The sequence below is a fragment of the Phacochoerus africanus genome, chromosome 4, assembly GCF_016906955.1.
Source record: "Phacochoerus africanus isolate WHEZ1 chromosome 4, ROS_Pafr_v1, whole genome shotgun sequence".
In the NCBI taxonomy this organism is placed as follows: Eukaryota; Metazoa; Chordata; class Mammalia; order Artiodactyla; family Suidae; genus Phacochoerus; species Phacochoerus africanus.
In genome coordinates this window covers 129,745,961-130,011,448 of record NC_062547.1, presented here as the reverse complement: position 1 = coordinate 130,011,448, position 265,488 = coordinate 129,745,961, and the positions used below count along the sequence as shown (strand labels likewise).

At 43.3% G+C, this 265,488-nt stretch overlaps 2 protein-coding genes and 1 long non-coding RNA gene across 3 annotated transcripts; 1 reads left to right on the top strand and 2 right to left on the bottom strand.

The window, feature by feature from the left end:
* Window positions 1-4,640: 4,640 nt before the first annotated feature.
* On the bottom strand, window positions 4,641-13,755 carry LOC125126286 (uncharacterized). Its single transcript, XR_007134582.1, has 2 exons — window positions 13,673-13,755; window positions 4,641-4,873 (listed from the first exon to the last, which is right to left on the bottom strand). It is a non-coding gene; the product is annotated as an uncharacterized LOC125126286 (long non-coding RNA).
* An 8,777-nt stretch (window positions 13,756-22,532) lies between these two features.
* Window positions 22,533-163,015, top strand: MARCHF3 (membrane associated ring-CH-type finger 3). The gene is made up of 5 exons (XM_047778534.1): window positions 22,533-22,785; window positions 126,475-126,718; window positions 130,118-130,319; window positions 154,614-154,823; window positions 162,083-163,015. The coding sequence occupies exons 2-5, from the start codon at window positions 126,531-126,533 to the stop codon at window positions 162,239-162,241; spliced, it is 759 nt and encodes a 252-aa protein (XP_047634490.1). The 5' UTR covers window positions 22,533-22,785; window positions 126,475-126,530; the 3' UTR covers window positions 162,242-163,015.
* An 18,456-nt stretch (window positions 163,016-181,471) lies between these two features.
* On the bottom strand, window positions 181,472-240,123 carry LMNB1 (lamin B1). Its single transcript, XM_047778533.1, has 11 exons — window positions 239,363-240,123; window positions 211,173-211,329; window positions 210,448-210,573; window positions 207,051-207,221; window positions 205,316-205,441; window positions 198,702-198,922; window positions 197,122-197,347; window positions 195,107-195,211; window positions 191,432-191,551; window positions 184,689-184,796; window positions 181,472-182,271 (listed from the first exon to the last, which is right to left on the bottom strand). The coding sequence occupies exons 1-11, from the start codon at window positions 239,719-239,721 to the stop codon at window positions 182,230-182,232; spliced, it is 1,761 nt and encodes a 586-aa protein (XP_047634489.1). The 5' UTR covers window positions 239,722-240,123; the 3' UTR covers window positions 181,472-182,229.
* Window positions 240,124-265,488: the final 25,365 nt, after the last annotated feature.

Genomic DNA, 265,488 nt, shown 5'->3' with positions numbered 1-265,488 from the left:
ATCAGCGTGCCAAGAAGAGGTCCTGAGCCCCAGATGAGAACCACAGTCCTGGTTTACACCTTGGGTTCAGCTCAGTGAGACTTGGATCAGAGAATCCAGCCACACCATGCCTAGACCTCTGATCTAAAAACACTGTGAGATAATAAATGTGTGTTGTTTCAAGCTGCTCAGTTTGTGGTGATTTGTTACGCAGCAATAGAAGCTAACAGAAGTCCTTCCACTGAAGCACAATGATAGGTGGTGAAAGCACAAAAATGAATAAGGCACAGTCCTTGTGTTAGAGACACTTGCTATCGAGGGAACAGGGAGAGGCAAGTTGATAAAGTACCGCAATGCGCCGCTACAAGAGCTGGAGCTGAGACATGTACAAAGTGGTTCAGAAGCCAGAGGGGAAAAGTGGCAGGAAGCTTCACAGAAAGTTCGACTTAAGTTATGTGAAGAATTAAAGCGTGTGGAAGGGCATTGAGAAAATGGCGGGTGGTCCTGTGTGGCTGCAGTGACAGGGAGGAGAGGGCAGGACAGGAGACTGACAGCATAGACTGGGATCCCCACTGTGAAGGACCTGAGGTAACATGATTTTCCCTGCAGCCACATCCTCCCTTACTTCCCACCCTCATCCAGAGGCAGCCCTTCTGGCTCCCGATTCCTTAGAGTATCTGGCCTCTCTACTCCAGTCCTTCTCAGTCCACTAGTCCTCAAGCGTGCTAAGCTCGGATGTCCCCTTAGTAGCCCTGTGGGACATTCACATCTTCAATGCAACCAGGGGCGAGGGTGCCACAGACAGCATCGCTCTCTCGTGTGTCTGGGCACCCTGCCTTCCTTCCTTCCTGCGCCAGGCAGCTTGAAAGCTACATGATCCATGTCCTAGTTTCAAGGTCTGATCCAAGAGTTTCAGGGCTCGGCTGAGCTAAGAGGGAGAGAATCCACTGGTTCCCTTCAACATCAGGGCTGGCCAGAGACCCTGGAGCTTTGCTCCTTTGGAGCATTTCTTGCCAGAGTATAACCACATGGTCAGGGGTGTACAGGATGTACAGGGACTTCATCCAAGCAACACAGTTCTGATGTTAGCAAACAAAAATCCACCATATACTTTTAGGACGTTAAAAGTCAAGTGTTGGCTGAAGCACCAAGACACACTAGGTGCTACATCCAAAGGAAACCTCCGATCACATAAGGACTATTACAGACTTGGGAGAGGAAATTTGGTGCATGTTTTTAAAGAAAGATATGCACTCACTTCCTACCAAAGTAAAATGTTAGGGTCAAGTAACGTCAAGAAAAAAGGACATGAGTGGGACTCATCAGAAAGCCTCACGTACGTCTCTGGGCGGGAAGAACTCAGTTGTCTGGCTCCCTCCTGGGAAATCAAGTGAAAGACAAGCTCACAGCTACGTCGGGGGCAGAGTGAAGGAGAGTGGCTGCTGTCTTGCGTCTGTCCAAGGAAAAGGGGGTGTGTGGGCATGTGTGTCCGTGTGGGCGAGGGTGTGTGCATGGCGCTACTTGGATCAGATACCTGCCCATACTGCAAGAGCGCTGCCTGGGGGGGAGTCTTGGGTGCAGGCCGGCCTCGGAAGAGGTGAAGCAGAGGGAGAAGGCTGGTTCCTCTGGGCGGAGGAAGCAAACGCCTGCTCAAGTGGAGAGCACGCATGCCTGAATCAAGGGAATGGCAGGCAAGACGTCACTAGCTAGGAGCCCAGTCTCCTAAGAACCTGTGAAATGTGGTCTGCTCTCAATGTCTGCCAGGCCCAGAAAGCTGGAGGCTATCCTGCAATGTCACCATTCAAGAGCCCACACTCCTGCTCTTCTCCATGCCTCCCACCCTGTCCCACTCTAGCCCCAGAAGGATCAGAAGCCAGCAGGAGCAAGAGAGAAAGAACTTCCCCTTCCACAGCTGCCCCTGCATACAGCTTCGCACTGGGATAAGGGAATGACAGTTTTAAATCACGTTCCAAGTTGCGTAACACAGAAATAGACACTCAACACATTTTAGAGTGACCATGGACTTTCTGTTGCCTGAGAACGCTCAAAATGGTTCTGACCCTATCTAGTTTTTATTTTATCCTAAACAGAGTGAGCAACCACCCAGTGAGTACATTTTCTAGGGATAGTGGAAGATATAAATAAAAATGCTGCCTAATTTTACCCCATATTCAGAACATTGATTCCATGTGCCTAGTATTGTTTTCTACCTATAGATCTTCGATGAATTTAACTATTCTTATTTGAGAAAGGAACATGGTCATGTGACCAACAATCCTGGAGCGTCTCAGTAATCCCTCTGGCTCCAACAGCTGGCAAATCGCAAGGCAGCTATTTAGAAACATGTCATCTAAAAAGGTGGTTTGATTATCGCACTGTTGATAAGCATCAGACAATGTTATATCACTTATTATAGTCATTTTCCTATATTTGTGGCAGCAATTAGTTTTCCTGTCTAAAATTACATTTAGGGATCAATTTAGTTTTAAATAAAGACTGATTTTGACATAAGAAGCTTATAATATTCTCCCACTCCCAAAGGAAATAGTGATATAACCTCTCTTTTTTTTCCCCTAAGCTAATGCTTTAAAAAAAAAAAAAGTCAAATTAACATTGACTTTCGTCTGCGTGTTGCTTTCTTCCAGATGTCTCATCATAACACTGTAAGACTTTCTGGAACACACAACCCTTTGGCCAATATACGAAGGAAGCAAGGGTTCAATCAAACTAGGGTTGTTTTGTGTGTTGACTTATAATAACGCCTCGACTCATGGAAGTCTGACAATAGGAATCACAGGAGGGTGGGGGCTCAGGAAGTGCTCTTAAAGAACCATAGAAGGGATGGAACGTACCACACGACAAATATAATGAGCACTGCCATATGTCACATATGGAAGTTGTTGAGAGTAAACCCTAAGAGTTCTCAGCACAAGAAAAACGCTTTTTTGGTCTATTTCTTTAATTTTGTATTATATGAGATGATGGATAGTCACGAAACTTATGGTAATCCCTTTATGATTGTGTAATCGAATTATTGTGCTATACACTTTTAACAGTGATATATGTCAATAATAGCTCCATGAAACTGGAAAAATAAAATCGGCCATTGGATTAATACAAAGTTTTAAAAATTCAATTAAACATAAATGGTAAATTTCAAAAAAAAGAAAAAGAACCCCAGAAACTGAGGCAGTAGCCTGCGCACAGTGCCTCAGCTTCTTTCTTCCTCTGTTCTCTTCCCGTCACCAGCCTCCCCTTTACTCACAGTCTCTGCTCTCTCATAACTGCAGCTTGCTCGTGCCCCTCGTTCTGTTGAGCAATGTGGTGATCCTAGTCCCTCAGCTTCTCTATTCTGAAACTCCTAAGGAGGATTTTTTTTTTTAATTCAGAAAAATAATATATTTATATTAATTTACTGCCTGACACACTTCATTTTCCCAAACATTTTGTGGCCCAATAGGTTTTTTTTTCTTTTCCATTTGTTTATTATTATTTTTTAATAGGTATTTCCCCAATACAATTTTTTTTTCGATTGTACAGCATGGTGACCCAGTTACACATACAGGTAAACATTCTATTTTTGCACACATTGCTTCTCGGCCTTTTGGCTAAGATCAAGTGTATTTTTGCACATTATCATGCTCCATCCTAAGTGACTAGACATAGTTCCCAGGGCTACAAAGCAGGATCTCATTGCTAATCCATTCCAAAGGCAATAGTTTGCATCCATTAACCCCAAGCTCCCAATCCACCCCACCCCTCCCCCTCCCCCTTGGCAACCACAAGTCTATTCTACAAGCCCATGATTTTCTTTTCTGTGGAAAGGTTCATTTGTGCCATATATTAGATTCCAGATATGGTATTTGTCTTTCTCTTTCTGACTTACTTCACTCAGGATGAGAGTCTCTAGTTCCATCCATGTTGCTGCAGATGGCATTATGTTGTTCTTTTTTATGGCTGAGTAGTATTCCATTGTGTATATACAGCACATCTTCCTAATCCAATCATCTGTCAATGGACATTTGGGTTGTTTCCCTGTCATGGCTATTGTGAATAGTGCTGCAATGAACATGCAGGTGCATGTGTCTTTTTAAGGCAAGTTTTGTCCAGATATATGCCCAAGAGTGGGGTTGCTGGGTCATATGGTAGTTCTATGTATAGATTTCTAAGGTATCTCCTTACTGACCTCCATAGTGGCTGTACCAGCTTACATTCCCACCAACAGTGCAAGAGGGTTCCCCCTCCAGCATTTGTTATTTATGAACTTATTAATGATGGCCATTCTGACTGGTGTGAGGTGGTATCTCATGGTAGTTTTGATTTGCATTTCTCTAATAATCAGAGATGTTGAGCATTTTTTCATGTACTTGTTGGCCATCTGTACAACTTCCCAAAGGATGAATTTTACTCAGCTTGTATTTTACAACCAGCCACCCAAGTCACATGCTGGCTGATCAAGCCTACAGGAAGAGCCACCCTTGGATCAGGCACCCACCCCTGGCCCAATCAGTGATGGGGACCAACATCATGTGGTATGCAAATCATAGTTACTCCCACCCAGCAGAGACGGAAAGCATGGCTGGCAATGACCAGCAACTGTGGTACACATCCAGAAAGTTTATGAGCACGTCATTCTACCACATTCAAGAGAAGTCAAGAGGGACAGTTTGGTAAGTTCATTTATCTCCTACTCAGGCAAGTGAGGAGGGACTTGAACCAGAATGGGAGTTAGACAGAAAGAGATGTCAGGAGATATTTAGGAGTCAGGATGACAAAACTTCGCAACTGACTGGAGGTGGAGGGGGAAGAGTGAAGAGGGGAAAAGTGTGAATTCTGGGATGACTCCAAGTCTTCTTGCTGTGACTATTAAGTAGATCCTGGTGCCGAGCATTCCCTGAGAGAGAATGAGAGGAAGGGGAGTTAGTTTTTGGTTGTACTTGGTAGATAGGAAAGATGGGACATGGGGAATTTGCCATGTTTGTGGGATAGCCAGGTAAAGATTAAAGTTGGAAGTTCAAATCAGAAGTCTGGGCTTGAGAAAAAGATTGGAGAGGCCCCAGAATATGGCTGAAACGGCATCTACCTGGCATATAAATACAGATACAGACTAGGACCGAGTCCTAGAAGGAATACCAATCCTAACTGCATAGGGAGAAGAAGGGCCACTGAAGGAAAATAGGACTGAGAAGTGATAGAACTAGGAGTGGGAAAGTTCATCCAATTTATATTATTCAGTGTCTTTCATCATTTGATGGTGGGGGGGACTGTGCCAAGCACTGGGGATAGAGCAGCAAATGAGATAGCCAAGGTTTCTACTGAGGAGATTGAGTTCTAGAGTTCTATTGTCTAGACAGACAATAAAAATAATGAAATAAAGTAACCAACATTGTAAAGTCAGAGGAGGAGTTATTCTCAGAGTCACTGACATTATCAAACATCAACCAAGCTAGGATATGGATTGAAAAGAAGACACCGGATTTGAAAATTAGGAAATCGACACTGGGGTAGGCTGCATAGTGGTCCCCAAAACATCCAGTATCAAACCCTTGGAACCTGTGAATGTAACCTAATATGAAAAAGGGACTTTGCAGACACAATTAAGGATCTTGAGATGAGGAAATTATGATAGATTATCCAGGCGGGTTCTAAATGTATCCCCGAGCATCCTCATAAAAGGGAGATAGAGGTAGATTTGACTTGAGGAACTGGGAAATGTGACAATGGAAGCAAGAGGTTGGAGTGATGCTAGAAGGGGGCCCTGAGCCAAGGAACACAAGTGGCCTCCAGAAGCTAGAAAAAGCAAAGAAACAGATTCTGCCCTGGAGCCTTCACAAGGAGCAAGCCCTGCCAACATCTTGACTTCAGCCCAGTGAAAGTCATTTCAGACTTCTGGCCTACAGAACTATCAGAGAATAAACTTGTGTTGTTTTAAGCTATCAGGTTTGTGCTCATTGTTACAGCAGCAATAAGAAACTAAAGCAAAAGGTAATTGACCTTACTAAGAACATTTTTGGTGGGGAGAAGGAAGAAGATGTAGACAAAAAGAAAACTGCATGTGGATGATGACTGAGAGGTTCAGAAGACATAGTAGAGTATCTATTTTCCGGGAGGTTTTCAAATATATCTCATTTGACCCTCTAAGTGAAAACATCAAAAAAGAGCTGGAGACCTGATTAACTGATCAGCTCAAATCTCCAAAATGGTGAGGAGTGTTGGTGAAGTACCATAACCTTTAACCTATCTTAGACGAGCTAAGCAACTGAGCAGCAGAGTTCTGGGGCTTCTGGAGCAACCCTGACAATGGAGAGTAAACCATGGCAATCCATCCTAGTCCACAGACACACACCAGACCCCAGGCTCTTGTTCACCAATCAGAATACTTTGATTCTATGACCTAAAATCCTCTATCCGGCACAGATCTTATCTCTCTATTGACAAAAAAAAAACCCATGCCAACAGAGAAAGGCCTCATCTGGCCATTAATTTAGGCAGTGATGCTTTGCATTTTATCTCCTCTCTCAGGTTCAAAAGAGAAGTATTGTGGCTTTGGATGACTACCAAAACCACAGTACTTCTAAATTCTGAAGTTCAAAAGAGCATATAGCTTTGGGGAAAGGGGAAAATATTAAAAATCATATAAAAGAGGAGTTCCTGTTGTGGCTCAGTGGTAACAAACCTGATGAGTATCCATGCTGCTTTGATCCCTGGCCCCGCTCAGTGGGTTAAAGATCTGGTGTTGCCGTGAGCTCTAGTGTAGGTCGCAGACACTGCTCGGATCTGGCATTGCTGTGGCTATGGCTGTGGCCAGCGGCTGTAGCTCTGATTCGACCCCTAGCCTGGGAACTTCCATGTGCCTTGGGTGCGGCCCTAAAAAGAAAAAACAAAAAATTATACAAAAGATGTAGAACAATTCACAGGAGCAGTGCCAGCCAAAAGATTAGACACAAGAAGAAAAATCCAGCAAAGACATCCTTCCTCATGCCAAAATGTTATATTTGAAATATTCCTAATGGAAAGTAACAGGGTATGCAGCATAACACTGATTGGAGCTTTTCTTAATGACTGAGACACATGAAAAAGTAGAAAGGCTTTTAAAGTTAAAGCCAAGTTCAGCCTGTGAACTCATTATGCTACTCACAATGCACCAATGTGACTGGACTCCCCTGAGAAACCCTGATGGCCTTACTGCAGCATTGCACTGCACAAACCCCAGCCATGATCCAGCATCCTCCCAACAAGATCAACCCATGCTCTGCCCCCCAGAGTAGGAAAAAGGGAAACAAATCATAAACAAGAGTGAAAATGTACAACTACATCATGGGACTAGGTTAACCATCAGATGGGTGGTTCTTTGTTAGGATTTAATGTCAAGAAGAGAAATTGGGCATCTATTCATAATCTAGGTAATAAAGAGGCATTAGAAATTGGGAAAGAATTGCCAGAGGAGGTAAGGTTTAGGAATTAACTCCACTTGTCCCTATGTTTTCTTTGTAAAGTTATCTTCCAAGTAAGGCAAGCCCCACTCTTTTAAGGTTGGAGGAGATTAAGACATTCAGAAACCGCAGTTTGTGGGATTTATTCCCATTGTGATTGCTGACTTCTAGTATCAGCCTTTTGTTCTGCATGACAGCTTTCGTCTTGCAAACTAGCAAGATTCCTGAATTTGGCAAGGAGCCTGCTCTGTGAAGCATTTTCAAGTTAGAGTTTTTAGCAATGTCACATTTCTCTAAGCCAGTAGTAAAGAAAAGGTTAAGAGGGCAAAGGATGCCACTGAATTCTTACTTAAGAGCACAAAACAACATCCTAGCTGGCAGGTGCAGGCCAACACAGCCAGGGTGATCATGACCTTTGAGTTACAGAAGGTTTTTTGGGTTTTTTTTCCCCCTTCCTAGCTTTTTAGGGCCTCACTAGCAACACAGGGAAGTTCCCAGGCTAAGGGTCAAATCGGAGCTGTAGCTACCAGGCTATAGCACAGCCACAGCAATGTGGGGTCCAATCTGTGACTGCAGCCTACACCACAGTTCACGGCAATGCCAGATCCTGAACCCACTGAGGAAGGCCAGGGATTGAACCCTTGTCTTCATGGATCCTACTGCGATTCATTACCGTTGAGCCATGATGGGAACTCCGAAAAGTATTTTTTAAATCTCCTTACCTTAACAAGTAACTTTGGTTGGGGAGGGGGGTTGTTTGTTTTTTACCCAGTAACTTTGATAGATAAAACACGATTGAGAGATGGACACCCCCCCCCTTTTTGCTCTATTCATTTAAAGTGGTGTTTTCTATTTGTATACAGGCAACTACATGAAAAATTTCTACTACGGTATTTTATTTCTTAATATGTTTTTAGCCTATGCCCAAGGTGAGGTCAAAGGAGGCCTTCAAGAGAAATAAAGGACACTACAATCACCCTTAAGTAAATTTTCCAGGAGGAGGAAGGAAGAGCAGAAGAGATGATTACAAATACTTAGGAAGAAGCATCACTTTGCCAATGGTGCAGAGCCTACAATTATGTGCAATTCCCTACTTAGACTTTTTAGTTATGCTGAATATTGAAAAAACCTAAGTGATGAGGAGGAGAAAAAAGTAAGGAGGAATTTTAAGCATTCAATGTAAGGCGTTCATTTAAATCGAGACAGCTCCTCACCATAAGGGGGCAGTTAAGAGTCTGAAAATCCTGCTAGTATACTTTTGTCAAAATATTTTTTGTTTTAAACCATGAATGTGGAATCCTTTTAAATCTTCCATATTATTTTGAAGTAAAGAATGGTTCCTCCTGCTCACAAAACATTGATATTTTTTAATGTTCTAACTTGTTTTGTATATATGAAAAAGATAAATCTTCAACCCTTGCAAGGAAATCTTTTTCCTCCCTGAAAAATTCCTAACATGATCCTAGTCTATCACTGACGGCACCATCAGATAAGCAGACGTGCCCTGCTTGGTTAGAAGCGTGCTGTGATTTTTCAGCAAGGATGAGAATGTGGTTAGAGACCCGACTGAGACAAGTTCGGGGCACGTTACAAATTCTTTTTGGTTCTGTCTTGAAGGTGTCCCCTGAAGCCCCAGTTTAACTGTGTGACTCATTCAAGGCTGACATCCTCCCAAATCAGGTGTCTTAGGGAGGGAAGAGAGGAGGGCTTTGGGACTTGGGCTTCAGCAGGAGGCAGGAAAATTCAAGACCAGATGGCTTCAGGGCTTTGACTCTTCAGATTCCTAGGGTTTTCTCCACCCCTCAAACTGGAAATGAGTTTTTACCAGAATTGGTGCTCTGGGGAGGGGGAGGCAAATCTGAACATAGGTAAACCACAAAAACATTCAGAGGCATCAGAAAATGTAGCTTGAGTAAGGTATACATGTAAGGATAACTTGATCCCCTTGCTGTACAGTGGGAAAATAAAAAGAAAGAAAGAAAGAAAGAAAATGTAGCTTGAGATCCCACAAAGCCCAGATTTTTTGTTTGTTTCTTTTCATCATTTATAAATAAAACATGGAACAAGTGATGGGAAATAATAGTTACACTACCTAGAGTTACATAGCATTTTCTATGCTCCTTCAACTTTTACTTCTAAAATATATAGCTTTTACAATCTTCCCTTTCAGAAGACCTGGATATATAAACAGGTATTAGTATCCTTATTGTTGAGATGAGAACAGGGAGACCCAGAAAGGAAGACCCAGGCCAAGGAAGAACACCGAGTTCTGCTCTCCTTTAATCCAGAACATTCACCCTACTGGCTTTAAGCGTCCCTTTCCTTGTCTTCCTTGGGTGGTTCTCTTTTGAACGTAATCCATCACCAACTATGGAGTGAAGATGGATCCACGTTCAGAGGTGCAGAGAACTGGTGTTTAAAATTCCCCCAGGGGGCCTGTTTCCATTGCTTACCTGCAAAGTCAGCGTCTGAACATGTGATGGAAGTCCCTTAGAGGCATCTGCTGGGATTCCTCCCACCAGAGACTTCTGTAATTAGCTCTGCAACAACTGTGATGGAACACAGCTAGTTGCAGTCATTCTTCACTGACAGGCACAGATAAGAGCCACATCTCAGCAAGTGGTATTCTAAACGGTGTTCCCTGCTTGGTTAAACTCATGTAAAGGCCCTTATCAGAAATGCTGTTCTCCAACTCCACTAGCAGCAGGCAGTGTCACTGCAACACCTTCCAAAGCCCCCAAGGAGGGCACGACAGATCCCCAGTGAGCATAACATTAGGCAGTGGCGGAGACTTTGTCTGTTTTGACCTCGCCCAGGAACTGGCAGCCCCTCCCTCTAATGGAAAACATAGGTGTGGCCTATGTGAGATTAAGAGGAAAAGCAGTCTCTGTCTTCCTGATCCTTCGGACTCCCACGGCTTCAGATCTTCCCTGTAAGAACACGTGTAAATGAAAGGTCGTTCCATGGTGTGGAACATTCAGCCTATGCTTTCCAGAGCCTGTGCTCTTATCAGAAGCAAAACAAAATGCTGCTTACAAACACCTGCTGATGAGGACCCAGACAAGAGGTAGCGTGGGTGTTGGATGGGAGGTGTTGCCCTGGCAGTAAATCCAAGTTGCTCACACCAAAGGAAGTGTTTCTAGGGAAGCTATCTGAGCAAGAGGTAAATACTTAGTCATTCGGCAGGCTATAAATGACTGCTTCGTCTCCAACAAGGAGGGGTCTGATTTCAAAGAGCTCAAAAAATGGGGGGATAGCATTTCCTCCACTCCACCCTTTATTCACAATATACATTCCTTTGTTAAGAAATGTAAGAGTCTCTGTAATCAAACCCTTGTTGACAAAGTGTTAAAGAGCCATAATTTGGCTGCTTGGTATGATTTCAACAATAGGTTTTACAATATGATTTTAAATAACTTAATGAAAAAGGACCCAAATCCCTCTACAGTCTAAAATACCCTTCTGGAGTTCCCATCGTGGCTCAGTGGTTAACAAATCTGACTAGGAATCATAAGGCTGCTGTGGCTCTGGCATACGCCAGGGGCTACAGCTCCGATGACACCCCTAGCCTGGGAACCTCCATATGACGCGGGTGTGGCCCTAAAAAAGACCCCCCCCAAAAAAAATACCCTCTGTATATACCCTGTGCCGCTTCACCTACTCCCCAGTGTGACAAAATTTTTTGATTCTACCTCTTAAATGTTTCCTCAAATCTGTCCCCCTGCTGCTTCAGCGCTCAATGCTGTTGTCATAGATGAGGGCTTCATCATCTTTTGCCTGTACACTAGCCTAGCCTCCTAAACCATCTCCCCACTCACTGCCATCCTACCCCACCTCCTAGCCACCTCATCACCACTGCCAATTATCCATCTGAATCATAGCCCTAATCAAACCACTTCCAAACCTATACGGTTGCACAAAAATGAAAACCAAACTACAGAACTTGGCATGGCAGTAAAAGCCCTGCATCTAGACCCCACCTGCTGTATCCTTCATGAATCCTAAACTTCATCTTTTCCAGAGAACTTGCCCTTGCATGAACGCACCATCACTTTGGCTCTTATCTTTGAGCACGACTTCCCTCCTTACAAAAATAACCTTTTTGACTTAGCTCAAATGCCATTTCCTCCAGGAAATTTTCCACCACTTTCTTTCAGTCCAAATTAATCACACCTTTCACCAAGTTCATAGAGCACTCTGTTCGTGTGTGTGTGTGTGTGTGTGTGTGTGTGTGTAATATGTATATATGCATGCACACTTTAGCGAGAAATGATTCACATACCATACAATTTACGCATTTAAAGTATATGATTTAGTAATTTTTTTGGAATTCACAGAGCTATGCAACCATCACCAAAACTTTAAAACACTTTAATCACCACCAAAAAAAATCCTGTACCCACTAACAATTCCATCCTATCCTCCCCACACCAACAACCAGCCCCAGGCAACCACTAATCTAGTTTCCATTTTTTATCTCTACAGATTTGCCTAGTCAAGACATTTTATATAAATGGAATCATACAACATGTGGTTGTGACCAGCTTCTTTGATTTAGCATAATTTTTTCAAAGTTCGTCCTTGTTGTACCATGTATCGCACTTCTTTCCATTTTTATTGTTGAATAACAGTCTGTTGTATAGATATACTATATTTTATGTGTTTATCAACTGATGGACATTTGGGTTGTTTCAATTTTTTTAGCAATTACAAATAATGCCTTATATATACCTGGATTATCATTTAATATGTGCAGCTTAGTATTACAGGGTTTTAGTCTGTCTGGCCTGTGTCTGTTTTATCACTTGGTTAAAAACTCCTTGTGGACCAAGACCATTATTTTCACTCTATTATCTCCACACAGTAAGTATTCAATAAATGTTTGAAAAAGAGATGAAAGGGCAGATATATGGGTTCTTACTGTGCCAATTATCATACAAGGTACTCAAAATAAAAACATTAAGGTGGACCGAAAAATAATCTACGAGTGGAGCCAGTAAGTTTACCCAGTAAATTATAACCTTCAAACATTGTCAGTTCTTAGGAGTTCCCACTGTGGTCTAGGAACCATGAGGTTGCAGGTTCGAGCCCTGGCCTCCCTCAGTGGGTTAAGGATCTGGCAATGCAGTGAGCTATGGTATAGGTCGCAGACATGGCTTGGATCTGGCATTGCTGTGGCTGTGGCCGGCAGGTGTAGCTCTGATTTGACCCCTAGCCTGGGCACCTCCACATGCCACAGGTGCAGCCATAAAAAGCAAAAAAAAAAAAAAAAACCCCAAAAAACAAAAACAAACCAACCACACCTTTCTTCCTAAACTGACTCCACAGTGTCTTGTTTTTAATTTTGGCTTGACAGAGGTTATTATTCTAATCAAGAGTAGTGGTTCTTAGCCTTGGCTGAGCATCAGACTCCCAGGGAGCTTTTTAAAGAGACAAATTATCTGGGTCCCATCTACCAGATTATGATTCTGTACTTTGGGTAGGGGCCCAGGTGCTTACATGTTCTAAAAGCTATAAAGATGTTTCTGATACACAGCCAGGTTCAAGAATTCCTATTTTGAAAGTTGCTCTGAGGTTAAAAAGAATTAATTTTACAGAGCAAGCATGAGCACTTTACTCCTCAAGCATATTTTACTCATCCTGGGATCATGCCCACTAATACTAACCTAACATTTATAAGGCACTTTTTATTTGGAAAGAGCTTTGAAGTCATCTTTTATTAGCTAGGCTTGCATGCTGAGTGACCCTGTACAAATCACACGATCTCTTAATGTCTTAAAATTTCCTCAAATGTAAACTGTAGGCGATAATACTGACCCACCCTCAAGGGGGACTGTGGGGACTAATGGGGACTGTAAAGCACTCAGCAAACATAAAAGTGTTACATGCATGCTTATTAGACAGATATGAAATCCTAGTCATAGCCTTTTAAAATGAGACAAATACCAAAATAAACTCTTAAATAAGACTTCCTGCAATCTTCATTGTCAACGAAAGATCCTTTCCCAGCACTAAAGCACAGCAATTTCCCCTTTTCACCAAGACTAATAAGCAGATATAAACCTGCAGTCACAAAGAAAGACAGAGCTAATGATGGCAGCCAATATATAAAAGTCCTGAAACATAGTTTGTTAACCTTCTCATTTATCATTCATAATGCAATTAGAGATCATATCTATAAATACACTCTTCTGAAAAATATTCTTAGAAAACATTTGTGCATGTTCACACAAGTCTTTAAGCTGATGCTACATACTCACTGTTGATGTGAAGCTTGTAGTTGTTTTCGACAGTGCTGATGGTTTATACATGGCTATATTTAGTCTCTTCTCGTCTCCCTGACCTGGCTGGAAGAATATATGGTCAAAATGAGACCTTGAGATGTGGCTCAAGGTAGGGGTGGATGAGAATGGGGAGGCAGAGGATGAGTCTCCAACCCTGGAATCAGAGGTGGGTCTCATAAGGATGATAACCCACAACTAAGGGCTCATTTGCACTATACTATCAGCATCTTAGAAAAGAGAGTCAGAAGCGAGTCAGAAAACAGGTATGGTTTTTTCTTTTTTTCCATTTTGCTCTGAAAGCGTGCCACAAAAATTTCAAGGGCCAGGTCCAATTACAGTGCATTTATAAATGAATGGTTTCTGTGACTCTGAATGAGAGGTAGTGCCCTCATGTCCACCATGCCCCATTTGAGCCAGGAATACTAAGCAAGCATGACCTTTTGGGAGCCACCTGACCTTGACCATGCTCTTTCCTCTTTGGGCTCCTGATGGTTTGGATTATAATTACAAGAGAAGCTGTATGCTTTGATTAAGCTCAGGACCTGCTAACAAATTACTTTCTATTAAACAAATATTTAGTGAATACTCATATCAATGGATAATACTGTGATGCTTATTATAGAGACCTACCAAGACTTCCCTGAGAGGCTCACAAGGTTGCTATAACTCAATGAGCCAGGAATACTAAGCAAGCATGACCCAGAAGTATGGATCCTTGAGTCAGAACAAGACCAACAACCTCCCCACAGAGACTCCGAGGGTTCGGTCAGCCGCCATACTGGTTTCCTGGGGCCTCCTAGACTGGACTTCAGCAGACACCGAGTTGAAATGTCATTTAACTTCCTACACGTCTCCCTACCTGTGATATTCCATTAGATCTCCATCAGAATTCAGAAGCTCCTATGGAAAGAGCCTCCATTCAGGAAGCCTACTGGTTGGGGAAATGATATATTGTGCATTGTTTTTTAAATAAGGTTATTTCCAGCATGTTTCTACCTCAATAATCTTTGAGAATCTCAGCACTTCCGCTACACATCTTTAGGGGAGAAAGAGCCACGTAGGCTTCATTTCAATAGTTAGAAGAAATTAATGCTAATACATGCCTTCAATGGGATTCACTTGGTATCCTGAATACTTTCTTCCATCATGTGGAAAATCCCCAGAAGTATGCATTGTGGATTTTTCTTCTGTAAAGAGATGCAAATGGTTACAATAAGTTATATGATTTCCTCTGAGTCTTTCAAGGTCCTGTTTCCTGCCTCAAAGTAAGCATCCCTGCTTTGCGGATCTAGAAATCAAGACACTATGAATTAGTTTCATCACTTTCCTCAGTGAAACACAGGCCACCACGTCTCAGCTCATTGCTTTCCTTGAAATCACAGGCAAAAGTCATGCATTTTAAGACAGAAGAAATCAGATACAATTTTCTGGTCTAGTGCTTGTTTTCCATATCTTTCACAAGGGATCGGAAGATACTAAGATCTGAGATGAAATTTAATCATCTTTACATGTTAGCTTTACTTTTCCTCTTTCAACTTCTTAAAACACACTCACGCACATACACACACACAAAAAAAAACAAACATGACAAAACACTCAACCATTTATTCATGAATCTATAACTTGGGTCATAAAATACAACTTAGGCAAAGCCAAACAAGACACTAGAGGGTTGAGAGACAGGAGAATGTTGTGTATTATATCTTAGAATTTTTAAGTGCCCCATTTTGGTAGTTCCCATTGTCTTCATGTAGAAAGTCAGCACTGGCCTGTCACTCAAGGTAGACATTTGCCCTCAAGGATGACTTTCCTGGCTCATCCTGGATAGATACTTTTCAAAGAAAACTCTTCCACAAAACCAGATCAATAAAAAGCACGTTATTTAACAGATATTAAAATGTTTCACTTTTAATTTTTATGTCACCGAAACACCCACCCACCTCTGTAGAGTCTCTCTCGTTCTTTATAGAAAGTCAGCAGTCTGTTTCCTTTCTAAATATTTTTGGGTTAACAGTAATACTTCTCTCACTTGTATTTTAGTCCTGATGATTAAACGATAAAAAGGCTAATGAGTAGCCTGTATCTGGAGAGAAAAAACTATGTTTTGATGGGCAAAAATCAAGCTGAGATGGAGACGTCACAGGGCACTAGGATAAATGGGTTAGGGTATATGCTAAGGGGAAGGGATGAGAGATCAAACTGACCAACTCCAGAAAGAGATTCTGCTTTAGTGGAAACACTAAGCTGAGGTCAGAGGTATTAAAGATACTGAAAAGAATAAAGTTATAAAAATGTAGACAGTCATCGTCAATTGTAGGGCAGAGAAAAGAGAGGGAACACACCCTTCGTCTTCCTTTTTAACGTCAGCTGACTTTAGACACAGAATAACTCACTTGTTAGGAAATTCACTTTATTTCTCTATTGACTTTTTATTGCTGGAAAGACAACGAGTTAGCACAAGGGGCACATTATTAGTTGGGCTTCCTGAGGACACTGTCCAGAATCCGCACTCATTCTTCCCGTAAGTGCACAGCCTGGAGGAATTGAAGAGTGCTCCTTTCAAATTCCTCATCTGTCAGTTATTACCGACATGATCGTTTTTTCATCCACTTAAGGAGGAATAATAACATGTATCTTGTTGGAATGCTGTGAAGGTGAGCAAAACTGAAGTGTGGTAAAACACCTGGAGACTAAGCATATAATAACAGAGCTCAGACATGTTAGACTAATGAGTGAATGGGAGAAGTCGGAGAGGAGTCCAGCACTGCCCACACGCCAAAATCTACATATTTAGCTAGAAATTCAGTGCCCTGGATAATCTGCTCCTTTCCACTCTCCAGCCCCTTTTCTACACTGCCCTGCTATAGTCAAATATCCTCTAACACAACTTGAACTTGCCCATCTTTGTGTCTCTGTTACTCCCACCAGCTTCAGCCTCGATCTACTTGCCAAAATTCTATCTATCGCTCAAGGGTCTCAAATCTCACTGACTCCCGGAATCTTAGGGGACCCCCCTTCTCCTCCTCTAAACCCTTATCCTTACCACCTAGATCACTCCAGAAGACATAATCCACCGACCGTCTACTGCCCAGCAGACTGCAAGTTCCTGCAATGAAGGGGCTGTGTTTACAGTTTCCACCTCTGCACACCACCGACCATGGTGCCTTGCCAAGAGTAGGTGAATAGACTCATGATTGAATGAATGCATGATTTGTCACCCTGCCCCTGTGGTGCTCTTGGACAAAACACTTTGCCTCTTTCAGTCTCAGCTGCCTCAGCTGCGAACAAGGATAACAGCACGGATGTGCTCCCCAGGTGTGCTGTGAAGAATAAACCAATGACTGAAATGCCATTTGAAAAATGTAAAATGAAATGCTATATATAAATGTTACATAATCAAAATCATTTCCCTCTGTATTATGTTTTATTTGGCTTTATATCTTGGAATCCTTTGTGAGTTTCAGAATTCCACAGATGCAATACCATCCACATTAGCACCTAAATTCTCTTGGGTAATAAGTGATTGTGTGTATTATAGCTCACGGCTACTATTCCCTGGCATACTTACACATGAATCTATCATAATTTGTGGTATTCATAATAACTAATGATAGAATTCATTTCTAAGGGATAATCTACTTTTTTTCCCTTCTCTGGCTAGCCAGTTATCATTCCCATATTGCTGCCTCCAGGGAATTAACTTCCATTAAACCCCAAACCTGGACGATGAGCACACTGCTCAGAAGCTCAAATCTTTAGGACCTTATAACCTGAGACCTGGAAAGTGGTTTGGAGTTTTAAAGCACTTGCTTTCTATGGCCCTTTTTGTGCCAAATTCTGACCCCCTCATTTACTTTGTTGTAAATATTATATGCTACCAAGTGCTCACTGTAGCCTGATTTCCTAGGTGCCAGGAAAGGTTGGATTAGCCCACTCCACACGAAAGCAAGACAATGGTAGTTAAAAGTGCAATTTTCTTTCTTAGTATGTTCAAGAAAGAGGTTGCCTGTAGAAAAACACAAATTGTGGAATATTTCCAGTACCTATAAAAAGAGGATTTTGACTTTTCCTGCAGAGTAGGATATTATTCCTAGAATAGTCCTTCCACAGAGATAAAAACAGAAGAAGAAATGGCAGTGACATCATAAGGCCACAAGGGTCACGTGAGTCATTAGATGAAAAGGCTCAGAACAGTGCGGCAGCACAAAACAACTGCTCAATAAATATTAGAGATTGTTATTATTGGTCGAGGGCCCACTATCGGCCCGGCCCTGTCCCAAGAGTTACGCAGGGCTTCTTGTCTGAGACTCCTAACAAGTCAGTAAGAAAAACCTTACCACCCTCCACCCTGACTCCCTCTAGCTCTGAGAAACAAAGCTATTTATCCAAGGTCTCAAAGTCAGGAAGCAATGGAAAGAAAATCCAACCCTTGGTCTACGGTGTTTACAGAGCCCAGATTCTTTGTCCTTTTTCGAAGGAGCCTTACTGTTTCTACTTTTTACTTAAGTGGAGAGTCCATTTTTCCTCCCTGCACACATGAGCCTCCCTTCCCAATGTCTAATTCCTCAGTGGTACTCATTTTGTTATGAAGTTTTAAAATTGAGGCTCTTTGTTTTCTATCTCTTCTGGTGGACTTCTGACCAATGTGTCTGATTTTCACACCAGGTCATTTTCCCATGAACATTCGAGTCTTCATTCAGACTGTACTTACACAGCAGCATCCCTTTTTAAGAAGTTCAATGTAGTTTTCCTTCTGGGGCGTGTGTGAGGAAACACCGTGTTTTTGTGAAACAGAGGCTTCCATCCCCCACCCTCTTCTGTTATCCCATTTTTATTTCGTTGGATCTATGGCAATATAATTCTCATCTGGAACAATGGCATAGTCATTATTCAAATGCAAGGAGATATCTCGGTTTTGTGGGTGGTACCACTCTGGCCACAGATATTATGGCAGAGTACTCTCTCCCTGTTATAAAAATACCTCCTAGTTTTGGTGTACAAACTGACACCAAACTTGAGTTTGCCAAAAACACCTACATGCTATCTTGTTGTCTATACTGTGATTAATCTTTCAAAGTGCCTTACTATTGGTTCTCTCTCCTATCTCTATGATACTAATCAGTAGTATCACTGCAGTTTCACAGATGGGACACTAAGGTACAGGAATGTTAATGGCTTGCCCAAGGTCTCAAAAGGAACTCATGGCAGAGCTGGTTTTAGGATCTGCTGCTTCTAATTACATTTCTCTGCTAAGGTCTTCAGTTCAACTTGTTCAAATTCTGACTAATTTTCCAAGCTGAATAGATGCTGACAAAGGTGGTAGACATGAGAAAGGGGAAAAACACTATTCACTTAACTAAAGCTTCTAAAACATTTGGTAATCAAAGAAAAAAGGATTGTGAGGGCCATTTTCCCTCGTTCCCATTTGTGGAATGAAAGGACAGTAATCCAATGACATTCAAATGAATAGAAATTGCCGGCATAAAAAAGAACTGTTCAGACCATGCTACTTTCCCATTTCCACACCATTCTGACCTTCTTTTCAGCAGGTGGTACTGCTATAAATGCCATACATCCACAGTGTTGTATCTCCATCGTCACAGGGTCCCCCGTACACAGATAAACATTGTGGATCCTGCCACTGCTGTTTTGTGGCCATGGAAGCAAGGGTAAACAGAGGGTAAGTGGCTCTCAGGAGCACTCACCACGGCAGCTACTCGGATTAGAACCCGAGGCTCCTATCAGTCACATCCTATTGAAATTTAGAAGGCTCCAAAACATTGTTTCGGTGTCAAAGGTGGGTGACAGTGCCTGAAAGCAAATTTGCTCCCCATCCACAAAGGAACCAGTCCCGCTTCCATGGTCCCACCTGCATCTTCTCAATTCCCAAGCCATTCCACAAACTTCATCCCTTTGAGGGAAAGAAAATTTCTTTTGGTGAAAAAGGTAGAACTAAACATGTGAGTTCCATATTCAGATTTATATGCATTTTTGTTTGTTTCATACATACAGAACTAGAATGAGTTCTTGGACAAGTAACAGATCAAATTTTCCCTTATAGAATATAGGGATAGCCTAAATTCACAAGATCATTAGGCAGAATGGCAACAAATGGAATAAGTTTGTGCCTGAGTGATAAACTCCTGTCAAATATTAATTACAACAGAAGATGGTATAGAAATATGAATGTAATCTAGATGTGCTCTGTCTCTTCTAATGTCATCCATTCTCTAAAGGACAAAGAGACCAGTTATCTGTCCAGGAGCCCATGGACAGTAATGTCTGTAAGGAACAAATGGAAAACCTTGGATATTGGGACATGATAGTCACTTTAGGTCTAACTCATTTCACGAAAAGACATTTCCTATTTCCTTTTTTCATCATCTACCATAAATACTAGATCAAGTACAGTCAAGAGCCAATATATGGCTCCTATTACCGAGGTGATTTTTATAATAATCATTAGCATCTGTGACAAAACTTCACAGGGTGTTAATCTGAACAAACACTGTGGCAACCTTTTCCTCTAGTCACATCCAGGAGTGGGGGGAAAAAAATCCAAGGAAATATATTTCCTCTTATCCCCCATCCTGACCTGAGCAGAGAGAGACCTGTTTCCATTCACATGGTCTACATCTAATTCCTTGTGAGCAAAGGCCATCCTCTCAGGCCACTCCACAGCATGCTAAGCAACTGCTGAAATTGAATGGAATAGGTTTCCTTGCCTGTACCAGTCCTTTGTTTCATTAGATGAGGAGGGATTTAAATATGCACAATTCCAGCATCATTAATCAGTCTCTCAGAGCCTATTAAGGACTGTCCAAACCTTGATTTTCTTGTCCCCCCAACATCCTGCCTTTCCTGATTGAGACAAAGAGCTGAGGTGACACCACTTGAAACTCGGTTTAGGCCAGAGCTCACCTCAGAACTGCACTCTTCCCTGCTAAAGGGACCATTTCACCCCTCCTCAGCCTTGGGCCTTTAGCCTTCCATCTTGCCAATGGTCCCTCATCAGAACCTACCCAGAAGAGGCGAGCTATATACTATGCAGGTCCTTATGGGGGCCAGGCAGCCACTGAAATAACACCTGTGGAGGCCTATACTTGCTCACATGAGATATCCTGAGGAGTTACCAATACTGAGTCTAAAACCTTTAGGGCTTCTGGGATTTGAAGGAGACTATGGTCAGTGATGGAGGTGAGTGTCAGGGCACCAGGGAGCCTGACACGTCTCCTGCCTTGCACACCTTCATTTTACTAACGTGGGTACATGGGTTGGGTGTCTACCTATGGCAGGTGCAGTTCCAGGCACACAGGGGCCGCTCTCACACACAGTTTACAGTCCAGAGCTTGCTAACATTCTAGGCCTCCACCTGGAAAGTAACACACCCCACTCTGCTTTTTGACTCTTTTTTGGTTTTTTTGTCTTTTTGTTTTTTGTCATTTCTAGGGCCACTCCCACCGCATATGGAAGTTCCCACGCTAGGGGTCTAATCAGAGCTGTAGCCACCAGCCTACGCCAGAGCCACAGCTACGCAGGATCCGAGCCGGTTCTGCGACCATCTACCACAGTTCACGGCAACGCCGGATCCTTAACCCACTGAGCAAGGCCAGGGATCGAACCCACAACCTCACGGTTCCTAGTTGGATTCTTTAACCACTGAGCCGCGAGGGGAACTCCTGCTTTTTGACTCTTGACAATCCACAGCTCCGTATGCCTGTGTGCTGCAACCAAGGTAAAGGCTTATAACCCAGCCAAAGAGTTAATCCACCGACAAAAGGAGCAGCAGTGACCTGGCCGGCCATTAAGGGCAAAGCTCACAAAGCCTTCCTACGGGGCACTCAACCACGACTGACTCTGGGAGCTCAGGCTGCCCCCAGGCCCGCCACGACCGAGGCTAGGGCCACTCTGAGCTAGGACTGGGAACTGACAAAGGGGAGGGAGCAAGAGTGCCGACTGCGGCGTTCCTGCCCGCGAAGACAGACGGTACTGGTCCCTCTGGCGGACCCCAGGGACAGCGGCGGGGAGAGCCACCGCTGCGGGAGCCAGCCCGCCGGTTCTCGTGGCCGAGCCACCTTTTCACTCCCGGGCTCTGCACAAGTGCTGGGGCGCCTTGGGTCGGGAAGGGAGCCGAGGCCTCTGGTCAGGTCCCCGCTGCCGGTGGTGTGAAGGGCAGTGATGAGAGGGCGTGTCGTCAACTTTCTGGGGGGCTGGCAGAGTTGGAGTTGTGTTTCGGAGGTAACCATCAGAACGCAATCAGAACCTTTCTGGGAGCCCAGAGCTCCCCGTTTCAGGCCCGGGTCTCCAGTCCTCTGGCCCGGGACTCACCGTCTTTGGCACCTGGTTTCCTCCGACCGCTGGACCTCCTTTGGGGCCGCCAAGTTCCGCACCTCCTGCAGGCGCCAGGGGTGGGCGGTGTCGGCCCAGTCTCGGTCCGCGTGGGGCTTGGGCTTCTCGCTCCACCGGGAGCCGACACGCGGAAACTCCGGCTGGCCCCTGGCCTCTCTCAGCCAGGGGTCTTCCGGGGCCGCCTCTTCGCTTCCAAGGCGTCGGGGGCCGGCCACAGCCGCCCCTACAGCACCAGCCTTGCGGCCCCAGCTCCTCACTCCAGCCAACTTCCCCGCCGCTGGCGCGTCTCTCCGCCAGCCTTCCGCTGCTGACGATTGGACCGCGGCGGCGGGGCGGAGAAGGGCGCTCCTCACAGACCGCGACACCCGCGGGCTCTGGCGCGCCACGATTGGCTGTGGACTCCGCCAGTCACGGGTTGAAGGGCGCCCCGCCCCGCGGGGCCGGCCCCGGGCTGACTCCGCCCTTACTGCTGCCCGGCCCCGCCTCCCTCGGAGCCCTGTAGCCTCAGCCCCGCTGTCCGGCTCATTCGCTGAGCGGGTCGGTGAATTGTCAGCGCGCTCCGGGCAGCTGCTGAGCCTGAGCCGGGGCTGCCGCCGAGCTTGACGTGCTCCCTCCGAGGTGCCTGCCCGAGCCAATGTGCTCCGGTTGGCTAGGGCGAGAGGTGTCGCCGGTTCGGGGCAACTTGAAATTCAGGATCCACAGCAGGGGCGTCGGTTTGCGATCGGGACTCGGCGATGAGGGTGAGTGGCCGCGCGCGAGGCGAGCGGCTCCTCTCGGCGCTGTTAGGCGAGCGGGGGGACTGGACGGGTCCTGCCGCGTGTCGATCTGTCCGTCGGAGCGTGGCGGCTGTGAAGAGGTCAGGGCTGCCGGGATTCACTCCTTTCGAGAATACCCACACCCGAACATCTTGTTTCAGAGCGTCCCAACTCGGCCCGGGACGCGGCTGAGTGTTCGCAAGAACTTGGCGTGTTGTAATTGCCATCATTAGGTGGGGCCTGGGGACTCTTCCCCTGGCCCTCTGCGACGGCGACACGCGCGCTAGGGACGGCCTTCGTGCCCAGCGGTGTGCGGATAGCAGTTCCTTGATGGCTTGAGGACAGGTTCCTGAAAAATCAACACGCGCCGGAGCCGGTGCGGCGAGAGAACCGTGTCTGTTGTCTGATGCATAGCCTGAGCCAGCGATCATAGGGGTCCGGGTGGGTCTTTAGGGGTGAGAGAACTTTAGTGACCAGCTAGGTTCTGTACCAGGAGCTTCAGTGCTTTGCAATTATTGAAAGGAATTGACAGCACGGATATTAAACTTTGTAAAGTAATTGCTTTCTATTAGCACTTGAATCCGCATCCATTATGAGGTGCTCGGACCTCCACGTCCACCTGCAAGGTGTGTCCTAAGTACTTCGTTAGCACCCGGGGTACTTGCTGTCTATCCCAATGCCCAGAGACCCTGGGGAATCCTAGATGAGACCGTGAAAGCCACCACCAGGCTGGTGGATTGGTATTTGTTTGAGCGCCTGTGTTTTAAGTGATGAAGTTGTGACAGAAACTGACAACAGAGGATTCAAGGTTAAACCTGACACTTTTTGTTTGTGACTCAGTGGAAGATAGATTATTATTTTCTCTCTCTCTCTCTCTCGTTGATAAGGCATAAAAGTAGCTGTTTTGTCTGAGGGCAGTTACATACATATAGTTTATGTTATGTGTGGACCAAATAGAATTGAATCCAATATTTTCTTGTAATACTTATTTGACGTGAATAAGGGCTTACTGGGAGTACTAGGTAGAGACTTGATGACAGAATTGGGCAATATTTTGATCTTTGAAAATGTATAAAAACACTGAGATATATAGCTATCCATGTATATGTAGATGTGCCTACATATGTGTGTACTTCTGTGTGTGTATAAAATTGATAAGCAAATCAAGGAGAAATATGGAGGAGGAAACAGCCTTGAACTTCCTCTGAGTAGAGAGGTAGACCCTCTGATCTGTGGGGTGTATGATGAGTGTGTGTGTAAGCATGTCTGGATCTGCCTAGTCTGTCTGGGTAGTGTATGTCCATGAACTTTACGAGCATTCGGTTCAATAGCATTGCTTGCAGATTCCCAGTTCCTGTTTTACAGCCTAGTAGCCACCAGCTGGTCCATCTGTTAAAACATAACATACACACTTCAGTGGGAGCACTAGGGTGGAACGTGGGTAGGGGGCAACCCATAGTAGAAACACGCTACAAACAAAGCCTACCCCTCAAGTCCATTTTCATTCAGTCTGAATATGTGATTTTTGGTGAGGGAGAAAAGGAGTGTTTGACTCCACAGAAATGGCAAATTATATTTTGTGAAATAATTATAGGCATGGTTTGGGAAGAGGTGAGTAGATAGGAGGGAAAAAAATCTCTCTAGAAAAGAAATGTGGTGCTTGTCACATAACCATGCAACACTGGTTTACTGCTTTGCAGTAGCATGTATATCAAAAACTGTTTTCTTTTGCTTCTTAAAAGAATGCATTAAAACTGAACTGTTTCCCCCCAAAAAAAATCTCAATAGAAGTAAACAGAGCTTCATTACAGAGGCTATTTAATCTACTAGCATTGACTGCCTTAGTAATTCTAATGAAACATGTTTTTAGGAATTTATAACTTAGATATAAATTCATATTCAGCCTAAGCACTAGCTGCAGTGGTTTACAATTTATAGTTTAAAAAACAATAAAAAGCCTTTATCACAAAACTTCTGATGACTAAAAGGGTATGGGAGAAATATAACAGCTTATTAAGTTCCTATAGCCAAGTGACTGATACTTAAACTATAAATTCCTTTAATAGTATAATTACTTTGGTGACAAAATAAAGGCCATATTTTTAAGAAGCATAGTTGATATTTTTTCTAATAATTTTATGCTCATAATTACATTTTAATAATTATGTTTATTGTATGTGGGTACAATAAACTGGGATGGTTCTTAAGAACACATCATAAGAAATACTGTTTTCATTTTTATGCTACTTAAACATTTGGGAGAAAATATTCTAATCCCTTATCTGCATCTTTACATTTCTGATGAACTATGTAGACAAAATAATTCTCCTGCCTTGATACCACCTGTGTCAACTGGGTTGCTCCCTAAAAATTCAGTTCATGGGTTAGACTCTTATCTCCAAGATCAGATTTGGGAGTCTTGAGGTAGGGCTTGGGAATCTGCATCTTTAACAAGCACCCAGGTGATTCTGATGTCAGCAATCCCCTCACCATAGTTTGAGAAACACACGAATAGCATTTATGATATAAAAGAACAATTATAGTTTGTGGGTTGATTCAACAAATAACTGTTCCAGAATTTCCAGGTGGCATTTACTAGCCTTGTGAAATTTATAGGTAATGTTTTAACTCTCTGTCCTCAACAATGGCACCTTTTGTCCTGTGTTCAGAAGTGGTTTTGGAATCCTGAGATATCCCTATTGCAGGTGAGCACCAATTCTAAAAAAATTTGTTGGGGGAAGCAAGGTAAATTAAGACCCCAACTCAGCCTTACCTATGCCTTATTCCAAATCCAGTGGATTCCTGGAGTGCTCTGGGGTGACTATGCCAGTCTTAACTCACACTGTCGGGCATTTCTCCCTGGAAGGTAGAAGAAGCCCAATCCCTGAGATACACTGTTTTGTTTTGGTTTTTTTGGCCCTGCTTTTGGCATGTGGAAGTTCCTGGGCCAGGAATCGAACCCACACCAAAGCAGCAACCCAAGCCGCTGCAGTGACAGTGGCGGATCCTTAACCTGCTGTGCCACAGGCAAACTCTAAGAGAGCCGCCTGTGACTCATTAAAATTCTTCTAAGCTTGGAACCTGAACCTCAACCCAGCTAGGACAGACTTAGCTGAAGTCAAGGATCTCCTTGAGAAGCTGTGGCTGGTCTGCCTCTTGGTCAAAAGTGTGTCCCAGGCCACCTACTCAGAGACCCAGTGAGTCATCTTAGAAGTATTGCGAGGTGTCCAGTTAATTGGGTACATAGATTTTCCTAGCATCACAGAGAGATGATTGCCACCTCGTCTTTCAAGTCCATGTGATTTTGATTTATTAATTATTACCAATTAGCTTTTTATATGTAGTTTGATACTGACTTTTGGATTCTGTTCTCCCACTTCAGACTGGCATAATTCTTAGTGTAAGACTCCTAGATAAAATGTGAAAGAGAAAGGATCTTTCAGAAGTGGTTGCCCTTCCCTCTTTCTACCATCCAGGAACCTAAAAAGCCAAATGACTTCTCAGAGGACAGAAGTGCCCAAGATATCTACTTCCCTGATGACAAAAGAACATGGATAGGCTGGGACGCTGAACTTGGATTGTTCCAGGCCACTGGATCATTACTGGGACTTTTACAGAGCAATTTATGCTTTAAGAAGCACTTGGCAGGCATGTTTATAGGTCGCTTATCTTAACAGTCCTTTGAGTGAGATGATTTTTTTCCCGTTTTGTCACAGATGAGCAAACAGCAGCCACAAAAGGATAATAATACAGTCCTCCTTCGGTCTCCTTGGGGGAACTGATTCCAAGACCCCTTGCAGATACCAGAATCCCCGAAGCTCATGCACCTTATATAGAATGACAAAGCGCAGCTAGCCTTCCATATCCGTGGGGTTCCGCATCCACAGATACCAAGAGCCAACTTTCACATTTAAATATAACACCAGTAACAAAAGCTGGGCCTTACGTTTTGATTGTCTTTACTTAGCTTCATATTAAGATGGTTATGGTTATAATATGTTCATATTATCTAGTTTTTTTACCTCTTCAATTTTTTTCAATAACTGAATGTACTCCTGAAACAGTTTTCTTTATAAAGCTAACCACCATATATAATGACTTGTTCAGTGATCCTGCCCTTTGTCATCCAAGCTTTATTTGGAATGGCAAATAAATTTCAAAAGTCACAAAGCAGAATGGCAGCAAAGCTTGTATGTAGAAGTTTGGGGACTGGTATTTTAGATCTGTACTGTTTGCCTGTTGAGTCATGTTAGGCTGCTAATAATGTTTTCACACTGGCCAAAAAAAATAAATAAATAAAGTTGCTTATATTTCATTTGCTCAGCTTCTGCGTGATTGGATGGACCTAGAAAATTCCCAAAGACTAAGATATAATTACAGCTTCTGATTATAGACAATGGGACCAATTTGTGTCTGGTTAAAAACTACAGTAGAAAGCTACTTTTCTTGAAACTGGACAGTAGGTAGTTGCAAGCTTCTCAGCAACCTTTCTCGCTTACTTTTTTTTTTTTGCCATGGCATACTTTTGGTAAAATTCTTTGGCAAAGAGAATTTCACAAATTCTTTTCCAAATTTTTGACACTTCTTTCCATGTCCCTATTCCCTGGGTTAAATCCACTTAGAAAAAAATTGCTTTTCAAGTCAATCTGCCCTTTTAACAGCTCCCAATACTTAAATTTTGTCTGTTTGACTCATTCTCCTCCATAATGTCCCTAAGGCTTTATGTTCCTAAGTTTAAGAGCTCCTACCTTCATTTTAGTTTTTTTGGATCCAATATTATCTTCTAATAATAGAACAATCATTGAGCTATAGAAGTTCTACTCTAGCTTTAACTTTGTGGATTTAACTATAACCATATTAAGAAAAACAAAAAAGGATAATACTAACGTGATGTTGTTATGTGCATCTTATTAGATATTCCCAGCATATAGTTACCATGGGAAATTTAAGATCCAGATGAATGAGGTGATGGATTCACTCATCTGTGACCTTACAGACACTCTTCTGATATAAGCTGAGAAACATAACTGAACACAGCATCCTGGATTACAGAGGAAAAACAAATGCTGAGCTCTCAGAAACGAATTGGCAGAAAGTAAGGGGTCACGGTTGGGATGGGATGGGATGGAGAGAGTGGTGGGAAAGAAATACCTTCCATAAAATTCCAGACAGGATGTTAAGAAATTTATAGAGGTGCTGATGGTTTGGAGTTTCTTGGGGCATTGATTCTGTTTTATATTGTCTTCACAACCTACTCACCCTGCTTACTTTAAATAATTTATTATAGCAGCAGGCCTTCCCTTGGTTAGTTTCATTCCTTTTTTTTTTTAATAACTTTTTCCTTCTCATCTCTAGGTCTAATCAGAGGCATATGTAATAGTGTGGCTGTTCTAGAATATTTAGGAAAATTCATGATCAATATCACCACATTATAAAACCATGGCTGTTCTGTTCTATTTTGCAGTGTTTTCTTCCCTGCTATATTAACTCAGTATCTGTGTTTTAAATAATATTTTATTAATCTTTGCACAATGAGACTTCTGAGCTTATTCTTCTTGGCTGGAACTATCTTTGGAGTCATCCATCATAAGACCACCATTGATCTAATGATGTATTTATTGCTCTCTATTGCAGCACTGGCAGGAAACCCAGTATGATTCTAAAAATTTGATTAAAAAGAAATCAAGTTTTTGCAAGGCGTAGCCACCCAATTATGTTAGCAGCTGCCAAGTATATTTTATGCTAAAATATACACAGATATTTCAAGTGAGCAAAATGTGATCTTTTCAAAAGCTTTTAAGACTTTTTGCTATAAAATAAGTATAACAAGAAAATGCCTTGTAATTAGAAAAATTATAAGTGCACTCCTCTCCTCAGCCAAAGGTAAGGTATAGTATTTTCCAGATTATACCCCTAGATACTAAATGCACAGGTTTATCTTTTTGATTGACAATAATAAAAACAGTAGTGCTAAGAACCATCTCCTAGCCCTTGAACAATCTTCCAGGTAATCATTACAAACCAAAATGAACTAATGAGTGGCATTCAAGTACCTAACCTGGGTAGCAGCTCTTTAGCTAACTCAAAACACAGTGGGCCTTTGGGGAGCTTTTTTCCGCCCCTCTTTGCCAGCAGTGCTCTTATCTTCTATAATCCCCTCCTGCAGACTGGAAGCCCCTTGAGGGCAGGGATCTGTCATCTTATAGCTTCTCCAGGGATCATATTCAGGAAATTGCTGAATAGCACTAGAGGCTACAAAGAATTACACGCAAACACCCCAAAGGCCTTAAAAGGACACGCACAAGATGTTCACCGTAAGTATGAATGGTGACAATAACTGAATCATTTGTCCCAAACTTTCTATGTTAGCCCCAGTCTCAGCACTTCATAAAACTATCATCCATGGCTGCCTCTTGATCGTCAAGGTCCCTGTGCTCCACCCCTGCCCTGTCTCCTTTCCTCACCCTCTCGCTGCTGTGCCTTCTTCAAGAATGTCACCAGCTCCCCCGAGACTAGGCCATCTCCCCTGGTTCTTCATACCCCTTGCCATACCTTGACCAGGCAGCTAACTCAGGGGCCCCACTTTGAGACTTGGGACAGCCATTTAAAGTCTGGGATGGGTTGGTTCCTTCTGCCATCCAGTGTAGGTGACCACCTAACTTTGGCCATGGGAGATTTGGGGGCCTTGGAGGACCTAGATGGTGCTGGGCCTAGAGGCTGCTGATATCCAAAAGCTCAGCATAGTGAGGAGACTTGACATTTGTTAAGTGAAGCTTTTTTATTTTTTTTAAATCCCCCAGATTTTTATTTTGGAGACTCTCAGAATGTTTTTCATTGATAAATCGCCCTTGGTTCAGGAAGCATCCTTATGTAGTCATGTTTATGACATAGTATGAGGGCTTAGATGAGCACCAGCTCTTACCTCACAGCTGGGTGACAGAGGAGGTGTACAGACTGTGTGTCCAGGTAGAGTTTATGGATCAGCTGAGTTACGCATGACTGCCGGAGGTCAGGGCCATTAGGATAACCCTTTTACGTTGGATCCTAACAGGCTTTTAAATGACTGCAAGAAATCAAGGACCCCTATTTTCTGTCTCATCTGAGAGATGAAGGCTCACTTAACATAGATGCTTCTATCTCATACCTGCTAAGAAAATATCATTAGAAGATTGAGTGATGACATCTAAAAGTTATTTAGATGTTCAAGGCCACGAAGGAGGTGTGCTACCCTAGATTAGGTCATGGACTCAAATACTGGTTTATTTTGGCTCTTGTAAGTCAGGGGTACCTGCCCCTGCCTATGCCAGGGCTTCTGCTTTTCCCTAGGAGCTGAGGCCTGGGAGGACTTGAGGGAGGCCCGGCCAGGTGAAGGCTGGAGGCAAACATCTCTGCAGCTCATCCCCTTTCCTGTAACCAGCGGAGGTTCTCACGGTGGTGCCATGCTTTGGCACTTTCTCAAATGTGCTTTTCAGCAAACCTAATACCAAATCTTCCTTCCACTCTTTGTGAACATGTTACCCAAACAGAGATTCTCACAGTCAGAAAGGGCTCATCTTTAACCTTCTAAGTGTCCCTAATTTTAACTTCTCTTCTGCCCTTAGGCTCACCCTCCAATAATGTTTTCCTTTCTGTAACATTCTCTCTCCCTTCTGTTCAGGTAAGGACTCTACGTTATAAAAAGCTCTGTTATAACCAGTGTTACTCTAAATCTTTTCCCTGCAGGAGTAACAGCATTTTTGACCATTTTCAAAGGACACTCCTAGAGCATTCCAGGGTGTCTTCCTGGTGCTAAGAAAAAGATTGCAATAGTGCAACTCCTCCTCGCTGGGCTATTACATGCTCTGACAGCTTTACATGGTATAAAAGCAATTAGCCTCACAAAACCTTGGTTTTCACCAACTTTACTCATCCTTGACAGTGACACACACACACCCCTTACCTGCCTGTCACTCACCACCTCCTGCTCACTTTTTATATCATTATGAAACAAGATCACACCTCTCCAAAGTGAAAGATACATTCATTACAGCCAAAGAGATGAAGATTTCTACAAAAACCAAAACAGGTATACATAGAATAGATAAAAGAAGGGCAGGGCTACTCTGATTTCTTTACAAGCAGGACACATGGACTGATGAATCTTTTGCTGATAGGTTCTTTTTTTTTTTCTTTTTGCTATTTCTTGGGCTGCTCCCACGGCATATGGAGGTTCCCAGGCTAGGGGTCCAATTGGAGCTGTAGCCACCAGCCTACGCCAGAGCCACAGCAACGCGGGATCCAAGCCGTGTCTGTGACCTACATCACAGCTCACGGCAACGCCAGATCGTCAACCCACTGAGCAAGGGCAGGGACCGAACCCGCAACCTCATGGTTCCTAGTTGGATTCGTTAACCACTGCGCCACGACAGGAACTCCCTGATAGGTTCTTAATGTGTTCTTCCAATAAACCATGGCCTATTTCTCTTTGGAGGCTGAGTGATTGCCTTACAGCTAATGTCAACCAATAGTTGCCACTTTTTTCTTTCCCTTTAGATTTATTGCCAGTGACTTTTAGTTTTCTCTCCATTTATTTTACTTAATTTTTAGTTTTGGTGTTTCAGATTTATTTTATTCCTATCTACTTAAACTGTCCTGTTTCTAATTTCTCCAGATTTTTTTTCTCCCGCGTTCCTGCCCCACCAACATCTCTCAGTTAGACCCTGTCCTCATATTGAACGAATTCCATTTTCGCTGAAGATTAGTAATAAAGACATTAAGTAGAATCCTGATAGTGACCCTTTCAAGAGCTAAGGCCCCATTTACTATTCTGTTTTAATTATGATCTCCTAGCAAATTTTCACTAGTCATAATGTTCACCCCATTTTCTAAGCAATGTTTCTCAAATACTATGCAAAATTATGAAATCTGTGTGCACTACATTTTCTGCTCTCCATTAAGGGCTAAATTTATAATTCTATAATTTTCTTGTAGGAAAAATGCTTATTAGACTAGAATGGTTAATTTGATTTCAAGCCATACTGCTTTTTTGCTTATTGTGAACCATTAGACATTTATATAATCTTTTATTTTACTTCATCCCCAACCCCCACCAGCAGCTCCCCAAGCACTTATCGCACTGCATCCCTTCCCTACACAGCCAGTTATCATTCATGCTTCTTTTGTAAGATGGATATTTTATTTTACAGGTCCCTAATATTGTCAATTTTAAAATAACTCCACATAACTAAAACAAAAATACCCAGTGTTCTATTATGGTCATGGTATTTCCTCCTTCCTTTTCAGGCCTGCACATCACAATATTGCACCTCTTCTCAGGAGTGCTCCTGCCTGCACCTGGGATCTGTGCTAGTCCTGCATGTTCTCTGTTGATATTCTTGGCACCATTGGCAGCCTTATAGAACAAAAGACCAATGAGAGGTGTGCTTTATTTTGGGGTCTTGAGTAAAAAGCAGATGTCCTAGGCAAGGGGAAGATGAAACTCAAGAGTTTTTGAACGATGGGGAAAGCCAGAGGCAGGCCATTTGGTACCAGCTATACATGCTGAAGTACCATCTTCCTGTTGTGAGTGTCTAGGGTGTTTTCCCCATGGGCTTTTCTGGGAGACTATCCCAGTGTCGCATCACAATTAAAACGCCGTATTAGGATTGTTGGAGTTCACAAAGGTAGAGTCGGAAGTCCAAGTTCCAGCAATAGACCTTCCTAGAGCCAAAGGAGCGAGTGTCATTTCTGAATGGAAATGTCCCCACGGAGATAATGTGTTAGGAGACCTTGGGCACCAAACACAAGACCCCACCCCAAAGGTCCCCTTACCATGACCTACACAGTAAGGAAGCATATAATCTTATGCAAGAAGCAGGGAAGCTGGAAGGTTGCTTGATTCACTGGCACAATGACAATCATACGGATCCCTTTCATCTCTCTGCCACTGCTGTCCTCCGGGACCATTTCTCTTAAGACTGGTGTTTTTCTATTTTGCAAAATGGCTACAGTCATGGAGATGTCACTTGCAGGCATGACAGTATCTAAAGCACAGGAAATGGACCTCCTGTCCAGATTCTCCCTTTCGAGAATATCAAAACTTTACCCAGAAGAATCCAATGTCTTCTCTTCTCATTGATTCAGACAGGATTACCTGCCCCATCTCTAAACCAGTCACTAGCAAGAGGATCCCTGTGATTGCTTGAGGGAGGGAAGAGTCAAATTTAAACAAAACCGGGATTCTGTTAGTAAGAAAAGTATCCATGGGGCGGGGGGCAATAGATGCTATTAGGCAATTATAATTGTCTGCTAGGCATTGTGATTTGAAAAATAATTGAAATGCCCCTTGTGACTGCCATGTGGTTGGTAGGTATTACTGAACTGCTACACATTTCTGGATACAGAATGACAAGGCTAGGTTGACAAGAAGAGAAAAGCCACAATGCAGACTAATTAAGGACAGAATTGAGCCCAGATCAATAATTATTCTGATTAGAACCACAATAAGCCCTAATGAATTTGAATGTACTAATTTATGTCTATTTGTCCTCAATAAGTATATGATCTTTACTGAATAAAAAAGATTTTTTTTCTCAATAATTCAATATCTCTGATATATTATTTTACAGCTTAGGCCTATTTGAATGTAAAAAAAAAAACTTATTGACTTTCCATATCATAGCATTAACAATAATGATAATTACTGATGATTGTAACTGGTCATTAGTTGTTAAATGCCCATTTATAAATTAGGAATTTAGCATCTAAGAGATGCTAGTAATTAGCTATTAAGGTCATATAGTGGGCAAGCTAGGATTGAGACAGGTTCATCTGCTCATGTCCCTTCCTGCTCTCTGTGGTTTTCCTTTTTGCCTTGGAAGATAATCTCAAGACCATTGTGGCCTCCAGGACCTTAAAGGGATCAGGCCATGCCCATATCTGTGACCTCCTTACTTAGCTTCTTGCCCTCACTCAGTTTTCCAACCACATTGGCTTCCTTGCTATTTGTCTAATAAGCCACTCTCACTCCCACCTCTGACGCTTGGCATCCACTGTTCCCTCCACTTGGATCTCACATCCCCAGGTCCTCCACTGGCTGGATTCCATTCAGCCCTCTTCATCACAGGTACCTTCCAGGACTCTCCCATCTAAACTGTTTAGGGCCCCCACCCAACTCTCAGTTTTCATGATGGTACTTGCCATAGTTTTATGTAATTTACCTATTTGTCTACTTGTTTTTGTCTGTTTCCTCCATTGGAATATAAGTTTCATGAGGGCAGAGATCCTGGCTTTATCTGTAAAATGAATGAATAAATAAGTGAATAAGTTAATGGAGAAATTAATATTTAGAAGTTTTAACTTCTGATAATCCATAGTTAGTCTTTTATCTCCTACACTAGGCATAAAGTAGCATAATAATTGTCAGTGAGCTGAGTATGTGCACCTTAGATTTTTTTCCTACAAAACTTACGAATGAACACAACCTACTTTTCTTTCTCTCTGTGAAAGAAAATAAGATATAGATATCAAAGGTTTGGAGAAAAGACAGACTTACTACAATAGCATTGCATAAGAATTCAAGAACTTGGTCCAAGAGAGATATTTAAGGATGTCGATTCCTTTCATTTCAGAGCATAAGTCCTTAAAAAAATTAAGGTACACATATAAGACTAAAATTATAAATTGGGAGAATAATAATTGCATGATATTTTGGAGTGGTGCATTCACTTAAAATAAAATTGTTTCCTCTGCTTATACATAATTTTTCATTTGAACTCATGTATATACTAAAATGATTTATTCTTAGAACCATGTTATTAATTATTCTGAGGTAATTATGAAGGTGCAAATTGAAAAATAGATTTACTTCACATATTAATTTGGACAAGACTGACAGAAATGAAGCAGGGCCAGAGTCCCTTTTCTTTGCCTTTCAGCTCAGGACCTTCTCCATAAAAGTACGTGCTTTCGTGTTTTTTCTTTCCCTGTTGTTCTGTGGGTTGCCGTGTCATTTGCTAAATATGTTACAAGCCATTATTTTCTGAGGCTTGCAGTGTGGCTTTACCACCCAATTAAATAAATCCTTTCAACTTTGATGAGAATGTCACATTCCCCTCCTACCTGCTCATCTTCCTCAGATCTCTCTCCAGGTAACCTCACCAAAGAGCACTTGTCTCTGTGCCCAGTCTAAACCCGCTTGATGCTGCTTTCTGCCTTCTGGTGTTCCCACTGCCACGAAACCATAGAGTTCCCTCGACCACAAAGTCACTTACTATGAAACACACTCCTCAGCTAAACTCCTCACATCAGATTTCCAAAAGCAGATCTAAATTTTATGGTGAGTAGAATACAAGTGCAATGGAGAGTAATTTTTGATTCTTTTCAGATTATTTTTGTTTTCTATGAGAAACAAGTCGGGGGGTGGGTGGGAAGGAAGAGGATTTTTCAGTGCTCTCACATTGTACTTTCTTCATGTGCATCCTGGCAGGGACCCCTTTCTTCTTCACTTTAACACCTGGGTAGATATGGTTGTATAATTGGATAAGAGGCCATCAGGATCCAAGTGACAATGAGATCAGTAATTAAAGGGCTGGGTCAACATATCATTATCATAAAAGTTAGACAAGTGGATGGTCTGTGTAAGCTCTCGAGAACATATCTCTGATAGGGTAGTTTTCATATACAATACATTGGCCCTTTTATGGCTTAACAAAGGTTCTTTCTTTCTTTTTCTTTCCAAGCTGTGTGGGTGGGAAACAGTATGAGGTTATAGAAAATGTATAGCAAAAGCAGTAGCAGTGAGAAAGAATCCATAATGGGTACACACACATTGCTGGAATATTTCCCAAGGATTTGGGGGGGTGGCAGTGAGGCTTCTCTGGCAGAGGCAAAGTAGAACATGTGCTTTTCCATGTGTGAACACTGGGCTTTGAAAGGTCCTTTATGATTCACAAAAGCAGCTGCGTTTGAGCTGTCATAGCCACAGAATTTTGGAAATTCACTTAAATAAGTGTATTGCAGACTCTTGGCATCTATTTGGAGATTTGGTGGAATGTTGGGCTTTTGCTTGTTCACAAGTGACGTAGAATGAGTATTCCTCATTTGGGTATTGAAACCTCTGTCCATTTCTTTAGGGTTTGTGGATCAAAGCTAACAAGAAAAAGACTTAAAATTTTGAACAATTATTTGCTATGTTACTTACATAACAAATTTGCAAAGATGGCCTTAATTTATAAAATTTAGTTTATGAAACTATGTAAGACAGTTTTACTTTGCCTAGAAAATCAACTTTCCTGAGTTACTCTCAGACATACTCCATTGTATTATAAGGCTTTCTTGCTTGACATTTGTAGTTTTATTGTGCACTGCGTTTTGGTGAGCTTTAGTTTTACCTAACAAATCCTGTGGCTCTTTTGATACACTTCTGTTGCATTTCTGAGTGTTAGTATTTGTCTCTTCTTTTATCATCATTAATAAGTTGTTTTCACTTTTCCAAGAATTTCAAATCTAAATAATACCAGCAGTGTTACTTCTTGTCACTTTCAACCAGAGTCATTTATGTGCAGTTCTTCAAACACACTAAGTAACTAGGACATGATTCTTTTACTTTTTGCTCATTCATTTTCAGTTTGTTGGATACTGACATAATGTAGCATTTTCACAGTTTGCTTTTTTTTAAAAAAAAAAAGGTGAAAACTTTGTTTTTAATGAGTTATATGTTTCTAAGTGACAAAGCAAAAAAGGATTACCACCAAATAAGATTAGCGTGGGTATCTTGAACTGGAAATCATTTGAAATGTTTCACAGCTACACTTTGTGCTAAATATAAAAATAATTGTGTTTCCCATGTGTGAGCATCAAAAGGCTCAGTTGGAAAGTCACATGGTATAGCAAGTAGGTCACTATTGATGGTAGGACATGAGACAGGAAATGTCACAGTGAAGATTAGAGGCCCAAGCAATATGTCTCGCCATGCTTACTGCATTGTTCATCCTAAGAAGTGGAAGAACTCAACAGGGTATAACTAACTCTAGCCCAATCTGAAAGTATTAGCAAGGATAGCCTTTTAATCTGCCATTCCCATTTGTTTCTAGATAACTCACTTCCCCAGTTGGGCAAAATAATTGAACTGCTTGGATATGCACATTGGCATACCTCTGAATACCAATTAAAATGGTAGCCTTCACATTCTAGAAGTCTAAATGGGAAGAGATAATCAGCTATCTACAGTTAAAGCTCTAGCTTTATCTAGTATTTGAAATTCCTAATAAGGAATAAGCAGCCAATTAAAAATGAATTCTCCTAACATCTCATTTGTGTATATATAAACACACACACACACACACACACACACACCTCATTTGGTCTTTTTTAGGGCCACACCTGTAGCATATGGAGGTTCCCAGACTAGGAACTGAATCAGAACTGTAACCACTGGCTTAAAGGTGAGGTAGTATAGGAATATGGGAGAAAGTACACTTTTAGGGAATATGCTTACTTTTTACTTTTATTTGGGGAGCAAAACGAAGATTTAATATTTATGTGTAGGACTTTTCACCTGAGAAAGTACCTAATTTGCATATATTTGCATATTTTATATTGAAACCCAAAAAACGAGGGAAAAAGGCAGCGCTCTCCTGCATCTGCCCCAATGAGAGATAATACCTTATTTTGGGGGGCCAGACCAAGATGAAGCCTTGCATTCTGAGAGAAGCCAATCCCCCTACTCTAGATTAGGCAGTTGAACACAAGCCCAGAGAGCCTTTGGTTGTTTGGATGAGCAGATAGAGGCATGCCAAGGTGCCCGAGTATTCATCACTCGCAGCACAGAGCCCTTCGCAGGAGCACCCGGCTCATGGCTTCCACGTACTCGTCATAGGCAGTTTCACTGCTTGAGTCTCAGAAGTCTTCCTAGGCTCACGTTTTCAAAGGTCATTATTGCAGATCAGAACACTCCACGTTAAAATGAGGATTAGTCTATGCAGGTGATAACGTTCAAGAGATGAGCTGAGTGGTGTGGAGGCTCAAAGAGAAAAAGTATTTTGACAGTGTTTTTAGTCTTTATTCCTCCTCCAGCCTAAACACAAAGCCAAGGTTTTTCTTAGCCCAGGTATCATGTGTTGGAGTCAGAAGCGCAGCTCTCACAGACATCCCTCTGGAATGAAAATTCTGGGAGTGGTTTCCATTTGGCAGGAAGACGTCTGTTGGCTGACTGAGGCAAACACAAGTGATGTGGCAATTGCTTCTGGCTGTGCCATTGTGTGTGCCGAGTTCGCCTGAGAAGTAAGCTGGTTGTGAGCTGTCAAGTTAGCTCATATTCTTGGCCTCTGCCAGTGGACAGAGGTTGGTGGGAACATCCGAGAAGATATTTAGTGCCTAAGATAGATTTTTGCTTTGAAAAAAAAATCTCTGAAAAATCCTTTTTCTCGTTTCAAAAATGAATAATAAATATTTACATTTTTATGTGCCTTGTAGAACTCTTTACCACCTTCTGACATTGGTTATCTAATTTTCGTTACTGCTATGAGATTTCTCTTTGATGTCACTGTAAATGACCAGATGGCCAGGTCCCCCATTCTGCTTTGATCCAATCAGAACCCTGAGCCTGGATCTGGCTCCACCTCTGACTAGAGGCGGTGGATATATACTAAGTCACCAGGCTTCTCCCTGAGCCTTCTGCCTCTCTTCTAGGAAAGGAACAGAAAAATGGATCATTTTTATGGATTTATCCCAGTGTTAATACCATATGATTCTATTCATCTTTCAAGCCTGTTTGTTTATTTTTCCTCTCTGTAGGGAGAAAGATGTAAAATCTTCCGGTGGGCAACTTTTAATTGTAAGAGCAACACTTACCAGTTTACTGGTTGGCTGTTTGAGTTCCTGTTGTGGCTGTTCCTTTTACTTGTGTTATATGGAAGAGCCGAACACAGTTTGTCTGATCACACATTCCAAGCATGATTAACCAGTAGGTTTCATACTTTATTGAAAGAAGGGCACTCAGTGGGGAAAGGGGGATGGGGTGTTTGGGATTGGCAGGGTGTGGAGGGTCTAGTTTCATGGGAACATACAGAGAGGGAATCCAGTATGCAAGCATGTAACAGGACCCAGTCAGGATTCACACAGTTAATAACCCCTGTCCCTGCATATAGGAAATAGAATACCAGTGCTTACAAGCCTGTGTGCAAGAAGTAACACAAATAGAAGCTTCATTTGGAAGAGCCATCTTGTCACTTTCTAAAAGGCCTACTGAAAAGGGTAATATAATTTTAACTGAGATACAAATAACCCTTTATTATCTAGGCTTTCTGGTGATGGATTTTGTTGGTGGAATCTCTAAAATACAGAAAACAGGAGTGCCCATTGTGGCTTAGCGGAAACAAATCTGACTCATATCCATGAGGACACAGGTTCAATCCCTGGCCTCACTCAGTGGGTTAAGGATCCAGCGTTACCCTGAGTTCTGGTATAGGTCACAGACGTGGCTCAGATCTGGCATTGCTGTGGCTGTGGTGTAGGCCGGTGGCTACAGCTCCAATTTGACCCATAGCCTGGGAACTTCCACATGCCGCAGGTACGGCCCCCAAAAGACAAAAGACAGAAATAAAATAAAATACAGAAAACAACCAAGATTGGATTGTTTTTCTTGTTTTCTTTCTTTTTGTTAACTAAACTTTCTTTCCAAAGAAAGACTGATTGTCACCTACAGTCTCTGCACCATCCTGTCCTCAAATACAGACACAGTCAACCAAGGTTAATTTCCTAAGGGTGACTCATCCTTAGCTTTTCTGAAAAACTCTCTGGTTGTGAGAGTGGCTAACCTCTGAAAGGAATTAGTGGCTTTGGAAGCGCCTTCGTGGGAGTCAAAGAACAGAAGAGAAGTTAATTTTCATGGAGGAAATTTGACTAGACAAAATTCTAAGGATTATCTTTTGGTCCTGTCTTTATTTTAAAACCTACCCATGTTCTTGTAAGTTAGTGCCTTAAGAGGTTTTACTTAAGGGTAACCAGATCTTGCCGCTGTACAAATATTTTCTCCTAGATGTTCATGTCTGTCATTTCAGACTCTTGAAATAGGCTTTGGTCACAGAACTGGGCTGTCTGGCCCCCTGCCTGGTGGGATGACTGTTAGCATTGGCTGCAGAGAGCTCACTGGACTTCCTGAGTGCCTGCCCCTCCGAGGCAAACCACAGTTCAAAGAAAATAATCCAGGTGTTAAAAAGACTAAATTTAGAAAACCCTTGCCCTTCCACACAATAGAACACAATTTGTTTCTTCTTCCCACGCAAGGTGGAGCTGTCCAGAACAGCATGCAAACACATGACCCCATCACATCCACATCCCTCCCACTTGCAGCTGTCATGTGAAACTGGTGTGTGCCCAGTAATTCTGTTTGGAGACACATCATAATCATGTGTGTTCAAGTTGGTGGAGGCTGAAAAGTGCCAGGCCGTTTGAGGAGTACGTGAATCTAGGCAAATGGGGAGACAGAGACTGGCCGACCTTACCTGTTCTTCTAAATGAATTCAACCAGGCTCTCTTCCAGGTGACAGCAGGAGAAAACTCACCTAGGTGACCTGCCCTCATTCCTCACGCTTGTAGATGGGAGGGTTTTTCCAGAGCTATCAGGAAACATAAGTTTGTTAATTATCTAGTTCTCTGAACGCTCAAACAATTAGAGTATCTTTCTAGCAGAACATCCATTCATTTTTAATTTTTGAGCTGGAAACGGCACCAGAGATGATCTAGATCAGGGTTTAGTAAATGATATTTCCCAGATATACCAATGGGGCATGGGAAAAAAATACCACAACTTCTGTTCATTTTTTATACTTCAAAAATCAGAAAAATTAAATGTTGCTAATATATAATGTATGAGTTTATATTTGTACCCTCCCCAGAAGCCCTATATTCTGCAGGAAGAGTAAGTTTCCTTCATAGGCAGGAGTTGGCACTGGTCCTCTCACTTGTCTACAGCATGTTGCATTATATTTATCTGTGTCCAGATAAGTTGATTTGCAGAATATTGTTAGTTTCAATTCAACTAACCTTCAACTATAACAACAACTGGGGTGGGGGGGTGGGCAGGCAAATAGCTTTAAAAGATTCTGGCTAAAAAAAAAAAAAAGAATGAATTGAAGATATCACTAACTGTGCAAGTGGGAACAAGAGAACAATATGAAAATAGAAGAGTTGACACTCCGTTCTCAGACAGGCTCTTTGTGAGCTGCGTCACGAGTTAATAACAGTACAGTCAGCCCTAATCAAAAACTAGCCATCAAATCTCACAACTGTTGTGACAGATAACTGAAATATGAACTTACACCCACTGTCATTAAGAATGAACAGTGTTACAACTTATACAACCCAACAGCAAAAAAGCCAATCAATCAATGGAAAAATGGGCAAAAGACCTGAATAGACATTTCGCCAAAGAAGATATACAGATGGCCAACAAACACATGAAAAAATGCTCAACATCGCTGGTTATAAGAGAAATGCAAATCAAAACTACCATGAGATATCACCTCACACCAGTCAGAATGGCCATCATTAATAAATCCACAAATAACAAGTGCTGGAGGGGCTGTGGAGAAAAGGGAACCCTCCTGCACTGTTGGTGGGAAACTGGTACAGCCACTATGGAGAACAGTTTGGACATACCTTAGAAATCTAGACATAGAACTTCCATATGACCCCGCAATCCCACTCTTGGGCATCTATCCGGACAAAACTCTACTTAAAAGAGACACATGCACCCGCATGTTCATTGCAGCACTATTCACAATAGCCAGGACATGGAAACAACCCAAATGTCCATCGACAGAGGATTGGATTCGGAAGAGGTGGTATATATACACAATGGAATACTACTCAGCCGTAAAAAAGAATGACATAATGCCATTTGCAGCAACATGGATGGAGCTAGAGAATCTCATACTGAGTGAAATGAGCCAGAAAGACAAAGACAAATACCATATGATATCACTTATAACTGGAATCTAATATCCAGCACAAGTGAACCTTTCCTCAGAAAAGAAAATCATGGACTTGGAGAAAAGACTTGTGGCCGCCTGATGGGAGGGGGAGGGAGTGGGAGGGATCGGGAGCTTGGGCTTATCAGACACAACTTAGAATAGATTTACAAGGAGATCCTGCTGAGTAGCATTGAGAACTTTGTCTAGATACTCATGTTGCAACAGAACAAAGGCTGGGGGAAAAAATGTAATTGTAATGTATACATGTAAGGATAACTTGATCCCTTGCTGTACAGTGGGAAAATTAAAAAATAAAAGTAAAGGAGTTCCCGTCGTGGCGCAGTGGTTAACGAATCCGACTAGGAACCATGAGGTTGCAGGTTCGGTCCCTGCCCTTGCTCAGTGGGTTGACGATCTGGCGTTGCCGTGAGCTGTGGTGTAGGTTGCAGACGCGGCTCGGATCCCGCGTTGCTGTGGCTCTGGCGTAGGCCGGTGGCTACAGCTCCGATTCGACCCCTAGCCTGGGAACCTCCGTATGCCACGGGAGCGGCCCAAGAAATAGCAACAACAACAACAACAACAACAAAAGGACAAAAGACAATAAATAAATAAATAAATAAATAAATAAATAAATAAATAAATAAATAAATAAAAGTAAAAAAAAGAAAACTAAGTAAGAAAATAACTGAATTTTAAAGAAGCTCTTATACTAGAGAGAACATTGTGAAAACAGTGTTTGAAAATGTATATGCTGTATGTGATTTTATTACTCAAAATTATGACAGCCATTAAAACCCAGCTATGTAAAATAAACCAAACTTAAAACTAGACCTTCACGTCACATATCACAGAGTTCCCTGGTTAAGGCTCAGCAGGTTAAGGATAGGCATAGTCACTGTTGTGGCCCGGGTTACTGCTGTGGTGCAGATTTGATCCCTGGCCTGGGAACTTCTGCATCTGCAGGCACAGCCAAAAAATAAATGTATAAATAACATATCACAAATAATTAAATCTAGATTTTCAAGCACAAAGCATATTCAATCACGTTTGCTCTCAATGAAACGATTTTTCAGTAAGATAAAAAGGATTTTCCTCTTAGATTTAAAGAAAATATTATTTCATGTTTACCTTGTACATTTGTCATTTTTAAGTTTGTTTTATAATACACCTACATAGTACATGCATACATATCTAGTACATGAGCATGGGGGTGCATGTTCAAAAGCTTGTAAGTGTTGGGATTTGTGCTTCAAAGTTTCGGAGACTACTGCTCTAGGCTAAATATTTTTAAATGGGGGGCGCAGGGAATAGTCACAGAGTCTTTGAAACAATAAAAGATTTGTACCCTCATCTCAGAAAAATTAGACACACGTTCTGCCAAATAAAGTTTTGCCCAGAATTTCAGGGCAAACACGTGTCCACGGAGGAGGCACTCCATTCAACTCCCTGGATGAGGACATGAGTGCCCTGAGGAGTTCTCTGACTTACCCAGGGTCACACAGTGACGTAATATGAGCTTTTGATCAAGACTGCTGAGCATATGTCATTCCAGGCTTTAAGTCTGGGTTGCTGAGGATGCGAACATGAGAATGGAACTCTAGCTGGGCTCCTAAGAAATTCACAAGTTCACTGGTGACTCCAGTATGCAACAAATAATCACAATATACTTTATGTCTGGGAGAAACTCATTTATTTGACTAGCATTAAATGACATCCACTGTGTGAGGGCATTATGCTGTCTCCACAGGAAATGCAGAGATGGGCAAGGTAGACAATCAAGTCCCAATTTCTTGTTTCAGCTTCCAGTGCTTTTCCTAATGCACCTTTTCTATTGCTGAGCCCTGTGATGCTATTTATTGGGGTTTTGCAGCTTCATGCACTAGATGATGATGTACAAGTAAAGAGAGGTGAGGCAGCAGGCCATACCCTTTTCTAAGCAACCAAAACTCTCTTTTTTGGGGGAGGGGGTTATGTGCACTAGCATGCACCTCTTTGCCTGTTGAATAGAGAACTGAACTTTTAGATAAATTGGCAAATGCAAGAAAACAGGGAGTAATAAAGGAGGTAGTATGAAATTTTATAAGCTTCACGAACTCTTTCCCCAAACGGCTGAATCTTTGTAATGAGGTAGTAGAACAAATTCCTGCCGAGTCTGAATTTATTCTTTAAAAAAAAGGGAATGATAGGAATAAAGTAAGTGTACATTTTTTTTTCTTTACTAGGTCATTAGTTAGTAATATTCTTTGAAGGTGCTAGAGAGTTTTTCCTACAAATAACATGCTCTGGGTAGGGGCTAAAAATAAACAGCAGCACAGGGAAATAGGCAAGCATTATTGATCTCTGTCAGGGCCATTTCCACTTTAATGTCTGCAAAAGGCACACGCCAGTGTTGCGTCCCTATTTAGAGAGAGCAGTTCATTCACTGCTATATATGGATGATAAAAACAGGGTAAAGTGTCAGGTAAACTTCAGTTTATATTAGGAACTAGAACTAGAAAGGCTCTCCTTTGGAATTAGTGAAGAGCGCTCATCCACTGGGTTCCTATGGGACACAGGAAAGCACCGCGGAGTCTAACGCCTGGGAGCTTCCCATCTGCGGGCTGCAGCTGTTTGGAGTTTCCCCATCGGCTGCACTCAGCCTCCCTCAACTTCAGCCCCACACACACACACACTCACACTCCCACCCCCACCCCGCTGCACCCACCGTGCATCCGCCCTGCATCTTGAGAGCAGGGGCTAAAAACAGTGCCTCCCAGACCCCTCCTGTCTTTGAGTCCTTCCAGCGAGTCCTCTTCCGCATTGGTATTGACCATTCTTGTTTGCACATGCGCACGCACATGCGCACCTGGGTATGAATGAGATGTTTTGTGGGAGAAGGTTTTGGCGTTTGAGTCTCCATTCATTTTACATAATTTGTATATATATTTGTTCTTTTTGCTACTCACTTCCTACCAGAGTTATTTACTCCTCTAATACCTCCAGAGCTTTGTTTTTCAAGTTTCCCACCTTACTCACCAAGCTTCTACTCCTGGGCTGCTTTCTTTTTTTATAGCTGTTAGGTTCCCTCCAGGCAGAGTTTCCTGCCAGCACACTCCACTGCAGTAATAGCTAAGCACTGATTCAGTAGAAATTAATTCCGTCTTAAACTCCTAGTAACATCTGATTCGTGAAAAGAACTGGGCTTATAACAAGGGGTTCACCTGCCTTGAAATGTGGTATAAGAAAGGGTTGGATTCTCTGTGTTAAAAAAAAAAAAAAGCCAAAGGGATGCTAATAGGCCTGACCACCTAGTAAACCTCTGCAGTGATATTTCACCTGAGGGCATGGTTGTCCAGGCTGTGGGAAACGGCCTGTTGACCATTTTCTCTCTGATGTGGTGGTCTCAGTGCTAATGTAGGACTGAAATGCCAAAAAAAAAACTAAGCTTTTTTTTTTTTTTTTACTTTTTAGTGCCACACCCATGGCATATGGAAGTTCCCAGGCTGGGGGTACAATCAGAGCCACAGCTGCTGGCCTACGCCACAGCAATGTGGGTCCAAGCCACAACTGCAACCTAAACCACAGGTCACGGCAATGCCAGATCCCCCACCCACTGAGCAAGGCCAGGGATTGAACCCACATCCTCATGGATACCAGTCTGATTCGTTTCCACTGCACCATGATGGGAACGCCAAAGCTAACCATTTTTAAATCAGTACCAAAAACAAACAAATAGACCAGCCCTGACAAAGCACGGTAATAGTTTATTCCAGTTTGGGGCTGGTAAAATTGCTTTCCAGGGTTTCTGCATTCATCTCCTCTTCCCTTTAGATCTTTTATAAGTTTCTCTGTCCATCCAAATACATCCACTTATTTTCAATGAAAAGATATGCCAAGAATAGTGACAGTGATATCTTTCAGAGACACAGAACTATACCAGTTGTATGTAGGCCAGACTTAAAACAAGGAGTAGGGAAGGAACTTGAAAACTAATAAACATTTTAAATATAACCTTCTTCTCTACTCCTCAGTCTTCTGATAATCATCAGACAAGTGGTATCAGGGCTGAAATAATGTGAGATCTTTACCCTTCAAAGCCTTGCTCTGTGGATGGAATTCTTAACTGGTTTCATCACCCGTGATAGGGCCAATGTCTTTCTCATGGCTGGGTACTGTTGGTTTCCCAGCTTCATTCTTGAAATCCTTTTGCACCATGTCATTCTTCACTAAATCTACTCAGTTTATCCTTGGTCTTCCTCTGTTTCTCATTCCATATCCTCTGGAATATATCACTGTGTGTAGTGTCCATGCTGTAGTGACTCTGAGTGGCACGCATCCAAATGATTACAGCTGTCTTCCTGGACCCTTAAAGTAATTCATTGTTGCCTTTTCAAAGCAAGGGATGCTGTGAGGTCACTGGCACTGCCAAATCCAAATTATCCCCCTAATAAAAGTTGCTGGGAGCAAATTCACCATGACTACTTTGCATGTTATGGACGCCCTGATCCCTGGCCATCGCATGGAAAATGGATTGTATGTGGACAAAAGTGGAAGCAAGGCAGCCAGTTAGGTTTCTGCAGTAGTGGAGGTAAGATCTGTTGATGGCTGGAATAGTGACAGCTGTGAGGATGGAGAGCGGTGGCAGGAGAAAAGGAATTGAAAATAAATTGAATGTATGAGTTGAGGAATTGAATGGAAGTATGATGCTGCCTAAATTTGGGGGAGAAGGGGGTCAGTGAAAGAGATATGCTAAAGGGTAAGGGACTAGAGGTAGCACAAATAAAGTTGGTTAAATGAATGATGTTTTAAGGATCTTTTTTTTATTTAATTCACTCATGAGAATTTAAGATAATTAATACTGAAATATATGCACTAGCCCTTTGAAATCTCTAAAGTTTAGAATAACTCTGTGGCAGTGTTATTATTTTGCTTTGGTTCCATAAAGTCACTTCCATGCAGCAGGCTGATTTCTGTGCACTGTGGGGCATGGGGAATGGGTAAGTTCTTTGAGGGTGAGAACAGTACCTTCTTTGGTGTATCTTCAGCACTAGCAGTCTTACAATAATAGGTGTTTGGTATGTGTGTTGAACAAATAAATTAGGTTGTATATTGATTAATAAAGAATTTGATCATTTGGAAACAAACAGCATGTCTTAAAAACCTCTCTCTCTTTGAGGGGAAGTGCTGCCAGGTGCCAGAGAACCGGGGGAGTTACCAGGTGTCAAAGTACCAGGGGCTGAATCAGCTGGGAGGCCTTACTGCAAGGTGGCTGGCTGGAGAGAAACTGTAATAGTGACGAGGCAAACTTAGGGTGGGGAATAGAATAGTGACGGCCAAATCTGCAAGTTGGTGACAGAGCAGCCTGCCAGAACAAAGACTGAAGTTTGCAGCTGGGAAGTCCAGGATGTAGGTCAAGTCATCCAAGACTTTGCCCTGTAAACAGACTCCCTGTCCCCAAGGTGCAGGCTGTCCAAGAGGTTGTGCTGGACTGGCTGGTTCTAATGGGCTCACTGAAAGCTGCTTTGGGCATAATTGCCATTAAAATGGGCATTGTATAAGGTGGGGGGAACATCTGCCATCTGGAAGAAGGAAGAAAATGGATCCATTTTCTGCAACATCTACATTAGATAAAAACTTCTTATCCCCACTGCCAATGTTTTATATGTTTCCTCCGACCAAGGCCTATAGCTCACAGACCTGCCAGTGTTACAGGATCAATATATAAATTCCTGTTGTTCTGCTGACTTAGGTATTCTCTGAGGGATTATTTGGGAGACAGACCTGAAAAGCAATTATGTGGCAAGTTCAGTATGCTGGTTCTCCTTGAGATGGGTTGCTGAGAAGGAACTTTCTGGGAGCCTCTTCGGTTTCTTGGCAAGAACAATTTCCTCCTGACGTCTTGCGGCATGGGGTAATATTTCTTCCAGTTCGTAGTTTTTTTTACTTTAATCCATCACTTCGGGGCCTTTTTAGGTAACATCCACAAGTATTTTGGAGCTTGATCTTTTAACCACAGATCTTTAAAGATTTTAAAATTGTTTTGATATAGTCTGGGGATTGGCATGGAGGGGATGGTACAGGGCACAAATGAGACTTAAAAAAAATAAAAATGGCTGTTCTCAGATGGATATCCATGGAAACATCTGTCCATTGTCCTCCTGGCATAGATTTTAAAGCATTTGTGAGGCTCCTTCCTCTCCACCCTGTTCTTGACCTTCCATCACCTCATCTTCCCACCTGTTCTCCCCAGTGTGAGAGCATATGTTTTTGTGGCCATTTCCACCTGATGGCTTCCATGCGTGGCCTTGGCGGTGGAATGCTGAATGTTTGCACTGGGTTTGGTGCGAGGCCACATGCCCATCTAGTGTGGCTGCTCCAGTTTCATCCCTGACCCAAGCTGGAGGACATGCTCCTAACTGAGGAAAGCCAAGGGGTGGCTTGAAACGGGAGCAGGAACTGTGTGCTATATTCTTAGCTACTAGAGCAGGATTCTGCTCCACTGTAAGTCAGCATTTCTGCTTTCTGATCCGCAGCCTGGCTGACTCCTGGTTGTACGGCTCACTGGCTGCTACCCCGGCCACCTGGAAGCTGCTGCTTTTGCACTTGCATGCTCCCTCCTTCCCTTACACTTCTTTTTCTGACCTACACAAAAGAAAAGAAAATCATCCACCAAGACCTAAGATTTTCCCATGCTGGGAGATATATTATTTCCTGCCATTCAAGAGACTGTTTTCTAATGCCAGTCAGGAGAATTTTTAGGCTTGGCTAATATTCTTTTGCTTTTTTCTCTTAATATGTCCTCAGTTGTTATTAAATTGCCAATAACCTCAATGGGTTTCTGTAGTAGAAGTGCTTCAATACTTTCTTTCTAGTGATAAACAATCAGCTGATTATTTACTATGATCATTTTCTAAGATAAACTAGCAGTGTGTCTTTCCTGTATTGATACCATAGCGCAAATGGTTAATTCCCCAACAATGGTACCAGTCCAGCCTAGGTTGGTCAAATGGACACAGAGAATTGTTACTCACCTCATATGATTTCTTTGGGGGGGAAGGGGTCTGAAAAAATAATAATAACTTATCTAGTCATCTGGCTAATCTGGCATTTAGAAGAATAAACTGAATAAGTTATTAGAGGGTTTTCATTAGAAAGAAAATATGAGTCTACAAGAAAGACTGTCCTGAGTCCCCTGGCCCTTCCACTTCGGGGTACCAGTGATGGCCAGAAGTAGTAAGCCTTTTGATCAGGACAAGTATCTTCCTCTTCCTACTCCTATCCCCATACCTGCAGAAAGAGGATAGTGTTTCTCAGGAGGGTACTTGGGAGAGAGCACTAAGCAAAGATACAGATAATGAGCAGCCATTTAAAAGGGAGGCTGGCAGTCCTAGTCTAATATTATTCAGATATGTGGCAAAGCATTTTACCTCTGACAAAGAAAAGGAGATGAGAATTTGTCTTAAAGTGCCAGTGTACATGCTCAAGCATGCATGTGAAGGGGAAAGAGGGAATTCCTCAGAGTGTTTTCTCTTTACTAAATCTAGTTCATGGGCCTTGGTCCACTTAGCCTTTAAAGTCTTTGATGGAAAGGTATTGCCTTTATGATTGAGAGGGGTTGGGTTTTTCAGATCTTGGAATGGAATTCCTTCTTGCTTTCAGTACTGACCAGATCCAAACCAGAATTAAGAAGGGCAAATGTCTATCAAGTGAAGAGTTCACCACATCATTTTCTCATTCTGTTGCCCTTTCTCTGCTTCTTCTTTTTCATCAATCCAAACCCTAATCCTTGCCTCCACGGGGAAGCCTTCTCTGCCTGACTTTCCCACACATTCATACCATGTGTCTTTAACTTGCTGCTGTACTCTACTGTCAGCTGCTCAGGGATTGGGACGATGACATACCCAGTAACCCCTTCTCGGACTGTTCAAGAGTTATTGAAATGAACCTCCAATCCCTTTATTGGCCCTCTAACAATAGTAACCAGTGGTCTTCATATTAAATTGCAAGTCAGCCCAAGAAGTATTACAAGTATTCTTTAAAACTTGTTGTGGTCACCGTCATCTGTACGAGCAGTCAAAAATAAACTATTTTACAGAAGGGTATAAAATGAAAAGTAACTTTTTTCTCCTATCCTCATTTTTCACTCCCCAGATGCGACCAAGGTTAACCATTTTTATGTATCCTTCTAGGAACTTGAGTGTGTGTAAATATAAATGGGAACCCATTATATATACTCCTCTGTGCCCTGATGTTTATTTTATTTAGTTAGTTTTTTTAAGGCCACACCCGGGACATGTAGAAGTTCCCAGGCTAGGGGTCAAATCGGAGCTGTCGCTGCAGGCCTATACCACAACTCAGAGCAACGCTGGATCCTTAACCCACGGAGCGAGGCCAGGGATCAAACCCACGCCCTCATGGATACTGGTCAGGTTCACGTCCACTGGGCCATGGAGGAAACTCCTGCCATGATGTTTAAATGCGTAACTTATCCAACAGATCTTCTTGTCTCCACACACTATTTTTCTCTTACTGACTCTGTAGTATCCCGTTGTGTAAATAATCAATTATTGATTTAAGCAGTTCCCTGTTGATGAACATTTAGATGATTTTCATTTTCTTATTAGTGATGACAGTGCTGCAATGTAGTTTCTCCTGCTTTCATTATTAGTGGTTTTCGGTAACACCACTCCCCAAGGAGATAAAAAGACCCCAGATCCATACCTCAGTGAAGGGGAGCAAATGCTCTACTCCCTTTAAAAGCTGCCTCCAGGGTGCCCTCTACTCCCTTTCCTGTTCGTTTTATTTTTATTTTTCACTTGCCTCTTTGTTAACGCGATACTCGACCACATGCAATCCACTTAAATGAGCCTCCCTACTGAAATGCCTTATGGACAAGGTGGTAACTTAATTACATGAAGCTGTAGTGTGTGGGAGAGGAAGGCAGATTGGGATTCATGGGGAAATGGAGAGGCCGGAGGCCCTTAAGACGTGGAAATTCCAAAAGAATTTTCAATTGCCATGGTTTTCAGGTTCCAGGATGCCAGCCCATGATAAGTGACTTAAACAAATATGCAGTCACAGGACCCTTTATGCAAAGTAGTTCCTCAGCCTGGAAAGTCTGCAGGCCCAATCTTCTTCATCCTTCAAGGGCCCAGCTTAAATTCCACCTTCCCAGATTGTCTCCCCCCCCACCCCCCCCCCCACCCCGGCCCTAACCATGCTTACTTAGCACTGTATCTCTGCCGCTGCTTATAACACATCACACGCTACATTCCGTGGGAGGTTTTGAATAGCTGAAGTAGGCTCTCCAAAAGGCTGGTCTTTGAGCGTCTCATTCTGTCTGCCTTTGGCATTTAGTTTCATGTAGTGGATTCCTAGTAAATATTTTTACTGGGAGAAGGAAAGGGGGAAAAAATAAAGACTACTTTCAGATCGTAGCCATCAAAACAGAAAAAGCATCCCGTGGTCATGGCATCCAGTAGAAAATTAAACACAATCCTTTGACTGTCAAGGACATTAATATTTTTCAGCTAAAAATAATCTTGTGCCAGTAGTCTATAAGGAACTAGGGAAGTCTCTTTTCTCTGTGTTATGTCCAGTTGGAATAATAAAGGTTAATTTGCTTTATCATTGAAAAACGCAAACACAGGACAGCCTTGAATTATCAGTCTGAAATACTTTCTTGTCTCCAATGATTATAAAAGCAGTGACATTCAGGCAGTGAGAACTCCAGGCAAAGCAAGGTAGGAACATATGCAACCCCCTGCAAAATCAACAGCACCTTCTTGGCAGAATGTCAGAATCTCTCATGAAGGAAAGGTTTGAAAACATCCTAAATGGGTACCCTCATGTGCCAGGGCATGCTGACACATTGGTTCTATTGATTTACGTGTCAGTGCTTTATTTAAAATATGTGTCCAAGAGTGACTAAGTGCCTGGCTTCTGAGTACCACCAGATCCAGCTTGGGAAAAGGCCTCCAGATCCTGATGTAGGTGAGAAGTTAATCAGCTGTTTTGAAGGCTGCCTTTCTTAATCATTGAGCATTTTCTACTGAGATTTTGTAACCCAACTCAGTAAATTGGGTTTATTGAAGTATAACTTCCATATTCACTTTTTTTTTTTTTTGGTATACCGTACTATGCATTTTTAACAAATACATCCAGTTGTGTAACTACCATACGAATCAAGATACAGAACATTGCCGTCACTCCCCAAAATTCTCTCATGCCCTTTCTTTTGGTGACTTCTCTTGGTAGTTGAGATTTTATTTCTCATGCCCTTTTATAGTCAACTCTCCCCTTTCCTCCCAGCCCCTGGCCACTGCTGACCGATTTTCTGACCCTATAGTTTGGCCTTTTCCAGGATGTTACACACATGGAATCAGATGGTATGTAGTAGCCTCTTGAGTCTGGTTTCTTTCAGGCAGCATAACGTACTGAAGATGCATCCACACTGTTGTGAGTACCAGCAGTTCCTTCCTGTTGCCAAGTAGTAGTTCATTGTATGGATGTTCTACAGTTCATCTCTTCACCAGCTGAGGGGCACTGCGGTCACTATAAACATTCACGTACCATTTTTTGGCGTGAACCTATGTTTTCGTGTCTCCTATGTAAATACCTAGATGGGTTGAATGACAAGTGTATGTTGAATTCTTGTGAGACACTGCCAAATCATGTCCCAAAGTGGCTGTTCTCTTCTCCATTCCTGTAATATTCACTGAGAAAGGTCTAGAATTAAGGTCACATCTATACCGTCTTAGATGACTTCCGTAGGATGATAGATTTCAGGTTGATTGAAAGTCACTTAAAGGTGTCAGCGAGGTTGCTCTGCTGTGGGTGAGTCAAGAGAGAGGGAGAAAAATGGAAAAGGGATGTAGACCCTCGCTCAGAGGGTTCAACTTTTTAGTTATGTACAGAATGGTTTTTTTCTTCCTGAAAATGGTTAAAGTGAGTGTTTGGCTGCTTGGCAAGACACCACCCAGCTACTCAGGGGAGTTTGGAGCAGCTTTGCAGATAAGTTTAGAAAATCTACTGGGCCTCAAACTCATTTCCCAGGGCCAGTGTCATGGTGCCAATGACAACTGATAACATTAAGTACTGGGACCTTGAACATGGCGCATCTTTTAAGGATGCTATTTCCAAGTTTTATGCAAATTTTTCAATTGCCTAGTAACTGATTTAGTGCCTCACCTAAATGCTTTCAGGTTCTGACCCTTGGAGATACTTTTCTGGAAAGGTTTCTTATCATCGACATTTCCTCTGGCTCGCATAGGGGATTATGGATTTGGCCTCTACCAGTAGTTTTGGAACCTCAGCCCTGATCCAGGAGAGCTGTGTCTGTGTGCGTTCTGGCCACAGCTACCATCAGCACCACTGGACTCAACACAAAGATCATTTCAAAGGCTCTTTGGGTTGGAGGCCTTATTATCCTCCTACAGCCCGTTGTGGTCATGAGAGTTTGCTTTAGAATCAGGTGGGTGTCAAAAACAGGAAGGAAAGAAAAGCCAGTGACTTGTGGACTTCTGATGCCCTTCTGTAACCTTCTGAGTAATTCTGTGGTAATTGTATCAAGCACCCTGACCTGGAAATCCAGCCAGTAACCTCCCAGAACAGGTTGCTTGCAGTGTTTAAGCAGGAATTAACAGAATGATTCTGACTAAGGAGAACTTCTAACCAAGGGCACCTGACTCAATGGGGGTTTTGTATTTTACTTACAGCTCCACTTTAACACAACAGAAAGAAGCTGGGAAAGCAGATGGAAATGATGACTTTCTGTATGATTTTGCTACAGGTGACTGTCGATTCAGTGCCTGCCCCTCAGCCACAGAGCTGCAAGGTCCCCTTCCTTCCTGAGCTTGCATGCTCAGAGATGCTGTAGAAGGCTTTGCAGCCTCAGTTGGAAGATCTTATGTTTCAGGCTGATATGACATTCTTCTTAGGGATGCCAGTTTGGACAGAATGTTAAAGACTGGTAAATATGATACCTATGCTATCTAGAGGAAGCAGCTTGCATTGTTTCCAGCTACAGATTTGACTGCAGGTGAACTTTTTAGAGCTGAGCTATCAGAATCCGAGAACAGAAGAGAAGCTGGGGCAGTGGTGGGACAACAGTCACAGATTTTGATTGTGCCACACACCCGGGGGCACCCAGCGGTTTTGTGACTGTTCACCCGGCATTAACTAAACCCACAGGATGGCTTTCCCTTTTATTGTCCAGGAAATTGTTTCTCCAGAGCCGCTGGCATTTGCAGCCCCAGTGAACTGCCCAACTTTGTATATTCCACATGGCCTAAAGACGACCCAATTGGCAGGCCCTGCACATCAATTCCGAAAGGCTGCAAGTAAATGGAGGTATCTCGGGGGAGGCTTGCTTGCTTGGCATATGGCGAGTTCACAAGTCTAGACATGTTACCAGGCCAGCGAATGCATTTGCCAAGGAAAAGAATACAGTGTAAATGGAGGGGGAAAAAACTCAAAGAAGCCTGGTGCTGCTAAATTTTCATTCTTAATAAGGCAAGTTGATGTTACTGCAGAAGAGACCAAGGATCAGAGCATAGCATAACAGGAAGCTGTTCATAATTATCAGCGATGTGCTTTAAGTATTACAATTAATATATTGATACTGGTGCTATCAGTAAAACGTTTCTCTCCTGTGTGTATTGCAATTTATGGTTTGCTAGGTCACAGCAGTACTGAATACTCCACAAATCTCATTCCTCAGCCAAGCGATGGTGTCAGTGGGCCAGCTCATGAAGCATTTGGTCCATTTTTCCGCTTAGATTTATGGTAGACCAGCCCTCATACCCTGATGAAATCCACGGAGTCTGGGGGAGAGGGAAGGGTTACTAAAATATTTTTTGAAAACTTCCTTTGCTTTCTGACAAAGAGGACAGTTCAGAAATTTCCTAATTGTCTTACTGCTTGAGTGTCTAAATCTGCATTTGAAATTGTTTCCCCTTGGTCTTCTGATTACAGGCTTTTCTCTTCTTCAGTGAAGTGTGTTGGGGATGTCAGTGGGTGTTACCTACCTAAAAAACATCTCCTCATTCAAGTCCGAAAGAATATTTTTGGGAGTTCCCGTCATGACGTAGCGGAAACAAATCCGACTAGGAACCATGAGGTTGTGGGTTCGACCCCTGGCCTCGCTCAGTGGGTTAAGGATCCAGAGTTGCTGTGAGCTGTGGTGTAGGTGGCAGATGCAGCTTGGATCCTGAGTTGCTGTGGCTCTGGCATAGGCTGGCAGCTGTAGCTCCAATTTGACCCTTAGCCTAGGAACCTCCATATACCATGGGTTCGGCCCTAAAAAGACAAAAATAAAATAAAGGAAAAAAAAGAATATTTTTGAAGAAACTTTTTTCTCCTTTTAAATTTTTATGAAAATGACACATGTATAAGTTAAAAAATAGAATAGCACGGAAATGCTTGTATTGAAAAGCCACGTCTCCCCACCCCCAGCACTGAGAAGGGGCTAGATTTTAGTCAGGAGTTTGGGGGAAATGCTCCAGATGCCTGAGCGGGGAGGGCTTGAGTCTAGAGTGTTGGCACACACTCTAGCCCCTGTCCTGGTTCTTTCCAGACAATTTTCTTTTGCTCTTCTTTCCTCTCTTTTTTTAGGGGCCGCATCTGCTGCATTTGGAAGTTCCCAGGGTAGGGGTCAAATCAGAACTGAAGCTGCCAGTCCACAGCAGTGTAGGATCTGACCCGTGCCTGTGACCCACACCACAGCTCACAGCAACTCCAGATCCTTAACCCGCTGAGCGAGGCCAGGGATTGAACCCGTGCCCTCCTGGTCACTGGTCAGTTTTGTTACTGCTGAGCCGCAATGGGAACTCTCTTTCCAGAAAATTTTTTAAAGGTTTTATTTTGAAATAATGTTAGAGAAAAGTTACAAGACTAATACAGAGTTTCTGTACGTTTCTTACCCAGCTTCCCCTGATTTAATCTCTTACCTAAAGTACAATTTCCAGGCAGTTTTAAATTTTCTTTCTAGATAAAGAGTCCTCTGACTCAAGTCAGTTTTGGGTGTGTTTCTAGCACAATGCATGGACCTGAGCCAGGGATGGGGAGGAGAGTAACAGGTACCTACATACCCCAGGTACCTTAGGCAGACTTCAGTGAACCTGTCTGATTTTCACCCATCTTCAGAATCCCAGTCTCTGTTGCAGCTTCCCAGTGAGCCTGGGGTTTTACTGGCACAGGGCCACATGGCTCACTTCCACCCTCCCACTGACCAAAGTTTTCTCCGACCTGTTCTAGGCTCTTACGTCCTCACCCTGTACCCATCAGGGTTCTCCAGAGAAACAGAACCAGCTAGACATCGATACCCATAGATAGACAGCTAGAGACAGAGGTTGAGTGATGCTAAGGAACTGGCTCCCGTGACTGTGGGGTCTGGGAAGTCTACAATCCATAGGTCAGGCAAACAGGCTAGAAATTTGGGTGAGCTGATGTTGCGGTCTCAAGTCCCAAATCCATAGGGCTGGCCAGCAGGCCGAAAACTTGGGCAAGATTTCTATGTTACAGTGTTGAGGCCGAGTTCCTTCTCCTCTGAGAAACCTCCATTTTTTTGCTCATAAACTGACTGGTCAAACCCCTCTCCCCCAGCTTACTGCATTATGCAGGGTACTCTCCTTTACAGAAAATCAAACAATCAGGAGTTCCCGTCGTGGCGCAGTGGTTAACGAATCCGACTAGGAACCATGAGGTTGCGGGTTCCGTCCCTGCCCTTGCTCAGTGGGTTGACGATCTGGCGTTGCCGTGAGCTGTGGTGTAGGTTGCAGATGCGGCTCGGATCCCGCGTTGCTGTGGCTCTGGCGTAGGCCGGCGGCTGCAGCTCCAATTCATCCCCTAGCCTGGGAACCTCCATATGCCGTGGGAGTGGCCCAAGAAATAGCAAAAAGACAAAATAAATAAATAAATAAATAAATAAATAAATAAATAAATAAATAAATAAATGAAGGCTTGTAGATAGTTAATTTAAAAAAATCATAAATGTTCATCACATCTACAAAACATCTTCACGGCAACATCTAGACTGGTGTTTGCCCAAAATGCTGGCCGCCACAGCCTCCCCAAGTTGACACATGAAATTAACCATCGTCCGCTCTGTTCTCTTTGCCACTCCCTCCTTGCCCTCCGGAAATCTGAAGTCTGTCTTCTTTCCCTGATATTCCTTCCCCAGTTGCTCCCCTGTTACGTCCCTCCGCCTCCTTTTAGTATCATCTCATTAGCATCAAGGAAGACAAATGCTTATACTGATCTCACCATCCCTGGTAGAAATTCAAGTTTCTTTGTCGAAGAGACCCTAAACTGCTCATGCAAACACTTGTCCTACACATGGGTGTGTGGGCAGGAGTCAGAAGTCCTTTTGAGATGAAAAAAAATAAAAGCATCGCATGATTCAGCTCAAATTTATTTACTTTACATATTACTCTCAACAGTAATATGTAAAATTGAGTCTTAGATATCTATTGCCTTGTCCTTGTTTAGAATGTTTCAAATACTCATTTTATTTAATCTGACCTATCTAAATGAAGTTGTTTTTCTTTCTGTTCATTTGGATGTAAGGACATTCAACTTTGAAGTATTTGGAAAACTCTTAATTACCGAAATTTTCAGCTTTGTAATCTGACCCTTAACTTTCTTATTTTAATTTTTAAGCTTTCTTATTTTAATTTTTAATCTTTCTTATTTTAATTTTTCAAATCACAAACAAAGCTCTTTGAAGGACTTATTTTCACGTCTATAATTCAAAGAATGCTTTGTTCAAAGTAGACACACAAAAAAATTAAATACGCTTAAGTTTTCAAAAAATTCTTCAGCTTTGTATAATACTTTAAAGATTTCAAATACTTTAATTTCTTCTTCTTCTTTTTTTTTTTAAATCTTTTTTTAGGGCCACACCTGTGGCATTTGGAGGTTCCCAAGCTAAGGGTCCAACTGGAGCTGGAGCTGCTGGTTCACACCACAGCCACAGCAATACAGGATCTGAGCCACATCTGTGACCTACACCACAGCTCACAGCAACGCCGGATCCTTAACCCACTGAGTGAGGCCAGGGATCGAACCTGCATCCTCATGGATGCTGGTCAGATTTGTTTCCACTGAGCCACAAGGAGAACTCCCACAAATGCTTTAATTTCTGATATTTCACTCACTGCTCACAAATGATGCTGCTTGTAGGGTAGGGAGGTTGCAGGCATTTTTAGTCTTATTTGCAAGTAGGGCACTTGGGCTCTATCTAAAGTGGTAAATAATTAGCCGAGGTCATGTACCTTACAGTTTAGTTTCTGAGTCTACTTGATTCAGGTCTTCTGACTCCTAATTCTGTGCACTTTCTTATGTATATTTAGAGTATGCTCTACATATCCTTGGGGAACGTTAGACAGTGAGCATATTTCTATAAATCTTTGTACCATTAGATATGCTTGCAATGGACTTACACTCGGGGCATGTTCTGTGAATGAGCTAAACAATCTCTTTCTTTTGTAAAAAGATAAGTTTTCTCAGTCAGTCCACCTCACTGGTCCTCACGTGTTCTGTACCCACAGACCAAAGAGAGTCATGCTCCCAAGGTCAGGCTTTCTCCTGACAAAGGCATGTTTAAGAGTCAAAAACCACTGTGTATTTTCAGGAGTTCCCATCGTGGCTCAGTGGAAATGAATCTGACTAGCATCCATGAGGACGCAGGTTCAAGCCCTGGCCTTGCTCAGTGGGTTGAGGATCTGTTGCTGTGAGCTGCGATGTAGGTCACAGACCAAGCTCGGATCCCATGTGGCTATGGCTATGGCTATGGCTGTGGTGTAGGCCAGCAGCCGCAGCTCCAATTTGACCCCTAATCTGGGAACTTCCATATGCTGCGAGTGTGGCCCTAAAAAGACAAAACAAAACAAAAACAAACAAAAAACAACAAAAAAAACCACTGTGTATTTTCAGAACCAGAGCCTCCCCTCCAAAACCAAAAATTTATCCATACAAAAAGAAAATGCTCTGGTATTAATACAATAACATCCAGTTAAACCTATCACATAATTTACTAAGAGCAAAAAGAGCTACAACCCCTTTCCTCCCAAACCTTCCAAGACGCAGCTTTTCAAAAATAAAGTTGTTTATTCAAATAACTAGATTAAAAGTAACAATGCCTTGTTTAAAAAATGCATCATTTCAAGTATAGGCTTGCTGTCGCAAGTAAGTATTTTCTTTCTTCTCTTTTCTTTTTTTTTAGACATAACCATGTGTTGCAATTTAGTGTAAAACAAATATGGCAAAAGCCAAGAGTGGCTCCAGAAAGCAAAGACCCATCATCCAGGGTCATTGACATTGTTCTGAATTAACTTGCTCCTGCCACCACATAACTTTCTCCCGTTCCCCTGGGGGTGAAGAGGGGGGCCGCTTTCTTGCCAAACACTCCCTACACCTTTGGTTTCCCAATTTTTCTTCAGGGCTGCCTCTGAGACCTCCCGCCCCCCTCTCCACTGGACTCACCTACATATTGTCCGGGTGCCTCACTCGCCTTTATTGTAAATTATGGATTATTCAGGCCAGTTTCAGGCCAGGTCTCATATTGTTCCACTTAGTTTGCCAGAGGTTTAACGGATTAAACAATCCTGCAAGTATTTCCTGTTATCACTCCTCTTCTTTCAGTGCTTAGGCGCATCCTTTGGGCCTGGGGCCCATAACCTTGGGTCTGTGACTTAGTCTGCAAGGACCTCTGAATCCCCAGAAGTGAAGGGGGAATAATATGAGCATAAGTGCACTTTCCCGAGTAGCAATTCTAAAGTTTTCCTCAGATTTTAAAAGGGACCCATGACCCAAGAATATTTAAGAAGCACAACTGGCTCTGAGAGACTCCAGCTCCTTCTGTTTTTACTTGAGGCCTGGGCTGGGCTCTGGCCTTGATCCCGCAGGCCCTGGAGCAGCCGCCTGTTTCCCATCTGGTTCCCTGGTCTTCTGGGCTTTGCCTCCTGCACTTTTTCTCCAGTGTGCTGCCCCTTGGCTGGACCTAACCTCTGCTTGGCTTTTCTAACTCCTTTGCACATCCCCCGTCCTGGTGTAGAAGGTATTTCTATCCTGCTTATTTCCCAAACACCTTGACTCCAGTTTGGATTATACCAGAGTTTCTTTTCTGAATAAAGAGAATCACTAAGAGTTTTCCTCAACCCTCTTCCCCCTCCTCAGTTCACCTGGCCCATCCCAGACCCACTGCCCTCCTTAAGGGGTGACACATTCCCTTCTCAGGAAATCACATTTAAAGGCCTAACAGCATCCTAGTTCCCTGAGAAATCCTGGCTTTGCCTTCCCTCTCATCCCCCTAAAATTACAAGATCCCACACTCACAGTGTATAATATCCCCTCACCCCCAGGCCCCTCTAGGATCAGCTGCAGTTTACAAGCAGGCTTTACCTGGCTTCAGCCTCACATTAATAAGTTTCTCTCTCTCTCAGTCTTATGGTAGCAGTTTCCACATTTTCTGGTTAATTTTTTGATGTTCAGAATTGGAAAAAAAAAAAAAAATAGCCACCACTGATAAAATATGAAAAACAGGAAGGAAGCTGGCCAGAGATAAAAGACAAGAAAAAGATAAAGGAACATAGGCTTCCAGTGCTTTCCTTGGGTTGGGAGTCTTTGCTTTGGTGTGGGCCTCTTTTAAGAGACCCCTTAGCATCCTGTGCTCCTTCTGATTGGCTGCCCCGTGAAGGGTTTGGGATGGGGTGAGGGCACAGATGGAAAGGAAGCTGAGGGATCTGGGTTCTCAGCCACAGGAGCCTTGGTGGACTGACCGCAGCATCATAAGTCACATTGGCAGCGAGGGAGGATTTGGGGCCCAGAGTAAACTGTTCAAGTCCAAAGTTAGCTCCCTGCGGGGTCTGCATTCTGAGCCTGCCGCCACTTCCGATCGCCTTTGCCGACAGCCAAATGGGAGAATCCAAGCCCTGCCCTATTTAGATCCCTGCCCTCTCTCAGTCGGAGTTCCGAGCTGCCCCTTTGCTGCTTGTGATACTCGATCCTGAGCCAAGGAAGTGACCGGCCTGTGGCCTCAGAAACTCACAGGAAAGCCTGGTCGTGGGCAGAGGGCTAGTTCCTGTCCCCAGACAGGGACGGGGGCAGCACAGCCCTGCCAGATCACTTGCCCTCCCTTCCCTGCCACCCCGAGACCAGCTTTTCAGAAGGGATCCCCTGTCCCTTCACGGCTAAAAAATAAGCAGCTCTCTTGGGAAGCCAGAGTCACCTTCCCTTTGGGGCAAGTGGGAGTCACTGGGCGGTATAGGTGTCATCCAGCTATGCGGTTCCTCCACATGTCTCTTAATCCTGTGCCCGTCCTTCAGAGGGAAGATAATGAAGGTGTCCGCAGCCGACACCACAAGAAGGCTTTGTCACTGCTAAGAGTTGTTAAGGAGAACTTGCCAAGTATTTTAGAGCCCATTCCTACCAGGTATCTCAGTGTCATCTATATAAAAAGCCTATGGACTCACAGACATTGAAAAACTTATGGTCTCCGGAGGAGACAGCTTGAGGGGCGGGGGGATGTGCTTGGGTTGTGGGATGGAAATCCTGTGAAACTGGATTGTGGTGATCATTATACAACTACAGAGGTGATAAAAAATTCATTTGAGTAATAAAAAATAAATTTAAAATGATGATAATAATAATAATAATAAAGAGCCTGTGGGAGGAGAAAACATGATGCTTTAGTGTTTAGTTGGCTGTGTGACTAGGGTGGCAAGAACACCCTGAACCATGTGGGTACAGTCCAAGTTTCCTCCTGTCACGGAGCAGGTTGTGTCCTCCTGCCTTCTAAGCCACTGTCCCTCCACACACCGCACTGGCTGCATGCCCCCACTCCTTCCTGACATGTGAGAAACAAGCAGCACAAAATGTGGGGACCCAGTTGTGTACCTGTATCAGGATGCGTGCAGGGGACACGGTGCCCTCAACCTGCTGAGTCACCAAAGGAGTCACCCTGATTGTGGGGCCTTGAGGGAAAACAAACAAAATGACCCTTGGTTGCCACTCAGCCATATGAGCCGTGTGACAAGGACAATGCAGAACCAAGGCATACATAACACCTACCCTGCCCCCGACTCCTGAGCACCTCCTGTGTGCCAGGCACTTTGTGCTTCATCTGATTTCCTTCATATTCAGAACAGTTCCATGAAGCAGGTATATCCAGCCCATGTTAAGGTGATAAAATCAAGAGTAGAGAGTTACCCATCCCCAAGTAGCTCAGCCAGCCTGTAGTAGACCAAGGCCAAGGTCTTCTGACATGAGAGCCCTTGCTGGTCCTACTAACGCCACGCTATCATGACAGTCTGCAGGGGAGAGTCATCTCGGCAATTTGAAAATGAGTAACCTCTCCAGGTAGGACCCAGGCTGCCGAGGGAAGCGCTGCCAAGCCCTCCACCTCCTCTCCAGCTCTGTGAGGACAGCCTGCCTCACTGTCATCCCCGGCCCAGCACAGTCCAAGCAAAACGACCAGCTCCTCTGCTCTTCTTTCCCCATCTCTTCCCTCAAGACAAAGCCATTCAGGCCATCATTTAAAAGCCCACAAACCAAAAATGCTGGAGAGAGGGTGTGGAGCAAAGGGAACCCTTCTTCAGTGTTGGTGGGAATGTAAATTGACGCAGCCACTATGGAGAACAGTTATGGAAGTTCCTCAAAAAAGTAAAAATAGAGTTGCCGTATCATCCAGCAATCCCAGTCCTGGGCATCTATCCAGACAAAACTATAATTCAAAAAGAAACATGCACTTCTGTGTTCATAGCAGCACTATTCACAATAGCCAAGACTTGGAAACAACCTAAATGTCTATTGACAGACGAATGGATAAAAAAGATGTAATACACACACACACACACACACACGCTGGAATACTACTCAACCATTAAAAAGAATGAAATAATGCCATTTGCAGCAACATAGATGGACCCAGAGACTCTCATACTAAGTGAAGTCAGATAGAGAAAGACAAATACCGTAAATCACTTAAATGTGGAATCTTAAACTGTGGCACAAATGAACCTATCTGTGAAACAGACTCACTGCTATACAGAACAGACTTATGCTTGCTGGAGGGGGAAGAAGGGTGGGTGAGGGATGGATTGGGAGTTTGGGATTAGCAGATGCAAACTATTATGTGTGGAATGGATAAGCAACAAGGTCGTACTGTAGAGCACAGGGAACTATATTCGATATCCTATGATAAACCATAATGGAAAAGAATATGAAAAAGAATGTGTATAGATGTATAACTGGATCACTTTACTGTACAGCAGAAACTAACACAACATTGTAAATCAACTCTACTTCAATTAAATAAAATTCTTTAAAAAGACAAAGCCATTCATTGCAGTTCCTTCAGCCTAGGGCTCAGCCATGGTGCAGGAAAGATTGGAGCAGGCAACTGCAGGCAGAGAGCCAAGCAGGGAGGCTGTGACTGGTGGCTGGGCCAGGGGGTGTCACTGAGGGCACAGAGGCAGGCAGACAGGAAAAGGTGTGGAGGCAGAATGGGGAGAACCTGTGTCTAGCAATGGTGATGGATGCATTAGACTTGAATGAGGAAAAAATGACTAGGTTTTAAGGTTAGTGTGGGCAAAAGGTTTTATCATTAACAAAGATGAGTAAACACAGGAATATTGTGTTTGGAGAAGGAAAATGCTGAGGTCTTGTTGTACAGGCTGAGTGTGAGGTATTATAGGAACTTGATGAGGAGATGGCTACCGCCAAGTAAACATTTGCGGTAAGAGACCACAGAACTTGCTCAGTTTCCTAAGTGCACTGAGATATGATGCAAACACTCTAAAGAAGGTGGGAAGGTTAATAGCAGAGCATTGCTGCCCATGTGCTTCTGAAGTGATCAGATAAAACTCGTGTGTGTGTGTGTGTGTATGTGTGTGACATCTATATATAGATCTCTTGAAAACATTATGCTAAGTGAAAAAAAGATACAAAGGCCACATATTGTATGATACTATTTATATAAAATGTTCACAATAGGCAAATCCATGGAGACAGAAAGTAGGTTAGTGGTTTCCAGGGGCTGGGGGAAGGGAATAGTGGAGAGTGACTGCTGATGGGTGTGGAATTTCTTTGGGGGCGCAATGAAAATCTTCTAAAATTGATTAAGGTGATGGCTGCACTATTTTGTGAATATGGAGAAACCCCCTTTAAATGGGTGAATTGTACAGCATGTGACATATCTCAATAAAAACAGAAGGATATATATATATATACGTATATATATAATATATATACGTATATATATAATATATATATACATATATATTATATATACATATATATATAATATATATATACATATATATAATATATATATATACTGCTCAAATTATTATTTAATTGACTGAAAATAAAATCCAAACCAAAAAACAAATTCCAAATTATATCCAACCTTTAACTCAAGTAAATGTGGGCACCTTGACTGCTTATGCCAAGAAAATACGCATCTTTATTCAGCTCTTTTCCATAGGTGACCTTAATTATTAGGGGAAGAAACAAAAGCCTGTGCATTAGGAAATTGGAAAGCAATTTAATGACTAATTAGATTCTCTTTTTTTTTCTTCTTTATTTTTTTTAGGGTTGCACCCACAGCACATGGAAGTTCCCAGGCTAGGGGCTGAATTGGAGCTGCAGCTGCAGACCTACACCACAGCCACAGCAGATCCGAGCTACATCCGCAACCTGCACCACAGCTCACAGCAATGCCGGATCCTTAAACCCACTGAGCAAGGCCAGGGATGGAAGCCATATCTTCACAGATATTAGTATTTGGACTCTTAACCTGCTAAGCCACAACGGAAACTCCTTGACTAATTAGATTCTTTATTTAAAGAACCACTGTTGTTTACAGAAGAGAAAAATCCATGATCCTTTGCTGCCTGTGCGTTCCCTGGGAGAACCTTTCTGACTTGGCCTCTATTTGACATATAGGTTCTTACCTATTTAGGGGTTGGAAAAATGGGATAGAAAAAGAGAGACTGAACAGAGATTCTTTCTTTGGGACTTGCACTAAAATAGGAATTTGATCTTAGTCTATAGTTTTTAAACCTGAAAAGTACAAATGTTTGCACAGTGGCACCAGGTTTCATGATCATTGGTTCATCCTGATAATAGGTTGGGACTGGGTGTGAAAAAATGTGAGTTAACCTGAAACTTAGATACAATTTATCAACTGACTTAAAAGGAAAGCAAAGTGTTAACAAAAGTGAAAAGTACCATTTGGAAACAGCCTTAGATATTTCAGGAAAACCTTGGGAATACTCCAGCGTAGGGATTCTAAATACCATAGTAGTGGAGTCATGTGTTCTCTGTAAAATTAAAACAAGCATGCCTGGCAGCCTATGAAGAACCAAGCTCCACTCCAAACATAATATTTGATACTGTCCACACTTGAGTACACTGTTACTGTTGGCTCAGGTACTTCATGCCATATTTTCTTTTGTTGCTGTTCAAAGAAAAAAGGTTGGAAAATTCTCAATTTGCTGGTGTGATGGGCGGGAAGTCCTGTGCGTGTACAAACAGAGATCTCTCTCCAAACTAAACTCATATACAACACCTTCCGCATGAAGAGGACACTGTGTTCAGTGTTATTTCCCAAAGCCTTGCAAAATACATTCATATTCTGCTTCCATTTCACTAGTGGATTTAAAGAGAAGAAAGCTCGACAGAGTTTTTCTCCACATATAATTCTTAGATCTGGAGTGAGAACTAAGGCTTAAAGGTCTCAGAAATCTTCTAAATTAAATGAGAGGCCTTTCCATGTCCTCTTCCATCACACCCTCAGAGGCCATGCTATCCAGGAAGCAAGCTGAGGGCCCCAGGTCCTTGAGAACCAGACCAGTTGACCCCAAATGGATCTAGATGTATTTAGCACTTTGCACAGCCTTGCTTGACAGATGAAAAGGCGAAATGTGCCTCCCCCTTCTCCCCAGTTAGGAGAAGGTCCACTCTTCTGAGAAGCTGGTCTCCCTCAATGGACCTCGACTAGCCAGAGAAGTCCTCAAAGCAGTCATTTGTTCACTGCTAGAGGCTGACATGCCACCCCAAAGACGCACACACCATGCAAGAAGACCTGCAGCAGGTTGTGGATTTTTCTGCAGGTTCAGCAGAGAAATGCCTGCTAACCACCAGCTTGAAGAATGCTGAAGTCGGTGCACACAAGGCCGAGGCTTTGGGCAGCAGAGTTTGATTGGAAGCTTAAGGGAGGAAGTCACACACTACTGGTACTCCTGGCTCTTGATTTTCCACTGGGGGCCATGGACGGCATGTTTCAAATCCACAGAAAGTCTAAAATCTTTAGCCTCTAACAAGCAGCAAAACTGAAAATGTCCCTTTCACCTCCCCTCCATCCACCTGGCTGGACCAGAACATGATTCTAGATGATCCCCAAATGAAAACCAAGTTTGCATAGTGGTGGCTCACAGGCCCACCCAGCTATCGGTGATGTATTTTATTTGGCCTGTACTCTTTTTTTTTTTTTTTAATATTTGAATGAGTTGTCACCATCTAAAACTCAGGAAATTCCACGTAAAATCTGCCTTTCTGGTTTCTCGTAAAATTCAGAAGATCTAATTATCCTGGGCCCACATACTCAAGTGACAATGACTTGGTGAGTCCAAGGAGCTGCTGTGCCCTTCAGATGCCCCACTTCTCACCCAGCCCAGTTGCATCACATCCATTCCCTACTAGTCCCTGTAGGCATGTGGCTTTGAGACCCTGAACAAGAGAAGGATCCCAGAAGAGGAAAGATTTTGCTTCCCTTGCAAATGTCCAAAGTGACAAAATCCCCGCCAGTATGAAATTTGGTCTAGTGACGAACAAGATTATCATACACCTGCTAGAGTCTTGAATTCAGAGACAGGTGAAATGAGTTCAGTTTAGGATATAGAGTCCACATTCATGTCTAAAAAGAAATAAAGACCATTTCAAAGTTAGAGGTATAAAGAAAAGCATACTAAATGGAAGAGAGGTAACCTGAGTTTTTGACTCAACCCCCCTCCTCCCCACCATGCTGAGAGGAGTCAGTTTCCTTACCTTCATGATGGAAGGGTTGGTAACCACTGCCTGGCAACTCTTCAACATTCATTCAACATTTATAGACTTCACTTGACATTGAGTCTTCCAAACAGGGATCTGCACTTAGGACTTCACTTTCCTCATCTATAAAATAAGGATCATAATAATAAACACCTCGGTGTTTGGCATACTCTGACTATTCAATCAGTGTGAGCTTGTATCTTTTTACTAAGTACCAGCTATATACCAGGCTTTAGGCGAGGCCTTGGAAATATGAGACTTTTTTTAAGGGGTTTCATACCAGGTGTTTCAATCAGAGGTCTGTGCCATTTAAGGGGTTAGCCCATTGATATTCGAATCGCCGCATGACCCCCCTTCCCCAGAAAATGGTCCACATGGAATAGCCTGGGTAAGATGCCAAGGATATGGAAGCCCCTGGAGCCCATCCACAGGACCAGTGTCATCCCCAGGACCTTCTCACCAGGTTGTGTCACACAGTATGTGGAAGCAATGGTTCCAGAAGTGACACCAGAAGAGCCAGAGCCACGCATAAGGAACAGTCAGGGAGGTTTTGTGCGAGGGCTGAGGTGCACAAAGCTGAAGTGGGAAATAAGGGGAATTTTTGATAAAGACATCACTCTTTTTTTTTCCAAATAAAGAAGATATTTCTATGACACCTAATACAGTCAGAGCTAGTGTTTCATATACCTGTCATGTAAAAATAATTGTGGCTACTCTGACACAGGCCGAGTTCAGGAATTATCTTCTCAACTGTGATCCTTTCACTGTTTTTTTTCTAAGTTTCTCTTTGTCATCCTGAATATGAAAACTAATCTCAGGATTAAGTCAGAACACGGCTTTTGCAGAGGGCTAATTCGACTTACTGCATTTTCCCCCATTTTCCAGTCTTTTTCTAGTCATCAACCTACCAGTCCCAATATGTACAGAACTGATTGCACATGGGACCTGGTTATCTGTTGATAACCCAGAGGGGGCAGGTCACTCTGAGCCACCTCTGCCCTTGACCCTCTCTGACCTATAGGTTGGATGCAACACTTTATCACATTCCCTCCAAAGCAAATCCAACTGCAAAAGTATTGGGAAACAGGTAGGTTTTACTGAGGGTTTGGCCAGCAGAGTGAAAAGAAAATTCACTGCATGTCACACCAAAATTCCCAATGGGCAACTCTCAGCTGCCAAAACTTTTCTCCTTCAAAGGCCAGCCCCCCATCTTTCCCCTTCTCTACCCTCCCCTCTCTTTGTCTATCACATGTGCTAATTCAGAGAATGGAGCTCCCTGAGCTTCTGCAGTGTGGCTTCCTCATTCCTGTTATTTAATACTGTTTTGAATATGAGCAAGCCTCTGGGCTGAGGATGCCGATTTTGTTTACACCAGGCAACCAGCAACGAGCCCTCCTTAGTGTTCATGCTCTTTGTGGTGGGGTTGGGAGAAAGTTGAAATAACAAATACAGCCTCCTCTTCTCCCTCACCACAAACTTTTTTTGGCACTTAATGCATGAAAGGCATCCTTCATGTTGAACATGTAAACCCATCTCTCATTTTTGAACAGCTGCATAGTGTGCCATTGTACATGATGTATTTAGCCATTCCCGAACATTTACTTTATTTCCCCCCCTCCCCCGTTGCAAACAATGCTATAGTCAAACAAATATTGCACACTTGTGTATGTCCAAAGGGTACATTTCTGGAATCAGGATTTCTGTTTCATGAAAAGGGATATTATTTAGTCGTTATTGCTGCCCAGAAATTTATATGCAAACCAAATGGGTAAAAGGGACTTTCAGTTTACCATAAAATGACTTCATTTTGGATGTTTGTTTATCAGTGCCCCACCTTGATTCAGGAAGGGTTTAAGGTGGCTGGCAGGGGAATGTAAACAGAGGAGATGGAAGGGAAAGTGAAAAACAAAGATAAAGACGTAGAGTGAACTGGTGAGCAAGGTTATTATAAAAATTCATTTGAATCCATTCCATGCCCCAGGCAGCCCTCGGGTTGAGCACTGAGCTTTCCAGCAGCCAGTGCAAAGAGGGGATGTGGATCAATTATAGAATCCACACCTAAAAGCAAAGCCATGGCAGCCTCGTATAAGGGACATCTGGTAGTGAGGCAGGGCTTTAGCAGTGTGACCTCATGTGATCCCTACAGCACCCCTGTATCTGCCTATTTTTCTCACACCAAAAACATGTTGCCTGAGAGCAGAGCCCTGTCTTGGGGTGCACACGTGTTGATTATGTTGGGTGGGGAGCAGCCTGGCCGAGACTGATAAGCCAAACCCTTGCCCCTGAATGTGGCCAGATAGCAAGGGAGTCAGAGCAGGCATCAGCCCTCCAATATGCAGACCTTCCTGTCTCCTAAAATCTTCAGAGACCTGCCTTGGAGCATGAGACCAGAAGTGGTGTGGTATATATACACAATGGAATACTACTCAGCCATAAAAAAGAATGAAATCATGCCATTTGCAGCAACATGGATGGAACTAGAGACTCTCATCCTGAGTGAAGTAAGTCAGAAAGAGAAAGACAAATACCATATGATATCACTTATATCTGGAATCTAATACAAGGCACAAATGAGCCTTTCCACAGAAAAGAAAATCTTGGACTTGGAGAATAGAATTCTGGTTGCCAAGGGGGAGGGGGAGGGCATGGGGTGGTTGGGGAGCTTGGGGTTAATAGATACAAACTATAGCCTTTGGAATGGATTAACAATGAGACCCTGCTGTGTAGCACTGGGAACTATATCTAGTCACTTATGATGGAGCATGATAATGTGCGAAAATAGAGTGTGTACATGTATGTGTAACTGGGTCACCATGCTGTGCAGTAGACAAAAAAATTGTATTGGTGAAATAACTATTAAAGTAATAATAATAATAAAAAGACAAAAAAAAGAAGAAGAAGAAGTGAATCTGAATTGTAACACAGTTCAGGAAAACACTCCCGAAGGGCGATCCCAGGAATCCCTTGATTCCTTTCAGGTGCATCCACATGAAGGTTTGCATTTTGAATCATCCTGGCCTCATGGGCCTCATGGGCTGCTGTTAGGTGAGCAGTCAGAGTACCAGATGGCTGTGCTCTCCTTGCTGCCCAAGGCTGGGGGCAAGGATCCTGGAGGGAGTGAGGAGCCAGGGGCCACCTCTGCAAATTGATCGTGCCAAAGAGGGGTCTCCTGAAGGAGCCCGGGGAATTTCACCTCCAGACTTCAGACTGCGGAGAGAGGAGACAGGAGGGAGTTGAGGGGGGCTGAGCTGGCTGGGGAGACTTGGAGGTGGCAGAGAGCAGGTGGAGGGTGTGAGGAGACCTGGACAGAGAGAGAAAAAGGATCAGCTTCAAAGAAATCACCAAGGGCCTGAGTCCCCCTGCAGAGTGTCACATGGCTCTGCAAGGAAGCTCTGACCCCAAGCAGAGGCAGTGAAACTGGATCCCAAGCAGCAGGGTTGCTGAGAAAGCGCTGCACTTGGACCTGGATGTGGCAGCAGGGCAATCGAGCAGGAAAAGAGAGGGACTTCGAAGGTCACGATTGGCACAAAGAAAACAAAACGGATTGAGTCACCTAAGATTTTGTCCCCAGACCCCAGTGAGCTGTGGATAATTTGACCCTCAAGGTACCCTGCGCTGTAGTACAGACCCACACGTGTCCCGGAGAGGACATATCAGGAATGCATTGTGGGCAGGAAGAAAGAATCCAAACATGCGGTTCAGCCACAGGCATGTGGAAAGGGAAAGAGCCGCCTTTGTCATCCCCTTGGTGACAAAGTAGAGGAAAGGAGGAGAAAGTTATCCAAGGAGAAGAGAAAAGAAGACAGTGAGAACCTGACTGAAGGAGTCTTTTCTGAGCGTCACCCCTGGGGTGCCACAAGAGAGAGACAGGGACGTGAGAACAACGGGCGCCTCCAAAGGGAGTCAAAGAAACCAAAGGAGGCGTTGAGACAGGCCTACTGGGGATGTGCTGCAGCGTGGGGAGAAAAGGAGGTACATTTTCTTGCTAGAGAAGATAGATCTATTCGGCGGGCTTTAAAGTCCCTTGATTCCTTTCAGGTGCATCCACGTGAAGGCTTGCATTTTGAATCATCCTGAGTTTTAGCCAGTACAGTTGTTCTGGGCTTTAGACCCTGACTCACTATTTTAAAACCTCCTGCCCTTCACATCCATTTGGTAACAGTCCTAGGAGAAAGGCTTCCTCGTTCCCACGTTCTGCATCCCTCTCAGTTGGCAATAAAGAGCTTCCCAGGGTGTCTGGCTGACTGTAGAGCCAGAATGTGGCTGATGAGGAAATATGACCCTAGCTTAGGTTCTGGTATAATTCTGATGTGTACGTTTACCACAACACTGTACAAGTAAAATATAATTTGAACTTACATCTGGGAAAACCTGAAAATGTAACAGTAAAGTTTCAGTACTGGAATACCACATCCTATTTTATTTTTCATCAAATATATATGGTGGGTTTTTTTTTTTTTTTTTCCTTTTTCTTTTTAGGGCCACACCCATAGCATATGGAAGTTCCCAGGCTAGGTGTCAGTTGGGAGCTGCAGCTGCCATCCACCACAGCCACAGCAACGCCAGATCCAAGCCTCATCGGCATCTATACCAGAGCTCATGGTAACACCACATCCCTAACCACTGAGTGAGGCTGTGGGTCAAACCCCCATTCTCATGGATACTAGTCGGATTCATTTCCACCGCACCACAACAGGAATTCCCCACATTCTATTTTAAAATAGATTTAAGGGTAAATATGCTAGCCAGATAACTTCAACTGTCACATGTAACTTCAACAGCTTTTCGTTAAGACTTTTAAGTCATAGATAAAAATTAATTTATTGGAATAAAGTAATACTCAGAACGTGAATGAATATGTAAAAACTTAATAAAGGGAGCACAGCTTATAAAAAGAGACCCATTTTCTTGTCTAAATAGCCAGTTTTTATAAATGTAATGTGGTGATCTGAAATCTTGGTCAGGACTCCCTGAAATCTATTTAAAATGAGTTCATCATATGAGCACTGCTAGAAAGGTGCCACCACTGATCCGTGTATTGCTTTTGATTTGAAAACCCCTAATTAAGGATCTTAATCATTTCCTTGGTAACAAAGAGTTTTGAACAAAATACAAGAGCAAGGGTATTATGAAAAGGTTATTTTTCCTTCCACCTCTGATTATCCAGAGAGTAACAATGCCAATATGTAGGCAAAGCAGGGACTCTTTTGGCCTAAAAAAAAACAGACCTCAGAAGTAGAACATATTGTCGAAGCTTCTCCCTCCAAGGGTGGTGGACTCCAGGATTTTTTCCCCCTCCATTGGGTGTAGCTTTGACCAAGTAAGATGGGAGCCAGGCCCCTGGACTGTCATCCTCAGCAGTGAGATGGTCTTGGTAGAAGCAAGGCTCCCTATACATCTTTTCTTCATTCTGGGCCCTTGCCTTGAAAAACAGCTTTTGGGGAAGTTCCCGTTCCGGCTCAGTGGTTACAAACCCAACTAGGATCCTTAAGGATGCTGGTTTGATCCCTCATTGGGTGAAGGATCCAGGGTTGGTGTGAGCTGTGGTGTAGGTTGCAGACGTAGCTCAGATCTGGCGTTACTATGGCTGGGGCACAGGCTGGCAGCTGGAGCTGCGATTCAACCCTTAGCCTGGGAACTGCCATGTGCCAAGGGTGCAGCCCTAAAAAGAAAAAAATAAAATAAAAATAAAGCTGCGAGTTCCATATTATTTTTAAAAAATTGCTTTTGCTTAGTGTTATGGATATCAAGTATATATTCCTCTAAGACATCCTTTAGCCTCCAAACGATAATGTGTTTAAATAATGTTGTTTTCTGTCATCAACTTCAGCATAGTGATTAACTACAAAAATGTATATGATACGTGTTCTGACTGCTAGAGATCACTTCCCGCTTTACAACTACAGGAGAAGCAATAATCCACACCTAAATATTTCTTTTCTAGCGTTAGGGAACCCCATCATTACAATGCATTTTAGGCAAAGGGGATGTGAGACTTGAGGATTTTCCCCCCAAGACCCTCCCTGCCACCTTCCTGGCTCCTGGGATTGTCTGTTTTAGCTTGAAACGAGGTGAGAGGCTCAGGCACCTGCACCCTTCAGGAGCAGCATGACCTTGGGCTTCCGGGTTTGCAGGTGTATCCCCTGCCAATGGAAGCCTTGCTTCCTCCAGGCCATGCCATGTGGCAAGAGCCCCACAGAGGTGGAATCCACTGGGATGCGCTCACTCGGGCCTCCACAACCTCCAGGCTGCCATGGAATGTGTTTACTCGATTATGGGGCCTCACCCACAACTGTGGGGACACGGAGTAGTCACACCTCCCACGGCAGCCTGAAGGAACTATGCAGGTCGGGTTGGGAAACATCACCCGTGGTTATTGAGAAGGGCATTTGGAATCCGCAGGGAGGTTGGTTTTGTTTTAAACTCTGCTTATTGCACTAGTGAAAAAAAAACAGTGAATGTTGATCCCATCTGATTCTCCCTGACATCAGTGTTTCTCGAGGGAGATGTTTGCCGCGTGATTCTCCAGGGAGACCAGGAAACATGGAATTAGGTCCTGTAACCAGGTATGTGGGCAAAAATAACTAAATGAAGAGTCTGGGAAAACATCCTGAAATTATAAGGACAAGTAAAGTGTGAACAAAGCTATCATTTGTATTCAAGGCAAAAAGAGAGACACTATTTTAAAACTGCCATGATTATCATGTGATATAGAGAAATAGTTATATAATTTTTGCTGGGTGTGAGGGGAAACGCAATATATAAATTATGCAGGAAACACATTTTCTCCATAGCTGGAGGATATTTGGGATTCTTATCTAAATCCTCTTGAATCTGCAAGGGGTTTTTTTGGTTGTTGTTTTTTGTCTTTTTAGAGCCGCACCCGTGGCATATGGAGATTCCCAGGGTAGGGGTCGAATTGGAGCTAGAGCTGCCAGCCTACACCACAGCCACAGCAACCAGGCATCCGAGCCACGTCTGTGACCTACACCACAGCTCACGGCAACACCGGATCCTTAACCCACTGACTGAGGACAGAGATCAAACTGTGTCCTCTTGGATGCTAGTCAGATTTGTTTCCACTGAGCTACAATGAAGAGAACTCCAGGGTTTGGGGTTTTGTGTGTGTGTGTGTGTTGTTTCTTACGTCCTGTCTCAACAATTAGGTCCCAATCATTGAACCTCCTTTCCCCAAGATCTGGATACTTTTTTTTTTTTTTTCTCAATAGAACAAGAGGCCAGTGAGAATGTCTCCAAGCATTCAGTTGTAAAAGCCTCTCTCTCCCTCCCTCTTTCCCCCTGTCTGTCCACTCACGTTTTGACAGCCGTCACAGATGAAACCAGCTGGGGATGCAAGTGGTTGGTGGTAAGGTGGCACCAGGTGGGAGGAATATGCTGATGGAGGAACCTGGCCCTCAATTAATGACTGAGATCAACGCCTTTCATGTTGAATGGCACACCGGAGGGCTAGGTGAGCCGAGCAGACAAGAAGAAAAAGATCCTATCTTGTTAATTGACCTAATCTCACCTCCTCCCCTAAAACGACAGATAATTTATAACACAGAGCTTCCTGTAATTTCATCAAACCGCCTCACCCAGAAACGAGACACAGTAGTGACAAAGAATAATGATTACACATGAGAAGATATTTTGCCCCATCTCTTGCCTTGATTTCCTCCATGAACTAACTTTTTAAGGAAAAGGCTGAAATGAAGCTCACTTCGTGGTTTCTTAGAATGGGGTGGTTTTTGTTGGGTACTTTTTTTAATCTCTTCATTTTAAGCAGCCGCAATCTCTATTCCAAGTGGAACGCAAATCCCGTTCGTTGTATCCCTAACGTTGTGTTATAAATGTTGGCCTCTGCAAAAGCAGCAACAGAAATGGTGAAACTGGTGTGGATAATAGAAAATTTGGGTCTTGGAAAGGAAACTATGAAAAGACCTATTCGGAATTGCAGGGCCAGAGAGTCGGGCAGTTTTTCCTCATATTTCTAGGTGACAGACAAATTGTTAGTTACCACACATATAATTTATTAGTAATTGCTCTAATTTGCCTCAAGTTTCTAAGTTACCAGTTCAATGAGATCAACTGTTTTGTACCTGTAAAATAGGAATCATATGATAATGATGAAGCTAGTCAGGGCCATTTCTGTACAAATGCAGTTACTGCCATTGTATTTTAGAAAAACAGGGGAGAAATAACACAATTAAACTTCTTAGAAGCCTAGTGACTAATATCACTCACTGAGCTTACAATGCTACAAGCAGGAGCTCCTATTGTGGCTCAGCAGGTTAAGAACCCAACTAGTATCCATGAGATTGTGGATTCCATTCCTGGCCTCACTCACTGGATTGAGGATCTGGTGTCGCCCTGAGCTGTGGTATAGGTCACAGACGCAGTTCAGATCCCAAGTTGCTGTGGCTGAGGCGTAGGGTGGCAGATGCAGCTCCGATTCGACCCCTAGCCTGAGAACTTTCATATGCCACAGGTGTGGCCTTAAAAAGAAAAAAAAAATGCTATAAGCAAGTTTCCCTCTCATGGGCATATGGATACTAGGATAACTGGCTTTCCTTGGGGTTGGGTTGAGAGCTATTAAAATGGAAAACCTCACTTCCTCCTTGGGAAGGCTGTGATGGGGTGAATGCTGAATCCCTCCAGTGGGTGGTCTGGAACCCTGGAAATGAAGCTTAGAGCAGAGCTGGGCCTGCTTCAGGGCTGTTGCAAACAGAGCTGGCATAGAACATTTGTTTCTTCTTCTCAAAGCTAATTTCCCACTTCTCTCGAAATGTAATTAGCTGACTTCAGGTATTGCTCTGAAAACCTAAATGCAGAATATCTTCTTGTGTCCAACCTGTCAGATTTCTGTTTGTCGACCTCCTTGATTTATCGACAGAAATATTTTCTACTTATCTCCTCTATTACATAGCCAAACAAGCTGAGGTCTCATTCTGCCTCTGTGCCATCAGCAAAAACTGTCAACGCCCTTCTGCTTGCTGAGCTCTTGTTCTTGCTGATTTGTAAGAGACAGGAACACAGTTTTACATTTGGTTCTCAGGTTTAAGCTTGTAGTCCTCGCAATGGCAGAAAGTCGGAAAATGAAGGCTTCAGCTGACCTTTGACAAAATAGGAAGTACAGGTGACAGGATAAATGTGGGTTGCTCAGGACGTTTTGGAAAGTCACTCTTTGACCCGACTCAGCTGGCAAACATCCTGGGACTGATAAAATTCCTTTGCAGTTCATCAGAATTTAACTTTGGCTCAATCTGTCAAAGTCACAACCACATCTCTCAAGAGTACCATTTGGCCATAGGTCAAATCCATTATCACAAACACAGTGGATGTTCCTGAATAGCATTCCTAACCACAGCTGACGTCTACATGCATCTGGCAAGACAAATAGCAAAACAAATATGAGAAAAACAAAATAATTTAGATAATTCCTGCTAATTTTATTGAAACCTAGATACATTCCCAATTGACCAAATGGCGTTTGGAAAAATGATCATATTTTGGAACCTGAAATGAGACTGTCAGCGACTAAGAATTTAAACCAAATGTGGAAACTACACTTCCAGCCTGGTAACTTCGTACATTATTGCATATTCCTGACCAAGATGGAGCACCAGATGGGTCTCCTGGCTTAATGCTGGCTTAAGGTTCAATAAGCAACTGGGCAGGATGGGCAGCCCATTTATCCTCAAAGTGGGGTCCTACAGCCAGAATCATCAGCATAATCTAGTAGAAAGTAGTAGAAAGGCAGATTCAGAGTTCCCATCATGGCTCAGCGGTTAACAAACCCAACTAGCATCCATGAGGACTCGGTTTTGATCCCTGGCCACGCTCAGTGGGTTCAGGATCTGGAGTTGCCTTGAGCTGTGGTGTAGGTCGCAGACTTGGCTTGAATCCCATGGTGCTGTGGCTCTGGCTCTGGCGTAGGCTGGCAGCTGTAGTTCCAATTGGACCCCTAGCCTGGGAACCTCCAAATGCTGTGGGTGTGGCCCTGAAAAGACAAAAAAAAAAAAAAAAAGGTAGATTCATAGGCCTACCCTAGCCTATTGTGGCAGTATTTCTAGGGATGGGGCTCAGAAATCTGTATGTGAATGTTCACATAAGCCTTGTTCGTAATAGCTAAAAAGTGGAATAACCCACATGTCCATCACCTGGTGAATGGATAAAAACAATGTATAACCAGGTGCAACCATGGAATATTATCCATCCATAAAAAGGAATGAGGTATTGATACATGCACCAACATGGATGAACCTGGTAAACATTAAGTGAAAAAGCCAGATGCAAAAAAGCCACGTGGTGTATGATTCCCTTTATGTAAAATGTCCAGGATAGGCAGTGCCAGAGAGGTGGAAAGTTGATTCGTGGTTGTCCGGGCCTGAGGGAAATAGAGATTGAGTGATGGCTGCTGGGTATGGGTTTCTTCAGGGCTGGTAACGGTGCTGTGGAATGAGATAATGGTGATGATTGTACCACCTTGTTAACGACCAGAATCACTGAACTGTATGCTTAAAAGGATGCATTTTATTGTGAAGGAGTTATATATCAATTTTTTTTTAAAACAGTTGGATTTGGCCCATGGGGCCAGAGTTGGCCAATCCCAGGTCTAGTGTAAAAAAAGGGGGGAGAGGGAGAAGCAGATAAATGATGGAAAAAATATTGATAATTATTAACTGGATGATGTGGTGGTTCATTACAACATTTTTTTACTTTTGTGTATGTGTTCAAACATACACAAATGTATTTCACAATAAAAAAATTAATGTGTGATACATCTTGAATTAGATATTAAAATCACCAAGGATGGAGCTTGGGCATCTGTAGTTTTGACAAGTTTCCCAGTGATTTGCTTAAAACTAACCAATTGCTGGTTTGAATATCAACAGCTGGGGACCACTGCTCTATACGTATATGGTTCTGTTAATTTGATTATCTTAGGAGAGAAAAACTCCTACAGAGAGACAAATAGGCAGTGCAAAAACAAACAAACAGACAAAAAAGGGTTGCTGACAGCCCAACAAGTGAAAAATAGGAGAGAAGAAAATGCAAGTACAAAAGCTTAAAAAGCTCAATACTCTGAGGCTGTTTAGCATAGAGGCAAAAAAGTCCTATGTGCCATAACAAACTGAAATCATCACTATGTTACAGAGTAGCACAACTTTTGATATTCACAATGATGACCTGGAGGCATTCAGCGAGGATTAAATTATATTCAGTAAATGTTATTTAAGGCATGTGGAGGTAAATATTCATTTTAGAAAACAGCATTATAAGAATGCTCCAAGTGGTAAAACCCCAAACATAGAGGAAATGTGATTATCCAGGTAAGAGTGTTTAAGAATTCTTAATAGCTTTATTTTAAAGTCTAATAATGTTTCTCTACTTGGCTTTTATGAACAAAATCTACATTGCAACTAAGGAAAAGTTGCAGGATATAAACATCCTGAAACAAGCATTGGTTACAGAAAATATTTGGGGGTAGGGAAACTGAGATGGGCGAGTTTTTGTTCTTTAATGCATACTCTCTACCAAGCTGGTTGTTTCTAAAAATCAACTTTATTGAGGTATAATTGATATATTTTCAGCGTATCATTTGAACATCTTTGACAAATGTATACCCACTCACATAACCACCATCTCTCAACACTCAGAGCATTTCCACGTCTGCAGAATTCGGTGCCCCTTTGCAGTCAGTTCCCCACCCCCCAAAACCCACCCTGCCCCAGGAAACCACTGGTATGATCTTTGTCACTGCTGATTAATTTTGTCTCTGGAATTTCCCACAGATTCTTATTATTTATATTCTTTTGTCCAGCTTCTTTCAGCATAACTATGAGATACATGGATGTTGCTGCATATTATTAGTTCATTTCATCTTATTGCTGAGTAGTATTCCTTATATGAACATGCCAAAAAAATATCTATCCATTCATGCATAGTTTTCTGTTTGGGGCGACTGTGAATAAAAAGGTATAAGTCTTCTTAAGGACATATATTTTCATTTCTCCTGGGTAAATACCCAGTGCTGGGCCATGTGTTCTATATATAATGTTTAACTTTGTAAGAAGCTACCAAACTCTTTTTCCCAAGTAGTTTCACCATTTTATACTCCTGCTGGCAATGCAATCAGAGTGACAGTAAAAGCCCATAACTTTGGCTTAAAAATTAGTAGAGAGAAAATTCCCTCTGTCTTTCAATGGTTTTCATCTCTCATTGGCTCCTCACTTTGTCTACTGCTTTCCGAGCTTCTCCTTGTATTTATGCAAACTTTCCCTATGCAGTTCCGAAGCCTTTTTCGGCTTCAACCAGCATTAATATTGATAAACTGCTAATTAAGTACGTATAGAGATGTCATTTATACATGTAGTTAACAATGTATATACTTAACATACAGTTAATAAAACTGCCATTTTAAACAAAACATTTTTTCCCTACACTGCTAGCTTAAAAACTGTTTCTGAAACAGCACTTATGTTCCTTTGTAATAAGGAGGCAATGACGATGAATGAATCCTTGACCACTCAACATCTTGGCAATTTTTGTTGTTAACCCTTTTGAGAGGTAACTTTCTGTAGAAGTCAGGGACTTTTCTGTGCATGAAAGAGGATCAGTACGGTTTAAAGATGAAGAGCTCTAGGTTAAAGAGATAGTCAGACCCGTGTGATCGTGGCTTCATTCCAAGGTCCCCTTCTCTAACATAGGGTTTTGGTTTCCTCATCTGTAACCTGTGGGGTCATAATCATACTTATCTCGTATGATTGTTCTGGGAACAGTGAATTCACGTATAGAAAACCTTTGGCAATATTCCTAGTCCGGATTTATTGCTCAACAAGTGGAAGTTTTAAAAAAGATGTGTTCCCATGTCACTGAAGAAAAAAGGTATCATAGGAAACACAAGATGTGTTCTAGAATGTGAATTTGCTCACTTCCTTGCTTTGGCCAGGATCCTGCTCCCTCTCTCCCCTTGAAAGTCAGGGAGACGCCCATTCCATTAGCTTCCAATAAGCCCCACCCTCCTCCATGTCATTCCCTCCCCACTTCCACTCCCTCTGGGGCTGGCTGGTTTGGGGTGGGGGTGGGGGGGGTGCCTCTTCCCTCATGGGTTCCAGTCAGCTCACCTGCTCAGAGCCTGGACTCAAAACTGACTTACCACGTTGCCCTCTGCCTTAGCTATTGCAACTTATCTCACACCAAAGCTGCCTGCTTCTTCCAGAACTCAACCTTAATTAACATCCCATATGCTGGGGACATTTATAAGACCTGTGGCCTCAGGGATTAAGTGGACCTCAGCCTCAAACCACCAAAATGGGACAGTAGGGAAAAACTCACTGGACTTACCTCTTAAAATGCCAGAAAATATTGAAGTTTAATTTTCCAAAAACTGTAAGAAAGGACCATAAGAAAGGGCAATTCCCACCTCAGGCTTTCCATGTAAAGACCACTTGGTAAATGTTTCTCTTTGCATCCGTACATAGGGCCTTTATGGAGTAGCCAGTATTGCACCTTCCCTAGCTCCTGAATCTGGGGAAACTGAAGTCTGGCAGGAGGTGAGTGAATCATACCAATAAGTACACTAATTGAGAAAGGTAATGCTTTTATATATATCTAGCAAATAGAGCAACCAAGGTTGAACCCATATTATGAAATCAGACTACTTATTCGAACATCACATGGAGGCAAATCTTGCTGTCCCTGCCTTTGTGTGTGTTGAGTCCTTTGCCCTTTGGTGTTAGTTCCCACCTTCAGGCCAAAGACTGAGGAGGCATGGCCGAGAAGAAGAGGGGAGAAGGGCAGAGGTTCCAGTCTGGCAGTATTGGGGTGAAGTCACACTTACCCTTAACTCAACATCTTTCTGCCGGATATCCTACACAGCATCAGCTGAAGGATAGGCTGTCATATCTGACCACTTGGTCCAAGCAAGCAGCTCACTCACTCAGTGAGTCCCCGTATCTAGAATAGGTGAAGGTGTGAGACAGTTAAATTTTATATTAAATATTGAAAGTAGGGCCCAAAGTAGGACTGCTCTTTAAAGAGGCTCTTTAGGCCTCTGATGCTGCCCCTCAGGTCAGTTCTCTGTTACACAGAGCAGAGAGAATGACAGGAAATGTTGGTGAATTATTTTGAAGAGCTTCATAGATTACAATCAATACCCTTGACATGTTGACATCCTAGTCTATTTTTCTTTGGTTTTCTTGACAGAGTACATACCAACTGAGGAAGAATCAAAATTCTCTGCTAGCTCTTCTTCAACTGCTCAAAAACTCACCAGATTTTTTTCTTGAAAAATGTACTAATTTTAAAACTAAATTTGAATTTTTGTGAGCTTCTAGTTCTAAAAATGTTTAGTATCTTAGATCAAATTTATCTTATGTTAGTTCTAACTGATAAGTCAATCCCTGCATCAGACACCTTTTATGCCATTTATCCAGGTGAAAAATGTGGTACGTGGTTCTTGGTTTAATTTTCTTTTCATATGTAGCATTCCTACCCACTTTTTTTTTTTTTTTTTAGCTTTTCAGGTCCACACCTGAAGCATAGGGAGGTTCCCAGGCTAGGGGTTGAAATGGAGCTACAGCTGCCAGCCTGTGCCATAGCCACAGCCACATGGAATCCGAGCCATGTCTACAACTTACAACCATAGCTCACAGCAACACCAGATCCCCGACCTACTGAGCAAGGCCAAGGATCAAACCTGCATCCTCATGGATACTGGTCAGATTCGTTTCCTCCACGCAACAATGGGAACTCCTCCTCCCCACCTTTTTTTTTTCAGTTGTAGCAATAGCATTCTAAGGATTTGTTTTTCTACAATAACTTTAACAATTACCTAAGACTGGTCTAGTCTTCTATTTTGGCTTATATAGGTATTGCAATTAATATATCCAGATTTATCCTACAAAATAGCAAAGTCAATATATAATTACTCTAGTTTATCTTTAAAAGGAGGATTGCTTTGTTTTGAGATCCCTTCTTCCTGTTGAAAAAATGTATTTCTCAAAATCAGATGCTTCTTCTCTAAATAACAGTGATTCATTAAAAAATATTTTTGTAACAATTTATAAAAGCAGTTTCCATTTGAACATACCTACACTGTTTGTGGGAATGTAAATTGGTACAACCACTATGGAAAACAGTATAGAGACTCCTCAGAAAACTAAATACAGAACTACCATATGATCTAGCAATCTCACTTCTAGGCATATATCTGTACAAAACCATAATTCAAAAAGATACATGTACTCCTGTGTTCATTGCAGCACTATTCAGAATAGACAAGACATGGAAACAACCTAAATGTCCATTGACAGATCAATGAATTAGGAAGGGGTGGTATATATATATAATGGAATACTATTAAGCCATAAAAAAGAATGAAATAATGCTATTTTGGAGAACATGGATGGCCCTAGAGATTCCCATACTAAGTGAAGTAAGTTAGATAAAGATAGACAAATACCATATAATATCACTTACATGTGGAATCTAAAATATGGCACAAATGAACCTATCTACAAAACAGAAACAAACTCAGACAGGGACAACTGACTGTGGTTGCCATGGGGAAGAGGGAAGGGAGTGGGATGGACTGGGGGTTTGGGATTAGTAGATGTAAACTATTACGTTTAGAATGAATAAGCAATGAGTTTTTGCTGTATAGCACGGGAACCTATATCCAATCTCTTGAGGTAGACCATGATGGAAGATAATGTAAGAAAAGGAATGTCTATGTATGACTGGGTCACTTTGATGTACAGCAGAAATTGCACAACATGGTAAATAGACTATACTTTAATTTAGAAAAAGCAATTTCTCTTTTAAGTGGATAATCCTAAAACCATTCATTCTTTCTTCACTTGCTTTATAAACAAAATAAAAAGGGCTAGAAAATAATATAAATAAGTATATTAAGTACCTACTGCATGCCACACACTGGGCTAAACACTACATACAGCATCTGCTCACAACATACTATAAACAATGATAGGTGCTATTATCAGTTGAATTTATATAAAAGGAAATGAAAAAAGCTTAGAGAATACTGACTTGCCCACAGTCACATGGACTGAAAGAAAATCTTGTTATTAGAAAGTAGAAAGATAGAATCAAAAACAAATTACAGAATCACAAGTTCATATTTAATTATTATTGCTAATGCTGAAAGCATATAGTTATCATAGATATGCATAAAAACACACACATATTTGATCACGGTTATATAACCTTAAACTGGAAAGGAATTACCCGAGGACCTGTGATACCCTCATTTTCCAAATGAAGAAGATAAGGTCCATGAAGTGAAATGACTAGCCCACAGGGACACAGCCAGTTAAGTGAATTTCAGACTCACTTAGCAGTTGTATATTGTGTGTCTCCTGTGAATATCAGTTCCTCAAATGTTGGCAGTATGTCCAAAACTTCCTTCCCACATTGCAAAGCCACCATGCTCACGGCATGGACCCGTCCTTGTTTGTTCATGTGATGTGCCTCCCTAGCTCCATGGACAAAGAAATGTACTGCACATTTCTGTTAAGTTTTGCAGATGCCTGTTTGTTTACACTGTCAAAGAGAAACCATGACAGCTTCAGTGTTGTCACTATTGAGCCTGTCAATGTAATTGTGTAGTGGTATCACTGGAGTTGTGAAACAAACATTAATACCCATTCCTTGTGTTTATATTTAGCAGTGAGTGTTAATGGTGTGATTATAGGATGTAAACAAGCTCCACCCAGAGTGAGCCTGGATGACTAAATGATTGCCTGGGGACCTAGGTTACCCAATGCATATTGCACTCTGAAATGAAAATATCCAGCATAGACAACTTTATTATGACTATAAATTTGGCTTCCTACTATTACCATTTCAAGCCAAATTATATATGTTTGATGAGGCATAATTTCTTATTAGATCCAGAGAATACCAGGGCAGAATACATCATGATGGAATTATAATTTGAATTTTAATCAAGCTTTGTTTATTCCCCAATACTAGCTAATGAAATAAATTCAATACTGTAGTTATACAAATGAATAGGGGACAACGTAGGACAAAAGAGGAACAAATTATGTTGCTTCCAATAAATATTTTTTATAACGGTAAGCATAACTGTTGGCATTTTTTTTTTCCTGACCTTTCCATGAACCCTCTTTCATCAGCTTTATGGTAGTCGCTTCTGAAAGACAGATGTCTAACTCTGGGTTTTGGCATCTCTGATGAAGGATTTAACATGCTGAATTCAACCCTTTAATGATTCTCTAAAATTTTATTTTGATAACCTCTATGCAAACCCTGCATGCAGATCAATGGTTCTCATTTCTGACAAAGAAGTGAGTTGAAACCTTTCCAACAACCTATCATTAGTGAAGTGGAAAGGGAATTTACGTGATGGACTTCGGTTTGCTCCGTTCTGCTTGCAGTTTTCTCTCTTTTCTTCATCCAGCACACCCAGAACATTTGGAGTAAGTGTTTATAACGAGATGCCATTGAACGTATGAAGTCATAGCTGGAACTGCCTCTAACACATCATCATATTGTCTGTACTAACCACATCATCAGCCACGTGAGAATAATATAAATAATAGAAAATCAAGTTATCTGAATGATGAGCCTTTTTTTCCTTATTCCTAGTCACTTTTAATTTATTCTGGTGAATATTTAACTTCTAACCAGAGTATTTATTATCTGGTCATTTTTCCAAATCACTATAACATTTTTGAGTGTATGAACAATTAGTTTGTAAAGGTTATGGAGTCAGGTGGAATAAGCCGGTGGACACAAGGTGATATAATTTTGAATATTAAAACTAGGATATCTGCCACACTGCCAGACAGTTCTCTTTTTAACTGCAAAAAGTAGCAAAATTTCATTGCTGTAAATGGCTTGGGGGCCTGGTAAAATATTGTTTTTCTAAAGTATTTAAGTCATCAAAGCAGTAGTAGGAGGTCAGTATCTAGTAGTGTTGCTTAATAGCTGGAAGCAGATCAGGATGATCTTAGATTTGTTTTTCAAAACATTTTCACAAGGGCAAATATAAAAAATTAAAAAGTTTCAGAGTTTGCATAAAATAAGCAGAAATAAGACTTTTACTCTGCCTCTCTAAGGGTGTTGAATGTAATCTCAACTTGCAAATATTGGTACAACTGTCATATTATTTTCACATTGTGACAATTTTGAGTTTTTTTCACTTGAAACATTGTCCCAGGGGGCTTTGTGACTGTTAAACTAATCTTTATTCATGATTTATGCAGCCCTGAACTCAAATCTCTGGAATAAAATTAATAAATCGTGTGTCAATGTAGAGAATGGCAGAGACTGTAGATAATTTGGTAAACAATTTTTATGTGATTGGTACCACTTATGCCAAATTCAGTTTATGTAAATTTTCTATTTAAGATATGAAAACTCTTAGGACCTTCTGGAAAGTGTAGAAATTCAGTTTCTTGCCTGATTTACTTCAAGATGAGCTGAAGCCAGGCTGGGCCAAACTGATGTATGGTCACCCACCCTTTAAAAGATAAATAGCAAAGAATATCACATAGCTTGAATTCACAGCATACCAAAATGCTTAACTCAAAACCCTCCTGCTGCAATTTATGTCCATTTGTACTTGCTGTTTTCTCAAAGGGGCTCTTAGAGTATAACTGAGTAGCCTCTGTGGAACTATAACTAAGCAATAACCTAGGAGAAAAGGTACATTGGTAATTAGTCCAGAAAGTGGTGCTGGTTGGAATACCAAGCAGGGCTAGTCTGTCATTAGTTACTAAGTTGTTTTCCAAGGTGATGTAGTAATTAAAGCTTTAAGAACACCCAGAAATTTTTGGATATAATTACTGAGTGTGTGATTATTTTTAATAAACTTTTTAAGAAGAATTTTACAGTTATAGAAAAATTGCAAAGATAGTACAGAAGGTTTTCATGTACTTTGTACCTGGTTTCCCCTCTTATTACCCAAATTGGATAACCTAAAAGTAATGGATACATTCTTAGAAACACAAACGTTCCAAGACTGCATCATGAAGAAATAGAGAATCTGAACAGATTAGTAAGATTGACCAGTAATCAACCCCCGCCTCCCCCGCCCCCCCCGCCACAAAAGCAAAAGTCTAGGACCGGACAGACGTTACTGGCGAATTCTACCAAACATTCAAAGAATTAATTCCAGTCCTTCTCAATTCTTCCCCAAAAATATAAAAAGAAGGGAACGCTTCCAAAGTCATTTTACAAGGCCAGGATTACCCCAATAACAAAACCAGACAAATACATCACATACACACAAAAAAATCATAGGCCAATCTCCTTGATGACCATGGATGCCAAAATCCTCAACAAAGCATCAACAAACTGAATTCAGCAAGATATTAAAGTGACTAAACACCATGATCAAGTGGAATTTATTCCAAGGATGCAAGGATGTTTCAACATCTGCAAATCAACCAGTGTGATACACTACATTAACAAAAATGAGGGGTAAAAATTATATGATTATCTCAATAGCTGCATAAAAATCATTTGGCAAAATTCAACATCCATTTATGAAAAAAATTCTCAACAAGGTGGACAGAGAGGAAACATACCTCGACATAATAAAGGCCATATACAGCAAGACCACAGCTAACATCATACTTAATATCGAATAGCTGAAAGCTTTTCCTTTAAGATCAGGAATGAGACAAGGATGCCCCTCTTACCACTTTTATTTAATATAGAAAAAATCCTAGCTACAGCAATTAGGCAAGAAAAATAAATGGCATTCAAATTGGCAAGGAAAAGGTCAAATTGAGACCATTTGAGTGTGACATAATTTTATATACAGAAAACCCTGAAGACTCCACGAAAAAAACTGATAGAACTAATAAACAAATCTAGTAAAGTTGTAGGACACAATATTTCAAGATGTTAACAATAAACTATCAGAAAAAAAAATTAACAACCCCATTTACAATTACATCAGAAAGTATAAAATACCTGGGAAGAAATTTAACCAAAGAAGTAAAATATCTGTACACTAAAAACTATAAGGCATTGATGAAAGTAATTGAAGACACAAATAAATGGAAGATATTCTGTGCTCATGGACAGGAAGAATTAATATTATTAAAATGTCCATACTACCCAAAGCAATCTATAGATTCAGTGCAATCCCTATCAAAATTCAAATGCCATTTTTCACAAAAGTAGAACAATCTTAAAATCTGTGTAACTGGGTCACCATGCTATACAGTAGAAAATTGACAGAACACTGTAAACCAGCTATGGTATAACCTCAAAAAAAATTGTAAGAAACGTGCATAAATTCTGTGTTCCTAGATGGGAAGATTAAATTTTAACTTTAAATGGTGTCCTAAAAAAAAAAAAAAAAAGGGAAGAATAAATAGAAATGACCAGTAAAATCTGGAGGACAATAATGTTGGAGATCTTCTACCAGTTATTAAAATGAATTATAAAGCTATACTAACTTTAAAATGTGATGTTTTACAAAAAGAGATTACTGAAACCCAACCTAGAAAGAGATTCTAGTATGTATAAAAATTTATTCTAGGTATAGGTAATATATAAATGAAGAATTTATCAATAAGTAGGACTGAATCAAATGATAAATGATTTGAGGAAAATGAAAGTTAGCTTTTGACATCACACCATGTACCAAAGTAAATTATAAATGGATTGAAGAGTTTATAAAATTTGAAAAGTCGTAGAAAATCTAGGATCCATATTCAACCACACTTGGAATAAGAAGACCCTTCTAAGTGGAGGAATGATAGAAGACACCGCAGAGAAAATGACTGACAGGCTTAAATTCTAAAGCCTCTGAATCAAGTGGATGATAAACAGAATTAGAAGACAAGTGAGAATTTTTTTAAGTTAAATATATATGGCAAAGAGTTAATTTCTTTCATGTATACAGAGAATTTCTCAATACCACTTATAAAAGGACCAAAAAAGAAAGGAAGAAAACTGGAGAAAAGGCAGGACTAGACAAATCAGCAAGACAGAATACTACGGGCCAAGAAACACATAATAAAATTTTAAAGGAGTATTTATTTACTTAATATTTACATTTTGAATAGATGTTTTAAAACAATGAAAACCCAGTCTTGGCAAAGGTTCAGTGAAGTGAGCAGTTTCATTCACTACCAGGGGAAGTAAAAATTTGACAGAAAATGGACACCTTTATGGGAGGGAGCATAAATGGAAGGAGGATCGGAAAGCAAGCTAAAGCCCTAGTCCAAGCTTTCTAACTGCCTTGCTGTATGACCCTAAACAGGAAGCCTAAGATCCCTGCTTTATTGTTTTTTCATCTGTAAACAAGAAGTTGAGCTTCAAAATACAGTCAGTTGAAATGTAGATAGGAGAAGCCCTGAGACTGGGAGAAAGATGGGAAATTTAGGCACCAGAAGAAAATTGTTTTGAGAGAATCTAAAATCTTAGATCTATTCATTGTAATATCATAGAAACCACAGAAACAATCCCCTCAATAGATGTGGGAACTTGGCAGAAGACAGAGAAAGCATTAAGCATTAAAAATAAGTGGGGAAAGGAAGGATTATTTAATAAATGATTTAGCGCTCATTATGAAAAAAGGTAGATTAACATCTCACCTCATACAGATGAGTAATTTTAGATGGATTAAGGGCATGAATGTTTAAAATAAAGCTTTAAAAATTTTAGAATGAAATACAAAGAATAGTTTTATCACTGTGGAGGAGAGGTTATTTCTCAGTACACAGAAAGGACAGTTCATAAAGGAAAGATTACGTTAAGAAATAAAACACTTTTATGCAAGAGCCACTACAAATAAAGTCAAAACACAAACCCTGGACTGGAAAAATATAATTTCAACACATAAAACAGAAAATATGTTGGTTTCCAGACTACGTAGATGGAGAATCCTTACAAATCAGCATGAAAAAAACAAACAACTGACTACAAAAATGAGTAGCAAAGAATACCTTCAGGCAGGACGCAGAGGAGATTTAAGGGACCGATAAATATAAGAAAAGATGCTGAGGCTTACTAATAATGGGGAGAGATGCTACTAAAACAAAGAGGTACCATTCCTCATCCAGCACAATGATCAAAAATAAAGAAGCATGACACTGCCCAAATGTTAGGCCGGGTGAATGGAATAGAGAACTTGCCTGGCTTACTAGACAATGCAGTCTGGTACACTTTTTGGGGAAAGCAGGTTGGCAAAACCTGGTAAGGATGAAAATATGGTCTATGAAGCAACAGTTTTACCCCTAGAAATATTCCCTAGAAATATTCCCTAAAGAAGCCCTTGCAACAGAAGCCCTGTACAAGGACATTCACCAAAGCATTCATTGTCATAGCGAGACCTAAAGTCCATTAATGAAGCAAAGACAAAATAAAGTATATTATGTTCGTATTTTGTTCCCTTCATTGCTATGTCCCTAGCCACCAGAACAGTACCAGGAACACTGTTGGTGTACATAAATATTTGTTGAATGAATGAATATGGGGGACACACAGCAATTAAAAATGAATAAACCAGATCCATATATGTCAACATCAGTAGATTCCAGAAACAGTGTTGGGTGAACAAAATGACTCTGGAATTTATACTATGGTACAAATTTAATACCCAGGAAGCAATACTGTATATTGTTCATAGATACCTATATATGTATTAAAAATATTAAAACATGGTGTAGAAGAAAACATACAAAATATCTAAAAGTGGCTGCCTCTAGGATAGATGGGAATAATGAGAGGAAAGAGAAAGGGAGAAGAAGGAAGATGAAAGAAGAGGTTGGGAAACAAAGGAGACTTCAGTTTACCTCAATGGTCTTATTTCTTCTAATGAGAAAAATTCATCTGAAACACAAATGACAAAGTGTAAACTAAAAAAAAAATGTGACTTGTAAATATATAGGTGTTTATGATTTTTATTTATGAAACCTTTTAAGAAGTTCCTGTTGTGGCTCAGCAGTAATGAACCCAGCTAGTATCCATGAGGATGCGGGTTTGATCCCTGGACTCTCAGTGGGTTAAGAATCTGGTGTTGCCATGAGCTGTGATGTAGGTCGAAGACAGCTTGGCTCTGGCGTTGCTGTGGTATAGGCTGGCAGCTGCAGCTCTGATTCAACCCATGGCTTAGGAACTTCCATATGCTGTATGTGTGGCCCTAAAAAGCAAAACAAAAGCAAAAGAAAACCCACACACCTTTTTAAATAAAAAAGCATATGTTTTATTCATAAAATAAAAATAACTCTAAGTGGCAGTAAGGAATAAAAACAGTGGAAATTCAAAATACAGTCAATAAAATAAAAAATTCACATACTGAGTTTAAAATATAGTCAAAATAAAGAAAAGTAAATCTTGGTGTTCCCATCATGGCTCAGCAGAAACCAATCTGACTAGCATACATGAGGACGCAGGTTCAGTCCCTGACCTCACTCAGCGGGTTAAGGATCCAGTGTTGCTGTGATCTGTGGTGTAGGTCGTAGACATGGCCCAGCTCTGGCATTCCTGTGGCTGTAATGCAGGCCAGCGGCTACAGGTCTGATTTGACCCCTAGCCTAGGAACATCCATATGCTGCAAGTGCAGCCCTAAAAAGACAAAAAAAGAAACAGAAAAGTAAATCTCCTAGACCCTGGAACAGAAAGACAGCAAGATAGAATATACAGGAGAAAATTTAATGGACATGGACACCCAATTCTATAAGTCTAACATCTGCTAATAAGAGGTCCGGAAAGGAAAACACAGACAAGTGTTGGGAGATAACCAATATTTAAAGGGATAATGGAACATTTCCCAGACCTGAGAAAAGGCAAGAGCCTTCAGAGTTAAATGGCAAATCCTCATGAAATTGTGAACACAAAAGATAAAGTGAATATGCTAATAGCATTCAGAGGGGAGAAAAGTCACAAAGAAATAAGAATCTGAGTGGCATTTTATTTCTAGTCATCAAGACGTTAGAAGAATGAATTCATAATTCTGAGGGAAAATGATATTGAACCTAGAATTTATAAACCATTAAGCTGTTAGTCAATGTAAAAACAGAATAAAAATTTTTGGAAGACTCTGGAATAAAGCTCTCTGGGGGCATAATTGTTAGAGAATATGCCCTAGCAAAGGAAGCAGAGTACCTGAAAGAAAAAAGAGTATCATTTGAAAAATACTGACCCTACTCTCAAAGAGCACAATGAAAAAAATCCTCAAGTTTTGGCAGGTTTAGATAACACTATGTCTGAATTACAGTATAAAGTCAGAAAGCAGCAGGAAACATTCAAGAAGAACGTGGATTTTTTTGTATTGATTTGACTAAACAGCTGTATGTTCCTAGTATTAAGGTGAAAAATAAGCTACGAATGTCAATGAAATAGAAACAAAACAAAACAAAAAAACAAAAGCAATTCAAATTGTCAGGAACAACAAAAAGCTTCACAGGAAACACATTGTCCAACTATAAAACAAATGAAATGTGTTTTGATTTTGAGCAACTGGTGAAATATAATACATTTTTTAAAAAGTTTTGACCTTGAAGCTTAAAGGATTTTCTTTCAAGCAGCGTGAGTTAAGGAACCCAGGGTTTAAAGTGAGTAATATGTATCGAATCATAATATTGAAATGTTTTCTTGGTTTTCATTTTCAACAGTTTATTTTTAGAGAATTTGTAGAAGGCAATTAAGATTACCAGCAATATAAATTATAAATCCTGAAATGTAAAATGTATGACATGGCTGAGAGAATTTAGATGATGGAACACAGGAGCAATGCAGGGGGGTGAGATGGTGCCAGTTTCCTTAAGTTACACAATTAAGAGAGACTGTTTAAGTTGATGGATTAAGGAATACATGCTTAGGAGTGTTATTTAAACTTCTAAAGCTAACATAGAACTTAAAAGTAAAAAAAATAGCAAAATTTGGGAAAAGGAAGAAGGAGGAAAGAAACGTGTAGTGAGCAAAATTTCTAATTTATTTAAAGTGTAGAGTGAATTGATGCTGCTAAAATTTGATAAATCAAGAGAGGAGATATAAAGTACTGCCAGAAGAACTAAAATCAGTAATTCTAACAAGCAGTTAGCAGGACTAGGGGTGGTATATGATCTGGAGGCGTTATGCCTCCATTTATATCCTCCTTTAGTGAGTGAATTTGCGTTACCATGAGAATTCATTACTTTTACAATAAAATTTTTAAAGGAGATAAAAAGTTGTAAGGTCCCCCTCCGCCTTGCTGATTTCCCCAACCCCATTTCATAAAAAGAGTCCAGAGAAAAGGGACAAGAGCTTGCTGCCAAAGTTCTTAGTGTTGTAACTTCTGTCATCTTCTTAGAAAATAAAGAGCCTAGATTACAGTTTGGCCAAAACTCAAAGACCTATAGAGCAAACACTGAACAATGGACAAAAATATCCAAAGAATTCAAATGGAAACATTTAATGTCAGTGCCTTACAGACAGGGCTGTTAGTTTATGTCTAACCTACTACTTTTAGTGGGATGAAGCACATGGTACCCAAAATCAGCAGGGAAAAGATGAGTCCTGCAAACCCAGCCAGCAGAGAAATGTGGGCTCAGAATGATTCAAAGGGGTATACGGAGATTTAATAACAAAAGTGAAACTCAACATTCAAGTTCATTGCTCACTCAAAGGAAGTTGCAGTTGTTGAAGTATGACTCTAAATATATCATGATGCAAACAATTGCATTTAGAATGGATGTGCAGTGAGGTTCTACTATACAGCACAGGGAACTCTATCTTGGGATAGAACTTGATGGAAGATAATATGAGAAAAAGAATATATATATATATACATACATACATTCCGTGCAGCAAAAACTGACACAACATTGTAAATCAACTATAATTTTTTAAAAAGCAAAAATATATATCATGACAAAATTCTGCAAGTACATTCTTAATTCCATTAAAGATTAATAATAATAAATAATACAAGCTAGCAGTTTACTGAATGCCCATTATATGCCAAGCACTGTGCTGAGTGCTTTAAGTGTATTATTTCGTTTTATCTTCAACATGTTCCAATGAGGTTAGTAGTCTTATTATCCACAATTATAGATGAGGAAACAGAGTCACTGAGGGTTGAATATCTTGCTCAGAATTATACAGCCAGTAAGAAATGGTACACAGATCCCAAATCCACCTGATTCCAAAAATACGTGAGTTTAGAAAATAGGAATGCATTTGTTAAGAAATAAATTAATAACTATAATCTCAACACCCCGGGATTTTCATGTGTTTTAATGCACCTCATCCTCCCAATGTACTTTCTATGTGTGATGCATTTTCTGTTCCTTACCAATTTAGGGATCATGGCTCTACATTATACGTACTGTGTACATATAAACACACACATAATGCATTGTTTGATAAACAGCTTTTTCATTTATGAATAATTGAATATTATTCCCTATGATTCAGTAGTCTGCTGCAGTATTCATTTTAAAGTCTGCTTGGTGTTAATCATTCACTCTCTCTCTCTCTCTCTCTCTCTCTCTAGATATACATATATGTATTTTTTTTTTTAGGCAAGAAATAGATTTATTAAGATAGGATGCTTATGAGGGATACAAGCGGGCAGGAGAGAAAGTTCTCTCACTCAATATTTATTGATGTGCAATCCACTATTCTAGACAAGTATTATACAAGCAAACAAGCATACAAAAATCTCCGAATTTATGGAGTTTACAATTCAGTGTATGGAAATAACTGTAACAGAGTAAGTAAAGTATATATTATGCTGAAAGCTAAAACTTACTACATGAATTAAAAGATTAAGTGGGATAAGAGGGATCAGGAGAGGTAGGAGGGTGGTAAGGTGATTGAAGTTTTCACTGAGAAAGTGACATTTGAGCAAAGCCTTGATGGAAGTAAAGGAATAATCCAGGCTGATTTCTGGGGAGAAAGCTCTTATAAAATTGAGATATACTTCACTTATGATAAAATTCACTCTTTTGAAATACACTGTTCAGTGGCTTTTAATATATTCACAAAGTTGTGCAACCATCATCCAGTTCTATAACATTAAAATAACCTCCCCAAAGACTCTGCACCCATTAGCAGTCAGTCACCATTGCCACTAAATAACTTCCTAACTGCCCACAGCCCCCGGCATCCACTAAATAACTTCCTATCTCCATGGCTTTGCCTGTTCTGGACATTTCATGTAAATGGAATCATACAATCTGTGGCCTTTTATGTCTGGCTTCTTTCACTGAGAAAATGTCTCCAAGATTCACCGAGGTCACAGCGTACATCAACACTTCATTTCTTTTATGGCTAAATAATATTCAATTGTGTGGATATACCACATTCTATTTATACATTCATTAGTTGGACATTTGGAGTTCCACTTTTTGGCTCTTGTGAACAATATTGCTCTGGGTCTTGGTGGGAACACACATGTTAAGGTCTGCTGGGTGTATACACAGGGGTGGAATTGCTGGGTCACGTGGTAACTGCCAGACTGTTTCCCAAAGAGGTTGTGCCAGGGAGAAAGTATGTAAAGCAGAAGGAACAGCCATCACAAAAGCATGTCTGCAGCACAGAAGGCAGGCCACTGTGGCTGGAATGGAGCAAGCGAGCCAGAGATGGGGTAAGAGAAATAATACAGGAGAACTAGAATATACAGGACCTTTTAGGACTTTGTAAGGACTTTTGTAAGGACTTTAGCTTTTATTCCGCGAGAATTGGAGGGCTTTGAGCAGAAGGATGATGTGACCTAGCATCATTTTTACAAGAATCAGTATGGCTGCCACGCAGGGAATGACTATAGGGGAAAAAGAAGATTAGGAGACCACTATTGTGATCTAAGCAAGAAATAGCAATGGCTCAGACCAAGCAGTGAAAGTGGTTGGATTCTGGATAGGTTTTGAAAGTAGAACTAATTAGATTTCCTGATGGATGTGGTGGCTATGATGAGAAAAAGAAAAGAAGAATAACAAGTCTTTGAGCAGCCTGAGCTTATGGAAGGATAGAGATGCCATTGATTGAGATGACGACTGCAGCAGAACACTTCTTGTTGATGGTTGTGGGTGAAGGAGTTCAGCTTTTGACATGGTGAATTTGAGAATTCTCTAGTCAGCCACATAGAAATGTCACATGGGCAGGTGGATATTTAAGTATAGAGAAGAGAGGAGTGGTCTGGGTTGGAGATATGAATTTGGGATTAACTATGATAGCAGTTGAGACTTATGAAGGGGTAGAGTGTAGATAGAAAAAGAGAACTGTGGACTGAACCCTGTGGCTCAGGAGCTTAAGATGCTGGTGAGGAGGAGCAGAACCAATAAAGAGCACTGATGAGGTAGAAAGAAAACCAATTAGGTGTGATGCCCTCAAAACCAAATGAAGAATGTGTATCCACATGGAAGAACACAATTAGGTCAAATGCTGCAGAGAAGTCAAGTAAGACGAGGACTGAGGATTTAGCAATAAGGAGGAACTTGATGAGTAGTTTCTTGGGGGTGATGGTAGCCACAGCCTCATTGGAATGGGTATAAGAGAGAAGGAAATACAGTGAAGGAAACTCTTGAGGATAGTAGACAGGTTCATTATCTTTTTTTATTACTCAAATGAATTTATCACATCTGTAGTTGTATAATTTCACAGATTTTCCATCCCATAACCCAAGCACATCCCCACACCCCCCAAACGGTCTCCTCCGGAGACCATAAGTTTTTCAATGTCTGTGAGTCAGCCTCTGTTCTGCAAAGAAGTTCTGTCTGTCCTTTTCTCAGATTCCACATGTCAGTGAAAGCATTTGATGTTGGTGTCTCATGACTTCACTTAGCATGATAATTTCTAGGTCCATCCATGTTGCTAAAAATGCGACAGGTTCATTATCTTGATTCTGGTAATGGTTTTACCATACATACATATGTCAAAATTGATCAAACCTTAAATTTTTGCACTTTGGGATACTATAGTTATACTTTAATAAAGCTGACAAAGTGAGACAGTGGGAGGAAAGAAATGAATAAATCTCTTTAGAGGAGATTAGCTGCAAGGGATCAGAGAAATGATAGCTACAGAAGAAGTGGGGTAGGAGAAATTTTTTTACATGGGAGAAATAACCACATATATGTATGCTGTTGGGAATGGTCCAGTAAGAGAGAACTGGTGCTGTTAAAGAGGGGAGGGTTGAGAGAATGAATCCTGTAGCATGGATAGACCTGCAAGGGGGATGGGACCTAGTGCACAAATGGAGAAAGAAGAGCACAGATGGTTCATTTATGGTGGAACAGAAGCCAAGTCTGTGTGTACAGCTATCAGTAGGAAGGAGATGGGGTGGTGAGGATCTGGAAGTTTTCTTTGGGTCACTTCCCTTTTCTCCATGAAGTGGGAAGCAAGGTCATCAGTTGAGCATGAGGATACTTAAGAATGTGTTGGAGGTTTGAGGGGAAAAAAGGTCACTGTGAAATCATTGTCAAGGAGAGTGAAAATTTACAAAGGGACAGAGTGAGAAATGACTGCTGGGCAGCATTTAGGACTCACTGAGTCTTGTGGTCATGAATTTCCATTCAATGCAGTTGTGTGTTTTCCTCCAGGCCTGTGCAATAGCAAGAGGGTAGGCATAGAGCTGGCAAAGAATTGGATCATTGTTTTGCCAACCAAATAGACAAGCAAGAGAAGCCAAAGGGTTTTAAGTGCATGCAAGAGATTAGTTATTATGAGGGCCCTTTTTTTAACTGGGTCAGGAAGAAAGGAAGGACATCAAAGGGGAGAGAGAGAGAGTGAAAAGGTAATAGAATCAATGAATTGGAGGTCCTGGGGGAGTCAAGAAATTGTTGGAGTTGGGATACTGAAAGGAAGGAACTGGATAGGCCAGGGTAGTGGTCAGAGAGTGGGGCATATGGCATGGGGTTCCATTATATAAGTGTTACAGACTGTGTTTAACCAGTCAAGACCTTTTCTGAGATAAGTCTGCAGGATCATGAAAGCTATCGTCTTTCTTTTGGCCACTTCTTATTTCTTGGTGACTGTTATTTCTCTCTGAGATCCTAGGAATTTCTGTAAGGTTCAACCCCCCACACTTGTCAGTTCATTTAACCTCAACCTAACTATTCTCTGTAAGCATCTTTGCCTCTCTGAACCCAACTCTCTATAATATCTGTCCCTGGATTATGCTGGGAAGTCTGTGATTCCTTTGAGAACCAGAAAGGAAGCAAGGAGAAACCAGTCCACTTGCCATCTGTCACTCCCTCCCGGGTCTCCTTGGGGAAACCCACCTTGTCAAGAACTGAGTCCTAGACAAATGAGTCTTAGAATGGAGACAGGTGGAGTGTTTTCCTTTTACAGCTGATATTCTAGCACCCTGGTCCTGAACGGCAAGTATAAGAGTGTAGGTTTTTCAGGGTAGAGCTCCACATTTCTAGGACTCTCAATGAATGAAAAACGATCTGCCACTCTGTCCTAGAGGCTATCTTCTATCTCCTGTTCCATCACAACCACTATAAATGTTATTTGGAGATACACTAGTCATTGTGGTGTCCCCATATCGTTCTTGGTTTAAGTCAGCTGTGTGTTATGATCTTTAATGGGAAATCAGTTTAGCAGGATCATTAAATTCCTTAAGGAGGGTTACTTTGAGATTCTGTATCATTTACTAGCTGACTAGTGCCTTGTTTTAACAAATGTACATGGAAGAGTTGGAGTTTGGATTGGCAGGTATTTATAGCTGTGTTTGCCTCTTAAGCCTTGTCTTTAAGGTATTTCCTCCACTGGGATTTCCTTTCATAAAGCTAAAATTCAATTCAAAAGAAAGAATTCCTTTATGCTGGTATTATAAGCCTTGTTGATTACCAAGGAAGATTTTCCTTCATGGTGGGCAAACTCCTCCCTCCCCACACGTGCCCACATGCTCACCCTCTTCTGCCTCCCCACCTCCACAGCTGCATACCAGCAAGGGCGCACACCCACAAAATATGTGCTACAGATGCCATCAAGCCAAGAAGCCTGCCCTCACTGTGGCACCTGCATCAGCCTGCTCCTGCCAGGCACAGGAATTTAGGATCACGTCGGCACTGACTTAGGGAGGGCCCATCCAGCTTTATAAGTTCTCAGTTGTCTCCATGTCGCTCTATAGAGTCTTCCCATTCAAAGCTCTCACCAAGTTCCAGCCTGTTGGCCTGTGTCACGGGCAACAGAGACATGATGAAATCACGGGCCCTTAAAAAATAAGTAACCCCGTTCAAACTCGCCCAGCGGTCATTACGCAGAAATCCATGTAAAAGAGAAACTCCAAAGCCACGATTTTAGGCTGTTCACAACTCTTCTTCATTCTCTCACACATTCTCTCATTCAATGTATTGTTTCTCCAAGGAGCAAGGAGATTATCAGGGGCAAAGTTTCCTCTATGTCTTTGCGTGCTTCTGCACAAGCCCTGATCTGCTGCACACAGTGAGCACTCAATTATTAACATACTGGGGCAGAAACTGGGCAGCCCCATCCAAGACAGCCTTGTGGTGGCCTCCCAGGGTCAGGGTGTGAGGGACTCTCAGTGGTGTTTACAGAGTCCAAGTGTGCTGCTCCTAGCCAGGTGGTGTTCCATTGCTGCAGGAAGTATACGCCGCTTTCTCCCTCCACCAAAAGATGGAGGTTTGTTTGTTGGTTGGTTGGTTGGTTTATTTATTTATTTATTTTGATCACGTGCTCACAAAGCATGCAGAAATTCCCAGGCCAGGGACCCAACCCATGCCGCAGCAGTGACAATGCTGAATCTTTAGCCACTAGGCCACCAGGGAGCTCCCAAAAGATGATTTTAATCTGATGGTCTTCATAGTAGCAAAACACAGTCTAGCCAACAAGTGGGCACCTGCAGATCACTGATGGAAATGTCTTCTCTGACTAAATAAAGTTGTCATGTTTAGGGCATTCTTTTTTTTTTTTTTTCTTTGCCTTTTTGAGGGCCGCACCCGCGGCATGTGGAGGTTCCCAGGCTAGGGGTCCAATCGGAGCTGTAGCCGCTGGCCTACACCACAGCCACAGCAACGCGAGATCTGAGCCGCATCTGCGACCTGCACCACAGCTCACAGCAATGCCTGATCCTTAACCCACTGAGGGAGGCCAGGGATCAAACCCGCAACCTCATGGTCCCTAGTCGGATTCATTAACCACTGAGCCACCATGGGAACTCCAAGGGCATTCTTCTTATCACACTGCCTGTGCCACCCCCCCTCCCCCCCCAACATGACACACTCTCCTTATCCCAGGTGAGAGATAGTCACCTAATGGCTGTGATTTCAGCCCCTGCCTGGATGGGGCATGTGATGGCTGCACGGAGGGAAAGATGCTCTTTGTTCTTTTGCTCCCTCACCTTCCTCAGTGGAATCAAGGCTTTAAGAGGTTATTTTTAGCCACTCTTGTCAGAAGGGAAAGGAGGAAAGGGGAAAGTGAAGAAGCCCTGATGTTCTGCAGCAACTTCCCCTAAAGAATGGGCTTTGAAAAACATCATTGGTGGAGATTAATTCCTTTGTCGATAAATGCCGGCAGCTAATCTAGTGCCAATTGCATGTGCCTGGGGAACGAGCCCTGAGGAAACTCAAGGAAACTAAATCACCGAGTGATGTGGGATTTGTTTTCTCTCCCAAACACTGACCAGGCATCTGGCATTATGTTCCATTTTTTAACTTGCAAAGGAAAAAGAAGTGTTGAACAGTTCTTACAACTCCAAAGGGCACAGTGGATGTGTTTTGACATGTGGTGAAAATAAATTATTCTAAAATCTATTCACATCTAGAATTATCTTTTCAAACTAAATGTCTGTTTCACCACCCAGTTCCTGCGTGCACGGAGCCTTTGGGCAGCGACCTGCCTTGGATGGTTTTAGTTACTGAGTTTGACTCAGCCAGGGCTGGACTCAGTAACAGAGGCAGTTGGACGTTCTTAAAACCCCTTTCCCCCCGTTCACATACTTCCCCTCCCCAGCCTTTGGCTTTTGGTCACTTTCATGGGCCGCTAGACAGATAAAGCCAGAGCCAGGGTCCTACCTGGCCCAAGGAGAGTCAGTTTTTCTGGGAGGCTAAAAAACCTTGGAAACTCAGGGTAATAAATCTCTAACTGAGACGTTTCCAGCTCCTGAAGCAGGAGAAAGCCAGGCTGGTCCTGCTTTTCTCATCCTGCCTCCCTCAGCCGCCAAAGCCCACAGGGAGTGTCCCATGGAAGCCAGGACTTGGACCCTTTTTAACTGTAGCCCTCAGGAATACATTTAACGTGGCAGCCTGGTACACACAAACAGAACAAACCTTACCTTGCAAGGTACCGGGAGTTGTGCTGCATGTTTTTCTTTTTTCCTAATTCCATTGATTTCTCTTTTTTTAAAAGTGCTTCTCAAGACTCACTAAATTGATTTGATGACCCACTATTGGGTCACTGTCCTAGACTAGCAGAATAGCCATGTTTTAAAGGGGAAAGAGGCTGCAGAGACAGCTCCTCTCCTGCAGAATTCATGCCTCCGCCAGTTGGTCTCTGCTGGGATGTCTACCACGCAGCCCCGAGGGGCCAGGCTTTGGGCTAAGCCCTTGACCTGTACCTTCACGACCACCTCCAGGAGGTCTGAGTATTAGAATCACTCACACTTCCTGATAAGGCTCAGCTGAGGTGAGAAGCTTGCCTGAGCTGCCCGCCCCGGCTGGTGGAGCCAGAATTCAAATGCCGTGGCTCTGATAGAACCCCACACTCCTGACCTTGACCGTGCTTGCCCAAACCCCACTGGTAGCCGCCCTTTGCCCTTGGAGTCAGATTGAATCTCTTCCTTCCCACTTGGCACTGTAGCCTTAAGGAACTTCCTGCAGCCTCTCTAACGTGCTGGGTCTTTGCACCCATTGTTACTCCTCCCTCTGCTTTGCCTGCCTAGCTTCTTGCATTATTTAGGTTTCAGCTGAAACCTCATTTCCTCCAGGCCACCTTCTCCTAATGCCTCTGCCCGTCCCCTAGAACAGTGGCAAGTGCCTTTGTATATGCTGCCAGACCGCTCTGTACTTTCTCCATCCTAGTGTCTGTGCCATTTTATTATTTTCCGTTTTTGTCCAGTGGCGTGCTAGCAAATGTCCAACAACCAGCTCTCTGGGGAAAGCGGGAGGGGGCGTGATTTGTCGTGTTTGCCCATTTCCATAGTGTAAATCCTTCCACCGTTGCCAATTTCAGGTCAGCAACATGGCTTCACTGAACATGGCGTTGAAGAGAAATTGGTTAGAACCGGTTGGAAAAAAGCTGGCTCCAGCACAGCACTGGATGTCTGTCTGTCTTGTCTTCTCTGACCTGGGAGAGGGGAGGGATCATCTTTGTTTCACTGACCACTGTGTAGCTCCTCAGTGATAAAAAGGGGAGGAAGGGACAGGCAAGAAAAGGGGCTGGTATTCTGAGACATACTAAGATAGTCACAAGGAGTAAAGAAGAAATAGGAGTGCAAAGGCTAAAGGCTGTGCATGATAAAATTGATAAAATCCTTCCCCACGCGTTGTGTCATTTGATCATTTTGAGAGAAATGTTATAATAATAAGCGTAGGTATGATTCAATAGATGAAGAAACTGTGTTTCCCAGAGGTGAGGTGATCTACACAGGGGGTCACGCAGTTCACACCTGAGCTAGAACCAAGGTCCCCTGAGTTCGAGCCCCACCTTCCTGTATTATTCAGGGTGACTTCCCCTATCCGTATACCTGTTCACGGCGTGAGAGCCGATGTTTGCACGCTCTCAGGATTGGAGTGGGGAGAGTAATGGTTCAGGGAAGGCTGGAGACTGTCCAGGTGTGATGAACGCTCCGTGTGTGTGTGTTGGGCAGGGGGGGGGACATAACCTGGGAAAGGAATACCAAGGGATTGACAGAGCTGTGAGTGCAAGACCCCTTGGTATTGGGAGGTGGGATCATGAGCGGTGACGAACAGGGGTTCAGGAATTTGGTGCCTGGTTAAAATCCTATTCCACTGCTTCACTATGTGACCTTGAGCCTGTAATCTCTTCGTGCCATTGTTTCCAGCTACTAGTAATTTTTTTTCAATAGTCTCTCCCTTAGAAGATTGATTAAATTGAGGTAATTCACACTAAATGCTTAGAGCAGTGCTTGTCATAGAGCGAACACTCAGTATTATTTTCCTATCTTTCATTATCTTCTCCCTTTTTATCTGTGCTTGCTTTATGACGCTGAGGTGTGTGAGCATCTTTTATCTGATGTAACTCATAGGAAAAGAAAATCTTGCCAAACCTATTAATGCTGTTCGTAGGGCTACAATGCCACCCAGCCTTCGAGCTCAGAAATCTCTTACATATTCCTAAGTTGGAAAACATGTCAAAAAACTGGCCCGTGACAGTCGCAGAATGAAAGCCAGTGACCATTTGGGCTTGTCTCACGGAAGGTCTAACAATGTCCCTTTTCCATGTAAATTCCCCAGTGGCTTTATGAGGCTTAAAACCATCCTGAGTAAAACTTACAGAGGCATTAAATTCCATCTAATATGCATGACTTATCCTCTCCTTTTCTCCTGTCTGGTCATTATTTCTCTGTGTTGTGTTGTATGTCTCTGTCCTCAGTCATCACTTTAGATGGGAAATACCTTTAGGGCCGGGACTTTGTTGCCTTGTTGAACCAAGAGGATGGTCTTTACCTTCTTAAAGGGTTTTGAACAAAACCAAAACCAAGACTGGTATTTCAGGACGTGTGAAAACTATATGAAACTCAAAATTCGGTGTCCACAAGTAATATTTTATTTGAAGTCTGTTATAGCCATGCTTATTCCTTTAATCTTATCTATGGCTGTTTTGATGTCACAATGGCAGAGTTGAGTATTGTGCCAGAGATCAAATGGCCTGCAAAGCCTAAAATATTTACTCTTTGGCCCTCTCCAGAAAAGGTTTGTTGACTCTTGGTCTAGGATAACTCGTAAATCCCTGAAAAAGTTAAGGTTTCATCAGTAAATACTGTGATGGCTATATTGAGGCTTTCGAGATTTTCACTGCTTCTTAAACAGCATGGGGAATGGTGGAAACCACGCTGTGGTGCCTTTTTCTTTCTTTTTTTTAAGCCACAATGTGATTAAATAGCTGAAAGTGCTCAAGAAGATTTGCTTTCAGACTCTAAAATAACTATGAAGTTCATTTTATACAAGAAGCATGAGGCAGGAGGACTGCAACCTTGCGTCTCGGACAGCAGCAGGATGCTATAAACCAGCAGTAGTAACTGATATTGCCCAGGGCTCTTTAGAAGATTAACTGGGATGATCTCTTCGTTGTTATTATAAGATACCCTCATTGCATGCTTTCAACTTAGAGCCCTTAACTCTCATTTCCTTCCCAAACTTCTTCCACAGGCTGAGTGCCTGGGAACCTGTCTGGGATGGAAACAATGGTGGTGGATTGACTAGGGTAACTACTGGCAGCTCCACCAGCAGAAGGGCCCCCAGACCCTTCCATGGTGCTCCCTCCAGTGAACCAACAAGTGAACAAATGAATGAGCTTTCCTGGGGTCATGGCCTAAATGCCAACAGTGCGTCTGCCAAAACCTTACCTTTAATGCTGTCCTAGTCCTAGATGCAAGTCAGTTCTGCTGTATTCAGATTCTGCTCCATGGGACACTGTTATCACACCTGACACATGGTTTGGCTTAAGTTTTGAAAACCCAAACACAGTTCCAAAAACTGTTTCTAACAAGTGTGAATTTTCCCACCTGGTTTTTTTTTTTCTTCTATTTATTACACCTGCTTGTTGGGTGGATGGTGTTAAGATTTTTCTCCACAGTTAAGAGAATTTGACAGCTTTTAAAAAAAAATAGATTTGAACTTCTAATCTTACCTGCAGAGTTAGAAAGTTCCTGAAATGCAGCTCAGCAAAAAGGGCTTAAGAGGACAGAGCCTCATTTTCATATGTTCAGTTCAGCATCTCTCCCTCTGTAGAGGATTTAAGAAGTGTTCATTATTCTTCTACCAAATTCTGAATGTACTGTTTCCACACCAGAATAAGTTATAATGTAGTACTGGTAGTTTTACCTGAATTTGAAAAATTAACTGCTGTATCTTTTCAAAAAAGAACCCAGACTCAACGCATTCTCTCTTTTCTAAGAAAATTGCAGAAAATTTTGTGAACTTGTCTATTGTCCACCACTCACAGTAACGTTCATCAGTTTTCGAAAATCAAAGCTTCTAACTCTTATTTACTTGGAAAAAACAAAACAACAACCAAGCAAATAAATAATACAAAGTCATACTACTAATGTAATAGCCATCTAGTATAAAGATATTTCTTACTGTTCAGCATGACAGATCACTTCAACTGAGACTGTATCAGTGCTTAGGAGAAAAGGACACAAACAAAGCATGATCAATTATTGGATGCGAGGCATAATTTCTATATTTGAACCTTATTATTTGTGGATTCCATATTTGAGAATTTATACCTACTTGTTGAGATTTATTTGTAACCCCCAAATCAATACTTGTATCGTTTTTATGGTAATATGCAGGCATGCAGAGAGAGGTGAAAATTTCGAGTTACCCTTTGCACACATTCCCAGCTGAGGTCAAAGGCGGCAAAGTTCTGCTCTGCCCTCTTGTTTCAGCTCTCATATTGGAAACGAGTGTCTTTTCGAAGTCTACTTTTGTTTTTTGTTGCTAAGTTTGCTCTTTTAAGTGGTCCCAGCATAGTGCTGAAATGGTGTCCACTGTCTCTAGGCACAAGAAGCTGTGATGTGCCTTATGGAGAGAATATAAATAAATCTCATTTAGGTGTGAGTTATAGCATTGTTGGCCCTGAGTTCTTGTTAATGAATAAATAATATATATTCAAGTAAGATATCTTTAAACAGAAATACACATAAAACAAGGTTATATATTGATCAAATGATGAAAATGTGACCAGAGGTTCACAGGAACCCAACCCTGTATATCCCATAGGAGCAAAGCTTCAGTATTTATTAATTCAGTGTCCTCCACAACATAGAGAACAAGAACAATTTATACCTCAAAGACCTCAAATAACAAGAACGAGCTGTATTTGGATTTCTTTTCCATTCATGTCTTAGACTGGGGGCTTAAGTCCTGTTTGTGTAGAAGAATCACTGGCTGTTAAAATTACAACTATATTTTAGAATTACAACAGTTATTCTCAAAGCACTAACAGGAATTTTTTCCAGTCCTTCCCAGATAATTATAATTCTCTATTTTATCTATTACTATGGTACCATGTTCAAAAAAGAATCATACTGAAAGCTGAATGCCCAGCACCAATGTTAAAGGAAGGGGTTGGGAAATGAAGAAAGAGATAGCATCCAGGGAAATATTAGCAAGTGTTCTCCCATCTCAGCCACTTCTGAGACCTTTGGCCCACCCTGGCCAAAGAGTTTATACCATGTAGGGAAGCCTTCCTTTCAAACGAGGAAGAAAGGACATGAAGGATGGGATTATATGGATGAACTGTAGATCCAGCCTTTCCTAAGAGGATGGCATTGTCAATGAATAAATAATATTAATAGTGTTTAAGCTGTGGGTCACCTGTTAAAATCAACCCTAGCATAGGTTATGTTTCTAGTAGAGTTGGATGCTAACGGGGGTTTGTACATGTGCTGTTATTACACGGGATCCAAAAAGGGAAAAAACCTCTGGCAATCTGTATAAGGTTTTCTTAAAAAAAAAAAAAAAATTTAAAAAGAGCCATTTGCAACTTTAGTGAATAACCTATCCACAGAATTCACTTTCATTCAATGGAAGAACAATTTTTATTTCCTCCCCCACTCCCGAAATATCTAATTTTAATAGCACAGGAGATCAGGTGTGAGCTTTTCTTGTAAGAAATAAGGAAAATTATTTATTTTGGCTTCCATGAAACTGACGAAGTATTACATTGTCTTCATTGTAATGCACATGTGAAGTTATTTCTTTCAAACCAGATTCTAATTTTCTGTAATTCAGCAGGACAGCTCACAGAACTTCCTAGCCCACAGTGCTAAAGTGCTATGGGGAAAATTAAATCATTGCACAAGATGGGAAGTGGATGAATTGTGTTGTTTAGAAAAATGTGTGATGATTCACAGATAGGTTTCACCCACAGTGTGAGCCTTTGGGAATACTAAGGAAAGTGATTTGGCCTCAAGTTTTTAAAATTTTCTAATTTTGTGCCCCAACTCATTAAAAAAAAATATGTAGAATCAGATCAACAGAGAATTATGTTCTCCTCTCCTCTAAGTAAAATGTGTATTGAAAAAAATCCGAGGTACACATCAATGTGATAGCCACTGCAACTCTATACTGTAAGATTTAATCATGAGATCTTGAAGCCATGACACACTTCTGGCCCAGTCATTAAATACAAAGAATTCTTCCCGTTTCCAATTTTGAGTCTTATCAAAAGATCATATACTTTTCCTTTATTTATATATAAATAGGGGTCGAATGGGAGCTACAGCCAGCAGCCTACGCCACAACCACAGCCACACAGGATCTGAGCTCCATCTGCAGCCTATACCACGGCTCACAGCAATGCCGGATCCTTAACCCACTGAGTGAGGCCAGGGATCGAACCTGCATCCTCATGGATCCTAGTCGGGTTCATTAACTGCTGAGCCATAAAGGGAACTCCATGTACTTTTCCTTTAAACATTCAGTCTTACTCAGTGTTATTAGGACAATCCGGAGTTCTTTGGTGGAATATGCTGTCATAACTGGAGAAACCACCTACTTTGTTAACTGTAACGTTGGGGAAATGGGTTTTCACCTTTCTTACTTCCCTTGCCTACTTTTCCCTGTCATCTGCCTCCCACCCCAGCCGGAATGACTAAGGGTACCTGGCGTCCGATATGCATTCCATTGATGTTAAATAATCATAGTAGTAACAAGGCAGAGAAACTGGGGTCAGAAATGGAGTTACCATTTTCTCCTACTAACTTTAGATGCTGAGAAAATCATAAAATCCACTTGCTTTGGTGTCCTCATTTATGAGACAGAGGTGAAAATCTGCACCGATTCTTCTAAGACCACATGGTTTAAATGTACAGTTGATGGCCAGGCAATGTTACAAATTCCAAACAAGAATGATAAATGATGCTTTAGAAAAGCTTGGCTGGTTATTACAGCTCCTGTTTATACATTTGTCTTCTCTAGCAAGGATATGACTCACATTAAGTATATGGGGGGTTAATCTCAATTGGCATGTTTCTGGTTAAAGAGGATAAAGCCAAAAAATGTTAATTAAGGCACATGGTATTTATATGGGGTGGGGGGAGAGAAAGAGCATCTTGTCTGGGTCATTCTGTCTCTCCACTGTTGACCTCTGTGGCTGGCACCAAGGGAGAAGGCACAGCCGGCAGAGGGTTCAGTCCTGAACCTGGTGGGGGCCACTGATGACTGTCACATTGGTGCACTGCTTTGTACTCAGGAGTATTTGCAAATTTACCACTTTGTCTCACTCTGGCAACGCCCAGTGTAGCTCATAGAAGTGGACTTAGTTTTCATGTATTCCTGATGAAAGAGCCAAAGTTGGGGGGTGGGGGGGGCAGGCAGTAAATGACATGCTGGTGGCCCCAGCCAGTCAGCAGCACAGAGCCGGGGTGGGGGGTGGTTCTGGGGCCCAACCCAGGGGTCTTCCCACAAAAGCAGCTGTTTCCTGGGGCAAGCTGCCTTGGACAGAGGTTGTCAAATTTCCTTCCCTCGAGATCTATAATGTCATGTCTGCGCCTGTGGAATAAAGGAAATCCTTTGGCTGCTTTTTGGATTGTTTTTGATGAGGGAGGGCCTGTGCTTTTTGTGAGTTTTGGTTTGGCCTACTCTGGTTTGGTTTTTGTGTTTATTGTTTTCTCAGGAGGCGGTTTCATATGTCTCCCCTCCTGAGGGTTCTAAAATGTTATCTGTTTATATAAATATGATAAAAGTAGTTTTGTTTTAGAAAATACATAAAGTGTAAGCAATAAAAGTAAAATAAGGATCATTTATTACCCAGAGAGAACCACTGGTCACATATTGATAAACCCCCTTTCTCTCTTTGGTAGTTGAAATCGTGCTATGTAAATACTTGTATATGCTACTTATTTCCCCCTCATAGCCTTATATCGCATTTTCAGTACCATTAAACGTTGATTATAAAAATAATGTCGATAGTCCCACCAACAATACATTATATGGATATACTCCATTTATTTAACCTTTCCCCAGCTGTTGGACAGTTGTCTTGTGCTCCTAAAGGGAGCGGTGCTCTGGATAAAAGAGCACTGCAGATTATACAAGTCCTTGTTTGCATTTCTGATTATGTTCCTAAAATAGAGTCCCTACGAAGAGGGTCAAACATTGTTTGGTTTTGTCTTTTTAGAGCCACACCTGTGGTGTATAGAAGTTCCCAGGCTAGGGGTCTAACTGGAGCTGGAGCTGCTGGCCTGCGCCACAGCCACAGCCATGCCGAATCCTCAACCCACTGAGCAAAGCCAGGGATTGAACCCGTGCCTTCATGGATGCTAGTCAGGTTCAGGACAGCTGAGTCACAACGGGAACTTCCCAACCTTAAGTCTTTACAATAGATTCCTAAAAGGAAAGGCACAGGCATTTTAAGGCCATTGACATACTCTTCTAATTGCTTTTCCATGTGCGTGAGGGCTCGTCACATGCAGAGAAGAACCTGTGTCTTCTCTACCCAGCAAGCCCCATTCATCCACTCCCTTAGTGTGTGATCTGGATTGGGGATTACTTTTTATGTAGCCGGAGCATCAGCTGGAAGGTAATTGGGAGTTTGCCTAAATTTCACTTTATGGATTTTAAAGCCGTATATACATGTATATACATATGTATTTGTTCAGGTTATCAGCTCTTTGGTGCTTCCTGCTCTATCAGTACTCTCCAGAGAAATATAACCAATGGGATAGGAGGGAGATAGATAGACATAAAGACACACAGACATAGAGATATAGATAGAGACCTATTATAAGAAATTGGCTTATACAATTTTGGACACTGACAAGTCTCAAGATCTGCAGGGTGAGTTGGCAAGCTGGAGACCCAGAAGGATTGATGGTGTGAGCTCCCTTCCAAAGGCTGGCAGGTTTGAGTCCTCAGGAGAGCCAATATTTTATTTCAAGTTTGAAGGTATGAAAAAAAAAAAAAAAACGAAAACAAACAAAAAAAAACATGTCACAGCTCAAATGCAGGTAGGCAGGAGAAACTTCCCTTATTCAGGGGAGAGTCAGCTGTTACATCTAAGTCTTCCACTGACTGGATGATGCCCATTCACATGAGAGAAGGCAATGGGCTTTACTCAGTCTATTGATTTCAATGATAAACTCACCCAAAAATACCTTCCCAGAGACACCCAGAATAGTATTTGACCAAATATGTGGGCACCCAGTGGCCCAGTCAAGTTGACACATAAAATTACCCATCACACCTACACTCTTGTGCCACCTTTGCCTGCCGGCCTAAGCTAACCAACAGCTCAGGTGACTGAAATAGCAACATGCTTTTTTTCCTTTTTTGGCCATAACCGAAGCATATGGAAGTTTCCTAACCAGAGATCAAATCTGAGCCACACTGTGACCTATGCCACAGCTGCGGCAACACCAAATCCTTAACCAACTGCTCCGGGCTGGGGTCGAACCCTCACCTCTGCAGCAACCCAAGCAGCTACAGTCAGATCCTTAACCCACTGTGCCACAGCAGAACTCCAGCATTTTTTTTTTCTTTAGGACAGCAACTATTTCTGGTGGGATTTCTATCATTTAGAAACAGAACAGGCAAGGCTTCCTTAACTTGAGAACAGGTGTGTGTGCATGTGCGTGTGCGTGTGTGACAAATGGAAATCTGATGTGATGGAAACACCAGCTCTTCAGAGCCCAATCATCTAATAGTGTTTCTTTCCAAAACCAGACAGAGATACCACCAAAAAAGAAAACTATCGGCCAATATCATTGATGAATATAGATGCAAAAATTCTCAACAAGATCTTAGCCAACCGAATCCAACAACATATCAAAAAAATTATACACCATGACCAGGTTGGGTTCATCCCAGGTTCACAAGGAGGGTTCAACATACGCAAATCAATCAGCATCATACACCACATTAACAAAAAAAAAAGTCAAAAACCACATGATCATCTCAATAGACGCAGAAAAAGCATTTGACAAAGTCCAACATCCATTCATGATCAAGACCCTCGCCAAAGTGGGTATAGAGGGAACATTCCTGAACATAATCAAAGCCATTTATGAGAAACCCACAGCAAATATAATACTCAATGGGGAAAAACTGAAACCCTTCTCACTCCAATCTGGAACAAGGCAGGGATGCCCACTCTCACCACTGCTCTTCAACATAGTTTTGGAAGTCCTAGCCACAGCAATTAGACAAACCAAAGAAATAAAAGGCATCCATATAGGAAGAGATAAAACTGTCACTGTATGCAGATGACATGATACTATACACAGAAAACCCGAAGGACTCAACCCCAAAACTACTTGAACTGATTCATAAATTCAGCAAAGTAGCAGGATATAAGATTAACATTCAGAAGTCAGTTGCATTTCTCTATACCAGCAATGAAATATTAGAATACAAAAATACGATACCTTTTAAAATTACACCTCACAAAATCAAATACCTCGGAATACACCTGACCAAGGAGGTAAAGGACCTATATGCCAAAAACTATAAAACTTTAATCAAAGAAATCAAAGAAGATATAAAGAAATGGAAAGATATTCATCTAATAGTGTTTCTGAATATGGAAGTGCTGGTCCCATCGCGACTCTAACCAGCCGTTTTATCCCCAGTGGGTGGTGGGGTGGGCAATGTATCCTTGAGTTCCAAATCAGGATACCAGAAACATGTGCTTGCAGCATGCTCACAGAGCAAATCAGGAAACTGGGCCTGGGCAGTAAGGAAGAGGTTTTTGATCCAAGACCCTCCTTTTCTACCCTTTCAAAGGGTCCTGCGTTGGTGGGAAAAGGGGAATCGCTTTACCTCTCAAGTATCATGGGTCTCTACTCATTCAGTCGTTTACTGATTATATTCATTCGTTTTTCTTTCATGTTTTTCCACAGTACTCTCCATGCCAACTTAAGACTGAGACAAGTGGGGAAGGGAATTAGAAATTCTTTGTTTTAGAGAGGCTTACAAGTCATTTCCAGGTTAAGAGTTCAAATTCACCATCTGCCCGGTACTTTTCCTAAATGACCTGTAGCTAGGAATGCCTGATGTCATGTTTGGTAAGGGACAGATGGAGTGCCCAAAATTCAGGAAAAACTACAATAAAAATAGAGGTAACTATTGAATAATAGAGGAGATGCTGGACTGCTTAGCACTTAAGTCAGATAGAAGGTACTGTTTTTCTAAAGAGATCTGTGTAAGCCCCTGGACTTTGTGACTTAATGACCTGGATCCAGAATTTAATATCAAGATAGTGAATTCATTTATTGATAAAATGAGTCAGCAAATATTATATGCCAGACACTTGTGAAAAAGAAGCAGGTCTTAATAATATTTTTTAACAAGAAAGTTGAGAGGGCTAGAAGGTGGCAGGAAGATCTGTAAAGCATACTTTTTAATTCAGTCTTCCCGATGACTGCACTGCCATTAAAGAAGATTGCTCATGTAAAGAAAGCACGTATGTTTTTGTAGTTTAAAAAATAATGCGGTTTACTGAAGCAGATTGGAGCTTTATTCCTTGAAACTAATAAAAGAGGCTTATGGGAGCTGGAAAGAAATAAAGACAACGACTTTACGATCATTTGTAGATACACAAGTATCTTTAAATGGCCTTTTTACTCTTTTTAATGAAAATATTCCAAAACCTCCACAGTAATGGGTAATTCACCTAGGAGCTCATCTTCATTATTTGTGTAATTTTTAATTCCCCCAGCTTTTAGTTTCATGTACATCAAAACCACTTAAGGGCTCTAAAACGATCCTGAAGAGAATGCCATGTTTAGAGCAGAAAATTCTGTTATTGAATTTACCATAGTGATCATCATTTATAAATCTAAGAAATGAGTCCCATTTGTGAACATACCACACTGGAGACATCACCCTGCCTCAGTTGCATCTGTACACATTGTCATCCTGGATTAGCTTGGGTTGCATTTTCTCCCCTAGCAAACAGGGCACATATTTTATGTCACCTTGAAAGCAGAACTTAATAAAAAATCATGTTGCAGTATATTCCAGCCTCTTTCAAGTGTGCAGATCCTTTTGACCCAGATATCCAAAAAGTTGTAAATGTCCCCTTCCACATATCCCTCTTATATTAAAAGAACATACATTTCTCCCTACTATACCTAGTAAACATCTAAGTGGGCCCTGTGCTGAGTGCTGTGTAAACAAGATAAAGACAGTGCCTGCTTCTAGGAATGACGGCATCAACAGATGGCAGTGGAATTACAAACTCAATTTGATTCTCCCTTTATTATTAGGAAAGGGCAAAAACACATCCTTTCCAGAAACGACTGGAACCATTCATTCTTCTGTATCCATACTAAGTGCTTCAGAGAAGCTAACTCATTCTGGGGCCAAAATGGTACCCAGCTCTTGAGCAAACCCAGAGAGGAAGAGCGAAAGTTCCCTGAGCTGAATTCGCCCACCTGGCTCCCCAGAGCCTCCTGTGTGGCCCTCTCTACAAAGAAAGACCATCTTCCATTCTGTACTGCATAGATGCCGTGTTTTAAGATAATACGTTCTGCACATTTTACCTTCCAGGAACACTTAATTTCTTTAGATTCTGATGTGCCTGGGAACGTGTGTTCAGTCTCACCCCCCAAGTCCCCTAGCAAGTTCTGGCCTGTCCATGCCAGTCCAGGATCATACCACCCAGTGGTGGGATTCATCAGGCCCACTTCTGCCCCTCTCTGGAGGCTTATATAATATTCTAGTAATTAAGGGAGATACCTCTGAGCGGACCCCCACTAGGCAAGGCACTTTACATACCCTGTGGGTTAACTGCCCAATGACTCTGTAAGGAAGTCAGCCACCCTCTACTTTTTCACAGATGGGCAACTTGACATGCAGAGAAGCCATTTATCCAAGATTGAACCCTAGTAACAGGTGGCAAGAGCCAGTATTCAAAGCTATGTGCCTGCTTCCTGAGCTCATGTTTTTTTCTGCTTCTCCACTGTCTCTCCAAGTATTGTGTTGCTTCCCATGTTAGTGTCAGTATTGTGATCAATGTCTGTTGGCTTGAGCAGAAATATCCAAAAATAGTTTTTCCTAGAGATATTTGAAGTTGCTGTGGACCTAGCACAATATTGCAGGAAGCAGTGTTTTCTGGGTGCCAAGCTCTGTGCTGGGCACTTTATATACATCATTCCATTTAATCCTCAAATATGAAATGGGCACCATTTTATCCCCTGCTTCAGGAGATATAACTGATAGATGGACAATCTGGGATTCAAACCAAATATGTCCAATTCCGTGGCTCACATGCTGAATCACTGCAGCAAATAATCTTTCCCCACTTTGTGTTTTTTATTTGTTTGTTTTTGTCTTTTTAGGGCCACACCCATGGCATATGGAGGTTCCCAGGTTAGGGGCTGAATCAGAGCTACAGCTGCTGGCCTACCCCACAGCCACAGCAACTCCAGATCCCAGCCGTGTGGGCAACCTACACCACTCACGGCAATGCCAGATCCTTAACCCACTGAGTGAGGCCAGGGCTCAAACCTGTGTCCTCATGGATAGTAGCCAGAATCGTTTCCCCTGAGCCACTATGGGAACGCCTTCCCCACTTTGTTTTTCGAAAAGAAATTGTAATATTTTTTAGAGGCTAGTGATGTCTGGCTTCTATCCTAGTCAGGTTGACTGTTGCCAGTGGGTACAATGGCACCTATTTTCCTCCCATTGTGCTTATATTTGAACTTTGCAGTAGGGATTATACTTGAGTAGTAGTCTCTAGACTCCATGACTCAGTATTTTATGGTAAAATTTTATGGTCAATTGTTAGCATAAACATGGCATTCTATTACAGTCATTAATTGAATAAATTAAAGTTTTATTAGGCTGAAAACAAAAGATGGCATTATATGGGGGGGGGGGGGGGCGAGCTGTAGGATATGCTTTCATTTGCATCAGCCAAGAAGTCAGAACCTGAAAATATGTACTGGAGAGCCAGTATCTGAGAAATAATATTCTTTTCTGACAGAGAACCGTTCACCAGAACTATTCTCAGTAGGAACTGAATTGCTTTTATTAGTTTAGTGAAAGCACGCACTTCCCTTTTCACTTCCGTTTCAAAAAAAGCGTGTTTACACTTTTTAAGAATGTGTGAATGTCCTCCATTTACAGAGGCTTGGACGATGTTTTCTGCCAGGTCCCGGGTTCCACGGCTCTCAGTGAGTTACGCTGAAGCCAGAAACACACTGCTTCCCCCCTGCCCATCCTCTTTGGCGTGCCTTTCCTGGCCCTTCCCCCTTCTGCCGGACCCCACATTTCAGAATCTCCTCTGAGTCCTTCCCTCTGTGATTCCGCTCCTCACTGCTTTGCAATTCTGCACTCGATTTCCAACTTAATAGAAGTGCAGATGGGCGCATGAGCAACTAGGTATCCCAAAATACACATTTTTCATGAGTGCTTCCCTCTTGAAGTGTGTGGACAGGGCCAGCATATTATCGTCCCACTATCACTCTGTTTTAATGTCTAACTGACAGATGCCTGTCAGGAAAACAAGGCGATAATGGGCAGAAAAATCTCTCTGCTCTTAAGAGAACTGAAAAGAAAGACCCCCGATTCCTGTCAGTTTCAGAGACACTTGGCAGCCATTGCTAAAAAAGACTTACAAATGCCTCTGTGACAGAAAATCTATGAATGGCCTAATGTTTTCACACTTATTAGTGAGAAGACGAAAAGGGAGCTGTTTCTCATACATGTGCAGATTTCACCCACATGTCATTTCTTCCCCCAGTGGAAGCTTGCCCTGTGCATCAGTGTGCCACCCTCGCAGCCTAGAGCTGGGTGTGGCTGTGCTCTGTGGCACCTGCAGGCGTCATTGGACAGGAACGGCTTTCTGACAGATCACAGACTAAGCCCAGTCATCGGATACAGACTTGACCTCAACTAGTCAGGCTCAAGTGCCTTCGCTCTGCTGACCTACTTCCAAATACTGGAGGCACCTTCAGATGTATTTAGTAAATACAGTGGAAACCCACAGGGGCAAGTGAAACCAAGTCATTTGTTCCACAAAAAGCACAAGAGGATAGATATTTAGGACTGTTCTCATTTGCCTAAGGGTTCAGTAAATGCAGAGGACCTCTGTCTACAGGGAGTGTGTGGTTAGGGAAAGACTCTATCAACCCTAAAGACAAGAGCCACACACCAAAGTAGGTGACAGAAACAGGGCCTGGCCTTTCAGTGAAAAGAGAACTACAGGATGGCAGGCATTGTGCTTGGACATATTTTGTGTCCCTTTAGATCACAAATCCAGGACTCTATACTCAAGCACAAGGGTTAGTTCTAAGTGGTAGTGATTTTTTTTTTTTAATTTCAATGAAGACAGGTGAACCTTTAAGAATCATAGAACAATGAAAACAACTTGCTTACAATAGGATGTACCTAAGGCACCAGTTCCTTACTCTGATAATTGGCAGTGGAAGAATTAAGCAGTGATCATGCCTCTTCTGTGAAAATTGTACTTTAGCATAACCAAATTGCAAGGGTTGATGAGAAAAAGTTCTTCCTCACATGGGAATTCCAGCCACTCAATATGGAACAGAAGTTAGAACTGGAAAAACATAACGTTATATAGCCCCCAAATGCAATCACTGACATCATCAGTGGATGCAATGATTGGACCACTAAAAATGTCGTGGGCAACTTCACAGTGGAGGAAGTGGGCTGCCATCACCTCAAGCCACTGAAAGTGAGTTATTATTTAATGCTCTGATGCAATAAATAAGTACATAGCGCCACCTATGAGCTATTGTTGCAGAAGAGTAGAACTTGAACTTAATCAAGCCAATCAGTACGTTTCCAGAAAACACAGGGGATAGAAGAACAAGTTAAATGATACCCCAAGAAAAATGAAGAACTGTTGGGAGCAGGCTCAAGAGGAGCCCTGTTCCTTTAGCCAGACAAGGGCAAGGGGAAAGGGAGACTCTGTGTGCAAGTGACAGGAACCTAGATGTATCCCAATATTACACCTTGTTTGACTCCTTTAAATAAAGCAACCACAAGAGATTTTTCAAGACAACTGGAGAAATCTGGATACAGTTTGGGCACCCAAACGCATGATACCAAGGAATATTTAAGTTTGTTAGGTAGGTATGCTATTGGCTTTATGGGTCTCTAAGAAATATCTGTATTTTCAGAAATTTATAATGAAATATGTAGGCATAAAATGACAATTTCCGAGACACTCAAAATCTTAACAGAATAGGAGTTCCCATTGCGGCACAGCAGAAACGAATCCAACTAGTATCCATGAGGATGCTGGTTCAATCCCTAAGCCTCTCTCAGTGGGTGAAGGCCCTGGCATTGCTGTGAGCTGTGGCGTAGGTTGCAAACTCAGCTTGGATCGCGAGTTGCTGTGGCTGTGGTGTAGGCCAGCAAAAAAAAAAAAAAAAAATCTTAACGGGATGAAAGGAGGAAGCAAGGACAAAACAAGTGGCAAAATCTTTTTTTTTTTTTGTCTTTTTGCTATTTCTTTGGGCCGCTCCCGGGGCATATGGAGGTTCCCAGGCTAGGGGTCCAATCGGAGCTGTAGCCACCGGCCTACACCAGAGCCACAGCAATGTGGGATCCGAGCCGTGTCTGCAACCTACACCATAGCTCACGGCAACGCCGGATTGTTAACCCACTGAGCAAGGGCAGGGACTGAACCCGCAACCTCATGGTTCCTAGTCGGATTCGTTAACCACTGCGCCACGACGGGAACTCCGCAAGATCTTGATCCATTGTTAGATTGGGATAATGGAGAGTGTGTGGGTTTACTGTGGTATTCTCCCTATTTGTTTGAACTTTTTCATGACAAAAATTTTTTTTTCAAAGAGTAATAGCTGTGAAGTTCCCTAGCGGCCTCGCAGTTAAGGATCCAGCATTGTCACTGCTGTGGCATAGGTTGGATCCCTGGCCTGGGAACTTCCGTATGCCATGGGCATGCCCCGTCCCCCCCAAAAAAAGACTAACAGCTCCCTTAGAGAAGGTGGTGGGGATCCACTGGAAATGTAATTAGAAAAAGGTCATTATCTGATGATCAAAGTTTTTACATTTTTTGGTTTTTTTGTTTTTGTTTTTAGGGCCCACCTGAGGCATACTGAGGTTCCCAGGCTAGGGGTCCAAGTGGAGCCACAGGTGCTGGCCTATGCCACAGCCACAGTAACGCCAGATCTGAGCCATGTCTGTCACCTACACCAGAGCTCACAGCAATGCCAGATCCTTAACTCACTGAGCGAGGCCAGGGATCGAACCTGCAACCTCATGGTTCCTAGTTGGATTTGTTTCTGCTGCACCACGATGGGAACTCCCTAAGGTTTTTTATGCTTTTTGAAGATATATTTTTATTTTTTAAAAAAGCTAGTTTTGTTAGATTTGGGGGGCAGTCACTGGAACCAGTTTCATTGCTTTACATCAAGCAATTGGAGGAAAACTGGGGAGACAAATGGCCTCCGGTGTGAAAGTGAATGCTGATCTTAGCTGGAATAACTTGCTTTTTTCAGCATCTGCAGTGGCTGGTCTCTGGGGACTTCTGTGGCTACATGTGGTTTTCACATTTATTAGTGAAATTGGAGATTCAAGAGTAAAACACAGTCCTCGGGAACATTGTGTTAATTTGTGACACACTAGAGATTTTTTAGTCCATAAAGCAAATGAATGAGCTCCGTGGGGGTATAACTGTTATTTTCACCCTGGAAGGCAGCAAAGACCCAACCATATTTATTAAGTACTTAAAGAATGGAAAATGAATAGTGCTACAAAAATAGAAAAGTCCACTCTCACTATTGCTATTACTGGTGTAATTTGTGTGTGTGTCTGTTCTGAAGGAAAAGCGCCATCAGATGAAAATTTAAAGGATAGATCACTGTAACATCTGGTTGGTTGGTCTTGGATAATCATTTAATTCCATGTCAAAATTGTTCTAATACTTTCAAACAGGTGGGATCCGGTTAAGGAATGTCACCCATTATTTTTGCAGGGACAAATCTACAAAGAACAGGCCAGATATGTAATTTAGGACCTTCCTTCTGAGTGGTTAAGGGGCCTTAAGGGAAAGGTCTGGTGGAAAGACAGCCCCACAAAAACTGTGCGGTTTGCATGTATCTGTGAGTGGGTGTGTGGTGGAGGGGCAGGGGAGCAGCATCTAAGGGCTGAGAAGAGTGATTCTAGGGGTGCTTCTGGGTTTTCTCACCTGTGTTCATACAGGACTGTCAAAGCAGATGGCAGCACTTCTGTCCCCGTAAGACGTCTGCTTGGGAAGGGGGGGCCAGGGGTCGTGAGGAGGACTGCAGTGGGGGGGGCTAGGCAAGGAGACTAGAGTGGGATCGAGAAGGACCTCTCTCCCCAGCCTGGCCCTCAGCTGTCGTGAGATGACCCTGCTGCACAGCAATCTCAAGCCCTGCCTGTTACCAAGTGACCACCACAGGCCAGGCACATAGCTACCCCAAGACCAGACTATCAGGGAGGAAATGGAAGTTTAGCGCCAAATAAGTACCAGGTTCAAAGCCAGGACTCCATCCAGAACCAGGGCTTTGTTCCCTCTCCCTGCAAAGATGCCCAGAGGTTCCCCTGAATCCCAAGCCAAGTCTCCACAAAGGCAACACAGAAACACCCAGAGACTCCGACCACATGCGAGGGAACAAGTGGGAGACTTTCAGGAACACGAAGCATTTGAAAGGGAGCCCACCCTGAATGCCAAAGACAGAGCTGAAAAGCAAAATCCGAAGCGTTTTGGCCTTTGCTCAGCACTTGCCTTACTGTTCCTCGGCGAGCTGCGTAACTTCGGATATCTCCGTGTGTATGGAGTTCTACCAGCCAAAGGTGTCTTGGGCTCTGCACACACTGCAGGCTGGCCTGGTCCCCCGAGCCTGGCAGAGTGCAGAGCTTGGACGCCGCCCAGTGAAAGGGCAAGACTGACTGCAGCCTCTCCGTGGTCCTGGCGAAATGCAGCCTGGGAAAATCCCAAGGCACCTTGCAGCTGAAAATAAGCTGCACCTGGCTTTATTCCAGGCTCTGGAAGGCTGGGGTTAAGAAGGCGCACACCTGTGTGGCTGGGACTGAGTTATTGGCACAGAGGAGGGTGAGATATGCCTTGGAATGAACCCCAACTTGACTTCCCTTAGTGATGGGCATTCCCTTGGATGCTGATGGTAGATATGTATGAACCTACCCACAAACCCGGAAACTTGTAATCCTTTGAGGACGTTCAGCTCTCATTTGTGGCTGAAACGCTTGCCTCCCGCATCATCAGATAGCCTGGTCAGCATGCATCGTACCTCCATAGCTTCCTTATGCCGGACGGGTAGCTGTTTAGCTGAATATCCTTGGAAGCACACACTTTTATTTCTCACCTCCGAGTAATGTCCCATGAACATCCCATTTTAGGTTCCTGCTCCTCTCTGTTTCTTCAAACTTGACATTCAGACTTTTCTGGTGTGCCCTGATGGTTCCTGAGCCCCCAGAAGTCATCCAGGCAGCTCTATTTCCCCAAGGCTCCCCACACACACACCCGGCTCAGCAGGGCTCCGTGTGCAGGACCAGTTGTTATTTACAAATGCGATTCAGCTGTTGCTGTGTCTTTGAACACACAGGGTTGTTGTGGGATTTTAATTGCCATTTTCATCTATATAATTAAAATGAAATGAAAAAATGGGAGAGCCTCCAAAATCTGAATTAATTTCGTGAGTAGTTCTTGAGGGGAAAAATATGTATAAATACGATAATTGTTATTTGATTTGCCTTCAGCAGAACTGGAGGATTTTACCTGGCTGAAAATAAAATATAGTATTTTAAATGGGGGGGAAATTAGTCTGATACTTCTTGTGGCTGAAAATCAGAATTAATAATGTGGATGGGAAATGATAAATAATTCTGGATATAAGTTTCAGATAGAACACTGAGAATAGGCTGTGACTCTCTCTGGATCCAACTTGTTGTATGCTGGTCTGTGTTTCTCCCCATGGCTCATCATCAGTATTTATACATTTCTCGATAAAATGCCGCAACCCTCAAACCAAGAATTCCTTCATGCTCCGGAACAGGCATTTCACCTGCTTACTCTGCTCTGTCAGTGTGACAGTGAGCACGCAGCAGGGAAGAAAGAGATGACAAATAGAGAAGTTTTCTATGAGTTGTTTTTTTTTTTTTTTTTAATTCACTGGGGTCCCAGTGTTTCACTCTGCAGACTCATCAAGCACCTGATGGACATGTTTATAAAGACTTGGATGGTCACTTTATTTGGAATGACAAACTCTCCTCTCTACATAATGAGGTCAGTGAAGCATCCAGAAAAGAAATGTATAATTTGGTAGCTTGGGTCTGTAAGCACAGCCCTGCTGCGGCTATTTAAGTTTAATGAAGCAGCTATTTTGCCGCTAACACACTCTTAGTGAATAGCCTCCTTGGCTTGTTTTTGAAAACTTAAATGTTGCTGGTAATCATGTCCCAGCAATCTCCTTGGAGAGCCTTTGTGCCCTGTTCTCAGAAGAAATATGCCGCTTTTACATGTTAATGGTTTTGAAATTAGTCATTTGCTCCATTTTCGCTGGAAAGGGAGATCCGTGTGCGATGTCCTGCCTGCCTTCATTTTCTCTGAACATTCAGGATACTCTTAAGTCAGTTCATCAGCCGTGCAGTGCACTCTCTGGTTATAACATGCCTGAAAAGCCAGGGAAATGTTCTATCAAAGAGCATTCCTATTTGTAGAGACTTCTTAGAATTCAAAGTCTAAAAATCCAACTCAGAGGGGAAAGTTCCTGGACAGGCCATTATTGCTATTTTTTCCCCTTTCAATCACCGACAGACTTGTATCATCCATTCCTTGGCCTCATTAGAGGAGGCCTTGCTCCCTGAGTATACAGCTCCTCGAAGAAGGCTGAGGGACATTTTAGAGATCCTTTTTGAAGCAGATCTGCTCGTGTAAAACTCAGGTCAGGCTTCTAAATCCTGGACCAGCCTTAATGATGCACAGCTCTGTGGGAGCAGAAAGCCACCTCGCCGTTCCATAGCTCTGCACTTTCATTCCCTCAGACTTAGGGTTGTTTCCCCTGAATTAGCAAGGACGTGATTGCTGGTGGAAAGATGCCATGTCCTGATGGCTCTGCAGGCCTGGAGAGGGGTCTGGGGAACACTCCAGGCTGTTTGGTGGCCTGTGCTTTTCTTCGAGAAATGTAAAGCAGTCTTGAAATGACTAGACCCTTCCCCACCAGAAACTTGCTAGGAATATCTAATAAGTTCTCAAAAAATAGTTGTTTGAATGGGTGAAAGAAGGATTAATCCTTTTATTTGCTTTAATGACCAACTCTGGTTGTAGAGCTGATGCAGGACCTTTCCAGGACACAGGGGGATCTGAGAAGTCTACTTAAAATTTCTGGAATTGGGACCTCCCATCATGGTACAGCGGAAATAAATCCAACCAGTACCCATAAGGATGGGGGTTCAATCTCTGGCCTCGCTCAGGGGATCAGGGATCTGGTGTTGCCGTGAGCTGTGGTATAGGTAGCAGACGAGGCTCAGATCCAGGCTTGCTGTGGTTGTAGCTCCAATTCTATCCCTAGCCTGGGAACCTCTATATGCCATAGGTGTGGCCCTAAAAAAAGCAAAAAATAAAATAAAATAAAATTTCTGGAATTGGCATTAGGGTTGAATTTGGAGGTCCAATCTTGCTCTAGACTGCCCCTCCAAGCTTGGGCCTGCTCAGACCCCTGCCCACCAGGGTTAGTGTAGGCACACACACACACACACACACACACACACACACCCTTATATTCTTGTCTTCACCTTTAAATACTGTGGGTAATTTTTATACCCAAATCGAGATGCCAACATTCCAGGTGCCTCCCCAGAATAGCCTTCTCATCCTACATCTGAGAGATTAAAACTGACTTGGCACTGAAAATACAGTTCTGATAGAAGCAGGCCTGAAAAGGCAGTAGGGAGTGGCTTGTGTTTTATTTTCCAGGGTATTTATCAGGCGATCAATTCGCTAAGATAATGGTAGCTGCTTTAACGAATAGACCCCACTCTCTCAAACATAATAGCAGATTTTCATCATGTATCTTTACGAAACATTTTCATAGAAAAGGGCAACCTGTGTGGGGATATGGAGATGGCAGGTCTCAGGAGAGGGAGGAGAAGTGGGGTGCGAGGAAGACTCCCTTTGTGCTCCCCACTGGGAGAGATGAAGTGATGCAACTTCAGGGCTCAAGGACGATCCCAAGGGTGCAGTGGCTAACTGACTGACTGGCTGGCCATGGAAGAAGACAGTTTTAGCACACGGAGAGGGGACAGCAGCCTGGGCCAGAAAAAGAACAAAAAATAAGGTTAACGTCGTCATGGAAGGTACATGTGCAGGGCTCATTCCAGCTTACAGAGCGTATTCACAGGGATCATCTTATTTTAAGCCTCACAAGCAGCCAGATGAAGTGGCGCAGGAAGTCGTCATACCCTAATTTCAAATATGCAAGACAACTGAGAGAAGTCTGAGCGACCGTGTGGCTTCCCCTGGTGAGGGGTGAGGCAGGGCCTCGGCTTGGGTGTCCTTGCTCTAAGAACAGCGCTTTTCCCGAAAGATCCTTATGGAGATTCCGGGGGCTGCACAGGTGAGCAGGGCTCGCCTCCCTGCCTTCCGCACGTCCTGCCCACGCATCTTCCCGAGGTCCGCTGTGTTCCCACGGACATCACTTACCCACAGCAGGCTGTTCAGAAACGCAGCCACGGTTAGCCGCAGCCTGGTTGGGTCCTTGCTTTTGGGAGACTGTCCTCCGTCCTTTAAAGGGGTCACCGTTTCACAGACAGCCCGGCTTCTCTTAACAATCGTCTAATCAGGCTTTCATTTCCGTAGCCACGCCCCCCTGTTTTATTTGTGTCCCTCGCGTCCACCTATTCGCAGTCCTCCCACTGAGTGCAGCTGAGTGTGGCCAGTGCCAAATCATGTGTTATTCTCAGCCCGAGGAGTTATATAAGTGTCAAGCCTGGCCAACAGAGGACCTCTCCCATCAGTGAAATTTGAGCTTTCAAGCCTGCACGGACCCCACCCCCTCCCAGAGAGCAGAATTCTTGGGTGGACTTCCTAGGAGCGGGGGATACGAAAGCCGTGTGTGAGATTTTGCAGAGAGGTCAGTGGGAGACCAGGGCTGGGCTCCAAACCCACAGCTCAGCTCTTTCTAGCATCCACAGCAACAGCCTGCTGTTTTCCCAGGTGGCCCTGGAAGAGACAAGGGAATGCAGTGGGCCATTTGTCACTGCCCCAGGTGCAACATATATGCATGCCAGTCAGTGCCCACGGCCGGTGAGGCCCATTCCTGTCCCCTCTGCCTGGATCTCAGCCTCTGGGCTTCCTTTCTTTTTTTTTATTTAATTTTTTTTTTATTTCCCCAATACATTATTAGTTTTTTCCCTACTGTACAGCATGTGACCCAGTTACACATACATGTATACATTCTTTTTTCTCACATTATCGTGAGCTCCTTCTCTCCTTATCACCCAATTAGATTCACTCACCTGGAGCTGGAACCAACTCAGCCCTCCCTCAACCGCGGTCCAGGTGCCCAGCCTCTGTGCAATCCCTCCCGCCCCATTTTCAGCTCAAGATGTGGTCTCTGGGGAGTGTGAGGGCTCATACCTGCCATGCCAACCTTAGTATCCGGGGGCTGTTGGGGTGCGTGGTGGCCAGTGGCTTGGCCGATATGTTCTTCAGTGAGCACGGGACTCGTGTATCATTTCAATCAGGTCCAAGGTTGGGTTCAGGATTCCGCAGGGATGGCTCAGGGGAGAGCGCCAGAGCTTGCTTGGAGGAGAAGGTAGAGGAGCCTGTTGTTTCTTTATGCCCAACTCAGTGCCCGGCACCCTTTGTGAGTGGAATAAACTGTGATCAGCTGGCAGATAACATCTCTTTCGCCTTTGAGAAGGGAAGTGAAGTGTATCATCTAGAAGTGAAATTACAGATCCAAAATAAGCTTAGTGGAAACGGTACTTCCGGAACTCTTTTCAGGGCATTTTGTTCCAGATTCAGGTCCTCCATTGAGGACTACTTCCTTTGGTGAGGGCTACAGTGAGGTTATCAGTGAATGAACCTGGGGAGCTTAGGTGCCTGAGTGGCAGTCCCCTCGCTAAGATCAGCCTCGCTGCTGATGAGCCTGACCTCCTTTTCTCACTCCGCATCCCTCTCCGCCTCCTTCCAGCTCCCTCAGGCAGAGAGAGGGGATGCTTGGCCCTCTGAGCTGGAGTTAGGCAAAACCCGAAAATAGACTCTCGGAGTGCCCCGAGAAATAATGATCCTGTGTGGCAAGAAGGTCACTGTGTCTGCTTTTCCTGCCAGCACACCCCTGGCTCTGAATCTATAGCTGCCTTGTGAAGCAAGAGAGCTGTGCCAGGAAGTCCCACTTTGTGACTGTGAGGCATTATGAGAGTTTAAAATCATGTCAGTAGGCTTTTATGAGGGCGGGCCAGGGAAGAGGGGTTAGACATAGTGTTCAAAGCCGGCCTGGAATCATCCTTTTTGGTCTGGGGCCTGAGAACTACCATAACTCAGTGTAGGAGAAGGAAAAAAAAAAAAAGAAGGGAAAAAAAAAAAGCTATCTGACCCCAGCTACAAATCAACTCCACCCTTCCCACCCTGCCAAAAATGAAAAGTTTTAGCATCCGCCCAAAAAGTTTGCTGTGGTTATTCACGTGGTGGGTGGGGTTTTAATTGAGTTTTATTGTTGTCTGTGTGCTTTTTCTATACTTTCTGTAACATAGACTTCTTGCTTTCATAATGTGGGTAAAAAAAAAAAAAAAGGCAACAGATTGTGTATAACGAGCAGAACTATACTAGCTAATCATCTCACTGGGATGCTTGGTACTTGGGGGCTGAGAAGCCCCCCGGAGTCATGACAGTGACATGGAAGGCGCAGCCCTGCCCCCGCCCCACCTCAGGCCTCAGACCAGGACTGGTGTCCGGGGCCCTCTCCCCCACTGCCAGCTTCCAAAGGGCTCCTGGGAGAGGCCAGACGGCAGACCCAGAGACGATGAGAGGCAGCCAAGGAGGACAGGAGAGGGAGCCGCTGGAGCAAGGCCAGCCAGACACCTCAGCTGGAAGGAGAGGATTCTGTTCCCATCCAAGTGTGGCCAGTGGTCAGGCTTGCAGGGTAATGTGCTTGGCAGCAGGGACAGTGTCAGCTCGAGTTCATCTGGAAACCCCTCATTCTCCCCTTGAGAACATCCAGCTGATGCACACTGTTTGGAAGCTGGGAAGATCCTGATTTCCAGACCTATGGGAGTTGAGTGAAATGTAATCAACACAGACAGAGATCTGGGAGAAAAATCACGCTTTGAGAAATTCCAAGAATCCTCTTAGGGTTGGGAGGCAGATTTGTTTAGACGTGGGGCCTTAACCACCCAGGCTGACGGGAACCCAGTCTGTCCACCAGTCCTGCAGTGCCAGGCTCAGGAGCTTGAGCTGAGCAGCCTGGGCAGAGACGACCCGTATGGACCATGAAACTGTCAGCTCACCTTTTACACATAAAGAATTCCTCCTATGAGTTTCTCTTAAGTCCTCGAGTTTCTCTTAAGTCCTCCTATGAGTTTCTCTTAAGTCCTCTAGATCTTACACATCACATGCAGAACTATCACTGGATGCAGCGAGTTTCCTCACTCCACTGGGTCTGAGTGCTTTGAACGTGAGGTCAAGTTCAAGCCACACCACACAGATCGGGAACACAATTTCTTGTAGTCTGTATGATAGACCGTGTCGGGGAGGTAAGGCCCTTATTAGGAATGGATTATTCTTAGTAGGTGGAGACACCTCATTCATCAGTTTCTTGCATTTGCCTGTGTGTCCCCCTATGATGAGACAGTGTCCCTAGATTTTAAGTGGCACATGAAAAGCAAAAAATATTAATGTATTTATTGTAATGTCTATTTATCTCCCTATATATATCTACAAATATGTATATAAAAGTTCATCAAACTCATCATTTCATAACTTAAGGCTAAAATGGGTTACATTTTTAAAAGAAACTAATTTTCAAGACACAGGAAGTAGATAATTGCACTGCAGAACACAAGACCTGGGAAAAGAAAGGTGGTGCATTAATTGAGTGATCCATGTTTGGCAAATATTGCTTGAAAAGGTGCTACTTGGCCAAATCAGGGGGTTTCTTTCTTCCTTCTTTTTTCCTTTCTCTCTCTCTTTTTAATCCTAGCATCTCAGAATGAAGCTGTGTGGAGAATAAATTGCTTACAAGAAAAAATAGTTGCGAATGGCTTTAATAATGATGCTGGTAACTTTGAGAAAGTGTCAACAAAGACTTATTGCTTCTCTGGCACGGAGCGGGAGAACTGCTTCTCTCCTCTTCAGGCCTGGCTCACAGATCTGGTTCCCTCCCTTCTCTGATCCTAAGTGTTTGCCTACACCGCCATGCTCTCTGTCTTGTTCACAACCACGTCCACCGTTCCTTGTGGGCTGTGTGTGCCCGCGCGTATCAAATGGTAACAAGATAATGGGCCACGTCGAGGCTACCCCTGCTATTTATATTAAATAATGGCAGGATGATGCTAGCCTGTAATTCTCCCTTTTCTATTAACCACCCTGCCCAAGTAAACTGTTTTCTGATCTCTCTTAGATGGAAAGCCTGTATGAATGTGGAAGCCATTAGCAGAGTAATTGCTGTCTGTTACCATGACAACCAGCCGCTGCAGTCACCTGCCCGAAGTGCTGCCAGACTGCACCAGCTCGGCTGCGCCCGTGGTGAAGACCGTGGAGGACTGTGGCAGCCTGGTGAATGGGCAGCCGCAGTATGTCATGCAAGTGTCAGCCAAGGACGGGCAGCTGCTGTCAACAGTCGTGCGGACCCTTGCCACCCAGAGGTAGTACCTCCATTAAAATCAATGCCCCTGTAATCGATCCGGAAGACTCTGTCCGATGGGTGATACTCAAGGGAATGTAATTAGTGCTCAGGTCTCTGTGTCAGGTGAGGGAAGGTGCTGGAGGGAAGGGAAAAAAAAAAAAAAGACACACATTCTATCACTGCTGTTTCTATAGCAATGGGATAAAAGCTAAAACTCAGGTTGGAGAGTTTCCCACTTAAAGCCACACCTGCAGAGAGCCGGGCAGGGAAGGATCCCCCGAGACACAGGGTCGCTTGCTCTACATTTGTTCGGTTGACCTTACTATGGTAATTACATTCTGGGTGTCTCCAGGCGCTGGCAAAGGTAGCCCTTTGTTAGAACGAAGGAGGCACCTGAGCCAAAGGGACTGGCTCTGCAGGCGAACGTTTGAAGGGACATTCAGGCGCCCATGCTGATCAGCACCCCATGATGGGATGCTACCCAGGGCTGCTTCCTGGGGGAGTCTCCTCTGGCACACCCCCACTTGGGGCCTCTTCTGTCGCCCCCTCCTTCGCTCCGCATGCACCCCAGCCGTATCCTTCATACACACTCTGTCCCGTGAGGTACCGTTGTTAAACCTCCTCAACTTATCTCCCCTGTGTGATGAACCAGAGCCAGACAGAAGGCTCTGAGCAGCCCAGGGACAGCTTCGCCAGGCAGCACCTTTGTCCCTGGAGGTCTTCTCGGGGCTCCTGCCGCCCACTGGCAGGTGAGAACCACAGGCCACCCAGCCAGTAGGTGCTGCTCAGCTCCCCCAGCTCACTTTCAGAACGGGGGAAGTAAGCTTAGGAGTGTAAGATGTATTTCAATACTGCACTTGCCTGCTGGTTTCAGCCCTGACACTCCTGGCCCTGAAAGTTGGGGTTCTATCCCTCAGACCTAGACTGCTTACCTTGGTCTGAACAATTCAGCCACCTGCTCTGGTGCAGATACAGGCCCACCGATCCATACTCTGTGGCCCACCCCTCCCCTGGGATGTGACGACCATCAGACGTGGACTCACGAGGGCTGTACACACTGTCCACGTGCCTTCCGCTTTCCATCTGTGTGACTATCGCAAAGGGAAGAAAGAGGGGGAAAGCCTATATATTTTTTTCCACCTCTGGAAGAACTTTCAACAATTGTTAAGCATTCAGACTATGATGAGGCAGTGAGGCGGGTGACTGCACGTGCCCCCTTGAGCCATCAAACACCTCACGTGATCAGGAAGAACAGGCTGCAGAGCTGCACCGAGTGAGACCTGTGAGCCTGTGTGTGTGTGTGTGTGTGTGTGTGTGTGTGTGTGTGTGTGTGGCATTTTCACATGTCCTCCTACCACATAGTAATGTAAACCCGGGTTTTACAGTTTCACATGCCTTTGGCTTATGCATGACAGAGGCCAGGAATAATGAGAGAAAAATGTCAACTCTTTAAACTTTCTTTGCTCACCCCTGAGCATGAAGGGGTCTTTTGGCAAGTGGGAGGGAGCTCCTTTCCTCTTTCAATCCCCTTTTAGCATTCACTCCTTCCCAGGATTGTCCCCACAAAGGTCCTTGGGAAACAGCAGCATTTCCATGGCCATTTCTACAAAGATGGAGTTAAAGAGAGCAGTGGACATAAGCCTGGGTCACTGTCATCTTTGGGGAGCAGGAAAAGGCAGGGGAGGGTCGGTAAAGAGGCTGTTCCTTGGGTGGGCACGCACAGTGATGACATTAAAAATTGAATACTCAGGAGTTCCCTGGTGGCCTCATGGTTAAGGACTTGGCATTGTCACTGCTGGGGCTTGGGTTACTGCCATGGCTTGGGTTCAACCCTGGCCGAGGCACTTCCACATGCCACAGGTGTGGCCAAAACAAATAAAATTAAAATTTAAAAATGTGATGCTCAGTAAAGGACCTCGAGCAATATAAGAAGACCTCCATCAGAGAGGGACTGTCCTCTCCCAGGATACAGTCTCCATTGAAAAGGGAGGCCTTCTTAGTTTGAGCTTTCCGTCGGCCTCTGCCTTATGTAATGAGGGCCATGTTATTTGACTTTCCCCAGCCTGAGTTTGCCTGTAAGTGAAACGAGTGAGCATTAACTAGGCATTTACTACATGCGGGTCCCTCTTCTATGCTTGTAATCTTTTCTCACCCTCGCAGACACCATACAAAGAAGGCACCATGCTTTGTGCCCATTTTAGAGATGAGGAAACTAAAGTCCAGAGAGACAGTGTCACTTGCCCAGAGTCAGCCAACTCGCGAACAGCAGAGCTGAGGTTCAAGGCTGGGCAGCTGGATTCCATAGCCTGCCTCAGCCACAACGCTGTGTCCTCCCAGAACGTCTAGGGGTGGTGTGTCCAAGTGAAGTCCAAGCTCTCGACTGGAGCCATCTTGGTGGGACAGGCCTTTATCCAGCTCAGCTTAGCACCCTTCACGTCTCAAAGTGAATCCCAGGAAAGCTCCAAGGGCGGCTATGGGCTCTGGCTATGCGCAGTTCTGTGCAGTGGCTCAGGGCTGGCGGCCAGTCCGTTTCCCTCCTCTCAGTCTCCCATCCCGCTGAAAGGAGGAAGGAAAGGAACCTCTGGATATTTAAAAGTGTCCAGCCTGGAGTTCCCGTCGTGGCTCAGTGGTTAACGAATCCAACGAGAAACCATAGGGTGGCGGGTTCGATCCCTGGCCTTCTCAGTGGGTTAAGGATCCAGCATTGCCCTGAGCTGTGGTGTAGGTTACAGACGCGTCTCAGATCCTGCATTGTTGTGGCTCTGGCACAGGCCAGCAGCTACAGCTCCAATTAGACCCCTAGCCTGGGAATCTCCATATGCCTTGGGTGCAGCCCTAGAGAAGACAAACACGCGCGCACGCGCGCGCGCGCGCGCACACACACACACACACGACAAAAAAAAAAAAAAGTGCCCGGCCTGGTTCAAAAGACTCAGTTTGTCTAGAAACTGCAATTGGTGTTGTTTCAAAACAGTTTCTCAATAGCTAGGCATGACTTTTATTTTTTGATTGATCGTTTGCCCGAACTACATTAATGTCCGAGACGAATTAACACATCCTTCGCTTGTGGCCCTGGGTGCCTGCTCGTATTGGTCAGCCCTATGTCTTTGCTTTTACAAAAGTAAATGTGCCCCACCCCCCTGGGCAGCTGAGTGTCTGGGTAGATCTTGGTTTGGGGATGGTCTTTTTTTTTTTTGGACACACCCACAGCATGCACAATTTCCTGGACCACGGCAGTGATATCACCAAATCTTCAACAGCTAAGCCACCAGGGAACTCCGAGATCTCAGGTTTTAAAAGCAGGTGTCTATTCTGAGCAGCTGCCACAGGGGAGGGTCTGAAGGACGTGGCCAGAGGACCATGGTATGGTGGTGGTTTCCAGGCCAGTAACCAGCAGGTGCCCCTCCTTCTCTTGCAGCCCCTTCGACCGGCCAATGTGCAGGATCTGCCACGAGGGCAGCAGCCAAGAGGACTTGCTCTCTCCATGTGAATGTACAGGGACCTTGGGGACAATCCATCGGAGCTGCCTGGAGCACTGGCTGTCGTCCTCAAACACCAGTTACTGTGAACTCTGCCACTTCAGGTTTGCAGTCGAGCGCAAACCCAGGCCGTTAGTGGAGGTCAGTAATTGGGGCACGTCTTGAGAACTTAACTCTAATGAGCAAATGATGTCTGCTTTTATGCCCACATCACAAACCCTGTGCAGCTTCACTGAAGCACAGTAATAACTGTGACACACACACACACGCACACAGCCCACATTCAGGAGTCAGCACTAGAAAGGTGACCTCCATGAGCTGGAGACAAAATAGTAGAAGAAACCAGTGTGAGGAGAAAGGGGACGTTTAGAGACTTGATCTCCATTTTCCATTCCTGGGACATGGAGCAAACAGATCAGAAGTTTTCTCTTTGCACATCATCTGCTCACCTTGAAGCAACAGATAAATGGGCATTCGGGTTGCTTATTCTGAGAAGTCATTGCAAAAACATATAACTGCATGATAGAATGGATATAGACCTAGACTTCTGGGTTTGAATAGTTCTACGAACTTGGGTAAGTGATTTCACCTCTTCAAATTACCATGATGGTTAGATGAGTTAATATTTATAAAACACTTATAATACCAGGTATACATGCAAGTGTTTGAGTAAAAGTCTCATCTAGGAAATTGCACACAAGGCTTTTTTCAGCTAATAACCTAGTACTGGAATCTCTTAAGAGTGATGCTGTCAATGCAGCCATTAAAATGGCAGGACAAGAGTTCCCATTGTGGCGCAGCAGAAACGAATCCGACTGGTATCCATGAGGATGCAGGTTTGATCCCTGGCCTCGCTCAGTGGGTTAAGGATCCAGCATTGTTGTGAGCTGTGGTGTAGATGCGACCCTAAAAAGAAAAAGAAAAAGGCAGGACATTCCCTTTCCTGTTTTAAGGGCTACATGATTCTTCTTTAGACCCAGGGTCTAGTCTTGTATGGCTGGGGGAATTGGAAACAACTGTTAGATTGTGTTTCTCTTCTCTCCTATACCCAACTTCTAGTCCATCAAAAGGGAACCTCCATAAAGCCAAAAAAAAAAAATCATTCACATGCAATTATGCTACCAAAGCCAAAAATCACTCACACGCAATTATGCTACCAAAGCCAAAAATCATGAGAAGACGAGGGTACAAATGCAGGTTGCTGGAAGTGTGTTTGAAATTAAGAGATCAGCAACTTTAAAAATTTAGTGTGTATATATATATATATATATAGTGTGTGTATATATATATAGACTCCTATATCTAAACTTTATGGTTACTGCAAACCAAACATTTACAATAGATACACAAATAAGAAAAAAAAATTAAAAATGAGATATTGGCAACAGTAAATATTCTAATATACCGTGAACCTAAGCTAGTTGAAAGGGACCAAGATATTGGCCTAAAATCCAGTAGGGCTGATAACCTCCTCCTTATTTCAGCAGCTGACCCAGTGGAACTTGGGCCTTAAACTAGAGCTAGCAACCAAGACCTTCTTGGAGGCTACTTAAAATGCTGTGTTAGCGCCTTGGCGCTAAGGCTCCAGAGAGCTTTGCTTATACATTCTCTTTGTTTTGACCTTGAACCTTTAAACATCAGGACCTATAACTGAGGCCTGTTTTTAGCTAAGACCTGCTTGCCAAATGGCACGCAATTGATTTGACTTACCCCAATAAATTCTGTGCAGTTTTTAAGACGCTGGACCAAGTGACGTCTTAATTTAGGCATCTTGCTGCTTGCCATCGACTTTCAGAGCCTCAGGTTGGTAGGGCGCCACGAGGGATCTGGCCCCATGCCATGTGCACTGGGATTTATACTTCGGAACTTCTCTACAGAGGGAGAAGTATAATTAAATAATAAACGAAGGAGGTGAAGATTTCCAAGCCCAATGGCAGAAGTTAAAAAGAAACCTACTTCTCCTTTCCAGAAACTTTTTGGAAGCTCCCCAAGTTGATACTGCAGCTTCCTCCAGGGAAGCTGGCTTCCCAGAACAAGGAAACCCCGCTTTGGATGGGCTGCATGTAGCAGTCTCTTTTACTGGTATCTCCCTAGTAAAAAAAAAAAAAGACTTCTAATCTCGCTTGGTAAAAACCCCAGCGTGTGTGTGCTTAATAGATAACAAAGGAGGGTGTGTGTGTGTGTGTGTGCGTGTCAGACTAACATGCATGTGTCAAATCATGCAGTCTCAGGAGGGCCGCGTACCCCCACACACGGTTTCTTCGGAGCTGCTGATGTTGGGCTGGAGGCAGACCCCAGGATCTTAGGCAACTGTCATTAAGCAGGAAAACAAGGCGAACGACCTTGAGAATGTGTGACGGGCTCTGCAAGATCGAGGGCCTTGCCTACAAAAACTTCACCCAAACGGTCACTGGTGGTGAAATTTTCATTGCACAAATGGAATGTGACATTTTTCAGAGTTAATGATGATTGAACAAGTTGAAAGTGAAAGGCAGACCTTCTCCAGCCGGGGAGGCTGGCCGTTTGATCATCCCGTGGCGAAATGAACTTGCCGTTCGACCACAAGCAATAAAAGGAAGTTGTCTTTGGTTTCTCAGCTGGAGGACAAATGAGAACCAGGTGCAGGCAGATTTTTAGACAAATGACATTACTAATTGACTTTTCTCCACTTCCCCAAGGGTGGGTTTATTCAGAATGAGCGTTGCTTCTCGATATGTTTCCCTCGAGATGAACAGGAATCTTTTTAGTAAATCAGCAAAACCTGCCTGTTTGCGTTAAGCATTAGGAGTTGTGTTACTTTATTTCTCATTTCCACTCTTTTAATTGCTTTAATCATTACTTTATTTACCAGTTGGATCTGCCTTCTCATTAGAGCAAGAAAATTCCATAACATTTCATTTCAAAATCGATGTGCTAATAACAACTCCCATTGCAAGAGGAAGCGGTTGAAAAAGTCACTTATAAATTTTATTTGTCAGCATCCAGACATCACATGGCCGGAATTGCTTTTAACACTGCAGACTCCCATTCTTTAGTCAACTCTCGGGCCTTCATTCAGCGTAAGCCTTCATCTTCCTCAATACTGCTGATCCGAACACACTTCCCCTTCCTGTCCTTTCTTGCCCTCTCTGCAGCCAGCAGTTGGGCGTTCATCTTTAAAAGGTCAGGAACACAGAGGAGTTCCCGTTGCAGCGCAGTGGTTAACGAATCCAACTAGGAACCATGAGGTTGAGGGTTCGGTCCCTGCCCTCGCTCAGTGGGTTAACGATCCGGCATTGCCGTGAGCTGTGGTGTAGATTGCAGACGCGGCTAGGATCCCGCGTTGCTGTGGCCCTGGTGTAGGCCGGTGGCTACAGCTCCGATTGGACGCCTAGCCTGGGAACCTCCATATGCCACAGGAAGCGTCCCAAGAAATGGCAAAAAAAAAAAAAAAAAATCAGGAACACAGAGCCTCTACATAAAGGAGTTCCTCCCTCTCCCTGCAAAAGGGTGTTTCTACTCAAAAGAGCCAAATCAATCAGCTGGTTTTTATTAGCATCTCCAAACCAGGCATCACCTCTCCACTTACCATGGGCCATGTGAGTGGTGTGGCTCAATTTCTCCAAGCAGCAGTGTGGATGCAGGTGAGCCACAGGTGCTCCTTGATCTCTTGGGTCTCTATAAGGCTCGAATTCTTGTGCCCCCCAAAAATATACCTCCTACACTTAAAGTGACATTGGATGGTCAGTAAGCTGCCTTTGTGGATCTACTTACGTAACTGTCTTGCTACTTACTTTCCTACCTACCTGCTTGGCCAGACTCAGTCTTTTAATCTTTTAAGTTCATTGCCAATGTTAAACCCTAAATCTTTTCATAGGGCTAAGTAAGCCAGAATAACGAGAGCTAATTTCAACCCAAGAGAGCGCCATTGCAATCATCTGGTTTATGCAGTTGTGGGTGAATTTCCCCCATTGTCCAGCTAATATAAATCCCCTAAGATCTGTGCCTACCTGGGTAAGGCTTAAAAGGAAAGCGTTGAAACTGTCCACAGCAAATGGAAGCACAGATGTCCCCCACATACATTTCATACCCGCACAGCTAGCCTTTCTCTCCTGAGGGCTGCATCCTTTTTGTTGACGATGGGAAAATGTCCTTAGGGGCAATTTGTCAGATGAATTCGCCCCCAAGAACATTGACCTGGTAGAACGCAGGAAATAGACATCCACTAACCAAAAAAGGAATCATTGAATGACCAGCCTGGGTGGTTTTATGGTCTCCTTCTTGCTCACTTCATTTCCTCATTTCTCTCGTAAGTTGAACTGGAATACCATTCTTTTATAAGGGTGAAATCCAGCACACTAGGAAAAATATCACAGTTTCCCAAAATGTGTGCCTTGACTTCAGCCCGTGGCCGTGATTGCATATCTGATTGAGCAGTTTGCCAAGGAAGCTCAGCCTACGATGTGCAAATAGCATGCTTGTAACATCAGTTTCCAGGGGTGGGAGTATCTGCCAGTGGGCTTTCCTAAGACGTGTATCAGTAACACCCACCCTTGCCCGGGAAACTCATGAAGTAATAGACCAGCACAACAATGTCGTGATTAAAATGAACAGCCAGGAAATGGTGGAAACCTTCAGGAAAGGCTTCCTAGGATCGGATCTTCCTCCAATCAGGGCGACACGGGGGTTTTTCACAGACGGGGTGATGAGGTTTCCGTATTCCTGTTTCCTTTACACAGACCCAAGCTGTTTGATAAGAACTGTAAAAACAATTTAAAAGCTGTTCCCCGTGAGTCAGAGGTTGATCTAAATTGCAACTGAGAATGTTTTCATGCATACTAGCTCCTCAAAATAATGCCATGGAAAGCGAGGGAGACAAGGATTACATCTTTCGTTTTTCCCCAGAGTTTTTATTTATGGTTTTTTTTAAGTCACTGGAGGAAAATGGTTTTAAGTATGCCCTGGATGTAGAATCATCTCTGGCTACACAACAGCGAGCAGAGTTGAAGTGCTATGAAGAAATGACCTCGTACCTTGACGCTTTGCTATTTAATAGATTTAGGATCTCACTGAAACCCTCCTAGTATGTTTCTGTCAGACTTAGGTGGGGACATTGCTCAATTCGCTGTAATGGGTTTGGTTTGCTTTTGATTTTTTTTTTTTTTTGTCTTTTTAGGGCCACACCCACGACATATGGATGTTCCAGACTAGGGGGCCAATCGGAGCCGTAGCTGCTGGTCCACACCACAGCCACAGCAACGCAGGATCCGAGCCGCATCTGTGACCTACACCGCTACTCATAGCAACACCAGATCCTTAACCCATTGAGCAAGGCCAGGGATCCAACCTGCATCCTCATGGATGCTAGTCGGATTAGTTAACCACTGAGTCACGACAGGAACTCATAGTTTTGATTTTTAATGAATTCTGTTAAGTAAAAAAGGTGAGCTTTTGGTTTCAGAGTATTCCTTTTCATCAGCAAATCCTGTAGCATTGGAGTAGTTAGGAAATGACACCACAGGGGATACAAACTGATTTGAGAAGCTTCCTAGGCACAAGGACCACCTACCTCCTCAAAGGAAGGTGGGCAAGCTGCCCTCTTCATTCCAACCCATGAGCGCAGCCCAGGGAGCAGGATGGCTGGGTCATAATCACAGCACGGGATAGGTGATCTCGAAGCCTCTGTTCATTAAATGAACAGACGAGTGGAGAGCCTCCCCTTGCCTAATTGCAAACCGTATATCATATTTGGGGCTGGTGATAGCAAACCAAAGAAAATGACCCTTTGCCCTTCCAGACAGCCACCGCTGGACAGGGGCTTCGATAATACAAACTAGCACCACTGCTTTGAGCCACACAACACATGCGATGATGCTGACCAGTCCTGGCTCCCATTCAGTCATCAGTCCTCAATCAGGGTCTCAGCAATGGCAGGTGGCAGGAGCCTTGTACCACTCGTAACCAGTGAGGAGAACACGTGTGCTTCAGGGCTTTGCAGGGGAGACCAGTCCAGAGTTAGAGAAGGGCAGTTGGGAGTGGGGAAGATTCGGGCCCAGCTAGCATTTGTCAAGCTTTTAGGCACCCAAGTACAGGGCAAGCAAAGGCTTCCCCAGAGTCTTGGGGTCAAAAGATCGTCTCACCCTTTTGGTGGATGAAGACTTAGATTTACGGTGGTTTTGTGAGGTCGGGATCCCGCGGGGAGGAAGGAAGTTCTCAGGCACGGCGATCAGGCCTGGTTCTCCTCCTCCGAGCTGAGTGCTGGAGGACGATGGGAGGAGAAGCCACACGCAGCGTCCACACAGCGGGATAGGGGAGGGATTTGCTGGAATCCTCCAGGAGGTCCCACTTCCCACCCTCCCTCCATCCACTGAGCACAGGTTCTCAGCCCCAGGCTGATCAGACCCTGCCTCTCCAGCTCTGCCTGCCAGAGGCAGCTCCTCCACCCACTGCAGGCCAGGCTAAGACCCCTCAAGGCACAAAGGAAAGGTGAAGTAGCAGGGAAGCATGCTGAGAGACCTTGGGGCTGCTTTCTGGAGAACACAACAAAGGCCCTCCCATGATCTGTGCCTGTGACTTTTCCTCGCAGAGCTTAACATCACAACCGTGGCGCCAGTTCTGGAGCCATGGACAGCCAGCTGGCCACCCACCACCTCAGTGAGAGCCTGAACAAGTCATCTCTCCCTTGACCCATCAGCTTCCTCACCAGGGAAACAGAGCAGAACCTGCAACCTGGCGAGCTCATTCGTGTACACACGTGTGCTTATTGAATTAAGGCTTTTAAAAAATTTGAATGCCTTCAGGTGGGACACAGGAGCTTCAGTCCCACCTCCCACCCCGCCACCCGCTCCCCCATGGGCACCTTGCCTGTTACTTACACCCACCCAGTTCTCTTCACCCTCCGGCATTAGGTGCCCACGGCTGACATTTGAGATTCCAGAACTGGGTGATGCCTCCCACCTTAAAGAGTTCTCTAATGCTGAGTGATTTCTTTCTACCGACATCCTTCTTCCAGGGTAGTACAGACTGAACCTCACGACCTCCCTCCTATGGTCCCCGCGTCATCAGTGAGCCCAAATGACTAGTTAAAAATCACAGGATAAAGGAACTCAGGGACAGGATAGCAGCCTGGCCAGGGGTGAGACGTACCCTGCCCTGCAGCATGCTATAGTGTTAGCCACACACTCCCTTGACCTCCGATAAGGTTGCTGAGGAAGCCACCAGCCTCCGTGTGGACTGGTGTCCCCACCCTTCGTCCAGCAGTTGACATGACTCGCCTGAGGATCGCCAGCAAATCCCTGATCCTGCGGTTGTGCAGTCTTAGATTTTTCTCTTGGTTCAGGTGGCTCATTTGGCAGTAGCTTCGTTACTTAAAGCTTAGTTCCAAAGAAGCTGTTTTAAGGTATCTATTAAATTCACAGCTTGCTTCATTAAAAAGTACTTCATTAAAAAAGCAAGCCAACCGAAGTGTTCACATGGCCGTGCCGGATGGAAGGGGGCTCACTGCCTGGTGCCTGGGTTTTGAGCCCATCCCCTGTTGGGAAAGGACTGATTTAGAGGGGAAATCCTGATCCGTGCCTACAAAGAATTACGTGACCGGTTGTCATATTTTAAATTATATTGATACTTGCTGTACACTTGGGTTGAAATACAAATTAGAATTTGCCTTTTTCAAGAGGACCTGTCTCCATCCTGGGAGCAGCCCGCTACCTCTCCTCACCCAAGGACCTCCAGGAGCAGAGACACAAAGATGCAGAACACCAAGAACTGTTTTACACAACTTTTAAATGTGAACCATTCTGTGTTTTAACACATAAGAGGGCAAAGAATAATATGTCAACAGGTGTGTATCCAGCACCCAGAATTAACAACTGTTGCTTTTGTGAGCAGCATACCTTTCAAAGGAACAGTCCCTTGTGGGGCCGGGAGAAAATGTCCCTTGTCGTCACTAATTCATCCTCAGGTAGTCTCAAAGCAGGAGAAACTTCAGCCAGGTTCTCCTTAAGCACATCTGGGCCCAGAACCAGAAGTCAACACCATGAGACAGAGCATCCTGAACGGATCCGGTCCCTTAGAGCCAGCTCCCAGTGTGTGAATACAGTACAGGTGGTGCTGGCCCCTCAGGGGTCCACTTCTTTGAAAGGCAGACAATTCAAACTTATTATACGGGGGTTCCCGGGGCGGTGGGGTGAAGGGGAAGCACGGGAGAGCTTTATAAGGGGGAGACTGATTAAGGAACACTGAAATGTCATTCTGCACTGAAATGACTGCAGTCCTGCCAGAGCAACAGGGCACCGTTAAGCCCACAGCAGCAGCCCCGTGCAGGCAGAAGCACTGGCTTGACCAGAAGGGAGAGCTCAATCGTGTTACGGCCTGGTGCAGATTTTAGCCGGAATTACAGGATGTGCAGAAAACGCCCCGCTGAGGCTTTGGCCTGTCCTCCTCTTGCCTTTTCAGTTTTCTGTGTCAACTCCTGACACGTGACTCCAGAGAAAGGGTATACATGTTTAAACACATAGCGGTGTGAAATATTGGGAGCAGGGCATGATTACGGTTCAGGGCTGCCTCATGGGCAATTATATTCAAATGAGCAGCATGGAGAAGTAGCTTCAGTTAGGCAGTGGGACCTCACTGATCATTTATTCATGAGTAACACCCTGCTTTGCCCATTTGTGCTAAGAACTGGGTTTTCTGGCATAGGCACGGATGCTGACATGACACTCCAATCCAGGGGCTCTCATCAGTTTCACTTGTGAGTCCATCCATGTCTGTCCTTCAGATGTTCATGCCCCAGAGTTTCTTCTTCTTCAAGTCTTCAGCCATTTCCTAGGCAAAAGGGAAATGTCACGTACCATGCCCTTTACATAATCATCATATTTCAATGTCTTGATAAGCCCGCAGCAGCTATTATCCCATTTTGTAAATAAGGAAGCTGAGACTCGGAGATGTTGTCACTTTTCAGGGATCTGAAAGACAGGGCTAGTAAGTGAGGAAGGCAAAAGGATCAGGTCCCTCTGGCTGCATAGTCCATGCCCTTTCCACCATACCTGGCTGCTTCTTCTGGTTCCAAAGTACTTTCCTGCCCTTGCACATTGACACACATGTGCGCAAGCACACACACAACTGAGGGCTCCTCGACCAACAGCCAGCCTTTCTAAGGGACTGGATGTACTTCAGAAGGGGGAGAATGACAAGAATGATGATTAAAGCCCTGATTGCATCTTGGCATTGACTTCATCTATTAGTGCAGAGCTATTAGCAGACAGGGAGAGATGAACGGGCAGAACAGAGAGGATTTTTAGGGCACTGAACTTATTCTGTGTGATACCACAGTGGCGGCTGTGTGTAATTATATATTTGTCCAAACCCAAAGAATGTACGCCAAGATTGCACCCCATGTAAACTATGGACTTTGAGGGATGATGTGTCGATGTAGGTTCCATTCTTGGGGGGGTGTTGATGATGGGGGGCTGTATATGCATGTGGGGAGGCAGAGGGTATATGAGACTCCATACTTTCCACTCAGTTTTGCTGTGAATCTAAAACTGCTCTAGCAGTTCCTGTCATGGCGCAGCAGAAACAAATCCAACTAGGAATGATGAGGTTGCGGGTTCAATCCCTGGCCTTGCTCAGTAGGTTAAGGATCCGGCGTTGCTGGGACCTGTGCTGTAGGTCGCAGATGCAGCTCGGATCCCACCTTGCTGTGGCTGTGGTGTAGGCCAGCGACTACAGCTCCAACTGGACTCCATATGCCACAGGTGCGGCCCTCAGAAGACAAAAAGCCAAAAAAAAAAAAAACTTCCCTAAACAATGCAGTGCATTAAAAAACAACAACAACAAAAATGAGCTGTGGCAGGTTGAGTGTTGAGTTCATGGAACAGCATTTCTTCCCGGTGCCTATGATACTCTGGGAAACAAAGCTCTTTGGTACCCACCCTATTAGGAGCCAGAAAAGTCATTCTTGGCTTCCAGGGGGCTTTACACATCCCTTCTTTCTTCCTTTCATCTAGTTGCTCTCTGTGTGCATCTGAACCTTCATTTCAGGGTGTTGTTATGTCACCTGTGTCTTCAGAGACCGTTAAGGGAGAGATGCTATTGGAAAGCCTGCTGAACTCAAAGTGAACAGGTTGTGAAGGTTAACCAGTCCCAATACGGTTGTACCCAAAAAGGACGCCTGTCTCAATAATTCAGATTGGTGCCACTGGTTTTGCAACTCATGAAGGAAAACACTGTTTTTTCTCTTGAATTATTTACATCCTTGCCTCAGTTCTCCGCTTCCCTTTCTTGACAGGTGCAGCAGATTTAGGGAAAGATGAGAAAGACCACGTCGGGTCTTGTCACTTTGTGCTCCCCCTCCACTGTTCACGAAACATATTCTCCCGCATGGCGCTCATCACCGCCTGCCTGCTAGTCATGAAGGGACGGGGACCCTGCGAGATTGTCAGGGATAAAACTTTCTTTGCCATCCGTTATGACAGAGCTAGAGGGACAGGCTTACGCTGTGTGGGAAATCTGAGAGGGACGTTATGTTTGTGTGTGTGTCCAACATGAGAGGGAACACGCTGCTTCCGGAGCTTTTAGTTTAGAATACTGAAAACCAGGCTTAACTCTTAGGTGTGCCACTTATGAAAATGTGTACAAGATCCGTGAGGACCGAGGTCAGATTAAAAGGAGAAAATGAAATATTTTCTACTCATTATTTTATTGCCCCTTCCCCTCCAGCGATGCTCTTCAAGACAGAAAGTTGGCATAAATGGTGATGTTCAAAATCTTTTAAGGATCTAAGGAAAAAATGCCTAATGTAGTGTATGCGAAATGCTGCTGGCAGGCAAGAACAGCGGGAACGTTGTAAAATAGAATTTATAGGCATTAAGGAGTTATATCTGTGTGGCATCAATAAAAGCAGGAATCAGGAGATGAGGAGAAGATATTCACCAGCCTAGAAAATTATGCAGCCCCTCCTAACATCTGCCTCCTTCCAAAGGTGAGCTTTTTGCATGAAAGCTGGGAGATGATGGGAGAGAGGCAGGAGAGATGAAAGTAACAAAATGGCTCTGAGATGTTTCTAAACACTGGCTCATCTGCCTAAAAGCTATGACTTTAATGTGGAAACCCAAAAGTCATTCGTTCATCAAAATCTACACATTTTCGGCTGTTCATAAGACGTACCTGCCAGATTTGTACATCTGAAGAATAATCCTGTTAGATGAAGGTGTGGCAAGGTGGAAGGAAATACCTACAGATCAGACTTCCCGCAGAGGAGAGATTCTTTGGGGAAATCTACAGGATGCTTCAAATTATTTTTAACAAGGGCATTTCCAGTCTCAGATTTTTTTGCTTTTTTTTTTTTAGGGCCACACCCACAGCATATGGAGGTTCCCAGGCTAGGGGTTGAATCAGAGCTATAGCTGCCGGCCTACACCACAGCCACAGCAACGCGGGATCCAAGCCGCAGCTGCGACCTACGCCACAGCTCATGGCAGTACCGGATCCTTAACCCACTGAGCGAGGCCAGAGATCGAACCCACACCCCTGTGGATACTGGTTGGGTTCATTCCTACTGAGCCACGACAGGAACGCCTCAGATTTTTTAAACACTTTTATTCAGTTACGATTCATATACCATGGAGTTTGTGGATGTGAAGTGTACAATGCAGTGACACTTCGCGTGTTCACAGAATTGTGTCAACATCACCATAGTGAATTTTAGGATATTCTCATCACCCTAAAAAGAAACGTCACACTCAAGCCTTCACTCTCCAATTCTCATGTCCCCACCCCTGTGCCCTCCCCCAGTCCTAGGCGACCAAGATCTACTCTCTATCTCTACGGATCTGCCTGTTCTGGGACATTTCCTATAAACAGAGTCCTGCCACATGCGGTCCCTTTGTGACTGGTTCCCTTCACGTAGCATATTCGCAAGGTCCCGTCTCAGACTGGAGACTGAGGGACCACTCGAGCTACAAATGGATGTGTGCCTCCCGGTTGGAGCAAAGCTTTCCCACAGAAAACGTACCTTAACTTTCCTTGCTTTCATTTTATCTTTGCCGCCTTCTCTCAATCTGAGTTATCATAATACACTACTCTCCCTGCCATTTACTGAGCCCTGACCCTGTGCCAGGATTCTGGGCACTTCTGTGTTCTGTTTATATGTACAACCTTCTCCATTTTAGAAAAGAGGAAACTAGCCCCAAGATGTAGATGGTTTGTTCCCCTCTTTAAAATTTGCCTTTTCCTTATCACAATTTATGTGAGGAAATCCCGTTATTTTTTTACCCTTTTATTGTGCAGAAATCATTTGTGCATTGATTTTCTTACGTCGTCTGAATTTTAACCATCTTTGTCCAGTAAACGTCCTTTGTTTCTTTATGCTCTTTAATTTGGGTGCTTTCATGCTTCTGCTGCCCTAAAACTAGGCAATTAATTTTTTAAATACCACATTTTGTACCCTGGGGTGATTAAAAAAAAAAAAAAACAAACATGGTCTAAGGAGAAATTATGGATTCTCAGAAGACAATCAGATCCTATATTCTTAAATTCATCAAAGCTTAGAAAGTTGGACTAGACCAAAGAATGTCTTAAGACAGTTTAGAAAAATGCTCTGGCACAGTGCTGCTTCTCCTCAGAGATTTTTGAGAATCTGATCAAAGCCTGATCAGATTCTCTCCTCTGAAATGCACAGACACTCAGTGTTCAAAGGAAGTCACACAGGGGTCATAGGTTTTCTGAAGCCCTACACCGAGGGTCAGAGGCTTCTACCCTAGAAGATAGTTACATAAACTACAAGGGAGCATGTAGATTTTCCAAAAGTGGCTCTTGCACCCTTAAAATGCCTTAGGCAGGAAAACAAGGAAACCTCAACATTTCATTGCAAAGTCCTTCTTCTGTGAGGAGGCCACATTGCAATTCTGTGGTTGTCACCACGGTGGATTTTGCACATATACAGGACTAAGCTACTTATTAACTTGGGTTCTCCTATGGTTGGCTTGGCTCTGCTATGGGACACATGTCTCGGGATCACTCAAGCTAAAAATGCATGTGTGCCTCCCTTTTGGAGCAAAGCTTTCCCACAGATAGCAGCTGTGTTCCTGCATCTGGTCTTCTGCTTGCCGTCCTGTAAATGCCAGTCCCTGACGTCATGACCCCTCTCATTGAGTGTTGCCTCTAGCCCTTAAGAATGTCTTCCCTGGAGTTCCCTTGTGGGGCAGTGGGTTAAGGATCTGGCACTGTCCCTGCAGTGGCTTGGTTCACTGCTGTGGCGCAGACTCAGTCCCTGGCCCAGGAACTTGCAAGTGCTGAGGATGCAGCCAAAGGAGAAAAGAAAAAAAAAAAAAGTTTTCCCTGAAGCCGTCTCCGGGAAACTTGTAACAAAATGGTCTACAAACACTGAACATAATCAAAAGTCATAATGCCAACAAAATGGAAACTATTGCCTTCCCCTCATAACACCCGGTAGTCTGGAAATCTGGGCACCATACCTAATGAAGGATATCTGTAAAGTCTAGGAGAAAAATAAAAACAGGTGGCTGGGGTGGCCTGGACACAAAGAGGGAGACGTGGTCATCTAGATGTGCAGAGGCTAAGGGGAGGCATGTCTGAAATCCTAAAAATCACAGCTCATGGCACAATCCAAATTACTCAAATGCTGGTGGGATCCCTGTGAAATATGAGGGTGGGAGTTTCAGACAAACGCAAAGAGGTTCCACCAAATACTGCAACTCCTGACCATAAGCCATTGCCTCAAGTGAAGCCTTGAGAGGTTCCAGATCCATTCATTGCCAGCATGTGTCTAATGTCAGCAAGGTCAGACAGGCCCTAAATGTTGGGGGAATTTTTTTGGCTGCAAAACACGGGACTCTAAGCCCAGTAAATCTAAAAGCTCCCCTGTTTTCCATCTAGCAGAAAGTTCCTTTTCCTCAGGTTTCCCCATTCTTGCTTAGCTTGGGTATCTATGGCCCTGGTGAGAATGTCTCTTCTCTTCGCTATTTTACACCTGCTTCAAATGTCATTGCAAGCCCCCCACTGCACTCTGCTTGGAGAGTTTCACACTCACATTCTTACGTCCTCTGAGGGACGCGGATTTTTAAGTGTGGTCCCGTGTAGAGGACCTGGATGTAAATTTTATTCCTTCTTCTCTATTCCTTTAGACACCCCCAGTTCTCAAAATAGGGATGCATTGTCTTTATTCATGGTATTCATCATCTTTTCATCTTTTGCCCAGCATTCCAACTTGGGCTCTCACTTGGTACCCTGTCCTGGCACCTGTTACCCTGTGATCCTGGCTTTCTGCTGGAAGTAATTACTCAAAGCTTCAGAAACCTTGGCTTCAATTTCAGGCCAGCAAAAGGGGTGTCAGATGCCAGCAACTTTACCAGTTGGAGGGCCAAGGGTCCCATGAGAGCCAAAAGAAAGCAAAGCTTAGGGGACTGGGAGCTGCTATGGATGTCCTACTTCTGTAGGACTACATGGTATGAATCCATTGTCTCCCAGAGTTAGCATTTTTGTTTTCGGCATGCTGCATTTTATCGGTTTCTTCTAGAAATTTCTGTTTTCTTGCTCTCCATCCTCTTGTGGTTGTTTACCTCATCATCTTATATTTCTGGCTTTGCACTGATCCCATATGCCACGTAATTCTGCAGTATCTTCTCCTATTTCAGATAAGCCATCTCCCTTTGGCTGTGATCACTTCTACACGGTGATGATCTAAAATAATTAGAGCAAAGTGATTCCCATTTTGCTTATGTCTGAAATTGCAAGTGAGTATATAAAATTATTTTGCCATCTAATCCTGCTGTGCTGCTCATCTTATCTTTGGAAAATTTCAAACCACTAATGTGAGTGTATGCGGCATTTGTTTAAATAATGTCGAAGCCAAATTAGAATGTCCCAGCCATAAATATGGTATTTATGGAGCATTATAGCCCATTAATTGGCTTCTTGGCCTGAGTCCTCCAGGGAGCGGCACAAATCTCCAGGGTGTCCTTGAATATGACATATGCTTCAGCCAGATCAGAGCTGTGAACGCCACAGCAACTGCCAAGCCCGTGCCTATGGCAAAAGGTACTTAACTGGATTTGATCAGAAGAGTCAGGGGGAGTGACATCCGATATATATGTATATATTTCAGCCAGACTCATCTCATTGTATCCTCTGGTGGAGAAGGATTTGTATATTTCCTCGGCTCATATTTATCACGCATAAATGAAATGTTTTAGGAAATGGGGATATAACTGAAGAGTCAAGAAGAACGCTGTGTACCAATAGAGTTTACCCGCTAGGAAGAAAGAATAAGCAAGTAAATCAGTTAAAAGTGTATTTCTGAGAGTGATGACTATTATGAAGGAAGAAATACGCGCCTGTGGTAAAAAGTGACTAGGGGGAGACCACAGGGTGGATTAGTCGGAGGTGTTTGGAAGGCCTCTCTGAAGACGTGAACAGAGGCATGACCGATGAGAAAGACCCAGCTGTGGGAAGAGCAGCAGGCAGGAGGAACAGCCACTGCAAAGGCTCTGAAACAGGAAGAAACACTGCCAAAGAATATTGTTTGGGGGTCAAAGAGCTAGATTTTTTTTTTTTTTTTTAGCTTTTTAAGGCCACACCCACAGCATATGGAGGTTCCCAGGCTAGGGGTCCAATCGGAGCTACAGCTGCCAGCCTACACCACAGCTCACCACAAGGATAGATCCTTAACCCACTGAGCGAGGTTAGGGATCAAACCTGCACCCTCATGGTTCCTAGTTGGATTCATTTCCTCTGTGCCACGACGGGAAGTCCAGCAAAGAGCTAGATTTCAAGATGCTTCAACTTTTCTGTTGTGGATTCCTCAGCAGTCTTTTGACGCCTATGGATCTGCTTCTCACAGTCATGTCTTTTAAGTACGTAAGATAAAATACATAGGAATGCAAAGAAAATCAACTCTTATAATACAGCTATCAAAATATTTAAGACAAAGTTGTGACATAAAATCCAAGTGCTGCTTTAATACAGATTGTAGCAGATCTAATAACGAATTATGAAGCAGCAATTTGAAAGATATCTGCAACATTTGCAGTGTGATGTGAAATACCTGTGATTTCTCTATGTGACAAAGTCACAGGTACCGCTCATACCACGAAGATTTTCTACATAATGAAATACTAAATTTCAATTACAGGCTGTGAAAAGAAAGGGGTGGGGTGTTTATTCCCATCCTAAAATCACAGATCCCACGAATCTTATCCTTGGACCCCTTGGGGTCTGTGGAGGCCAGGATACAAACACCCGGGTTCCATCGTGCAGGCCTGGTGGGCCATGGCGAGGTGTTAGACTAAGTGTGATGGGAGCCCCCAGGGAATTTGAGCCAAGAGGAAAGGTGTGCTCTTGCTGGGTTTTGGGTTTTTTGTTTTTTGTTTTTTTGCCATTTTTCATTTTATTTATTTATTTATTTATTTATCTTTTTAGGGCCACACCCACGGCATATGGATGTTCCCAGGCTAGGGGTCAAATCAGAGCTATGGCTGCCGGCTCATACCACAGCCATGGCAACGCCAGATCCAAGCCGCATCTGCAACCTACACCACAGCTCACAGCAATGCTGGATCCTTAACCCACCAAGCGAGGCCAGGGATCAAACCTGCGTCCTCGTGGACATTAGTTTACCACTGAGCCAGGATGGGAACTCCTGATCTTGCTCTTTCACATGGAGAAACTGGATCCCTGGATCACAGGAGTCAAAGAGTAAGGAGACTACGACGTGGTTCAGATGAAAGATGAGGGTGCCCTGGAAGAGAGTGGCCCCAGAGGAAGCAGTGTGAACAGGTGCAAGGTGTGTTCCAGAGCTTGCAGAACCTGCCAATGGACAGGACATCAGAGACAGGCAGAATAAGGATGGTGCAGAGCTTGCTTACAAGAGCCTCTGGTTCTGGCATTGCCACGGACTTGTGCGGGACCACCTGGGAGAGGGATGGGTTTGGGGGAGAGTCGGGGCAGTGGCGATGAGTCCCTTGTTCCGCTGAGGACCTGGTGAAGTCTCAGGTGTTTACTACACACGTGGAGAGAGCCCTGGTGGCCGGTGGGACGCACGAGCCTGGAGCTCAGAGAAGAGTTGGGCTAAAAGATGATATATGGACTCTTCCATTGAACCTGGTGCTTTGAACAAAAGTGGGACTTGAAGCCAACTAGAGCAGGTCCTTCGCCCCTCCCCTCAAAGCTCACTCCTTTGCAGGAGGACACCCCCCCCCTCATTTTTCACTCCCCCAGAGGAGTGACAGAACCTGATAAAGGTCACACAGTGAAAGGAGGAACCAAAAGGGGGCACCTAGAGGCAGTGTCCATCTCCTGCTCCCAAGGCCGTGTTTTCTCCCTGCTCAGGGCTCCTTCGCCGACCTGATCCATTATGGGAGCAAACAGAAATGAGGACCAAGGCTTTATGTGGTGCAAAAGCAAGCTGAAGCAAAGCGTTGAAAGACCTGGCAGTTTCAAACACTGGCTCCTCCACCATGTAACCTTGAATGAGTCACTTAACCTCACTGAGGCTTAATATCCTAATTCAGGATAGGAATACTAACACCACCTGGTGTTATTCAACTCAGTTAAAAAAAAAAAAAAATCTGGCACACAATAGGTCCTGAGTACATATTTTTGGTTTAACTCAAGTTGTATACATTTTATTTATTTATTTATTTTTTCTCTTTTTGCTATTTCTTGGGCCGCTTCCGCGGCATATGGAGGTTCCCAGGCTAAGGGTCCAATCGGAGCTGTAGCCACCGGCCTACGCCAGAGCCACAGCAACGCGGGATCCGAGCCGTGTCTGCAACCTACACCACAGCTCACGGCAACGCCGGATCGTTAACCCGCTGAGCAAGGGCAGGGACTGAACCCGCAACCTCATGGTTCCTAGTCGGATTCGTTAACCACTGCACCACGATGGGAACTCCGAGTTGTATAAATTTAAATAGCCATTTGGTATTGTCTTTTTCTCATGTATTTCAAGGTAGGTTTTTTTCCTGGGTGGGGTGGAGATAGTAATTGTGACTAAAACAGTACAAAAGACCTTGAATAATTTACTGGACTTCTCAGCTGTGTCATGACCTACGGAAAAACAGATGGCAGTCTGTGGTTATGTACATCTTAGGGGAAAAAGCTTGACTAGAAACCACAGGTTCCTCACCTGTAGCAGCAAAACACTGCAGAGACGTCCCTTGAGAACCTGAAAGGAGCAATGCATGAGGAAGGCTAACTCTAATCTAGAAGGCTAAAAGCGGTGAACTCCAGCACTGGATGTTTACCTGCCAACAGAATTTCTCCTTATCAACCAATTGAATCAGCCTAATTATAAGATCCTTGCTTGTCCGAACTACTGGCTCAGATGTTTATTCATTTTCATTAAGCATCGGCTATGTTCCAAGCACTGTTCTTAGATCAGGACACACAAGAGTGAACACAAATGAAGTCCCTGCCATCACAGAGCTCTCACTGAAGTGGGGAGCAAAAAATAAACACGTCATCAGACAAATAGATAAATAGCACCATTTCACAGAGTGCCATGTGCTCTATGGAAAACATAGCCAGGTAGTTGTTCACAGGTTCCGGGAGGGTTTTCAGGGAGAAGGCGCCATTTGAGCTGCGACCTAAAGAATGAGAAGGGGCCGAATGTGCCATGTACGGATGGAGCTTGGTCCCTGTTTGGGAAGAGCCACCTGTAAAGATGGGAATGAAGCGGGGAGGTGGTAGGAGACACACAGAGGAAGGTGGGGGTGGGAGGCAGGTCTTCTTGAGCTCCCAAGTAAAGAGTGTGGACTTTATTCTAACCACTGCAGAGTTTTAAGCCAGGGAGCAACGTGATCTGACTTACACATTTACAAGGTCACTCTGACTGCTGTTTCGGAACTGGACTAGAAGGTGACCAGAGTGGAAGCAGGGAAGCAAGTAGATGACAGAGGCCACGGGGGTGGTGGCAATGGAAACAGAGGCGCCCAGACTTCAGACATATGTGGAAGGTAGTGCCCATCAGACTACCAGAAGGGACAGATGTTCGGGGTAAGACAGAAAGGAAACAAAATGACTGAGCAATGAGGTGGTGGGTGGGGGTCATTTACTGGTATGGAACCCTGCAGAAATCAAAGGCTGTGAGATCCATGCTAAACCCTGAGTTCCGTCTTGGACAGGTGACGTTTTCGAGCTCTCTATTAGCCCTGTGAGGGGACCGGTCCAGTGGGTTGTTGCACATCTGGAGCTTTGGAGAGAGGCAGAGGCTGGAAAAAGGCATTTAGGGTCTTGAGCAAGTCAGCTGTGAAGTTTTCATTTGAGGTATGCTGCTTCCAGGCCAGCTGGATGGACATCTGGAGGGAGCATCTCCTTAGCTCCTCTGGAGTCAGCATCTCCTTCTGAGCAACTTGAGCTGGCTGTCCTGGGGATTCACTGACGGATTACAGAGTTTGGGGATTTCACACACTGGCAGGAGTTTGTTTTTGTTCTCTGCTATACTTCAAGTTTCACTGAAATGCATGATTTTCAGGTTTCATCTTTGCTTTTAAATCACACGGAGGACCTGCCACATGTCTTCTGCCCTTCATCCGCACTGCCGCTCGCACCCTGCAGCTCTCCCGGCAAGCAAAACAGCTTAGTATAGGCTGTGCTCGGCTTCGAGAATAAGCCCTGTCCCAAGAAAGGCAAGCACCTGGGGAATAACTCTGCCAAGTGTCAGATTAACAGGAGACACTCCGGCAGATAAACCCAAGCGAGTAAACCTTCTGAGAAGCAAGAACTTCTCTTTTTTCTTGTTTCCCATCCCATCGATTTGTTATGGTTCTATCAGCTGTTATCCCTCCTATCAGTTTCTTTCATTCTCATGATGGCTTCTCATTAAGGAGATTCATGGGGAAGGTTGTAATCGATCAGAGCTATTAGCCACCAGAGTGTAATCTGGTTCCCGTACAAAGTGACCTGCACGATGTCCTGTCTGCCGTGGGGATTTAAGCCGATTAACTCAGCCTGGGAGGCAGAATCTAATGTCCTGTAGCACTGCACCCCCTTCACCCCTACCCATCAGTAAGGGATTTAACAAATTGACACTGTAATTAAAACTGAACCCATAGTTAACCCACCTTGAAAGTAACCCTTAGTGACAGGCTCACCTTGGATGTACGTTTACAGCCAATGATGGATGCTTACGTCCCTGGCAGTAGAATGCTGCTTTAATCTCCTCTGCTGTCTCGGGTCCCACAGTGCTGATTATGGTGATGGTTTCTGTTTTGTTTCATTGGTTGGTTGGCTTTGTACCTATTTCTAAGAGTAGATCAATCTCAAGGTTCGGGAACAAGTCAGTGACTGGAATGAGACTGCCACTAAAAAAGGCAGCTCGGTGTCACCTTTCAATAGCACAGTCTCTGTCTGATTTATGTTTATGATGGAATCAGAGAACAAAAGGCAGGAAGGTACCCTGGGCTGCCCATAGATCCCTTGGCAGCTGTATAGGTGGGCCTGCCAAGTGAACGATGCCATGCAAATGAGTATTCTCAGTCACAGACCGCAGCTCTTAAAATGAGCTAACCACCAAGCATAAGCTGAGGACTAAGATTAGACTAAAGACTCTTCAAAAATGCTATCTTAGGGAGTTCCCGTCGTGGCTTAGCGGAAGGGAATCTGACTAGTATCCATGAGGATACAGGTTCGATCCCTGGCCTCTCTCAGTGGGTGAAGGATCCAGCGTTGCCATGAGCTGTGGTGTAGGTCACAGATGTGGCTTGAATCTGGTGTTGCTGTGGCTGTGGTATAAGCCAGCAGCTACAGGTCCAATTTGACCTCTAGCCTGGGAACCTCCATATGCCATGAGTGAGGCCCTAAAAAGACAAAAAAAAAAAAACACCTATTTTAGCTGCAAAAGCTGTCCACAAGCAGCTAGATAAATGAATTGATATTTCACACCAGGGGAACCTTGATAAATAAATGTTCCTTCTTGCACTGATAAGAACAGGTTAGGTGCAATCCTTCTCCTCCTCCCTTCATCCACCCACTCCCCCCCCCACCTTTTTTTTTATTATTATTTTAACTAAGACTGATGATGTAATAGGGTAGTTAGGAGTGGTCTTTGGAGCTAGAGTACAGGGATCAAAGCTAAGGCCAAACTTCTACAAGTCATTTAACTTCTCTGTGCCTCGGTTTCTCTATAAAACGGTGGTGATGATAAAGACAGCCCTTTCGAAGATGACTTGAAGAGCAGATGGGTTACTACATGTAGCAGCTAAGATAGTGCTCAGCACACTGTAAGGTCTGGCTAAACATAAGCTGCTGGCATCCAGCCTTGTGAACGCTGAATGTGCCATAGATGCCAGTGATACAAAGGTAAGAGCCCCCTTCGCGTCAAGTGGGAAGACAGACACACAAACCAACCTGCCATTCTGCCTCGGCCTGCACGTTACTAAATGTTTGGGAGATGAAGGTACTACTCCAGAATAGGAATAATACTCTATGTATAATCAGTGTAACTGGTAAGAGAGGCACGAGACATGTAAGAGCAAGAAACGGAATTGAACAGTAATTGAGATCAACCTTTTGTCTATTATGAATGAAGCTGAAATGCCTAATAATGTAGCTGAGATTAAAACACCCAGAAATTGCACCTTATTGTGGTTTAGTGGAAGAATTAACATAGAACAGAACAACAGCCTAAGAATATTTTATAAAATTACCATAACATCCTGGCCAGCCAACCATTCAGTTACCTGATGTACCAACAAAGCAGCAAGATTAACCATATTCCCCCCGCCCCGAACCCGTGAGCTGAATATCTACTGTATTTTCTATTCCTGAAAATTGATCAAAGAACAAGTCGAAAATAGGAAATTAGAAATAAGCAATAGATATTTCTAGTTTGCCTTTGCAATTTGTTTTTCTTCCATGATCAGCAGTGATCCATAATTACTTCCTTCCACGCCTGAGTCTTTTCACGGAGCAATGTCAAGGGCCGCGTGGATAAGTGCTAAGTTAGTTTTCATCAGCTGTATTCAGAATCCCCAAGGGACAGAAACTGGGGGACACCTCAGCCAATGAGGTCAACTTGTCTGTATGTATCTGTCATGTATTTTTTGAGAACCTACTATGTTTCAGCAGGTGGGGGCACAGAGAAAAGTACACCAGGCTCTCCCAGATCTGCTTCCAGGGGAAATTTAAACTGCCAGGGGAGTCAGGCTGCTGCAAGGTCTGCACCATGGTTTAAGAATCTGGGTTTCCAAGGGTCTTGCCATTTTAACTTTCAAATATTTTACTGGCACGATATCTAAACAGGAGTGGAGTGATCCTGGTCCCCTTCTCAGGAGCACCTGGAGCAGTCCCTTGGCCTCACAGAGCCTCTGTACAACCGGGATAACAGCGTCTGAATTCTACTCTCCACTCCATGGCCATAGTGCCAGTATTTAGACAGGAAAATGTCAATTACTAAGAGCTCTTTGAATTTCTCTGAAGCTGCTGCAATGTCTGATGGAGCGTGACAACACACAGTGGGGTTAATATTGTTTCCACTTGATCGTTTTGGAATTTATATTAAATGCGTATGCTATGTTTATATTCCCAGACAAATCACCTCCCAGTCATCTATTTTTAACAATTTATTCAGGTCCGTTTCTGAGCTGAGGTGACTTCTTTCAACCTCTCAGCCCATCTTTAAGGTGGGTTGTCACTGGAAAGGGGTATGTGGGATATTCTGGGTCCATTGATATTTGCCTCTGACCCTCATCTCCTGTGCCCACTCCTTGAGGCTTCGTTGGCCCTTACTTGGCTCTTTCCTCAACGTGCTCGCCCTCTTTGCAGCTCTCCTATCTCCTCCATCTGTCCTTGAGCATGGCCCGCCCTCTCTCCAGTCAGTTCCATCCACTCTTGTCTCCCATCATGGTCCTTTCCCTCCCACCAGTGGCTTTGTGGGAACTGCTGCCCCAGGCCCCTTGGGGTATCTGCTCAGCAGCTCACAGTGTTCCCTTTGGGGACAGCCCACAGCCCTGCTAGTTCCTGAGATGAGAGGGAAGACTGCCCATGTCTCTCCCACCTCACCCCATATCTGTGTGTGGCCCCACCCCTTCTCTGGACTCCTTGGCCTCTGTCACTGCTACATGGGATAGTGGGATAGGAATGCATGTGTTTTCATGCTAATTCAAAGGAAAGCCACCCGCCCTCAGCACCAGAATGCCCTGATACCCAGATGTAAGCATGACTCTTCCTAGAATAGGTTATGGAAAACATCTCAGCAGATTTGCAGCAATTCCCCAAGTAGGAGGACAACAACCCTGTATTCTGCAGGAATGCTCATCTCAAGTCTTTCAGTAAGCTTTTGTTTTCCCTACCCTTTTGGGAATTGGTTCAGATAAGATGGTAGCACAATTAAGATGTCAGAGGATATCAGGCTCCTAAGACATAAGGAACAGGGTATTACAGAGTTTATGGAGTCAGGTGAGTCTCATTCTGCATTGGGGGGGTCCCCAAGACCACCCTCAGGCTCAGTGATTGACTAGAAGGACTCATAAGACCCAGAGAAGCTCTTATACTCATGGTTACAATGTATTACAACAGAGGGATGCCAATTAAAATGAGCAGAGGGAGGAGGGGCATGGGGCAAAGTCCAGGAGAAGCCAGGCACAAGCTCCCAGGTGTCCTCTCGCAGTGTCACGCAGATGTGCTTAATTTTTCTAGCAATGATTTGTGACAACATGTGCAAAGTGTTATCAATCAGGGCTGCTCACCTGAGCCATGGTGTCCACGGAGTCCACTGGGGTCAGTCAGTCAGGCAGTCAGGGCCTGCATGAAAGACCTCAGCTAATCAGACTCCGGCCCCCAAAGCAAAAATAGGTGGTCATCATTAATCACACTATTGGCCTATAAAGTCTCTACTTACACTGGTACCATGTGGCCCAAAGCCTCAGGCATACAAAAGACTCTTATCAGCACATTATTACAAGGACTCAGCGCTCTTCCCTTAGGAGCCAGTCTTAAAAACAGGTCTTTCTTGGGAATGTGCAGGATTTGAGAAACCTGAGCCTGCTGAGTTAACCCTTGCCTGCACACATTCCCAGGGTCCAGACGCAGGAAAGCTCTGGCCACAGGACATCACTTCCTGTCCCTAGCCGTCACCTTCCAAAAATAACATCCTCTCTGCCTTCCATGTAGGGTCATTGCGATTCAGAATAATAACCACTGAACTCCTTTTCAAAACCAGCAGGCCGCCTACAGCAAGGATGCTTTATTATTAGTGCTACCCTTACTGTTATCATAGGATCACTGTGGTCATATTATGCCATCATCATCATCACGACTACCCGGGGGGGGGGGAGGGGGCATGGGACTGAGCCCTTAATGCTTCCCTGTGATCTCAGAACAGGTCAGCAGCGCCTTTTTGCAGACGCTGAAGACAAAGACAGCCTCTGAGTAGTGTCTCCACCCCTCCGTGGCGTGTAACCTTGTCCTTGCTTCTCTCTGTCTCCCTTCCCCGGGCAGTGGCTCAGAAACCCAGGCCCCCAGCACGAGAAGCGGACTCTGTTTGGAGACATGGTGTGCTTCTTGTTCATCACGCCGCTGGCCACCATCTCCGGCTGGCTCTGCCTGCGGGGCGCCGTGGACCACCTGCACTTTAGCAGTCGGCTCGAAGCCGTCGGACTGATTGCACTCACTGTCGCACTCTTCACTATTTACCTCTTTTGGACCCTAGTAAGTATAGCCCAGGGCCCGGCATTCGGCCCGCTGGAGCTGGCAGCCCCACGGCTGGCACTGCCTTCCCTCTTGTCTGTAGCCCATCTCACCTGCCTGGTAGCACACAGACCTTCGAGGGCCAACCAGAGTGTGTTTATAGTACATGTGAGTATGTGAGTGTGTGTGTGTGTGTGTGTGTGTGTGTGTACAGGTGTATGTGCACTGCTGGGAAGAGCAGAGGAAGCAAAGAAAAAGCCCCAGCTTCAGCGAGTTCATCAGTCAAAGACAAACACCCCCGACTCGCCCCTCCTCTCGTAGCCAAGCTCCCGTCTGTTAGGAGCCCTGGCATTTTCCTTCTCTTGTTTACGTGCCTCGCTGTTGCTGGGACTGTGGTGTATGATGAATGAAGCACTTGGTCACTGTCGCTGTCGCTGCCTGCGTGGATCATGAATCCTCCTGCTGGGTATTTCCTTCTACCACCTGACACGGCCCTAAAGTCTTTGTCGATAGTGAGCTGCACTTCGCCCGATGATTATTCTGGGTTGGGATATTGACTTTGCCGCCCATAAAAACACTAATTCATCTCGCTGAGGAGCTGCCACTAAAGAAAAACCATTTCCCAATAAGTGTTCCTGCTGTTGACGAGGAAAAAAACGTTAACCCTCTCTGGTTTTTTATTGGTTTAACCTCATGATTAATCCAGCACCGAGGGGGTAGCACCCACCAACGGCAGCATTGGCTCTCTCGATGCTTCGCTCTGAGACCTGCAGGGGAAAAACGTCACGATCCTCTAGAAGATTCTCAGAAACCAGGCCCCCTGCTTCCTGGCACAACACTCCCGTGCCAGCTCATCTCTAATCCGAGCACGTTCCATTGTTATTCAATATGAATTCCTGTCTAGACCATTCATTCCCATATCCTGCAGCACAGCATCGGCATGTGGAAGCTTCTAGTGCTCACGCTGGCTCTGCCTCACAAACCCTGCATCTTGAGCTGCCGTTCCTCCCACGCTGACCGCAGCCCCCTGTTCACCACATTTCCCTCTGGTCCAGCTCTATGCCGCCTCTCAGGTGAGAGTTTCAGACTAAGTGAGGGACCCGTTTCAGTCTCAGTAAGTGGGGCATGATGAGAGCCTTGATAGAGAGGGAGCGATCTGATGCTTCACGCTTTACCGGAGTCCTCTGGTTAGCGTAGGCATTCTGTCCCAGCCTAACAAAGCCCCCAGGCAAAGCTGGCATTGCCTCCTTTAAGCAGCCGCGCTTCTAGAGTGTGACCTGGTTCACTGTGAATCAAGCGGTGAGGCTGACTCAGAAGTCACAAGGACACTGTGATGGGAAGAGTTTAGAAAATAAGACATCAAATCATCTGTCTACCACTGCCCACCTGCCCGTCAACTGCACCGCCCAGGGAGAGTCACCTCCCCTCCCTGAGCCTCAGTGTCTGCATCTGTGAAGTGGGGACAGCGTAAGACTCATCCCGCCAACCTCCCCTAGTCTCCCGAGGCTGAAGTGAAAACGAACATGGGAAAGCACTTTGGAAAACAATTAAGTCTCAGTTTTGACCATGTTTAAAGGTTTGCTAGCCTCTGGTTTTTCTTAAAAGAGTTCCTAAGATGAAGGCTGGATGACAGTGTCGACTTAAATGCTGGGCATTCAAACCACCTTAAGGCCTTTTTGAAAATCTGCTTTGTCAAGCATGCACTCACCTAGCAAGAAAGGAAAAAAGGAGTGGGCACAAGGAAGAAGAAAAACAGAGATTACCTACAGAAAAATGGATATGATCTTGTTTCATCTCTCACCCCAGGTGAAAAGAAGTTTTGGGGGGAAGAGGTATCCCGAGGGGCTCTTTCAGGAGACTGATAATATATTCATCCCCCAGCGGTTTCCAAGAGCCATCACTGCGAGCGGAGAAGCACATGCCTTCAGAATCTAGAGGCATTGTTTAAATCCAAGGTTTAGCATCCTGAGAGCTGTGTAACTTCAAACGGGGATAACCTCTCTCATCCTCCTTGTCCTCATGCAAAAACCTGAGGAAATGATTGCTAACCCCAAGGCCAGCAGGCGGCTGTGAGAATGAGGTGGGACCACGCTGCAATACCCCATCGGAGCATCTGGCAGAGGGTTTTCTTCTTCCTCTGGCTGCCCCCTCCCCGCCCCCAGCCCTCTATAACATGTGGAGCAGCTGGAGGAAAGGCAGGCGGCTCTCCTCCTTGGTGCGCCAAGCCGAGCAGCGGCCTCAGCTCAGTGACAGGTTACTACATCTAGACTAACTCCTTCCCATATAAATGCTGTACTGAGCGGCCCTGGCAAGAGCCGTAATTCAGAAGCTGACAGCACTTGGAAACTGCCCTCCGGCAGGAACCCACTGTAAACAAGCTGTCAAGCTTAAGGAGAATATGCTGAGAAAATGTCTTAGATAAACAAACACAGTGTCAGCCCAGCCCCGAGCCTCCGAGGATCCTTCCTGGAAAGGCCTGGCCAGGCGCTGTCAGGAGGGACCCAAACCTGCGCAGGTGCCTCGGAAGCATCCCGCCTCCACCTCAATGCACTGGCTGGACGCAGACGGGGAGTTCTGCCTTCAGCACAGACACACGTGTCCAGGACTCACAGGTGTCCAAGGCCTCCGCCACCTCCACTCTGGGAGCTGGGGGTAGAGGCGCCCTAGAAACGTCAGCGTTCACATCGCAAGCTGTTTGAAGTTCACGGACAGAACTGAAGGGAGCAGTAGAGGAGAACTGAGTCCACCTGAAGCGGGTTTTTTGTTTTTTTATGGACACACCTCTTACACATTCACAGGCCAGGGACTGAATTCTAGCCACACCTGTGGCAACACAGGATCTTTTAACCCACTGCACCCAACCAAACTGAACTCGCAATCCCCACAGCAACCGAAGAGGCTGTGGATTCTTAACCCACTGCGCCTCGGAGGCAGGAACTCCCCACGTGATGTGTTTAGAAAGTGTCCACAGTGCGGTTGGCATTAGCCCAGTGGCGAGGTGCCCACGAGCAGTGACCTCCAGGAGGTCCTGCCAATCCACCGCATCAATGAGGCGACCACTGCCTGGCACAGAAACCGGTTAAATCACGAAATGAATGAATGATCCGCCTCCTCTGGCCAACTCCCACTCCCATGGGTTAATCATTTAAATTCATTTTACCAAGAGGAAGCTCCAATGGGACACTGCAAGGCTCACAGGTGGAACACGTTTAGACACAACCTCAGGGTGTCCAGTGTCACCCGTGTGGCCCATTTACTCCTTCACAGCCCTCTTCTCCACCGCACACTCACAGGCCAGCCGGCTGGCCCCCTGCTGAGAAGGCAACTTCCAAAGCCACGGCCCTATCAGTACGCTTGGGTGCACCATAAACTCCTGAGACTAAGGGCAGAGTCAAAATTCATAACAAACTTTCCCAAAGCCCGCCAGGGCTTTACCGCAAACCTTCCTGGGCACCAACCCCACGCCCGCAGGGAGTGTGGATTCTAATACACTCTCGCCTTCTCTCTGCCACGCACGTGACCGCAACTCTGTACAGAACTTGCCCAAGATAGGAGGTTACTAACCATCCTTCAGATGAAGAAATGACACTTTAAGAAAGCCACCCCCATCGTGGCACAGCGGGAACGAATCCGACTAGGAACCATGAGGTTGAGGGTTTGATCCCTGGCCTTGCTCAGTGGGTTAAGGATCTGGCGTTGCCCTGTGGTATGGGTCGATCTGACATTGCTGTGTAGGCCGGCAGCAACAGTTCCTATTAGACCCCCCAGCCTGGGAACCTCCACATTCCGCGGGTGCAGCCCTAAGGAAAAAAAGCAAAAAAAAAAAAAAGCCACCCCATAAGGAGTAATATTTTTAGAACCCTGGGCTCTTTCTTCCTCCTCTATCCTTAAACACTCAGAAATTTAAGAAATATCTAAATTAAGTCCCCAGCATTCCTAACTGCCAGAGTTTCTTTTATTTTTTTTCCTCAGTGCCTTGTGTGTGTGTGTGTGTGTGTGTCTTTAGAGCTGCACCGGCAGCATGTGGAGGTCCCCAGGCTAGGGGTCCAATCAGAGCTACAGCTGCAGGCCTATGCCAGTGCCACAGCAATGCCAGATCCCAGCTGCGTCTGCGACCTACACCACAGCTCACAGCAATGCCGGATCCTTAACCCACAGAATGGGACCAGGGATCGAACCCGAAACCTCATGGTTCCTAGTCGGATTTGTTTCTGCTGGGCCAAGACGGGAGTTCCCTCAATGCCTCTTTATTTCTCTAAATCAAACCTCGTTTTTTCCTCTTTTCTTCCACTGCGGGGATTGGGTGTCTCGCGCCCCTAGAGACTCCAGCCAGGATCATCCCCAGCGGCTACAAACCCAAGGCCCCCTCCGCCCTGCACGTACCTTCATTTTCCCCGATGCAGCGTCATCTTCCTAGGAGGCTTTCTTCTTCTTGATTGAATTTGCCTGCAGACTGTGGTGGTGGACAGCAATTAAGATGTATTAATGCATAATACGATCTCATTTGTTCGTCTGAACAAGTGGGCTGATTTTTGTACTGCCCCACGGCGGAACCAGGAGACCTGCTGAGTCGTGGACTCCTCGTGTTCCTCGAAGCCGTGCTTCTCAGGCTGAACGTACATGCGAATCACCTGGGGATCTTGTTAAAAAGTGCACGCTCCAATTCCTTCGGTCTGGGCGGCGCCCACGATTCTGATTTTCTAACAAGCTCCCAGGTGGTGTCTCCTCCACGGCCACCCTGCGAGTAAGGCCGGGGAAATAGCCCAACCCCTCTTTCTTCCCCCACCTCCAGTTTCCTGATAAGAAAGAGCAGCACAAGATTACCTTGTTTTCCTTATTTAGCCATCAGAAATAATAGGCCGGGAACACTAACGGGTGGTGATGGCAGTGTGTTAAGTGCTTGTTATGCATTACGTCAGATAGCCTGATTCACCTTTTACAAACGACCTTTCTTGAGGGTCGGATGGGGCTTCGGCCAGGTGTGCCTGCGGGAGGGCCGGCCGCTCCCTGCTGCGCGCAGCCACAGCCCCTTGTCACCTTGCAGACCGGAGCACGCGCAGCTCTTCAACATCCGGGAGGCAAGGACTCGATGTCAAACCCAGCTTTCCTGTGATATTTCCAGATTCCAGACTTCTCGTAGGGCCACAGCTCTTCACTAACACCTGTGTGTGTGCTACCTCTTCCCTGCCCCTGGCCCAGAACAGCACGCTTTCCAACCTGCCTCATATTCATGAGTAGCACCAAGCAGCAGCAGGACAGGATAGATAGAAGAGAATCGAGTTAAAAAAAAAAAAAAAAACCCTCTGATCCGCTCTGGCATGTTCAGAGGCTTTTGGAGAAAAGCACATCTGTGTGAGTTTAGAAGCTTATATTTTCATACTCAAATGTCTCTGGCCCTCAGCCTGTGACATCTGCTTTCCAGCCTCAGAAATTCGAGTGAGTGAGTGGCCTTGGATTTCATGATCCTGCCATGAAGATGAATAGTCCTTTCCTTTTTTTTTTTATTTTTTTTTCCCCTTTTTAGGGCAGCACCCATGGCACATGGAGGTTCCCAGGCCAGGAGTAGAATCAGAGCTGCAGCCACCGGTCCACACCAGAGCCACAGCAACGCTGGCATCAGAGCTGTGTCTGTGACCCACACCACAGCTTACAGCAATGCTGGATCTCTTAACTCACTGAGAGAGGTGAGGGATCGAACCCGAGTCTTCATGGATGCCAGGTGGATTCATCAACCGCTGAAGCATGACGGGAACTCCTGAACAAGTCATTTCTGTTCGAGGGCCTGCATTCTCCCCTACTTCCAGAAACACTGAGCTCAAACCATCAGCTCACTTTTATCCATTGTGGACCCACCTACCCGGGTGGTTAAACAGCCCATACATACCTGGATAATTTGCCACCCTAAGGTTGTGGGCACCAACCTCCCCAGCACTTAACCTAAGACACCTGGATGCACTCAAAGTGGAACCTGCTTCCATTTTTAATGGCAGTTTGTACACCTTCAGAAGTACAGATTCTCCGAATTTCCTGGGCGGTCCATCAGTGCTTTGTGGCAGCCTTCTCCAAAACAAACCACAGACGTCAGCGCCTCATTCTGGGACAGTCACACGAAAAGCAAGCATTTGGGGGGCACAGCAATGTCACAGTGGACAATGAGTTTACTGCTCATGCCATCATGTATAATGTAAAAGAGGCGTGGCATTTAGAAAGCACAGGATATTGGAGTTCCTGTCGTGGCACAGTGGAAGCGAATCGGACTAGGAACCATGAGGATGCGGGTTCAATCCCTGGCCTTGCTCAGCTGGTTAAGGATCCTGTATGGCTGTGGCTGTGGTGTAAGCTGGCAGCTATAGCTTTGATTCAGCCCCTTGCCTGGGAACCTCTACATGCTGCGAGTGCAGCCCTAAAAAGAAAAAAAAAGAAAGAAAGCAAAGAAAGCACAGGATATTTATTCACTCATCCATTTTCTCTGCAAACTTACCTCTCTAAGCACCAGACACTGATAGGTGCAGGCTTGCAAAGATGAGTACAACACAAGCCCTGCCCTCAAGCGGCTTCCACTGCAGGGAGAGAGAGACACATGCACAGTGGTGTACAGGGCACGGAGGCCACGCTGAGGTAGGCACAGGCGCTGGCTCAGGAAGAATTCATGGGGGAGATGCTGCCCATGCTGAAGTTTCCCCACAAGGAAGCCTGGAAGCAATGGGACCATCCACAGGGGCCTCCAAGTGCGGTAGTGCAGGTTGTCCATGGCACAGAATGAAGGGTGCCCTTCCTACCGGAAAGTGAACGGGGTCCTCTGAGTTGTGCAGTGTCCCACCTGCAGACAGGGTGCGTGAAGCCTCAGCATCTCTCTTGATTAACAGAGAAAACCAGCCAGAAAGGCACACTGCCCAGCCCAACTGCTGGGCATGGGCTGGGGCTGTACCCACTCTGCCTTCTGCCTCCAGCCAACCTTCTTCCCCATTGATACTTTGGAGCCCAACCCACTAGCCTGAAAATAAATCCACACGGAGGAGGAAGCCCATTTCCCATCAATACCCTGATCTTACCTGGTATGAAGAGGGCTGAGCTGGGAAGCCCCACGCTGTGTTCACACGTGGGTGCTCGCTCTCGGTGGGGACCCAGTCCCCCAGCTCTCAGCTGCCTGTGTGGCAGTTTGGCGCCAGCTGGACTGGACTGCTGTTTGGAGCTGTTTTAAACCACATGTTTGTTGTTTGGATTGATGTTTGCTTCCATTTACCTGAAAGCTTCGCTTATATGTCCTCTCCTCACCCCAGGTGTCCTTTAGGTACCACTGTCGATTGTACAACGAATGGCGTCGGACCAATCAGAGGGTGATTCTGCTCATTCCAAAGTCTGTCAGCGTACCCTCCAACCAGCAGTCCTTGCTGGGCCTCCACTCTGCCAAGAGGAACTCAAAGGAGACAATCGTTTGATGTTGGAGTGATTGGTGGGTTGATTCCTTGTTTGGGGTTTGGAAGTTTCTGCACTGGGGCCATGCACTGAGCCACCCCCAAACCCTTCCTCAAGCCCGTGGGTGGAAGAACATCCAGAGCCATGTTATCTCGTCACCCCGAGCAAAGGACTCTGCCCGAAGAAAGCAAATGCTATCTGACTTCAGACCGTGGATGCTGCAATCATATGATATTTGCTAAGCTGCCAAACATGTTTATTGAGCAGATACTGTATGGAATTTTCTGAACGCCTCTTTAACCCATGAGGAAGGTTGTCCTGCTAATGATGCAGTCCAATTCTTCCTTTTTTATTACTATTTCAAATATATATATATATTAAACTTAGATGATAATCAAATTTAAAAAGCCAACGTTAAAACTGGTTTCATGGTGTGGATGGGTTTTATTTGGGTTTGTTGGTTTGTTTCGCAGCTTCTGCAGTAGGTTCTCTGGGGTAATTGGATAGCTTGAGTGGTCTTTCCCATCTCTTCCGTGTCCCTTACGCAAAGAACAGCGTAACAACTGCAGAACATGTCATATTTGAAGGATGTTTTGTACTAAACTTCATTTAATTGTTCAGGTTTTAAAGGAAAAAAAAAAAGCTGTGGCAGCTCTCCCACAGTGAGCTGTTTATTTAAATTTCATTAAGGAGAAAAAAAATTTATGGTGAGAAGCACGCTCCCTTCAACTTGTTTGGTACTGACAGCTGATAGAAGCTATTTTCTAATAATAAATATCCAGTGTGTGAAAGACAAACCCCACCGACTGTAGTACTCTTTTCTTTTTTTTTTTTAAATCATAAAACCTGTGAAGTTTCCCAAAGTAGATTTGAAAAAAAAAAAAAGGCAGGGGGAGGAAGAGCAGAAAGGTGGGTGTTCTTACCCCATTTCCTTTAGTGCGTGTCTTAATTCTGCATTCACAACGAATTGGAGGATCATTAGACATTTCTAGGAACCCTGGACCTGTTTCGCATCTCAATGAGCATTCTCATTGCTCTGCTGAATTTCTAGCTTGACAGGTAGATGTGGCAAAAAAGCCTGGCTGAGCAGTCCAAGACCCCTTTGTCTGATGTTCAAAAGAAAAAGAAGAGACCCACGCAGTTACCTTCCCCAACTACAAGCCACTTCTGTCTCAGGCTGGAATCGGTTTTCTCTAAGGGCTCCCTGTGCCTCTTCCCTCCATCACCGCGTAACGGGTCTAGACCGCACCTGCACTTGTGTGTGCGCGGAAGTCAAGGAACCAACGTGTGACCTGAGGAAAAAGCACGTTTTCCGGTCGGCCCTCAGGGTGCCTGCCCAGCCACCCAAATGCCTGCAAGAGCAGGCAGAGCCCAGCTTTGGGGGATGCATCAAGTACGGATTTCTAGAACATGACCCACATTGCGACTGTCACTCCAGTGCCTCTGCCTTATGCTCCAGAAGGTGCAAAGGAAGAGACGGTGAGGAGGGTAGTGATTTTTGTCTGCAGGTTGATCAAGCCCAGGCAGGTGCCGCCTTTGTCTGCTGTGCCCTCCGCTCACAGACGGCTCCCCGCGCTGCCTGGGGAGAGAAACAGCTGTACTGCTCTCCGCAGCAAAACTCAGATGTGCTTTATGGCTTGTGACAATAGATTTCCTCCCCACCACGCTTCACATCGACACTTCAATTCCGGTAATATACGTCTCAGCCCTTCTGTTTACTCGGCCCTGCTCACCCCTCTGGGCTGTCATTAGCTGCACCACCATCAACCGATTCTTAATTGACCTTTTTAAAATGCTGGACACCACTGGCTGCACGCAGCTGTCACACATTAAATTTCCAGAGCCAAGAGTCCAACTTGGTAGCTTGTGAATTGCAACCCTGTAATATATTTGATAAATGACATCCACCCAGTGACACCTTTCAACTCAATGACACTCCCGTTCATGAGAGGACCATGCCCCTTCTTCTCTCTGCTTCTTCCATGAATTCAGAAAGCAGCAGATTCCCAGTTAGCATTTCCTATCGAGGTTCACTGCAGAAAAGTCCTGCTACGGGTGGTTCCTGAGACGAGATATAATGAAGCAAAATATCAAAGGCAGGCAGGTCCCAGCAGTTTGCTGGGGCTTCCGGGCTGGGAAGGTTGGCACCTGCAGGACTGCACCTGGGCCACGTCTCTTTCCCCATATGTGAACCTGGGAAGTTAAGCAGAGTCCAGCAGCAAGGCGTATGGGGGTGGGCAGCACACCCTGGCTGCCAAGGGAGGCACTGTTGCCTCCCTGCCAGTCTCTCCTTGTGAGGGGCTCTGATCCCTGCCCCAGGGCCCATGTGGGATTCTGAAAGCTCTAGGAGGAATCTTCATCCCTCTCTTGGACTTTTAGCCCCTAGGGGGTTCCAGAGGGGAGGGGCCAGGGAACCCACAGCATAGGCACAAGGCACCAGCCAAGTGGGCAGGGGCAGTGGGGACTTCAGTCCCAGCTCCGCATCTATCACCAGGTGGGCACGCTTGCTGACCAGGGTGAAGGCACCGCATGGTTTAGGGCAGCCCTGTCAGCTTGTTCTCTCTCCCTCTTTTTTTTTTTTTGAAAGATCCATAATGATGAAACAGGAAAAGGAACAAGTTAGGACAGGGAAAGGACCCTGGCTGGTGTGGTTCACGGCTTCCCACCCCCACTGCCCTCTCTCCGAGCCCCTTGCCGCATCCTATCTAGACCATTTCTTTGGAGAACATCAGAGACGTGTATGTCACAGTGAAGCCAGTGGGGAAAGTAACAAAAGAAACAAGTCCAGGGCGCTGTCGCCAGCCCCATGTACAGACGTGTGCTGTTTCTGCTCATGCTCATCTGGCGAAGGACAGGAACACAGCATTCACATAAACGTTCCAGCTCCTCAGAGAACTGCACAGACGCTCAGACAAGCTGTAAAACCCAATTGAGGGAAAAATAAATGGCATGACTTGGAGGTGCGTGTATTTGGCTTTTGTGTCCGGGTCTCCTGTCTGCCCTGTGCCCCGAGCACCTGGGGCGGCCACTTGCTGCTGTAGCCAGTGTCATTTCATTTTCAGTGAAATAGCTCATCTGGGCACGTGGAGAAGCCAAGGAGAAAATGGAAGTGAAACAGGTCTGCCCCAGCCCCGCAGTGCCACACAGCTTACAGAGAGGCAGGCGCTCACGAAACCTGTCTTCAACCTGCCCTCGCCAGGGAGTGACCCAAGGTGGAAAGAACGGAGGAGGAAGCACAGGTGGAAAAGGGAGTCGGGTGTGCTTCCTCTCCGCTTGCCCCAGGGTCTTCCTGGAAGCTCCCTGCAGATCAGCCGCAGAGCTGGCAGCCCTTGTGCTGGAGAAGAATTCAAGGCTGTGATTCTGAAGCCTTCAGTGGGGATGAGAAGTGGGCCAGCGGGTGAGGACAGGGTTCAGGATTATTTTAGGTCTAAAGGTCAGGACCTGAATGGACCTGGTGGGACACCATCCCTCCCAGCTAAGTGCAGGGAAGATTTTGAAGGGTGCTGGCTGGAGGCTGAAGTGATGAGAAACTGTCTCTAGTCAGTGATGCCTGGGGAGTGCAGACCCCGTCCAAAATGTCAGTCCTGCAGAAATACACGGGCTGTGACGTCCCACGATCCACCTTTTCTGACTTTACAAAAGTGTCAGTGTCTAGGAGATGGCTTGGGAACATCCTGCTTTTCCGCTGCAGTGGAACTGCTCTGGGGTGAGCCTGGCTCTTTGCTCTCCAGTGGGACAAAGTGGGAGAGAACCAGCTGTGAGGCAGGCTACCTGGTTTTAAATCTGGTCCCAGCTTCGGGGGGACCAGTGACCTTACCTAGGTAAGCCTCAGTTTCTGCCTCTGTAAAATGGGGATAATACCTACCGCAGACAGTCCATGTAAGGTCTATAAGGCGCCCAGTAAACGGTCTTGAATAAACTGCCTTCCTCTTTCCTCCACTCACTGTTGCCTGGGTTTTGACAACTTTGATCAATGACTGGAAGGACCACAGTTTTCAAAAAAGAGAGAGAAAAATTAATTTTAAATAATCCGCACATTTATTGAGCACACTGTGCTTGGGAGTAAAAAGAACTGGCAGAGATCCTTCTGGAGACTGAAACATCTGACTCGATTGAGATCTTTGAGTTATGCGTGGATTTCAATTATCCCTGCATTTCCTGATACTGGAGCCTATGGCTAATTGAGAATTCATCACAGATTTTTAAAACGTGCTAGTTCTGGATCTCGCGCTACGGAGGAAAACAAATATAGCCCATCAGTTGTCTGTGTTCCCAGAAATGAGGGGCTCGTGAGTCTCTGAGCTCATATATCTAGCGCCTTCTTGGAGGCTCTGAATTCTGTGCACAAAGACAGCAGAAGGAGACGGGCCCCTTGAGGCCAGGGAGGCAGCGGACGAGCCTGCGATGAGGGTGCCTCCCACGAAGGGCCACGGGTATCAATTTTACAGTTTAACAAGCAGAACTTTCCCCGCCCCTTAAACAGGAAGCTCAGACTGGCTTTTGGGAAATTTGCAAATAATTTTGCCGACGTATAAATGTAAGCTGACAGAGCTTGAAAATGTCACTGGCTTTCCCCCCATCGTTAACCTTTCTTCTCACTGGCCTGCACTAGTAAATGCAGGGCTGGCCACATGGGGTGCCAGCTCAGCAGCTGGGGTTGCTGGGTGACTTGGTGATGTCCAAAGGACACCGCTCAGAACCCATCTTCTATGAGCCCTCTCAACAGCGAGGGACTACCGGCAACCAGGCCCCAGACTGGGGAAATGCATTGGGGCGGGGTGGGAGGGGGTCTTATGGGAATCAATCTAAGACTGTCGTCTGGGCATCAGTGCATCTATTCTGCAGTCTGTGTGAGGGCACGGGACCCGGGCCTTGTGGACAGCATCTTGGAATGAAATGAACAGTCCTGAGTGAGATGGGCTGTGTGTGAGAACCTCCCCAAAGGCATGCACCATTCTGGAAGGGCTGGGGCAGCCCCGCGGGCCTCACAGAACAACAGCAGGGGCCTCTCTGGCCAAGCAACCTATACAGCATCTGAACCTCCTCTCTCAGAAGCCTGTGTCAGCACGAAGGGTGAGAAGAGAGAATCTAAGTGTTGTGGGTAAACCTGCTTCAATCCACAGGAAGCCTCAGACTCAGGCAGGGTCTGCAGAGGTGCCCCTCAGTTGAGGGGGTTTGGGCGGGATTTATTTTGTGTGATGCACCTGGTGAAAAGGCAGAGGCCGTCATTCACGCCTTGTGCACAGTGTGGGTCCCTTCTGTGTCTATTTATTTCTTACAGGCTCATTGCTATTTAAGCAAAATCTTCAAAACCTGGGCACACCTGGCTGTGGTCTCTAAATGCTGTGTCCTCCTAAAAAGAATCAGCCCTCCTTGGAGAAACGTCTGAGTCTAGGGCAGGCACAGGAAATGCGTAAGATGAATCTGGAGCACTGTGTCACACCAGAAAGCAAGGTGGGCTCCCGGGTCGTGTCCGAGGACCCAGGATACAACCCAAAGAGACCCCCAGTAGGGCAACAGGGGCATGGCAAGGAACAAGGCTACTGAGTTGTCCCACCTTCTCTACCTTAAAATTCAGGAGCTTATACTGATTCTAAAAACCTCAATGGTTACCTTTGGAGCATGCTAAAGGACCAAATCATTACTCCAATAACTGCTTTTTTAAAAAGTGTCTTGGGGGCACTGTACCTTGGAGTATAATTGATGGAGGAGAGTCCTTAGAGACAACTTGAACCTAAAACGTGTAGAAACAATGATAGAATCTAAATGAATCATTGATGGGCCTAATGATCATTAGCGAGTGCAAAAACCATTAGCTGATGAGGAACTTAATAATGGGAGAGTCAGCCCCTCAACTCCTAAACCCACAGGTTGATCTTCACATCACAAGAAAGAGAACAGCCAACACCTCCTGATGTAACACGGGAGAACGTGCAGAGAGGGAGGGCCCTTCGTGGCTCAGCGGTTAATAAACTCGACTGGGATCCATGAGGATGCGGGTTTGATCCCTGGCCTCGCCCTGTGGGTTGGGGATCCAGCATTGCCGTAAGCTGTGGTGTCGGTCACAGGTCACAGAGGTGGCTCGGATCCAGCATGGGCATGGCCGTGGCCAGTGGCTGCAGCTCCAATTCAACCCCTAGCCTGGGAACCTCCACGTGCTGTGGGTGCGGCCCTGAAAAGAAAAAAAAAAAAATGTGCATATAAACACTGCGAGACGTTCCTGCAAAAAACTGAACCTGCATGTGATCAGGCATTGCTGTTTATTAGTTTGCAGGAGTTAGAAGGGTCAATAGATTTTGTTACATGACACCAGCAGCAGGGCTTCTCAGGAGCAGGACTCTTGACACTTTGGGGTGGACAATTCATCTAGAAATGTATCAACAAATGTCACCTGTGGACCTTGTTTACATCCCGATTCAGAAAAACCAAATATTTAAAAAAAAAAAAAAATCACGAGACAATCAGGGAAGTTGGAACACGGGATATCTGATCATATTCAGGAATTATTTGTTTCAGGTGTGCTAAAAGAATATGGATCGTGTTTATAACAAGCCCTTGCCTCTGACAGATACAGTCTGAAGGATTTACGAGGAAGTCTGTGCCTTACCTGGGAGCCCAGCAGCTGGCGGAGCAGAGGGCGGGTGTGGGAGACACAAGACTGGACAGATGGGCATCCCTGCTGAAGACAGGTGTCACAGAGTTCATTAAACTACACTCTCCACTTTTATATATGTTTACGCTTTTCCATTGTGGAAAGTTATTTAAAAAAAAAAAAAAGAGTAAGACGCAGCTGCCTGACACAAACTCCCTAAAAGGGCTCAGGGCTCTGCCGGGACAATGAGTTGAGGGTGGGCGGGCTGTAGCTGCGCTATAGGAGTGAGAGGCTCCACAGGAACACCCGGGACCAAGAATAGGCCTGAATCAGAGGCTGTAGGGTCAAGGTGGGTCATTTTCTCTAGTGATGTTACATTATGAGGCTTCTCAATGCCAAGGTCAATGACTCTGCACTTTGCCCCATTGGAATGAAACTCCATCCAACGGCATAGGAAGGACAGTGAGTTGGCCGCACAGTGATGCCCTGACAGCAGAGACAGGGGTCAGAGAGGCCTCAGGTTCTGTGCCATGAAAAATGCTTTCCGTCACAGCGAGAATGCCCGCCAGTCTCAGCGCATGTGATTAAAAACCCCACACCCTGCTGAGACTCTCACTCAGGCACACGTGAGCTCTTACTCATCCATCAGGCTGCAGCCCCAAAGAGGCCTGGACACAGGAGGCAGGCGCAGCTGGGGCTGGAGAAGGCGGGCAGGTGGGGTTGGAGGTGAGAGGGTGATTTGCATGAGGGGTTCTCCGGTTCTCTCTGCATCCCCAGGGAGATGCAAGCAATAGAGGGTGTCCTGATGACCTGCTGCCAGGCGGGTGATCTGCCCCAACCTTACCAGGCTTTCAGTGGAACAGAAAAGTCCTCCAGGTGGTTCAGCAGTGGCCTGGCCAAGAGCCCCTGGTGGAGGAGAGGCAGAGGCAGAGGCGGGGAAGGGTCCTGCCAAGAGCCCCTGATGGGTGTAGGGTGCAGGGGAGGGGAGGGGAAGGGGGGGAAGGGGGGTAGTGCTGGGGCACATCCTCTTGATCCATCCCAGCCTGGGGCAAGGAGGATGTGCCTCGTGGGCCCCAGGGCATAAAAGAGACTTGCCACCAAAAGGACAAATTGAGGAGAAAGCTTTGTGAATGAAAACCCTTCTGTGGTTCAAAATGAATTAACAACATCTAGACAGAGGGCCAAAAATTGGGTTCTTTATATATAAAAATAAAAATGGATTAAAGACCTAAATGTTGTGGTATATATATACAATGGAATACTACTCAGCCGTAAAAAAGAACAAAAGAATGCCATTTGCAGCAAATGCATGGAACTAGAGACTCTCATACTAAGTGAAGACAGAAAGAGAAAGACAAATATGATCTCACTCATATCTGGAATCTAATATATGGCACAAATAAACCCTTCCACAGAAAAGAAACTCATGGACATGGAGAACAGACTTGTGGTTGCCAAGGGGGACGGGGAGGGAGTGGGATGGACCAGGAATCTGGGGTTAATAGATGCAAACTATTGCCTTTGGAATGGATAAGCAATGAGATCCTGCTGCATAGCACTGGGAACCATATCTAGTCACTTATGAAAGAGAATGATAATGTGAGAAAAAAGAATGTATATATGTATGTGTGACTGGGTCACTTTGCTGTATGGTAGAAAATCGACAGAATACTGTAAACCAGCTATAATGGAAAAAACAAAAATCATTATTAAAAAATAATAAAATACACTGATTCCCATGTGGTGAAAAAAAAAAGTCCAATGTAAGCCTGGTACTATAAATCCCAGGGAGGCAAACATAGGCAAAACACACTTTGACATGAATCGCAGCAATATGTTTTTGGATCTGTCTCCGAGAGTAATGGAAATAAAAGTAAACAAATAGGACCTAATTAAACTTAAAAGCTTTTGCACAGAAAAAGGAAAACTATAAACAAAACAAAAAGACAACCTACAGAATGGGATAAAATATTTGCAAACAATGGGACTGACCAAGTATTAATTTCCAAAATATACCAATAGATCGTACAACGCAGTATCAAAAAAAATAAGCCAATCGAAGAATGAACAGAAGATCTAAACAGATATTTTTCCAAAGACATGGAGATGGCCAGTAGGCACATGAAAAGATATTCGACATCACTAATTATTAGAGAAATGCAAATCAAAACCTCAATGCAATACCACCTCACACCTGTCAGAATGGCCATCATCAAAATGTCTATGAACAATAATCCTCAATATAACTTATTAGAGAAATGCAAGTAAAAACTACAATGAGGTACCACCTCACATGGGTCAGAATTGCCATCACTAATAAGTCTGCAAACAGCTAAGGCTGGAGAGGCTGTGGAGAAAAGGGAACCCTCCCACACTGTGGGGGGGAACGTAAATTGGTACAACCACTATGGAAAATAGTATGGAAGTTCCCCAGAAAACTTTATATAGAACTACAATATGATCCAGCAATCTCACTCCTGGGCATATATCCAACAAAACTATGATTCAAAAAGATACATGCAGCACTATTCACAACAGCCAAGACATGGAAACAACCTAAATGTCTATTAACAGACGAATGGATTAAGAAGATGTGGTCCAGATGCACAATGGACTACTACTCAGCCATAAAAAAGAACCAAATAATGCCATTTGCAGCCACATGGATGCAGCTAGAGAGTCTCATACTAAGTGAAGTTAAACAGAGAAAGAGGAATATACAATACCACTTATAAGTGGAATCTAAAAAAAAAGATACAAGTGAACTTACTTACAAAATAGAAGATTCATAGAAAGAAAACAAATTTATGATTACCAAAGGGGAAAGAGGCAGGGGAGGGATAAATTAGGAGGTTGGGATTAACAAATACACACACTATATATAAAATAGGTAACCAGCAAGGACCTACTACATGGCACAGGGAAATATATTCAATACCTTGTAATAACCTGTAATGGAAAAGAATATACCACAATAGTGTAAACCAACTCTACATCTTTTTTAAATGGCAGGAAAAGGGATTCTTCTCCTAGAGGAAAACACCAGTTTAAAGGAATTGTGAACCAGAAAATGCACCCCCCACACACACACGCACATATGTGCATGCATGCACATTAAAAAACTCATCACACACGCACAGAGACCACCACCAGAATCCCAAGAGGAGCCAGCTCTTTTTATTGTGGGTAAGTAGTCCGCTCCTCTCAAAGAGAAATCCTCTGAAACCCCTTCGGCCTCTTCTGCGCCCATGCTCTGCAGTTCAGCACCACTCAGGGAAGTGCCTGGAGCAGGACGATCTGAGCAGGAGAGAGAAAGAGGCGGCAGGTGTGAGAAGCCGGTCGATCCACGGAGGGCGGGGGAAGCGGGGAAGATGTGGCCGCGTGCCCCTCCACCCCCGACTGGGTCAGGGGTTTAGAGATAAAGGGAAGCTACTACATCTGTCTCCAAGACTCCCTGGTAACTCTTCCGACAAAACAGGGATCAAGGTACCATGTGATACAAGTAGTGATTAACGGGCAACAGACACGGTCCCATTTCTGGCTCCTCCCACCTCTTCTGGGAACTAACCAGCCTCTTCAAACAAGAGCCTTCCGGAATCCTGCCTGTCTCACTTCCCCCAGAGAAAAGTATGGGGGAGCAGTTCACTCGTTTCCCTTTTAACCATCCAGTGTCATCCACTTGGGGTCAGCTGTTGCCTCCTGAGTCTGTTGACGAGAACACACTGGAAAAAATTGCTTAAGCCGAGCCAGGCCGCCTGTGATATACCATTACAGGGCTGAGCTCATTACTGTAACTTAGGAGTCATGTGCCAAGGGTGATGAAAGCACCCCAACTGCCTTCCTTTATTTCATAATTCAGTGTTTCCCAATCTTCATCATCATCTGAGACAGAGCTGCCTGCCAACGACTCCCGTTACTTTTTCTAGCAACCTGGGCAGGAGGAGGGGGGAGTCCCCATGGCGGGTCACGTGGTGCCATAGCACACCGGAGGCTTTGCCCAGTGTGGCAGCCATCCCCTTTCCAGCTGAAGGACTGAATATTATATATTTAAATGAAAACCTGGTGCAGCCACCTGATCAAGGACAAGATCAGTTGTCATCTCAGTTCCACGGATCCAGCACAGCAAGTCGGTGTACAGCTCTCAGACTCGGCAGAGTGCCAGGCCCGGTGCCCTGGGAGGCCAGCTGGCACGAGCCAAAAGATTTTCTCAGCCTCTGGGTCTCAGCGGAGAACTGAGAAGGGACCGGCAAACACGTGCCAGAAATCCTCTCCGTTTCCACCTGAGCCCTGAGCACACAGGGCACCTTGACAGCCAGTCAGGTTGTCCATTTGTGACCGACTGGCCACATGAGTACCTCTGCCCCTGTTGTTTAAAAGCAGAGATCACAAGGGCCTCGGTCCTGCCTCCTCTTAGGAGTGACCAGCTGATCTCTTTGGCAGACCTGCTGTGTGCTGCCTTCCCTCCCGAAGTGCACCTAGCAGGGCTGCAGTTTTCCGTCTTTGTCTGAATCTTTGATGGAGGCTCACACTGAGCCGTAAGCTCCATCAGGGTCGAGATACGATTTCCCTTTACTTAGTATTGGCCAGTGCGTGGAACACCGCATGGCACTCGGCGAGGGCTCCACAAACGTTTGTTGAAATTAATTTTTATTCATAAAATGAGTCAAAGGCAGCGCTTCCAGGAGTCTCAATGGCTTTTCTTGTTGAACCATTCAACTGACGGCAAGTGTTAGCTCTGACCAGTCCTGTCTCCACTGCAGACTTATGTACCCGAACAGCCATGAACCACCTACCATTTCCTAACCAAAGCCTCGCCTTTCTTCCCGATTCCCCTCATCAAAAAATGTGAAGGGATCATCAGTTTGAAATTCCTATTTATTTAGACCTCTCCCATCAATTTCAATAGGACTTTCTATTTTCCATCTCTATTTATAGATAAGGAAACGGAGAAGCAGGAATGCGAGCTTTTTCAGGATCACGCCATTAAGTGATAACAACTCTGCTGCTCCTTTTGGGGGCTTTCCATTCACAGAACTAGTTCAAAGGCACAAAGAGTGCTGCTTTCTTCCATGTACAGCCTGACTGTGGAGGAGGACCACTCATGTGGGAAAGTACAAATTTGGGACATAACCCATGACTACCCTTGGCATGTTTTAAAGAAGAGTTATTCTCTCATTAAAAAAAAAAAAAAAAAAAATTTTCTTTTTACCTCCTTTGTAATCAGAGCTGAATCACCAGTTCCAGTAATTCCTGTCATCCACAGCCCCTTACCGCCCACCAGGAAAAGTGGGGGGTACGTGCACACTCTCTGGGCCACTTACAACAATTCCCAGCCCATGACTAACATGTGGCCTCACTAAGGTCCGACCTGCTCTCAAGTATGTGTTGAGTCCGCCACTCCCTCTGCTTAGCGGTACCTCAAGTGACCCCTTACGAGACTCGCTACCAGAACACTTAATCAGCTTCTTGATGTCAGGAAAAACGCATCCTGAAACCCAACCAGCTCGGGAAAGGGCAGCCCCCCCCCCCCCCACGCCCCCAGGCTGTGGCTCGCCGCCTCACCTAAGAGGATAGAAGGCGGTGGAAGGCTCTGGATCCAGAGAGAAACCAGAATCGCTTGCCCCCTCCTAAGTCCCATCAGCTAACCTACATGACAGCATTTTCTAAACTGCAGCACGCAGAGTTCCCGCCATGGCTTGGTGGAAACGAATCTGACTAGCATCCGTGAGGATGCAGGTTCGATCCCTGGCCTCGCTCAGCGGGGTTAATGATCCGCGTTGCTGTGAACTGTGGTGTGGGTCGCAGATGCAGCTTGGATTCCCAGTTGGTGTAGGCTGGCAGCTGTAGCTCCGATTCAACCCCTAGCCTGGGAACCTCCATATGCCAAGGGTGTGGCCCTAAAAGGACAAAAACAAAACAAAACAAAAAGCCTGCTGTAAATATCGCTATTAATGCTACCATTAAAAATAATAATAAACTGCCGCATGCAAATAATTTATTGCATGTGCCATTAAATAGAAGAACATTAGAAACAGAAACTTAAAACAGGGATGTGGGGGTCACCTGATACTTGGAAGTGTTCCCATTCTTGGCTGACACTGAGGAGCACTGTTCTCATCTGCGTACGGCTAATATGTACACTATGTCCTAACAGCTGCCTGGGACAGCCGAACAGACATGGCGCTGTCAAAGACAGCAGCCTGTGCCATCCGCCTGAGTGCCTAAGAAAACCACTGGGATCTCTCTCCTTGGTATTCCAGGTGCTTGCTGGGCAATGCCTGGGAAAACTAAATCCCCCAGTGAATGGTTGTTGAAGGAATGAAAAGAGTGGGTAAATGACGGAACCTCTGGGCTAGCTGTCCCCATCTGCAAAACAAGGATTATACCACTTGCCCTGGGTGGTGTGTGGCACATGAAGCTGAAGTCAACATTTGGTGTGACTACCCTGAGCAGAGTGCCTGGCTGTATGAACATTCAGCAGACATCGCCTCCTTTCCTATTTATGGGATTATTTCCTGATCCCTCCTTCCTCTTTATGGATCTCATGTTGCTTTTCCTCTCCATATGACAATGACACTATCCCATAGGTAAGGAAGAGGCCAACATGTGATATTCTGTACTCCCCACAGCATCAGAGCAGCACTGCACACCCAGAACCCTGTTTCTCTTGGCCAGGGTCCCAAAGTTCCCCAGGTGCATGACACAACTCAAGGCCCTGCCTCAAGCTCCATAGGATTTTTTTTTTTTTGCTTTTTAAGGGCCGCACCCGCATCTTATGGGAGTTCCCAGGCTAGGGGTCGAATGGAAGCTGCAGCTGCCAGCCTACACCACAGCCACAGCAACTCGGGATCTGAGCTATGTCTGTGACCTACACCACAGCTCACGCCAACACCAGATCCTTAACCCATTGAGGGAGGTCAGGGATCAAACTCACGTCCTCATTGGGTACTACTCAGATTCATTACCGCTGAGCCATGATAGGAACTCCTAGAATTTCTGGTATGAGACACTCTGAGTCACCCCAAGCAGCCCCCTCTGGTGTCAAGCCCTTCCTTCTCCACAAAAAGACCACTTTCAGACTTATTAACGTAAGGACTATTCCTGGTGACCCAGAGGCTGCGTCTTCCAGAGTTCAGTCCAGGCTCACTGTTCCTTTCAGACTGAATAATGAGAACAACGCAATAGGCACTCAATAAATGTTTCCAGCTCGCTTTTCCCAAAGTTCAAATTTCTTAACGATTTTTTTCTTAGCAGGACAAGAAAGAGAAATGGGCGCCTGGGAAAATGGTTCTGAAGAAAGTTCTGGCCCTCAAAAGAGCTTGGGCTCAGTCCACTGGTTGGAAGGCATCACAGCAAAGGGAGCTGGCAGCAAAGAGGAAGCAAGGCCACGATCCCAGGCTTCGCAAGAGAATGGACCAGCTGCCAGGGCTGAAGTCAAAAAGCAGTGCCTCTTGGGGGTGGGGGTGGGGGGTGGGCACGGAAGGTGGGAGGCAGAGAATGGAGGGAGAAAGAGACGGATGAAGAACACAAGTGACCTGGGACCCAGAATTTAGGAAATGAGACAAGGACAAGACCTCCAAGATCACTCTTGGCCATTAAGACTGAAAGCCCAGTTCCGCAAGTTGAGTCCTGCTATCCTAAGATGTGTCCTCCAGAGCTGCCACAGAGGACACTGAGCTAGCACTCAGGGCCAGCAACGTCAGAGGACACAGGAGTACATGGAAGGGGGTTTTGGAAATACCCAAGTGTATGCAATAGGCCAAACCAATCTGAAAATAATTACCCAGATTGAGTCACAAAACCCTGGGGGTGGGGGGAGACTAGGGAAGGTGCCTCCACTGTCCCCGTCACGGTTGTATGAGGAGGTCTACTCCAAGCCAGATGCAGCGAGAAATTCCGAAGGCTGGCAGATGCTAATGGCCAAGTGGGTCGTGAAAGAAGTCTTAAAAGGCAAGTGAGGATGCTATTTGAAATCAAAGACATCAACACCCATAGTTAAGAAAATGGTATATATGGAGTTCCCATCGTGGCGCAGTGGTTAACGAATCCGACTAGGAACCATGAGGTTGTGGGTTCGATCCTCGGACTCACTCAGTGGGTTAAGGATCCGGTGTTGCTGTGAGCCTGTGGTGTAGGTTGCAGATGCGGCTCGGATCCCGCGTTGCTGTGGCTCTGGTGTAGGCCGGCGGCTGTAGCTGCGATTAGACCCCTAGCCTGGGAACCTCCATATGCCGCAGGAGTGGCCCTAGAAAAGGCAAAAAGACAAAAAAAAAAAAAAGAAAATGGCATATAAAACGCAGAGAAATTGTTAAGGTACACAGACAGGGGCCCATTTGAATTAATACATAGCCAAAGGAAATATAAAAACCATTGAAATGGAACAAGAGCTGCTCTTCTCTAAGAGCAAACTTGGCTGGCAGTGAAACCGAGAATTCCAATTCTGACTAGTGGAGGAAGCAGCCACATATAATAAATCCAGGAAAATACGTGTTTTATTGTTGGAAGTAATTAAGCTACCAAACAGCCTGTCTCCTTAAACTGAGAGGTGCACTTTGTCTCTGGAGAAACGTCAGCAGGAGACAGGATTTACTGTGCCGTTCAGAGTGAAGGGAAAACACGTAGCGAGGAAGTGAGGGGCAGGAGGTGTGGAGGGAGGAGGCGATGCCCCACCGTGGGTCCGATGTGTGGCTCCAGGGCCACGTGGCTCCAGGGCCACGTGGCTCCAGGTGGGCCTCTGACTGCCCTCCGCCTGCACCCTGACCCTCCACAACAGCAGGGCGGTGTCCACTCCCAGTCCTGCCCGCATTAATTCACGCTTCTTCCCATTCCACATGCTAAAGTGAAGCTCCCTCTCCAACCTGACAGAGGACCTCTGGGAGCTTTACATGTATTTTGCCTAAATACTTTCCTCATTCTCATCAGCTTGGTTCTGAATGTCCCTTTAGCAAGGTGGACACATGACAGATCCACCAAATCCTAAATACTACCTTCTTTGGTGCCTTTTTTGGTCAGTCCCGATTTCAGAATTCTGGGTTGTCCCAGGTAAATATGAAAATACCAGAACTTGGCTTCAGGGGCTCAAAAGTTTGCACCCTAAGAATCACTCTCCTCTGGTGGGATGTACTAAAATTCATATCCATCCTGCTACTTCATGTAATATTACTAAAAAGATCCACATTTTGTTTAGAAGCCAATGATCCAGAAGCACAGACTAAAGAGTCTTTTTCAATTTCTCACCCTGTTTTAAACATGTGATCTGGCATACAAATTTGTAAACTGGTACAGCCAACTGTGGGGAAAAGTATGGAGGTTCTCCTAAAAGTTAAAAATAGAGTTACCATATGATCCAGCAATTCCACTGCTGGGCATATATCTAGCAAAGACCAAAACTAATTCAAAAAGACACAGGCGCCCCAAGGTTCAGAGCACCACTATTTACAAGAGCCAAAACATGAAAGCAACCTAAAGGTCCATCAACAGATGGAGAATGAAATACCATTTTCAGCAACATGGATGGACCTAGAAATATACTAACTGAGGCAAGTCAGACAGAGAAAGACAAATATCACATAGTATCACTTACATGTGGAAGCTTAAAAAAATGATACAAAGGAACTTATTTACAAAACAAAAACAGATTTAGACATGGAAAACAAACTTATGGTTACCAAAGGGGATGGGGGTGGGTTGGGGGTGGGGGAGATAAATTAGAAGTTTAAGGTTTATATACACCACTGTATAGAAAATATAATCAATAAGGACGGACGGTACAGCACAGGGAACTATAATCAATGTGTTGTAATAACTTGTAACAGTGGAATCTGAAATATATACATATAGGAATCACCTTGCTGTACACTTGAAATGATCACAACATTGTAAACCAACTGTATACTTCAGTTAAAAATAAAATAAAATTTATAGCCCTTGCTGAAGACATGTTTACAATCTTAAAAACTTTGAGGGAGCAAACCACCATTAATTTTGCTGCAGCTGAGAGAAACATGAGCATCCCCAGGAACTCAAGAAAACAGACTGTGGAGTTCCCATCACGGCGAACCCAACTAGAAACCATGCAGTTGCGGGTTCGATCCCTGGACTCTCTCAGTGGGTTAAGGATCCAGCGTTGCCATGAGCTGTGGTGTAGGTTGCAGACTCGGGTCGGATCCTGCGTTGCTGTGGCTCTGGCGTAGGCTGGTGGCTGCAGCTCCGATTCAACCCCTAGCCTGGGAATCTCCATATGCCTCGGATGTGGCCCTAAAAGGACAAAAGACAAAAAAATATAAAAAGAAGAATATAGTTAACCAAAGTAGAAACTCAACGAGCTGGATAAACAGATTAGACAGGGCTGAGAACATAATCAGTGAGATAAATACAAAGAAGTTACCTAGAATACAGCACGAAGACATCTACAATACACGAAAGAGGGTAAGTTCAACGTAAGTCTAAAAGAAATTCCAGAAGGGAAGAACAGAGAAAGGGGATGAGATAATATTCAACAAAATACGAACATCGAGAATTTTCTTAGTGAAAAAACGCTAGATAAGACCTGAACAAGACGAATTAAAAAAAAAAAAAACTGTATCTAAACATAGTGGTAAAACTAGACTACCAAATAGGGAGGAAATTAAAACATTTCAATAATCCAGAAATGCAGGCCTCGCCTCCACTGAGGCAGAGATGACTTTGCTATACAGAGAGGCCCCTGCTTCCCTGACGATTTGTGGGAACAGCTGGAGGTGTAGCTCATTTTCAGAAAATTCCCATTCACTACAAAGTCTAGCAGCCAAAATAGATCCAACAACCTCCTGCCACACATTCAGGGCCACCAATTACGTATTAACTGAGTCCTGGGTTTTCACTCTAAACTTCATTAGAGTAAATAATATTCCCCTCTATTAAAACTGCCAAAGTTGGAATTCCCATTGTGGCTCAGCCGTAACAAACCTGACTAGTATCCATGAGGATGCGGTTTCTATACCTGGCCTCATTCAGTGGTTGAAGGATCCAGCACTGCCGTGAGCTGTGGTATGGGTCACAGACATGGCTGGGATCTGGTGTTGCTGTGGCTGTGACATAGGCTGGCAGCTGCAGCTCCGATTGGACCCCCAGCCTGGAACCTCCACATGCCTCGGGTACAGCCCTAAAAAGCAAAAAAAAAACTAAAACTAAAAAAAAAAAAAAAGGCCTGAGTTTCTTAGTGCCTCGCTAATTAAAGTGATTTCTATAACCTAATTTATCCAGCCTAAAGTCCTTAGAATGAATTTTGATGACAAGAACCCCACCTTGTGGCAACACTTTTCATAACCAAGCTGAGCTGTACAAGGCGCTGCCAGTCTCATTCTGAAGATAAATCTGTGTGGAAAAGCTATCATTTTATCTGCTTCACCAGACAGAATTTCTAACCCAGTATTTATCTTGTGTCTGCGACAGCACCAGAGTATATGCAGTAAATCTGCAGAGCACAGTAATTCTGAGACTCTGTGAGTTATTTTCAAGTCTAAGCTGCTAGTCTTTGCACAGCTTACTGTAGGAATATTCTAAGAGAAAAGCAAACACTGATTTGGGGTTACCTTCGGATTTGTTATCATTGATCCATTCTAGGGACGGCTCAAATACTCTACTTTCTACAAGATGGACTCACTTAGCTAAAAGCAGTCACAAGATAAAAACTCCCCAAATGCATAATAAATGACCCCTAATTATCACCATACATAACTTACCCCACACAGCACACACATTCCTGTATTTTCTATAATTCATACCATACTCTTCTCTCAAAGGTGCCTTTTAATCAGTATCTCTCCTGCATTTTTAGAGATAGTAAAACTGAATTCTAGAAATATTATTCTCCATTTTTTCCTTTAAAAGGAGTATCTCCCCCAGTTTCTCCCACTGCCCCTGTTCCCAAATGGCTTTCTTAGTATTACTTAAGAGATTTTGAAAAGCCTTATTGCTAACAAGGTAAACAACACAAAGCACTGAACATGATACGATGCCCGGCTCCAAAAAATTTAGCTATTATTATTGCTTTTATTATTGCTATTATTAATGACAAGAGAGGACTGAAAACAGAGGAGACCTCAAAATAGTTTGCGTGTTTATCTTCCCCACTGTCAGAGCCTTAAAGAAAAATCTAGTTCAAACAAGAGACCAAAGTATTTTTACCAAAAGGAAAAGGGAAAAGGAATTCTCGTGGTGCAGTGGGTTAGGGATCCACTGTTGTCACTGCAGCAGCTGGGTTCATTGTGGTAGCGCAGGTTCAATCCGCTTCCCCCCCTCCGGTTCCAGGAACTTCTACAGGCCTCGGGTATAGCCTGCCCCCCCCCCCAAAAAAAAGGATGGGATTCCTGTTGTGGCTCAGTGGTTAACGAACCCAACTAGGATCCACAGGTCGAGGGTTCTACCTCTGGCCTTGCTCAGTGGGTTAACGGATCCAGCATTGCCGTGAACTGTGGTGTAGGTCGCAGACACGGCTTGGATCCTGCATTGCTGTGGCTGTGGTGTAGGCCAGCAGCTGCAGCTCCGATTTGACCCCTGGCCTGGGATCCTCCATATGCCGCAGGTGTGGCCCTTAAAAAAAACAAACAAACAAACAGTAAAACTGAAACAATACTTTTCTCCCCTAAAAATATTACTAAAGTTAAAAAAAGACAGTAAATTAATATTAAAACAGCTTTTTTTATTTGTTAATGTCACATAAGAAATTTAAGCAAGTTACGCTATTTTAAAAAACACAACTAATGCATTTTAGGAGAAACCCTTCCCTCCCCCCTCACCCCTCCCGTTCCCCTCGTGAATTAAGAATCTACGAGAAGTAACCATAAAACAAAGTTTTGAGGAATCCTTCATCCAGAGTGCTTACATGATGATTAGATTAATATTGCCTTCTTACAAAATTTCTCTTTTCTATTTTAAAAAAAATTTTTTGTAGCCTTGATTGTTTTTACAAAAAAATTCAGTACAAAAGTTCGATATATTGAAAAATGCTTTTCTCCTCGTCACAGCACCGTTATATATAGCAGAGAATAATCAAGAGCAGATTGCTAATCTAGATGCAGCAATCTCAAATTATACCCAGACACACAGTGGTTTATTTACCCTCCCCTCCCCTTCTCGTAAGAACTTAAAAAAAAGCACACATACAAAAAACAGGTCAAAAATTTGAGGGACCCTTTCCAAACAGTACAGTTAGTTCAGTGTCGACAGTTCACATCTTGCAACAAAGTGTACGGATATGATTTCTTTTACAAAACTTTCAGTGTCAAAAAAGGAAATTAAGGCCATCAGATTCGCAGCTTAAAAATTCACATAAAGGAAATATAAAAATATTCTGTGCTTCTGAGAAGGCTCTGCACTGCATGTAGGTAAGGATTACCATACTTCTTTATTTGGAGGAAGACAGTCGACTTGAGAAGTTTACATAATCGCACAGCTTCTATTGGAACCTCTGGGGGCTCCCTGATGAGGAAAACAGAGAGAAACATTAGTGCGAAGGAGAAAACGGATCACAGCATTTCAAAATAAGGCAGAGATACGACAAGTTCATTAGTACTGAGCTTCGAGTGGACCTTTATTACTTCTCACTTACCCTTTTTTAACCTTCTCTCACGGACGTCTTCCCTGGACGGCATCAACACAGTCCCAGACAGTGATGCTCTGCTGTAGCTGCACATTCACACCCTGGGGAGCTTTGAAAAAAATCCTGACCTAGGTCCCCAGATCAATTACACCAGAATTCCTCATTCGACCGGAGAAGAGTATTTCTTTATGTGTGATTTTAAAGCTCCCTAAGTAATTCTAACATGCAGCTGAAGCAGAAAACTGCTATTCAGTAACCTCCGTTTCTAACTAGGAAACAGGAGACGAGTGAACAGCATTCTGAACAACCACATCAGAGGAGACGGCTGCGTGGATGGGCAGCTGGCTGGTCCCGAAGCATGTGCCCTGGGTTCATTCTCAGATGTGAAGTCAAAATGGCTCCCTCCATCCACTTCTTTATCACTCACTCATTCCTTAAAATCTCGCAATATGACTGTGACTCACCACTTGACTAAACTGAAATTGGTTTCTTAAAGGTCAACCAAAAAAACGTCTCATTAGCGTGAAAGGCCAATGGAGTCATTCTCTAACGTGATGTCAAAATAGCTGATCCACCCTCCAACTCCCCTGTTTTGAGCCTTGCTATCATTATCGTACCTGATCACAAAAGCTAAAACCTCACACATCTTTGATTTCTTTTTTCTTCTCTAACCCTCAAGTTCAGCCACTATGCCTTCGTGAATCTCTATCTGTATCAGCCTTCAGTGTCTCTACAATCTCCCTTCTAGAGGTAGTCACCCTGATACTGCCCACCTTCTCCTTTGCTCCAAAGTGTGCAAAGCTACTTGCCTAGGCGTTCCAGACTCTCTCACACACACCCTATGACACAACCAGGCGGACAGATATACCCAATGCTCAAGTCATGGCATACTGCCTGTGATGAATTAAAAGATCATCATAAATTCTTTTCCGCTCCTCGCTCCCCTGGAACTGGAGCTGGCCTATGACTTACTCCAAGAGAAGAGAGGCCTTTAGGAGATCTAATGCTCTCCATTTTCATCAACGGAAGCCAGCAAAACAAAGGTTGGGCTAAACTACCAAATGGTGAGAAACCACAAAGAAACAGACATGGAGAACATTCTAGCCCCAACCAAGCTTCCAGCTATATGCAGCTGCATGACTGAACTCACCCTCCATGGTGGGAAACAAAAGAACTGCCTAGCTAAGCCCAGTCAAACCACAGAATCACAGGGATTATAATTCATTGTTTTAAGTCCCCCGAGTTTTAAGGTAGTCTCTTAATGTACTAACAGATAATCTGAATATCAACAGAATACCAACATCTGCCTTTTGATACCCAAATAACTGCCGGTCCTTCAAAATACTGGAGGAGCCTATTTCCCAGAGATCTTCTCAACTATTCTAGTGACCTAAAGAGCCTTCTCTAGCATCCGACTGCTACAACTCATGCTCTGAGCCACTAGTCTGGCACCCTGAGATATCTCTTATATTGTTATTTTATATCCAGTCATATAATGCTCCCCATAAGGGCAGGAAATGGATCTTCTGTCTGTTTCTTGTTAAAGCCAAGTGTAAAATATTTGTTCTTAAATATCCCTCCAACATGAATAAAGAAGTATCTGTGCCAAAACCTTACTGCAGCATAACCCACCCTCAAGTAGTTCTCGACTCTGGAGGCTGAACACATAAAAGAATGTTTATTTGGAGTAGAACTGGGGCTAATTAAGCAAAACCAACAGGTTTATAACTTTGGAGTCATGGAAATGAAGTCTTGTAGGATAAGGGTAGGAATTTTGATGAATGATCAGACTTAAACAGTTGAGAATATAAACTGAAGGCTCATTACTTATTAATAATTCCAATATAATTAATTAAAATCAAATTTGGAGTTTCTTTATTTCAAGGGCTCTCAAAAGCCCATGCATCAGCTAAAATCTATCTTGCAATTAAATGATTAGAAACTTAAGAGAGCAACAATTTTGTTTTACACTGAAGTTGAGTATTAGTCTTTGTTTTTTTAAAGCTTATATGCAGATACCTGCTCTAATTAAGTCATCTAAACTTCTCAAAGAACATGTCAATAATTTTGAGCATGCATTCTATTCCACATACACTTATTTGTGACAAACATGTACTACCATATTACATACCCTAGTGTACTGTTTCTTGAATATCACCTCAGGAAAAACAAACCCCACTTGGTAGATTACTAACTTTGTTCAGGGGAAAAAAAAAAAAAAAACACAAGCTCCACTATTAGTTGTGGTTTACTCTAACTGTTAATGAAATTTAAAAGAAATGCATTAAAATAATACCTGCTGGTGGAAAAGTTCCTCCTCGACAGCCACTTCAGCTGCTTCTTCTTCCTCCTCCTCCTCTTCAGGTATGGTGGTTTTGAAGACTGTACTTCTTTGAGCAACCTCCTACACATGAGAGTTGGACTTTAAGTTCAAACACTATACTTAAAAACCACAAGGACTGTGGGGGCGGAGGGGAGACGACCCTTCTTTGCGTAAATTTAAGAAACAGCAATTCTACATAAGGGTTTTGTTTGTTTGTTTGTTTTTTTAAGTGGCTCATCAGTCGTTTCAGCTACTGAGGAAAAATTTTTGCATCATTAGCAGCAGTTCTTAGATCTTCAATATTCTCTGCAGGAGAGCTACTGGCTATCCAATTTGAAATACCTGCTGAGAAATTTCCACTGCTTTATACCCCATTCTGTTACTAAGAATTCCATCATAAATGGGAGTTCCCGTCGTGTCTCAGTGGTTAACGAATCCAACTAGGAACCATGAGGTTGCGGGTTTGATCCCTGGCCTTGCTCAGTGGGTTAAGGATCTGGCATTGCTGTGAGCTATGGTGTAGGTTGCAGACACAGCTCGGATTCCGCGTTGCTCTGGCTGTGGCGTAGGCCGGTGGCTACAGGTCTGATTGGACCCCTAGCCTGGGAACCTCCATATGCCGCGGGAGCGGCCCTAGAAAAGGCAAAAAGCCAAAAAAAAAAAAAAATTCCACAAATGATTTGGCACACTAAATTCTCTGTAATACTCAACATGAATTCGGCTTTAAAGACCTTGGCTGCTAGCAAAGAGAAGGTGCTAAATAAATGCTGAATAAAATGAAACCAGGGGCAGCTTCTGTGCTCTCAGGGACCATGGTAATAAGAAGACCACCTGACAAGTGAGATGAGAGGTCAAGCTTTCATTCCTTCAGCAACTAGTTCCTTTAGAACGAAACGGAATCAAGACAAATGAACACTATTTACCAGTAACATCCTGGTAAAGTCCCAATGTACCCTGCACAAAAAACAGGTCTCCTATCATTCATTCGCTGGAGCTATGACAGAAAGGAAGCATGTCCATGTTCTACTAAAAGGCGCAAACACAGATGACATTCCCGTGAGAAGGCTGACTTGCACAAATGCAGCAGTGTTTCTGTTTAAACACAAGGCTAATGATGATCAGCAGCAAGCCAGTGAGTGTGTCTTAAGAGTACTGCAGAGCCTCCAATTCCACTGTTCCATGTCCACTCAAGGAAGACAACCACACAGAGGAAGAAACTGAAAGCACATCAGTAAAAGCTTTTCTGAGGAGTTCCCACTGTAGCTCAGCAGTAATGAACCTGACTAGCATCCATGAGGACACGGGGTTCGATCCCTGGCCCCACTCAATGGACTAAGGATCCAGAGCTGCTGTGAGCTGCGGTGTAGGTTACAGAGGTGGCTTGGATCCCAAGTTGCTGTTACTGTGGTGCAGGCCAGGGGCTACAGATCCAATTCGATCCCTTGCCTGGGAACTTCCAGGTGCCACGAGCGAGCGCAGCCTTAAAAAGACAAAACACACAGGAGTTCCCGTCGAGGCTCGGTGGTTAACGAATCCGACTAGGAACCATGAGGTTGCAGGTTCGATCACTGGCCTTGCTCAGTGGGTTAACAATCCTGCGTTGCCATGAGCTGTGGTGTAGGGTGCAGACGCGGCTCGGATCCCACATTGCTGTGGCTCCGGCGTAGGCCGGAGGCTACAGCTCCAATTCGACCCCTAGCCTGGGAATCTCCATATGCCGCGGGAGTGGCCCAAGAAATGGCAAAAAGACAAAAAAAGACAAAACACAAAATCAAACAAACAAAAAGCTTATCTGAAATTTAACAGACTACCTGGCTTCAAATGGCAGAGGAAGAAAACTGAAGACTAGTATCATAGAAATTAAGAGTTCGATTTAAACTATGTCTACAGATGTATTTTATAAATGAATTAAGGCAGTATAGTAGTATTTTGTAGGGAATTTTGATTATTGGTGCACGGCTAAGGGAGATGGGCCATTCTGAGTCTCGATTAGCCAGAAGTTCAGTTCTGTGAGATCAGTCTGTGTTTATATCCCCAGTCTTTTCACAAATATCAGCACGCTTTAACCAAATGAGTACTAATAAAAAAGCATGTGAATCCATGTACCCCTATGTTCACTGCAGCACTATTTACGATAGCTAAGACATGGAAACAACCTAACTATCCATCAACAGAGGAATGAATTAAGAGTTGGTCCATATATACACCATGGAAATACTACTCAGCCTTTAAAAAGAACCAAATAATGCCATTTGCAGCAACATGGATGCAACTAGAGATTCTCACACTAAGCTAAGAAAGACAAATACCATATCATATCACTTGTATGTGAAATCTAAAATATGGCACAAATGGAGTTCCCGTCGTGGCTCAGTGGTTAACGATTCCGACTAGGAACCATGAGGTTGTGGGTTTGATCCCCAGCCTCACTCAGTGGGTTAAGGACCTGGCGTTGCTGTGAGCTATGGTGTCGGTTGCAGACAAAACTCGGATCCCGAGTTGTTGTGGCTGTGGAGTAGGCCATCAGCTATAGCTCCGACTGGACTCCTAGCCTGGGAACCTCCATATGCCATGGGTGCAGCCCTAGAAAAGACAAAAAGACAAATAAATAAATAAATGAAATACGGCACAGATGATGTCATCTACAAAACAAAGAGACTCACAGACAGGACATAGACTTAATGGTTGCTATGGGGTGATTGGGGGGGAAGGAAGTGGGATGGACTGGGAGTTGGGGTTGATAGATACAAACTATTGCATTTAGAATGGATAAGCAATGAGGTCCTGCTGTACAGCACAGGGAACGGCATCTAATCTCTAGGGACCAAACATGATGGAAGATAGTATAAGGAAAAGGATGTGCGTGTGCGTGTGTGTACATATACATATATGTATGTATGACTGGGTCACTATGCTGTACAGCAGAAATTGGTACAACATTATAAATCACCTATAATTTTAAAAAAATTTTCAAAGCATGTGAATCCTTGGGTCAATTACATTTCTTTAAATGAAGATACAAATTGGAGGATGGTGGCATATAAAACAGAAAAAAGATTCACAAACAGCTTTCAGAGCATCTTGCTTCCCTCAATTCATCCTAAAATGAGGAAAGAAAAGCAAAAAACAAAACCAAACAAAAAAACCCTCCTAAAGCCTCTGTTCTGTGAGAATTCTCACATTTCAGCTTCTAGCAGCTCAGGACAATTATACATCCCATATGGTAACAATGGCTCTTAAAGCTTGTAACACAAGACCATGGACCTCAAATGAGAAGCTTAGAAAATAGCAGCTTGCCAACTTCACTAATTAGGAATGACTTCAGCATAACTGTCTTTAATATAAGCCTACTGTTAAGCACTTTTCATTTGACAACATTTAAAAACCAATTAATCTAATGCAGAAAGCCTATATGGAAAATAAGGGAGCTAAATAACTTCTAAAAATGTAAATAGAAAAATAATAAAACAAATTTAGAACTGAAAGTGCTGGGAGACGAAGGGTCAGGAAACTGTTATCAGTTAAAGTGCTAAAAGATACATGTCTTTACCAAAGAAATTCCTCTCAGCAAGACACCCAACCCTATCAAGTGTCCTGAAAGGCACACATGACGGTCCCCCTATAAACCTGTCACTGGGCTGCCTGGGTAAAGCCCTGGGCAAGGAGAGGTTTGCCCGTCTCCCGAGCAGTGCAGTGAGGCCAGCTGGCCCCAGCTCACCTGCAGTCTCTTCAACTCTGCGCTCAGTCGCCACCACGGGAGAATTTACAACATAGAAATCAGCAAATATTACAAATCAAGGCATTTTTGGTTGATGAAGGAGCTATATCTCTGTACACATAAGTAATCATCTGCATATACGCAAGTTTCAGTGATGCCAACATTCTAGAAGGTATGGAGAAACTGCTTTATTTTTCATTTCCCTCATTAAAAAAAAAAAAAAAGATTCAACTTTTCTGTGGTGACATTTGCTATTTTTCATCATCCAGGACCCCCTCCTCATTTCTCAACAAGAGCACCCATTCTGAAGATTCAGCTGAAGGGTAAGATTTAAAATGTTCTTTAATTACTGTATGATAGATAGATAGTTTCTTACCACTATGCACTCAGAATTGTCAATTCAAACTGTTTCCAATTTGAATTCTACCAAGTTTTCTTAATTAGTTTCTAACAAGATTTGCTTCATTAATGGAGTTTTTATTATTGTTGTAATTAAAAATAATTATGGAATATGTGCACACTCCTCAAAAAAAAAAAAAAAAAAAAAAGAGCACCCATTCTGACCTGGGTACCCTCTCTCCTATGGAGATGTGACACGTGTGTCACAAGGAACTGAGTGTGATCTAGTCATGGAGCGGGAAGAAGGCTCAAGCTCTAACTCTGTCCTCTCGACTCCAGGAAGCAACTTAGAGCTGGGCACGTGCCCCAGGCTGGTACTACAAGAGTGAAGCCCAGACTGCACTCTTGTAGTCAGAGAACCTGACTAGGCACGATGCTCTTGCCCACAAGAAGTCACCCTGGAAGGATGCAGGTCCAGGAGTAGCCGGCAGCTACCCTACATCCACGAGGGAGACACTCAGGGAAGAGACAACAGAAAGATCCTTGGGGACACTGGGCAAGCTACTGGGTCAGGTCTACTCTCCGCGGATTGCTGGTTTTGTGAACTCATATGTTCTCATCATTTTAAAGCCAGCTTAACTGGGTTTTCTGATATCTCCAATGCCTCAGCAAGAAAATATACATAAAAAATAAGCTGACTTAAGCCAACTACCTACCATCTTGCAGACGAGTGGCCCTTATGGTGATAATTATGAACTATTATGAATATGGGCTGGGCCCTACTAAAAAAACATGGTCTTACAGAATTAAGTGAATAAATACCGAAAGTACTTGTCTCACAATCACAGAAATGAGAACTGTGTTCATAATACACTCCTCCTTTCTGACAGAAGTCCCTTAATAGAGGCTAGCAAGCAGAAGGCAACTGAAGTTTTTAAAGGAATAAACCAACCAACCAATCTAATATTCAGAGAATTTGAATTATGAAAGGAACCTGAGCTTCACTCAGCTCTGCTGAAATGCCAGCGGTCACACCACCTCTGGGCATATCATCCATGCCAAGGTCTCTGCTTTGTTCACTTGTCATTGTACCTGTTTTGTGGGCTTTCAAACCTGCTGCATCCCAAATCTCCTTCTATAAGACTGTTTCTAACTTGGAACACCTTTCCACATGGAAAAAAAATGGTGACTAGAGTCCATGGCTCACGAAAGCCTATTTCATCTACCACGGCTCCTTATAACAGTGCTTCTCAATCTGCGCCAATCACCACTCCTAACGACGTTTTGAAAGAGACACGTACTATGCTCATTTCAGATGTCAGGGACACGACTAGCAGAGGAGCTGTAGTAACTTCAGCACTTGGGCGGCAGCGCCAGTGAGAGCTGGGAAGAATTCCAAAGTGCTAAAGGCAACAAGCAAGCAGGGCTCCACGAGCAGAGCAGGAAAAGCTCCGGCTCCTTGAAGTCTATCAACTACTGCAGGCGTTTTAAACACCCCGCGACCCTGAGAACCTAGCGGGTCTCTAGCGGTGAACTGTACTAAGGTCTGCAGTGAAAAACAAATCCAAGGCCCTTTCATTCTCAGCCTCAGTCTGAGCTCATTCTTCATTCAGCAGACAGTGAATTCCTCACAAAGAACAGTCTCAACCCCAGCAGACGATTACGGCAAGGGGTGGATGGGAAGAGGGCCAGGCTGGGACTTCCCGTATCGCACACAATTCGCACCCTCATAATGAACGCTGTGAATTACTGTATTTCTCTGAACTAGCGAAGGTTCATGTCCAATTTACCTAAAATTTTAACCAGTAAGTTCTTCCTAAATAACTATTATGTGCCAAGGAAAAATCAGAACAGGTCCTTGCCCTCAATGTGCTTATTACTCGAGGAGGAGAAGACAACCTGACAAGCGCGAGCGAAGAGGCCTGTACCTGGCACTAGGGGAGCAGAGAAGGAGCCCCTAAGTGGATGCTGTATTTTGACCAGCAACCACATCTTTCTTCAGACACTTTCATCGTGTGTGTGTGTGTGTGTGTGTGTGTGTGTGTGTGTGTGCGCGTGCGTGCGTGTATGGGTGTGGGTGGGTGGGAGGATTGGGATTGTCTTTACGTGACAGTAGGAGCAGGTTCTTTGCCAAGCACTCTAGGACTGACATGTTGAAAACATATACATCAACCAAATGTACATCCCACAATCTTCAAACTCAAGTTTCACAAGCATCCTGAGTGCTAGTACCAAGGTGAATAATGCAAGCATTTATCAGAGGCCAGACAGTGTGCCAAGCATTTCCCAAGGGCTGTCTCATTGATATTATTCTCATGACATCATTACCTGATTTACAATAATTATCTTATTATTCCTATACCCGTTTTTAAATGATAAAACTAAGAGAGGGGAAGGAACTTACCCGAAGACACAAAGCCACTGGGCAGTAGGGACAAAAACTGGACCCAGGCTGACTCTGGAGCCTATGCTAACAATCAGAACTACAATACACTCTTATTTCATTTCTAAAACCTAAAGTTAACTTTACTTTGATAGACTTAGCAGCCTTGGTCTGATTTAAGCAATCTGTTACTTCACATTTCAATCTGATTTCTGCAGAGAAATCACACTTGCATGGTGAAGAGACACTGTGGTGGACCCGACCAAATGACCGTACCTCTCCCTGAGAATTTTTCAATATAACCTTCACGTCTTCGCCAGTGCCCCAGGAGTTCTGGTTCTTCCAGATGAGGTCGGTGGGAGGACTGGCTGTGACGCCGGCATTGGCAGCCCAGATCTGGAAAAAAGAAAGGACATCAGGTCATGCAGAGCCCAGCTCTCCCATGTGTCAGTAATAGCATCCTGTAAGAGCATCGATTCTAAAAGTTCCTGAATGACGGCCTGGCTTCAGACGTGCTACATTAACTAGCCATGTGTCTAGCATCCACGAAACTTAGCTAGGCCTCGGCTCCCCCATCTGATAAGTGAAAATGTTGACACATGGGGCTCTGAAGTGAAGGTGACCAGATTCACATCCTAGCTCACCTACACGTCAGCTTGCCCTGGACAAGCTACCTGACTTCCCTTCCAATGGGACAGAAATGGTACTGCTAATACATGGGACTGCTGAGAAGGAAAAGGGATTACGCACATAGAGGGGACGGCTCACTCAGTAAATATTGGCTCTCATCATTGTTCTGTCGTTCTATGGGTTTTATGAGCTACCGTCTGGGTTAGAACCTTCGGATCCCCTCCGATGGGATCCCCCAGCTGCCTAGGGCAGGCACTGAGGAGATGAATAACTTCTGTCAAAACTCTGCACCAGACAACCTATCTAGAACACTCTTGTGGGAAGTGGTATGTATCCAACCAGAGACAGTGTCACAATACCCCAGAGTGTCTGAGACTGAACTCTCAAAAGAATTCAGGAAACAGACAGGTCACCTACTATTTAATGGAAAATATTACTGCTACCAAAATGAACAAAACAAACAAAAAGAAGTGTTTCCCTTCTCACAAGCATGGAAATTCTGCCACATTTTCAGTGTATTTATTGGCAGAATAATATTTTGCTAGAATGAAGGAAACCTGAGTCTGAAAACCTGGATTTGAATCATGGACATAACATGACACCTCGACAAACCTCTATGTCCTCATCTGTAGGGACACTCTGCTCTGGTCTTTCTAAGACCACATGAAAACAAATACCAAAGTTTTGCACCCCGTAAGTTATTTTGCAATATAAAGGGCTATATGATGACAAAAGGAAGACTGCAGATGGTACAAGCAGGTATTTTGTAAATGGCGAGAAAACCACATCAATTACTGAGTAGAAGAGACCCACTTCCTCTAAAGGTGCTCACTTGTAGCTTCCAGATCGTCCATCCACATTACAAATGGGAAGGGGCAAGAAACATTTACTAGGATAAAACTAAAAGAATTGGATCTGGGCCACCTTTCAGGTGACATGGATTGTTAACCTAATCTCAAGCTATACTTTTCACTAGACCACATGGAATCATACAGTTGGTTTACTTATTTTTCCTTTTTAGGGCCACACCTGCGGCGTATGGAGGTTCCCAGGCTGGGGTCAAATCAGAGCTGCAGCTGCTGGCCTGCAGCACAGCCACAGTCACACCAGATCCAAGCCGCATTTGCAACCTACACCACAGCTTGCGGTAACTCCGGATCCTTAACCAACTGAGCAAGGCCAGGAATCAAACCTGCATCATCACAGGTACTAGCTGGGTTCTTAACCCGCTGAGCCACAATGGGAACTCCTGGAATCATATTGTTGGTTTAGTGTTAATCACATAACGTCAATAACCTTACTGGGTAATTCAGTAGGTCCTAGGGCTGTGTTGTTCAATACGGCAGCCATATGGGCTTGTGAGCATTTGAAAGGTGGTTAGTTCCAACAGAGGTATGATGTAAGGTTAGCTCTAAGTATGAAGACTTGGTTCAAAAACAAAAGGAGTAAAATATCTAATAAAATTTTATACTGATCACATGTTGAAATAATAGTTTAGATATACTGGGTTAAATAAAACATAATTCTAGAGTTAATTTCACATCTTTCTTTTTCATGTGTTTTTAGTGCGGCTACGAGAAAATTTAAAATCACATTTGTAGTTTCCTTATTTCTCTCCTAGAGTTTTGAACTGATCTTTGCTACCGCCTTGCATTGTACAATTTAACGGAAAGATCACTTATGACTACCATGTTTCAAAGAGCTCCTTAACACATTTAATGCCAGCCACCAAAGGAAAAGAAAATGCATTACAGTATTTTACGTGAAAATTGAGTTCTCCACTAAACCTATAGAATATATATTTAGTCCCTGAGACACTATATCCAGGGGAAAAAGCAGATGATTGGCATAATGGTTTTATACCACTTTAGAGAGAGAGAGCACACTCAAATCTGAATCTTTGGAATTAAAATGTCAGACTCTTTCCACTACTTTATGCAACTTCCATAAGACACGTAAAAGGACTGAGCCATTTTCTCTCCTATAATAACTATTAAAGAGAAGAAAAGACAGTGTGGTTAGGATATCTGTTCCCATTTTTACCCATTATTACAAAATTAGCATCTGATATTTTCACAATGTGGTGGCGAGTTCTACAAATATACTTTAAAAGAGAAGTTCTAACCTGTTAGAGCCTTTAATCTTAAACACTAAGGGAGGTTTCTATCAATCATAAAATTTTAAAACATGTGTTTAATATTCTTTTTTTTTTGGCTTTTTAGGGCCGCACCCTCCAATTCAATTAGGGGTTGAATTGGAGCTGCAGCTGCCTGCCTACAACACTGCCACAGCAATATTGGATCCCAGCCATGTCTGCAACCTACACCACAGCTCACGGCAACACCAGATCCTCAACCCACTGAGGGAGGCCAGGGATCAAACCCGCATTTTCATGCATACTAGTCAGATTCGTTTCCGTTGCCCCTCAACAGGAAAGCCAAACATGTGTTTAATATTCTTAAAGAAGCAGCTATAAAAAGAAAGTCACTTCAGCATTTTTTAGGGATGAAAACAGCAACCTGTTTAAAATTTGTATCAAAGTTAACATATTTTGTTTGCTACATCTACTACTGAGTAAAAGCAAAGGAATCTTATGATTGCTCAATGAAGAATACTTCTCTAAAGTCAGCTCATGATTATTTAGGAACTATTACAGACGTGGAATTTCAGGACAGCAACGGAGAAAACAGAGTCAGAATGGCACAGGGTTCATCTCTCTCAAAATATCAACACCTCATATATTTGAAAGAAAAACCACGCTATCCTCGCTTGTATTAGATTTAGAAACTGATACTTCGCAATAGTACTTATCACCTAGTAACTTCTGTTCAAAACACAGGTTCCCTGCCCCAACTAAGAGGGAGGAACGGCCTGGTCACCAGAAACACTCTCCAGATGACTGTGCTGCTTACCCCTAACAGGGCTAAAGCGCCCCTAGTATTAACAGTTATCTCCTGACAGTTCTTTACACCAAGCAGAACCTCCTGAACCACAGCAGGGTTACCACTATCAATCAAAAAGTAGCTATTCTGTTTTGTTTTCTGGGAAGCGAACAGGGAAGGAAGAGGCAGCTGCCTTCTATCCACTGAAGCAGACAAAAAGAACTCAAAGGTCAATTCTTTCACTTTTATTAGTGTATTACCACTCTCAATCACATACAATTTTTAAAATCTTTAATAGCACTTGTAATTCCCTAATAATGACAAAAATGTTTTAAGGCCCATTCCTAAAATGTTTCTATTCAAGCCCAAATGGTTTTAATTACTTTAATTGTTGGTTAAGATAATCAAGTTAAATTAAATGATGACTAAATTAACTTACTGTAACAGTCTGGCCTGCCTTCAGCACATATCTTGAGGTATATTTGTAACTGACTGACGTGTCTCCAATTTTTCTGATCATCTCCCAGCCTCCCATTGGCTGATCCTATTGAAAGAACAAAATAAAATAAGGTGACTTCAAATATACAGAAAGTTAGGAAATAATTGCATAAATCAATCTATAGGCAGATAAACTAAGACAGTTTTATGGCTATCTTCCCATGGCTCATATTTTCCTACTATAAAAAGAAAATATGCGAGTTCCCCTTGTGGCTGAAGGGCTAACAAATCCGACTGGGAACCATGAGATTGTGGGTTCGATCCCTGGCCTTGCTCAGTGGGTTAAGGATCCGGCATTGCCATGAGCTGTGGCATAGGTCAGAGATGTGGCTCGGATCTGGCATTTTTGCGGCTGTGGCGTAGGCCGGTGGCTACAGCTCCAATTAGACCCCTAGCCTGGGAACCTCTGTGTGCTGCAGGTACAACCCTAAGGAGGCAAAAAAAGACAAAAAAATAAAAATTTTTAAAAAAGAGAGAGAAAATATGGCTTTGTCATTCAGCAAAACAGGAACTTTGACAATGCTGCAGTTTTAATTATTAAGATAATTAATTTTAAAGAGGACAAAACCGGAAGGAAAGGGAGGTGAACCAAACGAAATGGTCCTATTCAAAGCTAGATCAGGTGCACATTTTTAATTTACAATACAACCTAGTTTCATAATCATCTTTATCAACATCTAATATTTGATTGCCTTCAGCTTTTAAAATATAGACACCTAAGCTTGGAAAGAGAAGGAAGAAACTGGAAGAAACTATGTCAAACTATGCCCTTTTTCTTATGCACATGTACCGCTTCTGCCCGTTATTTAACTCTTACCTTAAAGCTTAAGGGGCTCAAAAAGAGTCAGTGACATAATGAGCCAGTCCCAAGTGCCGGCTATCAACGCCAGCCTGCAGGCTGCCCAGGGCTGCCTGACCTCTGAGGAACAGTGCAGGGTATTAAAGAAATTAGCTGCACTTATGTATTTATATCCATTTCTAACTCAAAGACAAGAATAAACAAGGCTGAGAGCCAGCTTCAAAACAGCTGCACACATGGCTGCAATGTCTTTTGAGAAACAGCCAAAATACTACAATGGAGCAGCAGATGCTACTCTGTTCTTTAGCTTCAACATCGTAACCAAGAGGGCTTGAAGCCTATGCTCTTCCTTATCAGAACGGCTAAAGCTCCTTTGCCCTTCCTAATTATTTATTCATCCACACACAAGTCAGTTTGAACAGCTTTGGTGAGAAAAGGAGTGCTTTTACAAACATTTTACAAATCCCAAACCCACTTCTAGACGTGACATCCATCCCACTGCACCCCCCTGACCTCCCAGACCTGCCTTGTCTGGCATCGTCTCACACCCCTTCTCGGCCTCAGCTCAGTGAGGTCTCACCAAGGGCAGCCTCCATTACTGAGCTCTGAAAGCCCCAGCTCCAAGTTCAGGATTCCCTGCTATGAACATTTTATGTTTACCTTTAAACAAATATTTTCAAGATAGGGCTAAATCAAAACTGGTCATTCATTTACTCAGAGAGAAAAATGTTCCCTCCATGTGGCCAAGCCCTGGCTCATATTTCCTTCCTTTCATATGGTTAACAGCTGTGAAAGAGGATCTACCATCTAGACCAACAATCCAACTTCTTCACAAATCCGGCCAGGACTGGGAGTATTCATAATTCATCCTTAGGAAGGCCACAGTGACAAAATGACCAGGTGTGAAAAAGGGCCCTGGATCTGGAAAGAAGAGCTAATGCATAAAATCTTTAAACCAGTAAGCGCAATATCCCTCTTCCTCCTCCTATTTAAATTTATACTACACTTCATGAATTTAAGTAAAAAGGAGAGGGAAACTTTTATTCCAAGAAGACTACTGAATCCAAGCAAAGGCTGAGCAGTTATTACAATTGTAGGACAGCCCACCGATCAGCAAAGCCCGGAAGAAAAAAAAAAAAAAAGGAGTCTGTTTTCACCTGTTCTGAAGTGTTCTTCAAGCGGATAAATTTCCCATCAACATCTATCTCTTCAATGCAGACATTCCCAGTGGCTGAGGCGGAATGAGAGATACTGACACTGCTGCTGGCCTCGGATTCTTCCACGTCCACTCTCTTCCGCTTTCCTCTGGTTGTACGTACGCTGCGACTCGAGGATGCACGAGACACTGTCACACGGGAAGAAGGGCTTGGAGAGAGCTTCAATCTATATGGGAGGAACAAAACAGTCCAGTTGTGAAACACACATGTCCTTCCTACCTTGAAAAAAAGAGGGGCTGTTATTATTCCGCACGTGCAGTACTAAGGCGAAACACTAAGGAAGATCTGCTAGGAGTTCCCGCTGTGGCTCAGTGGTTAACGAATCCAACTAGGAACCATGAGGTTGCAGGTTCGATCCCTGGCCTTGCTTGGTGGGTTGAGGATCCGGCGTTGCTGTGAGCTGTGGTGTAGGTCGCAGACGCAGCTTGGATTCCCACGTTGCTGTGGCTCTGGCGTGGACCGGTGGCAACAGCTCCAATTGGACCCCTGGCCTGGGAACCTCCATATGGCATACGTGGGAGCGGCCCTAGAAATGGCAAAAAGACAAAAAAAAAAGATCTGCTAGACAAAGCCATACACATTTTAACCAAGAAACTTATTTGTGCTACAATCACCACTTTATCCATGTTCTTAAAGAAAAGAATTATTTGAAGGTTTTCGCTAGGAAAAGAGCATAACCAAAATGCAGAAGTTGGGAAATCGGGGTGGGTGGTGGGGAGGTTTGGCATGAACATCTCATCTACCATCACCTACCGCACGGCTGTTACATGAATACACCTTTCCTAATTGTATCATATCTGTATTTTCTTTCTTCAAATTATAATCACAATGTATGCAATATTGAAACTAAATGTCTTTTTATTCTAAATGAGATACTTTCCCTTTGGAACTCTTTTCTGAGAAGACGTGTACAAGGATTTATACACTAATCAGACGTTAAAGTATGAAGTCTCAGCAAATCTGATATTTTGCAGCATATTAAATTATCAGAACATTTAAAATCTCAAAGGAAAGACTATCCTGACACAGTTGAAAACGATAAAATAAGACTGCTTGAACATCTTCTGTTGCTGTGACAGAAACATGATCCATTACTACCTACCGCTACACCTAGGTATTAAAAGAAATTTTAAAATACTTAGAGTTGCCTTAATTGTTAAAAAAAAAATCCTATTTTTCTTTTTTTTTTAATTTCTAAATTTTTTTTCTCTTCTAGGGCCACATTTGTGGCATGTGCAAGTTCCCAGGCTAGGGGTCAAATCAGAGCAACAGCTGCCAGCCTACACCACAGCCACAGCAACGCCAGATCCAAGCCGCCGTCTGTGACCTATACCACAGCTCACAGCAACGCTGGATCCTTAACCCACTGAGCAAGCCCAGGGACCGAACCTGCGTCCTCATGGATCCTAGTCGGGTTCGTCACCACTAAGCCATGATGGGAACTCCCTATTTACTTTTCTTTAAACAGAAAGAGTGGAGGCAAAAAGACGATGAGGTAGAGAGACACCTAAGTTACTTACCTCTCTTCTTCGCCTTCTAAGAGTTTCCTGTAAGCGCTGATTTCCATGTCCAGAGCTAGCTTTACATCAAGAAGTTGTTCATAATCATTGAGCTGTTGCTGCATCTGATCCCGTATTTCCGCCATCTCTCTCTCTTTGTCAGACAGCATGCGGCGAGAGTTGTCTCTTTCTTTAGCAAGCAAGTCCTCCAACTCCTGAATCCTCTCCAAACATGCCCTAGACTTAAGATTCAAGGGAACACGTTGACTTTCTAGGAACATTACAACATCAGCACAAGGCAGCTATTTTAAACCATTTCCTGGGCTGGAACAAAGAGGATGTTGTGCAATCTCTAACATCAGAACTCAAGATTTTGATTTGAAGAAATTAAAAACCAAAATTTCTCTAATACAAAATATAGTTCTTAGGAGAGCTCTGTCTTATAAAAAGACTAGAACAAGATATATTCACCAAATAGAAGTATCATAAATGTACATATAACTTAACTTTGACCAAAGAAAACAAAATTTCAAATTACAGGTTTTCGTAAAAGCCAAGTGTGGGTCCATTTAGCTCAAAAACATAAAGAAACAAAAGTAAAGAAAAGATAGAAAATTCACTGACAAAAGAAACCTAAGGGTGGTAAAAATATCTTATGGAGAATTGCTGGAACAATTCAGAAACAAAAGAAAAGAGATGCTGGTTATCACGTTAGAACTGCTGTGTTTATTCAAGCTCAATCAGCATGCAGTTTGTAAATATTACTGTAAACATAAAAACTTCCTATTTGGTATTTTTCAAATGAGAAATCATATATGCTACATGAGAAGGTTCACCTCAGAAACCTCGAGGTTCACTAGGTAATTATTCATCTGCGTTTCTCCAAGACAGAACTCATCTCAGTAACCTCAGCAAGTGACAAAGGGAATCAACTCAAAAAGACTGATGTATATAGCTCAGACCCTTAAATCACAAGTACCTGCGCATCAAAGCAGGACAGAAAGGGCACATAAAGGTGCGGACGTTAAATCTGGAGGCTAAAGATAAAAAGGACCGTGCAGAAACATTACTCTAGTTAGTGAATTTATTTCTCACAGGGGTATGGGTTAAAAAATGTGAAACTGCTTTACATGTACACTGGAGATGAAAAATGAGTAAATGGGATAGCAGAAACCAGGTTTCTTACTCTCAGAGAGACAAGTCACAGGTAAACAAGGAAGGAAGCCTAATGTGAACCCGGTGGTACAGGGTTAGAGTCAGAGACAGCTGTATAAACACCTGGCTACCCTAATATAAATACAAGTGAAGGGAGACACAACTACAGACAAGTGTGTAACAATGGCTTAGCATAGACACATTTATTACCTAGCTCTGTCCCCAAGCAGGCCTAAGCAACACACCCCAGCACCCATGAGCATACTCAGTGCCCAGATCTTGATGTCTAGATACCACTCTCCAATAAAAAGAACCAGGGATGCTTGCAGAAACAGCTGTGTCTGGTGCTGGAGCAGGGAAAATACAAGATGAGCCTGGAGCATCTTATAGAACCAGAAAGTAAGGAAGTGCTCAAAAAAGGGGGCAGGACATGGTAGCCAATCTGCCACAACTCCTTATGGCCAAAGCTGGAATCAAGTGAGCCAATAATATAATGTAATATTTGATGACAACCCAAATTATAAAAAGATGTCCATGCGTCCATACTAATATAAATGAATGAATAAATAAACTACAGGGGAAAAAGAGATGAATCTTTACCAAGGAATTCCATTTAATAACAGTAAATACTCTCTTCAAAGTGTGGAGCTTAACTCCTGACCTCTACCCTTGAGAGGGGGTCAGACTTAATGACGTGCTTCCTCAGAACAGAGTACAGAACGGCAAAAATAACAACGTGACAGAGGAGAAGCCTGGCAAACACTGCTTTGGCAGATGACGTTGAGGGCCACAAGGCAAGTGACAACGCCACTTTAGCAAAGGGTGATGGTTAACATCAGCGAAGATGTCATGTGTATGTCACGTAATCCCTACGACAAGAAGGGCGCTTAAAATCCACAGTCCCAGGCTCATCATGAAAAAAGCACCAAACAAACTTGGAATGAGGAACAGTCTACAGGATACCTGGCCAGTTCTCCTCCAGACTGTCGAGGTCATGAGAAGTGAAAAGCCTGAGAAACTGTCAAAGACCAGAGGAGACTAGGGGGCAGGTGGTGTCCTAAAACAGAAAAACGTCGGTAACTGAAAATCCAGTAAAATCCAAACCGTCTAGAGTCTGTAGGTAACAGTAATGTCTTAGTTTTGACAGATGTACCATGGTCTCCTAAGATGCTAACCTTGGGGGAAACTGGGCCGGGGAGACAGGGAAACTGTCTCATAGCAGCTTTCCAACTTTTTGGTAAATCTAGAATTACGCTACAATAAAAAGTTGATTTAAAAAAAAACAACCAATTAATTAAAATTCAGAGACATTCTGTATCAGAAGCAGGCATTCATCTTAAGAGTGATGCTAGGAAGTTCCTATGTGGTACAGAGGGTGAAGGATCTGGCATTGCCACAGCTATGGTGCAGGTCACAACCACAGCATGGATGCAGCACAAAAAAAAAGGAGTGATGCTAAACAAATTCCCACCTCAGAGAATTTGAATTTAACTGTATTTGTAAAAATCAAGTTATAAACTGAGAAATTTGTTTTTTTCCCTCTCAGGCATCTTCTATTTTCTTTCCTCCAAAAGTAAAACTAAGTTCGAAATGTCTCCCCTTCAGGGAGGTTCCCTTCATGGCTCGGTGGTTAATGAACCCGACTAGGATCCATGTTCGATCCCTGGCCTTCCTCAGTGGGTTAAGCATCTGGCGTTGCCATGAGCTATGGTGTAGGTTGCAGATGTGGCGCAGATCCTGAGTTGCTATGGCTGTGGTGTAGGCCGCCAACTGTAGCTCCGATTCAACCCCTAGCTTGGGAACTTTCGTATGCCACAGGTGTGGTCCTAAAACGCAAAAATAAATTTTAAAAAATTAAAATAAAAAAACAGCATGTCTCCCCTTCGGTCTCTTCACTTTTATTTCCCATGTGGGGAGTAGACAGATGGGCAACAAGGTGGTATTTCAAGAGACATAAACCACCCAGGATTCAGAGATAACTTCTGAGCCTAGATTTGTAAACCCCAAAATGTCTGATGTTACAGAGTTCTCTAAGAGTGGAAAAATCAAAATCTAGGTATAACTAAGTTTTAAAGTTACTCTGAATCTCCTTGTATTTTAAATAGAGCTAGTTTAATGTAGTTAATTTAAGCAGCTGCAGTACACCTGCTATGCAGTGATAGCCAAAGAACACAACGTGAGACAGACCTACATTCTTTTTCCTGATGCTGCCTTTAGCTGTCACTTACCTCCCTAAACCAGTATCCATGTTTGGAAAATGAAGGTCTAACTAGACTATCTGTAACATCCTGCCTCTGACTCTAAAATTTTAAGACTAACTTCTAATGGGGTAGGTTTTCTGTTCGTTTTAGACTATGTAACGCAATTATACCAGTCTGCTATGGTCTAGCTGCAGTAGAAGTTGCCAGAGTCCAGGTGTTAGAAAAACAAAAATTAGAGGTGCTTTCCAAGCGCCCCTGGAGCCTCTTGCGAGCCAAACAGCTTCTGACCAATTAACCTGGCCAAAGTCAAAAATCTAGATAGAAATGGAAGAAATGCTGTCAGCACTATATCCCTAATTCCAAAACATAATACTGCTTCCATATAATTATTTTAAAATATTTTAAGTCAGCATTTTAAAGGCTCTGTCGATTTTAAGAAAATTAAAGAAGTACTAACATGAGTCACCTATCAAAAAGGAAGTCCTATGGCCTAAGAGGCAGCATGACGAAACTGCTAAGACTCAACAACAAATACTATTAAGACATACAATAGGAAGAAAATCCAGACGGCTTTTTTTTTTTGGATGATTTTTCTAAGGCTAAAATTGAACCATCAAAGAAGATATCCTTAAAGGTATTATTTATCATTAAAATCCGATACCAATAATGGATGAAAGGATTCTCCCGAGTCAGAGATGTGGTTACCAAATGTCACAGCCTACATGTATGTAATCACAGGCAAGTCTCAGTCTCGTCATCTGCAAAATGTCTGTACCTAGCACAGTCAGGTGGACTAAGCAAGAGCCACCTCCTCGCAACCTCTACCCCCCTCAAAGGATAAGGAAATGCAAAACTGAAGGAGACAGAATAACTAGAATATTATTTATTAAATGGGAAAAAGTAGTCAAATGTCAACTTAGAGCCAAAACAGGCCTATTTTTGGAAAAGTACCTGCTAAATGGTACAATGGAAAAGAGACTGGTTTTTGTTTGTTTTTTGGCTTCTTAGGGCTGCACGTGTAGCATATAGAAGTTCCCAGGCTAGGGGTCAAATCGGAGCTACAGCTATAGGCCTATACTACAGCCAAAGCAACACCAGATCTGGGCCACATCTGTGACCTACATCACAGCTCACAGCAACACCAGATGCCCAACCCAATGAGCAAGGCCAAGGATTGAACCCACATCGTCATGGATACTAGTTGGATTCATTTCCACTGTGTCAAAACGGGAACTCCCGGAATAGAGATTGTTAAATTTTTCTCTTTTTTTTTTCTTTTTTTCTTTTTAAGACCGCATTTGTGGCATATGGTAGTTACCAGACTAGAGGATGAACTGGTGCTGCAGCTGCTGGCCTACACCACAGCCACAGCAACTCAGGATGCAAGCCACGGCTGCAACCTACGCCACGGCTTGAGGTAATGCCGGGTCCTTAACCCTCTGAGCAGAGCCAGAGATCAAACCCACATTCACATGGATACCAGTCGGGTCTTTAACCCGCTGAGCTACAACAGGAACTCCTGTTAAATTCTTAAAAGAAAATTAAGAGAGTAAGGTGTTAAAAAGAAAAACTGGGAGCTAGAAGAGAAACCCATTTATCAGCCTATAGTCTCTGGGCTAGTCATTAAATTCACACAACTCTGTGGTCAGACGGAGTGAACTCAAGGTCCTTGTCCTTCCAGCTCTACTGCTACAAGAAAACTTCCAACTTCTATCAGTACTAAATAGGTTTAAAATAACTTTTTCTTTTCTTTTCTTTTTTTGCTTTTTAGGGCTGCACCCAAGACATAGTGAGGTTCCCAGGCTAGAGGTCAAATTGGAGCTGCAGCTGCCAGCCTGCGTCAAAGCCGAAGCAACGCCAGATCCAAGCTGCATCTGCGATCTACACAGAAGTGCATGACAATGTCAGATCCTTCATACTCTGAGCAGGGCCAAGGATCAAACCCCCATCCTAAGGGATACCAGTCAGGTTCGTTATTGCTGAGCCACAACGGGAACTCTTAAAATAATTTTTAAATTTATGATGCGAACAATGAAGTACATACAGGATAGGCAATGTAAACGTTTATGTTCAATTAACTTGTTTTTACATCACCCTGTTTTAGTTAACTCATTGCCGCATTTGTTTTCTAAATTCCTACAATAGATGTTTTCAGTTTTATAATCAAAGATTTTACTAAAAACAAATAAAAAGAAAAAAGGAAAAGGTTTAATAAAGCATTTAAAAGTTTATTCTTATGTGGAATATTTAAAATAACAAAATTTCCTCCCTGAAGGAAAAGAGGAGCTGAAGGGACTTCCCAAGTAAATAAGGTGAGTAGTAGATTATTATTATTATTTTTTTTTTTTTGCTATTTCTTTGGGCCGCTCCCACGGCATATGGAGGTTCCCAGGCTAGGGGTCTAATCAGAGCTGTAGCTCCCGGCCTACGCCGGAGCCACAGCAACGCAGGATCCGACCGCGTCTGCAACCTACACCACAACTCACGGCAACGCCAGATCGTCAACCCACTGAGCGAGGGCAGGGACCGAACCCGCAACCTCATGGTTCCTAGTCGGATTCGTTAACCACTGCGCCACAATGGGAACTCCGAGTAGTAGATTATTAAAACATTCTGAATATTTGTGTGGTTGTGTAAGTACTTTGTGTGCACATCGACATCACCCTTAGACTAAAACAGATTTCGAGCAGTGTCCACACCTGCTTACGTTGCGCCAAGAGCACACCATCATGTAACACAGCCAGCGAGTCATGCAACAGCTGGGTGTATCCATGAATGAATTAAATCACTACATTCTTAGCGAATGTGCAAACTGATGCTACTTTCCCAAATACTACGTATTCTAAGCACTGAGAGAAGCTGTCTAGAAACACAAAGCATGTACCTCTCACGAAGAATTTCTGCAGGTTTTTCTTCATTACGGTTTCTAAATGTGATGAAAAGGAGTACGTTGGGAAGAGCACGGTGTGGCAATGAGGTTGCTGGATGGGTCAGAAAACCTGAGTCCTAGAGTAAGCCCAGTGAAGAAACCAGCGGGGTGCTCCCTCAAGGGCAACTCCGTTAGCCCTAGGTAATCTATCAGGTTAGGCACAGCAGTCTCTGCTCAGGAGATGCTTATGCAATGCAAAATGAAAAATTCTGGGAGCGCTGTGTAACCACAGTTCAAGGAAACGCTACCCTCTCTGAAAAGTGACTTCAGGCAGAGCAAAGCGGACGACTGTGGTGAAGGTGGCCTGCAAATGCAACTCCAATTCTCCTTGAGGGAAGGTGCTTACTCACCTCTTTCTGTAGATTAGAAAGCTGAGACGAGAGGCTCTCGATTCTCATACGACTTTCCATCAGTTCTTCCCTGGCACTGTTGACGGTTGAAGTATTCATCTCTGATGACAGTCTGGCATTCTCAAGCTAAAAAAGGAAACCAACCATGGTCAGTCTGACCTGGTGAATTAGAACAAGCAAATGAAGAAGTACGACTCCTCTCAAGGCATTTCATTTCAACCCTAAGCCCTGCCAGTAACGAGGTGAAGAAACAGGAAAAGCATCATGAAGTTTAGTGACATGGTATGAATTAGCCTGAAGTCTTTCTGCTTGTGTGGCCCAATTCCCAATATAGTAGTTTCAACAGTGCTGATAAACTTGGGTCTTTACCCAAAGTTTAATGCTTCAATATCTCATCCATTATGTCTCTATTCCGGCCACTACTGCTGACAAGGAGACTGGGCAGGAGCAATTTAACTGGAGTGATATCTGTAGGAAAACAAGCATCACATACCCCTAACCCACCAAATCTGATACAGAATATAATGCAATAAGCAGAAAGTACTAATTTAGAAATTACCCCAAACCAAACAGAAATACCTCCTTTCAGAAGCAAAAAACAGCTCCTCTGGTAAAAAATAAGAAACACCCTGTTCCTCAAATGCCTGTAACATTCTATTCTACATGTGTCTCAGGCATATTTTATGTATGTCTCTTCCCAGGCTCCCCGTGAGCCCCACCGTCTATGGGACCGACCAACCCTAACTTTAGCTCCACCACTGCCCAGCACAATGGCCAGCACTGAGTAACAGTGCTGAACAACTAAATGTAGGGAGAAGATCTCTCGCTCTCACCGGCCAATTACTACTTCATAAAAAGGATTAAAGGCAACATGAGGCCATGCAATGGAAATTATGTTCAACACATCTATGGCTCTAATTTTCAAAGTCTTCCACTAATAACTCTTTTTAACCAAATCGGGTAACATTTAAACATTGGGATAAAACCATTCACGACAAAAGCCTATATACTCAGTGATGTGATTAATTTTTGTGTGGTCTCCTAGTACAAGAGAGATGTTTCTACAGCATTTTTTTTAATGACCAATAGTGGCAGAGGAGAAATACGAGACTGTCCATTTGGCCTTTATCCAAAAAAGCAAAAAGTGGAGCGGTCACAACCTAAATGATAACATGGAAGTCAGAACTAAATGCAGTCCAACAAGATTAGTACTTGTTACTGAAAGGGAAGTCTTTTTGGCTGGCTGGAGTTTAATATGACTTGACATGAATGATCAGCCAGACAAAAAGACAAACATCTCGGATTAAACTGGAATAACCCTACTTTCTTTGAATAATTTCTGCTAACATTTACTTTATAAAAAACTGCTTTAAAAAAAAAATCCATCTTCTATATTTATAGAGACCAGGGGAATTCATTTAAGAAAACCAGAGCAGGGAACTACATCTAGTCCTCATGATGGAGCATGATAATGTGAGAAAAAAGAATCTGTACATATATGTGTAACTGGGTCAGGTCACCATGCTGTATAGTGGAAAACTGACAGAACACTGTAAACCAGCTATAATGGAAAAAAACAAAAATTATCATATAAAAAAAGTCAAAAATGAAAATAAAAAAAATTTAACAAAAGAAAAAAAAAAACAAGAAAACCACAACAAACCAAACATCAAGTAATGTTCTGGGGGAGACTGTGCACAACGGCTTAGAGCCGTCCCCAGAAGAGTCTGCTCACTTTGGCATGGTACGTCTGCTCCAGCTCTTCCTTGTACAGCTTGACTTGGGCATCATGTTGCTCTCTCATCTCATGAAGGGCTTGAGCCAGCTTGTACTCATACTCGATCTGACGCCCAGAATCCACTTCTACCAAGCGAGTTTCATGCTTCCTTCTGGTCTCATTTATCTCCTGGGGGAGGGTGGAAATGACGTAAAACCAAGTTACTCACCGTGGCTGCACTGGTACCAGTCTGAGTGACATGGGATCAGCTAAAGTTTTACACACCAGCCTCCTTGTGTCTGTCCTGGGGCAGGCAGGTGAATAGACACTTTTTTGCCTTCGTTTTCAAACAAGAAGACTTTTGAGATGGAACTAATCGCCCTAAGAATATTATGTTTCTTTTCAGTAGCACAGTGATTTACTTCTCTAAAGGCAAGGAGTGGCTGAAAGTACCGTGCACTCATGGATAACTAGGTACACTAAATAGCACATTAATATTTTTCTAAATTGTTACACTGAATTGTTACACTGATACTAACACCACTGAAAAAAATCCATGTGAAAAGTTAAACTTACCAGTCGGACTATTTCAAGTAGAAGATTTATACATAATAAAACTTGAACATACTAAGACGCAATAGGCAGAGCGAGCTAATTTACACGACTTACCCTAACAGCTGGTGGTGCTAAGATATCAGTTATCAATTGATGTGGAATCTTATTAATATTACTTTGCTATCTCAAGTATACCTGACAATTCCTATTAAAAAATAGAAAGTAAGAAACATCTTTCACTTTGTTTTAAGGAACTACCCAAAACCAGAATGACTAGGAACACAAGTCCTAGAATAAAATTTCCATTCCAGCTCTGAAAATGTAATAGAACTGTTCCTAGTGGCAATAATTAAAGAGGCCACAAGAGGGAGATATAAGGGCAACGTCTTGCCACTGCATCTTTTTTTTTGCATCATCCTATTGTATGCGATTTTTCTATGCATTTCCTCATCTTTCTCTCAACCAGAGGAAGATACACACCTGATAAGAGTGAGAAAACTAGGGTTCAAATTCCAGTCCTTCCCAGGGCTCACATTTATTTAATGAAGTCAATGATACTTAAATTGTGAAAATATGCAAATGAAAGGTTTATTAGTTTGACAAATACTGATCATCCACTAATGATTTCACCCTTTGCCTACTTCTCTTCCCCTCCCTTCCTGTTCTTCTCCTTCCTCTTTCTTGCCCCTTAACTGTTCATAATAAGGAACTTAGGTATATTTACTAAATACCCCCATGAGAAAAAAAAAAGAAATAAGGAATATTTTAAATTCATTCTCAAAAAAGGTAAAACTCAAAAATTCGAAGTTGCTACCTAAACATTCTAAAAATACTACATTACTTTTTTACTGATGCCATTTTTTATTTATTACTTTATGGAGAATCAAAAAAAAGTAAGCCAACTTAATGTGAAATTACCATAATTTATACATAAAACTGTAGGTAATAATTATATGACAGCATTTCCTATAGTTTACAAGGAGCTTCCAAACACAATATTCAACTTTGATACTACAGCTCCTTGAAGAAAAAAATAACAGGTACTGGCATTTCATTTTTAAATAAGAAACTGATCTGGGAGTTCCCATTGTGGTTCAGCGGTAACGAACCAACTAAGGACTTGGGTTCAGGTTCGATCCCAGGCCTCGGTTCAGTGGGTTAAGGATCTGGTGCTGCCGTGAGCTGTGGTGTAAGTTACAGATGCGGCTCAGCTCAGATCTGGCATTACTGTGGTTGTGGTGAGGCTGGCAGCTGCAGCTCCAATTCGTACACTAGCCTGGGAACTTCCAAATGCCTTGGGGTGCAGCCATTTAAAAAAAAAAAAAAAAAGGTAAGAAAACTGACTCAAGAACTGTCCAAAGACTGGCTGATTATCCAGTAAGTACACTTTGCCCTCATAAGATCTAGTTTAATAGTATATATTGACAAAAATGGTCAGACTTCTCCAATTAAAAAAAACTAACTTCTAGAATAAATTCCTTTTTTAAAATCACTGTTAGTTACTGTTTTCAAAAGTATATTACTTTTAGGAGTTCCCGTCGTGGCACAGTGGTTAACGACTAGGAACCATGAGGTTGTGGGTTCAATCCCTGGCCTTGCTCAGTGGGTTGAGGATCCGGCATTGCCATGAGCTGTGATGTAGGTTGCAGACTCGGCTCGGATCCCGCGTTGCTGTGACTCTGGTGTAGGCCAGTAGCTACAGCTCTGATTAGACCCCTAGCCTGGGAACCTCCATAGGCCGTGGGTGCGGCCCTAGAAAAGGCAAAAAGACAAAAAGACAAAAAAAAAAAGGATACTACTTTTAAAAACATTGAGTAACTGCATATTCTTCGACCTGTATGGATCCTGACCCTCTTCAATTTTGAGAACATATACATTCTCCTTTCTTTTTTATTTTTTGAAGTTGAACTATATGTTATAAAAACCCAATATTGTATAAGAGCATATAATAAATATTTGATAAAATGTCAACTTGAAAATATATTTAAACATTTAAAAATGTATCTTTAAAGGAAAACAAACAAACAAAAAGACTATCAATCTGGGAGTCTCAATTCATTCTCCTTTCTTTAATTACATTACAGCATGCATCTTTGTGGGCAACAGCTGCTACACTCACCCACCAAGGCTTGACCACATGTTAAGGCTTATATATACATATACAAATATAAATGCTGTGGGTAGCAGCCCCCAATGGCTGCTGCCTGCTGGTATTCACACTCTGCCTGATTCCCTGCTTCTGCAGTGTATCTTGGTTGGTTGTTGGGATGGAGACTGACGGTGTATCACTTTGGGATAGGTTACCAAAGGTGATGAGGCTTGTCTCGAGCCCTCTCTCATCACTCACTCTTGAGGGAAGCCACATCGTAAGCAACCACATGATAAGCATTCCTACAGCGAAGCCCATGCTGAACTGATACCTCCAGCCAACAGCCTGTGAATGAACCCTCAAGTGGTGCCTCCAGCCCAGGTTGAAAGTCTGACTATAAACGCCATGAGAGACCCTGAAACAACTATCTAGTGAAGCAGCTCTGATTCCTGACCTTCGGAAACTGTGAGAAAATAAGTCTACGGTCTTAAGTTATTAAATTTTGAAGTAATTTGTTAGACAGCAATGTATAACTCATGCAAATGCTTGAAGAGGTTAACAGTAATTAACAACTGTGGCCCAGCCTTTATAAGTTAAAGTAAAATAGCATCTGATTATTACAGCAGCCTGAATTCTTATATGCAACCTTTAAGCAACAGTGCCTTAAATAATTTGCCTATAAAATTCTTCCATGTTTCGCACACATAGTTTATAATAAAGCCTTCTGAGACCCATCCATTCCTTAAAAAAGTTAAAATTATACATAGTTACCTCCTCATACATGTTTTTACGAAACTCCAAGTCCTCAGTAAGACTCTGACAGCGATTCTCCAAATCCACTTTAAGTAAAGTTTCATCTGCTAACTGTTTTTTGGCAGCAGCTAAAGAGGCTTCCAACTAATAACATAAAGAAAAAGAATTAACGGAAATACTTCAGCAATCATTTAGCAATGAACTTAATAGATACCTATGGATTGAATCACATCAGGTATTACAGTTTCTATGTATCTGCCAATGTAGGAGAGTCCTTTATCCCAGAACCATGGGTTCCACTGCTGGTCCCACCCACAAAGCGCCACATCAAAACACCTCTCAAATTTGGTAAATGGCAAATGACCACTTTTCAAAACTCAAACCAACAATCTGAGCTACCACTTTCATTTTTTTCCTGTGTGCGGAGCACCATTATGACACCTTTTCTCTTCTTTCCTCACATTTTGGTACAATTATGAAATAGACTGTGAGAGCAAAAAACAGAATGAGCCTAAACACAACAGAGGAAGAAGAGCAGCAACAAGATCTTAATACAGACACAATGAGTAAGAGTAAAGATGCTTTGCATGTTAGCTCAAGACTACACTTGCAGGTACATCCCCCCAAAAAAAATAACTTAATAAATTTTTAAAAATAAAAAATATTTAAAAACTTTTCAATCAATCTGGACAGACCGGACAATTAACCTGCCAAATATGGCTCAAGAACAGGGTTTACCTTACCTGGGCAATCTGATCCTTCAGATCCTCCAAATCACTCTCTAAACTTTTTTTATCACCAAGTGCAGTAGCCAGAGCTGCATCTTTCGAATTGAGAGCGGCTTCATATTCGCGAAGCTTGATCTGGGCTCCGTTAAGATCAGATTCTTTCTTAGCATAACTGTAAGACATTTGAAAAAGTACAAGACATCAAATTTTACCCCTGACTTGAAGCCTTCTCCCTCCCTGCGTAGAGGGGAAACAAAAGAGAGACAGTTTAAATAAAGGCAGCCATAACCCACCAAAATTACAGGAGCAGTTCGGGAGCACTGTATCTGGAGCTGCTGATGGGTAGTAACTTTCTATTTCAATGATCTCCCTTCCCCGATTAAGAATGACTCTAGGTCTAAGAAGTCCATAGGCCCAAAGGACCAGAATCTTGTCCCTGAGGGAGAACACAAGTCCTCCTCATTCTATAAAGAGGCACCTACATGTTTCACTGAGAGAGGAAATTTCTTCTGTTTTTGAAGAAACGGAAATTTATTATTTTTAAATACAATGAATATTATAAAACAAGACACACAGGAGACATAAATCAAGATGAACGATGGGGGAGTTCCCTTGCAGTGCAGGGGGTTAAGGATCTGGCATTGTCACTGCAGCAGCATGGGTCGCTGCTCTGGCATGGGTTTGATCCCTGATTATAGAGAATTTTCACATGCTGTGGGTGTGGTCAAAATTTTTTTTAAAAAATGATGAGCGTAAATAAATGGAAAATTAAAGAGTTACTATAAAAAGTAATGTTATGACTTAATGATATACAAAAACTCCCTTGACATTACCTGAGAATTAACTGACCCTAAGCTTGTAAGAAGTTTCCATTTCCTATGTAAGAGGTGGTTTTTAAATTTCCTTAACTACAAATAGGGGGCCTCCCTAGTACTTTGAAGAAAACTGAATATTTTCAGTTTATACTATTAACTACTCAAAAAAGAAACTCAAACTAAGGTTTTACTTCTAAATATCCCTTTTTATTAAATGGAATTCTACATTATAAAATTAAGGTTCCTTAGGATATATTTTGTCAAATATATACTTTATACTTTAAAGATCATTTTTAATACAAATAATTCTATTATCATTAACTAGTGATACCAGAAAAGCATTAATAATCACAATTCTCAATATCTGTCCTTAATTAAAAGTGCTATTATAGAAGAGTATTTCTACTACTGATGTTTGAGAGTAGGCTAACAGAAATCTTCAGTTAATAAAAATTTTTAAAAGTATTTTAATATTATAATAAAATGAAGAAAAAAGCTATCCAAGGATAAGCAAATGTAGTTTAAAGGGAAGATTAAATAGTACTCATTTCATACTCATTTTTATGAAACAACTATATATACATACAAAATCTCAGCAGTCGCATCGTGAAAATTTTTTCAAGTCGTGTATTTTTAAAAACCACAAGATGGCAGCCTTTCACTGAAGACTTAGCTTAGTTTAGGAAGGGGTTTAAGAAAAAAAAAAAAAAAAAAAAACAAACCCATAGTCTTTAATTTGTAACATAAATGCCTAGTTCATACAAGTGCTGAGTGTAAAAGCTAGGAACTCCATAGAAAAGCAATGTTTGTGGAGGAGCTATTCTTTTATCCCACTGTATAAATGACCAGAGCTGTCAGGGATAAATTACATAGTTTTAAAACAAAATCATATTTTACAGAGTATCACACAATATTTACAAAAGCTACTGACTCAAAATGGCTTACTTAGCAGTTACAAAAATTCAACTGCACCCCTATCTAATATTTAAGTCTCAGATCTTAAAGTGGTGTTTCTCAATGTGGCACCTCAAGGCAGGAGAGTAAACCTATGCTTCTCAGAAACCAAAATGGCCCAAGAAAGATAATGAATTTTAAAACAAAATAAACAAAAACCCACCAATTTCACAGGCTACCGCATACTCTGTGTGTTTGATTTTATTGACATTACAGGTAATATGGCCTATGATTCCAAATTAAGATCGCTGTCACAAGTGAAAGATACTACACAACAGTCTTGCGTAGTATAGGAAATATAAGAAACCAAAAATGAGGGATAGTGCATCTAAATGACTAGAATACAGTAATGTCGTCAACAAAAAAATCAAGACCAGGTGAGACAAGGAGAGGATGACCAGGATTTGCTATTAACATGAAGAAGGTACCTTGAGCACCCAGTGGTACCAGCTGAAATTTGATGTCAAGTTCTGAGTCACTTACAGCACTGTTACTCTGTAAAAATATAAACTGTTGCATTATAAATTTCTTTCTTTAAGCTGTGACTTGCACATGACAGAATAAAATAGGCAGATGTAAATCAGAAGCTGGAAATGTGCTTAAAATTACACATAAGAGCTGACCTCTTCTATGCCCTGACTCAAGAGAAGAGAGCCAATTTCTACCTCTACACCTTACACATACTTATATTACACTTACCACGCTGATCCTATTCGTGGATGTACTTAGCTACCTCAAGGGACTGAGACCTCTTTGAGGGCAACGGTAATGACTCACTCATTAGTCCTACAACCTTCTTCACAGACAGCCTAGAGCAATGAATGCTTTGGTAATTGTTAAGAGAAACATCCTCACATGTTGCTTTTTTCATGCTACGGAAAGTATCATGTCTTTTCCTACAAGGCAAACAAAACCTGACATTTCTATAATCTCTAAAATTCACACTCCTAGATGTCCTCCCTATGACCCTGCCAATTTATGAAGCTAGATGGACCACAAAAAAAAAAAAGTTTAAGCTTACACTCAGGTCTCCATCTGCTAAGCAGTCACCAATTAGTTTTATATGCCATGAGCACAATAACAAGGACAAACAGGGGCCATGCAGCAAGTTAACATCTTGAACATCTATAAATCTTATCATAGTTGTCTTTTGTCTTTTTAGGGCCGCACCTGCCACATATGGAGGTTCCCAGTCTAGGGATCTAATCGGAGCTGTAGCTGCTGGCCTATCCCAGAGCCACAGCAACGCCAGATCCGAGCCATGTCTGCAACCAATACCACAGCTCATGCCAATGCTGGATCCTTAACCCAATAAGCGAGGCCAGGGATCGAACCTGCAACCTCATGGTTCCTAGTCAGAGTCATTTCCGCTGCGCCACGATGGGAACTCCAGTTTTCTAATTGTATTATTATTTTTAATTCATTAAAAATGATGCAGGAAGTCTTGAGCTAATTACCAGCATATGGTAAAAGTGCAGAAACCTGCAAAATGGACACCATAAAACATACACACATGATTTAGCTGCAGCCATCACCTAAGCACAGAATAACATCTTTAGACAGGAATCCAAACTTACCAAAAACTCGCTTAAGGGGATGGTTGGGATTTTTCTTTGACTGTATTTTCTTTTTTTATATATATAATTTTTTTATGACTCAAATGAATTTATCATATCTGTAGTTGTATAATGATCATCACAGTCCAGTTTCACATGACTTCCATCCCACAACCCAAGCACATCCCCCCACCCCCCAAACTGTCTCCTCCGGAGACCATTAGTTTTTCAATGACTTTGACTATATTTTCTAATCAGATTTGTTCAGTTACAGACCTGCCTATACTTACCTCCAGATAAGAAACAGTTGTCACGTTTTCATTTAAATTCAACATGCTATTAATCTAAAGCTACAAATACACACACTGCTAAATATGTCAAAAAACATACTCATTTACTGTAAATGTTTACAGAACTTTTTTTTGTCTTTTTGCCATTTCTTGGGCCGCTCCTGTGGCGTATGGAGGTTCCCAGGCTGTGTCTACAACCTGCACCACAGCTCACGGGAACGCCGGATCCTCAACCCACTGAGCAAGGCCAGGGATCGAACCCAAAACCTCATGGTTCCTAGTCAGACTTATTAACCACTGCGCCATGATGGGAACTCGGGAAGAACTACAACTTTAAAACGAAGAAAGTTTTATAAAAATATAGTTGACACTCTATTATAATTCAGAACTCCTTCCCTTAAACAAAATTAGCTTTCATTTCAAGCAAGCTTGAATTTCACTCATAGCAAGCAACCAGGTCTACTCAAAAGTCTGACCCTTAAAAAATAATCAACTGGAAAGGATACATTTACCTTCCTATTAACATTCGCTAGCAGTGAGTCACGACGAACAGACATAGCGTCAGTGATACAGAGCAGATGTACTTCCCCAACAGAACCTCATACCATTAATAACCCAGGACCTGTCCCCATCATCTCCTGAGGCCTGCAAGACAAACCTAAAAGCAACTCCTTACTTGCTACTTTCTGAACCACCCCTGACCACCTCCAAACATTAGCAAGACCACTGTTCTTTTGTTGTTGTTTTTGCCTTTTAGGGCCGCACTTGTGACGTGTGGAAATTCCTGGGCTGGGGGTCAAAGTGGAACTGTAGCTGCCGGCCTACACCACAGCCACAGCAATGCAGGATCCAAGCTGCATTTGCAACCTACACCACAGCTCACAACAATGCTGGATCCTTAATCCACCGATGAGCGAGGCCAGGGATCAAACTCGCATCCTTATGGATACTAGTCGGGTTCATTACGGCTGAGCCACGATGGAAAACTCCTGAACTTGACTTGTCTTAAGATCATCATTTCAACCCTGGCTTCTGTACTGAATTACTTGATTCTGGAACTCAGTGTCCGCTTGCTTGGGTCTGTGCACTACCCCTTCTGCTTTGAGGACTCAGGTTTCCCAATTCCCTCAGTATCTTTCATTTGTTTAGGTGTACCCCACAGCACACTAGTCCCACCAATAAGGAAGTGGAGACTGAAAACGCAATCATGGACTTCCCGTCGTGGTGCAGTGGAAACAAATCCAACTAAGAACAATGAGGTTGCAGGTTTGATCCCTGGCCTCACTCAGTGAGTTAAGGATCTGGCGTTGCTATGAGCTGTGGTCTAGGTCCCAGACGCAGCTCGGATCCTGAGTAGCTGTGGCGTAGGACGGCAGCTGTAGCTCTGATTTGACCTCTGGCCTGGGAACCTCCATATGCTGCAGGTGCAGCCCTAAAAAGCAAAATTAATCAATAAAAAATATAAATAAAAAAAATTTTTAAAAAACCGTAACACTGATAGACTTAAGAATATAGACTTTTAAGTTAAATCTCAGTAGGTTAAGGATCCGGCGTTGCTGTGAGCTGTGGTGTAGGTTGCAGACGAGACTCAGATCCCAAGTTGCCGTGGCTGTGGGATTTGACCCCTAGCCTGGGAACCTCCATATGTCGAGGGAGCAGCCTGAGAAAAGGCAAAAAGACCAAAAAAAAAAAAAGTTATACATTAAAAAAATAGAAACATTCATGTTTCTAAAGATAAAAAACAGAAATACAAGCACCTTGATTTTTTAAATCATTGCCTTCACATGTCACACAAAACAACAGATTATGAACATCAAAAAGGGCCCATTCTGAAGTTAGTTTTAAATTCCACTCATAGTGAAACAAGTCAGACAGAAAAAGACAAATATCATATGATATTATGTGGAATCTAAAGACACAAAATAATTTATTTACAAAACAAACAAACTCACAGATTTCAAAATCAATCTTTTGGTTACCGTAGGTAAAACCATTGAGGGAGGGAAGAACGGAAGGGTGGAAATAACATATACACACTTGTGTATAAAACAGATGATAATGAGAACCTACTACATAGCACAGAAATCTACTCCCTAGTTTGTAATAACCAATATGGGAAAAAGAATAGATAAATGTACGACTGATTAACTTTACTGTACCCCTAAAACTAATACAACATTGTAAATCAACTATACACCAATAAAATTAAATTAAAAAATAAGTAAATTCAGAGTTCCCGTCATGGTGCAGTGGTTAACGAATCCAACTAGGAACCACGAGGTTGCAGGTTCGGTCCCGGGCCTTGCTCAGTGGGTTAAGGATCTGGCGTTACCATGAGCTGTGGTGTAGGTGGCAGACTCGGCTTGGATCCCACGTTGCTGCGGCTCTGGTGTAGGCCGGTGGCTACAGTTCCGATTCGACTCCTAGCCTGGGAAACTCCATATGCCTCGGGAGCGGCCTAAGAAATGGCAAAAAGACCAATAAATAAATAAATAAATAAATAAATAAATTCCACTCATAATATTCCATAGAAAACTACGAGGCAGCTCTCTGGTTGCTTAAATAACTTCTTGGCAATTTTAAGACGCTATTATAGGAGTTCCCGTCATGGCGCAGTGGTTAACGAATCCGACTAGGAACCATGAGGTTGCGGGTTCGGTCCCTGGCCTGGCTCAGTGGGTGAAGGATCTGGCGTTGCCATGAGCTGTGGTGTAGGTCACAGACGCGGCTCAGATCCTGCGTTGTTCTGGCTCTGGCATAGGCTGGCAGCTACAGCTCCGATTAGACCCCTAGCCTGGGAAACTCCATATGCCGAGGGAGCGGCCCAAGAAATGGCAAAAAGAAAAAAAAAAAAAGAAGCTATTATAAATTGTCAAGTTCATCTCATATGAGAGTAGATACTCAACAAATACCGACTGAGAATTTTTCCTAATTGATAATCTTCTGGATGGAAATGAGACTACAAAGGAAGATGAAAGACCAATAAAAACAATTTCATGCCAGTGATTTCTCTGCCTGTGTTCAGTTACCTTTCTTAACTCAGCACGCAACATTAACATTTAATTTCAGGGAGTTCCCATCATGGCTCAGTGGAAAAAAATCTGACCAGCATCCATTAGGATGCAGGTTAGATCCCCGGCCTTGCTCAGTGGTTAAGAATCCAGAGTTGGAGCTCCCGTCGTGGCACAGTGGTTAATGAATCCGACTAGGAACCATGAGGTTGCGGGTTCGGTCCCTGTCCTGGCTCAGTGGGTTAACGATCCGGGCGTTGCCGTGAGCTGTGGTGTAGGTTGCAGATGCGGCTCGGATCCCGCGTTGCTGTGGCTCTGGCGTAGGCCGGTGGCTACAGCTCCGATTGGGCCCCTAGCCTGGGAACCTCCATATGCCGCAGGAGCGGCCCAAGAAATAGCAACAACAACAACAACAATAACAACAACAACAAAAGACAAAAAAGAAAGAAAGAAAAGAATCCAGAGTTGCCATGAGCTGTGGTGTAGGTTGCAGACGCAGCTTGGATCCAGTGTTGCTGGCTATGGTGTAGGCTAGCAGCTATAGCTCCAATTCAACTCCTAGCCTGGCAACCTCCATATACCATGGGTGCGCCCCCCCCCCAAAAAAAGACAAAAAAAATTTCAGGATTGTTCTTATTTAGAAAAGCAAACAAGTTACAGGGGATAAAAGGGACAAACCATTTAGTTTTTCACCTGTAATCAGATAAGAGGAACCATTCTTTAAAAATTCTTTTGTGTCCACAAAATAAGGATTTTTAAATCCCTCATAATGGTCCCACTCTACGTGGAGAGTGAGTCCAGTCAGACCCAGCTGTTGGAGCTCTGTCTTAATATACAGTAAGGTTCTTCTGAACAGCTGTCTGGTGGCAGCTGAACACCACTCAACACTAGTGCAGTTATTCAAGTGATTGTCAAATAATCCAGCTTCTGAGGCTCTCTTCATATCCAGAGTTCAGAATCAACATGCTCTTTATTACCTAGCCATGGTCCAGACTGTTAGTGGAAAAACAAACTTTATTTTGGGCTTATGGTAAAGGTTATTAATATGCCCAAACAAAAACCTTCTGTCCTGAAACTAAATAACCTATCTCACAATAACAGACTCAAAATGCGTATTAAATGTGTCTGCCCCAACATTCATTCATCAGCTTTAACACTGTCCTCAAAGTATCTTCCCTTCCAAAGGAAGAAGGGGTATGATCCATAATATTTGTACAGAAGGAAATTAATGAACTTCTCTACAATTAAGATAAATATAATTTAATACACAGAAAGTCTCCAGAAAGTCGTGTAATCACAATTTCCATTAACAAGGGTCTCCTCTGACACAAGCAAAAAGACTAAGACGCTTTGCACAAACTCAAAAGCTGCAATGGATCATTTCTGATGGCAATAAAAATTTTGCTACTCATTCACTAAACTGAATAGTCAACACATTAGCAACAACTCCATTAACTGAGGCGAAGCTTAACTGCAATCAGGTTAAAAAATTAGGAAAAATATTAAACAAGACCAACAATGGACCATTTCTTTGAACAAAAATCCACTGATATAAATAGATACAAGAGTCAGGAGTAGGAGTTCCTGTTGTGGCGCAGTGGAAACAAATCCAACTAGGAACCATGAGGTTGCGGGTTCGGTCCCTGGCCTGGCTCAGTGGGTGAAGGATCCGGCGTTGCCATGAGCTGTGGTGTAAAGGTGGCAGATTTGGCTCGGATCTGGCGTTGCTGTGGCTCTGGTACTGGTGGCTACAGCTCTGAAGAGACCCCTAGCCTGGGAACCTCCATATGACACAGGTGTGGACCTAGAAAGGACAAAAGACAAAAAAAAATTCAGGAGTAGATACATACGGTTTAAGTCCTAACAAAAAGTGACCTATTGGGGGGGAAAAAAGGCAACCATCACAACTTTGTTATATATGCCAGGCAACTGATCTGGATACATAGAAACCAGCAATGAACAAAATAAACCAAGTCCCCGATCTTATGGAAGGTATATCACAGTAGGGAGAGGCACACAATAAACAAATACATACAACAGTGGTAATCAGTACTTTGGAGAAAATAAACCAGAATAAGAAGTTACAGGGGAAGGGCAGGATGATCATTTCATACAGCGTCGTCAGAAAGAGACTCATTTTAGGCCTACAGCTATTTTTCACATTAGAAAACACTTTTCAATTCCAGATTTTACCCAGCTGTACAATTACTAGTATCATTAGTTACTTCACTGCTCCTCTACCAATCTTATAGGAAAATAGTCTATAAAAGTGATTATCACTAAGTCAATAATTATTTTGAGGGAGCCTAGAGTGCTAAGAAACATGCTGATACAAGAGGAAGCAAAAGCAGACACTAGACTACCCACAAAGAGATTCCACTCTACAAGCGGAATCAGAAATTCCCTTATGGAGATATTGATGAGAATACAATCATAGTAGGAGACCTTAATACCCCCCTCACATCAATGGACAGATCCTCTAGACAGAAAACCAATAAAGCAACAGAGATCCTAAAGGAAACAAGAGAAAAGTTAGACTTCATTGATATCTTCAGGACACTACATCCAAAAAAAGCAGAATACACATTCTTCTCAAATGCTCATGGAACATTCTCAAGACTCGACCACATATTGGGACACAAAGCTAATCTCAATAAATTTAGGAGCATAGAAATTATCTCAAGTATCTTCTCTGACCACAATGCCATGAAATTAGAAACCAACCATGGGAAAAGGAAAGAGAAAAAACCTACTGCATGGAGACTAAACAACATGCTACTAAAAAACCAATGGGTCAATGAGGAAATCAAGAAGGAAATTAAAAACTACCTTGAAACAAATGATAATGAAGACACAACCTCTTAAAATCTATGGGATGCTGCGAAAGCAGTGCTCAGAGGGAAATTTATAGCAATACAAGCCTTTCTCAAAAAAGAAGAAAGATCCCAAATGGACAACTTAACCCTCCACCTAAATGAATTAGAAAAAGAAGAACAAAAAAGTCCTAAAGTCAGCAGAAGGAAGGACATTATAAAGATCAAAGAAGAAATCAGTAAAATAGAGACTCAAAAAACAATAGAGAAAATTAATAAAACCAAGAGCTGGTTCTTTGAAAAGGTAAACAAAATTGACAAACCCCTGGCCAGACTCACTAAAAAGAGGAAAGAACCCAAATAACCAAAATTACAAAGGAAAAAGGAGAAATCACAACGGATACTGCAGAAATACAAAAAACCATAAGAGAATACTATCAACAACTATACAGCAACAAGTTTGACAATCTGGAAGAAATGGACAATTTTCTAGAATCTTACAGCCTGCCAAAACTGAATCAAGTAGAAACAGACCAACTGAACAGACCCATCACTAGAAATGAAATTGAAGAGCTCATAAAATCACTCCCTACAAATAAAAGTCCAGGACCAGATGGCTTCACAGGTGAATTTTATCAAACATATAAAGAGGAATTGGTGCCCATCCTCCTGAAACTCTTTCAAAAGGTTGAAGAAGGAATACTCCCAAAGACATTCTATGATGCCACCATCACCCTCATTCCAAAACCAGACAGAGATACCACCAAAAAAGAAAACTATCGCCCAATATCACTGATGAATATAGATGCAAAAATTCTCAACAAAATCTTAGCCAACCGAATCCAACAACATATCAAAAAAATTATACACCATGACCAGGTTGGGTTCATCCCAGGTTCACAAAGGATGGTTCAACATACGCAAATCAATCAGCATCATACACCACATTAACAAAAAAAAAAAGTCAAAAATCATATGATCATCTCAATAGACGCAGAAAAAGCATTTGACAAAGTCCAACATCCATTCATGATCAAGACCCTCGCCAAAGTGGGTATAGAGGGAACATTCCTGAATATAATCAAAGCCATTTATGATAAACCCACAGCAAATATAATACTCAATGGGGAAAAACTGAAAGCCTTCTCACTCTAATCTGGAACAAGACAGGGATGCCCACTCTCACCACTGCTCTTCAACAGAGTTTTGGAAGTCCTAGCCACAGCAATTAGACAAACCAAAGAAATAAAAGGCATCCATATAGGAAGAGAAGAGATCAAACTGTCACTGTATGCAGATGACATGATACTATACATAGAAAACCCGAAGGACTCAACCCCAAAACTACTTGAACTGATTAATAAATTCAGCAAAGTAGCAGGATATAAGATTAACATTCAGAAGTCAGTTGCATTTCTGTATACCAGCAATGAAATATTAGAAAAGGAATACAAAAATACGATACCTTTTAAAATTGCACCTCACAAAATCAAATACCTCAGAATACACCTGACCAAGGAGGTAAAGGACCTATATGCCGAGAACTATAAAACTTTAATCAAAGAAATCAAAGAGGATGTAAAGAAATGGAAAGATATCCCATGTTCCTGGATTGGGAAAATCAATATTGTAAAAATGGCCATCCTACCCAAAGCAATCTACAGATTCAATGCAATCCCTATCAAATTACCCAGGACATTTTTCACGTAACTAGAACAAACAATCCAACCATTTATATGGAACCACAAAAGACCCAGAATCGCCAAACAATCCTGAGAAACAAAAACCAAGCAGGAGGCATAACTCTCCCAGACTTCAAGAAATACTACAAAGCCACAGTCATCAAAACAGTGTGGTACTGGTATCAAAACAGACAGACAGACCAATGGAACAGAATAGAGAATCCGGAAATAAACCCGGACACCTATGGTCAATTCATCTTTGACAAGGGAGGCAAGAACATCAAATGGGAAAAAGAAAGTCTATTCAGCAAGCATTCCTGGGAAACCTGGACAGCTGCCTGCAAAGCAATGAAACTAGAACACACCCTCACACCATGCACACAAATAAACTCCAAATGGCTGAAAGACTTAACTATACGACAGGACACCATCAAACTCCTAGAAGAAAACATAGGCAAAACACTCTCTGACATCAACATCATGAAGATTTTCTCAGGTCAGTCCCCCAAAGCAATCGAAATTAGAGCACAAATAAACCCATGGGACCTCATCAAACTGAAAAGCTTTTGCACAGCAAAGGAAACCCAAAAGACAACAAAAAGACAACTTACAGAATGGGAGAAAATAGTTTCAAATGATGCAACCGACAAGGGCTTAATCTCTAGAATATATTAACAACTTATACAACCCAACAGCAAAAAAGCCAATCAATCAATGGGAAAATGGGCAAAAGACCTGAATAGACATTTCTCCAAAGAAGATATACAGATGGCCAACAAACACATGAAAAAATGCTCAACATCGCTGACTATAAGAGAAATGCAAATGAAAACTACCATGAGATACCACCTCACACCAGTCAGAATGGCCATCATTCATAAATCCACAAATAACAAGTGCTGGAGGGGCTGTGGAGAAAAGGGAACCCTCCTGCACTGTTGGTGGGAATGTCAACTGGTACAGCCACTATGGAGAACAGTTTGGACATACCTTAGAAATCTATACATAGAACTTCCATATGACCCCGCAATCCCACTCTTGGGCATCTATCCGGACAAAACTCTACTTAAGTAAAGAGACACGTGCACCCGCATGTTCATTGCAGCACTATTCACAATAGCCAAGACATGGAAACAACCCAAATGTCCATCGACAGAGGATTGGATTCGGAAGAGGTGGTATATATACACAATGGAATACTACTCAGCCATAAAAAAGAAGGACATAATGCCATTTGCAGCAACATGGATGGAGCTAGAGAACCTCATACTGAGTGAAATGAGCCAGAAAGACAAAGACAAATACCATATGACATCACTTATAACTGGAATCTAATATCCAGCACAAATGAACATCTCAGAAAAGAAAATCATGGACTTGGAGAAGAGACTTGTGGCTGCCTGATGGGAGGGGGAGGGAGTGGGAGGGATCGGGAGCTTGGGCTTATCAGACACAACTTAGAATAGATTTACAAAGAGATCCTGCTGAATAGCATTGAGAACTTTGTCTAGATACTCATGTTGCAGCAGAAGAAAGGCTGGGGGAAAAATGTAATTGTAATGTATACATGTAAGGATAACCTGACCCCCTTGCTGTACAGTGGGAAAATAAAAAAACATTATAAAAAAAAAAAGAAATTCCTTATGGAGCAGGGAGTTAATAAGCATCCAACGTTGTCACTGCTGCAGCTCAGATCCCTGCTGTGGCAAGCTTTGATTCCTGGCCAAAGAACTTTGAGATGCTGTGGGTATGGCTGAAAGGAAAATAATTACTGTTAATTTTTAAAAAAGGGGAATCAATCAATCACATAAACGTGTCTTAACAAATTATACTTGCCAGCAACTCTCTTGATAACTTCTGAGAAAAAAGAAAAAAATACACAGTGCTGTAAGAGTACATGATGTAACTTCCGGGTAAAAATGGCACATTAAATGTGACTCCACTCTTACCCCCCTTCCAGACACCCAACTAAACAGAAGAACAAATTCACAAGGAAAAAAAGTGAAGAAGGAAAGGACAGAATTTTGGAAAGTGAAAGCAGACAGATGAGTAAAAACCAGCTCAGACAACCCAAGTGTGCGAAATCCTAAGCTAGACTCCAGGGCTATCTGAGAAGTAACCTAATTTATACTGCAGATACTGTTGATAGCAACAGATACCCTGGTACTGTGACTGCATGAAAATCTATTTGAGACACAAAGCAGACCCTACTCCTTGCTCCTGGGCCAAGGGCCCCCCATTCATCAAGATAAAAGGTGAAGAGTTCCTGTCGTGGCACAATGGTTAACGAATCCCCGACTAGGAACCATGAGGTTGTGGGTTCAATCCCTGGCCTTGCTCAGTGGGTTAAGGATCTGGCATTGCCGTGAGCTGGGGTGTAGGTTGCAGACGCAGCTCGGATCCCACGTTGCTGTGGCTCTGGCGTAGGCCGGCGTCTTCAGCTCCATTTAGACCCCTAGCCTGGGAACCTCCATATGCTGCAGGAGCGGCCCCAGAAAAGGCAAAAAGACAGGAAAAAGGAAAAAAAAAAGATAAAAGGTGAAAAGTTTACTCTCTAAGGAGTAAACAGAATCTCAGACCTGGCAGTCAGCTGGCACAGCCAAAAGCATCATTACCATACTAAAAAGGCAGGAGAATTCCAGTGGAGTTTTACAGATGCTGATATTTCCTCTCAATCTTTACATTATACTGTGCAGCCAAAGCCCAAGAGAGAAGACTTGAAAAAACTGATACTTGGGTCTTCCTAATGAAATGGTTTACCTTTAATGCCACTGAAGCTTTGTCATTAATCCCGTATTAATGGGTTAGTTTTTGTTTTTTACAGATTCCTTAGGCTTTTCTAAGAAATCATTTCATCTGCAAATGGAGATACAGGTGACCCTTGAACATTATGTGTTTTCACTATAAGGGTCCACTTAGATGCAGATTTTTTTTCCATATTAAAAACTACAGTACTAAACAAACAAACTACAGTACTACCTGACTGTAAGTTATGCACAGATGTTTGACTGTGCTACCCTCAGTGCCCCAACCCTCATGCTGTTCAAGGGGCATGTGCACTCACTTTACTACTTTTTTCCTGATCCTTTTCTTTTACTACTTCTTTTCAGATATTTCTTTTTCTTACCTAATTACCCTGGCTAGAACCTCCAATACAAGGCTGTATGTAAGTGCTAAGACTGAGCAATCCTAATCCTGTCCTATTCCTGACCTTAGGAAGAAAGCAACCAGTCTTCACCATTAAGTATGATGTTGGCTATAGGTTTTTCAAAGATACCTTGACCAAGTTCAGAAGTTCCCTTTAATCCTTCATTTGAATATTTTATCATAAAAGAGTGGTATGTTTGTCAAATACAGTTTTTATCCTTCATTCTATTCATATAGCCTATTACACAGTTGACTCTCATACTGAACCAACCTTGCATTCTTAGGATAAATGCCTCTTGATGAGGTTGCATAATCCTTTTGCAAGTTAGTGGGCTGGGTTTGCCAGTACTTTTACACCTATATTCATAAAGGATATTGGTCTGGAAAGTTTTTCTGTAACAGTGTTCCAAATCCATTCTCCAGTTTGCTGGGTATCATGAGCCAGCTGTTCATAGAGCAACAGCAGCTCCCAAATAAGGTCAGTTCTACAGTGCTCTCTAGGTATTCTTCCTTGAAGGAGTTCAACCCAATGTGAGAGAAGTCCAGAAAAAGGAACATAGGCAAAAGCCCTATTAAGAGGGAGGACGGTAAATGAGACAATAAAAAAACTTCATGGCTGGAGAGCAGAAAGCAAGACCATGTATGGTGCGAGCTGCAGCCTAAGCATCAGGCAGGAGCCAGCTCATGCAGGGAAGAAATTTTATGGACAACGACCATTATGCCTGAGTTTGTCCAGGGCAATTTCCATTTATGCTAGCTGTCCCAGTATAATTATTAATAGGTTCCTCTTTCACATATAGAAAGAAGTATTCCTGTTTGGATGCTTAAATTACATGGTCACACTACTATTAGGTAATAATGAGGATTTTACTCTTATCCTATAAGCTACTTAAAGTGTTTTAAATAAAGGCAGTGAAGAGGTCACTTTTATTTATTTATTTATTTATTGGTCTAATTAGGGCCACACCCAAGGCATATGGAAGTTCCCAGGCTAGGGGCTGAATCGGAGCTGTAGCTGCAGGATCTGAGCCACATTTGTGACCTACACAGCAGCTCACAGCAATGCCAGATCCTTAACCCACTAAGCATGGCCAGGGACCGAACCCACAGCCTCATGCAAACTAGTCAGGTTCATTACCACTGAGTCACAACAGGAACTCCATGATCACATTTTTTTTTAGTGCAGAATCTTAGAGGGGTAGGTGTTCTGATACCCTATCCACTGTTGCGTTATATAAACATCAAGTAAGACTCTTTTTAAATTGACTTTTAAAAAGGTCTTCTTCCTTCCACATCAAACATTCTATGGGACCCAAACTTATGACCTTTATTCCTGTTTATTCCTTAATTATGCTCAGTGGCTTTGACCTCACCACACCTCACCAGCATTAAACACTCATAGTCAACAATAAGCTCCAAAGGGAGTTCCCGTTGTGGCACAGTGGTTAACGAATCCGACTAGGAACCATGAGGTTGCGGGTTCGATCCCTGGTCTTACTCAGTGGGTTAAGGATCTGGCGTTGCCGTGAGCTGTGGTGTAGGTCGCAGATGTGGCTCGGATCCCGCGTTGCTGTGGCTCTGGCGTAGGCCGGTGGCTACAGCTCCAATTCCATCTCTAGCCTGGGTACCTCCATATGCCGTGGGAGCGGCTCAGGAAAAGGCAAAAAAAAAAGGCAAAAATACGATAAGCTCCTAAGAATCAAAGTCAATGGATACTTCTTAGTTCTTACCAAACCAAGACTGTACTAGCATTCCTTTGTAAAGCTCACTGTTTCAGGACTCATTCTTGTCCTACCTCCGGCTATCACAGGTCATCTTCATCATGCGTTTTCCATCTTCTGCCTGGTCCTCACGTGGAGATGATTACCATGTCTTTGACTTTGCCCCTCACCTCTTTTCTTTCTTTACCCCCCAATACCAACCCACACTCTAAAACTCTATCTTCAATCAGGTTTCTCTCCAGAACTCCAGTGAAGTACCCCAAATTGCCAGCTGACATATCCACCCAGAAAAGCAACAAACAGCACTAACTCACAACTAACGCTGGGCGGGGTCCTCCGAATCTGCTCCTTCCTGTCAGTATCTCTCAAGAGCAACACTACCTCCCCAGGCACCCAAGCATGGGAGCTGTCACCCTAGACGCCATTCTCCCTCATCTCCCGCACTCAGTATCTCTTAAATCAATCTTCCGCCCTTTCCCACTTCCCACCTCAGCTCCGGAGCTGTATCTTTACTCCCAAGTGTGCTTACTCAATGTTTTTAACCTCTAGTCTTCAGTAATTAACATACTCCTTTTTCCTCCACATTAAAGCTACATTGATCATGTCACTATTCCGCTTGAAATTCATTATCTAAAACCCAATCTCCCCCCACCACATATTTACATCCATATATATATGGCCCTCGTTAGACAAACTATTTGCACTTCAGGACAACACCTTCCCTAACATTTTCCACGTATTACTTACCCCCAACCCCAATTCACTGATTCACTGCCTCTCCAATTCTCCTGGGATGTCTCCCAAAAGTTTTACAAGGCTCCTACTATGGCTCGTAGGTAGCCCCTTTCTCCATAGCACCATGTAGATACTGCTATCGGAGCACTTATTACACTATATGAGTGTACTGCAGTCATAGGATCGTAGTACTGTGTGTTTTCTGTCTTCCTTACTAGACTGTAAGCAGCTTGATAACAGGGACTAAGCGCCTCTCATCTCCCTATCCCCAGAATCTGGTTCAAGGCCTGGCTTGCCATACTATAACAGGGAAGAACAAATCTTACTCCATATTGGATGTGTTTCTTTTAACTTTTGTACTCTATTTCTTTTGCTACAACTTAATCCCTAAAATGATGTTGCTTACAGCTTAAATTATCCATAATGGCTCAACTCCAGGAACATTGCCTTCCATGCCTGGACCTTAAGCTGAAAACCTTTGCTTCGCTCACAGGACACAGTCACAGGTCCACCTGTGAATGGTTTCAGGAAAGAAGAAATTAACCTATTCCTTCCCAAGTCTGGCCTAACCCAGAAAATATTTGCAACAACTTAGGGACCTTTTTACTTTACTCCTCTCTGTTTTATAAAAGAAACGAGCAGCCATTGAATACCTGCACAGCTGCGGCATAGGAACTTCCATATGCTCCGGATACAGCCCAAAAAGAAGAAAAGAAATTAGCCTCCAAACCCTGGCAAGATGGAAGATGGTTCTTTGGGACACTAATCCACCATCTCGGAGAGCTGGCTTTCTGATTAAACTCACTATTCCTTGCCCCAAAACTCATCTTTTGATTTACTGATCTGTTGTGTGGCAAGCAGGACAAGCTTGAACTCGGTAACAGTAGCTGTTCCAAAAATGTGCGCTGAATTAAAAAAAAATGAAAAGAATATTTCTGTCATGAGTATTAAAGACTTATTTAGAGATTTTAGTTCTTTTAAAGTTATTATTAAGTTGTGGAGTAGGAAAGCTTTTCAACAAGGAAGAAAAGACAAAGGAAGTCTCTGAGTAATTCATTTTTACCCTTTCCTTATTAGCAAATGAAGCCCTCAGTATTTCAAACACCTGCCTCAGTTACTGTAACCTCATGAAAAATTAAAAATTATCTCAACTATCACCATGAAAAATGTACATCTAGTACCACTTCCAAAAGTAGCATCCAAATGAACCTGAAAGTCACATGTCTTGTGTAAGACCTCAAGTTCAAGGACAGATGACAGTGCTCAATGAGCCTGCTTCAGGCCAGTATTAAATGAGGTGATCCATGTAAAAACCCTCTAACAATGCTAGAAGACAGAGCTAGGATCTATTCTAGCTGACATTTATCTGCTAAGTTATCTCAGGCAAAATACTTGAGGCCCTCTGAGCCTGAAGTTTCCTCACTCATCAAAAAGGGTAAGGCTTAAAAACAGTACCTGTAAAGCATCTAGCATAGTACCTGGCAAACATAGTAAGAACGAAATAAATGTTAGTTTTTTGTCCTGAATCCTGCACAAGTATTCTAAGCTCTCCAGGTCTCATTTTCTGAATATACAAAATGAGCTAGATTGTAGTAAAAGTGCTATAATTCTATTCATGATCAATAAGTACAAGTGCAGTAAGGGCAAAAAAATTAAATTTTAAAAAGGACCAAGGAAACATACTAGCTAAGGAATGTCTCACTTAGAATCCAAGCCCACAGCAAAGATTACAACTTAAATGTGGATCTTTTTACTCCTTTATGCTTGCAATATGAGTGTAACAATAAAAATGATCGAGAACTAAAAAGAGGAGTTTCCGTCATGGCTCAGTGAAACTGACTAGGAACCATGAGGTTGCGGGTTTGATCCCTGGCCTCGCCCAGTGGGTTAAGGATCTGGCGTTGCCGTGAGCTGTGGTGTAGGTCACAGATGTGGCTCAGATCCCGCCTTGCTGTGGCTCTGGCATAGGCTGGAGGCCAACAGCTCTAATTAGACCCCTAGCCTGGGAACCTCCATGTGCCACGGGTGCGACCCTAAAAAGACAAAAAAAAAAAAAAGAACTAAGAAGAATCCCAGGAATCAAGAAATAAATTCCCCTAAACGGGAAATGGACACCCTTCTGTTAATGGCATCAAAAATTGGCAAACTTACTATTACTTTATCCAATGGTTAACATTTAACCAGTAAAAATTAGTTAACATTTAACCATTAAGTTATCCAAAAGAAAAAAATGTGATACTGCCAGCAAAAGAGATGATAATCACAGCTCTCTACGACCTCTCAGAAATCAGGTAGACACAGTCACTGCAAAGCCTACACCTTGGGTCACAGCAAACTGAGTGGCCAATAAAAGTTGTTGACATACCCTTATCTTTTTTTTTTTTTTTTGTCTTTTTGCCATTTCTAGGGCCGCTCCCACGGCATAAGGAGGTTCCCAGGCTAGGCGTCGAATTGGAGCTGTAGCCGCCAGCCTACACCACAGCCACAGCAACACGGGATCCAAGCCACATCTGCAACCTACACCACAGCTCACAGCAATGCTGGATCCTTAACCCACTGAGCAACGCCAGGGATCGAACCCACAACCTCATGGTTCCTAGTCGGATTTGTTAATCACTGAGCCACAATGGGAACTCCTGTTGACATACCCTTAAAGTGATAAAGTACATTTACTGACATGTAAAGAAGCTCACAAAGCAGTGTAGCATGAAAGGTTACATATTGATATTTACTATGAATCCATTTTTTTGTCATGAATATAAACAGGAAAACTTCAGAGGTCTTACTTATGGGACTACGTGTGACTTATATTCTTCTTGGTATTTATCCGTATTTTCTAATTTTCCACAATGAACATACAATTTCTGTGTAACAAGAAAATATTAGGTTTTTTTTTTTTAATTCTGCAAACATAACACCCAAAACACAATCCTCTTGTTAGAGAGATATGGGGGAGGGTATAAGTTAAAACTCTGATTGGGAAACTTCCCTGGATCCCAGAAATTGGGAACTTCAGTTAAAACAGGGTCCCAACGCCCAGCTGAACTTAAGGCTCATTCTCACTGTTTGGGCATGAAACAAACCTACAGTGATGATCTAAAAGTCTAAAGATCTCTAACTCAGACCTGAGGTGACATCATCTGGACGAATGAAAAGAACAAGCGTAACAGTGTATAAGAGGGGAAAGAAAGATGTAGCAGCATATTTTTTATGGTGCTTAATCTTTCATTCTGTGTGTTTACTTCCTTGAATCTGGGTACACCAAACGATTACTTAGTCTAACCTCCTAGTTTGAATAAACAACTCCAAAGACATCTTGCTCTAGCAAACATCCTTTGAAAGCAAGGGAAGGACGCATCATAACGGTTTAATTACTTAGGACCTGCCTCCTAGACTTTAACACCAAGTCTAGGGATTTCATATTTAAAGTTCTTCCCTTGAAAATAAAAGTAATTATTTACCATGAAGTTTATGGCTTCACATTAAGACCAGAGTTTTATTGGCAACTTGCTTCCATCAGGGTAAAATCAGAACATAAACCAAAGACCAAGTAATACATGGGATCAAAGTTTTTTGTTTTTCAAATGATTTCCCACATAATAAGAAAAAGTCTCTAAAGCAGATTAGCATTTATTATTTTAGGTTTGAAAACTGAAAAAATATGTTAAAATAACCCTGCAGATACTGTTTAGCCTATGCAACTAAATTCCACTCTGTGTGGCCAAAATATGTACAGTCAACAGTGAATATATAGTAATGAATATAAGGTAGATGCCAACCATCCCCTTCTGCCCTAATAAAGTAAAAGAGGGAGTTCCCATGGTGGCGCAGTGGTTAACGAATCCGACTGGGAACCATGAGGTTGCGGGTTCGGTCCCTGCCCTTGCTCAGTGGGTTAACGATCTGGCGTTGCTGTGAGCTGTGGTGTAGGTTGCAGACGCGGCTCGGATCCCGTGTTGCTGTGGCTCTGGCGTAGGCCGGTGGCTACAGCTCCGATTCAACCCCTAGCCTGGGAACCCCCATATGCCGCGGGAGCGGCCCAAGAAATAGCAACAACAACAACAACAAAAAGACAAAAAAAAAAAGAAGAATTAGTTTATCTTAGTTACATTTCATTTCAGTATGCTTCCTAATTTCTTCAAAATGCCAATTCAGATAAAAATCCACCCATTATTATGAGACAAGTAAATTGACAGGCTAGAAAAAGGTCTAGATTTCTTCATCTTTGCTGTGATTCAGAAAACCACTACTTACACCTGTCCCAATTATACTGAAAAGGAAACAAAAGCTCAAAGAATTAAAGTCACAAATCACATACCCCAAGTCACAAAGAGTAGGAAGCTGTACCTTCACTTAATGTTCTTGCTTAATATGACTCTGTCTCAGGCTAATGTGACTGACAAATGTCCCAAGTATACTTGTTAGTAGCACATCAGCATCTGGAAACACTTTTTTAATGAAAACACAAATCCAAAATTCCCAAGAGAAGTTTCCTTACCAATGCACTAAAGAAGGGAAATCAGAGGAATGTCATTTTCCCAAAGGAATATACTGTGTAGGCTCCATCCCCCTCAACCTCAAACCCAGCCTCCTCAAAACCATGATGCTTGAGGATGAAGGCAGGAAGCCTATGAATCTTCAAATGCATATATACCCTGAAAAATTACAACCAACAGTACTCTTCATTCTGTTTGGAGGAAAAAATGTACTATTTTCGTAAAATTTAAAATATACCATTTGCTTTGAAAAGACATGAAGTTCCACTTTAAATAACAAAATTTTTGTTCGGCCTCTCAAAGATGAATTTAAAACACCAGCTTTGAGGCCTAATACATCTCAAATACTAAACTATGTTCCTTAAGACATTCTTTTCAAAAACTTTTTTTTCTTTTTTTTTTGCTATTTCTTTGGGCCGCTCCTGCAGCATATGGAGGTTCCCAGGCTAGGGGTCGAATCGGAGCTGTAGCTGCCAGCCTACGCTGGAGCCACAGCAACGCGGGATCCAAGCCGCGTCTGCAACCTACACCACAGCTCATGGCAACGCCGGATCGTTAACCCACTGAGCAAGGGCAGGGATCGAACCCGCAACCTCATGGTTCCTAGTCGGATTCGTTAACCACTGCGCCACGACGGGAACTCCCCAAAACTTTTTTGAAATGAAGGGACAGTAAATTGACTTGCTCAGCATCTCAAACAATTCTACAGCATCCATTATGTTAGTTATATAGCAGTGAGCCCCCCTCTCCACTTTCCTAATTCATAATTCTCTATAAAGAGTTAATCACTTTAAGAGTTAATCTTACATCCTTTCAAGCTTGACTATCTACCATGAATCAATCAACCAATAAAATTTATTTGTGTTCTAGGTTCAACTCCTAGAACCTGAGTCAAGTGAACTTACTAAGAAGTGGTCAATTAAAAAAACATAAATCAGAGTTCCCACTGTGGCTCAGCTTAAGAACCTGACATTGTCCCTGTGAGGATGCAGATTGCTGCAAGCTGCAGCGCAGGTCTCAGATGTGGCTCATGATCCAGTATTGCCGTGGCTATGGCATAGGCCTGCAGCTGCAGCTCCAATTTGCCCCCTAGCCTGGGCAAATTGTGGCCATAAAAAGGTAAATAAATAAATAAACAAACAAACCATTCCTCTCATATTTGTAATCCAGAGCTCTAAAACCAAAATTTTCATCAATTCATTTGGTGACAAAACCTGACCTGAATGGACGTGACGCTATTTTTAGTTGTCTTTCTCCACTTACTGTGACTATTAATATCTTTCCCTGAAGAAATATCTGTTTCATATAGGGTGCTAACCCAGACCCCACTGGGAGTGTCACATACAGGTAGACATCACATTAGCTTCCTAAAGTTGGAATTGCTTTTATTCCAAACACATGTGGCCATAAGGGTGTTACAAAAAAAGACTGTGAACCCATGACACTTAAGGAACCAAAAAAGTATGCATCCACAAAACTAGCTACTGAACAACGAATCAACATATTTAATTTTCTTATATTTAGCCTGCCTGCATAATTAGTTAATATTGAAATTTTTAAATAAGTCAATTAACTTTTTTGTTTAAAGTGTTGACTGATGGCATTCATTTTAGAAAGTGGACCCCTAAAAAACTTCCAAGGAAATATAATTAGGCTTGGACTAAATCAGAGTAGCTGTATCTTTTTTCTTTTTCTTTTTTTTTTTTTTTAAGGGCTGCACTCATGGCATATGGAGGTTCCCAGGCTAGGGGTTGAATCAGAGCTGCAGCTGCCAGCCTGCGCCAGAGTCACAGCAACACTGGATCTGAGCCACATCTGCAACATACCAATGCAGCTCACAGCAACAGTGGACCCTTAACCCACTAAGCAGGGGCCAGGGATCAAACCGGCATCCGCATGGATATTAGTTGGGTTTCTTTCCACTGAGCCGCAATGGGAATTCTAGAGTAGCTGTTATCTTAGATCTGAGATCAGTTTCCCTATGAGAGAGCAAACACCTGCAAAGAAGCTGTTGTCAAACTCTTTCTAGCAAGGGCAAATGTCTCCTGGAATTCTTCTGTCTCTGAGGGATGTTGCATGTTTAAAAACCAAAAAAGGGAATAAGTTATTTTGGAATTCAGATTCTCTCAGGATCTGGTGTTGCCAGGAGCTGTGGTATAGGTCACAGACCCAGCTGGGATCTGGCATTGCTGTGGCTGTGGCATAGGCCAGCGGGTACAGCTCCGAATAGACCCCTAGCCTGGGAACCTCCAGGTGTGGCCCTAAAAAAAACAAAGAAATAAAAATAAAAAATAAGTCCTCTCGAGATTTGTTTTCTTAAAAATCTATCTAAATGATTTAATTACAAAAACTCTGACTCCAAATAAAAAGTCAAAGAGAGGGAGTTCCCTTGTGGCATGGGAGGTTAAGGACCTGGTGTTGTCACTGCTGTGGCCTGGGTCACTGCTGCAGTGAAGATTCAATCCCTGGCACAGGAACTTCCATTTGACTCGGGCACAGTCCCAAAAAAAATACTAAAGAGAAAATTATTCTTAAAAGAGCTCAACAGACCCAAACAGACACTAAAACATTTCTTCCTTTTCATTTTACAAATTATATTTCCATTATTGCTCAAAATTAAATGATTTCCAAGATTCCCAAGGAGTACTAGGCAATAGGTATTGACCACCCCACTAGACTGTGAAAAAAGGCAGTAAAGGAATTCCCACTATGGCCCAGTGGGTTAAGAATCTGACTACAGAGGCTCAGGTTGCTGTGGTAGGTTCGATCCCCCCAACCAATACAGAAGGTTAAAGTATCTGGCATTGCCGCAGCTGCAGTTCAGATTCAATCCCTGGCCCAGGAACTCCCATGTCGCTGGTTTAGCCATTTAAAAAAAAAAGAAAAGAAAAGAAAAGAAAGAAAAAAAGAAAGAAAAAGGGCAGTGAACAAAAAAAGGATCATTAGCAAACATTTCGACAAATTTCTAGTAGATGAAATGTAGATAAAACACCTATCACAGAACATGCAAACAGGGGCTACAGAAGAACTAAAAATGATGGGTTAATTCAGCAACAGCTTTGTACCTCACTCTCCTGGGCACCCGTTAACATAGCTGCAGCTTTTCCAACAAGTTGGCCAAGAGCATGACCCATTCGTAGACAAAATCCTACTTTGTTCTTCCATTTAGAAAAGTGGGAAGGAGCTACCTAAACAATTCAGCAGTAATATCCAAGCACTACCTAGCCCTTCCCTTGAAAATGCAGACAACCAAGGATCAGCAATTGGGATAGTCAGTGGGAAGAAAAAAAACACACCAAGTAAAAAGAACAAGTGATCAGGGAAGAAAATAATCCAATTAAAAGAAGAGAATTTTTAAAAGAAAACCCTAAACACTATCATGAAATTCAAGAAAATAATTCATACAATACATGAAGTAATTCGTACAATAGATGAAGCCAAATAAAAGCTAAATAAAAAGCTGTACAAAAAGACTTCTTAAAATTAAAAGTATGATTTCTGTCTTTAAAATGTCACTATTGAGCTGTGGGTGCAACCCTAAAAAGACAGTAAGTAAATAAATAAATGTCACTACTGAGCTGAAGAAAAGCAAAGAAATTTCCCAGAATGAAAAAAATAAAATAATGAGAAAACAAGACATTCAAAATTCCAATAAGAGAGAACAAAGAAAATGGTACACAGAAAACATAGGGAATACAGTAAATTTTCCAGAGCTAAAGAAATATCAAGAAGGGGGACTTACTTTTTTTTTTCTTTTTTTTTTTTTTTTTGGTCTTCTGTCTTTTTGAGAGCCACACCCGCAGCATATGGAAGTTCCCTGGCTAGGGGTCTAACTGGAGCTGTAGCAGCTGGCCTACATCACAGCCACAGCAAGGCCAGATTCAAGCCACATCTGCGAGCTACACTACAGCTCACAGCAATGCTGGATACTTAACCTACTGAGTGAGGCCAGGGATGGAAACCAAGTCCTCATGGATGCTAGTTGGGTTCATTAACCGCTGAGCCACGACAGGAACTCCTGGGGACCTACTTATAACAACTACAGTGCTTAACAGAATATCCATACCTAGACTTATCACCATGAGATACAAGGAAATGGGGATAAAAGAAAATTCCAAAGCTTCCAGAGAGGAAAAACAAAGCAATTACCAAAAGAAAATAACTGTGAGAGGCTTTAGGTAGACATTAACAACAACAGGGTGCTAGAAGACAATGAGGCAATATGTTACTTTCCAAGTTCTGAGGGAAAATGTTGAGTATTTTATACCTAGCCCAACTATCAATCAAGCATGCCACAAAGATCAAAGTTATTTTCAGACACATAAGCCTTGGTAAGTTTACCTCCTGCCATTTTTTTCTGAATAAGTTATCTAAGGATGTTCCCCAACAAAATGAGGGAAGAAACCAAGGAAAGGAAAATATGTGATACAGGAGGAAACTAGATGTAAATCAAATTCCTAGGATGTCAGCTGTATATCATCTTAAGAGAAAAGAGCTTTAAGGGACAAAAGTTGCCTCATGTAATACATATTGGGATCAGATAGCTTCAAAGCATTTGAAGGTATGCTCAAGGCAAATTTTTCTTTAACCAATGAGAAAAATGAAAAGCTATTTAAGGACAAAATTATACTGAGAAAGTCAGAATTGAAATTCTATAGTACAATGTGACATGTTTTGAGGAATTGATGGCATTTCGAAAAAATATATATACAGCTAATCCCAACAACAGATATACATACAAATCTTAAAAATACATGTATGTATGTGTATACATACACACACACACACACACACACACACACATACACACACAATCCAGCATACTACCTGCCATAGCAAAGAAAACTGTTTTCAATTATCAAGTCCTCAGACAGGACTTTCTTAACCACACCATCCCTTTATCCGGCTTTATTTTTATTCCCCCTAGTTATGTTATTACCTAACATTATATCACATATACTGATTTGATTCTAACACACATATTCTTCACTTTTAATCTTGCTGAAACCAACATGCATTTTACAACACATGCAGAGCATTTTACAACTATAGTCAGCCAGGTGGCAGTCTTGTTACTGTGTGAAAAACCTTCAGGGATAACTTCTGGAAAGATTATAAAAGCACCAGCATCAAAATGCTTCAAATCAGATGAAATTCAGTATTTATTTGCTTGTGGGTTATCGCCTCTATTGCAACATGAGAGCAATAACCTTTTCTTCCAAATCTCCGTCTAACTTTTGCATAAAACAGTAACTGGCAGGTGACATAACCTCTGCCACGCTTTAACATCTCTGAAACCAGAATGGGTCCAACAGGATGGATCCTACATAGTTGGCCCTGAAGTTTTTTTCTTCTTAGTGCTACACATGATAATGGTGAATCATATAAACAACCGCATCCAAGATGTGAAGAAATTCAGTAATGAAAAATCTGGAGGAAGATGGAAACAGTAGTGAGTGAACTGACCCATTTCCAAAGATGACTCCAAAGGTTAGTAAGTCCGGGAAACAAAAACATAAGCTAATTATTATTTTTGTTTTGTGGAATTAAATATCCGCGAAATAAAAACAGAAGGGCTAAATGTGACTGTCTCCTGGAAAGAGGCAGAAGACGTACAGTTTTTCACTATACACCAATCTATACTATTTTATTTTTACGAAGTACACATATTCCTTACAAATCGTTTTCCATGTATTTAACAAGAGAGGGAAATAGAAGTTCACATATACGAATCAGAGACCGAGACATGGATACAGACAGAAATATCAGAGGAACAAAGTCAGTCAGCATCAGGTATCTCCAGAAATTTCAACTGGCAATAGGGGGTAGAGAATTCTGGGAGCAAAGTGAGCAATCTTCTAAAGCGTGACATAAACAGTAGCTGCCTACTGATGACAGCTATGCCATTTTGCCCATCAAAAAAAGCAAGGTAGGATCAGCAAAGGCTTGCAAATTTAGCCTTGTGCCCTGGACTGAAAATTCGGATCCTGTTATGTGGAATAATTACAAGTTCTCCCTCGCCACAACTCTCCACATTTACACAACATCCTTTCATCTGCCCTGACCTGTCAGCACAATGACAGATGCGGGGACTGAGCTTGGTCTCTCGTATACCGGAAAAACCAAGTGACTATATGTAAGTGGTGCAAAAGCTAGGGGAGGGGGCTGCTGTCGGGGGCAAGCAGTCAGCCGATCGGAGAACGGTGGCAGCAACATGCAAAAACTCTTGTGGAGTCCAGTGCACAGAAGCACCCAAGGGCCCGCGTGTGTCTCCCCAGCAGACATCTTTCCCCAAGGAAAGCTAAGGAGCTCGAAAACCCAACTTGCCCGGAGCCGGCAGTGGCGCGCAGTTCTGACTCCTCCCCTCCCTCCCAGCCCAAAGCAAGCGCAGAAGGATCGCAAAAAGTCAGAGGGCCAAAACTGAGCGCGCCAAAGCGAGACCCACCCCCGGGAGACCAGGACGCCAGAAGCAGGTCCCTCCCCTTCCTCTCTCCGCCCGCGCAGAGCTCATTCATTCTCTAGGCCGGCAGCCCGTCCTCCCCAGCCGGCCATTCCTGCCCCGCAAGCCCACCAGACGCTTTGTCTCGGTCCGGCCGGAAACCGTGGCGCGCATTTAAGCGCGTGCCCAGAAGCCACCTCCCCGCACCTGGCGCTTGCCCGGCCTCGGCGCGCAAAAGCCTTCTGGATCCCGGAGTCCGAGGTCCGAAGCCGGGCGTTACTCCTCCGCGGCCAGAGGCGCGCACTTCGTCGGGTCCCACAGGGAACCCAAGATCGGGAAATGTACATCCCGGTTTTACCATCGCTACAACTTGAGGCCCCTGCGGGACCCCTGCGCCTGCTGAAAAACACTAGATTCTTCCTCCTTCTTGGAGATGGAAACCCTGCCCTTTCCGAAGGGCGTAGGCACCCAGGCCTTCGCCCTCCCGCCCGAGCTGCGCCCCCCACCCCTCGTGTGAGTTACCGCGGCCGCCAGGCGAGCACTCACTTGAGGAGCAGCTGGTCGTGCTCGGCTTTGAACTTGCCCAGCTCGATCTGCAGCTTGGCGCGTTCGCGGGCCGTGTCGTCGAGCGCGCGTCGTGCGTCGGCCAGCTCTGTCTCGTAGAGAGCCTTGAGGCCGGTGAGCTCGCGGCCACGCACCTCCTCACGTTCGGTCACCTGCAGCTGCAGCGCGCTGTTCTCTGTCTCCAGGCTGCGCACCTTGTCGATGTACACGGCCAGCCGGTCGTTGAGCTCGCGCAGCTCCTCCTTCTCCTGCAGCCGCGACAGCCGCGTGGGGCTCAGCGGCGTGGTGGGGCCGCCCGCGCGGCTGCCCGTGCGCGACTGCACGGGGGTCGCTGTCGCCATGGCGATCGGCGGGGAGAGCGGGGCGCGGAGGCCGTGGGCAGCACGGGAACAAGAGGGGCGGCAGGGGCCGAAGCGGGAGAGAAGGCACGAACCGGCGACCCACGCTCGCGGAGAGACCGGCGTGAGGAGGAAGGACGAAGCACCTGGGATGGCGGGAGAGGGGTTACAGCACAAAGGGCAAAGGGGGAGGACTACAAAATCAATCAGTCGTAAAATATCCTGTGTAAGAAAACATGCACACACTCACACACGCGCACACACACGCTCGGGAAATACGGGGCAAGGGTGGCCGAGATGGCCGAGCAGAATCCGCGCGCCGCCGCCGCCGCTGAGTCTCCCGCCCGCAGCACTTTGTTTCCTCTCAAACGGCGCTGAGCCGCGGGCGGGGGGAGGAGGGCGGAGGGGCGGGCGGGGGGCGGAGGTGGCGCGGGCCGCGGCGCCGCGCTTCCCAAGATGGCCGGCGCGCTCTGATACCTCACGTGACCGTCACTGGCCAATGGGGAACCAGCAGCAGGGGGCGGGCCTGTAAATTCAAAATCAGGCCCTCTGGCAACTGTCGGGTCTGTGAGCGCCTGGCTGGGCGTGGCGGGGGAAGGACTGAGGGCGGCGGGGAGGAGCGGCGAGGGCTGCTCGCGCGGCGGCCCGGGGCCCTGAGCCGGTCTGGTCTTGCCCACCACCCTACGGGGACCCCCGGCGGGGCCGGGCCAGCGGATGGCGGGAAGGAGCCCAGAGGTTTCCGGGGCGGGTCCGAGCCGCCGCCCACACCCGGCGGTTCAGGGAAATTCAAAAGTAAACGTCTCTAACAGCCACGCGCAAAACTCGTAGAGGCCGGGACGACCGCGGGCATTGTAACCTTATACCCCGCCCCGCGGAGAGGGTTCGGAAAACTGCCTGGAGGCCGAGCCGCCTTGGAGTTACGTAATGGACGCTGGTGTCCGAGGTTCAAAACCAACTGCGTGCGGGGTCCAAGGGAAGCCTTTTTTCTCTCTAGGGGAAAATGGTGTATCAGAACACCTCCTCCCATCAAAGTGACGCACGCGTGTCCTGAAGCCAAGCCGACAGATAAGATCCCAGAAACACCAACTGCTGATGAGCAGTCCCTGATCCATCTATTTCTTAACAATTTAGGGCGCTATAAAATCAAAACCACCTCACAAGTGATACGATTAACATGTTACTAAGTACATAGTAAACATGCTGTTTATTGTCATGCTGCAGTAAAATCTGAGGCATCAAGGTCTAAACTTGTGAAAACTTAAGTAGAAATGACTTTTGCTTTACAAAGGGATCCCTAAAATGTAATTGACAACAATGCCAATAGAATGTCCATTAATCCATTTTAACTTTCAGGCAGACACTTACTGAAATTGTCTGTGTGCCTTACCTGAGCTTTTGTTGAATTATCCGTCCACACACTTGCTTTTTGATGTGGGAACTGGAGTCTTTGCATTTGAAAATGTATCCTTGGGGAGTTTTTGGGTTCAGTGGATTAAGGATCAAGGAGTTGTCACTGCAGGTGCTTGGGTCGCTGCCGTGGCGCCCGTTGGATCCCTGGCTAGGGAACTTCCACATGGGCGGGGTGGCCAAAAAAAGAAAATGTATCCATGTAATAGATGAATTTCCTTACAGCACAGCAGGACACAGGACTGCACTGACACCCAAGTGGCTTCATTTGACTCCAGAGCCTTGCCCTTAACTATAACCTAGAAGAGCACCTCATAACCTATTAGGGACACATCTGTAGAAATAATTACAGGTTACTTTAATAATGGCAGAAATAAAGACTGAATGTTCTTTAAATAGTAGCCATGTACATAGGAATTAGTGAAGGGCACCAGGCTGCATATCATCCTCCATGAATTTCCAGGCACTCTATGATCATGATACTCTCATGAATGGTTTTATTTCCTGCCCTGTTATCTAAAATACCTCCCTCCTTCACAGTGAGTTGAAAAGGTTCTGTTGTGAAGTTGGTGATGTATATAAGTATTAAAATAATTTTAATAAATGAAAAGGATCTTGAAAAATCGAAATTACATAGAAAGAAATGAGGCTTAAAGAAGGTGAGTGCTGGGTCCAAGGTAGCAGAATCCAAAATGGGGTGTAAATCCACTCTCCTTGAAGCCCTTTCCACCACACCGATGGCTTGGTTTTCATTCCTTATTTTCCTTTTACCTCAGATTTTTAAAAATATTTGGAGATTTTTAAAAATTATTTTCCCATCATTTTTGAAGTTTTAAGACTGTGAAGTGATCTTCAGGCATGATCTCTCCTGCTCTCAACCCCAGGAAGTTTTCTCTTGATAGAACTTCTCAATCTCAGATTGTTTTGGGAAACTCAGATTATATTCTATTCGCTGAAACAACAAGTATACTGGAGTCAGACAGTTGAGAATTGACTGTGATGGCAATGTAACTTTGTAGAAATTATTATAGATGATTCCTACCTTGCAGGGATTTGCAGTAAAGATATGTGATGTAAGTATAGCATAATGTGTATTATGTTTAGACAGAATATGGAATGGCTTAAGTAGTAATCCTTACTAACAGTAATCCTGTGTCTCCAATCAAAAGTAATGAGAAAAAAAAAAAGGAAAATCTCTTAGCCTTAGAATTAGGCAATTGTACAAACATTTGGTCAAGTACTTTATTTAATGTACACTTTCCTTGTTCTCTTGGCTTTTCCCATGCCTAACTTTGTATCTGGAGCAAGGCCCATTGATTCCCTACTCTTTCATACTAAGTGTGTCCAGCCCTCCTCATTTAAATAATTCCTGCAGTCACCTCACCACCAATGTTTTCCCCAATAAATGCAAAGAAAATAACAAACACTGTATGAGTACGGTGACAACGCTTCTGCATTTACAAAGACAGTCGTAATTTGAAATAGTCTGCCTGTTTTTTCCTACAAATTTTCACTTACTTGTCAGTGCACATGTTCTGTGGTCAGGCCATATACGTCACTACCAAGCCTCAGCTTCCCAAAGCATCCTTTACTTCTTTAAATCTCCTCCCACAACACAGAATTCACTTCATTCAGAGAATTGATTCGATATTTGCCCTACTTTGTATATGTCATTTGGATCTGTGACAGAATAAAACAGGATACCTATCATGTCTGGGCAGAAAGAACCCAAACTAGGATGGAGATGGGTAGGAAAGGAGAAGGAGAGACTGAAAGCTAGCAGTAAACCACTTTTGTCCCAGGAGAGGGGAGTGACAGCTGGCAGATAGCTGAGTACACAGTGCAAACAGACTGGGGAGCTACCATACCAAATGAAGAAAAAAAATTGCTAAGTAGTATCTCTCTTTTTTAAAAGTAATACCTCTTCAATATGTTTGCTGAAGAAATAAATGAAGAAATAATTTAATACATGATCCTCTACTAGGCCAGATTGTTTCTATTTAATATACTTTGCAAAGTTAATACCTTTTCCAATTATCGTAAAAGCATAACAATAAATCATGTTTTAGAATGTGAATGACTATCCAGAATGCTTTCCAACTCTGATTTTAATTTTTGTGTTTTTAAAAAGAGCTTAAGAGTTTTTCTCTTAGCATAGCGCCATGAAATTTATATACTGCTCAAAATTGTTTTCCAAATTGCTTAAGTTCTGAATACATGGTATTAGTGGCATTGGCAAGATTATTTTAACTCAGTGGTTCCTTCTTACTGATAGTTCTTGATTTAGTCAAAAAGAAAAACTAATTTGCATGGTTGCATTTTAATTTTGTTTTATGCCAAAACATGGTGATACTATATTTTCTTTATTCTTTTTTTTTTTTTAAATGAGAGTTGCATCGTTTATTTCAGGTTCTCTCTTGTTTTTTTTGTATTTTTTTTTTCTTTTTTGCCACACAGGCAGTATGTGGGAATTCCTGGGCCAGGGATTGAACCTACGCCACACAGCAGCAACCAGAGCCACAGCGGTGAGAATGCAGGAGCCTCAACCCGCTAGGCCATCAGAGAACTCCCGATATTTTCTTTATTCTTAAAAGATATCTTTAAAGTATTTGTTAAAGTAGTATCTATACATCAGATTTTAACAGCCTTTTTTTTTGGGTTTTTTTTTGTCTTTTTGCCATTTTCTTGGGCTGCTCCTGCGGCATACAGAGTTTCCCAGGCTAGGCGTCGAATCAGAGCTGTAGCCACCGGCCTACACCAGAGCCACAGCAACGCAGGATCCGAGCCGCAGCTGCCACCCACACCACAGCTCACGGCAACGCTGGATCCTTAACCCACTGAGCAAGGCCAGGGATTGAACCGGAAACCTCATGGTTTCTAGTTGGGTTCGTTAACCACTGAGCCACGACAGGAACTCCTTTAACAGCTTTTTTTAAATCTTATGGAAGTGTGCCCTTTCACCCTATATTCTGCTTCTTTGCCTTTAGAATGGTAAAAATTAAAACCAAAACTAGAGTCCAAGTGTAGGGGTTACATGCAATTCAGCTGTTTCTGCCCTGATTGGAACTGACCCCACTCAAAGAGTTTTTCATGATCAGTCTTCAGTCGCTTTATCATGATGTATGGTTTATCCCTCCCAATAACATTTTAATTTATTCATTTAGTTCTTAGACTTGATGTGAGACTTCTCACATAAAATATCTTCCTGACCAGTGTTCTTCTTTCATTTTGCCTGAAATTTCCCTATAAAACTTAGTCTTTAGGTCAATCTAGAAAAGTAAGGGCACTGTTTCCAGAATGCACAGCCGAGTTCAAGAAAGCAGAAGAGGAGTTCCCGTCGTGGCGCAGTGGTTAACGAATCCGACTAGGAACCATGAGGTTGCGGGTTCGATCCCTGCCCTTGCTCAGTGGGTTAACGATCCGGCGTTGCCGTGAGCTGTGGTGTAGGTTGCAGACACGGCTTGGATCCCGCATTGCTGTGGCTCTGGCGTAGGCCGGCGGCTACAGCTCCAATTAGATCCCTAGCCTGGGAACCTCCATATGCCGCAGGAGCGGCCCAAAGAAATGGCAAAAAGACAAAAAAAAAAAAAAGAAAGAAAGCAGAGGAAAAAGGAAGATATAATATTTGCATAGTTGATAAGGTAAAATAAAAGAATGAAATCTCAAATCTCAACCAGGTGCCAGAGTTCTTTTCCTCCTCATTACCACAATTTTGAGGTGCCATTCTTCCCAGAATGGCATCATCAAACCTAAACTACGGACGATCACACTATTCTCAGCTTTTAAGTTAGTAGCTTTTTTTTTTTTTTTGGTCCCTCATCTGTACTTTATTTTTTATTTTTTTATATTACTCAATGAATTTATTACATTTATAGCTGTACAATGATCATCACAACCCAATTTTATAGCATTTGGGATGGAAATGTTAATAGCTTTGATACAGGTATAAGAAAAGATTTGAAAAGATAGGTAATCTGGCTGAACCAGTCCCCTCACCCCATCTTCCCAGCCCTACCACCTCAGCACCAAAAAATGCCTCCTGGCTGGGAAAGGAAAGAGTTTGAAGCCAGGTGAACTCGGGCATCATGGTTCCTTGTCCACCCCTGAGCTGAGTTGACGGTGGATGGAGGATCTAAGAGTAGAGTTGGTTTGTGCCTCAAAACAAGGTCTCCTGTTTTCTTCGATCTTGAAGCAACAGAACAGAAGCCAAGAGCAGCCTTCTCCAGAACTGCTGGCGAAACTCAGCCTCTATCCACTGGTCCCCAGTAGAAACTCAGAGACAGTTATGGGTGAAGGAGAAAAAGATAGCTTTTATTGCTTTGCCAGGCAAAGGAAGCCACAGCAGGCTAATGCCTTAAAGACTGTGTTCTCTATTGGGAAGAATTGTGGGGAGTTTTACAGCAAACAGGAGAAAAACAGGTTTTCAGACAGGAGTCGGGAATGGGACAAAACATGAATTCTCTTTTTTAGGGGGAATCTTAATTATCAGAGCTGACCTCAGGAGATCTCAGCATGATCCTAGTGCTGGTCTTCTGGGCTACTGCCTAGAATAACAGTACTTGAGAAAAGGGCATATTGACCACAGATTAGAACAAACTAGGAAAGTTCCTGAAAAACATCATGTGCTAATAATCTTTATCCTATAGGCAATTGTGTTCAGGGTGCCTAATCTTTAGTTTACAGGTGATTGTGTTTAGGGTGCAATTAAGCCAGGGAAAAGGACAAGGAAGGACTCTAAACTGTTCAATTTTATTTTATTTTATTTTATTTTATTTATTTATTTATTTATTTATTTTTGTCTTTTTGCCATTTCTTGGGCCGCTCTGGCATATGGAGGTTCCCAGGCTAGGGGTTGAATCGGAGCTGTAGCCACCAGCCTATGCCAGAGCCACAGCAACTCGGGATCCGAGCCGTGTCTGCAACCTACACCACAGCTCACGGCAACGCCGGATCGTTAACCCACTGAGCAAGGGCAGGGACCGAACCCTCAACCTCATGGTTCCTAGTCGGATTCGTTAACCACTGCGCCACGACGGGATCTCCTAAACTGTTCAATTTTAAAGCATTCACTTCTAAAAGAAGCATAAGAAATATAACTTTCCTCTTAGCTATGTAAGATGCCTACGTCATTATGGGTATCCCTTGAGAAGCAACCAGGATCCTGCCCCGAGGCTGTGCTTATTGTTGCTTGACTGTTCTTCTCTTGTCTTTATATCCCTCTCCTTCCTTGATCAGCAACTGGCTGAACCTGGGAACTCAGGGAAAGCTATGGAGGCTGAAAGAGGCCCATTTCCTAAAAACAAAAAATGGGGGACACACAAATGTTTCTGTGCCCAGGAGCCCAAAGGGCCCTGCACGATTTCAGAACCACTGTAGTCAGCAACCTCCAAAGAATGCCAACAAGGGGCATGAGGAGCAACACAGGGAGTGCAGAGCAGCCTAACCTGTGATGGTTAGTATATCAGCTGGACCACAATGTCCAAAGACGTGGTCAAACATTATCTGAATATGTCTGTGTAGATGCTTCACATGAAATTAACATTAAATCTGTGGACTTTTGAGTAGAGCAGACTGCCCTCCGTCTGTGTGGGCCTCATCCAATCAACTGAAGGCCTGAAAAAAAGCAAAAGACTGATCTCCCCAAGCAAGACCAACTTTTGTTTTTAGCAGCAGACAGCCTTCAGATGTGAACTGCAATGTCAGCTCCTCCTTTGCCTCTAGCCTGCCAGCCTACCTTGTAGATTTTGGATTTGCCCCCATAATCACACAATCCATTTCCTTAAAATAAATGTCTCTCTCTATACATACTTCCTATTGGATCTGTTTCTTTGGAGAACCCTGACTAATATACCTTTCCTATGGCCATAAGAAAGATGTGGAGGAGCTAAAGAAAGCCAACCGATTGAAATGAGTGTATAGGACAGGGAGGCTGCCACTTGAGGCTTGGTGGAACTGCAGACTACCACGTAGAAGCACTGAGGACAGATGTGAAAGAGGTCAGCATACTTGAGAACTACAAAAAGTCACATAAAGAGAAGGCCAGCAGAGAATGAAGAAAGAGCAACCAAGAGACAGAGGGCTCACCCTGCAGTTGGTAAGAATCTCCTTGCATTTAGGATCAACCTCAGGACGGAAAGGATGAAGGGAAGAATCTGTAGGGTATTAAACTTGAACATGATTGACATGTAATCTTCAACTGGTCTATGCCACTGGGAGATGGCAATCCCATCATCAAAATGGTCTCCTCCTATATCTCTTCATACTGCTCTTCCCTCCAAGTAGGTTTTATTCTAACATAAGCTTTCCCCACAAGGTTGAAAAGCTGGCTTATAAGCACCTAAAAACCTAGGTTCTCCTAGCAACTCACAATATAACAAATCTCAGGAAAACTGATTTGCCTGTTTGGGTCACAACCCCAGCCTTGAACCGATTACTGCATCCAGAGCTAGAATGTACTCTGGTTGGCCAAACCAAAGCCCCAAATCACTGGTTTGATAGGCAGGGACAGGGTGAGTCAGGCTAGGTTCACCAAACCACAGGGGATGGGATTCCATCAAGAATGAAGCCAGGATGACTGAAGTGCATGATCTCTGCTTTGAGGATCTCACTAGGCCAGTTGTGAGCTGGCAAGCTTTCATGTAAATAAATTCTGCCTCACAATGCCCAGTACTAAAAAGGAGGCATGCACAAGGCAGTGTAGGCACACCAAGAACCAGACAGGCCTCTGTGTTGGGAGGAGGAAACCACTCACAGACAGATGATCTCTAAGCTGGGCTGGCAAGAATATCAGCCTCCAGGGACTGGCAAATGGATCCGGTACTTTGTGCAGACCCGTAAATGGCAACCCACACCTCCAGGGAGATTTAGAGGGAAACCCCAGATGGAATCCCTAACCTCCTTATGGTGCGCTTTTTATTTCAAGCACTACACTGCATAGGGTGTGTTTTAAACTAGGAATCAGTAAGGTGGTAAGGGAATCATTCTAGGCAACACCTTAACTTTAGGCTTGTCTTACTTAGGCAAGAAAAATGGAAAATTGAGGAAATGACCATATAATCAAAACCAGTACATTACTTAAGTGAGTTATAAAGTAGCATAAGGCATAAACCTTGTCTCAAGCAAAAAATAGAAAACCAATTGAGCAGGACATTTTACTGAGTAACTCCTGTGTGCAAAGGGCAGCGCCACAGGCTGTCAAAGAAATATTTTAAAGTACGAAATGTGGTTCATGTCTCTCCATAAAGATAGTGCATTGTGTGTGGGGAAATGAAATGTAGACATAGGAAAAGATAGGTTAGGCAATTAAGCCATGAATGAGAAAGACCCAAAAGAGTGATGTTGATGACAAGGGTCAAATCTCTGGGGCTGCTAAAATTTAGAGAATGAAGAAATTAGAGAATGAGAGGGCAACGCGGAAAAAGAACATTTAACTAGACATTGAATAGGGAAAGCCTTACTGGGTAAGTGATTTGATTTATAAAAAATTATCCGGAGTTCCCGTCAGGGCTCAGCGGCAAGGAATCTGACTAGCATCCATGAGGACGCAGATTTGATCCCTGGCCTTGCTTAAAGATCCAGTGTCGCCATGAGCTGTGATAGAGGTTACAGACATGGCTCAGAGCTGGCATTGCCGTGGCTGTGGCATAGACCAGCGGCTACAGCTCCGATTTGACCCCTACCTGGGAACTCCATATGCTGCAAGTTCGGCTCTACAAAAACAAAAAAAAATTTTTTTTTGAATTAAAAAAAATTTTTTTTGAATTAAAAAAAATAAAAAATTATCTTTAGGGAGGTCCCTTGTGGCAATAGGAGGTTAAGGATCTGGCATTGTCACTGCAGCAGCTTGGATCACTACTGAGGCATGGGTTCAACCCCTGGCCAAGGAAACTTTCGCATGCTATGGGTGAGGCCAAAAAAAGAAAGAAAAATAATTAGCAACTTCTCTGATTTACATGTATATTGAGTAAAAGAGTAGCTGAAACTTTTATATATTGCTGATGAGTGTAAAATAGTACGACCACTTCAGAAAACTCTGTAACTGTTCCGTATAAAGTTAAAAATTCTCCTACCCCACATTCTAGCAATTCAAATTCCAAGACCAATGAAAGCACATGTCTACTGAAAGAAGCTCATAGTAGCCCAAACTGGAAACAATCTAAATGCCATCAACAGAATAGACAAATCATGGTGCAACTGAGCAATGGAAAAGAATGAGCTGGCAACACATGCAACATCATGGGTGAATCTCCCAAACATTGTGTTGAGTGACACAACATATATTTTATGTAATTGGTTTAAACGAAATTCAAGAATAAGTGTAATCCATGAAAAAGAAATGAGAACAGTGGTTGTCTACCGGGTTGAAGACTGACTGGAAGGGGACATTAAGGAACGTTCTGGAATGACAGGATCATAGGTAATGGATAAATACAGTTACCAAATCTCATTAAATTACACAGTTAAGATCTGTGCTTTCACTATATGTAGATTCTCTTACAGATGAGATTTTAAAACTCATATACTTCGAAGCTTTTTTTTTTCTTTTTTTTTAACAAGTGAATATTTCCACCTTTCCTGTTGCTTGGATTCTAAATTTTCTCTGGGCTCTTCATTTTTTACACCCACGCTATGAACCTGTGTGATGTTTTTCAGGAGCTGGAAATTGTATAAAACCTTAAAAAAAAAAAAAGAAAAAAAGCCTGTGACTATATCAGATTTAAAAGATACGTTTGAGTAATGAAGCCAGGTGTTAACGGTGAAACTGGTAACTTGAAGAGACTACCGCCATTTTTGTCTTGAAAAGGTTGGAATATGAATACTAAAAAACTAACAACTTAATAAAGAAAAAATAAACCTAAAACAATACTTTCTACCAATGAAATTCTGTTTTTCACAACCATGTTGATTTTATTTTATAAGATTACATACTTGGACACTGATCATTCTATTGATCAGATACAATACTGATCTCTAATAATCCAAGGATCTAAATTCTTTCATTAACGTAACAACTTTCTAAACACCAAAGACACACCCAAGTTTAATTCAATTAAGGACAGAGAAGTAATTTTCAAAGGGGATAGTGATAAGAAAGCAGAGAAGAAAAGGGAGTTATCAAAATCAAGGGTAGCAAAACAAACAAACAAACAAAAACCTATCTACTGTTTTAATAAACATATTTGAAAGTTTGACTAAATTATCTTGGCCAGGCAGCATTTGTAAAAGCTGTGATTCTCAACCTGTTTATAAGGGGCTTTCTTGAGTTTTGGGGGGGAGGGGGCAGATGAGATTTTTGCGCTTATCAAGAGAAATTGTGGGATGATTAAGTTATGAGACACTGCAATGGAGAACAGAAAGGAAATATCGCACAAAGCTCCTGCCCTTAGTCTCATGAGGGCTCTTGAGTTACATCCAGAACCATATAAGCCTGTGTACCATTACCTACCAGGAGTAAGTAGGTCAGACAACCCACCCTAACAACTGCAGAGAAGTTCTATCACTGTGGACAAATCACCCTGTGGTAACTTGAATCAATTCCTTCATAAGGATTTCAGAAGCCTGTTGTCATTAAAAGAAATTGGTTTCATTTCTCTAATCTTCTTAGTTCTTTTCATTTACTACACACTTCCTTTAAGGGATTTAAGTTGGGTTGATCTCAACGTGACGGAGGCAAAAACAAGGTTTCAACTGTCATAGGGAAAAGGGAAGTCACAAGGGTAGGTCCAACATGTTTATTTTTGAAAGTAAAATGAATCCAAAATGTCTGCTTCACCCCCAAAATAATTAAGACTCATTCTTCCTATGAAGCCCCATGACATTATTATTGATAGTAGTCATTTAGAACCAAGTATACTGCTTTTTGGTCTACCATTTTGACCAAATCTTAAGCCTCTTTAAGGAACCAGAATTTCCCTGGAGAACAATGCAAATGATGAAATGTCACCTTTTTTGCCCACAACACCCAAATGGGAGTAGAGCAATAGACAGTAATGGGTGATCTAGGTACCCTGGCCTTTCACCAAGCTCTCATCTCTCATAATGAGTCTACCTCATATAAGAGATACTCTGCACACTTCCTTTGAGCAAAGATCTCTACTACGCATGAGCAGGAGTTACACGTAAAATTTTTCAAAACAATCATTTAAAGACTTTGTAAGTATTCCATTTGGAAAGCTTCTTACTTTCTATTACTTTTGACTGAAAATAAGAGTCTGATCTATAATGTTTATTTCTGTGACTCTCTATTTCTGATAAAATAGTGCCAAATGTAGGAAATAACCTATAAGATTTTTTCCTCCTTAAATATCAACAGCCTCACAATCCAAGGATCTAAATTCTTCAGTTTCTAACAGTCCAAGGATCTCAATTCTTCACCCTTCAGTTCCAGGTTTACTATGTCATCTCCAATGTTTTCAGAAATCTTCATCATAAAGAAATTGGATGAAATTAGCCACTTGATTAAAGCTGTACATTTTAAAAATTGAGTATAGTATGCTAAGCAATAAGAAGGAGAGCCATGGATGTATTACTTGCTTCAAATGGCATCTAGCTAACATCTAACACATAGCTAGATCTAAAACACATTCAGCCCATAGGATAAATATCAAATACAAGAATAAGGTACATGGGGAATTCCCGTCATGGCTCAGTGGTTAATGAATCTGACTAGGAACCATGAGGTTGTGGGTTCGATCCCTGCCCTTGCTCAGTGGGTTAAGGATCTGGCATTGCCAGTGAGCTGTGGTGTAGGTTGCAGATGCGGCTCGGATTCCACATTGCTGTGGCTCTGGCGTAGGCTGGCGGGTACAGCTCCGATTTGACCCCTAGCCTGGGAACCTCCATATGCCGCAGGAGCGGCCCAAGAAATGGCAAAAAGACAAAAAAAAAAAAAAAGAATACAATACATGGGAGTTCCTGATGTGGCACAGTGGATTAAGAATCCAACTGCAGCAGAAACCGGCACAACAGCGTAAATTAACTAACTATACTTTAATTAAAATGATTAATTTTAAAAAAGAAAGAATCCAACTGTAGCGGCTCAGGTCCCTGCAGAGGCATGAGTTCAATCCCCAGCCTGGCACAGCGGGTTAAAGGATCCCGTGTTGCCTCAGCGGCAGCATAGGCCACAGCTGCGGCTTGGATTCAGTCCCTGGCCTGGGAATTGAACTTCCACATGCTGCGGGTGCAGCCATTAAAATAAATAAATAAGGTACATGTATTCCATATTAGCAACTACATGGTTGGAAATTTGGTAGCAGAGAATTGCAGAATTGCACATTAGGATCAAATTAATGCTCTGTTCTGGATCACCAGTAATATATTACTTCACTTACCATTTGTCTTTTAAAGTCCAAAACTGATTTAGTTTAGTTTAAGAGTTAAAATAAATAAATAAAATAAAATAATAAAAGGAGTTCCCATCGTGGCTCAGCGCTAATGAACCTGACTGGTATCCCGACTAGGTTTTGGGTTTGATTCCTGGCTTTGCTCAGTGGGTTAAGGATTAGGTGTTGCTGTGGGCTGTGGTATAGGTCGAAGATGTGTCTCGGATCCCACAGCCTTGCTGTGGCTGTGGCATAGGGTGGTGGCTGTAGCTCCAATTAGACCCCTAGCCTGGGAACCTCCATATGCCATGAGTATGGCTCTGAAAAGCAAAAATAAAAAATAAAAATAAAAATAAAACAAAATACAAATAAAAAGAGTTAAGTAGTTGAAGTCCTAGGGGCCAGATCTCTTTCTACCACTGGCGTTGAGGGCTGGAAAGACTACTGTAGAAGTAGAGTGGACTGATTTTCAACCAATCACTGGACAAATAAAACTGAGACTATTGGGGATACCAATGGAGATACTGGGGTTCAGGGAGAATAAAGGCAGGCCAGTGCAGGCTTTAGAGTTAGGGATACCCAAGTATGCCTCCCACTCAGTCACTCACTCTGTGATCTCTAGCAATTAACATCTGTGAACTTCCATTTCCTCACCTGTAAAAAGCAGAGGAAGAACTACCAAAGAGGGACGTTGAAAGGGTTGACTGTGTGGACATACATAAAATGTGTCAGTCACATAGTCAGTGCTTAGAAACTATTTATTCCTTTCCCTTCCTCTACAAGAACAGATATTAGGATCTTTACTTCTCGCTTTTGAAAGCTACTTCATTCAGCATACAAAGTACTACCCCACCACTGAGAAAAATCACTGCCTATTATGGCACTGCATTTTCAAAATGATAACTATTTTAACTTTGTCATACTCACAAATGTATATCTTGTCATGAGGTGAATAATTATACAAATATTGAGTAGTACATGGAGTAGTGGTTGACTTACTGTAACTTCAAGCCGTTCGACAATTTCAGGGAATATCTTTATGGCCAGCTTCAGAGAAACTCTGAAATGATCAAGCCACAATCCCCACCCATAGAAATGGCCAGTGTCCAGGGAGAGAGATGAGTGTTAGTACTTCTGGTGTGTGCCTGGCATCTTCTCACAGTTATCTATAAGCCAACCTCCCTCCAAACACAAGATGCTATGGTATTGCGTTTGAACGGCACAGACAGTTTTATCACGCCATAAATGACTTTTTAGATATCCAGACACAGTTTGATTCAATCGGATTGATTTTTGTCATAGAACGAACAAATCACCCTCAGTCTCTGTCCTCGAAATGTGAATATGCATCTATTTATTGCAAAAGATGGAAGGAGATAAGATCTATTTTTCTTAGATACACGTAACATTTAAATCTAGATTTTCCCTTTTATGTTTCTCCACCACTTCCACATTTTGAAGAGGAAAAAAAAATGCACACTTACTGCCTGACCACAAGATCAATCAGTACTGCCTGCTAGACTAAAAAAAAAAAAAAAAAAAAAAAAAAGATGGTATTGAGGGTGCAGCCATCTTCCTGCCACTGGCCCTGAGTGAGCCCAGAAAAGCTAATTAACACCCCTGTCCTCCCTCCTCATCCCCCCTGCTCTCCATGCCTCCACCATCTGGCAGACCTCCCCTTTCCTCGGAACACCAGCTTTTTTCTGCATCCTCTGCCTTGGGGAGGTTGGAGACATTTGCCTGTCCTAAGAGATGAGAATGGGCTTCGGCAGCATCCTGGGCCATGAATTTCTAAAATTTGAAAGGAAATTACGCAAATAACCTCCCCCACCCTCACCAACAATGCTCTCTTTCACAAAGGAAATCTTAAACATCTTTTCTCCCCTGTCCAAGGAAATGGCTAGATGTGTAATCCAACCTATTGTGTAGTTGACAGTTGTCTGATAGGCCACGACCTAATTCCCACAATGAGTCTCTCTCATCAATTTCATTAGAGTTTTAGGGGTGGAAATGGGATATAAAATCACTAAGCAAATATAGAATATTTCACCACAAAGCCACAGGAAATGATGAGAGGGTGCATTTAATGTGAAACAGCAGTGACAGCTCAAGTGTTATTACTCATTGAAAAGATGTCGCATAAATAGGACATCAGTGTAGCAGACTAAGATTTTGAGACTTTGAAGAATAAATAGAGTGAATCTTCTGACTAGTGAACAAATACAGACTAGCTATTAATACATAAGAAATATGATTCTGTTTACCTGAGAAATGCAATCTGAAAAAACTGATATTTCATTAACAAAAATCCTTGTTAACCTTGGATTTGATTACAAAAATTATGGTATTTCTTTTCATGTACTTCCCACTTGTTCTGACTTTCTTTTTCTATCTTGTAGTGACACAAACTATCTCATTTTTTTTTTTAAGAAAATCTAAGTGAACCAGTTTAAAAGAAGAAAAGCAATAGAAAACAAATTAGGAAATTACAAAACTATAAATATTGGCTCAGAATAAGGATCTGATTAGAATCTTGCAGATAAGCTATAGTTAAGCTTACTATGAAAAGACTTGCTCCATGGTTATATTTCAACACAACAATGTAACCTTGAAAAAGACAAAAAAATACGGGGAGGTTTTAATGTCAGAATTCTTACTCTACTAAAAGAACATACTGAAAGAAATTGCCCAAGTGTCTCTTTTTATTTTAATAACAGAAGGAAAGGGAGGCCAAGAACCAGTTTAGAGCATTTTTCAAAGTCGGATAAAATTAAGCTGTGACTCAGATCTGTACAGAACACCAGATGCTTCCTACCTGTAGGGGATATCTGTAACTTTTTTAGGTTCTCACTCTGAACTGTTTTCCTATGTTTGGGGAATTCCTCACCATTTGAGTCTTAGCAAGAGACGGGGTCCACTTCCCACTCTAGATGCTAAAAAAGCCAGCCAGCCAGCCATTTCTTTCGCAGACCCAGGTTTAGCCAATCAGATGCAGCAGGTCCAGAATCTGACCCAAAGCAATGAAAGACTGGCAAATCCGTTCTGGTAAGCAACATCCAATTTCCAAAGGCACTGGAGACAGAGCAACATCCCACATGCAGGGTTTGTGGGGACAGCAGCTGCAGAATCTACTTTTCCTTGGAACAAAAAAGACCTTCTCAGACAAGGTGTGGGCCCACTGATATACAGCCTCCTTTGACCTCGGACCTCTTGCCTTCCTACCATTCCGTAATCTATGCAATATATTTTCAATACTTCGCTTTTCTGCTTAAGTCAGAATTAGCTTCTGTTGCTTACAGCCAAGAACTCTAAGGGACACAGAGCCGCTGGAATAGTAACTTGGAATTTATTTATGTATTTATTTTTTGCTATTTCTTGGGCCGCTCCCACGGCATATGGAGGTTCCCAGGCTAGGGGTCCAATCGGAGCTGTAGCCACCGGCCTACGCCAGAGCCACAGCAACACTGGATCTGAGCCGTGTCTGCAACCTACACCACAGCTCACGGCAACACCGGATCCTTAACCCACTGAGCAAGGGCAGGGATCGAACCCGCAACCTCATGGTTCCTAGTCGGATTCGTTAACCACTGCGCCACGACGGGAACTCCCAGTAACTTGGAATTTAAAAGAGAGGAACCAGGGAATGGATTTTCATTTCTCTTGTAAGCTATATACTGCCCATGAAAGAGTTGAAGATAAGCCCATCAGTGAAGAGATGTGTATAAGTTTTCCCTTATTTTAAGTCAGGGATGTGTGTCCAGGATACATGGGGAAAAGCCAGTTTCAGCGGTAGTCTGGAAGCAAGGATGGGAAACCTTACCCCTTTACCTAGGTCCAAGCCCTAGATAACTTAAAAATGCACAAGTACAAAACTGTACACATTTCACAAAAACATCAAACAAAATCCTAAAATAATGTACCTTAAACACATGAAAATGCTTGCCGATGGGAGTTGGAAATAGGAGTGGGAAATGGAGATAAAAGGGAATGGCTGAAGAAACTCACGCAAAATGCAGGGTTTCTATCCGAGGGCTTCTGGCCCACAAGCCTGGTGCCATTTCTGCTGCCCTTGTGATCTCCGGAAGAGAAAGAAACTCCAGCTACGCATCCTTTGGGCTGGGAGAGGAGCAGAGAGGAAGGAGCCTGCAGGTATTGATAGGATTCACCTGGAAGCTATTGCTCTCCGCTCAGGTACAAACAGGCAGCAGTTGTTGTGAGAACACCTGGGGTGGGGAACCACAGCAGAGGATGAAGATATTAAGCACTCTTTTTTTAAACAAAACTCTTTTAGTCTAGACCCGATTATAGCATTGCAATGTTGTGAGCAGTTTTGTTTAAGGTGATGAGAAAAAGACTGAAAATCAGAGTTCCTGTTGTGGCTCAGTGGTTAACGAATCTGACTAGGAACCATGAGGTTGAGGGTTCGATCCCTGCCCTTGCTCAGTGGGTTAAGAATCCGGCGTTGCCATGACCTGTGGTGTAGGTTGCAGACGTGGCTCGGATCCTGCGTTGCTGTGGCTCTGGTGTAGGCTGGAGGCTACAGCTCCAACTGGACCCCTAACCTGGGAACTTCCATATGCCGCAGGAGCGGCTCAAGAAATGGCAAAAAGACAAAAAAAGAAAAAAAAAAAGACTGGAAAGAGATTATGGTGACAGTTGCACAGCATCTTGAATGTACTTGATGGCACTGATTGTACACTTAAAATGATGAAGATGACAAATTTTGTTATATCTACTTAACACAACCTGAAAATATTGATAATGTAGTATACCAAAAACCTCTGAACTATACACTAGAAACGGGTGAATTATTCTAAGTGTTTAGGGATCTTCACTTTTAAACATTTGGCACTTGGTGCTGAACATTGCAACCTTTGGGGAATTGGAAAATTATTTCTCCTGTCTAATGGGTAACTAGTCACTTCCCTTTCACTGCACGATAGATGCCTACTCTCTCAGGGACAAGAGCAACACAAACATCCCCAGGCTTGGAATACATCAGAGGTTTATCTGTGAAAAGAAATAAGTGTAACAAGTGACAAGAACCTAGCAGAGATGGACATGTTCATGGTAGCACTGCCAGAGGGAAGTTGAGAATATTCAAGTGAAAATGAAAACCACACTTGGCGGTATTTCGCGCTTTTTTTTTTTTTTTTTTTTTTTTCTTAAATCTGTGAGGTTTAAAGGAGAAGCTGCTGGCTCCAGGCCCACAAAATAAAAGATGCCTGAAAGCTCCCAGCGCTGGATCAACCACAGCTGGAAGGGCGTGGGCTGTGACGGGAGCCCAGGCCTGCCAAACATCACAGCTGCAGAGTAGTTTCTGCACTTCTAGACCCGTTCCTGGATCTGCCCAGGACATTCCTATGTCTGTGTCATCAGTCGTGTGCTGTTCCCTATACCTAGAATGTCCCTTCCAATTATCAACAGATGTCTTAATCATACTAATCACTCAAGGTTCATTCTCTCCCTTTCCTAGCACCCAGCTGGAGGTTTACCTTTGAGACAAACCAGACTGATTTTATTTACTTTTTTTTTCCTTCTTTTTAAGGCTGCACCTAAAGCATATGGAAGTTCCTGGGCTAGGGGTCAAATTGGAGCTGCAGCTTCAGGCCTATGCCACAGCTCATGGCAATGCTGGATCCTTAACCAACTGAGCAGGGCCAGGGATTGAACCTGGATCCTCATGAATACTAGTCAGGTTTGTTACTGCTGAGCCACAAAGGGAACTCCTGATTTTATTATTTTTTTTTTTTTAGTATTTTTTGTTGTTTTAGGGCCGCACCCATGGCATATAGACATTTCCAGGCTAAGGGTCAAGTCAGAGCTGCAGCCGCTGGCCTAAGCTAGAGCCACAGCAACGTGGAATCCTAGCTGCGTCTGTGACCTACATCACAGCTCATGGCAATGCCGGATCCTTAACCCATGAGCGAGGCCAGGGATCAAACCCACATCCTCTTGGATACTAGTCAGGTTCCTTTCCGCTGAGCCACAGCAGCAACTCCTGATTTTATTTATTTACTGGCCGTGCCTACTGCATGTGGAAGATCTTGGGCCAGGGATCAAAGCCACACCACATCAGGGACTTAAGCCACTGTCGCGACAACACCAGATCCTTAACCTGCTGCACTACAGGAGGACTCCCAGACTGATTCCAAAGTGATGCCTGGAGACACCAGGGAGGGGTGAGGGATGGAGATCAGAAGTGTGACATGATCCTCATTGCTGGCAGGGGAAAGACCAACAAAATCACATTGATTAAGGAAAAAATACCATCCCTGATGCTCCCCACCATTCTGCAAGTTCAGACTTCCTAGATGATCTAATGAGCTTCTTTTAATATCAAAGAAGGAATTTTCTTTTTCTTATTATTATTTTTTTGCTTTTTTAGGGTCGCACCCTTGGCATATGGAGGTTCCAAGGCTGGGGTCAAATCGGAGCTGTAGCCTCTGGCCTACGCCACAGCCACAGCGACACCAAATCTGAGCCGGGCCAGCAACTCATACCCCAGCTCACGGCAACAGCAGATCCTGAGAGCATTTGAATTCCAAAATAACGTATTCCCTTTTTTGATTTATATATATATATTTGTATAGCATGCTGGAGTGAAAAGATGAGGCTGCTCCTTAGAAGAAAACAGGCCCCTGGGCTCCCGCAGCCTCATCCCTGAAGACTTCTTCAGGGCAGAAGCATCTGTCCCTCTGCCCTGGAACTCCTTTCTTTTTTTCTTTTTTCTTTTGCTGTTTTAGGGCTGCATGTGCAGGCATTTGGAAGTTCCCAGGCTAGGGGTCAAATCGGAGCTACAGCTGCCGGCTTACGCCACAGCCACAGCAACTGAGGATCCGAGCCGCATCTGTGACCTACACCACAGCTCACGGCAACGCCTGATCCTTAACCCACTGAGTGAGGCCAAGGATCGAACCCTCATCCTCATGGATACTAGTTGGGTTCATTACTGCTGAGCCACGACGGGAACTCCTATGACCCCTTCCAAGGAATTTCTCTGGGCGCCAGCACAGATGAGGAAGGGCCAGCACGGGACGCCTCCCCCTCTATCTCCCACCGTCTTCTTAAAAAACTAAGTCTCAGAAATATGTGGACGAGGAAAAACTGCTACATTTCTCAGGGTGGCATTTACTGTAGCTGCATCCTCAGAGGTGTGAAGGTGCCAACAGGACCCAACACAGGTACCGTGAGCAGCCACCAGCACTTCCAGTGTTCCTTCCCAAGGCCACTGACGCTACTGCCTCACACCTGGACCAAATTTTATTTCCAGCTCCAGGAAGAAGCAAATACTAAGGACAGTCAGAGCCTCCCAGCAGAGCTTCTGAGGGGGCAATTGCAATCGAGGCCTGCTTGAGTACCAACTGCAATTTCTTTGGAGGCCCTCCTGGAAGATACTGCAAGAACAAAGGGCAGAAATGAGGCCTGCGGGAGAAATTAACCTTGCTTTCTCCGGAAACCTGCGAGTGTTAACATGTAGAGCTAGACTTGGCTCTAGGGAGAAAGCAGATATCGATGAGAGCACAGGTCCCTTTCTTTGGCTTTGTTATCCCTGGTTTCTGCGATTTCCGTCTTGCAGTTGACATGCAAACATGTAAACTTTGGAAAAATCTGATCATGGAATTTGCTTTGAGAGTTTTTTTTTTTTTTTTTTAATCTCTATTGGGTGTTTTGTTTTCCTTTGGAGGTGTAAATTGAGTGACTAATGTGTTTTCACAGTCTGCGGGTGGAGGTTGTCAGAGGGAGTAAAATAGGCTGTTTCTATTACTAAATAATGGAAAGAAAGGGAAAAAAATCCAAAGTTCATTTTTGTAGAGAACGAATAGAATAAATCCCCACTGATGGGATGATAAGGAGATAAATAGTTCAAGAGATGACATCTTCACTTATTCATATGAAATATAAGTATTTATTTCAGTCTGGGGTGAGGATTCCCAGGACTTCCATATAAATTAAGTTCTGGGAGAAGGAGAAACATTTGCTTATATGTGTTTCTAGAAACACAGACAATTTATTAACCAGGCGGGAAGATAATCCGTGCATATGGGGCCTGGAGTTCACGGTTTCTTTCTCCCACCACCGGGAACTGAGGACAGAGAGAGGCTGACACAACCCCCTTCCTAGTAACGAAGTGTTCAAATCTGGGGTCATTGCAGGCACACTGAGTCATTCTCTAGATTTCCAGGAAAGCGTTTGGGCTGTCCTTTCCTTTCCTCTCCTCCGGACTTGCATTAGATTTATCATGTCCAGTGTATCATACAGCTGTGGGAAATAGATTGAGAACCTTTGGGTGCAACAAAAAAATGGGACCTCAAACAAGAACAGGCTACCAAATGAGTGACTCCAACAGCTATATTTATTATGTACATATATAGGCATTGTTAATTATGGCTTTCCACCTGCATATTTAGAAAGACTATAGATAGTATAATTTTCAGATGCGATGAAGGTCAATGATATCGAAATATATGGGCGTGGGTCTATACACATACACACATTCAGGACTAGAAGCCAATTGATATCCAGGGCATAGAACAATAATGATTTATTTTGGATCTTGAGAAAAATTTTTAATTCTAGTTTAAAAGCTAATAAATAAGAGACCTGTCTTCATATGTTTAGAGTAATTGCACGTTGTTGCCTCTCACATATCTCCCACTGCATATCAAGATGCCAGACTCATCCTATATTTTCCATTGGTCTGACTCACATGGCGGCACCAAGCCTTAATTAATTTTTAAAATGTCTTAAAAGTAGATTAGGAACAAACATATCATTGAATGTGCTCATCACTCTGGTATGGAAGACAAAGCTTGCCTGTAACTGTAATATGTGGTTATAGTATTACAATAGTCAGTGAGTGCTGGGAAGTGGACTGCCCCCCTTCTCCTTAAGAACACCCCAAACAGGGTTCTCCCAGGTCTTGCTTCCGGTGTGTGGTTCTGTCTTACCAGCATGACTAACCAGTCCAGAGCAGAACCCTGAGCAAAGAAGACAACCAGTTTCTCTCTCCCAGGAAGTGGACATTTTAACCAAGAAGTGTTTGAAGCAGCAAGCCCTATAAGGAGAGAGTCTGTGTTTGCACCCACGGAGGTGCCCAGAGATGCCCAAGCTCTGTCCCTCTAAGGGCTGGCACCCACTCTCCCCTGCAGTCAAGGCCATGCTCTAATATCCTCCCACAAGTGGCCCTACCCCTCAGCGTTTTGTTTTTGCTTTTAAGTTCTTTTTACTTCTGTTCACTTGTAAGTGGAGGAAACTCAATTTAGCAAAACCCACGTTTAATATGACATTATTTCAGTGCTAATACGGAATTTATGGTTATAGTAGAATGAAGATCACAGAGTCATCATCCATCTAACACTGGGGAGCTTTTGAACCTAAGCATTTTTTTTTTTTCTTAGCAAAAAAAAATATCTGTTAGACCTCCTTTCAGAATCCCAGTATCACACAGGAAACTATTTGAGAACTATCACTTAAAGCCATTCAATTTCTCATAACCAAAAGAGAGTCTTTGTTTTGGCTTGAGCACCAGACATCAGTGTCCTTGCTGACCCACTCAGCATGCAATAGTCCTACGTCATTACATGGCAGTGAGGTTTCAAAAAAATTTAGATGGCAGGAAATAGAGCAGAACTCGTAGCAGCGTGTGCAGACTCTAGCAGCAGCCACAGAACATGTAGTATCCTGTTCTGCCACATTCACTGGGCTGGATTATATTTTCTCATAGACCCACTTAACTCTGGAAGAACTTAATAGGTGCATAATGTTTCGTATGTGGGTGGGCCGTGTAATTAAACCTTTAATTCTTCTCAAGTTCAGAGGAAAGCAACCACTTTGGTTTTGTCTAACATTCAGGGTGTGTTTCCAATTAAACTAAAATCAGAGCAAACACCTCTGGTTTCTTCTTAAGAATCTCTTTCATGGGGAGTTCCCGTGGTGGCGCAGTGGTTAACGAATCTGACAAGGAACCATGAGGTTGCGGGTTCAGTCCCTGCCCTTGCTCAGTGGGTTAACGATCCGGCGTTGCCGTGAGCTGTGGTGTAGGTTGCAGACGCGGCTCGGATCCCGCGTTGCTGTGGCTCTGGCGTAGGCCAGTGGCTACAGCTCCGATTAGACTCCTGGCCTGGGAACCTCCATATGCCGCAGGAGCGGCCCAAGAAATAGCAAAAAGACAAAAAAAAAAAAAGAATCTCTTTCATGAAAACTGATTGTGCGGTTCTGCTCCTCCCAGGCCCAGGCCTTTCTTCTGGAAGCAGCAGTCTCTTGCTGTATGTACCTGAACATCTCCATCCCGGGCACAGGTAGGCATCATAGAATTTATCTGATCTCTTTTTGGCCCAAAAAGAAATGGCCTAAAACTGGGGGCAGTGTCAGGTGAGTCACATGGTGACTTGTGTTAGAGTTCCAACCTGTCCCTAACTAGAACAACCTTTTATTGACCTCTTTCCTCTCCCAGCAATTAAGAGTCTTCGGGGTATGTTTCTTGGTTTTTTGCTTTTTAGGGCCACACCTGTGGCATATAGAAGTTCCCAGGCTAGGGGTCGAACTGGAACTGTAGCCACCAGGCTACGCCACAGCCACAGCAATGTGGGATCCGAGCTGCATCTGCAGCCTACACCACAGCTCACAGAAACATCGGATCCTTAACCCACTGATCGAGGCCAGAGATTGAACCCGCATCCTCATGGATACTGTTGGGGTCCTTACCACTGAGCCATAAGGAGAACACCCCGATTACTTAAGATTCTTTATTTCTCAAATAATTGTTTATAAGAGAAGATATTAAAAGAATTCTCAGGCCTACCTTTGTATGAAGATGTCTTATAAAACTTTACCTTCCCTTGTCTAATTGAGACATTCAAATATGTCCCAGAGGTCGCTTGCTGAAGTTCAAAAATGAGTCTTAGAGTTCCTGTCATGGCCCAGTGGTTAACGAATCCCACTAGGAACCATGAGGTTGCGGGTTCGATCCCTGCCCTTGCTCAGTGGGTTGAGGATCCGGCGTTGCCGTGAGCTGTGGTGCAGGTCGCAGACGTGGCTTGGATCCTGCGTTGCTGTGCCTCTGGCGTAGGCCGGCGGGTACAGCTCCGATTCGACCCCTAGCCTGGGAACCTCCATACGCCATGGGAGCAGCCCAAGAAATAGCAAAAAGACAAAAAAAAAAAAAAGAGTCTTATTGTCAGTCCAAAATGCCACCTCTCACCACTCAGTGAACGAGTCCCTGAGTACCAGAACCTTGTCCAATTAGTCTTTGCTTCCCTAGATTAGGAAGCTCAATAAATATTTGTTAAATAAGCATATCTTATCTTTCCTACTAGAATTTAGTTCTCAAAGGGAGTAAGAACCATGTGGACTTAAACTTTAGATTCCATACAGGTTAGACAAATTTCATGCACAGAGAAAGAACTTAAGACATATTGTAATACACATTTATCAAATTAAAGAAAAAGTAGTAAGTTTGGTGAAGAGATTTCAAATACAGCATCTTCATTCAATCAAACTGTAAATCCGAACACAGTATACAAAGATAGCTCAAAAACTTGGGGTTCTGAACTTGGAACCAGATGAGCAGCCCCCAGAGCAAGCTTCAGAAAGGGGAAAACTGTAGGCGGCTGGGGATGTGAGGAAAGCCTCAAGGGACCCACTGGGACGGCAATGACTGGAGAAGAGTCAAATGCTCCACGAAGCCGACCACTCGCACCCAACAGAGGTTCCTAAAGAGTCACCACCCCTACAGGTGGAGGATGAGTCAAACCAAAACTGTCATCAAAGCTGCTAGGCTTTTTCCCTGTTCTTTTTGCACTTAAGGCATAACAGGGAAAATAAAAAGACAACAAAACCTTCACAATGAAATAGTGCGCTTGAAGGAGTGACTTATTTATGGTCTTTGGCAAGTGTCCCCTGAAGGGTTTAACTCAGCACCTCTCCCACCCCGGAGTTTGTGTGGGAGGAGGGGTCGGTCACAGGCAGAAGGATCTCATTCCTTCTCTACACAAGCGTTCACTCAGCTACCTCTGAAAGTAACTCCTTATCTGGAGGTTAAGTGGGACCAGGTCCAACGGACTCTCACATGTGAAATTTTTATTTTTTAAATAAGAAAACAAGAAACAAAAATCTAGTACAGCAAATGCGCAATGCATTGCACACTATACAATGGTTAATAGCTAAGTTTGTTATGTGAGTTTTACCTCAATATAAAAGAGTAAAAAGGGAGTTCCCTGGTGGCTCAGTGGGTTAAGGATCTGGTATGGTCACTTGTCACTGCTGCCAATTACTGCTGTGGCAAGAGTTAGATCTGAGGCCTGGGAATTTCCATGTGCTGTGGATGCAGCAAAAAAAAAAAAAAAAAGCAACTTGTATTTGCTGTTAAAATCTTTCCAAGGTGGAGTTCCCATTTTGGCATAGCAGAAACAAATCTGACTAGGAAACATGAGGTTGCGGGTTCAATCTCTGGCCTTGCTCACTGGTGTTGCTGTGAGCTGTGGTGTAGGTCACAGATGAGGCTTGGATCTGGCGATGCTTCAGCTCTGATTAGACCCCTAGGCGGGGAACCTCTATATGCAGTGGGTGCTGCCCTAAAAAGACAAAAAAAAAAAAAAAAATCTTTCCAAGGCCATGAAATCTGTCCATCCTGCTTTGTGTTTGTAAAGGGCTGGACCAGACCAAAAGGAGGTTAGCACCATGAGGAAGCCCTGGACTCGGAATCTGAGTTATATTTCATCTTGGGGAATCCTACATCTTTTTTCAAAAAATAAAATTCCAGGAGTTCCCGCTGTGGCTCAGTAGTTAACAACCCGACTAGTTAACCATGAGGTTGTGGGTTCGATACCTGACCATGCTCAGTGGGTTAAGGAGCCAGCGTTGCTGTGAGCTGTGGTGTAGGTCACAGATGCAGCTTGGATTTGGCGATGCTGTAACTCTGACATAGGCTGACAGCTGCAGCTCCGTTTATTTATTTTATTTATTTATTTACATTTTTTTGGTCTTTTTGCTATTTCTTTGGGCCACTCCCGCGGCATATGGAGGTTCCCAGGCTAAG

Bases quoted from the DNA above. Each gene is read 5' to 3' on its own strand.
- MARCHF3 (XM_047778534.1), top strand. From the start codon at position 126,531: ATGACAACCAGCCGCTGCAGTCACCTGCCCGAAGTGCTGCCAGACTGC. The intron at 126,719-130,117 runs GTAGTACCTCCA...CTTCTCTTGCAG, and splicing joins CGGACCCTTGCCACCCAGAG to CCCCTTCGACCGGCCAATGT. The intron at 154,824-162,082 runs GTAAGTATAGCC...TCCTCACCCCAG, and splicing joins TTTACCTCTTTTGGACCCTA to GTGTCCTTTAGGTACCACTG.
- LMNB1 (XM_047778533.1), bottom strand. From the start codon at position 239,721: ATGGCGACAGCGACCCCCGTGCAGTCGCGCACGGGCAGCCGCGCGGGC. The intron at 210,574-211,172 runs GTAAGGTAAACC...TTATGTTATTAG, and splicing joins TGAAGGATCAGATTGCCCAG to TTGGAAGCCTCTTTAGCTGC. The intron at 184,797-191,431 runs GTACGGTCATTT...TCTCATGTGTAG, and splicing joins TGAAAAATTCTCAGGGAGAG to GAGGTTGCTCAAAGAAGTAC.